Raw genomic sequence first — 288,358 nt, 5'->3', positions numbered from 1 at the left:
CAGATTGTATGTTATAGATATCTTCTTTGTACATAAATTAGTCTTACCTACGTGCTTTGTCCAGGGTACTAAAAGGAATCCTTAGTCTTGTGTGTGCACAAAAGTTTCAAATTGGAGATTTTTACCTTTTGACACTAATCCTTTAATGTGAGGTAGTCTGACAAGGTCTGTTTTCTGTTTAACCTTTTCTCATACACTGACATACCTGCTTCAGTTCCAGTTTCCAGACTCCACAGCCAGTACTCCTGCTTTGCTTCTCATGCTCACTTTTTTTTTTTTTTTGGAGACTCTACCCTTCTTAATTTCTCATAGAAGTAATGGTTTAATACAAAACATGTTACCAGGCTACAAGAAGTAGTGGCTTCCCCTATTGTATAGAATTCTTTAATCTCGTCATTCTAAAAAACTCAAACACCTGCTTAAAAGCAAGGAAACAAATAGTTTAAAGGCATCACAAATCATACACTACTACTGCTACACTAGATTAAAGGAAGAAGTGACCATTGCGATCAGCAAGTGCATAGCCTCCTGCATAACAAAGGCTATAAGACTTGTCTGAATTAATTCCTCTTTGAACTAGAGCATTTGGATATAACGTGGTAAAGCAGTGCTCCTGGAGGGTGGGGCTACTCACTGCGGTGGATCAAAGCAAGTTCACTATAACACGGTTTCACCTATAACGCAGAAGATTTATTTATTTATTTTTGGCTCCTGAGGACTGCATTATATCGAGGTAGAGTGTGTGTGTGTGTGTGTGTTCATACACACATATACAATCATCCACTCTTGACTTCAAGCTCTAATCAGGGAGACTACACCACAACTTCTAAGCAGTTGCTCCAATAGAAATGTATCTAGTAGACAAGTGCCTGTTCCCTCCCAACACAACTTTAACTCTGACAGATGTATTGAAGATTTTTATCTTGATAGCTAGGTGGCAAATACATATTGGGTGAGATTGCTTTAAGACCTTTTTAAGGGCCCGTCTAATGCTGGGTTATCGGGGCTTGCCCCAGGCCAGTCTAAATTACATTAGTCTCATGGGTCTGCCTTGGGTTTCAGGAGTGCCCAAGGCCTGGCATGCCCCCTACACCAGGGCTTGCAAGGGCGGTCCCAGACAGCAGTTTAACAGCTGTCTTTCTCAGTTCTTGCAGTTTGGGAAAAGCTCCCTCTGCCAAAACTGGGGCTTCTAGGGTCTGTGTATGCCATGTAAAGACCTTGCCCTCACTTCCTAAGCAACTCTTTGTAAGTGAGATGTTAATTGACAATTTTTTTTGAAAAGTAACTTGTTTCTCAAAGGGTGTAGATCTAGTGTATCAACTTATGGTGAACTGAAGAGATGGATTTGCTTTTGTTCAGTAGCAGAATAGGTATATCCATAAACCAAGTTATTTCAAGAAGATGTGTGTACACTGAGAGAATGTTCTTCCCTCAGTAATGTATTTTGAGTCAAAGTTTAAGGTGGCTGTGCTGAAATCGTGTCAGAGGAAAACATACTTAAAGCAGCAATTCTCTGTTAATGGATAACCTGACACAAGCAAGAGCAGGGTCCATGTAGTAGTGTTAGTGAGCAGTCTTCATCTGTAATCAGTGCACAAGCGTCCCAAGAGATTCTCCTGTATTGTACAGTTGAAGGTTATTCTGGGGGAATTCTGCACAATTTCTTCCTCCCTCCCCACAACTATGGGCTTCTGGCAGCTACGAGGGCCTCCAGGAGCTGGCAGAGCACAGCTTGCAAATAGAAGACACTGTTGGGAAAAGGGCGGGAGAAAGCTGGAGGGTTCCTGGCAGTTGAAGTTCTTCGCATTCCCTGAAGGAAGGAGGTGGTGTGCAGGAAACTCCGTACAAGCCTGGGACCCAGCATCATGCTGTTTCTCCCTCTGGATTCCTGGGCTCTGGGAAGGAGGACATGTGGGTGTCTGGGCTGTGGGAGCACCCTGCAACTGGGCTCTAGAGGGGGTGTGTGCAGGGGTTGGGAGTGGGCACCCCATGGCTGGGCTCTGAAGGGGAGGGGGCAGAGAAACAGGAACTGGGTTGTCATAGGAGTTTCTTTAACTCTACCCCTGGGGCAATTTTTTTTTGTGTCTGTAGTTAGACATATTTGCTTACAGGTATTTTGAAATAAATTACCAAAATTGAAACTGGTATGATTAGAGTGTTGTTTTGACAAAAAATGTGCAGAATTTTAGAATATTCATATGCAGAATCTTTAACGTTTTTGTGCAGAATTCCCCCAGGAGTAGAAGGTATAAGCCTGTTTTGAGTTTGAGGCCAACAGATGAGTCTGTTTCAAATCAGAATAGATGGGACTTAACCTTAGAAGTCCTTTTCTACAACATGTAAATTCAACCTCTTCTGCCTTCAAAATAAATACAGCACTTTTCCAAAGTCAGTGTGAATCTAAAAAAGTGCTTAAACCTAGATGTTTGCTGGAACTTAAACCATCCCTGTCCTAGGGGAGAGGAAATAAGCAGTGGATGCCTAAACTTAAACTGATAAACCCCAATAGGAAGTTCTGAATCAGTGTCCTGATTTAACAAGGGCTAAGTAACTGTTAGCAGTTGCCTTCAGCAGGAGCCTAGTGCTTCCATTACATGTGCTGCAACACATAATAATGTTGGTCTTGTACCTCACCCTCCCTATCTATAAAGGGACCGAGTCAAATAGAGTAATCTCAGGTTCCATTACTAAAAGTGCTCTTACAAACTTGGGAGTACTATGATGTTGGTCACACTTTCCTATTTTAACCAGGCTCTCTTCCACCCTCCTCCCCCTGCTGTGAGAATGATGCAAAAACTAGATGCCTGATCAGGCAGAGACACATCAACAACTGTTCCTTTGAGACAAGTTACTGATTATTCCTTGTGTTTACACCTTCCTTCTCAATGCTGGGAAAATTCATAATCCCTATATGTGTATCCCCAGCTATAGCAGCAGCTGGAAGCTGTACTATTGATAAGGCCCTACCAAATTCAGGATCCATTTTGGTCAATTTCACAGTCAGGATTTAAAAAATAGTAAATTTAATGATTTCAGCTATTTAACTCTGAAATTTCAGAGTGTTGTAACTGTAGGGGTCCTGACCCAAAATGGAGTTGTGTGTGTGTGGGGGGGGTCATAACATTATTGGAGTGGGGTTGCGGGTACTGCTACCCTTACTTCTGTGCTGCTGCTGGGGGTGGCGCTGCCTTTAGAGGTGGGCAGCTAGAGAGCAGCAGCTGCTGGCCAGGAGCCTAGCTCTGAAGGCAGAGCTGCTGCCAGCAGCAATGCAGAAGTAAGGATGGCATGATATGGTATTACGACCCTTACTTCTGCGCTGCTGTTGGCTGGGTGCTGCCTTCAGAGTTGGGTCCTTGGCTAGCAGCCGCTGCTCTCCAGCCACCCAGCTCTGAAGGCAGCAGTAAGGGTGGCAATACCATGACCTACCTTCCCCCCCCCCCTCCCCAAAATAAGCTTATGACCCCGCCGTGCACTTGCCTTTTGGGCCAGGATCCCCAATTTGAGAAACACTGGTCTCCCTTGTGAAATCTGTAAAATATAGGGTAAAAGCACACAAAAGATTGGATTTCACAATCTGTGACATGTTTTTCATGGCCATGAATTTGGTAGGGCCCTAACTATGGACAGGGCTTGCCTTTTTTACTACTTTTTTTGCATGTGTCTCAGCTACGTTAATAAACTGAAAACAATAAAAACACTTTTGCCTCTAATCCAGGGGTGGGCAAACTACGGTGCAGGGTCCACATCTGGCCCTCCAGACATTTTAATCGGGCCCTCGAGCTCCCACCGGGAAGCAGTTTCTGGGGTTTTCTCCACTCCAGCTGGGGAGTGGGGTCTTGCCCCACTCTGCATGGCTGTCAGAAGCAGTGGCATGTCCTCCCTCTAGCTCCTATGTGTAGGGGCAGCCAGGAGGTGCTGCATGCTGTCCCTGCCCCAAGCACCACCCCCACAGCTCCCATTGGCCAGGAACCACAGCCAATGGGAGCTGCAGGGGTGGCGCCTGCAGACAGGGCAGTGTGCAGAGCGGCCTGGCCGTACCTCCATGTAGGAGCCAGAGAGGGGACATGTCACTGTTTCTGGGAGCTGCTTGAGGTAAGCGCTGCCCAGAGCTTGTCCCCTGCCCCCCTCTAGTGCCCCTGCCCTGATCCCCCTCCCATCCTCTGAGAAGGGGGAGAAGGGAATATTTAATGGATAGGTTACCCACTGACAGTGAAACTAGCATAGTCTCCAATTCCCTGCTCTCACGCTGACTTAATATGTCCTTGAGCAAGCCATTGCCTCATACTATAAATTAGGGTAAGAATGGATTCCTAGTTCCCAGTCACCCCCCAAAATCCCTACTTGCTGTCCAGGATCCCCCAAAACATGGATTTGCATCCTTCTCTATGTAGCAGGGATGGGGAGAGAAGTGCAAAGAACCCCCTTGATGGCTTAGTGAGTTGGGGGGGGGGTGAAATGAGTTACAGAGCACACTCCTGTCAGTGCTGTAAGGGCTTGCAGGCAGTTATTTTCCAGGTGTTCTCCATCAAGGCATCAGGCTCATCCCTGGTGATTGCTTTTCTTAATGGGAAATCTGTGTCAGCTGGGCTCTTTCCAGTCACTAGAACACAGCAGAAAGTGGCTCAGTTTTAGCTCACAGTCCTCATGAAAAGGTTACTGGCTTTATATGCTATCAACACAGACTTAAGGAGTGCCTGCCTCTCTGTTTTCTTCAGAAAAGACAAGACAAAGCTACTTCTGAATCCTTGAGGAAAGGGGGTAAGTAATTTTACTGATAATCTCTTTGTTAAAGAGGGAAGGGCTAGTATTTTTGGTTAGAACAGCATTGTAACTCTATATTTTGCTCCATTTCAATTTTGAGTGTTCTCCCTGGCTAAAGACCAGGGGGAGGGAGGAAGGAAAAAAGTTCCTAGGTTGCATGAAGTAAGAGTTTTTCCTTCACATCCATCTTCTACTTCACCTTGTTTTAAAACTTTAAATGGAAAGATGGGCTATGTAGATGCCATGACTGGATTAATGTCTATAGAATAAAATATGTATCTGGGATGAGCCTACTATCCTAACCAGCTTTTCTTGCTCAAAAGAGGTTTAGTCTATGTAGAAAGTGCAAGGTCTTTTGAGTAGTGCCTCTTCCTTAGAAGAGACTTACAAGTGGTAAATTTTAGTTTGGACAAATGGCAAAGCTATCCTTTCTAGCTCCATTTTAAACTGTCATTGCTGTCCAACTCCTCATGTGTTTTTAGTAAGCGTCTTATCCTTTCTTCCTCTGTTTAATATACCAGATTACCACATGTTGCACCAGGTAGATATGACTTTTGGAAGCAGATAAGCCTATACTTATACCCTAGCCTAGGATCATAATGAACAGCAAAACTAATGTCTCAGCCCAGTTCTGATAGTGGATGAAATGGGTATGCTGAGCCTTACATTTACTAGTTTGGGGTAAGCTGTTGAACAGTGCTGTAAACAGAGTAGCAGTGATCTTTGTATTAAACACTAAAGGGGCATTGAAAATATTAAATATTTCTGGGAACATATCCAATATGTGTGTGGTACGCATGAGTAACTACCTGTCTTTAAGATTAAAACCTCTAAGTGTAGTTTCTCTTCTGTTCACTCTACCTCTTCCAGAACTAGGGAAGTTGTGGGTGGACCATTGTGATTTCTAGTCTATTGCCTTAGCCACAAAAATATGCTTCCTAGAGCATGAGAATGGCCCAACTAGGACAGACTAATGGTCCATCTACCCCAGTATCCTGTCCTCTGATGCTTCAGAGGGAATGAACAGGGCAATTATCAAGTGATCCAGTCCTTGTCCACGCCTAGCTTCTGGCAGTTGGAGATTTAGGGACACCCAGAGCAGGGGGATTGTGTCCTTGACTATCTTAGGAAACAGAGGGTTATTAGTAAGGTTATGTTTTAATCATGGGTATTTTTAGTAAAAGTCATGGGCAGTAAACAAAAATTCACAGCCTGTGACCTGTCCATGACTTTTACTATATATCCTTGAATAAATCTTGGGGTGGCTGGGGGAGTGTCATGGGGGTACGGGGGCGGGGGGGAAAGACAGTTCCTCAGATTGATCACATATATAAAGAATTGCTCAGGTGTGGAAATCTCCCCCATATCCTCTGCAGTGAATATTGATGCAAAACATTCATTTAGCTTCTCTGCAATGGCCTTGTCTTCCTTGAGTGCTCCTTCAGCACCTTGATCATGCAGTGGCTCCACTGATGGTATGGCAGGCTTCCTGCTTCATATGTACTTAAAAGTTTGCTGTTTTTGTTCTCTTTTGCTCATTGCTCTTCAGATCCCTTTTTTTGGCATGCCTAGCCCAGTCTCTCAGGTTTTCTCCATTTTCTTAAGGAAATGAGTCTGCCTAACACATTAAGGAAATATCTCCTGATGAGTATAACTTTGCATTTGTTTCATTCCATACTCCTTGGTATCCTGACCTTCAAACACTTTGCCAAAGTGATTAATGGAAGGTCTATTGTGTATATCTATATAGTTAGTGCTTTTCATCTTTTCTTATGTCATTCTCTCTGAAACTGAACGACATAGCTGATCAATTGCCTGCTGCTAGGGGAATCCCCAGAATTGTGTGCAATGTTCTGTTAGTGCAGTGTTGCACTTGTAAAGATAGGCTAGAGTAATGCTCTCATTTTCTATTATATTGAATTACACAGTCACTCTTTGTCCGTCCCTTAACATGGTTTGGTCTCTTTTCTATTCCATTTGGCATTGCCCTTGTATATCAAACTGCACTGTTAGCCAGCTGGTACATGTAGGGGATAGATCTCAATATTGATACAAAAATGGTTAATGCAATTACTCTTTGTAATAATGGGTCATTACAAACTTGCTAGTGCCTTTACTGAATTTTAAAAGATAACTACAATTATGTTTAGACCCATGATGCTTGGAGAATATAACAATACTCATTTTGGTGACTTGTTTTATTAATTGAAATATCAGGCTAACAAAGACATTCCAGGAGGTTTCTGTCAACTAGTGACAAGCCAAGTGTCAGGGAAGATAACACGTCTTTAGCCATAAAAACATGTTTATTACACCCGGCTTACACAAACCCTAAAAATCCACTTTTAATTGCTATTTATAAATGACAGGTCGTAAATCTAAGGCTCTCAAGGCAAATAGACAACAAATTCTGTCTCAAAGAACAGGACATGGTTCTTCTTATCTATACCAACTTTAGACATCTTAGCTCAAAATCTGAACTTTCAAGATATTTTTGTTTGTTAGAAATTCCTGACTTTAGAAGCATGCAATGGTGCAAGAAAGGGGTAAAAAGTTGGGAAGTTGGGAATTGTAAAATTGAGCTTTCCTTTATCCTCCTCCTCCCCCCAATCCTGCAAGGAAAAACCTCTAGTTAAACCTCTGCAGAATTCTTGCTGAAAGTAACTAACTTGTTTTGTAAGCACTCTATAAGCCTTCAAAGGTCTAGAAAACCTTGATTGGCAAATGTTTTACAGAAGACATTGGTTACTCCTAACAAACTCATACTTCTCTCAGAAGTGCAAACATAATTCTTTAGAGGCTTAAATATGACAAGCCTCCTTAAAATGTAAATTTACAAAACATTTGCAAATATGCATGTTGTTTAAATGCAACCATCTGATGTTATAACTTCATAATGTTGTGAATAGATGCATATGTATAAATATATGAATGTAATTTGAGATAAGACTAGGAATTAATACAAATAGTTAATATTCATATTGGGAAATGAATTTGTAATCTAGCGATACTTTAAGCAATTTCTTCACCCAACTCAGAGTTACCTCTCCAAAGAGTTAAGAAAAAAGGACAGTGACTTCCTTAATGACTATTCAAGTTTAAAGAATCTGGGTTGTCTTAAAGAAGTGTTTTGAGAACTGCACACACAATCTGACTTGAAAATGATGTGGACTTAATTAAGCAGAATTTCAACTCCTCTTAAACTCTGATGGAACTGAAGAAATATCTCAAAATGACTAATGAGATAAAACTCTAATTTCTAAAGGTATTCTCAGAATATCCAACCACAAGAAACAAAAGCAATAAGGAGCATATTGCATATATATTAAACAGACTACATAATCACAAGATGATCTTACTAAGTCCAACCCACAAAGGCATTGAGACAGTAAAAGGATGAGAGCAGTTAACTCTAGACACATCCCTGAAAAAAGTTGTGCTCGCTGCCTTTTCATGAAATTTTAGGAAAAAGGATATAAGGTCTCTGAATTGAGAGAGCCAGCAGGTCCTGCTCATCTGACATCCCTCAACTCCATGAAACAGCCTCTTGCCTCTTTTCAGCTGATATATAAGCAAGACAGCTAAGGAGAAAATAACCATACAACAACTTTAAGAGGCATCAACCTTAGATTTCAACAAGAATTGGTAAGATGAAAGTTAGCCAAAGCACTGACAAGGTAGTAACACTTCAATATTCCATTACAATAAAAGTTTACTATAATTGGGATATTAATCTATCACCAAATTCTTTAGCCCATTTATTCTTGGTGGGAAGATGGAGGCTAAGATGGAGAAATAGTGGGATTTAATTCTGATTGAAGATTCTTTTAGTTTTTAATTTGCCTGTTACAAGACAGCTACTTGACTATCTTTTTAAGTTTATGACTTAACTAAACCCTATGAAATCAAATTAAGTATTTAAGATTACTCACCTTTATCTGTTTATAAACTGTCTAGGTTATCCAGGATAAACCAAACAGGACTCCTGTGCCCTTTAAATGAAACGATTTCTGCCAGTTATAGACTGTTATCTGAGAGACACTAAGATGGTACTCACTACTAATTGTGGTGCTCTTGTACCAAAGAGAAGACTATCCTTGCCAGAGGTGGGCCACTCCAAGCTTGCTGCAGCAAGCCATGCTGAAGTGACCATTTATTTTTTTTCTTGTTTTTGTTTTGGGTATTTTTTGCTTATCTTTCCTTAAGATAGTATAGTTATACTTAATTGATTACTTTGCATACCTTTTAATTGGTGTGGTAATGAACTCCATGTGACTAAAATGGTGGGTGTCAATCCCTGTATTGGCATTCAGAGAGAGGCTCTTGCCACGTCTTGTTTCTCTAAAGTGTACATTTTCAATAATGTTGGAAAAAAACTATTTGGTATTCAACAGTTTGTCCTACATAGGTTATGACAGCCTCTTTTTGCCTGTTGTTCTCAGTGGTGGTTGTGACAACTCCCAAATTAAGAGGTGCTTTGCAAGCTTTACATTGCAGTCCTATTAGGGTTTGCCCAAATAGACTTTGGCCACTAGTCAAAGTTCATATCCTCTTCTTTAAAGTAGAAATGCAGTAATTGGTGTGGATTCCAGTGATCCTCTACTAAAAGCTTTAAACTGAACAGGGCCAAATGCAATTTTATTGAGACCTGCCCAGAAAAGAGTTGGTGTTTTGTTTTTGGTTTATGGGGGGGGAAGGGTACTGTGATGTTTCTAGTGTCTTAATTTACTGGCCCAAGATATAGCTTATCCAGGTCTTGAGAACAGTGCCTCATTCTTTACTGGTGTTTGCAGTTTCATTCAGGCCTGTAAGACTCACCAATTTCAGAAAGGGAGTTTTTCACAACTTAGAATAGTGTATGGAGGTAAAAATGGATCTGAAATGCTCTTGACCAAACACACAATGCGGTACAGATTTCTTAGGGAGATTGGACCATTTCATTAAATTGGAAATGGAATGTAGAGATTCCACATTTGAGATTTCTAAACAATTACAAGGCATTAGGTGGATTATCAGTCAGAGAGGCAAGGTAAATCTCTCCAGCACAATAGAGGACGTGCACCTATTACAGAAGCTCAGGTGAGGGGTCCACCATTAGTCACCCTGCTTAAAATCCCACTCTCAGCTGCTGCCAACATGGGGGTTCTAACCAGATTGCCCTCCCTGGTCTCTGCTTTGGATGCACTTTTATCACCATCTCCATGAGCAGTTTCAAACCCCAGCCTCCTGTGAGGTAGAAAGGAATGTTGAATGCTAAGTAACTTTCTACAGACTGTACATTTTTAGTAATATTGGGGATAAATCAGAAATAGTACCAGTTGAGGATGTCACCCCCTCCCACACTATTAGTCACATGGGGTTCTTGCTATGCCTTAGGGAACACCAGGATTAGAAACAAGCAGAAAGTCAAAAATATTCTTAATAAATGAATTCTTAGCATTGGTCTTGGAGGATGAGGGAGATTCCCAAACCTGAGCCATTCTTTTTACATGACAAATCTGGGGAACTGTCCCAGATTAAGGTGTCAGTAGAGGTGGTTTTGGAACAAATTTATCAATTTAACAGTAATAAGTCACCAGGACCACATAGGATTCATCCAAGAGTTCTGAAGGAACTTAAATGTGAAATTGCAGAACTACTAACTGGTTATTTAACCTATCATTTAAATCAGCTTCTGTACTAGATGACTGGAGGATAACTTAATGTGATGTCAATTTTTAAAAAAGGCTCCAGAGGGCGATCCCAGCAATTACAGGCCGGTAAGTAAAGTCCTGGGTAAACTGGTAAATGGAAACTATAGTGCAGAACAGAATTATGAACATAATTTGTTAGGAAAACCATGTTGAGACTTCCCTAAAGGGAAATCATGCCCCTCAATCTACTAGAATTCTTTAGGGGAAATCAACAAGCATGTGGATGGGGTGATACGGTGGATATATTATACTTAGATTTTCAGAAAACATTTGACAAGGTCCCTCACCAAAGGCTCTTAAGCAAAGTAAGCTGTCATAGGATAAGAGGGAAAGTCCTCTCATGGATTGATAACTGGTTAAAAGATAGGAAACAAAGGGTCAAATAAATGGTCAGGTTTCAGAATGGAGAGAGGTAAATAGCGGTGTCCCCCAGGTTCCTCTACTGGGACCAGGGGTAAACAGTGAGGTAGCAAAATTTGCAGATACAAAATTACTTGATAGTTAAGTCCAAAGCAGACTGGGAAGAGCTGCAAAAGGATCTCGCGTGACTGGGCAACAAAATGTCAGATGCAATTCAATGTAGATAAATGCAAAGTGTAATGCACAGGGGAAAACATTCCCAACTATACATAAAAATGATGGGGTGTCAATTAGCTGTTACCCCTCAAGAAAGAGAGCTTGGAGTCATTGTGGATAGTGCTCTGAAAACACCCACTCAATGTGCAGCGGCAGTCAAAAAAGCTAATGTTGGGAATCATTAGGAAAGGGATAGATAATAAGACAGAAAATATCAAATGCCTCTATATAAATGCATGGTATACCCACCTCTTGAATACTGTGTGCAGATCTGGTTGCCCAAAATCAAAAAAGGTATATTGGAAAAGGTACAGAAAAGGGTAACAAAAATGATTAGGGGTATGGAATAGCTTCCATGGGAGGAGAGATTAATAAGATTGGGATGTCTCAGCTTGGAAAAGAGATGACTTGGGGGAGGGGGGGGACTATGATAGAGGTCTATACAATTGAGTGGTGTGGAGAAAGTAAATAAGGAAATGTTGTTTACTCCTCCTCAACACAAGAACTAGGGGTTACCAAATGAAATTACGAGGCAGCAGGTTTAAAACAAGGAAGTATTTCTTCACACAACACAGTGGAACTTCTTGTCAGAAGCTGTTGTGAAGGCCAAGACTATAACAGGGTTCAAAAGATAACTAGATAAGTTCATGGAGCATAGTACCATCAGAGGCTATTAGCCAAGATGGGGCAGGGATGCAAAACCTCTCTCTGAAGTATCCCTAGCAGGGCCGCCTTCAGGCACCAGCGGACTAAGCACGTGCTTGGGGCAGGGCGGTGCTCAGGTTTTGTTTGTTTGGTGGGGCAGCGCTGGAGGGTTTTTTTTGTTTCCCCGTGGGGCGGGGCTTCGGGGGGGCAAAAAAAGTTAGAGCTGGCCCTGACCCCTAGACTTTGTCTGCCAGAAGCTGGGAATCATCACTTGATTACCTGTTCTGTTCATTCCCTCTGAAGCACCTGGCATTGGCCACTGTTGGAAGACCGAATACTGAGCGGGATGGACCATTGGTCTGACCCAGTATGGCCGTTCTTAGGTTTTAATATTGAAGAAAGGAAAAGTGAGAAACAGACTAAAAACTCAAGCAATAAACAATAGTTACTTCGGTTACAATCTCTTCTGCATGTCCTGCTGTGGAGAGTTTTCAATAAAGATTATACCTTAAGAGGGGTATGTTGTGGTGGAAAACTCTTCTTTAGGTGAACTAAAACCTAATGATGATATTCCCCAAACCAGCAATGGGCCCTGTCTCAATATATCATAGATAGATATCTCAACTGGCTAATATAGATGGGGAAATTTAATTTGAGCTGGTGAATCCTGTTTGGTTTAGCTTGGGTATCTTAGGAAGTTTATAAGTGGGCAAAGGTGAGTGATCTTAACTAAGGAGGCCTGTGAAACCAGAGACTCCTCTAAATAGATTACTTAAAAGAAGCAGAAGAGTTCAGACATAATGAATAGTAAGAATCTTGCATTTAAACTATGTCCCAAATTTCTGTTCACCAAGGTTAGCTGATGTCTCCTGAATACACTATCTGGTATTTAATGGGAGAAGCTGGAAGCAACTTAAATGATGATAGCATTTCAATATTTTTCTTGAAACATTTTAAATCCCTTGGCATTGCTTTTGTGAACTCCAGCTCACCAGTGGTGTCATGTTGTTGCAGCAGTGCTGGGCTAGAAAGTTTCTGTTCCGTGATGCTGTGCTTGATTGTCTTGCTGCTGCTGTTTGCTTATTTGTAAAGGTGTTGAGATTAAATCACTGTCTGAACCAAGACTCTGTACAAGAGAGTCTGAGTTTAATAGAACAAGTGTGTAGTTTCCATAGTCTCACTGAAGGTGGTAGACCCATCTCTTCTAGAGATTTAGCGGATATTTGAATTAATCCATCAGCTGCTGTCACCTCATTAACTCACATGCTAGCATCTTCTGCTCCTGAATATGCAGCAGGGTCATAATACTTTGACTTCTTGTTACATTGCTCTTGTCTCTGTGGTAGGGAAATTCTTGGGACCTTTTAAAAGATAATTTAACTTTAAATTTTGTTAGTTATTCGGCTCATTTTTCTGAGATCCCTTTAGTTCCCTCGGGGTTACATAGGGGTTGAAAGTTTGAGGAATTCAAACACTTCTCCTTCCTGTGTTTACTTTAAATGACTAATAATAATTTTAAACCTAAATGCTCCTTAAATAAGGTATGGGCTTGCTGTTCCTTAATCATCCTTAGTTTGTTCTTGTCTTTTTGAGTTTGGTAAAGAGTTGCTTAAGCATTGCCTGATAGCTAATCCTGCCCACTAACAGCAATATTTTATATTCAGTCAGTTACAGGGTATGACTTTACTGTATTTGTACATCTTACCATTCACTAAAGTATCGTGCAGCTATTTTAGGAAGGGCTTGCGTTTAGATACAATGTGCAAATAAGTTTCCTTTCAGACATTTATCTTAAGCACTAGAGGACAAAAAGGAATAGGAAACATGAGTTGGAAAACATTTTACAAAAGATACGGGTTACTTCTAACCATTAATGTTCTCAAAGTTTGAAGTGCCTATGAACAAAATCAGTTTCAATAAAGATATTTCTAGAATTCCTTGGGGGCTTACAACTGAAGGTTTTTCTCTTCTACAAAGAGGCCTAATTTTCATGGCTTAAAAGGCATTATCAGAACTATAAACCAATAAAGACTAGCCTCCCACCTTTATACAAGCAGGTCTCTTTCTAAAACAAATCCTAAGATAAAGACCAAGTCTATACCACTCTGTCTTGTACAAGGAAGGAGCCCTGTTGGTGGTGGTTTGCCTTTTGACCTAATGGTTCCTAGACTTATAATCTACTCTTTGTGGTACATTTACAGTTTGCAATTCAAGGTTCCTGTCAAATATTCTATACAAAGCGCAAATCATAGCAACACTTACTGACATTTTGAAAGAAAATGTTATAAAGCTCTGCATTCCACATCAAAGGTAATAAATATAGTCTTATTGGTAAAGGTGTCCTTTCGTTGACAGATTTCCTTAAATCATGCACTTCCATGAGCAACCAAAATATGAGCTATCATTTTCCAAGCATCTGGTGCATGAAATTACTAAACTTTCAGAGATGCTGGCAATTAAAGGTGAAGGCAAGATTGTATGTAACCTACCATAAGTTGCCATTGTTGCAGCAGTAGTGAGGTCTGGCCCCTAAGGTCCTGTGGCTGAAAGGGTGGAGCAGCAGCAACTTTATTTTCCCTGTTGCATGATGCCTCTCCTAGTCTACCATCCTCCTTTGGGGTGCAGGGAAGGACTCTGGCTCTCACTTGAACAGTCTCTGCTGTTACGCAGCATTCTATCATTTAATAGTATCAAAAATCGGATCATTTCACTATTACCACTTCAGGATTTGAGTAACAGTGAATCTGAACAGAGCTGCTCATTTTACTAGGTTGCTAAGTAGAAAGAGCCACAGTAGCTGAGGAAGACACTATTGCACATTTTAAAGGTGAAAGTTTCTTACTGGCCACTGCTAAGTAGACTTGTTGTTGTAGACTGAGTGATACCCTAGTAGCCAATCAGGATTTCATCCTTAATAGCTGTAACATTCTATGGCTCTCTAATGTATTCATAATAGCCCCATAACAAGCCACCAGTTGGGGCTTAGGTGACTGTTTATCTTTCTGCATGCCAACCGTGTTCAGAACTGTGTGTGCAAAGATGTTTAGGATTCAGCATTTGTGATGGGGAAGAGGGAGTAGCTCTTTGAGGGACACCCAGCCAGTTAGCTGTAAAATCCATCTTGGTAGCAGTTCTTTATTTGCTTTACCTGTAAAGGGTTAAAAAGTGGGCACCTAACCAAAAGAGCCAATGGGAAAAAACTTTTGTCTTTGTCTGTTCTCGCTGGGCTGGAGGGTCAGAGCAGTCATGCTATAAGCAGGTATAAGTCATCAGATCATGCCTAGAACTCCAAACATGTAAATAGATCAGAATGTTTAGCTAGACACAATTAGGGTTATTTCTTACTGGTTTGTGGACTTCTCTGTACTAACCCCAGCTGCTTTTGTTTGCTTGTAAGAAAGCGATTTTGGGACTTGCTCTAAGTTCCAGATGTAGTTCTTAATTTTTTAAAAACAAAGAAACACCAAAAATCCAATCCTGCTCTTAAGAGGTTTGTGCATGTTGTTTGACTAGCTGTTAATTTCCTTTCTTGGCTCTTCTGGGGGGGGGAGGGTGTGTGTGAAAGGGCTTGGGAATTCCTCCCTGGGTTCAAAGGGGGTCTTGTTGCATTTGGGAGGTGGCAGTGTTTACCAAGCCAAGGTCAGAGAAAAGCGTTTAATGCAAGTATTCATTTTTAAAATCCTTGTGGGCCCCACTTCTGCACCTAGCTGACTCCCAACTCTGACACGCCTTGACAGGATTAATACAGAGATGCAAACCAGTGCTCCTTTACTTCTTAGCTGCTGTAACTTCTTGTGTGCAAACATACAGTACTTGCAGATGTTTATAATGGTCTTTATTGAAAAATTCACTTCAGACAAAGTTACAGTATTGTAATAAGAATCTAACAGTTCATAAATATTTTTTACAGAAACACTCAACCGCTGTTTAATTTCAGTATCTTCATTATGAAAGTTAACCAGGAATTTGCTTTTAAATTCAATTTACAACTGAATTAAATCCTAAATTTCCATTCTAATCCTTGTCAGCACAGGAATGATTGAAACATGGAATTTATGTAGCTGTTTAACAAATCTTGAAAGTGATAAATGCTGTATTAGTGGTCAACAATACTCTTCTACAATTAATCTCTTCATGTGAAACATATTTGATCACTCCCTTCCGTGTCTATAATCACTTATGCTTCTGTACACAAGTACATTTGCTCTGCTGCTGGCACAGCCCTGCCTCAAGTATAAGTAAGGGTGTCAATGAAATTTGTCTATCACTTTTTGCAGTGTCACTGCTGTACAGAGATTGTTTGGGGGGGGGAAGGGGCCTTCATTGTACCCTGCCTCATGCTGACATATTTAGAGTACATTTTCCAGATGTATTTATGTACCAGTTTTCTGTGAGAAGAAATGTCTCCTGGGCATCCTGATTAAGTCTAGTTCAATGAAGGTGCCATTTAAAAATAAACCTCAAAAGGAAGATCCAGCTGCTATCCTTTTTCTCATGAGGCAACAAGATGGCTACCTCTGAAAAAAACTGTGTACAGAACTGCTTGAGGGGGAAAAAAAGCAAACTTCCCATATCAGTACTTGCATATTCACAAAATTAGTTTTAGCATAACATCATTTACTGACAAGATGTCATATTTGAAAATAAATAGAAAGTCATCATTTTAATACAGAAACACATCTTTAGCTTCAATTTGAAAAATATTTACATTCAGAAAGTGCCATTGCAAATATACAGCAAAACTAACTTACAATTTATGCTTTACAGCCCTATCAAAAGTGCCTCCCCTTGAACTTGAGTTCACTTTAAAACATTGCACAGCTAAAAAAAATGCATTAACAGAATTGCCTACACAGCAAAGTGCCCGAACAACCTGATCTTGAAGAGACTCAGTGTAGGTAATTTTCATAAGGTATTCTTTACCTACCTCCTTGTGGTTTTAAAAAAAAAAAAAAAGGGCAACTGGGCTGTCAGCATTCCTCATTGTAGCACTAGAGATCATGGGTCATCCCTAACACAGAAGCTCACCCATGAGTAATTTGAATATCTTGGTGCAATACTCCTGGATCTGACCAGTACATTGTGGCTTGCTAGGCAAAAAGAAGGGTAAAGCACCAAGAAAAACAGTGTATGCAGCTGGGGGCTAAACCCTGTACACACAATTCCCATCACTAGCTAGGAAACTATATAGGGTACATTGTCTCAGCAATAAATATCAAAATAGTTTAGAAAGCAATTTATATATAAAAACTTGCTCATGTCCTTATAGTAAAGCACAGCATATAAGCTAAGTGTGAAATCTGAATGCCCAGGGTTAGCATCAGAGGTGGAAGTATCACTTAGCAATGTGCTTGACCACAATGGGATAAAGTGTGCAGTATCAGTCTCCACTCCCCTTTATGGGACAGTTCAAAGACTCAATGCAGTCTAAAGGGAGATTTGTTTGAAGATCAAATACTACCATTCTCAGCCACAGGTTAGCTAGGAAGTTGGCAGTCTTGAAATGGAAGATGCTCAAAGGCTTCATGAATCCACAAAAAATGCTTAGCATCACACCCTGGACAGATGAAGAAAGGATGTATCTGCTCTGGAACACAAACAACTGAATAAACTCAGTGAGAACCTCTGTCATTTGCTACATCTTGTAATCTTCTTAGTAGAGCAGTGTGATTCTCCTGACAGATCCGTTTGGCTGGTGATTCAGTACCATCTTCCAAGAGAATGCCTCTTTTCTTCGTGGGGGTCTCTCCAGTTCTAATCATGCTGTTAATCTCGCTCAGCCTCTGAAACACAATCATAGAAAGAACAGGAAATGTGACTATCCACAGGTTCATGGGATGAGTCTAAAGCAAAACCCTGTCTCTTTGCCAACCTTGCATATGAGGAGAATGTCATTCATTGACAGACTGAGTAGCCTTAACAAGGATTCCAAATTGGTTTGTTACTCCCATGTGCACCAAAGCATGACTCTTTTACTTATTTTTATTTATATATATATAGAGAGAGAGCGCGAGCAAGCTAGCTTTGAAGGAAGCAGAGAGTTACCCTCCACTGCTGTAGATTTGAATCAGACCTAAATTAATGCTCATGATAGACTATTTATTCCAGCATTATTGGGTCCCTTCCCTGTAACCTCTATTCCTACTATTTCCGTTACTGTACTGATCAAAGTTCCCCCCACTGTAACTAGCCTGGCATTTCAAACACTACATTTCTTTGGGTTTTTTTTTCCCTTTATCATTGCTTTTCAGTCTAGCAAGTTCCATAGTAACAAAAATGTCGAAGGAGAATGTTCTCTCTAGCCTGGCTTGCTAGGATTTTCAATTACTCTGTGTGAAATCTATGAATAAAAATACACTATCATATTTCATGTGCAGCATCTCCTTGTTCTAAAAGAGGATATTTGATGTACTCCCATTCGAAAAAGCAGTATGTGAAGTGCACAGCGGCAGGATCTCATGGATAGATAGTACACTGAAGCACTGTAGAGTTACACCCTAGCTTGCCCTATACTAAATCCCATTTTCAAAAGTGACTTAGTCTCTTAAGTCATTAGAGAGCTTTATTTTTTAAAATTGCCTTTTCTGTTACACCTAAATAACTGCATGTGAAACATTGCAGGCGCACTATTTATAGGCAAAAATAGCATTTGAGAGCGAGCTCTGTGAATGCACCCACAAATCTCACATCTCTGCATAGTTTAAAAAAAAAAAAAAAAAAAAAAACACCCCACAATTCTTGAAATATTAACTGTTTACTCTTACCTTAGAGGGGCTACTGCTGAAGTAGTAGAATATTTTCTCTCGCGGAGAAAGAGTAGACTCATTTTTGTGTGGTGAGATGTAGATTGAGTGATTCTGGGACAGCTGTATTCTGCGGGGGGAGCCAATCCTTACAAATGGATATGGAGATAGTGGAGGAGCATCCGTCTGTTAAGGTAAAAGAACAAATCAATTGCTACCACTTTTCCAACAGAGACTAGTGCAGGCATAAGCCCCTTTTCACTTTTGATGCAACTGGATGATCTAATTTACGCTATCCCTATACATGGTGAAACATACAGATACTGTGACGTTTATAAAGCACAACACTATTATTCTTCATGGGCATCCAGAGATGCATACTTCACTGAAGGAGGAGGGCACTTTCTTCCTCTTAAATACTAAAACTACAGTTTGGCATGGATATGGCACAAGGATCTCAAAATACTTTTATGACCAATTAAAGCTCCCCATCCTGGAAGGTAGGGTAAGTACAAATGCTTGTTCTCTGCTGCTTCTGTAACACTTTAATAAAAAAAAAAAAAAGTGAAAAAACACCCCTCTCATGGTTGCTGATTGCAACACAGAACAGCTGCCAAGAGCACTTTACTATATGTAAAGTAACAGCAGTTGGTACCTCACCCACCTTCTTGCTCTAGCTTTTATTACTAATGAAAGTAATTAAGAGCACTTACAGCATTTGTGGAAGAGTACTTCAGGGCAAATTCTTTCATTTGTTCAATATAGATGTTGTTATAGAACCGAATAAGGTCCCCTCGCTCCTCCTCCTCAATATCACTGTTTGCACCTGTCAGTCGTGTGGGAGTTGGGGGGGCACTAGTCGGCTGCGGAACTGGCAGGGTGCTGCTAGATCTCATGACAGGACTAGAGTCTCTGCTAGCTGGAAAGGGAAGAGTAGTTTCAGAGTCACTTCAGCTCCAGTTGTTGCTCTTATAAAACCACATTAAAATTGTTTAAACTCTACTCAAAAGTAAAAAAATGCCAGATCTATGGTTGGCTGCGCATTTGTCCTGTGAGGAAATACTGCATACACACACGGGGACAGAATTAAGGTTGGGTGGGCAACTATAAATCTGGCATTTCCTAACAATGAGTGATAGATACTGCAACCTAAATGTTCTTTTAACTTGGAAATTACCTTTTTCAAAACTTTAAAAAAAATATTTGCAACCGTATCAAGCCCCACCTTCCCACAAATACTTCATAAACAAGGTTTGACCACTGAAGCATCAGCTCTGGCTTCTACCACTTAAGCTCCAGGGCAGATATCAGCTGGAAGCAGGGAGGAATGGACCAGTGAGTGCTAGAGTGGCTGGTGGGCCATATACCCAGGCTTGTTCTTATCTCCCCCCACTCCTCAGACCAGGGGAAAAAGGTGGAAGAACTCAGCTCTCTTCCACTCCCTTGTTGATGAAACTTGTAAGCATGAACTACATATAGTCACAAGCATCCTTTAAGATGGACATGTTAGGCAACCTAAATCTAGGGATCACAGCCACCATCCTCTATAGAGATTTCAAAGGGGCAGTGCGATGGCGTTAAGTCTGAGCAGGTAAGTGTCAGTTTCTTTGCACTTTAGTAAAAGTGGTACCTGCACTCAGGGAATGGATGTTCAGATTAGGCCAAAGCAGGCGGCCTTGAGAGAGAATCCCTGATATGTGGATGGAAAATTCTTCCTTTTGTGATGCTAATGTAAATGGGGTACTCCTATGTTCAAAGAGAAAGTGAAGGGTCATGGGAGTGTCTGCAGTGAGAACGCCTCCCAAGCATGCGTTCAAGGGCAAATGGACTTTGAGTGAATGTTTTTTTCAGTTCTCTTAGAGATGGTGCTGGCCTGCCTCACTTCTTGCTAATGCGATCTTGCAATTAAGCTCTAGTTCTTCTCTAGACCTAGAAAAGAAAGAGGGTGCTGCGCTTCCATTTACTTATAAAAGCAGCCTAAACAAGAGTAACCACTTTTGATACTTGCTGGCTTTCATTGTGTCTGGGAACAGTTGATTTTACAGGGGAGTCTTCTGCAGAAGAACACCAACTGGTGCATCAACCTATTGGCTTATGTGTCTGCCAGCGCACATTAGCTTCAGAGAAGAGCGGGGGTTGACTGCTATAAAAGCCCAAGCCAAACCTAAGTGAGACTGGCTGGGTTAGGGACAGCAACTATCAAAAAGCCTCTGCTTGTTCGATATAAATTCTCTCGAGTAGTAGCCATAGATGATGGGGGATTAATTGATGTTATACTCAGCTGTAGAGACAAAACTGTCAAGGGCAGCACCAGTATCTAGCAAATTTACTTGGAGTTAAATTCTGCAGCTGTCTTGTTACTGAAATATTACCATACCTGTCTAAATTTTAAAATATCTGGTTGCCCAAAAATTAAGCCATTTGAATTTGACTTTTACTACTCCATTTTGAGGTAGTGAAATCCATACAATGGTTTGGAATCACTTACTTCTGTCTTTACTTCTCTCTGTTGGGGAATTCTGTTGGATACTACTATCACTACTGCCAGAATGACGGCGCTGTCTTCTGCCCTTTATAAGGACAGTCCGATATACCTGCAAAAAGCCAGAGATGAACAAATTGAAGGAAGGATCGTTAACAAGGAAGCCATATATGCAAGCAACAAAGGGTTTGTATGAAAGGTCAGTACTTATTACAAGAGAAACTACTGAAACAATATTGACTATCCCAATATACATCCTTTATAAAAGAATATTTTTGCAGCCTCATTTTCTAACCACTAATACCATATATTTAAAAGCATCTTCCTATTTATTTACAAGATCATCATTTAAAACATAAGGTATAGTGCCCTCATTGATGATGAAGACATTCAGAATCTAAATCAAATTTTGTCAAACACCATGTAGTTAGGTAAGAATTTTGGATTTAGCCATCCTCCTCTTCAAAAACTACTAAAAGATATTGGGCAACCTGCACTGTACCAAGCAGGGTTTATGCAGTTAACATTTTTGGGAAGTAAATGGAATCCTGTTGGAACAAAGGAATTTATACCCTTTGAGTGTTTAAATTCCACGAGTGAAAATTAAAGTCACTCTAGATTCCCATTCAGGGAATATACCTGAAGATGGTAGCTACTATAAGTAATTGACGGACTCAGTAAAAAATATAAACCCCATTACTTCAGTATTAATTGTACTTACATGACTCCTTGCTTGTGGTTGGGTCCTATAGCAGCGCATGATGTTCTGAAATGACTTATCTTCCTTTGTAACCTAAAAAAGACAATGACTTTTGTTTTTTTTTATTTGGTAGGGAAATGCAGCTGCCTTACCTTACTAGTAATCCTGATAAATTTTGTTTTACTGTTATGAATAAAAAGCCGATGTGTATTTTATTCATCTTACCTTCGCCATTACATAAATGGCACACATTAACAGCTGGTCTAAATGTCTGTCCATCATGAGCTCAGGGCATTGTACCAAGGAAAACTCAAAACATGTCCAGATTTTCTTCCTCAACTCATCAGAAATATCCAGTTTGACACAGAGATCCCGCAGCCGAACACTTGCTAAGTGATAAACCTTTTGGAAGGAAGGACCCATACATAGAGCATTGATTAGGACAAAATCAACTTACATGGTTTTCTAAACATAAAACTTTATCCACTACACTGATTAACAAAAAGGAAAGCTCAACATGTTTTTTTAATGAGCTGTTTAAGACCTCAAATCAATAGGCAGCATGTATGTGTACAATAAAATGTCTATTTTAAGCCAGATTTGAAAATTAGTTCCTTTTGCTTGCCTGACAAGACCTGGGTTCAAGATTGAAGGAACATGCTGTGTTTTAAGTACTTACGATACTAACTCTCACAGGAGAAACATGACTCTGAATTTCAAGTCCTGGTAGGCAAGTAAATGGTTTTCAAAAACTTGGTTTTAATATATAATGTAAACAGCCTGTTACTAATTAGAAATCTTAATTTTACATCGTTCTGTATGTTTCCAGTAAAGCCCACAGTGCAGTGACATGACATTTCAAAGTGGAAGGTACCTTTCTAAAGAAAAGGCACAGAGAGCCAGTCTTTCGGGGTTTGCTGCTGCTGCTGCTGGTAGAGAACTGCTGGTTTTGTCTTTGTTGGTCTCCAGAAGGAGAGATCTGTTGAACCGCAACTTGGCTTGGTAACTGAAGGGTTGTCCCACTCATCTGAGTGTTAAGGGTACCACCGGCAAGGGTCTGGGCACTCAGTGGCTGGATGGAGCCAGAGACAGCTTGAGCCTGACCCCCTACATTTACCTGAACTGGGAAGAAAGTTATTCCTCCATTTTCGTTGGCGATGCCTGTAATTGAAACAAAAATGAATTCAGTAAAGAGTGTCTTCAAAACCCTAGCCATGCATGCTGCCTGAGCACCAGTAACCTTTCTAGTGATGGACAGTTATTAAATAAGTGTGTAGTGGCAGATAACTGAAAATGTTCAGGAAAGAACACTGAGAAATTCTGATCATAAAGGGACCAAAAGACCTTATTTACTTTCAATAAATTAAGAGGAGGCTAGTTAAACAGATGACTTCTATACAAGGCAGTTGGGAAGCAAATGTACATTTGCTCGTGTGTTCAACAGCTAAATAGTACCCATGTCTTTTCCCATTCATTACTTTCCTGTTTTACAGCCCACAGGCCTTTTTCTCATTTCCTTCCACTCCCACATGTCTACCTACTCTTTCACTCCCTACTGATATGCAATTCAGTGTTTCTGGTAATAATCAATGCAATCCATTCTCCCAGAGCTTCCCCCTTACCTTGTACTGGTATTGTAACAGTTTGTCCGTTGTTGGCTGTGACAGTGGCAGTTGCTACAGTAACCAAAGTCTGTCCAGGCACTGGAGTAACTGACATAGTTTCAGGTGTCACATTCTGCACTGGCACAGTATTTACTACAGGCTGCTGTGAAACTCTTACAGGAGTTCCACTGTCAGGGGGATTATCATTATCCACAAATAGTCTTCTCCTAGTAGGATTGGTTGTAGGAGAACTGTATCTGTCATACAATGTGGTTGGAGAAGACGAAAGGCCTGAAGATATTTAAAAAACAACAAGAAGCAGCATTTAACTTGAGCTTTACACCTCATCATTGCCCCAGTGCTGTAAAAATTCATTTAATCAAAACCATGTCCCCTAGCACTGTTCCCAGCTAGGTATCTTTAAATCTCTCTGAAGCCACAGTGGTGAATGGCCCATCTTACAGGATGTCTCCTATTCATACACTTAATTCCTAAATACTGTGTGTTATCACAGGACCACAACTTCTAAAACTAGCTTCCCATCTGAGAAACAGGTTGGCTAAAATATAACACACTTTAGCAGAAGTAACTTTTAAGAGCTAACTTAATTGCTATATGAACAAGATGTCCATGTCATATGCAACTGTCTAAATAAGGCTGCCGTTTCAGTATATTACTAAGAAAGCAAACTGCTTGGGCCATGAGTGAAGGTCATTAAAGAACTTTTGACAATCTCATACATGAATAAACGTTAGAGAATTTACTTGGTTTTTCTATCAGATTCCTAGAAACAACAATAGCTGAGGTGGGTTTGGTTTTTTTTAAATGATTATTCTTGAATAGTCAAAAATGTACTACAATAGTTTGTGGGGCAGGGAAAAGGGTAGCAGAAAATCTCAGATGGCTACTTTTTGTTCCTTTATGACTATATCCAGTAAGTGGAGGATTTATATGCAAGATCCTATTCTTTGTGGCACTAATTACAATTAGTGAACACTATAATAGACCTTAAGTTTACTTGCTAAAACTCACTAAACTCTTAATTGCTCCATTTTGGTAAAACGCTTTATCATTGAGCAAGAACTTATGTGAGCCATAATCTCTTATTGTATTCTATAATAGAACACCTGCACTGTCATTTCATAGATTTCATTTGTAGGCTAATAAGGTTGAACAAAGATTTCAAATGAAATATTACAGGTTTTTAATGCATCTCATTTGCTCTAATGTCAATATTAGAACTGGGCATTTTTTTTTTTTTTTGGTCACAATGCAGTTTCCCCCCACCCCAGTATTCTGAAACTATTAATGAATTCAGGTCAAATAGCCTGAGCCTAGGAAAAGCAATTTAAAAATAGTCAAATCTTTTATGACGTCATTTTGACAAAGTTTTGAATTCGTATTTGGCCACGTTTTTGTTAGTACACCAGAGAGGTGAAACAGCAACACTAAAATTAACGTTTTTTTGCTGAGTTGACAAATGTTTCACTTGATGCAAAATATTTTTTTTTCTGATTCAATTACAACGGAACTGGATTATTTCTCAATTTGGCCTTGTCACCGGGCAGCTGCTCTTTATGGGGGCTTTTAAGGCCCATTCTGCCTTATGAAGGCCTCACTTGGGGGTAACTAACTGCCCCAGGGAGCTACTTAGTTGAGCACCTGGACCTGCTGAAGTGGTTCCCTCTCATGGAGCGTGAAACAGAGCACTCCTGGGGAGGGGAGTTCCCAGGACAAGCTTGAGCCAGAGGGCTGAGCAGAGAGCCCATCAGACTGGAGAATCTCCAGGGGTGTAGTAAGCAGGCAGCCAAGAGGGTCTTGTCTTCCAGGCAGTGGCCAGAAGCCTAGCCTAAGCAAGGATCACCTGCTGTCCCTGGAGAAGAGATGCTGTCAACAGACCACCCTGCACCCTTGACTCCTGAGAAGGACATTAGGCCAGAAGGGGCAAGAAGCCTAAAACCAGGGGGGAAGAGCCTGGGTAGAGGCAAGCCTTGAACTCAGGTGGGGGACATGCACTAAGAATGACCTAATCACCCTGGTGGGGATGTTCAGGTGAAAGTTTTATATTCTGCATTAGCTTTTCTGTTAATAAAGGAGATCCTCCACGGGGAGGTGCTCTTTAGCATCGCTCTGAACGTGGCTGAGGGGGAAAATCAAAGAAGGGCCCACTTGCAAAGGGGCGTGCTGTGTCAGACTGGAATTATGACAGTCCTCTGAACTGAAAAAAAATCTATTTGTTTAGCTCTAGTCAATGCATAGTTGCAACCTTCCTTGATGCTATTTGGAACACACATTAGTTATTTTAAACATGTAGCAATATTCTATAGCTTGTATGTAACTGAGTGCAAACTTTCTACCACACAGCATGTATCAATTCTAAAATGCAGGCTACACATTTTATTTTTTTAAACATCTGACCTTTTCCAAGCCCTCCAGTTTCAGCACGAACTTCATTGATCCTTCTTGGAGTCAAAGGAGAGCCTACCAGACTGTTCCCATTAGATCTTTCAAAATAGTGAGGTGGCATTACCTAAAATAATATTGATGTAACAGTTAATTTCAGCAGGTTTATTTAATTAATGAATTAATTGAATAATCCAACTGAGTTCTAGCCTTGTTTAGATACTGATGCACTCTAAAAATGAGGCCAGTTTAAACAGCACATTTTATCATGGTGTCCAATTTCAAAGAGCAAGTTATTGGAGAGGGAAATGAACCAAACAAGTGAGCTAGAGAAATCCTATGATAAAACTCTCAGTAAAGTCGACAGGGCCAGGATTTTATCCATCTTATTTACCAGGGAGGGGAGGAGAAGGAAAGAAGCCCGAGTCGTGCCTTATAACTGCATATATCAATTTTGTAGCGAGAATGCCAAACTCGCCACAGCAACCTTTTAGGTGTGCAACTGTTACTACCTTGATTTTATTATTTTAGAACATTTGACAACATACTTCTGTTTTCCATCATTTTAATCATGATGCTACTTCATCTCAATATTCACATGTTGAGAAAGACTTGCTCAAGTTCCCTATGAGGCCTTCATATACCAAATTCCCAATGTCTGAACTACTAAGGAGTGCCATCTAAACTGAACAAGGCCTCTTGAAACTTATAACAAGGATTAAAAAAATAAAATAGCTGTCACTTCTCACACTTACCTCCCCACAGGTAGGAACTTTGTTCTCATTATCTCGGATTCTGTCCCACAATGGAGATTCACGTTTCCATGCCATACTCTCCAAGATTTGCTCTTCAATATGATTAAGGTGTTTTACCACCTCTCTACAAAGGCCATCTTCTGCTCTAATAAAAATCTCTATTACCTGCAAAGTGAGTAAATATGAAACCCACTTATTACAATGTTAAACCAGGACATTGTGTGACCAATACAATAAGTGAGATCATCATACCTTTCATGTATTCCCTTTCAAATGGGTTTATATTAAATTCATGAAGCACCACATTAATCCTGACAGAAAAAACTGGTATACCTCAATAATAGTATGTAACTGTCATACTAGTTCCCCAGCAGCTGAATACAATTAAATCTACATCAATCAATCACTATAATTACAGCTTTGTCAGATCAAAGTTACAAGATTTGAAAATAAATATTTTCAATCAGTCAAGAAGTGACATAGAAAGTGCCCTTTATCCCACGTAAATGTTGTGATCCAGTGCCATTATTTTGTAACTAGACAATTTGGACACCACCAATGCATTACACAGTTAACAGTACATGATTTTAAATACAAGTAGCATTTGTACTCTGCAGTTTAAGGTAGGAAAATTATTTGATTTTTCCAGCTTAAATTTCTCCAACAAAAAAACCCCACCCCACGTATGACCATTTTCATAACTTAGATTTTTTTGCCATTACACATCCATTTGAGGAAAAAGTAACTTGCTTCAAGAAAAAACCTTTTTAGTGAGTAGACGTAACTTTATCATGACTGGTAATCATCACGATCAAAGCCACTTACCTTATAAAAGTGATAAACAGGTACATCAAAGATTTCAGTAATAAATGGGAAAGTTCCAGGAGGCTTGTATGAAAAAGTAATTATCTCAAGGCAACATGCCAGGAGAGACCTGTGAAACACATCCTGCTCCAGTATTGCCTGCAAAACAAATATTAAAATAAACTTCAGCCTAGCTTAGAAAAACAGAAAAACTGTCTACATTAAAGAAAAAAGGCAAACAAATAGTCTTTGGTTTGAACTTTATTGTATTAAAAAGTTAGATATTTTAAAAAACAAATATTGTATAACATTGTTTGTTTGAATTTACATACTCACATGCATTAACAACTCTAACTACAGCTGGGCAAACTGCATTCTATTCTGCCTTTGCATCATCAGCAAAATTGTCACCTAAATTCTGCTGCCAGAATTGAATCCAGAGTCAGTGTGCAGTGCCAGTTAGAAATATCCTAATCTTTGCATTTGCAAACTGAACAATCCAATATGGAAATTGTTAAGAGAATAACTTCACTATGGAGTTATCGTCCCTACTAATTTTGAGTGGCTCAACAGCATTTGTCATGCTGTGCAACTAATTCTTTCTGAAAGAAACAAGTTTAAAGTGAATTATCTGATTGACTGATTTTACTTACTGATAAGTCAGTGTCTCCTAATCTTCTCCTCTCCTGCTCAATGACAGACTCTAATACCTTGTAGTAAAGAACCTCAGCAAGACGAAAATGCTTGCCAGCATTATCTGCAAGAGGGAAAAAAAATAATGAAAAATGATATTAAAAAACACTCTGTATATCTGATTTAAGGTCCACCTATTGCCATTAGTTTTTTTTTTTTTTTTTACTATTAGCTTTTTTCATAAAAATGAGGACAAAAATGACTTCATTAAGCTTAAGTAACAAATGTTGTGATTACATTGATATAGCTTTTCAGCTTGGGAGATCCCAAAATGCTTTATGATGGGGTGGTGATGGTAAGGAGGGTTGAAGAAGATTGGAGGGAAAAGAAGAATAGCTTTTACTACTAAAGCCTCAGGGGGAAGTTCAGGAAGGCAGAATGTAACTGTAACAGAAGCTGGAATTTGACCAGGACACCAGAGTTAACCATCACCCTTAATCCTGCTGTTTAACACAAACTTTTGGTGAATTTTACTATAATTACAGAAGAGGTGCATCAGTATCTCAAGGTACAGATATTCCTTCAAATTTGTATTGTGAATACAAACAAACAGAAAGCAGCTTTAAGAACTGGTAGATACAAAATGTCCCATATTGATAGAGGGAAATTGTCCCCCATGTTTTGTCCTTCAGTAGCTGAACTGTTTCACAGGGAAATCTGACTTACAACATTCTGATAATTTTGCAAATAACTCTTTTGGTTGTGTTGTTGTTCTACTAAGCTTCCAATATATCTGCCAAAATTTTCAATACAGTGAATAGCTTTTGCTCTTCACTCAGATTCTTCTTGTATTAATTCTAAACATAATTTCCAGGTTTGGAAGGAGTAGATTGGTAAATGTCAAATGTCTATTTCTCCACATGCACAAGCCATGGAAAAATATTTACACTGACAATAACAAATTTACAGATAGGCAAATTAAGAAAAATACTGCTTGAGAATGTAGAGTTTGATTTAAGGATGTTTACTTTGTATATTTTGACATGTGATGTTGACAAGTTGTTTTAATGGTTACATGTTTTGAATCAACAGCTACGGTCACTAAATAATATGTCTGACTCCTGCTTACCCTAATTTCCCACAGCTATGAAAATTTAAATGGATACAAATAGGAAAAAAAAAATGCTTGAATAAACATTGATAGTCAAAATTATAACAAAAATAAAAACAAAGCCTAACTCTTTCTAATACGTATTGTTTCCTATTTCCTGGAGAATTTCCATTTATGGGCTAAAATTGCTATGGGATTTTTAAAGAGCACAAGTGGTCTGCGTCATCTGTTTCATTTCTAATGCAGAAGACTGTAGCATCCAAAAGCACTGTGCACCATAAAGCCATGCTGGGCATTTCTTCAGTGCTGACAGAGAAAAGTGGCTCCTGCAGCACCTATTTCTCCCTCCTGCCTCTCTTCCTGGAGGACTCCCATTGAAGTACTTATGACATCGTACGTGGAGGTAAATTTTTAGTGTGGACCCAGGGGAAAACATAAAAGGCATAGCAGAATTCCCCAGAAAGGATATGTTGTGCAGAAATCTTAGATTTGTTGAACCAAAATGGAAGTGTCAAACTATAAATTACTTTTAAAAGAGCACAGTATTTTAAAGATATTTAATTCTTACATTTTAGAAATAAAATGTCTCACCCTTTGAGAAATTACTGAATTCTCCCTCAGATTGTGTGCACTGACAATATACTTCATACATTTCTTTCACTCTTTTTGCAATAGATTGAGAAGGATCCCTGGAACATGCCCTGGCAAAATAAATATTTTTTTCAAAATGCTTTACCAAGCAACAAGTCAGACAGAGCCTTATCTACTTTTTATAAATCTTCAGCATTGTAGTTTTAAAGCAGTAAAACTGATGATGATCTAGGACTTCTTCTATCGTGCAAACACCATGTGCCTAACTTTATGCACTGTGATTAGACCCACTCAAGATGGGCTTAGTGATTTAAATCACTGATTTAAGTCAGCAAACAGAAATCCTTGATTTGATTTAAATAGATTGTAATCTAGTTTTCCATTTGTACTTTTTAGCTATTTCCTAAACAAAGTGATTCTCATTAGTAACTATTAAATCATATTGATTTGCAACTAAATATAGCCACTAAATTTGGTACTTCTGTTTGCTAACCAGGATGATGCACTATCTATATACATTTATTTAAGCAATTATATCAGAACACATTTATTCACATTTAATTTTTATGATGTTAGAAAATAGTGCATGATGCATATTTACTACCTTTTTAAAAACTGATGTGTCAGGCTCTATTTAAATTGAAACTGGAATCCAATTAAAAATGTACAAAACATTTTAAAATTACTAAATTCAGTTACCTTAAATGTGCTGGTTACATAAGTATATAAAAACAGGTCTTGCATTTAAAACCAATTAATTAAACAAAGAAATATTACCTGTAGCTAGTTAACGGTACTGATTACTTCTGGTCACAATGGCCTTAATCTTTAGAACTAGAAGAACTCATCCCTCTCACACTTAGTTTTTATTCATAGACTGGAAAAAGAAAATAAGCTTTCCTGCTTTTTCTACTACTAATCGGGTTTCTTAACTTAGAACAAACTAGTTATTGAACTGAAATGAAGAAAATATTCTCTCTGCATCCTTAGAAGAAGCTATTGCCATCAAATCTGGTTTGACTTCAACAAACTTTGGTTCTAGGTGCTTTGCCAGTGACGTCCACCAGTTCTGTGGTTTGACTTTCTTTAAAATTTTGGCAGCAAATGTGTACTGCTAATATATACTAATTTAAAGTTAAGCACAAGCACATCTTTGCAAGATCAGGCCTAAAATTATAATTTAATAGCATCTTTCCAGATCTTACTTTATAAAAGGGTATTAAAATATATTGATTAACGAGTTATAAAATATAAACACATGGTATTTTATATTTAATATTCTCAGTGTGTAATGGTTTTAATTTTTTAGCTTTAAATAAAAAGTAGTAGGGGAAAAACAGACAAAGATACTTTTCTTACTATTTTCCTGTTTTAAAAGGGGGTTGATCCTGCAGCCTGTAGTCATACAAATAGTACTTATCCATGAAAATATTTCTATTGACTTCAAGGACAAATGTGAATAAAATTACAGGACCAGGACCGGGGAATTTTAACTCTTCTCTGTGGGACTTCTATGCCCTTCTGGAGCTACCTGCCGGCAGCTTCCACTACTCATTTACTTGACAAAATTACATGATTTTACCTGAAGAGCTCTGTGTATCTTGAAAGCATGTCTCTCTCACCAAAAGAGTTGGTCCAATAAAAGATATTACTTTACCCAACCTTGTCTCTCTAATATCCTAGGACCAACACAGCAAATATGATTTACCAGTGACAGTTGTAATACAAAACATTTCTCTATTTTTAAAACTGTATTAGTTGGCCAGAAAAATCATGTGATGACACTAACCTGAGTATTTGCTCCAGATTTTCACTGGGGGCATTTTTTAGTCCTGTCAGCATTGTATGAAGACGGCTCAAGTTGTACGTTGCTATGGAAACAGGGGTCACATGGGGGTTGCTCTCTTTAATATACTTGCGGCCAGTAAGAGGTGTTGTAATTCTAAGTGATTTAGACTAAAAGACAAAAATTGCAAGATTGTGTATCAGTTTGTTATAAAATTGCATTATATACCCAAGAAATGCTAGAGAACAGCATGATAGGAGAAGGGAAAATTAACATTTCACGTCAGAGTTTTTTCTTACACTGCATACTTCATCATGCATTAAATTCACCTCCAAGTAACAATTTCCGAAGTACTTCTCCTAGTTAAGGCCTTTTACTTCAAACAAAAGATCCCCCATATTGCTTTCAAAGGGACCAAAGCAGATAAGAAATATGGTTTCTCCTACTGGCTTTGAGTCAGCAAGAATCCAACCACATTTCAGACATCAAAATTTCTGAGTGTACCTGCTGGCAGCTAATGTCACATGCAGTTGGAGGGGCAGAATTGTGTACTTTTCCACATGAAGCAGGATGGTCAGATATATTTCTTCTTATACTTTTAACATGCTCTGTTTAATATACCTAATACATTTTTGCCTATACTCTCACTAGCATTTTAGGTCAGGCTGGCTGGCCGGGCGGCCAGCCAGCCAGCCATCAGCCACCACAACAAAGTGTGAACTGAAACAAAATACACGAACACATCTAGGCTCTAAAGCCCTTTCCATGGATTTTCTACCCAGGAACATCTTAACCATATTTTTGTCTTTGGTAAATCATTTTTGAAGAGGATATTTTCATTATTATAGCTCCGAGGAGCCCTAGTCATAGACCATCTCCCCACTCTGCTGGCACTGTACAAATACAGAACAAGAAGACAGTTCCAGCCCCAAAGAATAATTGAACTTGGTTCTCAGTTTTATTATAGATTTTAAAAAAAATCAAATAAAATGAAAATAAGCCACCTCTCAATGTCGTTATCTCTGGTGCTCTTCTGCCTCTTCTGTTCTATATCTCCCAACTTCCCTTGGCAAAATGACAGACAAGCATGAACAGTATGGTTTTTTTTTTTTTTTTGGTGGGGTCACTAAAAAGCACCAGAAAACGGTTACCTACCTTTTCATAACTGTTGTTCTTCAAGATGTGTTGCTTATGTCCATTGCATTCTAGGTGTGTGCATGCCCACGTGCAGTCATTGGAGATTTTTGCCTTAGCACTATCCATAGGGTCGGCTGTGTCGCCCCGAGTCTTGCATTCATGCGCTGATATATTAGGCACTGCCGGCCCTACACCCTCTCAGTTCCTTCTTGCTGGCAACTCCAACAGAGGGGCAGGAGGGCGGGTAATGGAATGGACATGAGCAATACATCTCGAAGAACAACAGTTATGAAAAGATAGGTAACTGCTTTTCCTTCTTCGAGTGCTTGCTCATGACTATTCCATTCTAGGCGACACACAAGCAGTATCCTGGGAAGTGGGCTTGGAGTTCAATCTTGCGGCTTGCAGCACTGCTCTACCGAAGCCAGCATCGTAATGGGACATGAACGTGTGGACAGACGACCAGGTGGCCACCCTACAGATGTCCTGGATAGGCACTTGGGCTAGGAAAGCTGCCAACGAGGCCTGCGTCCTGGCTGAATGGACTGTTACGATCACCAGAGGGGGCACCTTTGACTGACTGTAGCAGCAGCGAATGCAGGCAGAGATCCAAGAAGTTCTTGAGCAGACACTGGATGACCTTTCATCCTGTCGGCCACTGCGATGAACAATTGCATTAACTTGCAGAATGGCTTGGCCCTTTCAGTGTAGAAGGCCAGCGCCTTCCTGACATCTAGGGAATGCAACCTACACTCCTCCTCTAACTCATGCAGCTTTGGAAAAAAGACAGATAAGTAAAAAAGACTGGCCCCTATGAAACAGACTACCTTAGGCAGGAAAGCTGGGTGTGGCCACAGCTGGACCTTGTCTTTGTAGAAGATCGTATAGGGAGGTTCCAAGGTAAGCATCCTAATCTCAGAGATCCCGCAAGCAGATGTTATTACAACCAAGAACACAACCTTCCAGGAAAGGAAAAGGAGAGAGCAGGAAGCCAGAGGCTCGAAAGGGGGTCCCATGAGCCATGACTGCACAAGATTCGGGTCCCCCTGAGGGACCGAGTCCCTGATGTGCAGGTAGAGGCGCTCGAGGCCCTTGAAAAAGCTGGCAGTCATGTCCTGGGTTAAAACAGACCTACCCTTGAGCGGCAGATGGATGGCCGAGATAGCGTCCAAGTGGACCTTGATAGATAAAAGGAGCTTGAGATGCAGAAGGTAATCCAGGATTAACTGCAGTGAGGCCTGCTTGGGCTGAATGCCTTTATCCGTGGTCCAACAAGCGAACCTCTTCCATTTGGCCAGATAGGTCACTCTGGTGGAGGACTTTCTGCTGCCCAACAGGACCTGTTGGACACTGACTGAGCACTCCTGCTCCTCTGCATTGAACCATGCAGCATCCAAGCCTTCAGGTGCAGCACCTGATGCAGGTTTTGGGACAGCAGGTCCGGCCTGAGCGGTAGCTGTAAGGGAGCAGCCACTGAGAGATCCAGCAGTGTGCCGAACCAGTCCTGATACCAAACCAGCCAAGCCAGAACTATGAGGATCAACTTCGCCCTGTCCTACTTGATCTTCATGAGGACTCTGTGAATTAACAGCACTGGAGGGAAGGCATACAACAGAGTCCCCGACCACGGGAGCAGAAAAGCATCTAGTGGGAGCCTCTGTCGATCCCCGAATAGAGCAGAAAATGTAGCATTTCCTGTTCTGCCTGGAGGTGAATAGGTCCACGCAGGGAGTCCCCCACCTCTGGAAGATAATGCTGATCACTTCCGGATGGAGGGACCACTCGTGGCAAGATGAGATGTTCCTGGCCCCGGGGAGGTGTGCAGCTACGAGATGGATGTCATGTTGTACATAGAAGTCCCAGAGCCTGAGGGCTCTGCCTTGCTCGCTGATATAGAACATAGCTGCTGTACTGTCCAACAGGACCTGGACTACTCTGCTTCTTATGTGAGGTAGGAAGGCTTGGCAGGCCAGGCGAACCGCTCTGAGCTCCCTGACATTGATGTGCAGGGAGCGATCGTGACTCGACCAATGACCTTGCATTCTGTGATTGCCCAGGTGGGTTCCCCACCCCAGGTTTGAGGCATCGGAGATGAGGGTCACAGATGGGGATGGAGCCACGAAGGGAACTTCCTCCAATGCCAATGCAGGATTCTGCCACCATGTGTGTGACAACAGTACGTGGTCATGAACCCTGACTACACGGCCCATGCTGTGTCTGTTGGAGACATAGACCGACGCCAGCCACGTCATGTAAGTGCAGGCCACCATGCGGTCCAACAATTGCAGGCACATGTGAGCGGTGGTGAGAGGGTGGGCTTGCATGCACGAGATCAGGCCCGTCATGGCTTGGAACCAGGCTTTGGAGAGGAAAGGTCTAGCCTGCGTAGAGCCGAGGACCGCTCCAATGAACTCTATGCATTGCATTGGAATTAAGGTTGACTTTTTCTCATTTATTAGCAGCCCCAGGTCGCAACAGGTGGAGCAAACCAAATCGAGATGCCACTGCACCTCATCCCTTTATTAGCCAGTCATCGAGGTACAGGTAAATTTGAACACCCCGATACCTCAGGTAAGCAGTCACTGGTGCTATGCACTTTGTGAATACTCTTGGGGCTGACAAGAGACCAAAGGGCAGCGCTGTGAATTAGAAATGGCACTGGCCTAGCACAAAACGGAGGAAGTGCCTATGCCCTGGGAAAATGGACATACGCGTCCTTCAAGTCAAGGGTGGCATACCAGTCTCCCAGATCAAGGGAAGGGATGATGGAGGCCAGGGAGACCACGCAAAACTTCAACTTCTTGAGAGACTTGCTGAGGCAATGCAGGTCCAAAATGGGTCTGAGGCCCCCTTTTGCTTTCAGGATTAGGAAGTAGCAGGAGTTGAACCTTTTTCCTTTCATGTCCTGAGGGACCTCCTCTACTGCCCCCAGGTGCAGGAGGTTCTTAACCTCTTGAACAAGAGGGATGGGGAAGATGATATGTCGAGAACCCAACCATTCGAGGCGCAGGCGATTGAGGAAAGAGTAGGAGGGTGGATCTTGGGATGTGACTGGGGCAACGTCCTTGAGAACACCCTCAAAATGCCTGCTTCTGGCCTCCTTGGTTCCTGGAAGGGCTAGGCTAAGCAAACAGGAAGACAGTAGGTGTCGCTGCTTAGACCCCTTGTCTCTAGCCTTTCTCCTGTAGGTGCCCAGCTGGGGAGTCCCCCAGGACCTAGACTGGGGAGGCAGAGGATAAAATAGCTTTCTGGCCTGCTAAGGGGTATGAAGGCCCAAGAAGCGGAGTGTGGCATGGGAATCTTTAAGGCCATTGAGCCTTGAGTCTATGAGCTCGGAGAAGAGCCCTGCCCCCTCAAATGGGATGTCCTGAACAGTGGCCTGCATCTCCAGGGATTACCCAGAGGATTGCAACCCGGAGCTGCGCTTCATGACCACCGCAGAGGCAACCACCCTGGCTGCCAAGTCCGTAGCGTCCCAAGGCCTTCTGGAGGGCCCCTCTCGCCACCGCTGTGCCGTCTTCCACTACAGCAGCAAACTCCTGGCCTCGGTCCTGTGGGAGGGCCTCCTTGAATCTGCTAAGGGAGTCCCACAGATTAAAATTATACCTGCCTAACAAGTCTAGGCTCCTGGCGTCTTTTGTTTTTTGGCATGTCACTGACTTGGCCTTACCTGTCTCTTTCATTAACAGCAGACATGACCAGTGATGCCACTGGAGGACATGTACACAAATATTTGAACCCTTTTGCAGGGATGTAGTATTTCTTTTCCACCTTCTTAGAAGTAGGAGGAATGGAAGAGGGGGTCTGCCACAGCGATTTGGCAATCTTAAGGATTCCTGGATGGTGGGCAGCGCGGCCCCGGGCCAGGATGGAGGAGGATATAACATTAAAAAGGTTGTCGGACTCCTCCATGAACTCAATTTTCAAGTTCAAATTGATAGTCAGGCCCCGCTCCAGGGCGAAATCCCACCCGGGACTAACTACCAAACTAATCTAACACTTACCTTAATGGCTGGCTAATTAACTACCTACAAACTATATACAAAGAATATAGACAATGAGTTGCAAAGAACTGGTAACCCTCTTGCAATGCAAGGCGCTCCAACCAACCATCATAGGCAGTAAGAAGGAACTGAGAGGGCGTAGGGCCGGTGGTGCCTAATATACCAGCGCATTAGCGCGGCACACAAGGGGCTCCACTGCCAACCCTACGGATACCGCTAAAGCAAAAATCTCCCACGACTGTGCACGTGGGCGCACACACCTAGAATGGAATTGACTTGAACAAGATCTCAAAGAAGAAACAAAGTTCTAACACAGCACAGCTGTGGCTACGTACAAGCAGAAGCAGCAAGTTTATAAATTGGTATAACATTTTTAAAAGGTATTATTTAACTGGCAGTTGAACATGTTCTAAATTTACAGCAGAACAATGTATAAAAACAGTGACTGAAGTTTGTTACATGTGGATGTAATGTCAGAACCACAAAGACTGAGGGTTTTTTTAAATTGACAATTTAACAATGAGTTTGCTTCATCCTTGTGTAATACATGCACATGTTCTAATATCCGAACAACCACCATGAATATACTGTAGTTGAGATTTTTCAAAGCCATATAAGGGAATTTAGACACATCTCCCATTAGTTTCACTTAGAAAATCTCAATGTATGTCCTTTTACACTGTCTACAAGAGAGAAGGGAAATAAATATAACATTAAAAAGTGGGTCAGTAATCTATCCATGCACAGTGGAAGTGTCCTTTATTTTTTGGGCCCCAAGCTAACAGTGCCTTACCTTCTGGAGAGGCCAGGATAGGTATATATACCTTTTGAAATGATTATTCTGACAAAACCATGTAAAAGAGGTTTTCCAACTCCCCCCTCAAAGACTCTCTCATACCTGTCTGAGGATTGCACATTGTCAAATAGTACTGCATATTCTGTGAAGTCAGCTATGATGCTCATATATGCCCTGTGTAGCAGATGTCAAGTAGAAGACAATATTCATCTATATACAGCTACTGAGATGAGAATTAAAAGGCCTACACCTATCTCTATTGGGAAGATGCACACAGACATCAATGGTGTGGGGTACAGAATCAGGGTCCAAGCCTTCTGTCTGCATTGCTCATTTCTCTTATTCCACTAGAAATAAGAAAGCTGCATGACAGGCAGGTGCAGCCTGAGGCAGAAATTGACACTGGATGGCTAGTCTAATGTTTGGGGGTCACTTTGGCAAATACCCAAAGTTTGAAAGGAATCATAGAGTGTTCGTTCAGTCGGGCCAATTGAAAAAACAAACAAACATAGCTGCGGTCTAACAAGTAAACAGCTCAACTACAGAGGAGCAGATGTTTGTTTATTAAAAAAAAAAAAAAAAAATCTAACAAAAAAACCAAACCAATCAACCAAATAAAAAAAAACCCTAGGCCTAAAACCACAAACATTTTCCTATCAGTAGTCTTCACTACGAAGCAAGGTTTTCTTTCAGCTCTTTAAATCAGACTTGAACTCTAAAACAGTCTCTTCTATAGTCACCAGCCAACTCTCATGAGCATTTCAGCTCAACAACCTCAGAGCAGTCCCTCACGTAAATTACAACAGAGGGTCCTGTGGCACCTTTAAGACTAACAGAAGTATTGGGAGCATAAGCTTTCGTAGGTAAGAACCTCACTTCTTCAGATGCAAGACTTGCATCTATCTTGTCTTGCATCTGAAGNGCTACCCCTCTGATACTTGTCACGTAAATTAATTAGTACTGATATGCTCTTTGGATGAGCATATAATTCTTTTTTTGAGTAAAATAAGGTATCCCTCCTAACTGTCTTTCCAGGACTGAATTACTTCAGAATGTTATCTCATTGTAAAGCACACTCTCCTTTTGCACTTCTGTCACCAACAAGCCAAGTAAAGTAAATTAAGTTCGTTTTACACAAAGATTTATTAGCAACAAGCTTTTGAAAAGTCTCAACATACGTATAATGTCAAAGAAGAACTGGCAGTGTGAGTAAAAAGAATGTTGTCAGTATAAATGCTGATAGCATAAGCTTTCGTAGGTAAGAACCTCACTTCTTCAGATGCAAGTCTTGCATCTATCTTGTCTTGCATCTGAAGAAGTGAGGTTCTTACCCACGAAAGCTTATGCTCCCAATACTTCTGTTAGTCTTAAAGGTGCCACAGGACCCTCTGTTGCTTTTTACAGATTCAGACTAACACAGCTACCCCTCTGATACTTGTCACGTAAATTAATTAGTACTGATATGCTCTTTGGATGAGCATATAATTCTTTTTTTGAGTAAAATAAGGTATCCCTCCTAACTGTCTTTCCAGGACTGAATTACTTCAGAATGTTATCTCATTGTAAAGCACACTCTCCTTTTGCACTTCTGTCACCAACAAGCCAAGTAAAGTAAATTAAGTTCGTTTTACACAAAGATTTATTAGCAACAAGCTTTTGAAAAGTCTCAACATACGTATAATGTCAAAGAAGAACTGGCAGTGTGAGTAAAAAGAATGTTGTCAGTATAAATGCTGATATAGTTGGCAGCCCTGAAAACACTGCCTGATAAATTAAAAAAAAAAAAAAAAGGTAAATCTAAAATGCATACACTGAACAAAATTAAAATATTAATCTATAATCAGTGATTGTAACAACTGTGCTGGCTGCCATAGGCAAATGAAACAGAGCGGGACAAAATTAGTAGCTGTTAAGCAGCTGCATCTTTCTTTGCCACGGCCTTACTCAAATCATCCACTAGACGAAACAAAAACAGCCAGTGTGTAACACCGACCATGTCATACTCACTCTGTCAAAGTGCTGCTGCAGATTATACTTCACTTGCACTCTTTCAGCTGTTTCCATTCCTGAAGCTGTGTTTAGGCACCTTCTCAAAGTTCCAATTTCCTCATCTGCATCCTCCCCCAGAAATATCCGCTCGTCCAGATTTCCAACTGACAAAACATACTCTTCATAGGCTTTGTTGATGGCCTTGCTACAGCAGGGGGAAAAAACCATCAGATACTTAAAACAAAAGCTGTATAAATATCTGCAACAACTGATGGGTTGCTGTTCTATCTACTTATTGTATACATTTATCTGTTACTTCTGCCTGCTGGAAATTTACTGAAGATATTTTTAATCCTAATTTAATATTTGAGATTTATGTAATGGGCCATAATATCACAAGTATGATAACAGCAAGAACATATACCTGTCTTTCCTATCCAATTTGACAAGTGGCTATGCCATTTAGTAAAAGCCACAGAGCTAATCGAAAGCAGTATTAGATTTGCCTTAGCCTCCTTGAGCTTTACATAATACTGAGAAATCTGTATTTGCCTGGAAGTTCCTCCGAACTGAGAGCGCCTCCTAGAATGAATCAGGAAGTGATTCTGGGTTTGAAGGCACAGGTGTCACCAATAAATCATTTTCAAAAATCCTAAAGGATGTTATGGAAGTTTAAGCATGTTTTTCCCCCATTATAAAAAAGCTTAACTAAAATTTTAGGTGCATAATGTTATCCTAAAATTATTTGAGAGTATGACTTAGCAGAAGCAAATAAATAAAAAATAAATTGGAAGTGGGTAATATGAAAAAGTCTGTAAGTGAATAGTTTTTAGGATCAGAGTACATTAAATTAGCAATCAGCTGTCCCTCATGAGAAAACAAAATGAGTAGAACCCCTCATTGCCAGTACCCAGAGAAGGCAAAACAATGTCTGAATTACTTACAAATTATATGTAACAGGCTAGCTAAGGATTCCTCTAGTGTAAGGAAAACCTTAGGGTACTGAAGAGTTCACATACCAGGCCTCACCTTGTGGCCTCTGGTGAATAATACAGAGGCATGGCTAGAGAGCTGCTGCATGCCAATGATCCCCAACTGCCACAGCGGTCCCTGGGGGCTCATTGCAGCCAAGCAAAACAGAACAGCCAGGAGGGAGGGAGGGAGAGAGAGTGTGAGTGTGTCCCCGTCCCACTGTCTGAAAAGGGGGTGTTACCTCACACAGGCATGTGTGCTGCAAGACAGGGTCTATTGCCACAAACTCCTGCCTTTCTTAAGGAGCCATCAGATACACGCCCTCCCCGCCCCCTTCACATTACAGAAAACTTTTGACTGTTTCATGACTAAGGGGCAAGGCTTTTACTACACCAAGAGAACAGAACCATAGGAGCACTCTTTCACTGGCCTTGTCTTCCCTACAAAAAAGTGTGTTCTTAACTCAAGTTAGCTAACATGAGGTAAAATCCTAGTGAAAACAGGGAAGTTTGTAATTTTCACACAAGTTAGCAGGTTGAGTTAAAGACCATGGGAGAGCTTAGCCTTTAACACAATCTTAGAAACTTCCTTGTTTTCGCTAGGATTTTACCTCTATTAGCTTACTCAAGTTAAGAACAGCCTTTTTTTGTAGGGAAGACATAGCCATTAGGACCATGATATTCTGGTGTAAAACTGCTTTTCTTCTGAGTGAAATTTTCAAAAGCACCTAAGTGATCCGATTACTTAGACCCTTGTGAACGTCTCACCTTCCGCCTTTTAAAGAACTCCTTATATTCCTATAACAAGATATTTCTTAAAAAAGTTGATAAATTTTTTCTTTGGTGGAGGAATCAAGGGATGATTTTGCTCTGTAAAGGGGATTTTAAAAGATTTTTACTGTATGTCTCGAAATATGTGGAAGATACACATTTGATAAGTAACACAAACATTTGTTAGTAATTCATCCATGATGTACACATCTTCTTTCCTTAAAAGAAGAGTATAAAATTTCTAACTTAGATACTTTTCTCTCAAACATATACTAAAATTAAATAACTCTGATCCTTGATATTGCTCATTAGAGACCGCCTTCATAGTCCTCTTCTCCCTTACATAATGCTGTGAACCTTACTCACAAATGAGTTTGAAATCATGTGCCTAAATGTTTAGAAAACAACTCTTCATAATTGGAAATAACACGCTCACCTGCCATTCTTCAAAATGGCCTATCAGTGTCCTGTATATTATGGAACCAGAACCACTTCCCAATTTACCCTAGAAGGGATTTCTGGACAAACATGGGCTCTTCCGCTGGAGAGCATGGGGGCAGCACTAAGGCAGAACTTTTGATCTAGTACAACCTTCTCACGGGTCTGAGACAACTGCCAGGAGGCATGGCCACATGACAAACATTGAATGGAAAAGAGAAGTAACGCAGATATCTGTAATCATTTCTGAAGATCTGAGGGGAATAAAATTCATGCCAAGGCTTTTCAATATACAATACTTTTACTGTCAAATGCATTTCACAGTTTGAATACTATCTAGCTCGCAAACAACTTTAAAAAAAAAATCATATGAATAGATTTTATTTCAAAGACTTTCATTCAGCAAGTTCATTAGAACAAATGTTATGTCTGAGACCAGTTTGTTTTAAATAATTTCCTCCATTCCCAAACACTTTCAGAGAAATGAGGAAAAAAAAAAAAAAAAGAATCTTTCTGAAAAGATTTGTTTTTCATCATGAAATCCTCCCTCTATATATCCTAATTCACGTTCTCAATATGAAAATAACTGGCTGTGGCTCCACACCTCTCTATTAGACACGAATAAAATAAATCTCTCTCTCTTTCTGGTACTCTGATCTCTATGGAAGGGATACTAAAATAATGGAACAGCAAATAATTTCTTCCTCAAGAAGTATGAGCCCTGAAATATGCCTGAAACTGAGATACGTCAAAACAGGAATCTGAAAATTACATTTAATTCAGGACTTCAAGCAGTTACATAAATCAACTAGTTAATATTTTATTACCACTCAAAGGTGAAAAACACAAAAAACACACAATGTCAATACAGCTGTTTTTGTTTTGAAATTTGGAAGGAATTTTTATGCAAAACACTCACAAGCTGTCTCCAAAGCTCCCAGGATCTAAAAATCCAGTCAGATTTTCTTCCTTGCCTTTTAAAATCTGTAAGAAAATTTTGTACAAATGGTGAGTATTTCAGTAATGTGCCATTTTAAATCCAGTCATTAAGCAGATTTCTTCCCCCTCTACAAGAAATCTTTTAAGTCTATTAGACAAACCTTCTTGTCAAAAAGTTTCCTAATATATGGCTTCCAAAAATGTTCCTTTATGCCTTTGGCATCCAAAACCAAACCATCATGTAAGGAACAGAGTTTTTCAATGATGCAGGGAGGGTCAGAAGATGGTTTATAATCCTTACTGTGAAAGTCTTCAGGAAGGCCTACAAATTAAAGAGAAAAATGTGATATTTAGTTATGTAAATTCCTGTCCTGCTAACCAAATATATCTATATAAAGAACTAACATACTGCAAGACTAAAATAATTAGCCACCCTGAAAAGCACTGATGAATCGTAGAATGTCAACTTAATTTGACAATATTATCAAACACTACTTATAAACATTTTTAATTTGTGACAAAGAAAAATAATCACAAACACGTAAAACCATTTTTTTTCCTCTAATGGAAAACTGATCAAATACTTATGAACTGTAAGAATTAGTAAAATATAGCCAAAGAAGTGGTCCTAAAAAAAGAGGCTCCCATCCTCACTAATGCTTAAACTAAGCTAAAATGTGGGAAAATGTTAGAGGCAAATAAGCTAAAAGCTCACTGCACTGAAAACAAAAGTTTAGGTCTGAAGAAAAAAATTATATTACTGACTCAATGGAAACATTTCACTATTTAATTATTTGTACGTGTTTATCATGTCAATTTACATTTTGTCACTGTATCATCTTTAACAAGAAAGCAGTGGTTGATTTGCTAGCTTCCCTCAATGGTGCTTTCTTTGTAAATGATATTCCTGGCTTCTTTATGCACCATTAATGAATTCCAGTTGTTTAATTTCAGAGTATACTGTATAATGGAAACCTGTTAAATTGTACAGCCAGTTAGAACAAAGAATTAATAGCTTCAAGATGTTTAGTCCTTTTCATGGATCAAGCCAATATTCTATTATTTAGCCTCTACCCTACACAATCTCAAAAAAAGGATTTAGTTTCAGCAGTTTTCATTGTTTTGGATTGAAGAAAACTTTTTTTCTACATACCTTTAAAGGTAGGATTCAGAAGTTCCCTACGATTAGGACACTGTAGAGCATTTCCATAAACTAGATCCAAAGCACATAGCAAGAGATGGTAGGAATTAACTAAGTCATCACTGATCATGGGAAAATTTCCTATGTGATTAGAAATAAACATCGGGTTAATTTACAATAATATCAGCTTCAGAATTCTGAAAACAATTCACTCTTCAGATTTATTCTATAATCATAATGCAGAATCATATCTCTTTGGTGACTGTAATAAATATCTGATAGAAAAAGGGAACGATAAACGGATAAACATTGGGTATGTTTAGGAATAGTGTTAACTTTACTGGTTATTATTACATTCTGTTTTGAAAACAAAACCAACAAAATGTTAACATAACAGGCTGGATGTTCCAGTCTGCCAAGTTCACTTTGTGGCAGTGAAGCAGAGGAAAAGGAACTTAAAGTGGTCAGAGAGCATCCCTAGTGAATTCACCCACGCAGGAAGAATCTCCACTAGTACAAAGCTGACAAATGTGGCTTTACTGCCGCCTATATCAGCTCCACTGCCTGGCTCTGCCACCTCCTGCACCCGAATCCCTCTGCACCCAGCATGAGAATGCAGGGAGTGTGTCAGAAGAGACAGACAATGCACAGTGGGGAGAGGCTTTCCTTATTTTATTACTTTTATGTAGTTATTTATTTATCCCTTCCAAATTGAAGAGTCCTAATAATAATAACCTCCAATTTCATCATATGGAAGTCTATCCATGACTCCAATCAGATTTGTTGACCTTCTCTACCATATTCTTTTTCTGCAGTATCTTTTTTGAGGGGTGATGATCGGAATTGAACACAGTATTCCAAATGAGAACATACAACTTATATAATGCCATTATAATATTTTCAGTATTGTTCTCTATAACTTAAATACAGACTAATTGCGTTTACTTTTTTGATTCTTGTTATGCTCGGAGATGTTTCATTGACTGTGGTGGTATAACATATGTACACTAGAAGAGAAAAGAGCTGTGCACTGAGTAGACGTCTTCACTGAGTTATCCACATTGTGATAAGTTAATTTAGAACACATCAATGTGTACATATAATTCAGATTTACTTTTTAAGATGCATTTCCTTGTATTAGCCCACTACTACATTACCAGTCTATTGAAATTCTGCATTAAGTTCTCTCCTCCACACTAGGTTCCATATTTGTTAAAAGATAGTCATTTCATCACTGCATCTTTTCAGTAAGAATAACACTTTTGATGGTAGAAGCGGTTTAAGACCTCCAAAATTTTCAGGAGAGGGGTGGCAGGCAGGGCAGTAGGGAAAAGAGGAGCCAACTATGTTGCTTTCCCACTTCTCTCTGTAAAACACCCTTCCAACCTCAGTTTTGGAGCACTATGGCCTGGTCTACACTGCAGGGGTGGGGGAAGGGAGATCTAAGTTACGCAACTTCAGCTACAATTAGATTGGCTTACTGATGTGTCTCCACAGCGGTGAGTCAACTGCTGCTGCTCCCCCGTCGGTGGAGTACAGGAGTCGACAGGAGAGTGCTTGGGGGGTCAACTACCCTGACTCCCCTACATGTCCTTGAGGTTTCCCAGCTCTCTGGGTCTGTCAGAGTACAGAACCATCATAAACTTTGTCAGGAAGCCTGAAATCTGCTGTCTGCCCCTATTACCCTAACATCACCTCCATGCCAATTGGCAACAGGGTCACTGTTCTAGAACAACAACTCCTATCAGGCCTGACAAACTCATTACACCGAACACTTTGCTGTCATAGTCTTTATCTGTAAAGAATGTTGTGTGCTATCTTAAATGAAAGCCAGGATCATTAATATTGTGAAATGTATGTACTGACTATATTTGAAAAGTTGTGTCTATATACCTCAAATATGTTCTTATAGTATGTTTCAAGGTGTTACTCCCCAGCAGAGATGAAAAACTGTTTTTGCCTGACTAAAGCATGTGCCTAGGTTCATACATAGAGTAAGCATTGCAAGCCAAACATAATGGCAGTTACACATTTGTATTTCAAGTGAACAGAGTCTGAAGACAAGTTGGAGCCAGCATACCTGAAACAACAGGGGGTTATCCTGACTCTGGGATTAAAACGGCGAGTTTTGGGGGAGTATAAGGACAAGCAAAAAAGTCATTTTGGTATCCATTTACTGAGGAAACCCCTTCTAGGGTGTAGGATATTCATGAAAATTTGGATCCCGGTTTTGACTGAAAACCAGCAGCTCTATCAAAGAATGAATCCTTGAAAGAAAAGCTACAATATAGGAAAGAACCATTAATAAGTGTAGATGTAGGATTGCGTTTTATGTTTCGTTTGATATGTGTCACTAGTTCTGTTTTCACTCATCTTCTCTCGGTATCTCTTAAATCTAAATCTTTATTAATAAGCTTCTGATTGTTTTCGCTATAAATAAATTTCAGTGCTGTAATGTTAAAACGATCATGAGTTGCACAAGCAAAGCTGCATGTACACTGTCGCTCTGGAGACAGCTTACTTGGTATTTCTCAGAGCATCCAGTGGTTAAGCAGTGGACACTACAGGGAGTACTTTGAGGACTAGGGGGTTCGTGTTTACCTAGCTGAAACCTGCACGGAGGGAGCAAGGTTTGTAGAGACTTGGAAGTCAGTGCAGAGACTGTTGGTTTCAAGGAGCTGACCCACAGCAGGCACAGAAAAGGCTGCTTTATGCTAAGAGCAGGTAGTGGTGAAGTACCCTCTCAACCCTAGGTACCTCTGGGGAGCATCACTCCATCCTTCTACAGTAATTTAGAAAAGTCCCCTCTCTGCATGTATGCCTCCTGCCCTCTTCTCCTACCCTCACTTGGATGGTCTAGTAAAGGGGTTCTCAAACTTCATTGCAACGCGACTCCCTTCTGACAACAAAAATCACTACACGACCCCAGGAGGAGGGACCAAGGCCTGAGCCCACCCAAGCCCTGGGCAGGGGGACCCAGAGCCCAAGTCCGATGGCCCCTGGTGGGAAGGCAGGGCAAAGCCGAAGCCCAAAGGCTTCAGCCTCAGGCACGGGGCCTGTAACCTGAGCCTCGCCACTCAGGCTGTGGGGCTCGCTAGACCCAGGCCTCAGCAAGTCTAAGATAGCCCTGACGACCCCATTAAAACAGGGTTGCGACCCACTTCAGGGTCCCAACCCACAGTTTGAGAACCCCTGGTCTAGTGATTTGCTGTGATTGGGGAAAAGACAGGGTGGGCTGAGGAAGAAAGGGAAAATAAGATCTGCTACAACTATCTCCACACCCAGGGGAGGAATGGAAAAGAATGTGATGTTACAATATACCATCTGGGAAGAGGAAGAATATGATGAATCTAGGATCACTGCTGAAGGTCTGGGATGGGATTGAATGCTGGGGCAAAATTAGGAAGAAGAAATGTGAGGCAGGAGAGAATCAGGGTTGCTGCTACGGCGAGAGTGGCTGGTAGTTAGGAGTTCAAGTTCATGCCCTGAAAAGTCAGCTCTGCTTCCCATCAATCTTAGATGTCAGAATTACCAGACACACAGATGAACATGATTTGTTGGGGGAAGAGTCTTTTGGTGTTTCTTATATTTTTTCAGGGTAATAAATTCCCCATTCTCAAGAGGTTACTGTAATATTTTATGCTTTTACACTTTTAATTGCTTTCCAAATTATTTAAGCTCTTGTGATTGAGATCCTAATCATTCAGGCTCCTTCATATAGCATAAGAGGGACAGAGTGGCATAAAGGGGCCCTTAAAGCTCACAAACTAGCCCGGGGAAGATTATTTTGATGCAGATATGGTGGAAACAGCCAGGACCCTTTCTGAAATCCTGTCACATAAGGAGTGTGGCCAAGACTGCATAGTTTCTGGGCAGCCCTGAGGCCCACAGGGCAGACTGGGGAGGCAGCAGTAATTTATGTGCCCAGGGCTATCTAAATTATATCAGGGGGCTCTCCAACTCCTGGAACAGCCCATGATTAGGAGGATGCAAAAGTCATGTAAAGCCCCTTTAATTCTCCCCCCCCCCCCCCAGCCAAGGTTCAAGTACCACGCTGCACCTCTAAAAAAAAATGCACAAAATTGCACTCTAGTTCAGTAATCAGAATAAATGGAGTTACATTCGGTCACCACTTTAAAAAAAAAATAAATAAAGACTTTTCCATCACGTCCTAATTAAGGGAAGTTATTCCCTTACTCTGTTTATGGGAAAGCACAATATTTAAATTGAACATTCTCCTTGCCTGAATCCAGTGGGAATTCTGGTTTCCTTTATTCCAACCTGAAATTCTTATGTTACCTGCCTGATAATACTGCTTCAAGTTTAGAAGCACAATACCTTCCCCTCTTCTTATAGTAACTGTAAAATCTTAAGTTTTTTTTTTTTTTTTTTTTTTTTGAGGGCTTATAAAGACCCTCCAGAATCCAGTAGTGTTTTATCTAACTTCCCAAAGAAAATCCTAGAGCATATAGGATGAATAAGGAATATGAAAGCATAATTTCTCTCTCTCTCTCTCACACACACACACACACACACACACACACACACACACACACACACACNCTCTCTCTCTCTCACACACACACACACACACACACACACACACACACACACACACACACACACAGAGTACATCACTCAGTCAACCTTCTTAGACAGTTTATTTCATTCTGGCTTTCTTCGAGAAGTTTTGCAGAAGACGAGGACAGGCTAGCCTTATAAAGTGAATCTACTGTATCAGTTATATGTACACACAAATAGGTACTTATGTTCTATACAGGCACATCAAAAATGACATGACATTTTGAACTTCTCTATATGTTTCTTGGTTCATCAGTACTGACAATAATAAAAAATTGACTTTATAATCCAAGCCCTGGCCAAAGTGAGCTAATTCACAGAGCGACAGAAAAGAGTTACATATGTTACGACAATGTCATCTGCATAGGAAATGATTTTATTCTGGAGTTTCAATTTTGGGTTCTGCAATATTTTCTTTAATTATAATTTTTTCAGCTCCTGGTTATTTTCTATTGCTAAGGCAAATAAGAATGGCAATAGATATGCTAGATCTCTAGTTTCCTTTTAAAAGTAGTATTTCTCAAGGGAGAAAGTTATTTACAAATGTGCATGGTTTAAAATGGTTAGCTCTTTGTGTACAAGACATTCACTTGTTTTCGGAATTTTATCAGCTTTGTTGGCCGTTAACAGGTATGCCTACCTGAAAGTTGTTAAAAACATAGTGTTGCCAACTCTCTCAATTTAATCACGAGTCCAAATGCTTTTCTTAAAACTCCAGCTCCTGAAATCAGGTGATTGAGAGAATCTCAGCTATCATTAAAAAGTTGCCAGCCCTCATGATTGCAGAGAAAACTTTGAACACAAGTCCTCTAGAGGCTCAAAAAAATGGAACACAAATAAAAAGAATCCCAACTCATTATTTTAAAAATCTCATGATTTTTTAAGCCAATCGTTGTTTTAGGGGCTTCAGTTTGGGAACACAGAAGCATACAGCTTTCACACCACATCAAAGGTAAATTTTATGGGATACATATTCAGAATTGTATTTTGATTTCTCAGTGGTTAATATATTGATCTTTAACCCCTAGAAAAATAATGGAACTCTAAAAATCAATCGCTATGGACTTGAAAAACTAAATTCACAAATTACTTTAATTTCCTTTATTAAATAGGGGATTCCTCTAAGCTATTCATTAACTGTCTTTTCTGCCTGTCATTGATGCTTAAAGCTCCATAAAAAGAACTGTAAATTGTGTAAGATAAAGATATATAAAGGCAAATACATGTAAATTAGAATACATGTTTCCTTTGATATAAAAATCATTAGGCTAATTAGAACAAATTGGATCAAACTCTTCCAATTCTGTATATCCTGAATGTTCTTTTATTTAAGTGTTATACTCTTTATTTACAGATCTATTTGCAAGCAATTAAACAAATGTCAGAACAAGGCAAGCTCTAGAAATGATACCGTGTTTACTTTTTATTAATTAAGTAGGTGCTGTGTCGCAGCAGTAAAATGAAAGCCTAAGTTAAGTAAAACAATAATCACGGACAGCATCACAGTCAAGAATAAATCTAATTTTAAGGGCACCAAAAGATTATTCCAAGCTATATTTCCCCCGTCCATAGCATTTCAAACAATGGTCTACTATATTCCCCTTCCCAGATCAAAACCAAATTACATTCTGCTCAATACAGTAAGAAAAACAAAGCTCTATTTCCATTTTAACGGAAAACAAACCAAGAGAGATAGTTTAAAGAGTGATTCTCTAACAAGCAAGATAAAGAGCAACATAAACAGCAATGATACTAGATTACAATATCTTAGTACTAATCTTATAAATAAAATAAAACCAGTCACTGACTTACTTTGCTCCAGACAAAAAAAGGTTTAAACAAGCAAATCTGCTGTATTTTCTGCACTGGAAAAGGAAGTTGCACACACTGCTCTTCAGCCTGGGAAGCTTGTTGCACAGACAAGCCCCAACTTGTCATCGATGTGTGGTTGCCACGATAAGGATAATGGTCAACCCTCAAAACAAAATAAGCAACTTTCAAAGCAAAAAAGTGCCTTTAATGACCCTGAAGGTCAATTTAATGTAATAATCTTTGTTGTCCCATTTTTATATCACTACTAATTCTGTGTTTTAGGCTAGGGATAGCTCAGTGGTTTGAGCATCGGCCTGCTAAATCCTTGAGGGGGCCATGTAGGGTTCTGGGGCAAAATCAGTACTTGGTCCTGCTAGTGAAGGCAGGGGGCTGGACTCGATGACCTTTCAAGGTCCCTTCCAGTTTTAGGAGATAGGATATCTCCATTAATTTATTTATTTAGGATGCTATAGGTTATATGGCACCTATGCCAGGCCAGATTAATTTAAATCAAAGGGATTTAAATCAACAATTTTATCATGATTTCAAAGATCAAGCAAGAAACCTTGACCTAAACATTGATTTAAAAAGGTATAATCTCATATATTAGCATAACCATAAAAACATGCAGATTTGAAACTGACTACAGCTTTTACACTAAATTTGGTGCTTTTTGCTAAGCAGGAGCATACACTGTATCTACACATTTATTTAAGCAATTATACAGCTCAATATACATAACTACCTTAAATTGTGTTGAAAAGATACTGAAGTTTGAATGAATTAGTCCAAATGGATAAAATATTCTCTCTGCACCTACTAGCTAAACTGAAACCAAAAATAATTAAAGCAAAAGCATTTCTGCACAACAGAAATGGAAAATACTTGACATTCAGAAAAATGTACCGGTAAATAACAGTGTTTCTTCTACTGTAAAGAATGAAATATACCTATATACTTAATGCAATATGACACTGCAATGCGAGGCTTGATTTGACCCCAAATTCAGAGACGTTGCCCCTGATTCTACATATATTTTAAAAGCAGCTTCCTTTTCTCATCTTGCATGAGTGAGCCCTCCTCAAATGTATTTAAAATGATACAGATTATAGTAAGTATAGGCTTTAACACAGGTTATCATAATATCAAATTCTATTTTAAAAAGGATTATTTTAAAAAGAAAATGCATTTTAATTTACACTAAAACAATCCAATTTTTATTTATTTATTTTTTTTTTTAAAGTCAATTTTTATCCACCCTGTTCTCTTCTATTCTAGGCAGCCAAGTTAACCTATGAATCAGAAGTTGCTCACCACTGAAAGCACCAACTCAAAAATCCATAGCTAGTCAAAAATGTTAATTATAAATCCAGCAGACGCAAATGACAAAACACCTACCCCGCATTCCTCAGCAGTTTCAGGGGTGGCAAAGCTTTGTCTGGGCCAGCAGGAAAAAAAGAAAACTCTTGGCCTCTTTAAGGATTGCCCCCCTTTCCGTTTCCTCCCATCCTTCTGGAAACTCAGACTTCTTGTGGACTTGAGGAATGAGGGTAGTGGCAGACTGGCTGGATACAAGAGTAACCGGCATAAGCCTGTTGTTCTCCAATGCACCCAAGGGAAGGTCTTATGAACCCTGAACCCTTCCTGGGGGCACTATTCTGCACTGGGAAGAAATTCTAATCCAAATTGGAGATGTGGGGGACAAACCTGGTTTTGGGGACTTACGGGCTTTATTACCTTTTTGATGCGAGGAAATAATTTTTTCCCTCTCACTGCCAGACTGGCCTGGAGAGAGGTTTGTGGGGGTATGTGTTTTTTTGTTTTTTGTTCTCAGCAACCCAGGCATGGTGGGGTAGGTTAGATTAAAAAATTCATTTTGTTGCAACATGGCAGATACCCAGTGTAGGTAATTATTAAATGCGGAGTCCAGTTCCCTGATAAATCAGAATTGGAGCAGATTACGAAAAGGCAACTGCTAAAGGAGAGAAATGGATACAGCAATGTCTGGTACAGCAAGGAGAAGTTTTGATTAAATTCTTTAAAGGAAACAGATTTGCCTGTACAAAATGCAGCTAGTCACATTAGATACGGATAGCTTTATTCACTATAATAGCAACAGGTTAAGAACACACACAGTGAAAGGCCTGCTGTATAAGCACTGAAATGTATCTTTTAATATATCTTTTAATATTTATATTATCTGCAAATGAATCCACTAAGCACATTTTCAACACAAAAATAATGCCTACTGTATAAAGATAATGTCAAAAATACAGAGAAGACTGAACATAAGATAGTGGGTGGACCAACATGAAAAGATTTAATATAAATATATGCAAACTGATGTGTGTAGAACTGATTGTGTATTTAAAAATTGAGAGAGAAAAATGAAACTCCAAATCTACTGTAGATAGTTTTGGGGTATCTGTGGACAAACTGAACAGGAGATCATGTGAGTTGTCAAGGCACCCATTTGTATTCTGGGATGAGGTGATGCAAGTATACAGAAAATTCTCTTATATGCCCTACGAAATTCACGGCCACGAAAAATGTGTCATGGATCATGAAATGTGATCTTTTGTGTGCCTTTACCCTATACTATTATAGATTTCACAAGGGATACCAGCACTTCTCAAATTGGGGGCCCTGATGCAAAAGGGAGTTGCAGGGGGTTTACAAGATTATTTTAGGGGGGGTCACGGTATTGCCACTCTGACTTCTCCTCTGCTGTCTTCACAGCTGTGTGGCTGGAGAGTGGCGGCTGCTGACTGAGGACCAAGCTCTGCAGGCAGAAGCGCAGAAGTAAGGGTGGCAATACCATACCATGCCATCCTTACTTCTGTACTGCTGGCGGCGGCTCTGCCTTCAGAGCTGGGTTCCCGGCCAGCAGCCGCCACTCTCCAGCTCTGAAGGCAGCACCGCCGCCAGCAGCAGCACAGAAGGTAGCAGTACCACATCCCCTCCTACAATAACTTTGTGACACTGACAAACACACACACACACACACACACACTTTTTCGATCAGGATCCCTACAATTACAACACCATCAAATTTCAGATTTAAATTTCATGAAATTTATGATTTTTAAAATCCTATGACCATGAAATTGACCAAAATGGACCATGAATTTGGTAGGGCCTTACTTACATGATGTTATAGGGCTATCTGAATACTGCCTACATTTCTGGTGTGTTCATTTAAAAATAAATCCATAAATAAAATACTAAAAGAGGGCAAAAAGGATGAGAATTTTATTTCTGATAATTGCTGAAAGGAGAACATCCACATCTATACATTTTCATTGTTTACCCTTCTAAGCTTATAGAAAAGAGAATAAAATACTATAAGTGTAGCTAGAAATACAAGAAAAGTTTGGTCTTATCTTAGTCACCAATGGATATGAAAATCCACAACATGAACATCTTAACACGAATCCACAAAAGTTTCAAGAGGCTTTCCCCTTTTAGAGAGACAAAATGCTGGGAAAGCTGAAAATGCAGCCAACCTGAAAGTTACAAGACTAAGTGAGTTCATCATTGATCTTAAAAATGTGTGGAAAGGTAGAGCTGGAGAAGGAAAGGCAGGGAAAAAGAGGGTCACGAGGTCTGTTGTGGAATGGCTTCTTTATGGAAATTCAATGGGTTAAGATATGCTGAACTTTTTGATGCTTATCTGATGTTCAAGGATCACTCCTTTTTATTCATATATAAGCTATACTGGAGGCTAACAAAGAAAGTTTGCAGCAAATGTCATTCTTAACAAATCTCTTACCTTTTGCATGAACAAACAGCACCCAACAAAACTGGAAAACTTCAGAGACTGTGCAAGGCTGTCGTCTTTTGGAAAGAAAAATATCATAAGAATATAGCAACAAACTCAATGCATTCACAGTGACAAAACAACGTGCCTTGAAGTGTCCCATTACTTGATGGGACAGTAGACTTCTACAGATAATCCTAAGGATGGGCACAACTGTACAGGGAAGATTCCACAGTGCCTGCTCTCCTGCACAGCACTTTTCATTGGGTATTACTAATCCTTCACAGGGTTCTCAATTAAAAAATGTGAGTGAAAAATAATTCACTCACTTTAAAAAATAAATAAATAAAACGGACAGATTTGCTTGCATTAGGTATTTGCTTGTTTCAGTCTGTAGCACAGAAAGAGGCTTATTCTGTTTCAATAAAAGTTAACTATAAGTTGAGCAGCCTCAATAATATTTTTTACTGTACATTTAAAAATTATCATCTTCATACATATACCAAGTGTTGCAAAATTACTGAAGATAGTAATAATTAGCAATATGTTCTGAGAGTCAGAGTACAAATGGCTTACAAACACTGTGTTTAATCAGTGGGGTGTGTAAGGTCCATCAGCACATTCTTGTAAACAATTAAGTATGCAATGTGTCTGATATTTAATCCAGTGTATTTAGTGAAAGCCAGATTTTTAGAATTGTGTACTCACAAAAACTGTGGCATGCATTTGTGCATACACAGTTCTACAAATCAGGCAATGTATTTTCAGTGTTCGTGTCTTACTTCAGTTAGTGACTAGATGAAATCTACCCTGATAAAACGTAGATCTTCAATGTGGCCTTCATATAAACCAACAGTTTATTTACTGCTGCTACTATTTTGTTTAACACTGGCATATCAGCATTTTTTGTTTTGCTTTAAACCCAGGTGGTATTCTATTATTTGTGAATACCTGTTTCCCAATGTTATGTTTTTCATTTGTGGAACCTGAGATAATAAGCAATTCATAATTTAAATTCAGAAACCTCTTCATTTCTAGCACTGTCATATCCATTTTATGTCAGCCTCTCTAATAATCATCACTGCTAGTTAAATAAAAACAAATACTATGAGTGCTGTAAAAGAGCAGTTCTCAGTCTTAGTGTGGTGAATTTTTTTTTTTTTTTTTTTTTTTTTAATAGGGACTTGCAACATTTTCTAATGAGCATAAATTTTCCTTTAAAAAAAGTTTCTAGTCTTCCTAGGAATGGAGACAGTCACCAGACTGTGAGGTGCTATAGTAATTAGGTTTATTGAATAAGCCACAAGAAAACGAGATAAAAAACAGTTAAAGTGCCATATTCTGTGATGCTCTGGAGCCGATGCGGCCCCTGATGTGAGATAAAGCAGCCCTAACTTAGAACAGCTTTATCTGGATGCCAGTGGATCATTCCACGGCCCAGAATTACCAAGCACAAGTTCCAGTGATGTAAAGGGCACAGATTATAATGGGCCATGGTTGGTGAAGGGCCATTTTACAACCCCTGCAAACCCTTATAACAAGGAAAAAGACAGTTACTTTTTCCATAACTGGTGTTCTTTGAGATGTGTTGCTCATGTCTATTCCACAATAGGTGTGCGTGCTCGCCACATGCACCGGTGTCCGAAGTTTTTCCCCTAGCAGTACCGGGAGGGGAGTGCCCCTAGCAACCACTGGAGTGGCGTCTCGATGGCACAGTATAAGGGGTGCTGCACACTCCTTCCACCCTCAGTTCCTTCTTGCCAGACAATGACAGATGGGAAGGAGGGCAGGATGCGGAATAGACATGAGCAACACATCTTGAAGAACATCAGTTACGGAAAAGGTAACTGTCTTTTTCCTTGTTATAAGGGTTTGCAGGGGTTGTAAAATGGCCCTTAAGCAACCATGTCTTTTCTTCTTCGAGTGATTGCTCATGTGTATTCCACAATAGGTGATTCCAAGCTATATCTGTTGGAGGTGGGTAGGAATTCACAAATTCTCGGGACGGAGCACAACCCTGCCAACCTCCCTGGTTTGGGAGACGATCGCATAATGCGAGGTGAAAGTGTGAACTGAAGACCATGTAGCAGTCCTACAAATGTCCTGGATGAGGATATGGGCCAAAAAGGCCTGCGCCCTAGTTGAGTGTGTGCATGCAGATTTGAGGGCAGCATGCGGAGCCTTACTGAGTGGCCACCCATGCACTTAGGGGGCCGCAGAAACCTGGCAGCTGCTTCTTGGGAGCCATGGCAAGCGCGGCTGGGACCCCACACCCCAATCCCTTACCCTAACCCAGAGTCCCCTCCTGCACCCCAACTCTCAACCAGAGCCTGCACCCCACACCTCCCTCGGCCCCATCCCTGAGCCCCCTCCTGCACCCTCCCACCAGCCCCACACCAGAGCCCACACCCCCAGCCAGAGCACACCTCCTCCTGCACACCAAACCCCTTGGCCCCAGCCCAAAGACTCCTCCATACCCCAAATCACCCCCTCACCCCCCCCCCACTGCAATCCAACCCGGAGACCTCTCCTACACCCTGAACCCCTGATTTCTGGCCCTACCTAGAGCCCACACCCTTAGCCCAGAGCCCATACCCCCCCATCCCAGTGAAAGTGAGTGAGGGTGGGGGAGAGCGAGCGATGGAGGGGGTAGAGGGAGTTTGGAGCGGGGCAGGTATTCAGTTTTGTGCGATTAGAAAGTTGGCAACCCTAGTGCACACGTGAGAGAGATCAATTCCACTGTCAGCCTTCAACTAAAGAATCTTCTGCTGAGAATGAAATTATGCTAATAAATCCTAAGCAAGAAGTGTGGGAGAGAAAAGCATTCCTTTTCTCCAGTTTTTCATTAGGCCAAACTATTCTATCTCCCTAATACCGGACCTCTAAAAAGAGGAATATTGGTAAATTTAATAAATCTTTCCATATTCAAACAATCCTAACTGTAGTCTTTGGAGATCTGAGTTTCCAGACATTATGAACCTCTCATCGAGTGTTTGAAAGAATCTAAATATTTTCAAAGGGCCTCTTCTATCATCAGTAATAACAATGCCAAATGTAAGACCAACTCTCCTATATAAAAAAGACAATTGTACCACATCACCAGTCCTTGCTTCTCTGAAAATAAACCACCCCAACTGACATGTCTTGTGCCACACCTCATCCCCAGGATAGAATTTTGCTATGAAATGTAGACAAAAGTAATAAAATCCATGTTTCCCAAGTTTTCTTGTCCTTACACTTCTAAAAATTTGCCTAAGTTGGTTTGTATAATAGGTTTATTAGCCTCACATACAAGGGATCTTTGTATGACTTCAAGAGGCCTCATTAGTGCCTCTCCATTTCTGACAGTACTTCTATTTTGAAAGACTAAATTAGTTAAATGCTCCCTTAAGTAATTCTATTTATTTACTTTTTAAAATAAATCAACAAGGAATCCAGTTAACTTCAAAATTCTCCTTTGTCCATTTCCTCTATTTCCCTCTCTAATAAGTTCCTTTTTTTAGATTCTGCTAGTTTGATCAATGTAATTTGTCAAGAATTCTTAATCAGCTTTTATTCTGTTGGCACCATATGCCTATACATGGAATCATCTTAAAAGATTTCCAAACCATTTTTTTGCTCCTGAGTGTGATTTTCCAGTTTAATCTCCAGAATCATATTAAATCTTCTCTTGGTATTATCCATGCTAACAATCTGCAAGATTTACTCTTCTTATTATAGAATTATATATGGGATTTACTATAACTTTCTACTTCCATGTTATAATCAACTAATTCATTTTAATAACTGGTTCTGTTTCAAGTGTTTTAACTCTATGTTAAGCACATTTAATTTTTTGATCTTCCATAACTCAAAAACAGTATTTGGACAGTCTGACATGGTCTTATGAGTAAGGTTTAAATAAGCTCAGTTTTAAATATGATACTAATGTGCTCACAGAAACATGCATTAAATATAAGAACTGAGAAAAAAATTAACTAAGTGTTAGAAAGGGAAAATAAAGGCTGTGCACGATAGACATGAAGAATGCATCAGCTGCACAGATGGAAGCACCAATGAACGGGTACGTTTCCATCTTGGTTAACCAGTCAAAGAAAATCAAGGGAAGCCATGCTCAACATTAACAAACTAAGGCACATGAAATTTTGACAAGTACAGAATCAGAAAAAGAGGAGTTACACCAAGCACATAAAATCTGGATCACGTACAGCACATAAAATCTATTTAGTCTTTCAACAAGGCAATGGAATAGAAATTTACTACCATAAAGAGAAGCCCAGAAAAAAGAAGAATGACCTATTACTGAAACTGCAGGAATTACTAGGAGATGCACTGAATTAAAAAAATATAAAACTAAAGCACCAAGAAATGATCAATGAGCATTGCTCCAAAATCAATTAGAAAAAGTAACAAACACACACCTCTGTTTTCTTCCTCTTTGTTGACGAGGTTGATCATCTTGAGGATACGTGAAAATGTCCTGGAAAATGGGTTCATACTTCTTAAAAATTACAGCAGAAACAGTGAAGTTTCTTTCCAGTCTCTCAGTACGTTCTCTGAACTGCAAGGGTAGATTTGCCATGTCTTCCCATTTCTTCATCTTGTTAAAAAACTCAATCAAGCTGAGAACATTTAAAAGATGCGGATGAGGAGTTTATTTTTTATGAAAAATAAACTATAAAAAACATTTTACAACAGAACGCAACATGGTTTACACTTCAACTGTTGACAATGGTATATACAGTTTGATAACATTGCATGATTACAAGCAGGCAAAGACAATTAAAACTCGGAGCACTCATGAACAAAGTTGAGTTCAGACACCTAACAAGAACATTGTACCATTACTTGCTGGTGCTCACAGTGACTTTACACTGCACGTTAGTGGCTTTTTTCCCACATATGCACCATCAGTTGCAGTGGCTCAGACTAGTCTGCATATTAAGCTTCCCCCATTTCCCTGAACCACTTATCTACTTTGGCAGGAAGAAAAAAAAAAAATACCCCTGCACTCTTCACAGTACTAAGGAAAATATACAACCACAGAGGGAAAAGGCAGAACATGACATATGTATCATTTCTGCTATGCTTTTAAATAAGCTACATCAGGGGCTCTCAAACTTCATTATACCTCGACCCCCTTCTGACAACAAAAATTACTACACAACCCCAGGAGGGGGGGGGGCGAAGCCTGAGCCCACCCAAGCCCCACCGCCCCAGGCAGGGGGGGACAAAGCCAAAGCACAAGCCCCACCACCCTGACAGGGGGCCCAAAGCCCAAGGGCTTCAGCCCCAGGTGGGGGGCCTGTAACCTGACCCTGCCACCCAGTGCTGAAGCCCTGGAGTTTCAGCCCTGAGTGATGGGGTTGGGATTTAGCCCCTGGGGTGGGGCTCGGACTTCGGTCTCAGGCCTCAAAGCAAGTCTAACGCCAGCCCTGGAGGCCCCATTAAAATGGGGCCACAACCCACTTCAGGGACCTGACCCAGTTTGTGAACCACTGAGCTACGCTATATTTTTCATTTGCCTTATGGTTTTATTGCCCTTTCTTCCCTGACTTCTAATTGCCTCCCCTCCCCCCCAGCTTGTCTTTTATAGCTGGATTCACCTAAATTTGTATCCTGTGTCTTTACCTTCCTCTACTTCTTTTTGCTTTTTTTAACAAAACTTTTCTGCATTTTATTTAAAATGTCCAACAATATACTTTATCAATTATTATTATATATCTATGGTTTCCTGCTATAATCATTTGTATGTTAGGCTGCTTGATCATCACAATTGCATTACTGATTAACACTGACTCAGCTTAGTCAATAGCTTTAGGAAATAATTTATTTTATTGCTTTTATGGATTTTAAGCATGTGGTAAAAAGGGATTTGTCAAACTATGGTACAGATCTTATCACCTAAGGCGTGTTACAGGCTGAAGTGTGGAGGTGAAATGGAGGTTACATATCTGTAACTGAAGGTTCTTTGAGGTGCATTGTCCCTATCTGTATCCCACAAGTAGATACACAAGTGCATCATGCACCTGAAACTAGAGATTTCTAGCAACCCCCATCTGTAGGTCTGTCCCTGTGCAGTTATTCTCCTTGTGTTCTGAACTGATGATACGGGGGCGGGGCGGACCGATGATTCATCAGTCCCTCTTCTCATCGCAAACCAAATAAGCTTGAAGCAGAGAGGAACGAGGGTGGGTAATAGAATACAGACAGGGATTACCCATCTTGAAGAACCTCCAGTTACAGGTAAAGATCTTCCATTTCTTTTTCAAATGCAGGGCCCTATGTGTATTCCACACATGGGTAATTGTTAAGCAGTCTTCAAACAGGAGAGGGTTCGAGGATACAGTTGGTATAAATGTCTGTAAAAGTACTGTCCCAACAGATGTATCTGCAGAAGAGGATTGGACTAAAGTGTAATATTTTGTGAAGGTCTGGATGGAGCTCCAGATAGCCATCCTACAAATGTCCAGCACAGGTACTTCTCTCAGAGATGCCATTGAGATTGTTTGTGCTCTACTGGAATGGACTCCCACTTCATCTGGGAGAGGAATACGTGCCAACTGATAACAGAACGCTGCAGCCAGAGAGCCACAGAGTCTCTGAGCAGATAATGCTTATCCTCATGATTACTTTGCTATAGCAATAAATAATCTTGGTGATTTCCTGATTGTCTTTCTATCTGCAAAGAAAGCAAGCAAAGCCCATCTGACATCGAGAGAGTAAAGTCTCCTCTCCTCTTTGAAAGTATCAGATTTTGAAAAGGATACTACTGGTAAGTGAATATGCTGATTCATATGAAACGTGGAAATTACCTTGGGGATGAATTTTGGATGAAGTTGAAGGGAAACCTCTAGTATGGCATATGGCATAAGCCATGAGAGCTCCTAGTTCACTTACACTTCTGGCTGATATGATGGCAACTAGGAAGGGGACCTTCATAGAGAAGCAGGACACTGAACGAGTCATCAGTGGTTCAAAGGGTGGTCTGGTAGTACTGATAGTATAAGGCTGAGATCCCACTGATACACTGGTTTCACCGCTGGTGGTAAACGAGTCCTTTCAGGAATCTGATTGTTGTTGGGTATGTAAAAATGGAGTGCCCTTCTACCAAACAGAAGGCACCATCTGCTGCTGGGTGGATCCACAGAAAGCCCTGAAGTCTTCAGGGACAGGAAATAGGAGGAATATCTGCTGATTCTGGGAACAGCTGGTTGAAATTGAAATTAATGGAGATATCCCATCTCCTAGAACTGGAAGGGACCTTGAAAGGTCATTGAGTCCAGCCCCCTGCCTTCACTAGCAGGACCAAGTACTGATTTTGCCCCAGATCCCCAAGTGGCCCCCTCAAGGATTGAGCTCACAACCCTGGGTTTAGCAGGCCAATGCTCAAACCACTGAGCTATCCCTCCCCCCCATTGCATCCAGGCTGAGAAACACCTGCATTGAGCTAAACAGCATTTTCTGGTGGAGTCTTTTCTGCTCGATTGCCAACTACGAATGGCCTACGTCGGGTATCCATCCAACCGCCAGGCCATGAGGTCAAGAGGGTTTGGATTTGGGATGTTAGATTTTGCTGTTCTACTAGCATACCTCAGGTGGCTTGTTCAGGATAACAGGAGAGCCTTGCCTCTGGATAATCAGACTAGTGCTGCTCTGAGGCAGTACAGATGGAATTTTCTTGTTCGCCTGGGAGGCGAACAGATCCCAAGATGGCATTCTCCACTGGGCCAAGATGTCTTTTAGGACATAACTGTGTATCTCCTATTTGTGGTTTGTAGAAAAGTTCCTGCTGAGATTGTGTGCCAGAGCATCCTGCAGATCTGGAAAAAACGGTTACTCACCTTCTCGTAACTGTTGTTCTTTGAGATGTGTTGCTCAGATCGATTCCAATTAGGTGTGTGCTTGCTGTGTGCACAGTGATTGGAAAGTTTTTCCCCTAGCCGTCGGGTCGGCTGTGGAGCCTCCTGGAGTGGCGCCTCCATGGCGCTCAATATATGACCCTGCCGACCTGGCGCCTCCTCAGTTCCTTCTTGACAGTTACTCTGACAGAGGGGAAGGTGGGTGGGTTTGGAATGGATATGAGCAACACATCTCGAAGAACAACAGTTTCGAGAGGGTGAGTAACCATTTTTTCTTCTTCGAGCGATTGCTCATTTAGATTCCAATTAGGTGACTCCCAAGCCTTACCTAGGGGTTGTGGTTGGAGTTATGGAATCATTGATCGGAGCATCGCTCTGCCGAAAGCTGCATCACCTCTGGCATGCCAGATGATGGTGTAATGAGAGGTGAATGTATGTATCAAGGACCAATTTGTTGCCCTGACGATTTCTTGTATCGGGACCTGGGCCAGGAATGTCGCTGATGAGGCCTGAGCACTCGTGGAGTGTGCAGTAAGAGCTAGGGCCAGTATTTTGGCCAGCTCATAGCACGTGAGGATGCATGACGTGACCCAGGAAGATATGGTTTGAGATGAGGCAAGGAGTCCTTTCATCTGGTCTGCTGGTGCTATGAACATCTGGTTCGACTATCTGAATGGCTTAGTGCGCTGGATGTAAAGGCTAGTTCTCACTGAACATCCAGGGAGTGCAGCTTCCACTCATGGCTACTGGCATGAGGTTTAGGATAAAAAACAGGCAGGAAAATGTCCTGACTGGTGTGGAAGTGTGACACCACCTTAGGAAAAAAGGCCGGGTGAGGTCTGAGTTGCACCTTATTGCTGTAGAAAAACGTACAGGATGGATAAGAGGAAAAGTCCTTTAACTCAGACACCCTCCTTGCTGATGTAATGGCGACCAAAAAGGCTACCTTCCACAACAGATAAAGAAGGGAGCAAGTTGCCAACGGTTCAAATGGGGGTCCCCATTAGTCTGGAGAGGACCAGGTTAAGGTCCCACGTGGGGACAGGCTGTCTGATCTGGGGATGTAGCCGTTCCAGACCCTTGAGGGACCCACCAACCATAGGGTTGGCGAAGACAGAACATCCAGATGCTTCCAGGTGGAAAGCCGAGATAGCAGTGAGGTGTATCTTTATGGAGGACGCTGCCAGGCTTTGCTGTTTCAGGGGGGAAACAAGGAGAGCTTGCTAAGCAATTCACCGCAGTTCAAACGATGGCACTGGTGGTAAGAAGGAACTGAGGAGGCACCAGGTCGGCAGGGTCATATATTGAGTGCCAATTCGGTGCCATTACACAGGGCTCCACAGCCAACCCGACGGCTGCTGCTACAGAAAAATCTTTTCGACGACTGTGCACGCACACACCTAATTGGAATCAATATGAGCAATCACTCAAAGAAGATATGTTGCCGGAGTGCGATGTGGTTTCTGACGCACCATTTCCATAACTGGACTGGAATTTATGATGCGTGTCATGGATCTCCTCAAGACAGATCTGGAGTTCGGTCACAACTATCTGGAAAAGTTCCTGGAATTGCCTGTGCTCATTATGCAGGGACAGCAATAATGGAGTGATTGTCTTGTCAGGTGAGGATGATGATATGCCCACCGGAACTGTCAATACTGAAGGATCTGGTTCAATTTCTCTCTCAGTATACTCCAACAGAGCTTAGTGGTATCAGCTAGGACAAAAGGGTGGGTGCAATTCATGCACGGATCTGGGATGTCTAACATATGGATCCCATGAACTGCAGTAGAGCCAATATGAAGGGTCGACTGGCTGGGGAGACACCAAGACACGGTCTATCATTGATCCCCTGGATAGTTGTACGTGGAGGAGGATGGCTCCAATACCTTTTAGAGGTTCCATCTGGGCTTGCCTCCTGTAAGGAAGCAAAGGCTCGTCTAGAACAACGGACACGGCCAACGAGAAGGTAGGCTCATGTTTTACCAGGGAAATAATGTTCTGACTTGTGCGGGGGGGTAGGGGAGAATCCCCTCCCCTCAAAGTGATTTCTTCTGATAATGAAATGTGTCAGAGGAGGACTGGACCAGACAGGAAAGGACATTGTTGTTAGGGCAAAGTGAAAATATCCTCTGGTAAGGTAAACGTTTCAGTCCACCCTGGAGTTTGCGGAGCCCTGGGTGTCAGGACCAACAGATCCAAGACATCCAAGCGCACTATCATCAGCAGATTCCTTGTGGAGTGGGTCAGTACTCTCAATGAGGAGTCCAACATGGAGCTCCCAGTCAGTTCCTGGCATATGACTATCCTTCAGCCTCTAAGTTGGGGCCAGACCAATGGATCCCTCCTCCTTTGCGCCTTTCCCTCTTAGGTCCTCTTAAATCTTATGTCCAAGTCCGTAAGACCCATGCACAAGGATTCACAAGACCTGGAATGAGTTGGGGATCCTTTCTCTTAGAGGCAGATCAGGAAGGGGATCAGTCCTTATGCCCATGAGTATGCCCCTTACTCTTGCAAGAGGCAATGGTTTCTGAGGCTTAGCGGTTTTGGCTTCTGCTCTGGAACTTGTGCTCAGAAAGGTGCCTGGATCTGACTGGGGAGACTATACTAACTAGACTATAAAAAACTCTAAACCACGAAGAATACTAAAAACTACATACAAATATATTTACAAATTCAGAAGAAACAATGTGAAGATTGCTTCGGACTCAGAGGATTCTGAATCAGGCCATGCAGCAGTAAGAAGGAACTGGAGAGTCGTCAATCTGCCCCACTCCTTATATCCTCAGCTTGGAGCACAAGGATAATAACTGCATAGCCACAAAACAACAGACACTACTTAGTAGAAAGCTGCAGTCTCAGGTGCCTGGAGTGTGTGGAATACACACAGGGACTAGAACTCAAAGATGACATCTCTCCACTGTTTGAAGGAGAAAGTGTATGTAAGTGTAAATGTCTCATGTGACTAGCATAATTTAATACATTCACACGTTCATTTGGTTATTAGCACTAAGTACATTAGAATATTCATATTCTTGTCTTGATTATTAAGTATTAAATAGACAGCTCAGCTTTTACTTGATTTCACCAAATAAACCCCCCAAGACACTCCCACACATCACTACCGGTACTACTTTTTATGGGCCGGCTTGTGATTCCTGAGGTTGAAAAGCCAGCCTCAGAGATAGAAAAATACTGTGGTTACAACATGCTAATGATTCAGGTGAATTGTGACTAGATATAAAATCACAACAAAGTCTGTTAAAATGATTTTAACCTTCTGAGTTAAACATCCTCATTCAGAATGATGGAAATTTTTTATTAAAGACAGACAAACTGTCTAACTCATGATAGTGCCTAAGAACAAAGGTCTTGCAATATAACAACACTGTGTGTCAAAATGCAGGAAATAAGAGTGAGTTAAAGATAATTTTCACCTTTCACTCTCAATTTCTAGACATTTGCAGGGGAAATGCACTTACATTTTAACAACATAGTTGCACTTTTGAAAGAAGAAATTACCTCTGTTCTGAACAGCGCAATATTCTTGTTAAGGATACATAGTTTCCCTCGACTGTCCCTCTGCTCACAGTTGGGACTGCTTTTCTGCAAGCCACATATAAGGCACATGCTAGCCAGTGTAGATCATTCCCCTGTGAAATTAAACATTACGCCATTTAAAGGATACACTGACAAGTGTTTCTTTTACTTCAGCTATGCATCCAATATAGAGAAAAAAGCAAAAAATAATCCAGTACATTTCAAGGGAAAGATTGTAAAGCTTAACTCAATTATTCAAAAGCTCTTTCTAGTTATAATGGAATTAAGAAATTTTAAAAATGCTAAAATTAAGTAACATCAAAATTACTAAAGAATCAATTAACTTACACTTACCAATTTTTTGTTAAACCAAATTTTACATGGGGCATTTAGCATGCTTTTTTACTTCTAACAAGAGAAGATTATTTTAAATGTTCCATCACCTTGTGGATATGAAAGCAACTGCTCCTGGCTGCCAGAACATTCTTCTTCCCCAAATGTTCCTAAGGACACTTGTTCATTTTTCCTCAAAGACTAAGAATGAAAGTTTTCAAGTTTGGGCTCTCCAGTCTGGCTGCACCCACGATCAATATAGTTAGAAACTTATATGAAACCAGAACAAGTGTATGTCTATTTCATCAAGGTAACTGAAAGTGTCATACAGATGAGATTCAAGGCATTTTCTAGCAGTGGGCACATATATCCTAGTGTCCTGTCAGAGAATACCTTATTGGTAAGTCTATCATGTCACTCTCAATGTTCCAACTGCCAATATACACTCTGGTGGATACCTCTCTATCAGAGCCATAATTTTCCTGGCCTACAGAAAGATGATGTATTAAGACCAGATAAACCTATTCCTGATAAACATTCAGTACTACAAAAATCAATCAAAACTTGGTAGCAATTTAAATAAAATCCTAAGACCTCAACTGACAAAGTACAAATAAGGGAAATCCTAACTGCATACAGCAGACATCAATTGATAAAACGTGTTATGCAGTAAGCTACTTTTTCTGCTGACAATGAATTGTTTGCAGTGTCATCGTAGCTGTGTTAGTCCCAGGATATTACAAAGACAAGGTGGATGAGTTAATATCTTTTACTGAACAAATTCTGTTCGGTGAAAGAGACAAGCTTTCAAGCTACACAGATTTCTTTTTCAGGGAGATGTTTGAAAACTTCTATCTGACACCAACAGAAGTTGGTTCAAAAAAAAAAAAAATATTAACTCAAACACCTTGTGTCTCTGACACTGAGTTAACATTCAAAATCTGGAATTTTCTAAATTACCAAAAAGTTGATTTTAAATTTGGTGATTTGACCTCCCTGTTCCTTTCCAAATAAATCAGGCTTTTGATGCATGGTAAGAAGACATACATAAAGGTCCTCAAAGGAGGCAGAGTTAAGATTGTATAATGTGGAAAATATCCCATTAACTCAGCTTTTCTTGGTTTTCTAACCTCTGTAGTTTGGTGATTTTTTTTTTTAAACAACTTTCTTATAAGAAGTATGTAATGGAAGCTGGTATAGTATCCTTTGAGTTTGGGAATTAAATTATCATATGCTGGTAGGGCACAAGCAGCACAAGGTGCTGGCTGAGTGCTTGTATCTTAATTCCCACTTTAAATATATTTTTGCATATGAATAAAAAAAAGTTATATTTGCACAGTAAATTATATTTAATTGCCATCCTACTGTATTCAGATATACACATTAACACTTTTCTTTACTGCCATGTTTATTTTTTAACAAAGTTATCAGGTAGAATTATTTTTCAAATACATTTGAATCTCAACTTCGGGGGATCAAATTTAAAAGCTGTGTTTCCAAAAACTGACCACACAAAAGTATGTGCACAATTGTGTGCTAGATCACACATAGAAACTGTGGTTATTATGGTACTGCAGATATTTGTATGCACAATAGGTACCTATTCATGTAGCAATATTTGTGTGTACATATATCAGATTTTCAATCACAGTAGCTGTATAAGCAAACTGGATGTGTATATTTCTGTTGTTAAATCCAGAAACTAGTGTAATATGTGAAATAAAACCTATTTCAACATTTGGTAGAATACCAACACAAAAAAGTACTTTATCTGAATATAATACACGATAGCCGAAAAACATCTTTGCACACATTACTAGTAAATACACTATGGTAGAACCCCATTAGTCCATATGGGAACATACATGGTGAACTACTGAATTCTGAAAACAGCAAGCCAAAGAACCAACAGAAAGACTGAGGATACTGCATCACAGAATGTACTATGTTAACTTACAAAAAACACTTCATACCACCAGCAAATATTCCTTATTTTATAAAAGCAGCAAAGCTTTAGAAATAGTAGACTTCACTTAAACGTCCCACTTTTTAACAAAGGTTTAATAGACGAGAATAAATTTGTATGAGACTCGGTTTAACACATTTTTTGGAATGTTGCAGAAACAGACACATGGCAATTTTGAAGGAATTGGAGAGAAATATCCTGGTTTGCAACTATCTCCGGCAGGAGAACAGTTTGGTTTTTTTCCTCGATTAGGAAAAAAGTTAGAACCTCAGATTAACAAATCACAGGTCAGGGACTCCAACCCCCCTTCCCTCACGGGGCAAACACGAACATCCTTTTGGTGGGTGCGGGGGGGGGAGGGGCGCGAGGACTCCTGCACTGAGGGCTACCGAGCCATTTCCTGACGCTGGGGCGGAGTCTCTGAGGCACAATAAGGGATGCGATTCCCACAGCGTTCCTGGTCCGGACTGTGTCCGTCACAGAGGACGCCCCCCCCCCCCCCCCCCCCCCCCCCCCCCCCCCCCCCCCCCGGCCGCCCCTCACCTCCAGGGTGTAGTTCCGCTTCATGCCCTGGTAGCTGAGCCAGGCCTCGGCCCGGGCGCGCTCGTCCATGTTGAGGCTGCTGCAGAGCTCCTCATAGCGCTGCCGAGTGCCCCACTCCTCCGCCGGCGGGGAGGAGGCGCTGCCCGCGCCCCCCGCCTCGGCCTCCTCCTCCTCTTCGCCCGGCATCCCCTACCCCGTCACTAGAGGGCAACGCCGCCCTGCCTCACACTGCGCCTGCGCCGGCCAGCAGTGGCGTTCGAATCCAAACACCCCGGCGCCGAGCTCCGCCCCCGCCCTCAGCCCCACCCTGCACCCTCATTGGTCTAGCGGGGAGCCGTTACCAATCAACGGGCTCCTTGCAGGCAGGCGCAATTCACTTCGCCCCACGCACCGCCTGCGACGGCGCCTACGTGACGTATCCCAGCAAACCGTGTCACCCCCCCCATCGCATCCCACAGCCAGGCAGCAAAAACTACCACGCCCAGCATGCACTGCGATAGCTCAGGCGGATAGGCCAGGCCCGTTGCTGCGCCGGGGTAGGGTGGCAGCTTCACGCGCTGCCTCTCTGCTAGAGGCCCGCAGCGCCGCCCTGCGGCCCGGCCGGCCAGCCACAGCCAGCAGCCGCCCCCGGGAGCTCTGCCCTGAACTAGCGCGGCTTGGGGCACGTGAACGCGCAGGCCACGTGGCAGCGCCGCTGACGTTTAACACGTATCAAAACTCAGGGCAGGTCTACAGGCAGCTTTCCACCCGAGTCACCTCACGGGTGTTGAATCCCCACCTTCTGTTCTCTCGGTGCGAGCCCGTGGGGATGCTCACTGGGGAATGAAAGTGTTGGGTTTCAATGTGCTCCCAGCCCCAGTTCTCTGTGAGATGGAGGTAGGGTTACCATATTTGCACAGTCAAAAAAAGAGGACTCAGGGGGGAGGGGCCCCGCCCCTGCCCCACCCCCAATCACTCCCTCCCACCCCCTGTCTGCCCCCCTCAGAACCTCCAACTCCCCCCTGCTCCTTGTCCCCTGACTGCCCCCTCCTGGGACCCCTGCCACTAACTGCCCCCCTAGGACCCTACCTGTCCCCTGACTGCCCCAACCCTTATCCACACCCCCACCCCATATTCACACCCCTGCCCCCAGACAGACCCCGGGGACTCCCATGCCCTATCCAACTGCTCCCTGCCCACTGACAAGACCCCCAGAACTCCTAACCCATCCCACCCCCTCTGCTCCCTGCCTGCCTCGACCCCTCTCCACATCCCTGCCCCCGACAGCCCCCCCAGAACTCCCAACCCATTTAACCCCCCCTGCTCCCTGTCCCTGACTGTCCTAACCCCTCTCCACACCCCTCCCCCCCGGCAGCCCCCCCCACACTCCCGACCCTTGCAACCCCCCACTCCCTATCCCCCGACCAGGGCCGGCTTTAACAAGAGCCCAGGAATCGCTGCGCTCCGGCCAGAGTCGCGGGGTTTGAGGCCAGGCCGGAGGTGCTCAGCCGGGGCCGGGCCGGCCATCCTAGGCCAGAGCCACTGGGGTCGGGGCTGGCGCACTCGGCCAGAACCGGAGCCGGAGCCGCTGGGGCCGGCGCGCTCGGCTGGAACTGGGGCCAGTGCCCCGGGGCCCGAACCGGGCCAGGCCGGAGCCGCTGGGGCCGGCCGGGGCCAGACTGGGCCGCGTTGCGCCTACCTGGAGCCCTCCTCCTCGCATCCCCGCGCCCCAGCTTACCTGCTGCTGCCTGCCTGCCCCTACTTCTTTTCAGACTTCCAGCGAAGATCTGATTCGTGGGAAGCAGGGGAGGGGGAGGAGCAGGGGGTGGAGCGTTCAGGAGATGGGAGGAGGGGGAAGACAGCTGCGGCGCCCCGGGGCGTGCTAAGACTGCAGGGGATGGGGGGAACCGAGAAGGGGCTTTGGCTGCCAAGCAGCGCCGCTTTTCGATGTATAAATAGCCGACCAGGGGGAAATCCCGGACATTTTTAGATTTTTAGAAATCCCCCCCGGACGGTTATTTATAGATCGAAAAGCCGGACATCTCCGGGGAAATCCGGACACATGGTAGCCCTAATGGAGGGCACAGTCCTGTTACGCAATTAGAATCCGAACTGCTGGGTTTTACACCTGGCTCTGTCACTGCCTTGCTCTGTAACCTTGGGCAATTCACCGACTCCTTAATCTCATTTTTACCAGCGAGGAAACTAATATTTACATACCTTGCAGGGTTAGATGAAGTTAATGAATGTTCACTAGATGCTTTGAGGTCTGCAGATAGAAGGCACAATAAAATTACTAATTGTCTTTCCTCTGACACAGTGAGGCATTCCATTAGCTAAAAAGCCAATTTATATAAAATTGACCCAAAAAACCCCCAACATTTTTCTAATGCCAAATGAAATAAGGCACCGGAATTCAGTGCTCCAAAGAAGTTTTAGACTTTTATGAAGAATAGGTTCTGCAATTATGGGCAGTAACTGTTAATGGAGTATGCAGTCTTTCCTTTCTGATTTCAATCCCGCTGCTTGTTGATAGTGATCAAAAGTCATCACTATCAGTCAACCTGAAATGAACTGATAGGTCTCAATTTTCAGAAGATAAGCGATCATATAAAAATGTAAATCCATTACTATTGGCTCTTTTCACCAAGAATAGACAGGGAAATTGAACAATCCTCTCAAACTTATGTACTGATGAAGTTTTAATACTGAAAATCAGGAGAAGTCAAGAACATTTTAGATTTTTGCTGTGAAAGGTGTTTTAACTATGTCTATTTGGTCTTGTACTAGTCAAGTTTCATGTCTAAATCACAAATATTAAGAACCACGGGGATGATTTTATACATAAAAGTGAAACTGAAAAGCAGTGAAGGGTGACTTGTGCAGCCCAAAACAATTTATTTTCCAAGAACTAGGATTTGACATTTGTAGTCTACACTAAAAACACTAGATGGCACCAGAGAATTAATCTGAAGAGCATGAAAGATTACATAACTTTTGCTAACAGTTACTATGAGTCAAACCTACAGTCCCTAATGTAGCAACATTTTCATTTAAGTCAATAGTACTTTAGGGCCCAATTCCCCCTGAAGTCAAGGGACAAAGTCCCATTCATTTCCCTGGGAGTTGGATGAAGCCATGGGACTGGAAGACTGGACTCTAATATGCTAATTGTTAATAGACTAGTTGGAAGCACAAATTAAATTTACCTTAAAATATGACTAATGGGAAAAGAACAGTGCCTTTTAACATTGAAAATGTTACCATTCTTATGGTCTTATATTAACATGTTCATAACATTGTGAAAATTTCTCCTAACCGAAATTTTCCATGCTTGATTTTAGTCTGGGGGTGATGCTCCTTCCTCCCCCGGTTTGAGCAAGCTGATTTGAGGTTGGGCGTGTGTGTTTAAAAACACTTTTCTGCTCTGATCACTCAAACTGGCTAAACCTTTTACATTTAAGGTCCTGATCCTGCAGCTCCTCAGCTGGTGTTAACTGCCATCGTTCAGTTGATTTTAGCTGAGCTACAGCAACGTACACAAGTTGAAGATCAGGGTCCGTGAGCAGTCCCACTGAAGTCAATGGGATTACTCACACAATGCATAAAGCGAAGCACATTAATAATTCTTTTCAGTATTAAGGCCTAGATGTTCAGGATGACTAAATCCTCACTGAAAATTACCTAATAACTATTTACAAAAATAATAAAAACAAACCCGAGTTAGAAAGTTAAAAGCACTTAAAAACAGTAATTTTCCCAGTGTGGGGGCAACTTTAAGTGAGGCACAGTCTACATAGCTAACTCTGTGCCAGCCAGAAAGGTGTATGCCAGGGGCAATTGTTTTATGGTTTTCCTGTTAAGCTACATATACTTGGGGTAGGTCTACACTTACCTCCGGGTCCGGCGGTAAGCAATCGATCTTCTGGGATCGATTTATCGCATTTTGTCTAGATACGATAAATCGATCCCAGATCGATCCCGGAAGTGCTTGCCGTCGACGCCGGTACTCCAGCTCGGCGAGAGGAGTACGCAGCATCGACAGGGGAGCCTGCCTGCCGCGTCTGGACCCGCGGTAAGTTCGAACTAAGGTACGCAAATTCAGCTACGTTAATAACGTAGCTGAATTCGAAGTACCTTAGTTCGAAATGGGGGATTAGGGTGGACCAGGCCAATATTACTCTCAAGAAAAAGCAATTATAAATATTTTACCACAATGTTTTATTGTCTAGTGATAAATATATTAACTCATCATTTCCCCTGAAGAGTCTCCCTTAAGAGAAAATATTTAGAGACAGAAATCAAGATAACAAAAATAACACACAAAAAGGTCAATAAGCCATCGGTCAGAAGTAAGGTTGTTGTGTGCTGATGAAATATGCATATTTCCCTACCTTTTTATGTGCCTGGGTTTTGTAAATGATGTGATAACTACATTGTTTTCATTTAACAACTGTAATTATTTATTTTTAAATAAAGTTTTGTATTTTAAAATATATAGTATCTACCTTTTCTATAGATATTTCAAATTATATATTGAAATCTTGTTGCTCTTTCAAAAGCAAGCTAATCTGCTAATATGCACAAAGCTCAATTGTGCAAAACCAGATCAACACATCTTAAAAACATTAGGAAAAACAAACCCATTTAAAATTTTAATTGCTTAACTCAACTCATTGTGTCCCTCTAACTCACTTCTAAGTGCCATCTAAGGCCCCCTGTCTACATGAAATTTTCAGCCATCAGTACTACTGTACTGGTGCAACCCCTTAATGTAGACACTGATTATGTCAATGGAGTTCTGGTCCATGATTAGGGCTCCTAGATGCTGCAATATAAATAATCAGACTTTTCATCCCGGAAAGGGCCCTGGGAAAGATTGGGAATGACATTTCTTACAAGACCACCAAGTGGGTGCAGGGAGCTTTGAGAGCTGACGGGTTGTTCCTGGGTTTCACTTCCTGAAACAGCTTAACCCCTTTGAATGCAATAGTTATAAATTGAAATTTCCCCTCACAAAATGGCATTCTAAAAGCCAAATGTGTCTAATACTGTATAGCAACCAGTGCACCTAACCTCACTGGTGATTCTACCAGAAGTTGTGTGGCAGCTAGCTCAAAAATCCTTCATACATGGCATTGCTTTGTGATTCTATTTTATGTAAGCTACTGCCAGGTTGGTGACCTAGTTGAGCGATTGCAGTGACCTAGCTATGTAAACCAAATGGGTTGCAATCTTGAGGGCCAAGGTAACAATGTCAAAATCTTTGCACTGGCAGATGACCGAGCCCAATCTGTTCACCAGGGTAGCAAAAGAATCAATGTAGGGGCAGATTTTGAAGTAATGGCTGCTACCTTGCCATCTACCTTGGAGACTAAGGGTACAGCTATACTACCTGCCAGATCAGTGGGCAGTGTTCAACGTATCGGGGATCGATTTATCGCGTCTCGTCTAGATGCGATAAATCGATCCCTGAATCGACGCCCGTACTCCACCTCGGCAAGAGGAGTAGGCGGAGTCGACGGGAGCCGCGGTGGTCGACTCGCCGCCGTGAGGACGGCCAGGTAAGTCAAACTAAGATACTTCGACTTCAGCTACGTGAATAGCGTAGCTGAAGTTGCGTATCTTAGTTTAAACCCCCGCTAGTGTATCCCAGGCCTAAGAAGTACTTCTCAAAGGAGACAGGATACTTATCAGTCATAGCTTGGTCCAGATTAGGCTAGTCCAAGTCAACCAACTCTTGGAGAGATTTGTGCATGGGGAAAGTAGTGCATACCTAGGAATTTATTCTCCGAAATATGATTCTTAGCCTTTCCAATGTGGATTTGCATCATCAAGGTAGCCAGTGCTCTTATTGCAATGTTGCCAACTCTCACAGTTTTATTGTGAGTCTTGCAGTAGACGTTTTACTTAAAGCCTCAGCTCCCAGAGGTAAGTGATAAGAGTATTTCAGGGTTTTTTTTTTTTTTTTTTTTAAAGCAGTTCAGTTACTAGCCCTTGTGTTTGCTGAGAAAAGCTTAAAAAAATGTGATCGGCATGCACCCTGAAGGCTCAAAAAAAACAGAAAGCAAATAAAAAACCTTTTTTTTTTTTAATAAAAAAAAAACCACCATTTTTTTAAGCCAATCATGATTTCTTGGGGCCTGACTCATGATTTTTGAATATTCAGGGCTGGCAATACTATGACTGTAAGGGTTTCTGTGTGTTTGGGAAGATGAGGCAATTCCTTATTTGATTCTAGAAGATGTGTGTTGGGTAAAGTGGGGGGTAAACGAAAGTTATGTCTATACTTTATGGCCACATACAGAGTACAGATGCTATATGCCCACCTAGCAGTGTAGATTTGAGGCATGGCTTATGAGAGTAGATTAGAGCAGTGGTTTTCAAACTTTTTTTCTGGCGACCAAGTAGAAGAAAATTGTTGATGCCTGTGACCCAATGGAGCTGGGGATGATGGGTTGGGGTGTGGGAGGGTCTTAGGGCTGGGGCAGAGGGTTGTGGTGCGGGGTGGGGCCGAGAATGAGGGGTTTAGAGTGTGGGAGGGGGCTCTAGGCTAGGGCAGAGGGTTGGAGTGCTGGGGTGAGGGCTGCGGGGTGGGAGTGCAGGCTCTGGGGTGCGGCCAGGGATGAGGGGTTTAGGATGCAGGAAGGGGCTCTGGGTTTGGCTGGGGGCTTAGGGCTGGGGCAGGAGATTGGGGCATAGGTTTACCTCAGGCGGCTCCCAGTCAGCGGTGCAGCAGGGGTGCAGAGGCAGGCTTCCTGCCTGACCTGGCACTGCGGACCGTGCTGCACCCCAGAAGCAGCCAGCAGCAGGTCCGGCGAGGAGGCGTGCAAGCGGCTCCACATGGCTCTTGCCCACAGGCACTGCTCCCCCAGCTCCCATTGGCCAGGAAGCGGCCAATGGGAGTGCGGAGCCAGTGCTCAGGGTGGGGGCAGCACAGTGTCAGAACAGGTAGGGACTAGCTGAGCAGCACCACTGACGGGACTTTTAATGGCCCGGTCAGTGGTGCTGACCAGAGCTGCCGCGACCCATTGCCTTACATTCCGTGACCCAGTACTGGGTCGCAACCCCCAGTTTGAAAGCCACTGGATTAGAGTACCTAACATGTCAAAACACAAGGGTATATACGCTATATCTCTCTCTACATGTCTAAGCAGTGATTCCCACACCTACACTACTGTTTTTAGCAGTATAGTGTCTCGCTGCCTCTCCCCTGCCAGAGCCTTCCCTCACTACAGTGAAAGGCTCCCTCCATTGCAGAAGTGCAGAGCTGAGCTCTAGCCACTCATTTTGTCAGAACAGCCACAATTGTGATCAAAGCAGCAGGAAACACCCAAGATGGCACAGCAGCAGCCACAGCTGAACTGCAAGACAGAGTCTGAGGAGAGGCTGCCACTGGCAGGAAGACATGGTAGAAGAGAGCCCCTATCCAACAAGACTCCTAACTGTTGGAAATAGAGTCTGTAACAGGGTGTCATGTCCTACATCCCAGAGAAGAGTTGAAGAGGTTGCAATTGGAACTGTCCCCCCATCAGCTTAGACACAAGGCAGGGATAGACTGAAGTGAGGGAAAGAAACAGCCAAAATATCTCTCATGCATAAAGGTGGCAGTAAAAGGGATGCCCAAAGCAGATCTTACCTGGGGCACTCACATGGGGTTTTGCACCCTTAGCCCGTGCTCAGAGAGGAGTTGGAGAACAGGCAGGGAAGGAAGTTTTTCTCTCACAGAAGAATCTCAGGATCATCCTTTCACCTGGAGTTTCTGACTTATACTCTTCCCTGTTCCTTCTTGTATTCCTGCCTTCTCTTTTTTATCCATCATCCTTCCGTCTGGGGGAACTGGAAGAAGAAAAGCAGAGAGATGAAGCACGGCCTACCTGATTCCAGGACCATGACAAAAAGGCACGAGGAGAGATTAGTCTCAATTTGCCTTATTTATTTAAATTAATGTTCTTCTTGATAGGTGGACATTCCATAGTCTCTGAATCATTTTAAGTCGTGTAGGAGGAGGCTCTTGTACAGTGATAATTTTGTTTTCAGTTATCTTCTACATTGTTTTAAATTAGAGTCCCCAATATTGAATTTTATCCAAAATTAATACTACAGAAATAACACAGCATTTTCAGGGAAGAGAAATTATTCAGAATGTAGACATCCATCTCCACATTCTCCTTGTTGGTCAGCCCACATCACCTCAACCAAACCCTTAACTGTTCACTTTTAACTCTTGATGGAAATACACTTGCAGGGAAAAAAAAGGGTATTTTAATTTTATAAATTCAAAACCAGCCATTTAAAATTGTTCCACAGGGAGCAGATCCTCAGTTGGGGTAAATTGTCATAGCTCACTGACTTCAATTAGGACTATGACAATTTACCTCAGTTGAGGAGCTGCACCTGTGCTCTTGTTCGTGTCATCAACATCTCAAGTGCTTCACCAGATGTTTCATTACCACAAATGGAGTAAGATTTTGTCTTTAGAGAGTAAACAACCACCTTTGTTCATGCACTGAAACAGGATCCAGTGAAGGAACACAAAGTTATTAGGCTAGATTCTCTATTTCACTTGGATCCTTTTACTCCACCTGAGTTGAAATCTCCCACACATATCCAGCAGGGGATATCTCCACACAGGAGTCTCCTCACAAGGCATAGTGTTGACAGAGCCAATTCCTTACACCTCCCGTGTGAACCAGCTACATGCAGTAAAGGGGGTGTGTGTCTAGAGCACAATGCACTCTGGTAATCCCCAACTGATGTATTGTTCTTAGGTAACCAGTTACCTGTCTGCCTTTCCACCCACCCCTGGAATGCAGTGAAAGACGGATGCCATAGACAATCTGGCCCAATTGTTTACTTGGTCTAAGCTGAATTATCTTCTTCTGACTCAAAAATCTTGTGCTAAACTCCAAGACTTTCCCCTGGGGGGGAGGGAGGAGGAACCTTTGCAAACCTCTCTGATGTTTTGTCCTTGTAATTCTTACATTTCCATCGAAGGCTTTTAGCATTAGAACATCTTTTAGTACTTAAAAGTAAGCGTGAATTACACCTGTAGCCATGTTTATTTGAAATATGGTGAGTTCTTAATTGCAATATGCAAGTTCTGCTTCCTCAAGGAAATTTTAATTGAAACTTTAATTTCAGAAGAAACATTTAATCAGAAATCATTTTATCTGTGGTGTCTCAATTTTACTAGAATTAGACTATTTGCATTTCAAACCTGTGGTTAAAGCAAAATTATCAGGATTATTACATTCTAGAATCAGAATGCAGACAATGCATTTTAAGCAGCTACCACTCAATTCAGGAAATCAAAACTTTGTTATTGTCCTTTCCTCTGAGCTGGCTACAAAGAATGGCTCTCTGCTTACTAAAATAACATCATCACCTTAGTTAGTAAGTCAGAAAGCTATCTGCTGCAGTGCACCGTCATCTACATTAGGAATTATTGCACTGGTGTAGCTACACAGATGCAACCCCTCCCCCTCTCAAAGTACATGCATGTCACTGGTATATAAATTGAAAACGGGGTAAACTGCAGCGGTGCAAATCCCACTTTACACCAATGCAGATTCTCTACCCTAATACTGGTATAGCTAAACAGTGCAAAAATCCCTAGTGTGGACAGACCTTAATAATCTTTACAATGCAAAGTACGTATTATGTATTACATCCCAAAATGCTTTATAAAATATCACAGATATACAAGCCATACACAGAGATCATTTAATCCGCCTTTTGAATGCAGCCAATACTAAGGTGAAACATCTTTTTGACAGTATAGTGGTGGTGTAATAATTTAGGGGAGGAAGTGAAGAATACCATATCCAGTTGAAATTGCAGGGAGAGTTTAGGTAGAATTAGCATCTTGGGCTGGAATTTGCCCAAAACAGCAGACTTAAAATCTCATCTGGTATACCGAACACTGAGTCTTGAATGACCACTGATATTCATGACTTGTTAATCAGGTGCACTTTGCTTCCTGAGGTGCTAACTCCATGCTAGGATATTGATTCAGTACCAATTTACAAGACTGTCACTTCATCTGTACATATACACTGCAGCTGGGAGCATGCTTCCCAGCTTGAATAGACATATGCTATCTCTGCTCAAGCTAGCAGGCTAAAAATAGCAGTGTAGCAGCACAGGTGGCAGTTCAGGCTAGCCACCCGAGTGCAAAACCACCCAGGACTCCTGGGTACATACTTGGGCAATTAGCCCAGGCCAGTGTGTGCGCTACCCCTGACCACACTGCTATTTTTATTGCACTAGATCAAGTAGAGCTAGCACATGTCTGTCTACTCAAGCTGGGAAGTAGAGGTACTCACTGAGTCACCAACACCATTGCTTACACCAGTGGTTCTCAAACTTTTGTACTGGTGACCCCTTTCACATAGGAAGCCTCTGAGTGTGTCCCCCCTTATATATTAAAAAGTGTTTTTAATTTATTTAACACCATTATCAATGCTGGAGGCAAAGCAGGGTTTGGGGTGGAGGCTGACAGCTTGCGACCCAGCATGTAATAACCCCGCAACCCCCAGAGGGGCCCCAATCTCCAGTTTGAGAACCCCGGGCCTACACAATCTGTATATTCCTTTGAAATCTCTTTCAAGTACTGATCCTTCTACAGTTTAACTTGTGAGAGACCTGAAAGGATTATATCCAAAGATGGTATAGCTATGAACCATATATATAATTTTCTTTATTTATCAGCTGCTTTGAAATGTATGACTATTTCTTCTCAAATGAGCCCTTTGAAATAAAAACAAAGCTATCAGAGCTTCTGCCAGATCTCCAAATTTAAAATAGGACAATGACATGTTAACTAAATTAGGTATACATTCATCTGAAAAAGGAGTAACAGAGAGCACACTCAAGACCTAAAGATAGGATTCAGATGAGAATAGAGAAGATGGATGCCACTGAACTAACAGTGAGTAGCAGACTGAAACAAGAAGGCGCAGACAACTAGGGACCGTACAGGAAAGATATATTTATCCTGAGTGGCTTAAACTAAAGGTAGCAATAGCAGTTGCAGCTGCCAATGTAATCAAAAGATTTAGACAAGCACTTAAAAGGTAACAGGATATAAAAGCAAAACAGATTGATAGACAGATTTAGATGGGCATTATGGCTCTCCCAGCCACATCCACCTTCTGGCCTAATATTTTACTATGATAAAATACTAGAAATAAATGACTTTAAAGCTAATCAAATTTTGGGCCTAAACCTTGACAGTCTCCTCTTTCCTAGCAATAGCTATCAGGTGGCATATTTCAAAGATTGTGTGGTTATTAATGGTTTATTTTGTTTATAGGATCAGAGATTTATTTTCAGTATAATTTGGCTGTTATTTTCCCTTCAGATTTTCATAAAAATTAGAGATTAAGTTTCATAAGATTATCTAGTGCCTTCCCCTGGCTGTGCAGGATGTGGGATATATCCATCATGTTTTAAAATTACCTTATTTTGTGTAAAATAACCTGATTTTTTTTTAATTGAACTGTTCTTGGTTCAGCAAGTTATCTTGTTATAATACTGTATCTGAATAACACTGGTAGAATCAGCACAATACCCATATAAATGATAGAGGAAATAGGCTGAAATGGATTCTCTCAGAAACCAGGGAAGAACACCAGTAAGTTACCATTAACTAATTCACAGAATTTGTATGTAGTTATATCAAAACAGTTACATGACCTTGACTTAAATTCTTAACTTTGAATAACTTCAAGTTTTATATTTTGTAACGCATCTTAATGTGTGTTTTAACACCTTGGAATTCTACTAATAGCTTCACCTACACTGCTCACAGGTATAAATTTAATCTGCATTCATGTTAAAAATTATTTTCACGTATCAAGCCTGACATCATGGGTAGTCAAAGAATATGTTTAATAAAAAATAATTAAACTTCCATTTCCTCTATAGAACATCATAGAAAGTAATTCAATAAATTACAAATGACTTTTTAAGACGCTTGTTCAACTACAGAAAGCAAATTCAGACTACACAGAACACAACTGGCAAATATTGCAAATGTCCAAAAGAAAAACTGGACTAAGACTTGTATCATGAAGCCTGAAACAAGGGATAGAAATACAAGGCAGTAATAGCTAAAGTTCTTTTAGTAACTACCAACACACACTTTATCATCACCTTGGATATCCTTTTAACTGTAACCTCAGTATTAGTGTAAATCTACTGAAGTTTCCTTACAACCCTTAACTTTATACAACCATATTTGCATATTGTTTAGCTGATAGTGGGACACATTTTTCCTCTTCCAATTGATAATGATTAAAAATAAATCCAATACATTATGTTCAAGTCTATATCAGCCTTAATTATTTTAAACTGTAATTGCCTTATTACATAGAAAGAGAATCATAGAACGGTAAGCAAACTCACTTGACCATAATTAGGAAAATACTTTATTTAATAAATTTGATATAAATTAGGTTTTAGCCACAAGATTTAGTATTTCTTTTGTGGGGAAAGGGTGTTGTTGAAATACTCCATCAGCAAATTAAGTTAATAACTGTGTTTGAAAAACTTTGGCTATTTCATAGATGCATCCTAGTTAAACAAAAGTGCTATATTACAAAGGGCAAAAATATTAAATATGCAATACATCCCTTCATGATGAAGAATTGCTACACCCTTCTCTTGGCAGGTTTTAATTTTCACTATTGCTAAGACACTGTATGAAAGGCCAAAAATCAGAATACTATTGTGGGAAAATACAGTAACGGGATTTTCACAATCCAAATGGGACTTGTATAATTGTGTAATTACATGTAATACTGCTTCTAATCATGGGGTTAATTATTTTGCACATAGAAACATATAATGTATTGGAAAAGTTCTTGGTAAAAAACAAAGTCTTGTTTACTATACAAGCGAGCAACAGAACTATATCAAAATATACAGTTTTTTTTTTTTTTTTTAATTTATCCCTTTGAAAAGCTTTTTTCAATGACTTCTACTAGTACCTGTATATATTCTCTCTGAGCACTTCCCTATTCTTGGACCACAAATGAGATAACTAAAGTCAATCGAAATCTCAGTTCAAACATGTAAGTGTGAATCTGGGCCTCTACCATGTCAGAGTAATAGCAGCTTCAGCAGAAAGAGGAATCATATCACACATCAAATATTAGACTGATTTTATACAGTAAAGGGTTCTAAGGATTTGGATTTGAACAGATGGCTTATGCCCTGTTATTGTTGTTTCCAGGAATAAGTTATCTGTCTTTACTATTCAAAGTGCTTTTTTTTTTTTTATTTTAAATTGGGCAACTCAGCATAATATATAAACTAAACCTCAAGAATGATTTTGGGTAACATTTCGTCATAACATTTAGTCATATTTAAACCTGTAGAGAAGTCTAAACTCAAAATGAATTTAAACTATCAATATTCTTCTTTACCATTATTATCTGGTAATTCCAGGAGGCTTTGTTACATAAAACACAAATAAAAATCTACACAAACAAAGCAAACAAACATTTTTTTACATGAAGTATGCAGTGTTGAAAGGTCTTTTCAGTGGCACTTCATGATAGTTTGCCTTTTCTGAGTTTTGGGGATACTACTCCTCAATCGGGACATTGTATTTCTGTGGAGGGAGCCCAAAACTTTGCAAGGTTTAAACTAAATAGGTCTCTGTGGTGCCAAAGAAGGATGAGATAGGACTATTTTGTGTCAACTTCCCTTTACTGTTATCAAAGAGAACGCTTCTGGTGAGAAAAAACAGTCCTATCTCTTGCCAGATTAACATGATATCATAGAGGGTGTGTTTAAAAACAAAACAAAACCTGAAAACAAGTATAGAAACCAATGTAAACTTCCTAAACTAACTCAGCTGAGGTAACAGATAGCCAGTTTAACTGGCTGATTGGGAAACTTTTTTCCTCCTTTTAAACACACTTGTACCTGAATTGGAAACATCAGCAGTGCATCGCAACACTACAGCATTTTCATGTAATTAAAGCAATGGATGGTGATGTAGATTCTACAGCTTTCATGACATTCATTAGCTGCCCAAATTATTGCTGAGTTTTGATCTGTAAATTATAAGTGTCAAGGAGGCTGTAAAACTATATTCAAATTAAATCAATAATATGCCTAAAATATTCTGTGTTCACTGCAAATATATTAAATATACAGCTCTTACTGAGCATTATTTTCATAAAATAACCTCCCAACAAAATTATGCCATTTGTTGTAATTTTACACCATTGTGTATTGATAGTACATACAAGTTCAGAAACTTATGAACTTCAAGAAATATTACATGCAAAACATCTCTGAAAGCAGTTTGCACTTCTAAACAAATACTGAAAGTTCAGTCAATAAATCATTTGATGCGCTCAACACTGGGTTATTTACAATGAAATAATTAAAGAATAAATTCAAAATCAGTTCATAATTTAAGTACATAGTCTAGGGTCAGTCTTCATCACTAGAATCTGAATCCTCAGATGAAGACGATGTACTGTCAGATCCAGATGAAGCATCTGCTTTCTCTGAACCCTCATCTGTGCTGTTTTCATTATGAGAACTTGGCTCCGTTCCCCCTTTGTCTTCCTGATCTCTAATCCTAGAATTTTCCTCCTTTTCCTCTGTAGCCTTGGCTGAGCCTGTGTCATTGTTTTCAGTGTTCTGTACATCAAAAATATTGGATTGGGACAATGCTGGGATATGAAGATTAAGGCCTGGAGTGAGAAGCATCCCTGGATAAAGTATATTGGACAAAAGTAACGGGTTAAGAGCTAAAGGGTTGGCAGCAGCAGAGGACGTAGAGGGAGAACTTGACACAGAGTCTTCACCACCATTATTTGCATGTTGGTTTTCTGTCCTTTCTTTCTTTACATCTGGCTCTTTTGAGTCATTTCCCTTTTTCTCCTCTGAAACAGATTCTGTAGACTTTGTTAGGAGTCCTCCCATACCCAGCAAGTTTGGTAATCCAGCCATTCCTGACAGTAGCATGGGGAACATGGCAGCCATATTCTTAGCTTCTCCTCCAGTAGTTAGTCCAGCAGGCATTCCCATTAATCCTGCTGTTACTTGCAGTGATTGCAAGTTTTGCAGGTTTTGTTGTAAGGCCTGAAGAGTAGATAGATCCACTCCTGGAAGTAATCCATTAGCTAGCAAAGGGTTGACCGAAACATTTGCTGCTGTTGCAGCTGCTGCTGCAGCTGTTGCCTTGGCAATCTCACTTTTAGGCCGTCTCCCCCTCCTGCTTACTTCTTCTCGTACAACAGGCCCAGTGAGAATACGGTCAAACATACCTTCAGGAAGAAATCCCTGAAACAGATACAGTCTATATTAATATATGAAAATGAATGCCACTACAGGAAGATAAGGTTAAAGCTATGTTGGTTAAAAATTAAATACTCAAGAATAGTTCCCCAAACCATTCTGTTTAACTAAATTTAGCACAGCAGTTTGATTAACCAGACAACTCCCTGAAAGTTTGTGACTGATCTGTGCTGTCACTTCCCAAAGGTACCTCATTCAAGCCTCAATCCTGTAACCAATGAGCCCTGTAACCCTGAATGGTCCTCTGTACCCACATTGATCCCTACTACCTTTAATGGGGCTCTCCACAGGCCCAGAAGATCATCCTCAAAGGGTTTATTAGGATTTAGCCTAAGCAATCTGAATTTAAGATTTAAAATCTAGTGTGGATTTAGGATCTTTCAACATATTTTAATGTAATTTCCAGATTCCAATAATTGATTTGATTTTTTTTAATACCTAGTTACTGTGATTACAAAGATAACAAGGCCATCCAATTTAATAGGAAAGATAATGGTGCATTTTCATGTGAAGCCATGATCTGGGAACATTTTAATGTTTCTTCACAGTTTGAAAGTCCAAATAAATTGAAATCCAAGACACTTAAAATCTTTTCTTGGGACCTAGAGTGGTGTTCTGCCAGCTATGTAAGTCCTATCTAGTGGTAAAGACAGGACTCTAATTGTGCTCTGGTGTTCTTTTTGAAGTACAGTTCTGCCTTGAAAACGGACTATAAAAATGGCACCACAGGATTCAATTTTTTATTATAACTCAATATAAAATTTGCTCAGTATACAAGATCCCTTAATTTAAAAAAAACTGTCAGCCCTCATATTCAACCAGGGATTTGAAAATCAAGTTCTATTCTTTCTCTTTTCAGGATCACCATTAAAAAAAAAATTCTACAGGGCAAATTCTATTCTCATTTGTGTCTTGGTAATCATTGTCACCAGTTCTGCTCCTCGTTAATACTGTGATACTTCATTGCCCTGCATGGAGTGCCTGGGTATAAAAGAGGGCAGAACCTAGTCCTGCAACTGGAACTTTACAATTCTGTTGGCATATTAACCAGAATAGAATCTAGCTCACTGTTAGCTGTACTGGCCCTGCTATACCAACAAGAAAAAAAATAGTAAAAATTACTTTGTCACTAAAGCAAGTGCTCAGAACTTTCAATGAACGTAAGGATGAGTTAAGTAAGAAGATACTATTTTTAAATACTATAGTAGTTATGATTAACTGCAGAAGCCTAAAATGTTGTTAAATAAATAAATAAAAACCCTGCAATCCTCTGCCTGAGGCTGACTCTGTACAGCAAATGTAGTACAATCCCCACCAGTTCTGGCAGGTGGGTATACAGACTTCACAGGATTACCACCAGAAATTATCTTAATCTCTATGTGGACATGAGGAGTGGAAGGGTAAATAAAGTTCCTAGAGCAGGATTTTGTTATCCAACATTTTGAGGCCTGCACCTCTAGCCACTTCTATTTGCATGGAGATAAAGGAGGGTAGGTTTACAGCTTTGTGTCCATAGGTAGGTGGTGGTGGTGATGTGTTTAAAAAAAAAAAAAAAAGGTACTCATCCCAATAAAACAAAGGACAGATGAATCAGTTATACAGTTTTCACAATGAAAATATATGCATGCTGTTTTGCTGAGCCTGAAGACAAAAAACAGCATCAATAATTAAATGAAATTTTCCCTTTCAACTTACTGGGGTACAAACCTCAAATAAAATTATCTGTGTTATTTTGATCTACTGCACTTATAACAGACTGTCACTTTTTACAGATAACAGGATTTGTTTTTTGGGTTTGTTTTTTCATTACAGAAATAAAAACATCCTTGTAGATTCCTTCTTCTGTACCACGTGTCCCATGAGATTTGGATATTTCCTACAAGTTCTACAGAAAGGGGAAAATTTGTAAGTGGCCTCAGAAATTGTGGTCACAAATTTTTGCGTACACCTATGTGTGCACAAAGTGTACATCTGGCAAATCAGGTTGGCACATGCACAATTATTTGATCTGCAAATGTGAATGCAAACTGTGTGTCCACAAATAGCTGCAAATTCAGTTTTTCAAACTATATTAAAATTTGGTTTACAATGCAGAAGGGGCTGCAATAAATGTATATTCTTAGAGCTACATTCATAAGTCTAACCTGGGAAAAACTACACATTAGATGCATCTTACTATTGGCATTAAGCTGCTCCCATGCCAGTGGGGAGCATGTTCCTTATGTCACACAATTCTAGTAGCACATACAGAGTGGAGAGCCAAACAGAAGAAACAGCACAGGTGAGGCCAGAGCAGCACAAACCATGCTCCTGGGAATCAGAGGGCACAAGACACTAGAGTAAAATTTTCTGAAGTGCCAACTGATTCAGGAGCCTAAGTCCTATTTTCGAAAGAGACAAGTCACATGAGACAAGCAATTCAGAAAATTTTGCTCGAAGTCTAGTTTATGATCTCTACTTTAAAAGCCTGCTCACTGTAGAGCTGTAAATATTAAACACATTTTTTATTCTACAAGGACAGATGTATGACACCCCAAACAATTAAACTTTTACAATATATAAATCTCACTTCCACTGGAATCTGCCTAACAATACAGTTCTGAACTAGAAAATAAAATGCAGAACATAATAGCTATTTTAATAAATAGCTGGCTCTTAAGTTAGGTACCTAGTACAATTAAATCAATCTTCAAAAATTCTACTTGCTCATTTTCCCAGGAAAAGTAATTTTATTTTGATGGCCAATTAAAATTTTAATTTTGTAATTACCTTCATCATTGTGGCAAAGGATAGATAAGTAGATATCATGGGTAGGCAGGTAGATTTTCCTAAGAGCATCCAAAGGTACATTAAATAACGGTTGCCTGACTTTAGTATCTGAAACTAATGCTAGTATCGGTCTGTTTCTTTCTTTAAAAAAAAAGAGCAGATTTCACATGATAGATCACATTGTTCATCCTGTAAATACTCACAGACTGTTTCACAACATCTCCCCATTCAGGAGCTACTCCATACTCAGGATTTTCTTTCAAGAATCTGCACAAGTCCTTCAGTGGTGGAGCAAAAGCACCTCCCACCTAAGAAATAAAAAGTTTTGAGAAGAAACATTTTTCAGTTTACTTTGGATTTTCCTGATTTGATACTCTGGTTTCATTTATGTCTTTTTCAAAAAATCATATATAACCTGACAGCATTTGAAAGCGAAACAGCACTCCAGGTTTGTCATTAGTTTCTGTCAGAATGGAATAAAATAGGTGCTCAATAAATCTGTACCAGTCGTCAGCAGCCACTAAACTCACATATAGTAACTTCAGTATCTGACAATCTTACTAATGTAAGATTTAGTATAAATGCCAGGGTTCATTTCAGAAATGTACTGAAATGGGATGGTGTCACACGAATAATGAACATATGAAAGCAGGTGTCAAAGTTTAAAAAGGAAAATTCATACTCCTTTTGTTTATTAAAAATTGCTTACCTTTTGGTGGGTGAATCAGTTCTAACCTATCACCCCTGATTCTGCTTTTCAAGAGGCACCCTTTTTGTCTAATAAGAGCTGCTCTTTCTGGCAGGGTAAACTATTTATTTTCCTATAGTTCCCCCCCCCCCCAAGTCAAACTTTAATTTTGAGTTAAGGTTTCTAAACAGCGTCTCCCATCAATGCATCCCACAAAAAGCAACAAAATAAGCAGTTAAGTCATCAAAAATCCTTGTCATCAACTCCCCTTTTTTATACCTCATCATGACGTGGAAGAGGAGAAGTAGGGTTTGATCTACGACACAGCTGAATGAAAGGAAGGAAAGGGAAAAGGAGCACTTCCTCTGTTCTTCTCCACTCAAGCTCCTTTCAGCTCAAGCCTCATTTTTAATTCACACTCCTCATGTCCTCCACATCTCTGTTAACTGCCAGACCTTCTCTAACCAGCTCTTCATCCCTCCTTGGCAGTGGTGGATTAGCCACAGGGCCAAAGGTGCCTGTGTCCAGGGGCCCCAGCCAATTGGAGCGCCCCTCCACCCCAACCTGCTCCGCCCACCTGGCACTCCTACTGGGGAGTGGGGTTGGGGTGCACAGGCTTCCTCTGTTGCCCAGCAGGAGTGCTGGGCAGCCGGAAACGGGGCTGGGCAAGCCCCCGTGTTCTGACCCTATTTCTCCAGCAGTGGTGCCGTAGGGGAAGGGGGGCACTTGTTCGGGTCCACAAAACAGTAATCTGCCTCTGCTCCTTAGCTCCCCATGGGGCTGCCGCATGGATAACCGAGAACCAAAAAGGGAAGAGCAGAAATGAGCCAGGCGATCGGGGGTGTTGGGGCAGGGTAGTGATTGGGAACATAGAAGGAAATGGGGCAGGCAGTTTACAGTGGTGAATCTCGTTGCAGCAAAGAGGGAGTATCACTGTGCAGGCAGCTTGTGGCGGGGAGAGCTCAAATGTCTCTGCACTGGGACAACCATCTTTGATAGGGTTCCCCAGTGCTGTTGGCTCAGCTCCCTAAAATACCACCATGGGAGAACATAGTGTATTTGGGTCAAGACACTGGCACTGGCTCCTCCTGGGGAACTTAGGGGAGTCCTTCCAATGCTGGTACAGGCCTTGGTACAGACGCACTGGGATTCCCTCATTTTAGAGCTCCCCACCCCCCAAATCACATACCCAGGCCTTCCTGAATCCTGCACTCCATCCAGGCAGCTTTATGAATGAGTTGGCGGTATTAGAGGGCCTAAAAATTGGGCATGGGGGAGTGAGCGGCGAGCAAGGGACAGGAGGTTTGGGGATTTTAGTTGCAGAAGGGAGTGTTTTGACTGGAGGTCCTCAGGCCACAGAAGAGGCTTCGGAGACCAGTGCTTTTGAGGCAATGGTGCTTGAAAGTCTTCCTGGTGCTGCTCCCTCATTCTCCTACACAAAAGCACAGAGCCACTGGGAGCCCTTGATTGATACATCAGTATTTATGTGCAGCGTAGCTCCTTTTTCCTGGCACTGCTGTTTGGTGTGCTGGACAGCTAAGGCTGCAGTACCAGAAGAGCTGAGTGTCTGTGCATTGATGAAAGAGCACTTGAAGGGCTCCCTACAGTAATGCTGCTTTGGGTACACTGTTCAGACTCAAAACCACACCCACGTCCACCACCCCAAACTCACTCCGACATACGGAAGTGTTTCCACTTTATTTCCCTGCACATTACCCTTCCCCAAAGCCCAGCTGAATTCCTTCATGCCCTTCCCAATCCCTGATCCATCTGCCTGCAATTCCACATCCCTACCCCAAGCCACATCTCTCCCCAAGAACAGCTCCCTTTACCCTGCTATGAAACCTGCCAACATGACTCATAATGGGTATGTTGGTGAATCAGAAAGCAGGTTGGCAGAATGAACACAGAAATAGCTGACAAATCTGAGCAATTCTATTGGCCAGTCTCAGTACAAGATAACCTATTGAATTAATTTTAAAAACCTTGAAAGTAGATGATGTCTGAAATGTAACAGAAGGTATGCGTGAAGTTTAGAATTTCTGGTGTTTGTGGCTGTTTAGCTAGAGTCATCCAAAGAAGTGTATGAAAACCAAGGCAAAACTTCAAGGGGGCATTTTTCAAGTGTTTCCTTTGGAAAAGTTAGCAAACCCTTTATTAAGAAAGATTACATAGAACATTAATTTGTCCTCTGAAAATTTACAGTGAACTTGCTGAAAGTATAATTCTCAACACAATCATAACTAAGGAATCACTACCAGTGCTTGTCTAATACACCCCTCCCCCCTTCTGTTTGTTCCCTCTTTGTTTACTCTCCGGCTAAGCCTCCTTTGTCTCCATCACCCATCAGAGGCTTCTCACATTTGTCTCTGGAAGTGACAGACTGGACATGACTGAGAAGTCAACACTCGCCAAGAGACGCTATACCATCAGTATACTTATTTTCTATTTTAAATATTGGTGTGAACTGTAGTATCTTGGATACCACTCAATGCCAAAACAGTAACATTATAATAGCAAGCACTGTATTTGTGATAGATACTTAACACAAATAACACTAGGGTTGAGATCTATTCTTGATCAGACAACACACAATGCTGTCTTTGGAGGATAAAAATCATGAGATGTCAAACAGACCAAATACACAACCATACAACCTGAAATGAATCATGCATGCAGAGGGTTTACACACACACACAAAATCAAATGTCGAAGAAACAGGACTGGAAGCTTTATCACTTTGGCGGTGATCTTTTCAGAACTCCTATTAAGAAGGAATGTGATGGGTCATTACTTTGACAGAAGACATCCAAGGTTCTGAAGAAGTGGTTGGTGGTCATTTTTCCCTCCAAAGTCAGTATGGAACCAATATTACTGAGGGACTTGTGATGCTGAAGATTACAACTTTCAGGTGACATTTAACACTAAGGACTTGACCTTTCATACCACAGCAATTTTTGCAAGAACAGGCTTGTTAATCCTGGTGTTCTGGCCCAATTCAACTTGGGTAATTATGTTCTGCCTACCTACAATTCTCCCTGTTATTTCAACTGGATGGGGTATTCTTCATTTTCTGTTCTAAACTGTTGAGCAATGTTCCTGGGGACTTTTAAATGGTTGCAATACTTCCATGATGGGTGAAGTGATTTTGTAAATAACTTTGAGATCCTTCTGCATGAAAGGTGTTATACAAATGCAAGCCATCATTATATGTCAAGCATCACAGACTTCTGAGTAAAAAAGTCACCACACTTTTGTAATAATGGATATTTTTAAGATTTACAGAACCACCACCAATCATCATCAAGATCCAGCCTGTTAGTGAAGCATACTTTCAGTGTTCTACAGTAAAAAGCCACAACATCTGCAGGCTTTGGCTGCATTTAAACTTTTGTCTTCAACCACACAATAATACATCAGTAATCTACTAATGCACACATTTGGTGAGGCTTATTGCAAACTCCACCTTAAGCAAAAACGAAATAGATGTTAAAGTAGTTTATGAAACTATTCTTCCATTATGTAAAAGATGTTCATAGTAGATTGATAAAAGGAAATACTAGAAAAAAGGGTTTTCTATGCAATTTTAAATATATTTAAATTAATTTTCAGTAATTTTTTTCTTTATTGTTAAGGTTCCACGGACTCCTTGGATCCCTTTTCTCTCTTCTTATTCCCCCAGTTTCCTAAAGCCCCTTCAGAAGCACACATTGCATCCCTCTTGTGATTTCCAGGTCATTTTCAACAGTAACTAAACTGAGAATATTGAATGAATTATTATTAAATTTTTGAAACAGAAATTGAGAATTGAAAGTGTCCAGAGGCTTAAAAGTACTGGGGCTCATGAGATGAGATCATTTTAAAATCATCTCACCTCTTGGGTCTTCAAGTACATGACCCTCTTGTGTTAGCAGCCCATCATTAGCTAAGGGGACATTTCTTCTCCTCTATCACCCTGTAAGGGTACAAGAGGATGAGAGGAGAAATCTATAGATTTTGTGGAGTGCAATATGCTGTGCTGGTACAAGCTGAGCTGCCAGAAGTTGCTGCAAGAGCCATGATGAAAGAGAAGAAAGGAAATTTTCACCTGCTAAGTAGAGGTCTGCTTGTGCCTAATTTTTAGGCCTGACCCAGACTCAAGCTCACTTGAGTGAGTCAAGTTATTTTCCAACCCAACCCAGACCCTTTCCCACAAACCTTAGTCAACACCATCACTGCCACCTCTTGCCCAGGGAGCTGACTCTCCTCCTCCTCCAAGGGGCTGGCATGGCAGCAGCTACATGCCTTGCTGATGCCATCCACTGCCCCTTGCTGTGCTGCCTGCAGTGTGGAATGAGAGGCATTGTGCGACTTTCCACGCTCACTCTTCAGCATAACAGTGCAGCGAGGTGGGGATGGCCAGCAGAATGGGGCATGCAGCCGCTGCCATGCTAACCCCACGAGCAGGACGAGGACAACTGACCTGAACCAATACCAGGAGGGTCCTTTTGTTTTCCCATCTCACCTGGACCCAACATTTGTAGTTGTGTCCCGCTGGGTGCAGGTCAGGTCTACTCCTGCACTTGCAAATCTGGTGAATTCTTTTTGCACTCACACTACGAATCATGCAAAAATTACTGGCAGCTCAGCCTGCTCAACTCTGTAGATTTACCCAACACAAACCCTGTAGATCTAAAACTGTCTCTACCCTACCAGGAAGATGGAGAAGAAATGTCCTTTAATGAGCTGTTAACATTAGAGGGATGTGTGTTTGCAAACAGAAGAGTGAGGTGCCAGGAAATCTAGTCATCAGTATGTCTGTTTAAACAAAACTTTTAACCCAAGTAACAGGGTTGACAAATTTTTAACACTTGACAATTTTTTTATAAAATTATTTGCTGGAAATATTTATACTAAGTTAACTCTGGCAGGAATGGTCTAGCAATATCCAGAGAGGGGGTGACAACGGAATTTTAGCTTAAAAAAAGTTTTCACTCTTCTGGGAAAGAAAAATTACTGTATTAAAACATCAATTTAAGAATATCCCCCTAATAAATGTAAGCAAATCCAGAGCAGCTCCCACTTATCAATCTGTTTTTCCACACGGTGACACCAACCCTATAGCTGCATTTTCACAGTACTTGATCATTTAGAATTTACTCGTTATTATGAAGCCTCAGTTTAATACTGTACTATTCTTAGCAGATGAAATTCACCCAGAGCAGGGGGCTCATGCATGACCCTATAAAAGTCTTCAAAATTTTTAACATGGGGTTGGAGTACTGCATAGGACATTGTGCAGGCCCTCTTTATTGGCTGAATTCCACCCAACAGAAACATACAATGCTGTGTATACACTTAGTGCGTGTAATTTTGCACAGAATCTCCAGAATAATTTTGCAGCAACTTACGAAAGTTTTCCATTTACAAATTAACTTAATAAAACAAACTTTAGACTGTACATAAGGACTTCCTAGCAGAAGATATGAACACTTAATTTCACATAAATTTTGTGTTTGGGCAAAATGAGAGTGGACACAGTAACAGGATTACCTTTCTAGCATTTCTTCTATTGATCAGCTGAACACGTTCTTCACCAGTGAGACTATTAACATCCAGTTTATTAGGGTTTCGACAACGGTGCCTTTTTTGTTTGGGCCTCCCATCATGAAGCTGCATTCTCTGTTTTAGAGGGATTTAAATAATGAATTATTAATATTAGTTTTCTAGTAAAACTACTTACAAAAGTGCTGAGAAAGTGGACTTGTTTATTTATTCTTATAAGCAACCCTCTCATTTTAAGGTAAATCTTTTCATATTTCCAACATCACAAGCAGTCTTACCTTGTACAGTAACTCCTGAAAAATGCTACTTTAAGCAAAACGATGTGAAGTGAATCCAATTTCCCCATAAGAATTAATATAAATGGGGGGGGGAGGGGGAGGTTCCAGGGAAAAAGTATTCACCAGAGAAAAGACTATCTCTACATATATATATACATATACACACACATACATACATACACAGAGTATAAATTTTAAACAAACAATTTAATACTGTACACTGCAATGATGATTGTGAAGCTTGGTTGAGGTGGTGAAGTCAGAGGGTGGAAGAGGGTTGGATATTTCCCAGGGAATGCCTTACTGCTAAATGATGAACAACTACTCGGAGACCCCCTCAAGGGTTAACACGTTGTTAATGTAGCCTCACACTCTACAAGGCAGCACGAATGGAGAGAGGGGAGACAGCATGGCAGAGAGAAACAGAGACACACACCGTGTGTGTGTGTGAGTGTGTGTGAGAGAGAAAAAAAAAGAGACATGCGTGCATTGCCCCTTTAAATATGCTGACCCCACTCTAAGTACACTGCCTTTTAAAGTAGATCAACAAGTTGAGACAGCAGCTGCAGCCAGCAAGCTCCCTCCGTCCTGAGCCCTGTCATGTCCCCCCACTCTGTGGAGATGGGGTAAAGGAGTGGGGGGAAGTGGGGAAAGGGACACCCTGACATTAGCACCCCTCTTCCTCCCCCTTGCACAGCAAGCAGGAGGCTCCCACGAGCAGCTCCAAGGCACAGGACAGGAGCAGCACATGGCAGTCGGGGGAGGGACAGCTGAACTGCCAGGCAATTGATAGCCTGCTGGGTGGCTGCTCACAGAAAACATAGGGGTGCGGGGAGCTGATAGCGGGGCTGCTTGTCCACCCTGGTTCCAAAGCCCCCACCAGCTAGCTCCAACAGGCTGCTCTTTCTCTAAGCAGTGGACAAAGCAGACAGCTGCCAAACGACGTTATAAGGGAGCACTGAGCAACTTTAAAAGAGCATGTTCTCTAATTGATCAGCAATGCAACAATGAAACAATGTTAACTGGGATGACTTTAAGTGAGCAGTACTGTACAGCTGTTATCTCCTGATTTTAAAAACAGACAGTCTCAGAGCAGTGTATGGCCAAATCCCCTGCACTACTCTGAAAATCTCAGTATAAAATTCTGGACATTCAGACTATGTTCTTTTAAAATGTATCAATACTCTTAATCTTTTCCAATTATACATTTACTTATCATCTAGTCAACATATAGTAGAGTAATGGCATTCATTGGGATGTAATGAGTATGAAACACTAAGTTGTCACTCCCAGTTGCTAGTTTGCTGGGGGAGGAGAGTGGTGGAAAGAACAGGAAAAGGAAAATTGAGGTGACTTAAATGAAACAGGAGGCTCTTTGAGATGTGTGATCTGTATTCCACACATGGATACGCATGCACACCACATGCCTAAGTCAAGAATTTTTCACAAACAGCATCTTTTAACTTGCACATGCGCCCTGGCTCTCCTTGTGCTCCGAACCGACGGTATAAAGGGCGGCCTGGACCGATGCCTCTCCAGTTTCTACTCTTACCTCAAATCCAAAAAATCCGGAGCAGAAAGGACAGAGGGTGGGGAGTGGAATACAGATAGGGACGGCACATTTTGAAGAACCTCCAGTTACAGATAAGTAACCAGCATTTCTTCTTCGAGTGATGGTCCCTATGTGTATTCCACAGGTGGGAGATTAACAAGCAGTACTCAAATGCATGTTCGGTGTGAGGATGAAGAAGTGATAGCTGACTGTAATACTACTATCCTCACTGCTGTATCTTCCAGTAACTGCCCTACATATCTCTACCAGGTATCAGCCTCCTGGCAGGGTAGAGACAGTTTTAGAGATGCAGCAGAGGTTCCTTGAGCTTTAGTAGAATGAGCCCTCACTCCCTCTGGGAAGAGGGGGAAATATGAGCTAGTTGATAACAAAGGATAATACAATCAGAAATCCATTTTGAAAATCTCTAAACACATACTGCTTGACCCCATGATCTCTCTGCTACGGAAATGAATAGTTTAGATGACTTTCTAATGTCTTTTGTTCTTTGTAGGTAAAGGCCAATGCCCTTTGGACATCCAGAGAACACAGCCTCCTCATTTCATCTGAAGCACGTGGTTTAGGGGGGAAATGGTAAGTGGATGGTATGACTCATATGAAACTCAAACTTCTTTAGGGATGAATTTGGGGTGGGATGTAATGAGCCTTTTTCTTTAGATAAGTCAATATACGGCAGGTCTATCATAAGTACTCCCAGCTCGCTGAATCTTCTGACTGATGTTATAGTGATTAGAAAGGCCAACTTCATAGACAGAAGAACCATAGAGCATGTGGCCAGAGGCTCGAGGGGAGGCTGTTGAGAAATGACAGAACTGAGGTGCAAACTTCACCAACAGTGGAAAGGATCTAAGAAGCCCCTTCAAAAAGCGAGTTGTGACAGAATGAGTGAAGATCATGTGGTTATCTGCCAGAGGATGAAAAGCACTGATTGCTGCTAAATGCTCTTAGAAGGAATTGAAAGTGAGACCTGGGGACCAATAGGTAAGAAAATATTCCAGGATAGTAGGGATTCCAGCCAGTTCTGGTGTTGCTGAGACCAAGTGGAGAAATGCTTCCATTGGGCTGAACAACATATCTTAATAGAGTATTTTCTGCTTTGTTAAAGATAAAGATAGATTGCACGATTCTGGAACATGAGCACTCTACATTTGATGCCCATTCAAATACCAGACTATGATCTGCAGTGGTTCTGGACCAGGGTGCCTGAAAATGGGCAGATGTTTATGGTGGCTGAGCTGAAAACTTCAGTAGATCTGTAAACCAGAACTATCTCAGCCAGTTTTATATAGATTCACAGATTCCAGGGCCAAAGGGACCATTGTGATCATCTAGTTGGGCACAATAAGGATGACTTGAGCTCTGTCTCGAAAGATTTTCTATAGATCCTGTGGTATTAATGGAATGGGAGGAATGACATAGATCCTTCCATAATAGCAGCTGAGCATCTCCCAATGAGACCTTGCCCCGGGCCGCTCTGGGGCAGTATGGGGGATGCTTTTGTTAATGTGTGAGGCAAAAAAGGTTCGAGTATGGCATTTCCCATTGCATGAAGAGAACCAAATTGTGACTTTCCCATTCATGAGTAGCAGAAAAATATTTGCTGAGATGTCTGCTAGGGAATTCTGCACCTCTGGTAAGTATACTCCTGATTGGGGTATGTGATGGCTGATGCACCAGTTCCAGAGGTTGACTGCCTCTATACAAAGTGGAAGGGGGATCTCGTTTCCCAACACTTGTATATACAGAATATAGTTATCCTATTGTCCAACATTACTTGGACATGCCAGGATCAGATAAGTGGGAGGAAGGCGTTGCGGGCTCAATGTACCCCTTGAGTTCTAGTAAATTCATGCATTCTGGACTTCCTAAGGGTCCAGAGGCCCTGTGCTGTATGATCACCCACATGAACATCCCAACCTAAGAGGCATGCATCAGTGAAGATGACTGCCTTGGGAGTCAGTGTGAAGAAAGGGATTCCCACCTGAACTTTGGCTTTGTCCACCAGATGAGAGTCCAAAACCTTTGATGGAATTGCCACCTCGTTGTTGATGTTATCTCTCTCTGGTGAGTACATAGAGAGAAACCAGGCTTGAAGACAACGAAGATGAAGCCTGGCAAATAACATCATGTGTGTGCATGGTGCCATGTGGCTGCGGAGGGAAAGGCAAGTTCTGATTGAGGTCCAGGGTCTGATAGTGACCTGGTGTAGGAGAACTCTCCTAGCCTGAAACCTCTTGAGAGGTAGATAAATTCTTGCTGTGGCCAAATACAATGTCACCCCTATGAAATTTATGGGGGCTAATATGGATTTCTTGTAGTTAATGCAAACACCTAAGAAAGGCAGTAGACTGAGCAGGAATCAGGTTGCTCTACAGACTTCTTCGTAAGATCTGCTCATCAGAAGCCAATCATCAGGGTATGGAAAGATGGTGAATCCCCTTCTTCTCATTCAAGCTCCACCACTACTGAAAACCTTTATAAACACCCTGGGTGCTGCATGACTAACTCAAAGGGGAGGACGCTGAATAGGTAATGGTCTTGATCAAAGAGGAACCTTAGGAACCTTCTGTGGGGTGGGTGAACATCTATGCAAACGTATGAGTCTTCCATGAGGACAGCTACAAACCACATGCCCTCCTCTAGGGATGGAATTATTGATGCCAAGGCAATCCTGCAGAATTTTAAAGCTTTTGGATGAATAAGTTCAGTCATCATAGGTTGAGAATGGGCCTCCATCCCTCATTCTTTCTGGGGATCAAAAATGAAGGGGAGTAGAATCCCCTCCCTTGTCATTTAGATGGAACCTTTTCTCTGGCTCGCCAAAGGAGAAGTGAGTCCACTTCCCGTCAGAGAATCATCTCATGAGAATAGTCCCTGAAAAGGAACTGTGAAGGGTGTGTGTGTGTAGGAGTAGCCAGAAACTCAATCAGATAGTTGCCGTGAATAATTTCCAGTACGCATTTGTTGGCAGTTAGGGCCCTCCAGTTGCCAGCAAAATGGGTAAGGTGGCCTCCAAAAATCTGAGGAGGAATGATGTGGCAACAGTACAGGTATGTGGGAGTCTCTACAGTCTCGTCAAAAGAAACTCTTGGACTAGGGGTTAGAGTAAGATGTTGCAGAGATTGTATTCCTGGGCCTATAAACCTTCTGTCTTTTATTTGCCTGAGGACATTGATGATAAAAGAGCTGTGGAGGCAGTCTCACCTTATACCTCTGTCTGTGATGTTTTCTCTTGTGGGCCTGGGTACAGAGATACCAGAGAGTGAAGAGTTGTCTTTGAGTCCTTGAGGAAGCAGAGAGATTTATCTGTCTCCTCATGAAACAGATTGATCGCATCGAAGGGCAAATCTTGGATGGTAGTCTGTACCTACGTAGGGAAACCTGAAGATTGTAACCACAAGTCTCTCCTCATAATAATGGCTATAGCTGTTCCTCTAAACCAGTGGTTCTCAATCAGGGGTATGTGTAAGAAAAAGACTGGATCCTGGACTACTGAGAATACTGATGGCTGCGCACCAAGGCTGGCAGGTTGGGAAGGGAGAATTATTCTGTATCCTTGGGATAGTCTCTTTCTCTGGAGTGACAATGTCCTGAGATAAAGATGATCTCGACAGGAGGGGCAGATGATAGGGGAGAGCAAAAATGTCCTCCATGGAGACAAAAGATCTCAGACCGTCAGGAGGTGTGGGGAGAGTTCACTGATGGAGCCACTGGAACAGGAATTTCCCTGGTTACAGTGGAAGTCTGATCTCACCTGGGCCATGTGCTTTAGCACCATGTCTGATCTGTTTGTCTTGAGACTTCGCCATAGGAACTGATGCTAGAATCAGCGGATCTGTACTCCTGCATGCCACTTTCTCCTGCTGAGGTTTACTCGGGCTTAAGTCCCTGATGCCCATGTCTGCAGACTCTTCTGACTTTGACAGGGTCAGAGAGGGCTCCTTTCTCTTCAAAGCAGTCCTCAAAGAAGACAGTTTGTCCCTACCCCTTTAATCTCATGGGAAGCGGCTTAGAAGTCTTAGCCTCCATTCCTGAACTTATGCTTGATGAGACGGATGTATTGGGGGTGGATGGGTGTCTCTGACCTGGATCTGATTGGTCTCTCATAGGCTTCTCCACCAGGTGTTTCCTAAGTCTCAGTTCCCAACCCTCATGAGTTCTGGGGGGAAAGGAGTAGCAGATGCTGCACTTGGCTGAGATGTGAGCCTTACCCAGGCAGCAAACACAATATTGATGTTCACTGCTCACAGAAATGGAGGGAGGGCAGGAAACGCAGTTTTTGAACCTCAGAATCCCAGGTATAATCTCAGCCTTCTTGGGGGGAAAAAATCCTTCTTGGAAGGGGTAGAAGGAAACAGAAAATAACTAACTATACTATATGAGAAAAATACTAAAACTATTTAAAATATATTTACAGAAGTGATACAATAGGAAGGATCTAAAGCTATCAAAGATTTCAACTCAGACCATCCAGTGGTAAGAAGGACCTGGAGAAGCATTGGCCCGCACTGCTTCATGCCCCCAGTTCAGAGCACAAGGAGAACTACAAAGCATATGCGGCCCAACAGACAATGCTTGCAAAAAATTGTGTACTCAGGCGCATGCATACCCATGTGTGGAATACACATACAGATCATCACTTGAAGATCACTTGAAGATGAATGGTAAGTTCTGTACTAACTTGTGGCAGACTCCTCAAGATGGCCTACAGGCTGCACCACAGCACAAAATCTCTGCAGTGATCACCACTATGGACTCTCACCAACCTGCTTGACATGCCCCCTCCAGCTGGAAGTTACTCAAGGGACTGCATAGTGACACTTACATTGGACCTCTGGTGCTCCTGTGCTGGGGAAATTGTTCCCCAGTCCAAATACTTCACTAGAGCAGCATATAGGGACCAGAACAGGAGGCAAACCTGCAGAGTTTTTACTACCTTTGAGGTCCCATACAGTCACTGACTGTTTTTAAGTATTACCGTAAAAATGATATAAGCCGAGAGGTTTAATTTATGAGTGTACTTGACTGCTTAATTTTACTATTTGAACAAAAAACCTGGAAATAACATTTGGCTGAAGTCAAATTTGGATTAGACTGGTGGCTACAGCAATAATGACAGAAGTACATGTATTACATATTTATTCTAATACAGCAGGATTATTAACAATGCCATAGTTAGTCAAAATCAGAACTTTTTAAGACGAAGTATTCGTTAGATATGACTTTCCCTGTTAGCATGAAGAGTCTGCACCTGAGGGGCATGTAGATGATCAAGGTGCACTTTTGTTATTTATCAACCAATCAGCATTCAGAAGACCTGACTATTAAGCTAGTTAAAAAAACATTGTTTAACGTGCACAGGCAAGATACTGGAATAAAAATGAAATATTTACAACAGAGTATATTAATATACTTAGTCATTCTGAATAAAAAGAGCACCCTCAACTGCCTAATACCCTGACAGGTTTACTACCAACAGTGCACAGATAGAATGGACAGGCCTGACACGAACCAATCACGAAGAAGAGGAGGAGAAAAAGTGGCCGAGAGGCTATGATACAGGTAGCTGGAGAAAACTGATGCCTCCTTTTAGTTATTCAGCTTCTAATAGTTATTTGAAATTATTCTTAAACCGAAATATTAGAATTTAGTTAAAAATTTAACTAAATTTATATACATCCAGTGCAAGACAAAAGGTACACAAACAATTCCATTTCAAGCTCATCATTTCCTGCTTCCCCTTTTGTACTGATAAAGTTGCAATTTTCAGGAGTACTTTACTTCTGGGTATACCAGTTTACCCAATATTACTTCATATTAAAACACTTCTACAGAACAGAAAATTTTTGGTTTTAATCCCATAAATGTCTGTTCTGTACAGATTTATGGGTCAGTAGATCACAAGCTCAGAAGTATCAAGGTGGGAATAGCAAATCCATTTCACATTTGACACTACTAAGCATTTAAAATATAGGTCCCTATGACATTTATCCCACTGTAACCAACTTACTCCTCTTGCATAATTGTGAAAATGCACATACACCCATTTTCAGTGTTATTTATAACTAATGAAACATCACATAGATACATATTTCCTAATTTTCATTAAAGAAATATTTGAAATGGATTAGTCTCCATAAAAAATGGCAACAGATAATGCATCTTACTGTTGATTATTTTTTATTAGTGATTAAATGCTATATTCATGGACTGGCCTTCGTGTACAAATTGCATGGAGATGGGAAGAAGAAAGATAGCAATGAAGAGACCCATCCCATCTACCTCCTCTTCAAATAAAGTGAAAATAAAGAAGGGGAAGAAGAAGGAAAAAAAGAGAAGAGAATAAGGAATCCCATGTGGCATATATTATAGATTTAAATATAGTATGCAAAGGCAGAATGAGACTCACTATTTAGGCAAAGCAGAGTTCAAAAGAATACTCACAGGAATAAAAGCTCCTAAATCTTCAACATAACCAGGATGTTCCTTAAGCCATTTTTCTAAATCCTTCCTTTTTGGTGCATCATCCCCTGCAAGCCTTGTTCCATCTTTCAGGTTAATGACAGGAACTGGGCTTTCTGCATCAAGTAAACCTTGGGACTGAGCATAAGTAAGTGTTGGGTTTATTACTGGAGCAACTTGCGAGGTGTTAATGCCTGGACTAACCTGTAGAAAGACAATATGTTCTGAGAAATATGCAATATATTGGAAAATAAATGTCACAAAGAATTTGTAGGTGGTCTCCAATTTAGTTAAATACACAGCCAATTACATTCTGAAAGAGATCTATATGTAATTTTCCATATTGTAATTAAGCAATATTATAGATGTGACTTTTTGTTTGTTTTTAATAAAAACCTTTCCAGTTCGCATTTAAAAGATTATAAGTAAGGCAATACTTGAATTGTGGAATGATTATCAAAAAATTGTGAACAAGCCACGGAAAATTGCGGAAAAGTAATAATGGACCGTATTATTTGCAGTAATAAAGTCCATTATTACTTTTCTGCGATTTTCCACTTTCGGCCACCCGTGGCTGAGAGTGGTGGCTCCTGCTGACATCTGCCTGGGGCTGACAGAAGGAGCCGGGGCTCCCACTGTCAAAATTGCAGTGGAAGCGTAATATTGCAGAATCTGCAATTTTCACAGCATTGCAAATTAAGTAGGACCTTAATTATAAGCTTATACTGATTAATTCCAGATGAAATAATTTGAATGCTAAAGTTTAGCAATTATTTGTTCACAGCATAATATGCTCAATTAAGACATTCACAGTAAAATGGAACTCATATTTTGGATACAGAATCACATTTACTTACATGATTAGGTGGTTTATTTCTATTTATAAAGAGGATGTCAACTCCTTCTACATTCTTCCTCCTTCCTCTCCTCTTTTTGACTACAGGCTGGCTGTCGACTATCACTCCATTAGCATTAGCTGTTAACTGATTGGAAGCACCTACCAAATTAATAATGCAATATAATTAGTCAAAGGTGTGTTCCGTCTATAATCAGGAACACATTCAATAAAAAAGTTCCATAATTTGAAATAGAGTAATTTAAAGAGAATTCCCACATATAAACAAAAAATCATCTAACTGCTAAAGAGACCCTGTAACAAGTACAGAAAAAAAAGGATCAATACATCATAGTTGCAGCTGCTAGTACTATTAAAATAAAAAATATCAAATATTTTTCCATCTCCATTGTATAAGGGAAAGATCATTTAACTCCAAATGATTTAATTTAATTTTCTAGTACAGAAGAAGCTATCTGTGCATTTTATTTCTTTATTTGCGAACCAACATCATTCAGTGCTGTTAGCCTGACCATGATTAGCTCAGAACAGTGTTTTTAGCAGACAACCGCTCCAAAGCCAGCAGGGAAGACACAACCGTTTGTGAAGTATCACCCAAATTGGTGATGTTGTAAAAAGGAAAGCAAGCATTCTTAAATCAGTATTCTATATGTAAATATCATTCACCAATATAATGAACCAATTTTAAGGTAACATGTTTTGGACTTAAATTCCTAGAAAGTTGTACCCATTTAAGAATCTCCATCAAGATATTGACACGCTCAACATTCAAAATATGAGAGACTACACCATCTTCCAAAATAACATCTTAAGATTGACTTAAAAACATAGTAGGTTTGGGTTTTTTGTTTTTGTTTTAAACCCCTGTTTTTCACCTGTCTCTTGATTTTTCACCTTTACGGGAGCTGCTCATGCACATTGTGTATGTGATCATCTTAGGGTCAAAATGCTACCTTAAATACACACAAAAATGCAGCATCTTTTTTTTTTTTTTTTTACTGATTAGAGGGAACTCTGCTTACCTTCTATTGTCCTCTTGGGGGGCATGTGGCAATTCCATTCTATCCAGTCCTTAGCTAAATAGGATAGGCAGCTGCTCCAATCACATTCTTTCTGCATGTTTCCCCACCATCTACTGTCACCTACATTCACCCCCACTCATATTTCCACCCCCACTCATATTTCCCTCCCTCACAGTTTCTTACCCATCACATTCTCTTTCACACCACATTCCTCTGCACTCTTTCAGCTCTTCTCACTTTGCCTTCATATCCTTCTACCACCTCTCAGATGGCCTCCTGATCCCAACATTCCCTAGTACCCCATCCCCTCTGTTCTCTGCTTCTCACATTCCTTTGATTCTTAGTGCCCTGTCCAGTTCCCTAACCCACTCCATTCCCTGATAGTCCCTACAGTCCCATTCCTAATACCTTTAAATTTGCATGGCCCTCAGTGGGACACACTCTTCCCTGAGAGTAGCCTGGCTTCAGAGCCATTGGAAACCAACAGAATGTCATCTATCTTTGCTAAGGGCAGCCTCACTTTCATCTGATAAGGTCAAATGGATATACAATCCATCTTGCTAAGGGAAGCTTTTGCCTTCAGATCCAGATGGTAATGGGATATGGCAGCCATTTTAGATGAGGGCAAAAATTTGCAAGATTGAAGAAAAAATAAGACATTAATGAGAACCCTTAAAGATCCCAAATATTGCACAAGTTGACAACACTGTCGTACATATTTAATAGGCTTAAGGATGTATTATCCTGTATTAGGTTGAAACTTGACATACCAAGTTTCTACTTCTGTATTTTTATGTAGCTTGTATTCAACAAACGATTTCAATAAGCTTCTATTCTACATAAATGAAAAATGTGTACATTTTTCAAAGTTAAAGATATATTTTGGAATTGCTGTAACTCAAGCTTAGATTTTAAAAACTTTGTAAACAATTAGTCAATATTATGAACATCTTAAATATTGTGTCTACTTCATGTTTACAGACATTACTTTTCATAAAGATTACTCACATGCATAACTCAAGTATACGTGAGAGATTATAATGTCTCCATATGAGTCATTATGGTCTACTGGGTTAATAATATATATATATATATATATATATATTTTTTTTTTTTACACATACACACATATATACACACACACACAATTATATTAAGTCCTTAAGAAGCTATTGTAATATACAGGGTAAATAATATCCCTTTTAGACATTTTCTGAATACATATTTATATAATAAAGCTATTGACGATCACTACCACAATGAGACCATAGTGGCACCAAAGAAATCATGACACCATCACAAGAACTAGAAGGCATCCAATGAAATGGAGAGGTAAATTTCAAAAGTATAAAAGGAAGCCTTCCCCCCCCCTCCACGTGTAATTAACCTCTGGAACTTAATGACTTTCATAGCTATAATTAGAAATAGATCCAAAACAAATACCTAAATCTAAACATTCCTTGTCACGAAAAATTGAGGATCCAGATCAGAGGCTACTTTCTAGCTGTAATATATATTTCTGATTGAACTATAATACAGTTTTGTTCAGAATATTATTAAGGATCACAGTAGTAAAGCACAAAACTGTCTCTATACTACTATACTTGACTGTTTGATTGCCTCAGGCACAGGATTATAAAGAATGCACAGAAAATTAACACCGATAGAAAATGGCAGACAAAGTATAATGGCTCTTTGTCTATTTCCCTACAGTGTACAGTCTCAAAGAGATTCTTGTGACCAGGGAGCATTATGTAAATTGATACTATTATAGATCATAATGTTTACCTGATTCTGGTAAGGATTTTGGAAAATTGACAAGGCTGGTCTCTGAAGCATTCTGGAGCTCACGCAGCCGAGCCAGGTATTGCTGCTGTCCTAACGTGCCTTCTTCACTTTCAAATAGCCTTTTCTGAGAAAACCCCTGCTTCTGAAAAGTCAATTTCAAACCACCTTCCTGTTAAACAAATGCCAGGGTTAGAAGTTCAGGATTCCTGCATAAAACACATCTATTCCAGAAGAGTTGAGAGAAAATGAGATCACACAAGACTTTAATCAAGCCTTGCTTTTCTTCCAAGTAACCAATCTAACCAGAAATTTTACAGGACCACCTTTATGAATACAAATTGTGAATAAATTAATATCTTAATTGAAAAATTCAGACACTGAACATCTATCTACTTCCTTAGCCTCATCCTCTGCAATCCCAAATCCAATTACTAGAACAGAGTTCTCATCCATATGTACTTACTACCAACAACTCTCAAATTACAAGTATAGGAAATGGGTATTTTAGACACCTCTAGTATGTATGTGAAACTACAGAATCTAGTTGTAATCTTTTTAAAAGCACATGAAATTATAAAGTGCTAATTTGAGTAGGGCATGCTAAAATGTTCAAAAAAAAGCCAAACTCACTGGAAACACCTATTATTTATGCAACTAACCAGTTTGTTAGAAACTGCATAAAACAAACCATTTGAGGAAGCATCTGAACAGCAGGATTTCAAAAGTTTAAAGAGGGACATACATTCAATGATGATCCCTCTACTAGGATATGCAAATTTAAAATTGCTCAATGCCCAAAAGAAACATATCCAAATACCCGTAAACTAATGTGCAAAGGAAGTAAGAGTGAGAGCAGGCAGCCACTTGCAGGTAAAGCATGCCGCACACCGCAATCGCAATCAGGTCCTAGGGCAATAAAAATAAACATACGTCATTGATTTTCACTGTAAACTCCTTTTCTCGTACATGCTTCTTCACCTTTGGCATCTGTGGCGACTGATCATGTTCTTCCTTAACACCTGCAGTTGGGGGTGTTGGTGCACTAGGTTCACTGTAGTCTGCAGCTGCACCCGGGCTGTCCAGAAGTTTGGTTGTGTAGAAAGAGGCTACTGTATTGCTGTCATAACTTCTTCTTGCTGAAGGCCATTTACCTTTCAACACTGTTTGACAAATACTGTCTAGGCGGTTAATCATAACTCGATCCTAGAAAAAAAGAGAATTTTTTTTTTACAAAGGAACTGCTTACCAAATCTATACATTATGCCATTCAGAATGCAAATCTTACTCTTCTACAAAGAAGAGAAAGGATGATCTTATGGTTAAGTCAGTGGACTTGTACTCAGGATTTGGGTTCAATTCCTGGCTCTAAAACATGTTTTCCTATGTGACTTCAGAGAGATCACATGATCTTTCTATACCTCACATAACCATTTGCAAAATGTGGACAATGATACTTCCTTTCTTCCGCTCTGTGTATCTTGTCTATTTAGGTCCTGCTCCTGCAAATACTTAAGCACATGCTTTGCTTTACTCACATGAGTAGTCCCATTAATTTTAATGGGAATACTGTGGATAGTAAAATGAAACAGTGCAGAAGTGTTTGCAGATTTTTGGCCATGACCATTTGGGCTATCACCTAACACATGTTTGTTCAGTGTCTAGCTTAATGGGATCCTATTTAGGCTGCGGCTTGTAGGTACTACAATAATATAATAAACAACCACAAATATAAAAATAAATGTGCATGCTCTTATTCATAGTTCCTGTTGTTATGTTTGAATCTGGAACGGAACAGATTCAAATACCTTAAGTCCCAAGCTGGCAGATCACTAAGCATATATTTAATTTTAAACACACAAATAGTCCCACTGAAAAGTCAAGCATGTACTTAGACCTTAAGCAATACATGCTGAATTCCCCAAATAAAATGTAGGGGACCCTTTTAGAAGCTATGTAATATAAAAATAAAATCCATAAAGTTTGCTGATACCGTTAGAGCATACATATTTGTGCAAGATATGTGAACACTAAAGCTGCCCAATATATAAAATGCTCTTTACAGTTCTCTCCTAATCCTGATTATGTTCTACACCACTATATTCAGAACAAGGGTCTACATTTTCAAAAATGATTAGTTGTTTTGTTATGCCTCTATTTGTGGGTGTCCATAAATTGGCCTTCCACCTTCCCTATGAAAGTTAGATTGTTTAAGAGCTCAAGTGGCGCTCTTAAAAGTTGAAAATCATGAACATTGAAATCAAAGTTTTTTTAAGAAAAATATTCGTGACGTTAATATAGTGGAGATTAAAAGCTCCTGAATTTCCGATACTAATACTAATCTCTCTCTTCTGAGCTCCCCCACCCTTTTTGTCTCTTCCTTTGTCATGAAGTTCCCTTTCAGGCTCTCCCTAAGCTGCTTGACTTCTGAAAGCAATGCCTTCATCAGAAGCTTCCAATCTGGCTGCGTATTTTCAAGCCTCAGTCCAATCCATGCCTGCCTCCAGTGAATGAGATCTTTATCACTGCAAATTAAAAAACCAATAGCTATTTTTTGAATATAATACATGCCTTTAACAAATACAATGAAATTTTACTCTAAGGGCTGGTCTACACTGGGGGGTGGGGGGGAAATCGATCCAAGATACGCAACTTCAGCTACGTGAATAGCGTAGCTGAAGTTGAAGTATCTTGGATCGAATTACCTGGGGTCCAGACGGCGCGGGATTGATGGCCGCGGCTCCCCCGTCGACTGTGCTACCGCCGCTCGCTCTGGTGGAGTTCCGGAGTCGACGGTGAGCGTGTTCGGGGATCGATGTATCGCGTCTTAATGAGATGTGATATATCGATCCCGGATAAATTGATTGCTACCCGCCAGTACGGCGGGTAGTGAAGACGTATCCTAAGACTGTGTTATCGGTAACTACATAATTTAAAACGGTTTTGTAGAGGGGAACACAGATTCTTTGGAAAGTAGCATGTAGAAGAATTATATCAGTGACCCTTACATTTTACAAAATTGTGTTAAAATAACTTTAGAACTACTGAATAAAATATAAATCCCAGAAAATTCAAAAATGAAGTTGAATCTACTTAAAATCCAACTAGCACCTCCAAGAAGTAGGTGACTTTATAAGCCAGATGTATTGCAAACCATAAGCATAGCAGGGGACCGTGAAAACAGGATTGGCTTTAGACGCCCATAAAGTATTTCCCTTGGGTCCTCTGATTTTGACTTCAAGTGTCAAAACTAATCTAATCTTTCATTTTTAAAATAATATCTATTCTTTTCCACTGTGAAGGCAATTGTCAAAAGTATACTAAACACTAGGATTAAAGTTTGTATTTTAAGTATACATTTTAACAAATTACAAAATCTTCTTAGTTTTCCACTAGTGCAGTTGAGAATAAGCCACTGATGCATGCAAAAGGATAAATTTACTCACCATGCAGTAAAAAATGGTTACTGGTTACCTCTTGTAACTGGTGTTCTAAGATGTGTTGCTCATGTCCATTCCGTTCTAGATGTGTGCGCGCCCACATGCACCATTGTTGGAATTTTTTGCTTTACTGGTATCCGTAGGGCCAGCTTTGGAGTCCTGGTATATGAGGCGCCGCCAGCCCTATGTCCTCCAAGTTCCTTCTTGCCAGCAACTCGGACAGAGGGGTAGGAGGGCCGGTTATGGAATGGACATGAACAACACATCTTGAAGAACAGCAGTTACGAGAGCTAGGTAACCTTTTTTCTTCTTCGAGTGCTTGCTCATGTCGATTCCATTCTAGGTGACTCACAAGCGCTATCCCTGGAGGTAAGCTCAGAATTGTAACAGTACTCTGCCAAAGCTGGCATCGCCCCGAACCTGCTGGGTGCAATGGGTATGGATGGATGACCACGTAGCGGCCTTGCAGATATCTTGAATTGCCACGTGGGCCAGGAAGGCTGCTAACGAGACCCGCGCTCTGGTGGAATGGGCGGTAATGATCGCCAGCAGTGGTACCTTTGCCTGTTCATAACAAAACCTGATGTAGGTGGTGATCCAAGAGGAAATTCTCTGAGCAGAAACAGGTAGGCTTTTCATTCTGTCCACTACTGTGATGAAAAATTGTGTTGACTTATAGAACGACTTAGTTCTTTCTATATAAAAGGCTAGTGCTTTCTTATCATCCAGAGTGTGTAACCTGCGCTCCTTATCAGATTTATGAGGTTTTGGGAAGAAGACCAGTAAAAATATGTCCTGATTAGCGTGAAACTGCAAAACTACCTTTGGTAAAAAGGCAGAGTGCAGTCGCAGTTCAACCTTGTCCTTATAGAACATCGTGTAGGGTGGCTCTGACGTAAGCACTCTGATTTCAGAGACCCTTCGAGCTGATGCAATTGCCACCAGGAAGGAGACCTTCCACAAGAGGAGTAGGCGGGAACAGTTGGGCAGAGGCTAGGGAGGGGCTGCTGCCAGGTTCATGAGCGTGCCAAACCAGTGCTGGCGAGGCCAAGCCGGGGCGACCATGATAACCTGTGCCTTCTCTCTCTTGATCTTTGCCAGGACCCTGCTGATGAGAGGAATCGCAGGAAACACATACATCAGGTTCCCTGACCACAACAGGAGAAAGGCATCGAAGAGGGAGTCCACGCCTGGCCGCGAACAAAACCGGTGGCATTTCCTGTTTAGCCTGGTGGCAAACAGGTCCACTTGGGGGAGTTCCCCACACCTGAAAGATCATGCAGTCTACCTCCGTGTGAAGCAACCATTCATGGTGGGAGGAGAAGTCCCTGCTGGGGTGATCTGCTAGTGTTTTCTTGATGACAGGGAAGTGACAAGCTTCCAGATGAATTTCATGGCTGATGTCTAAGTCCCGAAGACAGAGTGCCTCTTGGCAAAGAATCTAAGAACATGCTCTCCCTTGACTGTTGATGTAGAACATCGAGGCCGTATTGTCCGTCAGACTCTCACTACCTTGCCCGACAGGTAAGGTAGGAAGACTCCGAATGCCAAGCAGACCACCCTAAGTTCTTTGACGTTTACGTGTAATACCATCTCCTCAGGGGACCACATACCCTGGGTCTGGAGGTCGCCGAGGTGCATGCCCTAGCTGAAGTGTCTGATACCAATTCGATGGAGTGATGGGGGATATCGGACAGAACCACCTGTAGGATGGTCGTGCAATCGGTCCACCACTGCAGTGAGGCGAGTACTGTCGGGGGAAATGGTAACAACCTTGTCCAGGTGATCCCTGGACTGGGAATAGACTGTCGCCAGCCATTGCAGCAGGGGCCGCATCTGGAGTCTGGCATGATGGACAACGTATGTGCACACTGCCATGTGACCCAGCAGGCACAGGCAAACCCTGGCCATAGTGAGGGGGAATGTGGAGACCTCCGCGATGAGGTCCATCAACGTCTGTTACCTTCCTAGCAGCATGAACGCTCTGGCGCAGGTCAAGTTGAGCACCGCTCCGATGAACTCTATCCTTTGGACCAGAACGAATGTATACTTTTTGTCATTCGCCGGTAGCGTCAGGATCTCCTGCACTGCCAGCAGAGACTCGGACGTCGATGGGACTTCGAGTTGACGGAAGCCCTCGTCACCGTCCGGTGTGGCAGGCATAGTATGGGAGGGGCTTGACCGCTCGACATGAGCTGGGACCCAACTCCCTGATGGAGGTGTTGAGCCGCCCAGCACAGGTGTTGGCTTTCCTCCGGCCCTCTCCTTTCCCTTCAGTAAGTGGGAGATCTTCCCCTCGCAGACCTCTTGAGCTTCTTGGCTGGAGAGGGGGATTGGTGCCAGCTCGTAGATGGCATCGGCCGGTGCTGGGGTCAACGCAGACCCCATCAGGAGCGCCTTGAGATGGATGTCTCTCTCCTTTTTCATTTTGGGTTTGGATGACTTACAGATGCAACATGTGTCACTTATGTGTCCTTCTCCTAGACACCTTAACAGCTAACATGCGGGTCGCTGATGGGCATGGGCCACTTACAATGATGGCATGGTTTAAAGCCTGGGGATCAAGGCATGCCCCATCCCTAGGCTGAATCCCATCTGGGACCAACTAACAAGAACTAATACTAAGGGTAAATACTAAACTATATACACAACTATTTTAAAAAGAAACGTTTTTGAGACACACTGAACTAAGCGAAAGCTAGCTGAAGCAGCAGAAGTTCCAGCACCGTGAAGCAGCAAGAAGGAACTCAGAGTGGGGAGAGCCGGTGGTGCCCCTTATACTGCGCCATGCGGGCACCACTCCAGAGGGCACCAGAGCCAGTCCCCTACAGATACTGCTAAGGGAAAAACTTCCGGCACTGGTGCATGTAGCAAGCACACACACCTAATATGGAATGGACATGAGCAAGCACTCCAAAAACTATAGATTTTTACCTAGCACTGTCCATCTGGTCCACCCATGTGCCTCTGCTCCCCTTGTGCACCGCATCAAAGGAATAAAAGGGGGGATTGCCAGACTGCCACCATCTCAGTTCCTTCTCTACCGCCAGTTCCCACTAGGAGACTAGGGAGCGGGGAAAGAGGGGAGGTAGTGCACTATATATAGGGAAAAGATATCGCAAAGAACTCCTGTTACTACCCATCCTCCTTCTTCCAGGGATTGTCCCTATGTGTAGTGCACTACTGGTGATTCACAAGCCGTCTCTCTAAGGAGGCAGGTGCCTAGAAACTTATAACATAACTGATTGCTTCTCTAGGCAGGGCAGTTTTGCATCAGACACAGTTGTTCACACCCTGTACACAGTGTCTAGTGAAGGCATGTACAAAGTGCCAGGTTGCTGCTCTGCAGATTTCACTAACAGGGATATCTTTACGGGAAGCTACAGATGCTGCGCCTGAGCATTAACTGAGTGTGTTTTCACATTGCTTGAATGTGTTTCTGGTGTAAATTAAGCAAGGTGTGACCGAAGACAAAGAAAAGGACATTTACATGCTTGGTAAACAAAGCCATCAGGACAGCAAGTGGGGAAAGATGACCACTTAATCTCGATGGGGTATGGAGAGTGCACCCCCCGCTCCTGAAGCCTTCCTGCCTCCTGAAGCAGCATCACTGAACTTTGGGAAGATATAAAGAGAGAGAGCCATTTTGCCTTCTGTCACATGAGAGACTAAAGGGGCCAGAGCTCCTGAAATCACAGAATGGTGGATCCTTTAACCAAGCAGTTTGAAGTCTCTGGGAACTGAATATAGATGAGAAAACTGCTTAAGCAAAGATTGCAACCTGTTGAAATTAAGTTTTAATCTTAGAAGCATATTTTTACTTTTGTTTGCTTGTTTAATGAACTTGTTTTATTTATACTATACACCAACTCAATGTGTTAACCCCAGTTAAGGTAATAAGCTTCCAGGTAATGTCTCTTGAAGGGAGCAGCAAACTTAACTTCTGTAAGTTTTCAGTGAGAGGACTGGACACTACAGGGCAGACATTTTGGAGAAAATACAGGACAGGGAGGGTCTTGGCGTCACCCTGTGTGTGCCGGCTGTTGGTGTCAGGGCTATAAGCCACAGCAGCATAGCATTTAAGACATCCAGAGTTCCAGACCAGGCAGTGACACAACCCGACTGGTCTGAGTCGAAACCCAAAACGTCATATTGGCATAGTCACAATAGGATTTACCACCAGCTTGCTATTTTAACTCATCAACCCCCAAGAAAAATGACCCAGCTATCACATTTGAGCTTGAAAATGGTATTACAAACTTACCTTTGGCCAATAGGATGCAGCCAACATATATCCACCTTGCAAGAGATAGTTGGAATTTGGTGTCCCATTGTTCAACTGGAAACAGTCCTGGGTCTCATCTTGTGTTGTGCTCAGAGAGGCTACACTCTCTTCGTCATATGCTTTGATGTGAGGGGTTCCTTCTGCTAAATAAAAGTACTACATATAACTTGAAGCTATATAGAAAAATATACCTTTTTTTTTTTTAGGATGCTCATACCAAGTATGTAAAGGTTTGGAAAGAAAAATTTGAACACTAATATAAAATGAAATTTTTATTCTGGGTATATGCAAGGCTGATTTTTAAATTAGGAGTGCTGAGGCTCTTCTATGTAAATTGTGAACTACTACTACTCTGCACATAACTATATTCCTATGCTCTTTTCTAGAGCTTAACATGTGAAGTATTCAGAGATTTCAAAACAGGTTGCTTGCTAAAGACTGATATAAAATCCCTTGTGTACTTTTTAGAACATGCACATTTCATTTTGAAGTGAAACGAAATGTGAGTTCAAGACATAAATCAATTCCATTTTTAAACAGAAAAGTAAGCATGGAAAGCAAAGTGGTTGTTACCAGAGTGTGGTAAATCTCTTGAGGGGATATTACTTTTTATATGTGGTCCATTTCACTTATTGGATGGGGTGTAGAAGGCTCCATTTGCCCCCCCCCCCCAATTTTTTTTTAAATGATGTGTCTACATAATTACAATTTTAAACATGCATTTTTAAAATCTGAGTTTCTTTTCAACTAACATTCCACTGTTGTTTCTTCTCCCCTGATCCTCACCTATTTTTCCCACATTCCAACTTCCATTTTTTTCATTTCTTTCCTCTTCCAGACCATCTCCAACAGAAGAAGAAAATCAGGGATATTATGTCTCTGTGTTTGCACAGTATAAATTTCCTTGTAGCAAGGCCAGACATATTTTTAAACTAACAGCCACAGATGCAAGAGCAATGTCAGATAATTCTGCAAGACTCAAACTTATGTGTAACAAAAAATGCAAGATTACAATTGTGTACATAAGTGAGCGAAAGATGGAGATTTTCATTGCTTTAAATCAGTTAATATCATATTTTATCTGTGCATTGTGTGGTTAAGTTCCGGAGGATGGGTGGGTGTGAGTGGGTGAGGTTTTTTATTTTTGTAGAAAAAGCATTTGTATCACAACACTCTACTTTCTACAAAAAATGTTTCCATCATCACTCTAATCATAAAATATTGATAAAAAATGCTACCCACCACTGATTTGCCAAAATATTACAAGTTTTCCACACAGCCTCTTTGCTGAGCCCTCCCCCGCCACTCCCTGATCCTGGGCCAGATGTGCATCAGGATGGTCCCAAGCATAATTCAGCAGTCTGAAAGATGCTGTCAATTGTACCACCTGCCAATTGCACCAATGAACTGATAAGGCAGGTTGGAATCAGCAAGGTGTAGTATAGTCCTAGCAACATCTCCTTTCTCTAAACACAATTAACGACTAACTTAGCTCCACACCACCAGACGATCCCCCTGTGCAAGGGAGACTGAGGGGATATCATCTCATGGTGCCTAAGCTGGCTTTGCACCCAGAATCTACTTGTGGCACAGCACCAAGCAGCCACAATACAAGGGTGAGAATGCCCTAGATAACAAAAGATAACTCATAACATCCATGTCAAATCTCAACTCCTAAATATTAATACTTCAAAAACTGAAATGGATTTTGAATGCTTGGGACCACCAAAAACCTCTCTATTTCAAAGAGATATGTAACCCATTTTTCCAGTATTCCCCCCGCCCCTTCCATGCAGTCCAAAATGTAGAGCCTGCTGAAAACTTTCTTCCTCTAGAGCAGAGTTTCTCAATGACCGGTCTGTGGACCAGCACCAGTCACTCAGATCTCCCTGACACAGTTTAGAAAGCAGAAAGGTCCCTGGTATCAAAAAGGTTGAAAGAAACACTGCTCTAGAGAGCCCTGTAAATAGGGTGGAGGTAGAAGTGTTTTGGCTATCCCTTCCATCAACTGAAGTATTGTTTTCATGCAGAATAGTATAGTTGCTAAGCATGCAAATCCTGGGATTATAGAAATAATGGAAGTATTAACACCGGTTTAGTAGCCAAGACCAAAATCACTAAATAGTGAGGCATTTGTTACAAATACTGTCCTCTCAAAACAGTTCGAACACAACAGATAGGTCTAAAATACTAACGTCTTTCAAGTGTGCAATATATAGGACAGCTGCACAAAAGGTGCTATGAATGGTGTACTACACATGAAAAAAACCTTACATATTAAAGAGATGGTGCATAATGAATTGCACTGAAGTTAAGAGAACCTTCCAGCAGTTACCAAATCTTTAAAATGGAAATTTCTAATTAAACAGCAACAGAAAGTCAGACAGACTGATTTACACTCCCTAGCTAACATTTTACAACTAGAAGGTCAGACACATCATTGGTTACATAGGCTAAACTGGCAGGTGGTGGAAAGGGCAGGAATACAGTCCCTATTACCTGAACCTGCAGCAATTTTACAGGATACTGCCACTAACCCTAAATTTTATTGTTAAATTGTCTAAGCCACTCCTCCTCGTCTCCTTTGTTTTATCAGTTTCTTATCAACAACATCCCCTTGACAATGCCCATTTGGTCCTGCAGGCAGAGGAGCATTGCAACATCAGAGGTTACTCAGTCAGTAACTCTAACCTTAGCCTTAAACCTGAACACTAGCCTGTTGTTTACCTTAGTCATCTCCCTCCTTGACAGTCAAGGCAGAGAGATTCTACTAAAACAGTTTTAAGTAGGCAAAAGGTAAATGAGGGAGCCTCAGTGCAAATCTCGTCTCATTCCTACTCAGCCAATATAGCTCCTGATTTAGAACAGAGGTTCTCAAACCCGGATGAGAGCACGGAATATATTCTGGGGGGGAGGAGGGGAAATGAGAAGCTGGAGGGGAAAAAAAAACCTGACTGCACTTATTCAGAGCTGGGTGGCCAGAGAGCTGCAGATGTCTGCCAGGCAGCGCTGCCACCAGCAACAGCAGAGAAATAAAGAATGGCAGTATCATACCATGCTTACGTCTCCACTGCTGCTGGTGGTGGCGCAGCCTTCAGAGCTGGATGCCTGGCCAGCAGCCGCTGCTCTCTGCTCTGCCTTCAGAGCTGAGTGGCTAGAGAGCGATGTGGTCCGGGGGGAGATAAACTGCTATGGACACAAAGAAGAGGTATGCAATCAAATAAGTTTGACAACCATTGATCTAGAACAGCCCCTCTCTATTGCAGTCCTGAACTCCTATGCCACCCCAACTCTCTTAGTTCTGACTGCCAGTTTCATTTGCTGATTCATTTTGACCAACAGAATTGAGTATGCAAATGAACTGGAGGGTGAGAGCGATGACTAGCTGATTTACTTCTGATGTCACAATGCTTCAGACAGAGACATGCTATCTAGTTGACTATTAGGCCTCATGTTGCTAAGCCAAGATTTTTACCACATGAAATGTATCAATAGATTTGCTATGGATGAGAGTTTCAAAGGTACCTAAATAACACAGGAACACAAATCCTATTGAAAAAAAACCCACCATGGACCTAGTGCTCCCAAGCCACATAGCTGATTTTGAAAATTCTATCTTATGTGTTCCTAGGTCCTACACTAATCCACAATCTCATTTAGATTTTCTGAATATCAGTGCGAAAATGCTTGAAAATTTGTCAGTGAATGCAAATACATGTTGCACTGTCAGACAAGCATAAATGAATGAGCATACACCACTTATATAATATGCTAATATCCCATAGTAACAAATTACATATTTGCACCTAACTTCATAACTGACCCTTGGTGTTGCAGCCTAAAACCTTACCTTTAATGGTGGGAAATCTCTCCTAACCCACACAACCCAACTCTACTGCCAGAAACTTAATGATCACCATTATATAACATTCATTGTACTCGTAGTGGAAACCAATCTAAAGCAGATCTTGAATATTAGCACTTTTAATGTATTTTTCTCTCCATCACAGAAAACAGAGCAGAGGATTATATTCTTAACAGTAAAACAGTTGAATTGAGTTCAAGACATTGAGAATCATGCTCCCCCCATTGTCTAATTCCTGTCATGACAATCTCTGAGCTAACACTTTGGTAGAATACGGTTCTTATTGTCGCAATTCTTTCTGCTGTTGGGAAAGCATTATGTGGCATGATACTTTGCTGCTTCAGGAAATACTTTAAGATGAGGTAAAGAAGAGACAAATAGAGTGTTGGGGAAACAAAAGGAAGGGACAGGCGGCACAGAAACAAAAGGGAGATTTTATAAAAGGAGGGCCTGTTGCTCTAGATATCTAAGTTTGGTAACCAAGACTGGTCCCCTGATGCCCATAGGTGGGTGCTGAGACAGTATCTCAAATTACTCTTAATGATCTTTGGCAGATTGTAGGTCTGTGAGTTTCCAAACGATTCCTAGGAGTGGTGCAGTAATGTGGGACAAGGGATGAATGAGGAAGGAAAAACAGAAGAGGCACCAAAAGAACCTAAATATGGGAGGAAAGAAAAGAAATGGGGACTAAGAGGGGAAACTTTTTTTTTTTTTTTTTTACAGAAATTCTGACAATTCATCCTTCCTCCCACACCTGAGTTGAATGCTGAACACAGTTCTCTATGAAATCAGTCAACGTGACTCACTGAATCGACAGAGGCCTTGGTAGGAAGCAATGGGAAGTGTAGAATATTTGCTTTTACTATGTATTCTCCTATTCCTACGCCTTTTATATGTTTTTCAATATTCAGTATTTTTACTTTTTAAATTATGATGTAGCAATAAGACTTTACCACTTACCTCGCTTTTGTGCCTCTTCGTCATCACTGTCACTCTCTTCAGATGACGACGACGATGATGACGATGATGAAGATGAAGATGATGAAGAGGAGGAGGATGCTGAAGAACAAGAGGAGGAGGATGAAGAGCTGGATCCTGATCGGGAGCGTGAACAAGAAGAGGAAGAGGAAGAGGACGATGAAGATGACCTGGAAGAACAGGATGATCTGTCTGAATCAGAGTCAGAATCAGAACTAGAGTCTGACCCTCTTTTGTTGACTCTCTGTTTTTTGGAAGCAGGGTTTGGAGTTAGGGGCTCTGTCCTTGCGGCAACCATACGCCTGTCAGTTTCACTCTTCACACCAGGTTTGTGATCTGTAGTCTGTAATGGCGTGCCATTTTTGGGGCTCAAAGGTTCAGATTTCATCATTGTCCGTGTTTCCTCAGTAGACATAGATTCCTCTTCAGACGACTGAGGGTCCTCTTTAAGGTTTTCATTTTTAACTTTTGTATCCTCAAGAGCATTCCCTTTAGTATCTGGCAATCTTGACTGAGGTGTAAGAGGAGACGCTGACAATGCCATCTGATACTGATGTAAAAGTGGAGTAGAAGTCCTTGATAGCGCCACTTTATTCTGACTGTAATTCCTCTGGGCAGACATAAATGAGAGTTCAGGATCACGAAGAATGTGATAGTCTGTTCTGCTAACCCCATGTTTAGCAGCTCCAATAAGTAAATCCCTGTCATGAGTCCCACACTCCCACCAGACTGGCAAGTCTGGATTTGGCTGACAAAGTTTCAAGCGTTCAAACAGCTGTGGATGTCGGAGGGCCTGTTCTCGTACCTTCCTCAGGAGTTCAATGCGATATAAGGTCCGAGAAGCACGCTCCTCTGTAATTGGTTGGATAAAAATGGTTGGGTCTACAAGTTCTGTATAAAAATAAAACAAATGGGAGTATCTGGCAAACAAAACCTTGTAATGCAGATTACAAGCAGATGACATTAACCAGTTAACACCCAAGTCCCACAAAACATTGACCTCATGCTCCACAGACTTTTCCCCATTTTCTTCTCCCCTAATAAAATTTTGGGAAGCAGACAAAAAGTTGTAGCTTTTTGGAAAGAGGAAACAAACAATATTTTGTTTGATCAGTATCAACTACATGATTCAAAAAATATTTTTAAAACATACTATACTCTATTTTCCTACGATACGTACCTTCTTTTGAGGGAAGGCGACAGACTCTCCTGCACATAGACATAAATGCATACAAGTACTTCTCTAAACTCTCATCTGTTTTCTTATGTAGTCTAGCCATGGCTCTAAACTTTGTCCAGTCAAATCGACCCCCGTCAGGATCAAACACCACTCCAAATGTGGATACAACCCTGTAAAAATCAGCTTCTTCTCTTCTTGTCCATCTTGGTTGGCAATAGAAAGAAAGAAAAACCATCAATCAAGTTCGGACATTTAGTAATGTTCTTAATATTATCACCTGTGACAATTAGTGACTACAACTTTAAAAAAATTTGAAGTCTTATTGAGTTTCTATAGCTCATGCGTTTAAACTGAATACTTTTACTTTGCACAAACCTTTGTTGCCTTTCAATCTTGGCTGCCATTTTTGGATTTAGAGCAGCTTCTTCATATGGAGGCTGCATCACAGTGGCCTGAACTGGAAATGTTGGTTGGATTTGCTGGGCCTGCCTGTTCTTACTAGTACGTTGGTAGGCTGTTATTAGGCGGCGCAGACGTGTTGTTAAAGCAGACTGAGTGGGCCAATAAATTTTGTCTCCTTCCATCATCTGACCATCTATATTAAAAGAAAATCAAACAAAATCAAAGAAACAAGTCAATTATTGATGGTGCCTCGGGTTCTACACTACCCCCAAAGCAGAGCTGCGCCAAGATATGATGTAGTCCAGCATGATAGGATACAATATGTTAAAAATAACCATCATATATGAAATTTAATTTACTTTACCTCCATCAGCTATTACTAGATCTCCTGGCGATGAAGCATCATCCTAAAAAATCCAAGTTTTGAAATAAATCAAAAATATGACTCCATCAGAGACGTAGTTAAACAACACACACCTTAGGTAGATAACTAATAAAAGTAAAATAAGAATAATAGTATTACATTATATTTTAGACAATTGGCTATTAAGTTATCTTTAATATGAAGGGATCACACAAAAATACTTTTTAAAATACTTCTATGAGACTTATACTTAAGCTATGCATGTATAGGAAATATTAAAAATATTATAATAATAATTAATGGAGATATCCCATCTCCTAGAACTGGAAGGGACCTTGAAAGGTCATTGAGTCCAGTGCCCTGCCTTCACTAGCAGGACCAAGTACTGATTTTGCCCCAGATCCCCAAGTGGCCCCCTCAAGGATTGAACTCACAACCCTGGGTTTAGCAGGCCAATGCTCAAACCACTGAGCTATCCCTTCTCCCCCTTGAAATTTAAATGTTAAAATAACTAGCTCTATGAAGTTAGAAGTAACATTTTCATTATGATAGAAAGAACTAAAAACAGATGCATACCATACCTCCATATCATCTTTAAACATTGCTGGGGCTGGTTTATATTCTGGATCTTCTACATCCCTGTTAAAATTTCAACACAGCAAAATAATCTATTTTAATACTCTTTTAAGAGGACCTATTCTGCTTGTATTATGCAAAGCAATTCTAAATCAAGATGGATTTATTCTCTGGTTAATTTTCTACTGGGAAATCTCAGTCACTGTACTTTGGAGGGGAAAAAACATTACAACAGGAACTATGGCTTCAACATTTTCCCTCTTTCCAAGAGGTCTTCTATCTGTGGCCCTAAATTGTGGCCACCAACCCGTCTCATGAAAAATGAACTACTCCTCCTCTTTGGAAGTTATCAATGCTACTCAAATTGATTTAAAGGGGTTGCTATTTAGCAACACTAGACATTTCTGGTCTCTAGAGGAAAAATTGACTAATGTGGTAGCACTCCTAATTTATGCTGGCTTTTGTCCTGAGGAATCAAACTCACATCTCTCATATAGCAATGCAAAGCACTATCACTGCTGCATGGATAACCTTATGTTACCAATCAATTCCCATGTCTAAATATTGTGCTATAAAATACACTGGGCTTGATTTTCTTTTCACTTACACTGGAATACACCAGAAATAATGCCATTTACACCAATCAACTTATACTGGTGTAAAAATAGCGTGAGAAGAGAATCAGGCCCAGTGTATAAGTTTAGTTCAGTTTACATCAAACAGCTTGTAACAAAACTGAAACATTCATACCCATCAATGTAATCATTTGCTCTTTGTTCAGCAGCAACTGCTTTCTCATCTGGTTTGCCCACCCTTTCCAAGAAACAGAGTGCGGGATCTGCTCTAATAGTGTTGTACTTTTCATAGCCTGAATGGGAAGAAGCAATAACATACAAATGATTTTTAAAAGAAGGCATAAAAGGAAAGGTTTGTGTCGGGGAAAAAATATATATATTTAGTCATCCAGTCATCCTTATTACTTACCATGCTTAAAAACTCCAATTAGGAGGGATTTATCTGCATCTGCATCCCACCATTCTGCAGGGACCTCAGAATGCTCTGGCTCAGGGACCCAAACATCAACTTCACTGAAAAATTCACCAATAAAACAAACGTAAATCTACACAAGGAAGGATGAAATTTAATTTGTCTTTGTTATTTCACATTTTATACTTCAATTTTTAATAGAAAGCACCAGTAATTTTACATGTCCAAACACACAAAAGCTAGCCTCTGATCAACAATCTAAACATCATTTTATTCACAGTTTCCATGTTGGTTAAAAGACTCAAGAGTATATAGGCCACATTCTCTTTTACAAAAGCTGGCATTCCAAGAAAAAAAAAAAAAAAAAAAAAAAAAGCACTGACAGATGCATAAATCATAAACAGTGCAACATGAATGAAAACGACAATTTTTCCACTGAGGACTGAGCGCTTTGGTAATTTGCAGCTAAATTAAAGCATATAAATTGCTTTTGATAGCACTGAAACCAATGGAAGTTTTGTCATTACCTTCAATGAGAGTAAAAAGAGACCCATTATCTGAAATCTATCACTAAGATGGGAATCCTGCTGACAGAGTATAAATCAGGTGAATTTGTATTTGTCCTAAATATATTTATATTTCCTCAAACTTAGAATTGCTAATGATAAAAAAGTAAATACAACAGAAACACTTTTTTCATGGGCAAAAATTGCCAATGTTATTTGTTGTTATTGTTTTTCCCTGTGAGGTATTCTTACTTAATAGTTTACATTTAAAAACAAGCAAAAAAATTTCAGTATAGTTCACCTGGCATCAACTCCATCAAACACTTTTTGGCATTCATTACCAATGACTTCTTGTTTTAAGTAATACAGCATTCGTACTCGAAGCAAGACCCTAAAAACAAACACATAAGAAACAGACATTAGAACTCTATCAAGATTTATGTTTGGAAGGCTTTTTTGTGAAATTAACTAGTTATTGGGTTTTTTGCAATGCTGCTTTTTCCTGAAATACAGAGGTAACTGGCAGTGATTGTATATTTAGACTGCCTAACATTTAAGATTCGTACAACCTTTACCTGAGAACCTCTAAGACCTCCATTCTTTGCAACAAGCCTTTGAAAGTCAAGGCATGTTTCTAACCTTGTCCCCTGCAATTCTATTCAGGTTTGGCTGAGTTATAAACTGTTAAAAATTGCCATTTCCCTTCCCTCACTTGTATTCCTCAGGAAAAATGTTGGCAGCCCACCAATAGAACATTCTAGAAAGCCAGGCATATAGCAAAGCAGCAGCAGCACCACGGCCATACACTCTACTGGAAGCTTCCAGAGCAGCAGGGAGAACAAGAGCCACGCTGGACAAGCCTCCTGTCCCCTGCAAGAACCTTTCAACATACAGCAAATGGCCCATCTGCCCCTTTGAGGGAACTACGTGCAACAGGAACTCCTCAAACTCATGAGGGAGTGGGAGGAACACCCTCAAAAGATTAACTTGGTAGCTTAAATTCATAACTTTGCTACATACTAACAATGATGGACTGACCAGAGACATTGAATTTATTGCTTATTACTACCATCTATAAGCCCACGGGCTGCATGTCACATAGGCAGGGGAAGGCTGTGCCTCCCCAAACAGCCCAGCGTGGCCCACCCACGCTCCTCCCTGAGCCCCCTTCCTGGCTTGCCCTTCTCCCTTGGCCCCAGCCCAGGCAGGATGCTCCTCTTTCAGAGCAGTGTGCTGGGGCTAGGACAGCCGGGACTGGGGGCAGGGCGCTGGGGCTGCCCAGCGCTAGGGCCCCCAGACACTGGGGCCATAGCACACAGCACTCGGGGGCAGGAGACACTGGGGCTGCCTGCCCTGTGCTTGGGGGAAGCTGGGGGCATTGGGGCTGAGGAGGCTGTGCGCTGACTGCCCTGCGCTCGGGGGAGCGGGGGCATGCACCCGCTCTGCACGCGGGGCCGGGGGGGTTGCGTTAGGGGTGGCTGGGGGAAGGGGGCAAGTCTTCGGACGGGGGAAGGGGTGGGGCCGGCTAGGGGCCTCCCCCAGCCGGCAGTTCACCCGCCACCCCTGTATAAGCTCCCAAATCCCCCACTCAGCTTTTCCCCCCCCCCTCTATGACTGGAGAGATGTTAACAGGGCACTTCACCTTGAACGGTCCCTTGAAATGTGTTAAATATTAATGCTAAACAATCTGTTCTACCTTATAGTTAGCACTATCACTCTTAGCACATTTCCCAGACCTGAAGAACTCTGCGTAAGCTCCAAATTAATTGTGATTAATCACATGATTAAAAAAAATAATCGCTATTAATCGCACTGTTAAACAATAACAGAATGCCATTTATGTAAATATTTTCGGATGTTTTCTACATTCGCAAAAATATTGATTTCAATTACAACATAGAATACAAAGTATACAGTGCTCATTTTATATTTATTTTTTATTATATATATTTGCACTGTAAAAATAAGATAGTATTTTTCAATTCACTTAATACAAGTACTGTAGTGCAATCTCTTTATCATGAATGTTGAACTTACAAATGTAGAGTTATGTACAAAAAATAACTTCATTCAAAAATAAAACAATTTAAAACTTTCGAGCCTTCAAGTCCATTCAGTCCTACTTCTTGTTCAGCCAATCACTCAGACAAACAAGTTTCTTTACATTTGCAGGAGATACTGCTGCCCGTTTCTTGTTTACAATGTCACCTGAAAGTGAGAACAAGTGTTGGCATGGCACTGCTGTAGCCGGCATCACAACATATTTACACTCCAGATGTGCTACAGATTCGTATGCCCTTTCATGCTTGGGCCACCATTCCAGGGACATGCATCCATGCTGATGATGTGTTCTGCCCGATAACGATCCAAAGCGATGCAGACCAACGCATGATCATTTTCATCATCTGAGTCATATCACCAGCAGAAAAGAGAGTTACCTTTTCCATAGCTCGTGTTCTTCGAAATGTGTTGCTCATGTCTATTCAACTTAGGTGTGTGTAGATATTGCTGTGGATACTGCTGAGGGAAAAACTTCCAGCACTGCTGCATGTGGTGAGCACACACACCTAAGTTGAATAGACATGAGCAATCACTCGAAGAAGGAGGCTGATTTTCTTTTTTGGTGATTCAGGCTCTGTAGTTTCCGCATCGGAGTGTTGCTCTTTTAGACTTTTGAAAGCATGCTCTACGCCCCGTCCCTCTCAGATTTTGGAAGGCACTTCAGATTCTAAAATCTTGGGTCGAGTGCTGTAGCTATCTTTAGAAATCTCACATTGGTACCTTCTTTGCGTTTTGTCAAAACTGCAGTGAAATCGTTCTTAAAACTAACAACATGCTGGCTCATCATCTGAAACTGCTATAACATGAAATATTTGGCAGAATGTGGGAAAACAAAGAGCAGGAGACATACAATTCTTCCCCAACAAGTTCAATCACAAATTTAATTAAATTATTTTTTTAATGAGAGTCATCAGCATGGAAGCATGCCCTCTGGAATGGTGGCCAAAGCACGAAGGGGCATACAAATGTTTAGCGTATCTGGCACATAAATACCTCCCAATGCCGGCTACAAAAATGCCATGTGAACGTCTGTTTTCACTTTCAGGTGACACTGCAAATAAGAAGCGGGCAGCATTATCTCCCGTAAATGTAAACAAAACTTGTTTCTCTTAGCCACTGGCTGCCCAAGAAGTAAGACTGAGTGGACTTGTAGGCTCTAAAGTTTTACATTGTTTTGTTTTTGAGCCTTATTATCCCAGCCGGGACCTTAGCTAACAGCTAACTACGCTACTAAACACTAACTACAATTAAACAAAAGGCTCGAAGTCCAATGGAAAAAAAAACGTTCGCTCAAACAAGCAAGAGAGGCGTTCCGACTGACCACCATGGGCAATAAGAAGGAACTAAGAGGGCATGGGCCGGCAGCGCCTAATATACCACAGCATGGGTGTGGCGCACTAGCGGGCACTACAGCCAGCCCTACGGGTACCACTGAGGCAAAGATCTCTGATGGCCACACACCTAGAATGAAATCAACATGAGCAAACAGAAGATTCTTCAAAGAAGAATCAATATATTTGAAAATGTAGATAAACATCCAAATATTTAATAAATTTCAATTGGTATTCTATTATTTAACAGTGCGACTAAAACTGCTATTAATTTTTTTAGCATGGTGAGAAATTTTTTGAGTTAATAGTGTGAGTTAATTGCGATTAATCGACAGCCCTAATAAATATAATTCCTTATATTCTACAATGCTTTATATTCATGCTGAATTCTAGAACACTAACATTAATCTAAAGTTACATGCTGTAATCTTTGCAGCTTTGCACAGCTGTGTTACTCTGTATACAACAGAGGAATACAACAAGGCTTGAGAAATACACTCAAACCAAAAGCTTTTCGGCATTCTGCTATGCTTGGCTACTGCTGACAGGAGCATAAATATGGAGCCAAGTAAGAAAAAGTCTGTAAGGTTTATAGTGTTTTTGTAGAACTATAACTTTTATTTATGTTCCACTTTCCCCCAAAATGCTTTTTACTTATGTTAAACTGTTTAAACAAGAGGAGATGTGAAGTATTGTAATCTCTGTGTTAGCTATAGAGTCATTCCAGAGAACAAGAACCAGATGAACGATTTTGTTGATTAGCTAACATGCCCTCTGTTCCAAGCTATAACTGGTGAAGACTGTCTCTAAAGTTTTGCCGATTTCTGGAATACTATGGTCAAAACAAGGTCATAAACAAGGTTACAAACTTTGCTCTGTTTAATGCAGGGTCTGTGCAAGACTTTCAAAACATGTCAAAGATAATAAATGAGAAGTAATGCAAAGAAATGACGAAACCCTCAACGCTAATATAAATAAAGCCAGAGTGAAGTTCAGATTTTGAGAGAGCTTACAAACTGCATTTCTGCCTCCCAGATTGGTGGTAATGTATTGGTCTTTCTGTATTACACTGTTTTAATCTTTGACTAATAATCTTTGATTAATAAAATTGATTGAGCCTAGCTATTTACTGAGTTAAATCAAACCCATAACAACCTCTAAAGTCCAGATGGTCCCATGCCTTGCAACAATTTTAAAATTGAAATGTATCTGTATCTTCTAATGCCTGTACCCTCAACATATAGCTTAACCCAACAACACAAACCACCATACTGAAAGAAAAACAGGGAACCGATGGTAAGATTTTAGAAGCTGAGATTTTGCAGCAAGGGGATAGCCAGAGGGCTGCTTCTACTCCTTCCTGCCATTTATGGACAGCTCCATGCCACCCAAACCCAGTGTGCTTGTTAGATGTTTGGCACCGACAAATAGGTGCATTCTTAATAAGAAAGAGCCAACAAAGACCAGCAAGTGCCACACCATTACCCAGAGATGTGTGGCCCACCCTCCACAAGCCTGCCCCAGAAGCAGGTGCTAGTATCTCCTTCTGCACAACACCCATAATTGTGAATTCTGTGGTTCTACAGAATTAACAGACTTCCCAGATCTCTGTTCACAGAATGATAAGTTGGCAAACAAGAAAGGAAACAAAAAATAGTAGTTAATATTTGTAAGATGCTTTGGAAATGTACAATAAAATGCCATAAAGGCTACTACTACTACAAGAGCTACGTTACTTTCTACTTCGTAAAATCATTGGTGGGGAAAAATCAACGCCGCCCCCCCCCTCCGCCTCTTTATTCTTTAAGATATACTTTTTAATCTTTCAAGAGTATAACAATGAAGAACTAAATGAAAAAATAATCCTTTATATGAACTGAAAAAATACATTCACATATTTATACTAGTACTTACTTATTGCAGTGATGCTTTATGTGTTTTTTATATCCTTCATCTTGCAGTAGATGTTCCGGATTATATTTTCGAAGCCATTCTGCTTTATGTATATCAAATGTGCTAGCCTGAGTCTTCACTTTCTTTCCTTTTCTACCCCTGGGAACAGGTGCTGACAAACCTACACAAAATGAAAATACAAAGCAATGGACAGTAATGTACAACTGGCAGATGCTTTGCAGTGTTTTTTAAATTAATATATTCTAAAAGAGAGGTAAACCCTGGTGTGGTGACCTCAAATGCCATATGAGAGCTCAAGCTCTTTATAGCAACTTGGTCTGCCACACAGGAATCTCTAAGAGGTGTATTTCATCATTAGGACAGAAAGGTAAAGGAGAGACTGCATGTTGTCACTGTTAGCACACAGTGTACTAGGTTTCAATGAGCAGGAACCAATGGGAAAGTTAACTTTACATACAGTATACCAACCCATTGTGGAAAGCCAGCAATAGCAAAGAATTGGAAAACAAAATTCTTCTCCCTTTTTCCCATCAACCTTTTGAGATAACTAAAGCAAATGGATTTTGCTGAGGATATTACATTACATTATTCTTTAAACATACTTAGAAAATGTCACAAACTTACATTCAACAAGTTGTCTAATTACAGTTCCTTACCTAGGTGATTCTGTAGCTCTCGTGTTTGCCCATCCTCTGTTGGGGTGATGAGATCCCATATAAAACTTTTTATCTTTTCATCTCCTCTGTAGTGAACAAGGCAATATGCTAGGAGTGCTCGGCAAATTATCTCAACATCCTGTTCATTTAGTTGCCTCTTGAAGCGACCGTGTGATAAAATCTCTCTCCAACGACCCCACCTGATCCAAAGTGACATACCCAGCAGAGTTTTTAAAATACAATTTTCAGGCAATCTGTATGTGAGTATTATTGCAAAAGGAACAACTTCTTAAGATTTTGTGGTTTTCACTTTTTTGGTACCTTTGGTAGCTTAAGTTACCAGAGTGCAAATGACTGTTAAATACTCAGGCTTCAGATACATGACGAAAATATCAAAATAACTGTTTCAAATGAAATTCTGAAGAATGTATATCTCAAATACGGATTATTGGTTTAGATTTTTCAAAAATGGTTATTACAGTACCGCTAAATGCACATACACTCTCTCTCTCTTTATGTAAACTATGGCCAGGATTTTTGTTCCCAAATGTTAGGCTCATCAATAATAGGCTTGATTTTCAAAAGTGCGGAGCATCTGCAAGTTCCTATTAAAGCCAATTGGAACTGCAGGGTGCTTAGTATTTTTGAAAATCAGGTTGCTTACACACCTAATTATGGATTTATAAACCTAACTTATGGCATCTCTTATTGAAAATTGTGTCCTGTTTTTCCAGACTGATTTTAAAATGAACACAAACTGCATGTGCAGTATATTATGCAATTTCTAACTATGCATAGGTCTTTCCAGTGAACACTTATAATTTATGTATAAACTGTGGATTAACAAGTTTCTCACATTTTGATTAAAGAGGAAAAAACTCACTCCTCTATTAAACTTTTCAGACGGGGAAATACTTACACAGGGTACAGAACAAAACTCCCATCCCAAACAGATTCCCCCAACATGTCTCATGCATATGACTCTGATTTAAAAACTGCTATAGTTTGACAGCATTATTTGTGAGCTGCAGTTCATCTGAGCTCCTGAAAGCACTCCTCTTAACAGTCAGGGAGGATGAGAATTAAAAATAGTACATTAGAAAAATGACTTTAAATACTGAAGGAAAAGGAAAGGAGTTATGATGCCAATGTATCTCATACTTTACTAGTTTATAAGTCTCAACACTTGGCAACATTTAAAATGCACATAAGCATTTTACATCTTAAGATCTGTAATTCATTCTTGTTTATAAAACTAAAAGTATATTCCATAAGTAGGATTTAGTATATTTAGAAATCAACACTATGTTGTGAGTTTCACTTTAACAAAATAGAGTATATTTTACCCATAGACTAATAAGTTTTTCTCCACCCGAAAGCACTCTGTTCTTCCATATCCACTGGAGCGGTCACAAGGCCTGCGGAGTTTTGGTTTATCATCCCCTTCACTCTCTGCTTCTGATAACTCAGCCAGCTCATCTTTTGTGGCACTAAAGGGTCTTGTTTGCTTCCTAATTCTTGGGGTATCAATAACCAAGCTGTTCTGTAAAATTTTGACAAATATTATCTAAGACACGATTGGTAACATTTTCTAAAAGTACCTGACATAATTTTGAGAGGGCAATTTCTCTTTAAATTCCATTAACATTTACACAAAAATCAAAGAAATTACTAGCTGTACACCAATTATAGTATTCTTATGCAACAGAAACAGACATTCTTCATTCTTTACTCCTTCAATGAGACCAATACATTAGTTACAAACTAGATGTAATATCGTATTTTATTTGTACTAAGTACTGCCATAGGTACTGGGAACCAGTTTCTTCCCTATGCTCTGGGCAATGCAAAGGAGGTATAAAGACATTTTTAAATTAACTACCTAGGATTCCTTCAACACAGGATAGCGTTAGGATTGTGTAGAAAAAACGGTTACCTACCTTTTGTAACTGTTGTACTTCGAGATGTGTTGCTCACGTCCATTCCATTTTAGGTGTGCACATACCCACGTGCACAGTTGTCGGATATTTCTGCCTTAGCAGTATCCGTAGGGTCGGCTGTGGCACCCCCTGGAGTGGCGCTCCCATGCTGCGGCGTATCAGGCGTCGCCGGCCCTGCACCCTCTCAGTTCCTTCTTGCCGGCAACTCCAACAGAGGAGTCAGGAGGGTGGGAAATGGACATGAGCAACACATCTTGAAGAACAACAGTTACAAAAGGCAGGTAACTGTACGTTTTTTCTTCTTTGAGTGCTTGCTCATGTCAATTCCACTCAAAGAAGAACTGACATTGTGGCGCTCTCTCACACTCCAAAGTGCCCATGGTAGGGGTTGTGGCCAACGGAAACAAAGCAGTCAGACTGCCTCTTTTGTTCCAGCCATCCTTAGGTGCTAAAATGGTCTCCTGGGCCATTTGGGAACCAGATTTACATTAGAAAAGCCCTGAAGCTGCCAACTAATGCACTGACTAACCAAAGAAGTCAATTTAAAACAACAAGTGTGATGATTAGTTTAGGTGTTGGTTGAAAAAGTTTCATAAATCCAACACTGCTCTCCTTAAAGGCCAAAGGTTTTAATATTAATTCCCAAAGGTGGTAACTGGATAGTTCAATCTGCTGAATATTCAATCCACATGAGCAACATGATTGTGAGAAAGACAAAAAGGACCATTAAAAAGCATGTACACAAATGAAAATATTCACACATAAAAAATACTTACTCTACCACTGATGGTATCTATATCTATTTCTGCTTTTTTGGCCCATTTCTGCCAGAAGTTGGGATCATCTAATGAAATATCAGTCCTATTTCCAGATGCAACAAAACTAGCCTGCAGTAAACAACATCATATTCCATTAACGGCATAAAACTGTAATAGAGAATGATTATGTTAAATATATACCAAATTATTCCTCTTAAATACTAAGCCCCTCATGTTCAATGTGTGCATCAAAAATGCTTCAAAGTCCCATAAATTTATAGAAAATTAAGGAAGCAGTTAACTAAGAGAGGAGCTGCTTAAAAAAACATTGTAGCCTCCATTAATTTGGTACAGACTAAAAGCACTAAGCGAGTATGGGCTGGCTGGTGGACAAGATATAAACTGCTGAGAACAATATTTCAGAATTATTATTGATTTGTGCTCTAAAAATGTTGCTAAAACATGTACATGACGACTGAGCCTGCAGAGTTAGAAGGGTTTCTCTATTTAGAAGCTACTTCCAATTCCTTAAAGGGATCAGAACATTTAACTAAATACATAATACTGGCAGAACCGCAGCAGCAAAAATATTCCCACGCACAGAAAAGAGATGGACAGCGTCCTCTAAAAGACATTACAAAAAGGAAACTATCTAAAATAACCAACTGTAGTATATCCTTGACCAAAAACATGCCATAAGATCAGAGGAAAGAAAACGAGAGCTGGACCTTTCATTTTGAAAAAAAATCTCACAAAGACAATTTGAATCCAGACCTGTCCTACAATCATGCGTCTAATTAAGAATTATGTTTGGTAAAAATTATATAGATCTCCATGTGACTGCCAAAGAGATCTCGAGGCAACAACACAGAGAATAGGCTACTCTAACACATCATAACTGTAATGTATCTTCACATAATGCATCGTTAAAGCCTTCCACCCCCTACATTCCCTTTTGCAGTAGTTTCTGACCTACTCTCCCCAACCACCGCCACCCCAAGTTATAAAACACTGCTACCTTTCTTCGGCAAGCCCGGAAAACTTAAAGGTGCGGTGCCATCATTTGAAATGTTTCAGATGAGAGGCAGAATAGTGTTTAAAAAAAAAAGTTGGATGGACTTTCTAAAAAGCTTATTTATTCTACATATTATGTAACTTAGGATACACAAGACATACAGCAAGGTTTCACTGGTATGCATATTATAGCAAAGGAAAAATTACAGGCAGGATACAAGGAATTCTGAACATGTATACAAAATCCAATGAAGGCCCTGATTTTACATTTAGCTCCATTTCGGCACAGGGTTTCACCTGAATGGAGCCCACTGCAGGATCAGGACCTAAATTTTTGTATGTAAAGTGAATGAGTCAGTAGTGTTTGTAACTTGTCAATTTTGTAAAAAGACGACATGGCTATGACTCCACAATCATCCCTCAATATATCACCTGAATCTTCAGAAGAGACCTGGAGTGGAATTTTCGGAAGTGTATTTCCCTCATAACTTTTAAAGCAGGAAAGGCAGAGCACTAAACATTTTAACATAAGGAACTACTCAGCACTGGTAGGGAGGAAGGACTAGATGACCCTAGGAAGTCTTTGCTGCTTTTAATTCCTATGACTAATTTAGTATAATGGAGAGAAGAACTCTGAAAAGGTCACATCACCAAATAGGGATTTCATCTTACATAGGTTTTGTCTACACTACTGGGGTAAGTCAACCTAAGTTACGCCACTCCAGCTACGTGAATAATGTAGCTGGAGTCAACGTAACTTAGGTTAACTTAATACGGTATCTACACCGCGTTGCGTCGATGGGAGATGCTCTCCTGTTGACTTACCTTAATCTTCTCGTTCCGGTGGAGTACCGGAGTCTACCAGAGAGTGCTCTGCGGTTGATTTAGGGGGTCTTCACTAGCCCTGCTAAATCGACCGCCGCTGTATCGATCGCAGCAGTGTCTATCCCCGGTAAGTGTAAACATGGCCATTGAGATTTCATTTAAATGGAATACTTTAAGGGAATGTTCTGATTTGCAGCCCCATGTCATTTAAATTAGGGGTCTGGGGGCAATTTAATGCCAAAGATAGACATGCAAATAACACTGGCATGGGAAGTAAAGGTGAATTAAGTATAAAAATACTTTTTGGTTGTTCTCATAAAGATGATATGATAGCATTAAGCTTCCTGATTCTTCTTTCCTAAGACTAGTTTTCACAAGAAACCTAATTCCACAAACAAGAAGATTAAATGGATCCTCAATCAATATAACTACATGCATATTCTGAGAGACATAGGCTACATCTACACTATAGGGGGGGAGTCGATTTAAGATACGCAAATTCAGCTACGTGAATAGCGTAGCTGAATTCGACATATCGCAGCCGACTTACCCCGCTGTGAGGACCGCGGCAAAATCGACCTCCGCGGCTTCCTGTCGACGGCGCTTACTCCCACCTCCGCTGGTGGAGTAAGAGCGTCGATTAGGGGATCGATTGTCGCGTCCCAACGGGACGCGATAAATCGATCCCCGAGAGGTCGATTTCTACCTGCCGATTCAGGCGGGTAGTGTAGACCTAGCCATAGAAAGCTAAGTTCTTCTGTCCCCCTCACCCTTTTTCATTCTTTTTATTTCTGACACTTCTGTCTGCTATAGTGAGTGTTAGATGTCAGTGGCCTAACCAGTTTGAGAAAGTTTATAACTCCCCATAATTCACATTAAACAAAGACTGTGAATGGGTTTCCAACTACAGAAGCAGTTTCTCCTCCCTTGGTGTTCACACCTCAACTGCTAGCAGAGCACCTCACCCTCCCTGATTGAACTAACCTCGTTATCTCCATACTGATTTATACCTGCCTCTGGAGATTTCCATTACTTGCATCTGAAGAAGTGAGGTTCTTATCCACGAAAGCTTTTGCTCCCAATACTTCTGTTAGTCTTAAAGGTGCCACAGGACCCTCTGTTGCTTTTTACAGATTCAGACCAACACCGCTACCCCTCTGATAATTCACATTGTTTGTATTCATTCTTGCAATCAAAAAATGCTTTAAAATTATTTTCAAGGGAATCATTTTAAACAAAGAGGTTTAGATGAATACAATTAGAAGTAGCCATAAAATAGCGCAAGCATGGCCCTTGCCAATAACCAGCATAGAGTATATTCTACTTTCTGTCTTAGATGTAAAAGCTGTCTCTAGCACCAGTAAGAAATTAGTATCGAAGTATTTTCCCCAATTCTATCCTTGTCCCACACCCTCATTTTCTTTTCTGACATTTTATAGCTCTTCATTTCCTCTCCTATACAACCATCCTTGCTTTGCTTTTCAAACACCTAACAAAACAATATGGATAAAGAGATGTCTCTGCATTTCCAGTATAAACCTGACAGTTATCCTTTAATCCCATTCAACATTTATTTGCTCATATGTGCTTTACACCTGCAATGACTGTCTTAGTTTATGTACTTAGTGTATGAATAAAGCAAAGCAAAGTTATTCTCAGTAACTGTACATCCTCTATCAAAAATATATTAGTACTCATTTAAAACAAAAAACAAAAAAACAAAGCAACACCAGAAGTACACAGCTATTGTTTTGCCAGCACGTAGTCTCATACTTTTGAACATGCAATTTACTCAACGTATACCATGCCAATCAGAGATTTTTCAATGTGCACATGTCCATATAGGTCTCTCTCAAGCAAGATCAGCATGCAAAATCTCTCTTGGATAATGCACAAAAGGGAAAGTAGACAAGTGTGTGCGTGCAAAAGAACAGATGCAACGTGGGCATCATATTTTAAAAACAAACAGTCCCATGAAATTCTTCACTGACACAAAGTTCTACAAATCTCACATTCTGAACCTAAGCAACAATAAGAACTTCCTTAAATAAAAGGCAGAGTAGCATGATCAAATGGAAAACAAGTTGCTGCTACTGTACCTTGGCAAACGTTGAACCCCTTCCTTCTGATTCAATTGTGATAGTTTTCGTACGGCGCTGCAAGATTTGGTCTATATCTTCTTCACAGAATTTAGAGCCCTCATCCTCTTCATCCATAATAGCACCATAGGCACCTCTTCGAAGCAGGTCTTCTATTTCTTTTTTGGAAAGCTGTTGGATCTGTACAAATTATTGATAGTGTTTTTGTTTTAATTTGTTGTAAAAATTGGTGAAAAATTCTCATAAGCATATGTGCAGTATTTTTTCTACCTACTTCCATAACCAATATTTTTATAATTAAGTTAGCCTTCCAGATTTGTAGATTTAGTATCTACCTTTTTATAATTAAAAAAACAATAAAATGATAAATACCATTATATTAAATATATATAAATATCATAACATATTTAATGTAACCTTGCTTCTACATTTGGGCACCTAGTGAGTACTTGATGAATCAAGACTTTTATTCAATGTAATGATTAATGGGGGACTTCGGGAAAAATAGCTTTGTGCACCAGTTTAATCAATATCTAAAGATGTATATGATCACCAGTATAACTCAATTAACTCTTCCTGTATTAAGGCTACAGCTTATACTCATATAGAAGGATATAAAAATAAAGTGGAGGAAAGTTTTATATTACATGGGATTTTTTTTTTAAAAGAATGTATGTGGAGTAAAAAATATTAAACTATGCTTTATCAAAATTTGATTGTGGAGCTAATGTAATCTTGCCTTCTTCCATACAAATGGAAAGCTGCATAGGAAATGAGATAGGAATCCTGTCTACCTGATCTGCGGAATCTCTAACGAATGTTGTGAAATCTGAAGCATAATATTTTAATGATTCTAGGTTCGTGGTTTGGTATAATCTCTACAAATAAAATAAATAAAGCCTACGCCATTTAAAAAAAAAATATGGTAAGCAAAATATGTCACTCTTTCAGATACATCACCAAGGCAATTATCTACCCTTTGGTTTAACAAGGAAAGATGGAGGAAGTAGACTGTGCAAGAGTTCAAAGCAAATTTATGGCTAAGCTTTAGAAGACATTTCCAAATGTTCATCTTTGCCTTCATCAGGAAACATCACATAGCTATGCACACATTATATAAAAAAAAAAAAAAAAAAAAGCCTAAGTTAAAATTAATTAAGCTGTTCCCTTGCAATTACAAAAGTAGCTTTAAAAATGGTAGTTATTCTGGCCAATAACAAGAAGTCTACATACACCACCAACACTATTTTCTCTTCCACTCATGCTCTGTAAAACAGCTTTATCCAGACCCAATTTCAGACTTGCTCTGTCAAACATCTCTCTCTCATATGAGTTCCGAGTTATCAATCTGTAGACCTTCACTGCTTTGTTCTGACCAATCCTGTGACAACGGGCTTGGGCCTTTGAAAGAGGGAACAAAAATAAAATTAGATTTTTGTGTAGGAGCAAGCTATATTCCTTCTTCTAAGAAACCTGCTCTGCTATAAAGTAATCTTAAAGGGACACAGTCAACTTGAAAACAATCAATGTTTTTAAATGGAAGTTATACAAATAGAGCAGAGGTTTGGAAAGTTAGAAGTAGTCTTGGAAAGATGGATTAGTAGGCAGAATGTTGGTGAAGTGGTCTAAGTTGCATGATATGTTATTTATCTCAAATGAATTCTATGTATATTTTTTTCACAGTACTGATTTCTCCACAGATGCTAGACAAAAAGTCACTTGAGGATTTCTGAGATTTTGATTCCACTTCCTCTTCCTTAAATTCAGTCCATTTTCTAGGGGATCTTACAATTGAAACATTTTTGTGCTACTCTAAGCTGAAGGTTTTTACTTTCAATTTTAATCTATTCTTTCTAGTTTTAGTAAGTGATGAGAAATCTCTCCATCTTTGCATTATTCTTTTATCTACTTGTATTAACAGAGTCATCTCTTTCTTCCCTTATGTCCTTAATGGATAACCTCAGTTTTCTGAACTTGTACATATTTCAAATCTCGCTTCTGTGTACCCCCTACAATTCCTTTTTATATACTAAATCGTCCTCTTGATGCAATCTTCAGTTATTCTATATGATACGCAGTAGTGTCCACAACCGTATGCCAAATCCTAGCGGTAATCTAAAGAGCATCATGTAACTAAGGAGACACTTTGTTCCCATTCTTACATGCAAAACCTCTCATTATAATTCCATGATTGTATCTACTTCTTCACTTCAACATCACTTCATATACATTATTAACTTTTCTCTATTATTTACACAATTTTTCTGCACTGATAATGAATAGCCACTGGCTTTCCACTGCAGTTTGTGTGTGTGGATAGTTTCTGAAAGTCATTCCCATTCCTTCTCTAACACTGTGAGCATCACAGAAGTAACTGAACTTTAGCATAGGCCCAAATTCTTCTCTAGTTCTACTATTCTAAATCCAGAGCAGTACCATTAACATTTATTGAATTAATTAGTGTATGAGAGAGTAAAATTGGTTCCCACTGTGTTCTGTGATATCCTCAAAACCTTCAGAGTTTTATAATCTCACTAACAGTTTACCTGTGTTGCACTTTATATATTGCAAATATATTATGATTTAAGCGAAGAACTCATTTTATTAAATGAATACAGAAAGTCTATTTTGAACATTTTTGGGGCGAGAAACAGGAAAAGTTAAAGGAGAAAGCCTTACAAAATTTACATTTGTATTCGGATTTCAAGACAATTATAGAAAGTGGGGTGGAAAAACATAGCTATGATTATCAAAGAGACAGCCCAGCCAAATACAGTTGATCCTCTGTTTGTATACTGTAATCTTTTTGTTAAAAAAAGTTCTGTTATACTCTTACTGAAATATACAGCATGGTGTTTTTTATGCTCCAGTTATAACCTCAAATGAATTTACCTGGAGATCGTTCTGAGGATTCCAGTCAGAATCAAAAATTATACACGTATCAGCTGCAGTCAAATTAATGCCCAATCCACCAGCTCTGGTACACAGAAGAAACACAAACCGATCAGAGTCTGGTTTGCTAAACCGATCAATAGCAGCTTGCCTCAGATTTCCTCTCACTCTCCCATCAATTCTTTCATATAAGTACCTAGAAAGTGCAAAAGAAATTGTTTAGAAAAACAATCTGTTATCTACAATGGAAAAAAGTTATCTTTGCTTTCTACTTACCTCTCATGAACAGCACTGAAAGATACACAGGTGAATGAAGATAAACACAGGGATGGATTTATATGGCTGGCTGCAACTTTCTTACCTTAACACTGGGGAAGTGTGCTGTCTGTCCCGACTTGCATGCACCAGGCATTTAATTGGATCCAACAAGGGGATTACAGGGCTCCCACCATATAAACCGTAACTCAGCCCACACTTCTGAATCATCTCTCATACTCCCAGAGAAGGTATCAAAAGTGAAATCTTGGTCTGCAAAGGACCTTCAGGTCTTTCCTTCTCCCATAGGCCTGAGGTCCACCAATGAAATCTCATGTCTCTTTTACTTGTGGGAGCTGGCCATTTGGCCTTTAGCCATACCGGATACTGGTTGCAAGTTGTGACAAATTAAACATTCCTACAAATGACTAGTATTGATTTCTAAGTCCTATGTCTATTTAATTAAACTGTACACCTCCATGATGCTGCAAGGAAGGTGAAAAACCCATCAGGCCTCTGACAATTTGGCCCCAACAGGAAAAACTCCCTTCACACCAAAACACGTGATCATGCTAAAAACATAGATCCTATGCTACAATTACAGGAACGGAGGGTAGAGCAGCAAAATGTGACAAGAGGCTCCAAAAGACGCAGGCAGAAGTTTAAATTAGCGAGGGGGAGGACAAGGAGTTAGTCAGCTCCCATTTTCCTCTGGCTGGTGAATGGGAGGCAGTGGGGCTCCACCCCCAAATTCCCATGCATGTGTTCCCCCTCCCTCTGGAGCTGTCTACCACATTTCAAGTCTTTAACAGGGCTCACACAAAGTGAGTGCAAATTATAACATACTTTGGTTTCATAATGTAATATGCTAAATTGTCTCATCACATATGGTATTATTGGGAAATCAGTATAAAGCAATGTTTAGATAACTGTCACTTGACAAACCAGTATTTGGATTGTGAACAAGTACTGCTTCTAAAAATAAATTAGTCTTTCTTTACCTTTTAGCCTAGTTTACATTTGATTAGCTTACCTTTTTTTTTTTTTTTTGCAAAGTGTTGAACATTAGCCTAACTGTAATAGGATCGATTTCTATTAAACTAATAATTTTGTTCTATCAATCTCTCAAGATCAAGCAAAACTGGAACAAAAATAAAGTCACCACACCCCCAAAAAAGTCTTTCAAGAGGCACCAGTGAAACTATGTTTTCCTTAAACCTAAACCTAGTTAAATTATTGCTCCTTCCTTAACTTTTATAATTACAAAGACTCTTGTACTCTTGCTGTAATATCAAAATATATGTGCTTTGCTCCCACACCTTAAACCGTAGAAACATTTCTCTGCAATTGGTAAGTGGAGTAAGCTGCAAAATTTGTATTTAATTGTCAGCAGAAAGCGTCACAAGCCTTTTTCCTCCTTGCTGATCAGACATAAAATGGCACAGCAGATAATCCACAGGCATTTTGTCAGTCAGTCATGCTCCTGTTGTCATGCATTAATTCTGACAATTCTAACCAAAGAGCAAAGCCAAACAAGTTCATACCTCTATGGCATTCAAAAGAAGAGTCAACCTGTTCAGATGCTGCACTAGTCTATGTATTATTTGCTTACAGAACAAGGAACATCTTTTTATACACATTTTTAAACAATATCACAATTGAAACAATGTGAATTGAAATCAAGATACTGATACAAGATACTGAATTCCTAGTTGTGAGTAATTGCTAATTTGTAAAGCAAGTATGGAAAAAACCAACATACAACTATGGTCCTAAATAAAATTGGCATCATAAAGGTTATTAAATATATGCAATGCCAAGTCTATATAAGAATGTTACCAACTTTGCTTATTTTTATTTCAGTAGGTTGCAATCATTTATCAAAAAGATATCCCTGTTGAGAACAGCACACAGAGTTTATGAAATATGTAGCATTCTACCTTTTATGTATAAGGTAGTCCTCAAGGATGTCAAGACAGCGCACCATTTGAGAGAAGATAAGCACCTTATGGCCTCCTGCTTTCATTTTTGGGAGAAGTTTATCAATGAGGACCAATTTACCAGCAGACTGGATCATTGCTTGTAGATGAAAATCAGGAGCAGTTGGGATATATGTTTCCCTAAACTCCCCAAGGATTTTCTCTTCAGCACCTGTCAAATAATAAAAATGTATGACTAATCTCAAAAGAAATGGTGGTGGTTGTTTTTTTACCCACACAACAAAGTTAATGATCACACAGCTTGGTTACCCCACATTATTTCACTGTTTAACTGTTCACTTTGGGGCAAATTCTGTCCCCCGTCCCCAGCCCATTTTTAAAAACAAACACAAAACAAAGCACAACACAAAACAAACCACACATTACAGGGTACAGCTGTAAGTAAAAACAGATTTTTTCCCAAATGAGGTCACCTCCCCACAAGCCAGGCTCCCCTATGTTGATGTGACAGCACAAAGGGACAAGATTACCTGGCTTAGGGAGAATACCCCTAGCAATGGCCCTACATAAGGCTTAGGGTTGCCAACCCTCCCAGACTGTCTGGAATCTCCTGGAATTGGAATCCACCTTCTGGTGGCTATTGAAACCAATCCGGAAGATTTTAAGAGGCCGCAAAAAGTCCGGTGAATGGTGCAGCAGGGCTAAGGCAGGCTCCCTACGTGCCCTGGCTCTGAGTGGCTCCCAGAAGTGATCGGCGCAGACTCCAGAGCTCCCATTGGTCAGGAACTGCAGCCACTTGGAGCTGTGGGGGTGGTGCCTACAGGCAGGGGAACTAGGAGCTGGACATGATGGTCGCCTCCGGAAGCAGCCCAAGGCAAGCGCCGCCAGGCTGGAACCCACACCCCGAACTCTCTCCCACATCCCAATCCCCTGCCCCAACCCTGAGCCCCCTCCCGCACCCAAACTCCCTCGCAGAGCCTGCACCCTGCACCTCAACCCCCTGCTCCAGGCTCAGCCTGGAGCCTCCTCCCATACTGCAAACCCCTCGGCCCCACCCCCCCAGCCCAGAGCCCACATCCCTCCCACACCTCAACCCCCTTCTCCAGCCCAGTGAGAGTGAGGGAGGGTGGGAGGGGAGAGTGAGCAACGGAGGGAGGGGGGCCGGAGTGAGCGGGCAGGTGGTCTTGGGGAAGGGGCGGGACAGGGACATGGTCTTGGGGAAGTGGCGGGGCAGGGGTGTTTGAGTTTGTGCAATTAGACAGTTGGCAACCTTAGTAAGGCTGCCATGAAAACCCTGTTGTAGGAGGCATGCTGAGGGCAGTAAAGGTATATTTTGGGTCAGGAGATGTGTGCTGCAGAAATTCTAGAAGAGCAGACACCCATACGTAGCCAGGGATAGGCTGTCTAAGCTGAGGGGAGGCGTCACATTGGCCTTCGGAACAATCCAAAATCAAGACGACACAAAGACGGCTTAAAGAGACAGAGCACATAATCACACCTGTCGATTTATCTTTCTGAGTGGCCCTAAATTCTTCAGGCCAAATTCACATTTTATGTACCTCCTCTGATGGCTACAGATTTCCAATAAGTTACACCTGGGCTGAATGGAGTAATTCATTTTAAAGTTAGTTATGACAAAAAAAGAAACAATATTTAGGCACACTGTTTCAGACAATGGAATTTAAGGAACAGCAGTTGGTCTCATCCCATAGGAAATCTGAAATAATTTACAAAGGTTTCAGAAATGTTGTATTAACACAAAACTAGCTTTTCACACTATAGGTTTACAGCTACAACATTCATAACCAATACAATTGCAATTACTGATTAAAACAAAGCCAAGGTAAGAATAGCTAAGAATTTTGTTTTTTAAAAAAATCAGAAGAGCATGGAAAAGAAGAAATTACTCACCTTGTGGAGTAACTGAGGTTCTTTGAGATGTGTCCTCCTATGGGTGCTCCACTTCAGGGGCACATACACCTCTCAAACCCTTGATTGGAGATTTTCAGTTAGCTGTGTCCGTTCAGACCATGCATGGGCCCTGTGCCTCCTCTTGCCAGATACTGAGGCTATATAGCATGTGGGAAAACCACCCTCAATTCTTTGTCCACCCAACTACCCATAAGAAACAGTCCGAAGCAGAGGGCGAAGGAGGGCGGGTAGTGGAGCACCCATAGGTGGACACATCTTAAAGAAACACAGTTAGTACACAAACTGAGTAACAACTTCTTCGAATAGCGTTCCTATGAGTGTGCCACCTCAGGTGACTTGGGGCAATATTCCCAGATGGAGGAGGCAGCTTCAGAACAGTTCAAAACTGAAGACAATACTGCAGAATCAAGTGCCAAATCAGATCTGATGGAATGGATCAAGGCATAATGTTTTGAAAACTACGTACTGAAACCCATGTAGCGGCTCTATATATTTCAGATACTAGTACATTCTTTTATAATGCTGTAGATCTTGCTTGAGATCTGGCTCAATATGCTAACACCCTTTGGGGGGGAATGAGCACCCACAACATCATAACAAGAAACAATACATCCAGATATACATCTCAATAGTCTCTGAGCAGAGATCAAGGACGCTGTTGATCTATCCGCAAAGGAAATGAAGAGCCTATGTGACTTCCTAAATTTCTTCATCCTATCTAAGTAGAAGGCCAACGCCCTTCTAACAGCCAGGGCATGTAAACAGAATTCATGTAGAGAACTGCGTGGCTTTGGGAAAAACCCTGGAAAATGAATGGAATGATTAAGGTGGAACTCTGATAGAACCTTAGGTAAGAATTTAGGGTATGGATGTAAAGACACCTTGTCCTTAAAGAACACTATAAACGGGGAGTTCTGCCATCAAGGCTTCAATCTCCCTGATCCAACAGCCTACATGGAATTTAAGGAACAGCGGTTGGCTGTTGGCTACTAAAAAGGCCAACTTCATAGATAAATGTAACAGAGAACAGGTTGCCAGTGGTTCAAATGGAGATCTTATGAGGTCCCAGGTTAAAGCAGGGTTTCTAGTCTGTGGACAGAGATTCCACAAACCCTTAATAAGCCTACACAATACTGGATGAGCAAATACAGAGAATCCTTCTACCAGAGGATGAAAGGCTGATATTGTGGCCAAATGGACCTTAATCAGACTAATTTATAACTCTGGTTTCTTTAGATCCTACAGATAATCCAGGATGACTGAAAGTGGCACTGAATCAGGCAGGAGGCAACAACGACAACACCAATGGAACAATCTCTTCCATTTCTGCAGGTAAGTAGTGTGGGTTGATCTGTTTCTATTATTCACTAACACCTGTTGTACTTATGTAGAGCAGGCAGATTCTAACCCCATGAACCATTGCGGAGCCACACCGTAAGGCAGAGAATTGCTAGGCTGGGATGAAGCACACGACCCACATCCTATAGCAGGAGATGAGGAATGGACGGAAGCTCAAATGATAGTTGGATACATAGGTGAAACAGGTATGGGTACCTAACTTGTCTCAGCCAGGTCAGCACTATAAGGCTAACTCTGGCTCTGTCCTGTCTGATCATTTTCATCACCCTCAGTATCAGCAGCATTGGAGGAAATGCATAGAACAGACCCTTCTTCCAAGGAGTGGTGGTCCAGATCCCCTCTTGAGCAGAAAAGAGAATACTTTCTCTTCACGACCTCTAGGAACAGGTACACCTCTGGTAGCCCCCATCTTATGAATATGCTGAGGAGAAACTGGGTGTCTAGTTCCCATTTATAATTCTGTGAGAAGTGTCTGCTGAGGACATCAGCTGTGTTGTTCTGAATACCTGGGAGGTAGATCTGAAATTTGGATCTGATGAGCTATGTACCAATTCCATAGCTTCATGAGTTTGGCACGCTGGAAGGAGGATCTTGCTCCTCCAAGCTTGTTGATATAGAACATGCAGGATATGTTGTCTGCTGTGATCCTAACTGATTTGCCCTGATGAGGGGTAGGAAATGAAGGAAAGCATTCCTGACAGCCCTGAGCTCCAACAAATTGAGGTGAGTTCCCCATTCCAACAGTGACGCAGTCACTCACTCAAGGGGCTGGGCGATGGAAAGGGACGCCCGCACAGACAGTGAGTTGATCCTTCCACCAGTCTAAGAAGTTTCTCACACAGAGAAACCGTCACCTGTCTATCCAATGGGTCTCTCACTGGAACATCGGTCATTCTGAGCCAACCCTGGAAGCAGAAGGCCTGCATGATTGGTCCAAAGGCACAAGCTGCCATGTGTCCCAGGAACTGAATTCCTATTGTGGTTCAACGGTCCCCTGAATTGCTCATCCCAGACTCGACAAGGTTACAAATCTGACTAAGGAAGGTAGTCTCTGGCTGTCAACAAATCCAAATATGCCCCTATAAACTGTATTTCCTGTACAGGGGTTAATATGGACTTTTTTTACATTAAGCTGCAGACCCAACTCCTGGTACAGAGCAAGGGATATCTGGATGGAAGACAGCACTGCTTCGTAGGAATGGTTGCCATGGTACAGGAAGACTAGGATCGCTTCTTGTTGGAGGAAAGCAGCCACTACTGACAGAACTTTTGAGAACACCATTGAGACCGAGGAAAGGGCAGCACTCAGTATTCGAAATGATCTTGGCCTACAGTGAAACATTGGTATTTCCTGTGCAATGGGTGAATCTTTATATGAAAATAGGCATCTTATAGGTCGAGGGCTAAAAACCAATCCCCTTTCTCTAGTGAAAGAATTATAGCTGCCAGAGTTACCAAGTTTACAAACTTGTTTAGAAGTCTTAGTTCGGTCTTCACCGTGTCCTTCTTTGGTACAAGGAAATACGTAATCCCTTGAGTTTATAAGCTCCTAAATTGAAAGGAAGTTCACTTCTAGTCTCGATAAAAGCTTGTGAGAGGGGGTCCCTGAAGCAGAATGGGGAAAGGGGGTGGAAGAGAGGGAGTGACATAAAATGGATAGTTTAACCAATGTTATGACCTCTATTACCTACTTATCAGTAGTGAACTGCTTCCAAACATATTGGAAACAGGCAAGGCAGTCTCCAAAGTGGGAGAGATGTGCTAATGGGCACATCTGTCAATACAGAGGTGCAGGAGGATTCAAACTGTGGATAGGTGGTCACAGAGGGTGGTTGGGCATCCCTATTTCTCTGAAATCTATGTCTCTTTCTGGGTGGTTCGATGGATTTATGGAATCTGGAAAACTGAGCAGGATGTGATCTTTGGGTAGTCTGTGACCTATTAAGCCCTTTCTTATTTGTAGATGTATATTTGCCCAGGGATTGTAAAGTAGCCCTACAGTCCTTTAGATTCTGCAATGACTCACGTTTTCCAAGAACAGTTTATGACTGTTGAAGGGAAAGTCCTCCACGGTTTTCTGTACTTCTCTCAGAAACCCCAAAAGATGGAGCCATAATACCCTGCGCATAACCACTGCCATGGAGACAGACACTGGCAGCAGTGTCCACAGCACCTAAGAATACTTGAAGAGCAGTTCTGGCCACCAATTGGTCCTCTGAGATGATGGACTGGAATTGCTCCCTATGTTCTTGTGGCAGATGTTCAATAAAAGCTGTTAATCTGTTATTTGTAAAATTTTATTTGGCCATGACCGCTTCGTATTCATGATCCTGAACTGCAAGGTTGCTGACGAACAGGCCTTTCACCCAAAGAGATCCAGCCTTTTCTAGCCCTTGTCACATGGGGTAGACTTAGAGAAGTGCTGCCTACCCAGCTCATTTACTGCATCCACCACTAGGGAGTTAGGTGGAGAGTAGGAGAACAAAAGGTCCAAATACTTAGGGAGAACATAATACCTCTTGTCCACCTGCTAACATGTGGATGTCAGGAGTCTGCCACACCATCTTAACCAGATCTAGGAGCCCTCATTGATGGGCAACACCACCTTGGAGGATGTTGCTCACTGCAAGATATCAAACAGTTTGTGCTATGAATTCTTGATCTCTTCAAGAGGAATTTGAAGAGTGTCAGCTACTGTCTTTATGAGGTCTTGAAATTCCCAAAAATCAGCAGCCATGGATTGTGGTGGAGGCATAATCACCTCACCCAGAGATGAGGATGAAATAGGTTCTTGAAGGGTGGCCTCCTTAACTGCTCTAGCTTCCTGCTCCTCAAACATCTGCTCCTGTGGAGGAGCAGGTTGAGGAGGAGAGGGCTGTACAACTCTGGCCTTCCTATGAGACAGTGGTGGTCTGGTAAATTGCTGTTGATAGACGGCCCAGTGCCCCAGTATGGCCACAAGGGTGGGCCACGCAGAAATGGGAATGGTATACAAGGTTGGTCCCCACCGCCCTTGATAATGATGCCAATCTTCCGAATAACTTTCGGAGTGTGGTTTCCTGAAGGGATATGTTGGAGAACCCTGAACAGAAACACGGGAGACCAATTGGAAGCCTCCCTCATTCTCCTCTATCTCCTGCAGAAAAAAGCGGAAAGCCATGAAATACCGAGGGTGGTAGTCCAGCGATCAGAGTTTGGTATAAAGAGACATTCAGTACCAATGAGGAGTGGGGACTCCAGTTCATCCATTATCAAGAGGTCCTTAGTATATCTGAACTCCTGTGGTACCAAACATAGGATTGGTACTGAAACAGTAGCCAAGGCCACAACTGCCAAATCCAAGAGAACCAATGACGGTGGGCGTATTGAAGTTTATGCCAATGGTATCTGGCACCGCTGCTTGCTTGGTGCTAAGGGTGCCTCATACAGTGATACCAACATCTGGGCTGAACTCAACAGTGCCAGTCCAGAGTGTCTATCCTTGCTCTCTTCGTTGAGAGGAGGTACCAAGGCCCTGTCGGAGCCATCTCTCTTCTCCGTGCTCCTAGACTTTACGACTCAGCTGGTACTGGAAGAGACCTTTGAATCAATGGTATTGAGTGAAGAGATTGAGGCTTCAGAGACAGTAGATCTTGCTGGAGACCTGGATTTTTTCAGAGCTGACTCCTTAAGGAGAGAGTTTGCGCTCCTCTTTTAGGAAGCCTCCAAAGTCTTCACTCTCTTACTGGAAGACTGCACAGAGGTAGAAGGGGTACTGGTTGTGTCTGGAGACAAATGTACCGGGGGGGAGGTGGGGGAGCTCCTGACCTGACTCAGAAACTGGCCAAAAGGAGCATTCCATCAGCAGCAGTCTAGAGTTTCATCTCCCTATTTTTCCTTGCCTTGGACTTGAGGGCCAGGCAGAAGTTGCACTTCTGTCAGACATGGGACTCCCCCAAGCAAGGGACACAGAGTGGCCATTGTTCACAGATATAGCTTCTTGAGAGGAGAGGTAATCTTTAAAACATGGCGAGCCAGGCATGCCCTACTAGGAAAAGAATAAGCCTCCCCGAGGGAAAAGAGCAAAGAAACAATCCTTTCACTACTTATCTAATTAAATATAACGATATTAACAACTAAAAATTAGCTTTAAAAACTTATTTTAACCAGTACAGAAATATTAGAAAAGCCAAGGCACACTCAAGATGGATATGCTAGGGCTCCATCTCAGGCCGAGACTGTTGAGAAGGAACTGAGGATGGTTCACCTGCTCACCCCTGAATAGCCTCAGCATCTGGCATGAAGAGCCCCCCCCCCCCTCCCCCCATAGCTTTCGTATCCAGCATGAGGAGGCATCCACTCCAAGGAGGCCTGGAGTCGAAAGGACACCGCTAACTGAAAATCTCTGATCAAGGGCTCGAAAGGTATATGAGCGCTCCTGAAGAGGAGCGCCCATAGGGACACTACTTGAAGAAGAGGAAGGATCAGTTCTGGGTCCGGTTCTGTTCAATATTTTCATCAATGATTTAGCTAATGGCATAGAGAGTACACTTAAAGTTAGCGGACGATACTAAGCTGGATGGGGTTGTAAATACCTTGGAAGATAGGATTAAAATTCAAAATAATCTGGACAAACTGAAGAAATGGACTGAAGTAAACAAGATGAAATTCAATAAGGACAAATGCAAAGTCCTCCACTTAGGAAGGAACAATCAATTACACACATACAAAATGGGAAATGACTGCCTAGGAAGGAGTACTGCGGAAGGGTCATAGTGGATCACAAGCTAAATGAGAGTCAACAGTGTAACACTGTTGCAAAAAAAGCAAACATTCTGGGATGCATTAGCAGGAGTGTTCTAAAAATGATACGACAAGTAATTCTTCGGCTCTACTTCGTGCTGATTAGGCCTCAACTGCAGTATTGTATCCAGTTGTAGGCATCACATTTCAGGAATGACGTGGACAAATTGGAGAAAGTCCAGAGAAGAGCAAAAAAATGATTAAAGAGCTATAAAACATGACCTATGAGGGAAGATTGAAAAAACTGGGTTGGTTTAGTCTGGAGAAGGGAAGAGTGATAAGAATTTTCAAGTACATAAAAGGTTGTTATAAGGAGCGAGAAAAATTGTTCTCCTCAATGGCCGAGGATAGGACAAGAAGCAATGGGCTTAAATTGCAGCAAGGGCAGTTTAGGTGGGACATTAGGAAAACCTTCTTGTTAGGGTGGTTAAGCACTGGAATAAATGGCTAGGGAGGCTGGGGAGTCTCCATCGTTGGAGGTTAGACAAAACACCTGTCAGGGATGGTCTAGAAGATAATCCTTAGTCCGGCCAGGGGTGCAGGGTACTGGACTAGATGACCTTTTGAGGTCTCTTCCAGTCCTAATATTCTATGATTCTATGAAATTTCTTGGGGTGGGGGTGGAGGTCTTAGGGGGAGTTTAATTATATATTTTTTTCAAAGTATGTTGTAACAAACTAAAAAGAACCCAAACTATGTTATTCTGATACTTGAAACTGGATTTGAGGATGGTAAAAACATTTTAAATACTTTTCCTTCACTTACTGTAGAACCGGCTTTGAGTGTACAGAGTGTATTTTCTTACGAGTACAGAAAATAATGAATTGGAAGAGATTTACGAATAGGAATACAAACTACATGAACATTAAGGTACACTACATATTTGGTTGCAAGAACCACTCTAAGTTTAGAAGTTAAATTTCTATTCTCTCTCAGTATGGCTAAATTTTAAAAAGATGTAACATTTGCAATCAAAATTCCATTTTGTAAAATATTCTCAGAATATCATGTGCATATCACTATTTAAATCCAGAAGTTCAAACCACATGTAAGCCTGCAGCTACAACACAACTTTAAATAATGTTTTACTTTTAATTTTATCAGGGTACATTTCAAAGCAAGACCAAACATTACAGTTCTTATCAAAATGTGATAAGATTTGGGGAAAAAAATACTTAAACCATTCTACTAAATGTGACAGGAATAGCAATTTCCTGAACAAACCCTACTGAATTAAGTTAAACCTTACTGAATTGAGTTTAAGTATTTTAGGAGCTCACTGTATTAAAAATACAAATGGTTATGTGTTATTGCAGGATTGTATGTAACTAGTCTAGGAGACATGACTAATGTAAACCTTGGGAAGTGCTATGTGCATCAAAGGACTCTTTTCAACAATGGGCTAAGACAAGAATGAACTGTTAGTTTAAGTAGGTTTCCCAGGAAATCTCTAGGAGGAGGGGCAAGCAAATGCACCTACTCTGCTTATGTAGGGTTACCATATTCAAACATTTAAAAAAGAGGACACTCCCACAGGGCCCTGGTCCCACCCCCGGCCCTGCCCCAACTCCGCCTCTGGCTCCGCCCCAACCCCGCCCCTTTCCCAAAGTCCCTGCCCCAACTCTGCCCCCTCTTTGAGCACCCCGCATTCCCCCTCCTCCCTCCCGCTCTAATCTTGGTTGGGGGTTGCTAAGTGCTTCCCTGCTCCCCACTCACCCTGCAGTCCCTGCACCCCCTCGCCTGCCCTGCACCCCCCTGCCCCTGCCTGCCTTGCTCCTCCTCACCCTGCAGCCTCTCCGCCCCCTGCCTGTCCTGCCCCTGCAGCCTCTATGCCCCTGCCTGCCCTGCTCCTCCTCGCCCTGCAGCCTCTGCACCCTCCCGCCTGCCCTGCTCACCCGGCAGAGGGAGCACTGCAGGCTCCACGTGGACTCAAACACTGTTCTGTGCTGCTCTGCGGGGGAGGAGGGAGCGGGGGAGGGGAGGGACTCTGGCTGCTAGAGGCCCCAGTGGCTGCGAGCGGCTTTCAATCAGGCCCCGCCATCCAATCAGCCGAGCCGCACTCTGCATGAGGGGAAGGGGGAAATCCCAGACATTTCTACTTGATTAGAAATCCCCCCCCGGACGGCCATTTAACGCTGAAAAAGCCGGACATGTCTGGGAAAACCCGGATGGAGGGTAACCCTAGCTTATGCAAGAACTCTGCCTTTGAAGCTACTCCTACAGGAAGGAAACTTTTGTCTGCTGACCCCGTTACATGAGGACAGATCAGAGACCCAAAAACTATTTAAAGAAGTAACTCTCAGATTAACAAGTGATTTTGTTCTGAGAAAAAGAAGTTATGAACTTGTAACCCCAGAAAAACCTCGTCATCGGGTCTGTAGGGCTGTTCACTGGCCAGAGTCCTTGTTGGAGTTGAGGTGATCTCTGGTAAGCTTATTAGCATGTATTCTTATTATTTTAAATATATTTTCTCTATAATGCTTTTACCTTAAGAATAAATATGCTTGCTTAGAAAGAGCTGTGTGGTAACTGAACTGTGGCAACTACACTGTTTACTTGCTCTGTGGGGGGGGGGGAAAAAAGCAGGCCTGCTTAGGCAGGGGAATTCCCAGTCCAGGCAGGGAGCTGTGCAGACTGGAAACACCATGGTCAGGAGGGAGAGAGACGCATGTCTTTGCTAAGAGAGGCAATACTGGGGAGCCAGAAAATTAAGAGTGGGTGCCCTTGCTAGACTATAGAGGGGAAGTACAGGTGCAGTTGCCCTGAACTGTGACACCAAGGATGGAAGTATATCAACTGAAAAAGTCAGTCTTAATTTATAATGTTTTACCTTTGATAAGATACGGGTGGTTGCAGCACTTTCTGAGTTCCATCATAGTGTTAACTAGATTGGGTACATTAGCTTGGCCAGCTCCTTTCGACAAGAATGCAAAGTTCTTCTCCAAAATTGCCCGATAATATTTCTTCTGGATATTAGTTAGTTCTACTTCAATTATAGTTTCTTCCTTGGGAGCTAATTTTTTCTCTACATCTTCCTTCAACCGTCTCAGCATCATTGGTTTTAGGATAGCTTGTAACTTTTGCACCTGAATAATATATATGTATATATATATAAAACTGGAATGTATGCAAAGGTAAAAAAATAAGCTTAATTTAACATTTTACAATCTACATTAACTATTTGCCAGATTTACGTGAACTATTTGCCTGGAAGGGACATAGTCTCATTTTCAGAGACAAGTTACCAAAGTAATTTTTCAAATGCTCTGATTACAGAAAGGAAGCTTTTAGCATTTGTCAGCAGACAACCTGGCCTCAAAGAGGAAGAACTTGGATTTCCATTAATCTCACTCCTTTATTCATCATAGGCACATAATTTGTTATTTAATAGGGAAAAAATGAATTATTTAACATCAAATAAATAGCAAATCTTTACAAGTTATATTTCATTTAGAAATGTTTGTTCTGTACATCAAATTTGTGATGCCAAGCACACTTTCTTGGCTTGCTTAAAAATTTGAGAGGGTGAGCCCCTTCTTTACCGTCTTGTGTCATGAAGTGAAATTACATATCTATGTAAAGAGTTGATTTGTGTGACGGTTGATAGTAAGTTAGTCACCTAAATTACTTTGGCACTGACTGAAAGGGCAGTGAAGGCAGAAAGGATTTAAATATAATCCATTTACAAACCACAGTATTAAAGAGAAAAACAAAACAAAAAGCATCCTCAAATTATTCACTCAAATTGTTATTCTGCAAGTAGAAAGTTAAGAAGTCGTTTATATGTAGTACCTGTTCCTCCGTTTTAAGGTCCCCAAATTCCTGCATGAATGTAGATTCAGCAGGAAAACGCAAAGGTTCAAGAAAATGAAGCAGGCTAAACAGTTCTTCTACTGTGTTCTGCAGTGGTGTGCCTGTCAAAAGCACTTTGTGCTCCTATATAAAGGCATACATGTCACATGAAATTCTTATGTGCACAGTTAGCAAAAAGATTTTTTTTTTTAATTTCTGAGCACTAACATCTAACTGATTTCACAAGCACTAGAGATCTGATGGTTTATAAACAAAAGGAAGAGCATCAGTAAGCAAACTATTTGAGAGCTAGAATTTCTCTAAACTTTACATTCATATTATGTGCCCAATGGTCCATGGCTAAGATACTATTTTAATAAACTTCAAACAACATGATTAATCTGTGATCAAAAAAACTCTTTACAGCCAAGTAATAAAGAAATGGTTATACACTTTATTTCCCTCTTTCTAATATTCACACACACTTTTCTCTCAATAATTACTGAAGTTTATAGTAGAAATTTGAATATCAAATTAGACAATTGATACATTTAGTCTAGTACTGTGCTTCCGACAGCAGGCAATATCTAATGCTTCAGTGTAAAGTAAAAAATTATAAACTCAAAAAACCCCATAATGCATCTAGTCATTTGTGCATTATAATACATGAGTAGTCAGTGGCAATGAATTCCTTTTAGAACCTTGCAGGAGACCAGGCAATGGCCTCAGGCATAAGGTTTGATAACCCTTACATCTTAAGCAAGTAAGCTGCAACCATATACGCAATATCATCATCCAGTTCCTTTCAAAGGTGTCAATATTTGTGAATACAAAGAAGTTTAAAAATGCTATATAAATGAGAAATATGACTGCAGTTAAAACTCTCATTCAAAATAAAGTAGGCTATCAGGAACAGCTCTAGTAAAAATGGATTCTGCTTACAGTTTATGCAAGTTGCATTTCAATCCCACAAAAATACACTGAAAACGTTTCTGAAAATTGTATACCTTAAGCTGTGAAAACTATCAATAGTGGAATAATAGAACTTTCATAGACTGCCCTCATATAAAAACCACTCTCTTTAAATCTAACAATTAAACAGTCTTATAATTTATCATAGTATTCTCCCTAACAGGAAAGAAATCTCATTAAACCAAGTAAATGAAATGCAGCCACTCACAAGATTCATGAGTTTGAGTCCCTCCAGGAGTTTGCAATTTTTATTCTTCAGCCTGTGTGCTTCATCAATAATAACACACCGCCATTCAATTGCATTGAGTTCTGGACAGCCACCAAGAATCATTTCAAAAGTGGTGATAATAGCTTGGAACCGGTAAGTACCTCGAATGATACGTCCCTAGAGATTTATTAACAAACATAACAGTTTCTCACATTATCTTGAATCTTCTCATTTTTCATTCTCAAGTTGCCAATTTTGCTACTGAAATATTATCCAGTAGTGCTTTAAATCTTGAGATATAAATCCTTTTCATCTTACCAGAGACTCACTACGATTGTGCAATTCTATAATTAATACTAAATGAATAATTGTCCATTTCAATAATGCTGTGTTGTTTCATGGACAATAAGTTTCTAACCAATTTGCATTGCTTTCCAATCATTAAGTGTCCTATCAAATAGAAGCGTTTAGATAATAGCACACTCTTATCATCTGAACAAAAGTCAAAAGGCTATCTTAACTGTCTACAAAATGGGATCTAGCCAATCAATCATTATACTGGATGGGACACCATTATGCACTAGTAAACTGTGAAAATTGCACATCGCCACTCAGAATCAACTTATTCATAAAACATCAACATTAAAAAACCCTGTAATTTTAGCAATCTATAAGTCAGTTCCACAGAAAGGCAGAATACAATAGTTCCAACAGTACAATGAGCAACTATCACTATCACACCCTATTGCAACAAATCTCAGTCATACACTTTGTACCATTCAATACAATAAAAAAACATTTTAAATCGACCGTTGTCTAAAAGAAAGCTAAAACAACATGGTTTTCCTGTTTTGGATCAATGTTTTAGTTTTGCAAACAAATGTTTCCTTTATACTTTTATATTCTGCAAAACCTTGATCTTGATATAGAAGCAAAAAGGGTACAGTAACTCCTTGCTTAACATTATAGTTATGTTTCTGAAAAATGCTACTTTAAGCAAAACGATTTTAGGTGAATCCAATTTCCCCATAAGAATTAATCTAAATGGGGGAAGGGAGGGGTAGGTTCCAGGGAAATTTTTTTCACCAGACAAAAGACAAAAGACACACAAAGTTTTAAACAAACAATACTGTACACAGCAATGATGATTGTGAAGCTTGGTTGAGGTGGTGAAGTCAGAGGGTGGAAGAGGGTTGGATATTTCCCAGGGAATGCCTTGCTGCTAAATGATGAACTAGCACCTCGCTGAGCCCTCGTTAACACATCGTTGTTAATGTAGTCTCACACTCTACAAGGCAGCATGAATGGAGGGAGGGGAGACAGCATGGCAGAGAGAGACTGTGTGGGAGACACACACGTGTGTGAGAGAGAGAGAGAGACGCGCATTGCCCCTTTAAGTACGCTGACTCCACTCCAAGTACACTGCCTTTAAAGTGGATCAGCAAATTGAGACAGCAGCTGCTGCCAGCAAGCTCTCTCAATTCTAAGCCCTGTCATGTTCCCTCTCCCCCCTGCTCTGTGGAGATGGGGTAAAGGAGTGAGGGGAAGTGGGGAGGGGGACACCCTGACATTAGAATCTCTCTTCTCCCCCTCGCACAGCAAGCAGGAGGCTCTCAGGAGCAGCTTCAAGGCAGAGGGTAGGAGCAGCACATAGCAGTGGAGGGAGGGACAGCTGAACTGCCCGGCAATTGATAGCCTGCTGGGTGGCTGCCGCACAAGGAACTTAGGGAAGCAGGGAGCTGATAGGGGGCTGCTGGTCCACCCTGACTTCAAGTCCCCACCAACTAGCTCCAACGGGCTGCTCTTTCTGCAAGCAGTGGACAAAGCAGGTGGCTGCCAAACAACGTTATAAGGGAGCACTGTGCAACTTTAAACGACCATGTTCTCTAATTGATCAGTAATGTAACAATGAAACAACGTTAACCGGGATGACGGTAAGTGAGGAGTTACTGTATTACCCTGTAACAGTTCCATGGACATTACATCCTTCCTACTACAGGCCCCAATCCTGCAAGTTGTTCAATTGGCTCTGTTCAGGCACGGGTTCCACCTAGGAAGAGCCCAAATGAACTACTTTCAGCACTGTGGCCTAGATCAGAATCCTGGATTACTTATTTTGCTAAGACTGCCATATTATTTATATCTCAGAGCACCTTTAATAAAAATATTATGTATTTGCTCTAGGAAGAATTATTTATGTACAAATAAAATGATCAATCATATTATGTAGGCACCAGTCTTGACTCCATAGTTAAGGATGAGTTCATATCATACATATCGCAACAAAAAAAATACATCAGTGGATTACTGATAACTTCATAGGCCATCAGATTATTGTTTCTTTGAGGTCCAGGATCTGTAAGTTTAGTTTCACTTATTTTGAAAATAAGTAAACAGAAAGGTAGAGGGAAAAATCTTCTCAGACCTTCTTTACACACTATGAAAAGGTAAAATAGGACACAAGTCAATTTAAAAATATCTTTTCCATGTTACATTTAATGTTTACAATTTCAGTTTTGTATTTTGAAAAAAACTATAAAACCAAATATTAATGTAAATTTCATTAATATTTTTAAATGAAAAAAATGCCTTTTTCGGGAAGTAAAAAATGGCCTTTGTAATGCTGGAAACAGCACATAAGAATCAGAAAACAGTTTAGTCTAAGACAAGGCTTATGCAAAAAGAAAGACCGTAAATGATGAAAATGAAATCAAATTTTTTTTTTTTAGTTATTTCAATAAAACACAAAAGTTATTAGTAATACGTGTAAACATTTTTAACAAATAAAATTTGGATCTCAGGAATGTTCATTTAAATCCCGAAAGGGAATTAATAGCCTTACACAAGGCAAGTAAATTTGCTTTCTTTGAGACTATTTAAAGCTCGGAGAAATTCACTTTCTTTTCCATCTACTCTGCAAATTCAGGCCCAGCTCCTGCTGTTGACTATATTTGGGCACACCCTCGCCTCCACATTGAGCCCTACTGAAGTCAGTGATAGGTTACACCATGCATAGTCAAGTGCAAAATTGGAGGGGTTCAATGATCTAGAGGAACTGGAACAATACCAATTTTACCACATATATTAAACTCACCTATAATCACACACTAAAGATTGAGAAAGTCATTAAAAATATATACTCTGATGTAAAATGGCTCTTACTAAGACACACGCCACTGAACTTTACAGTATGGTTTTCCTAGTTATCTGAACTGGGTTACAGATGAGCTAGTGTACAAACAAATCACTACAGTACCTGTGAGTCCCTGAAGTACATCTCATACTGCTGTATCATCTGCCTGCTAACCATGCTCCCATGATATACCACGACATTAAGATCAGTCCACGTGCGAAATTCTCTTTCCCAATTGGTTATAGTGGAAAGTGGAGCTATGATCAGGAAAGGCCCTCGTATACCAGTCAGGAGGATTTCATAGAGGAATGTAATTGACTGGATGGTTTTGCCAAGACCCATTTCATCTGCTAAAATGCAGTTTCGTCTGAAATTACAAATATATTTATTATTAGGCTAGAGGGAACCATAAATGTTGCTCTTTTACTCAAAAGGACAATATCTGAAAACAATTAAAGTTAATAAAAATATAAGTCTAAAACAGATAATCAAACTGAGACAGTGCAGAACAGGCTCAATGGTATTCCTCCAAATGTAATAAAAGCATGGAACTGGGTACCCACCCAGAGGTCCAACTGTACCTTTTGATGTAAAAACCGAAGAGGCAGTTCAGGAGGAGGAAAACTCCACAAGATTCCTCTTGCAGAGTTTTCTCCAATTTTCTCTCTCACGGCAGTGTCAGCCTAACCACCGTCCTCCCAGTAGGAGTAGGGATTTGGGCTACAAACCACAGATTCCCTGGATTTACTGGAGGTGAAGTCCTGTGATTCTACATCAGCTCCTGGCTCTGTGCATATTCTGTGGAGGACCCAGCACATGGGGGAGGGGTGAGTGCCATGATTGGAAGATCCCATCTGCACCCAGATATAGGACCTATGATATCCCCATTTCCAAATTTTGGCCACTACAATTAAGACAACAGGTTTAAGTCTCCCAGTGCTAGCTTATTTAATATGTGTAACATCCCTATGTCTAAGCTCCTGGAAATGCTATAAATATATGCATTTCCTTATGTTCTTTCTTCAACCTGTTTGTCCTTATGTGTGCTTCATTATGGTTTGAGGCACAGAAGCCAGCAGTATAGAGACCCCCACCTGTTCCTTCCACAGCTCCATTCTGTGCTATAAATGTTCAAAATCCTGCTGGTAACTTATTGCTGGATCAGTCTTGGCTTGCCCCCAACCTCCTCCCTCTTCTAATGTTTTTTACTTCCCCTTTCTCTGGTACTCCAATAAGCAAGGGTCTGACCCTTTTGTCTTCCCTGCATAAATGATGTACTGGTGATCTGTGCACTTCGCTGTCTTCCAGGATCCAGCTTCCAGTAAAGTGCAGTGTTTAGGGTTTAGTTGAGTGAAAGAAATATTAATAGAACTTTTTGTTTGTTTGATTGTTAGTTAAAATAAAATCTCAAGGACTTGCAAAAGGATGCACGTATCCAGGCTGACAACCTTTATACCAAATTTCAATCGAAAGCCCCTTATGTATTTTTCTAGGTTTAACTTTTCCGCTTAAATACAGAAAAGTCAATGCAAATGAAACTAAGGCACTATTCCTTCACTATAATATTGCAATCCATTTTACCTATAACACATGCTGAAATTTACATCAAAATGTTTAGTGCCCTTACCTATTGTACCAGTTGAAAAGGAGCCAGTTGAGTCCTTCCAGTTGGTATTCCCTGAGCTGGTTGCCATTTTTATATTCTCTGGACTGTTCTATCTTCTTCCAGGAATTAGGAGGAGGTCGGTCCTTAAAGGAAAACCAAAAATATTTTAACTAAGCATAAATATTTTCCTGTTTCCAAAACATTGCTGTACTCAGTTTTCCTTAGAGAGTGACTTGAAGGATTCTGAGTTTGCTTGTTTTTCTGTGGTTGTGAAGTTTCTTGTTATTGTTACTCTCTGTTGATTAAATTAACTCATGAATGTGAATTTACATTTATTTATTACACATATGCCTAGAGATCATGAGGAATGCTTTATTAATTTGAAAAACAGATTAAAATAAAATGTAACTGACTTTTTAGAAATAAATGCTAATGGTAAAAAGATTGCTTTGAATGTTACAGGAAGGAAAAAAGATACAGTCTCGGCAGACTGAAAAGGCCTACTAATTGTTTGTCCAGATGCCACTTCCATCAAGTTTGCTGTTTCCCCACCCTACCTCTCAAAAGAATTAGGTAACAGATACATAAAACACCTCTGGAAAATGGTAACATTTTAAACAAGTACCAGAAGAATTAAGCAAGATACTAGCAAAAGAGGCTAATATGGCCTTCAGAAATAAAGAAATAAAATGCAAAGCCTGCACATTAAGCAACAAAAAAACTGACTGTACAAAAAGTCATGCGCCCTCCCCACCCGCCGATTATTTATTTTGTATTTATTTATAAAATACAATCAGAGTTTTACTATGTATATATTTTTATAGTACGTTGTGACAATGACATATATGGCTTCTCTTTGAACAAAAGTAATTTATTTGTTGTACATAATTTTCTTCCTATTAAGTTTTTCATTTGTTCAATTATTATCAAGAGGAGAAAAATAAGACAGTAAATAGCTATGGAGTATATTGTGACAGTTATGCTGGCGTGGAAATGCAAGACCTAATTATCTCTCTGTTCATTTTAGTTGTGGTTTTCTCTACAAAAGTGTTTAATCTACTCATCTTTATAAGTTCTACAATGGTAATTTACTTTGTATTACTCATCTCTTATTTTAAAGCTTTGCAGAAAGTTATCAGAATACTTCTTTAATTTTTTCTGATTAATAAAGTTAAGTATTTTACTAACAGCTATATATGCAGGCAGTAAATGAGAATAGGAACATTTACAGTAGAACCTCAGAGTTACAAGTACCAGAGTTACGAACTGACCAGTCAACCACACACCTCATTTAGAGCCAGACATACCCTATCAGGCAGCAGCAAGACAGCGCCCGCCCCTCCCCGCCAAAAGCAAACACAGAACAGTCCTGTTTAACGTAAACTACTAAAAAAAAATAAAAGGGAAGCAGCATTCTTCTGCATCGTAAAGTTTCAAAGTTGTATTAAGTCAATGTTCAGTTGTACGCTTTTGAAAGAACAACCATAATGTTTTGTTCAGAGTTAAGGACGTTTCAAAGCTATGAGCAACCTCCATTCCCAAGGTGTTCATAACTTTGAGGTTCTACTGTATGCATAATTAACTGAGAATGTCTTGTCTGGGTAATAAGGTTCACAGACCTATAACAGCAGGTCTTCACCCTATCTGCAGCTTTGGAGGCAGAAAAAGAAATGTCTGTCACTGGCAGGAAGCGGATGAACCAGTCCTTGATGAGCCAGCCAGTTTTAGTTCTGCCTCCTTAAGTGCAGGCAGACACTTCTAGACTCTCCCTGACGCAGAATATACCACATCTGTGACCTTAACATATAAAAGAGAGAGCTGTGCTGCAAAGAGCTTACGGCATAACTCAGAGTATTTTCAGTACACCTTACAGATTTTCAGTGAAACTTGTATGATATTTTAATACAAACAGTTGAAGCTTTAAAGCTGGAAGGGAAAAATCCTATTTGACAAATTAGGTATATTTTTACCAATCTCCTTGAGTCAGGCCTGGAAGCTTGCAGTTGTTCAAATTCTTCTATTTTTGCCTGGTCTACATCTTCTTTTAACTCCCAGGTGCTGTCTTCGTATGGCAATGAACACCATTTTACTAGGTAGTAAATAACAGGCTGCAGGAAAAGAAATCCTTAATATTAGCAATTTGTGTACTAAGGACTTGATGCAGAAATTACTGGGTGAGTTTTATGGCTTGAGTTTTGCAGGAGGTCAGACTAGATGGTCATAATGGTCTCCTCTGGCCTTAAAAAAATGTCTATGAATATGTGACTCTTACAGCTCAATTTAATGTCCTCCATTCCCTTTACACACTTCTCTATTTTTGTCATCTCATGCTTCTATTTTGACTAAGTTTTTAGAACATTAATTTTGTATTTTATTCTTCTCTAAATACCCAGTATACCTAAGCTTCTATTATTATTTTTATTAATAGTACAAAAAATGAAAAAGCACTGCATTCTGTAGAGTTTCTATTTTCCTCAGAGGGCTCAAAATACATATTGAACAAAAGGAGTGACAGGCTTATATACACACACAAATATTTCAATCAAAACCACTGACGAAACTCACATCATTAAGATTTTATTCTGCACTCCACTAAAATAAAAACAGGTGATACAACCACAAAACACAGAGCATGTGTGTTTTTGGCTTACTTCAAGTTACGTTTGGTCAAATATTTACCTCACCAGTGTCCTTATCTTCACAAAAGGAGACTTCTAGCACCCGGTCCACTTCAACATAGTCAGGATTAAAAGGTTCTTCTTCCATCTGCAATTCAAGAGTAATATAAATAGTAATCTGGGGTTATGTGGAGAGGAGACCAGTGCTGCTGTGATTTAATACACCAGCTTTTACCTCTTTAGATATAAATATGAGTAAGCAGTCTCAATCTAATGCCCGTGGGCTTTCGTCCACATTATCCACCTCAAAACCACTGCTCTGCTGTGATACCTACAGAAAACTTGACAATGGTTAGGCTGCTGGTATGCGGAGAGCACAGCCTATCATGCTAACCAATTTTGTCTGTTTCCTTGTTCTCCCTCAGTCTGCCTATATCCATCTGTTGTCTCTTATCTTATACTTAGATTGTAAGCCCTTTGGGGTAGTAGCTGTCTTTTTGTTCTGTGTCTGTACAGAGCCTAGCCAGGACCATGGAGTTCTGGTCCATGACTAGACTCCCAGGCCCTACAACAACAGAAACAACAATAAAAACAACATCACTAAACAATTAGAAAGACAACTGATGCCACAGAAAGACCTAGCTCAAGAACAGAAGAAGTGTTGTAATTTAGGACTGAAGTACACTGACATAACTGTGTCCGGAAGTTTGCACTATACAGTCCTATCCATACTCTGCCTGTCAGTCATCAATAGTATCAGTCTCTCATGATCACAAAGTTACCCAATTAATCCTGACTTTAAAAGACAAGTACTTAAGTAACTACAGGTGACATTCTTTTGCATCAAATAAATTTTAAAAAAGTCAAAAATTCAAGACCCTCTTTTTATTTAGCATTAAAATTCAACCACATAATTCAAAATTGTAAAGCTTTTGGCAAGCAAAAAAGTTTAATTTACTATGTATTTTTCTTACATCTGCAAAAAAGTGGGCTCTTTGTGCTTGCCTCAGCTTGAACCGTTTAATTTTCTGCTGGATTCTTTTATCCTTCAAAAGCTGCTGTTCTGTGGCCCATTCACAATGAAGATAGGAGCTAAAATTACAAAACATTAAGTTAATATATTATTACAAGAAAAGTTTTTCTACTTATTTTATCCTACAGTTCCCACAATATGCAATCATCAAAAGAGGACAGCAATGTGTCTTTACATACATTTTTATGTGCACAATATGTTCTACCATTTTGTTCAGTTTATTCCCCCTCCTTCGACATACATTCACTTTAGATTGACCCCATGTGGCTAAGGTACCTTTAATGAATAACATATCAAACACCTTTTCCCTCTCTAGAGCTCAAAAGACATTTTAGGCCCTAATTCTGCAATGTGTTGCATATGGAGTGATCTCAGCAAGCGCATGGAACCCCAGTGAAGTTAACGGGGCTCCATACAGCTGCAGCAGTTCACCCACACACCTCACTGCCAGATCAGGGCCTTTGTTTACACAGTGAAAAGATAATTAACATCTTAATAGAAATAGCTTATTGATAAAAAAATTCTCGCTGAGTAAATTTCAGTTCTTTTAGTGAGAACATTTTTAAACCACAGAACATCTGGGCCCCAATTCTGGAGGTTTACACTGAGGAGTAACAGTTTGATGAGATTATTCACATGCATAAAATTAAACATGTGCTTTAAGTCTTTACAATTTAAAGATCTTAGTGATGAGAGGAAAGGGGAATAAGCCATATGAAAGAAGGCTTTTTTTCAATCAGCAACCCTTACTATTTTCCATTTTGGATTCAAGTTGATCATGGTGGATAACCTTTGTACACTTTATATGGTTTTGTTTCCTATGGGCAGAACTCCTTTTACTTTGTTACAAGAACAAATTCCGTGGCAAGCCCAAATAAATTCTACCACAACATTCATGGATTTGATGGCAATGTTAATTTATTCTATGTCCAGGAATTACCTTTCATTCCTGTACTCCCCCTCCAAACACACTCTTCTGATTCATAGTTGAAAATACTAATGTAGAATTTGTCAGTTACTATTTTTAGCGACTACTATGTTTTATGATACTTTCTCCCAAGTTTTCTTGGCAGCTTATCTCCATAGGCCTCAACAATTGTGATGGCATCCAGGTGGTCCAGTTCGGAACATCCTCCCCACTCTAAGTGCCCTAGGAAAAGGGGGAGGCTTGTAGCTAGCTTCAGTTGATCCTCTCTTTGTTTTTCCTAGTGGCAGCCTAGCTCACTAGTCTGCACTTCAGCTTGCACCCACAGAACAAAGGTTGAACCAGAAGTTCAGATTGGGTTCCCCAACTCCATGTTGCATGGCTCCAAGAAAAAGGGTAAGGAATATACACTGTATCCAATTAACTCCCTGTTACAGGGAAAGCTGGAAATCAACAGGCAGCTGCTGGCAGGACCCAGCAGGGCAAAGCCACAGGTAACACACTGTGGGAACTTCTGTAGCCAAAATGCTGAATTCACTGAATTCCCAAAATCTGTGCGAGCAAAAATATGTAGTACAGAAGGGCCTTATTTAACATGATGCAGCACTTCACATATCCTAAAGCTTGTTTCAGGCTTTCTACAAACTCAGGAAGACAACACTTGTGGTATAGCTTCTGTTCACATATTTATGTTTTCTCCACAACTAGAAGAGCTAGAAACATTTTTTCTTAATGAAAGCTGATATTCAGGAATACTTGGCACTTAATGAACATTTAAATTTTCATTTTTTTATTTAAATAAATAAGAATGCTATTTTATCTCAATTTGAAAAAAAGCAAACAAAACGTTGTTCATTGTGCCTCTATGAATCCAATCATCCAATCTATACTCTTAGCAGTTACTTAATATCTCCGAATAAAATTCTTACCAATTGTGAAGTGCTGAATCACAATGGCAGATGGGTTTTGGGAGGACAAATTGCTTCAGATTTACTTAATATAAAACCAATTAAATTAAATGTAACCTCAGGTAAGTACCTCTTACTAAATCTGACCTATATGAAAACTCATCCTGTGGTCAGAGATTGAAATTTTTAAAAATAATTATTATCTTTTCAAAGTTGTCATTCCTAGACAACATTGCCACTACTGTAAACTGGTTTTATTATAGGTACAAGCACCATTGATAATTTGTGTGTAAGAACTGAATAAACAGTAATTTACATTTTTAAAAATGAATGGGAGTACTTGCGAAGAAAAAACAAACAAACATGAGGGAAAGTGGCAAAATCTGGCCCTAAATGTTTTTAAAAATGTTTCTAACGGATGCAACCTATAATTCATAAATGGGATAATATCTAACTAGAAGACTTCTTTTGCTTTTTAAGTAGCCAGCTTGTACAAACAACTATAATACTTACTAGTTCTTGTATTTTACAAAAAATTCTTCTTCTTCCATTGTCATTCCAGCAGATATCTAAAACAGTAAATTCAAGATTTTTTAGACTCATGGACATTTAAAGCACATCTTAGAATAAATAATTCCCTTGTGTACACACCACCCTCATTTTAGTCACAATTACTCACTTCTTTCTTCACTATCCTGGAGGATAAAATTTTATCTACAATTGCTGCATCTTCTTCACTTGGATTCTCCTAATAAATGTGGAAAAATAATTAAATGATTACAGTCAGTACTAGGCAATCTCTTTAGAGATGTGTAAGGCTGAAAAAGCCTGGGGAACACAGGGGTACGTTAAAAGGCCAGCATGTACTGCAAAACCAGTTTCTTTTTCTCTTTTCCTTAATGTACATAAACTTTCCGTTTCCTTTCAGCCAGTGACAAAAATCTTTCAATAAATCTTTCCCTTGACTGGTTATTAACTTGTCACTTTGTTTATTTAAAAAAAAATCCAGATGAACACAAAATCAGTATTTTTTAAAAATGTATTCTAAAGTAATCATTGTACCTTTTACTTTGGTGAGGTCAATTCAATCCATTTTCTGTACCATGTATAAAAAGAGCATAAGAACGGCCATACTGGGTCAGACCAAAGGTCCATCCAGCCCAGTACCCAGTCTGCCGACAGTGGCCAATGCCAGGTGCCCCAGAGGGAGTGAACCTAATAGATAATGATTAAGTGATCTATCTCCTGCCATCCAACTCCACCCTCTGACAAACAGAGGGTAGGGACACCATTCCTTACCCATCTTGGCTAATAGCCACTAATGGATTTAACAGCCATGAATTTATCTAGTTCTCTTTTAAACCCTGTTATAGTTCTAGCCTTCACAACCTCCTCAGGTAAGGAGTTCCACAAGTTGACTGTGCGCTGCGTGAAGAACTTCTTCCTTTTATTTGTTTTAAACCGCTGCCCATTAATTTCATTTGGTGGCCCCTAGTTCTTATATTATGGGAACAAGTAAATAACTTTTTCTTATTCACTTTCTCCACACCACTCATGATTTTATATCCCTCTATCATATCCCCCCTTAGTCTCCTCTTTTCCAAGCTAAAAAGTCCTAACCTCTTTAATCTCTCCTCTTATGGGTCCTGTTCCAAACCCCTAATCATTTTAGTTGCCCTTTTCTGAACTTTTTCTAATGTCAGTATATTTTTTTGAGATGAGGAGACCACATCTGTATGCTGTATTCAAGATGTGGGCGTACCATGGATTTATATAAGGGCAATAAGATATTCTCTGACTTATTCTCTATCCCTTTTTGAATGATTCCTAACATCCTGTTTGCTTTTTTGACTGCCGCTGCACACCGCGTGGATGTCTTCAGAGAACTATCCATGATGACTCCAAGATCTCTTTCCTGACTTGTTGCAGCTAAATTAGCCCCCATCCTATTGTATGTATAGTTGGGGTTATTTTTTCCAATGTGCATTACTTTACATTTATCCACATTAAATTTAATTTGCCATTTTGTTACCCAATCACTAAGTTTTGTGAGATCTTTTTGAAGTTCTTCACAGTCTGCTTTGGTCTTAACTACCTTGAGCAGTTTAGTATCATCTGCAAATTTTGCCACCTCACTGTTCACCCTTTTCTCCAGATCATTTATGAATAAGTTGAATAGGATTGGTCCTAGGACTGACCCTTGGGGAATACCACTAGTTACCCCTCTCCATTCTGAAAATCTACCATTTATTCCTACCCTTTGTTCCCTGTCTTTTAACCAGTTCTCAATTCATGAAAGGATCTTCCCTCTTATCCCATGACAACTTACTTTACGTAAGAGCAGGGTTTCTCAAACAGGGGTCGCCGCTTGTGCAGGGAAAGCCCCTGGCGGGCCGGGCCGGTTTGTTTACTTGCCCCTCCGCAGGTCTGGCCGATCGCGGCTCCGGGCCAATGGGAGTTGCTGGAAGCGGCGTGGGCTGAGGGACTTACTGGCCACCGCTTCCAGCAGCTCCCATTGGCTCAGAGCAGCGAGCCGCAGCTAGTGGGAGCCGCGATTGGCCGGACCTGCGGACGGGGGCAGGTAAACAAACCGGCCCGGCCCGCCAGAGGCTTTCCCTACACAAGCAGCGACCCCTGTTTGAGAAACCCTGCTCTTACGTAAAGTAAGTTGTCACAAGCGGCGACCCATTTGAGAAAGAGCCTTTGGTGAGGGACCTTGTCAAAGCCTTTCTGGAAATCTAAATACATTATGTCCACTGGATCCCCCTTGTCCACATGTTTGTTGACCCCTTCAAAGAACTCCAATAGATTAGTAAGACATGATTTCCCTTTACAGAAACCAAGTTGAGTTTTGCCCAACAAGTTATGTTCTTCTATGTGTCTGACAATTTTATTCTTTACTATTGTTTCAACTAATTTGCCCAGTATTGATATTAGACTTACCGGTCTGTAACTGCTGGGATCACCTCTAGACCCCTTTTTAAATATTGGTGTTACATTAGCTATCTTCTAGTCATTGGGTATAGAAGCTGATTTAAAGGACAGGATTCAGATTTGTCACCTACAAAGGACGGCTCAGGTTTGGGAATCTCCCTAACATCCTCAGCCGTGAAGACTGAAGCAAAGAATTTGTTTAGTTTCTCCGCAATGACTTTATCGTCTTTAAGTGCTCCTTTTGTATCTCGATAGTCCAGGTTGTTTAGCAGGCTTCCTGCTTCTGATGTACTTAAAAAACATTTTATTACCATCTTTTGAGTTTTTGGCTGGCTGTTCTTCAAACTCCTTTTTGGCGTTTCTTATTACATTTTTACACTTAATTGACAGTGTTTATGCTCCTTTCTATTTACCTCACTAGGATTTGACTTCCACTTTTTAAAAGATGACTTTTTATCTCTCACTGATTCTTTTACGTAGTTGTTAAGCAACGGTGGCTCTTTTTTAGTTCTTTTACTGTGTTTTTTAATTTGGGGTATACATTTAAGTTGGGCCTCTATTATGGTGTCTTTGAAAAGCATCCATGCAGCTTGCAGGGATTTCACTCTAGTCACTGTACCTTTTAATTTCTGTTTAACTAATCTCCTCATTTTTGCATAGTTCCCCTTTCTGAAAATAAATGCCACAATGTTGGGCTGTTGAGGTGTTCTTCCCACCACAGGAATGTTAAATGTTATTATATTATGGTCGCTATTTCCAAGCGGTCCTGTTATAATTACCTCTTGGACCAGATCCTGCGCTCCACTCAGGACTAAATCGAGAATTGCCTCTCCCCTTGTGGGTTCCTGTACCAGCTGCTCCAAGAAGCAGTCATTTAAAGTATCGAGAAATTTTGTCTCTGCATTTCGTCCTGAGGTGACATGTACGCAGTCAATAAGGGGATAATTGAATCCCCCACTATTATCGAGTTCTTTATTTTGATAGCCTCTCTAATCTCCCTTAGCATTTCATCGTCACTATCACTGTCCTGGTCAGGTGGTCGTTAATAGATCCCTACTGTTATATTCTTATCAGAGCATGGAATTACTATCCATAGAGATCCTATGGAACATGTGGATTCATTTACGATTTTTACTTCATTTAATTCTACATTTTCTTTCACATATAGTGCCACTCTCCTCCCCGCCCGCACAACCTGTTCTGTCCTTCCGATATATTTTGTACCCTGGTATGATTGTGTCCCATTGATTGCCCCCCAACTCCACCAGGTTTCTGTGATGCCTATTATAGCAATATCCTCCTTTAACAGGAGGCACTCTAGTTCACCCATCTTATTATTTAGACTTCTAGCATTTGTGTACAAGCACTTTAAAAACTTGTCACTGTTTATTTGTCTGCCCTTTTCTGATGTGAGATTCTTTTTTATGTGAATGTTTCTTGTCTGATCGGGCCGATACTTTATCCTCTTCCATCCTCTCCTCCTGACTATGACCTAGAGAATATCTATCAATAGACTCTCCTCTAAGAGAAGTCTCTGTCCGATCCACATGCTCTGCTGCAGCAATTGGCTTTCCCCCATTTCTTAATTTAAAAAAATGCTCTGCAACCTTTTTAATCTTAAGTGCCAGCAGTCTGGATCCACTTTGGTTTAGGTGGAGCCCATCCTTCCTGTATAGGCTCCCCCATGACAAAAGTTTCCCCAGTTCCTAATAAATCTAAACCCCCACTCTCTACACCATCGTCTCATCCACGCATTGAGACTCTGAAGCTCTGCCTGCAGTGGTGCTTTGTTGGTCAAAAATTTAAGGATGTAATGCTAAAGTTCCAACATGTGCTAGCATTTTGCTGATCCTTCACACTATTTTTTCTTTCAGTTAAAGTATAAAATAGTTTCCATATTTTTTAAATCGAATGCCTATTTCTGTGAAGCTCACAAACAGTCACCAAAGCCCCTCTGGGTTCTACATATTCATGAAAATGCTAGTTTGAACTGAATACAGAACCCTTTAATAACTGTCCTTTCTACACAGTAGGTAAGATGTCACAATTTTAATAGGTACTTATCTTTAACTGTAACTTAATTATGCTGGTTAATATTTTTATCAAAGAAGGAAAAGTGTTAATTGGCCATTTAGCTGACAGCGTTCATGAAAGCTTAGCAAGATGCCAACTGCATTTATATAAAGTGTATTTTAATAATAACCATGTTTTAATTTCTAATTGTTTTGCTTGAAGGTTAAGCTGGTTTGGTTTATAATATTGCTTTCTTATAGGTGAGATATGGCATTATTCAGCACAATATATCCTACATAAGATATGAATATCTTATATAGCAATTTTTTCAAAAACATTGCAATACGTATTTGTTGGGTTACTTCTTATCCTCGTAGAAAGGTCATCTGGAAGCAACAGTGATTGATTATTAGAGACCACATAAGCATATGTTGACATCTCATTGAAAGTTAAAAATCATGGTAGTACAGAAGGCAGAATTATCTCTAGCATGTTTGTCTTTTCTTCCTTAGCTTTTTTAGAATCTGAGAATGAAAATAGGGCATGAGCTCTTTTCTACTGTTTACTTTCTAAAATCATACCCCTCTCTTTGAGTCATCAAAATAATTATTTCAACATCAAACTGATATCCCCAGCGATCCTAGTTTTCCATTACATTAAAAAAAAAAAAAAAAAAAAAAAAACACAACAAGTTTGCCTATAAAAAAACGCCCCATAAAAATCCATGTTTTTCCATGACTAAAATGAAATGCTGAACTTGAATTTCCCTAGCCACAATTTATACAGGTATCAGTTGAACATAATGTGTTATTGATGTATTTAAATTTTTAAGCAAGAATGAAGCCTACCAGTGCCATCTATCATTATAATAAAATAAAATCAACAGAATTGTGATTTGTATTTCTTATATATACAGCAAATACTTCTCTGTCTCCATTCTGTATTTTCAGCTAACATGGCTTGGGCTGTCTGCCTGGGCAGCAGGGCTCGGACGTCGCCTGGAGCTCAAGCCCAAACCTCCAGCCCCAGGCTCAGTCTGACAGCCCTGGTTCGGTTAATATGGACAGCCGGATAACGGAGGCTCAGATAAAACAGGGTCTACTGTATACGTTTTTATTTTTTCACAAAATGCAAAAACTAAAGATTTACTGTAAAAATGCAAATTCCGTATTTTTCCATGGCAAACAGATTTCTACGATCCCAGTATATCACACAGAGAATGTTTTCTGACACAGAATAAGCAGCAGGCACATATTATTTTTCATTAACAAACATCTTGTCTTAAGGTGTCAAGTTTTCCATCCACAATTTGCCAACTGAGGCTTCCCAGACATCAATATTTACAAAAAACAAACAAAACAAAAAAAACCCTCTCTCAATTTATGAAAAGATAATAATCAATTAAAAATATATAGGGAATATCCCATAACAAAAAATGCATACATTGGTAATACCTGCTACATACTTGTATCTTAAGTGAACATGTATAATCTCTCATTTGATATACTTTTTATTTTTAAATTTCAAAAGAAAATTTTTTAGAAGTTAAACATCCCATTAACAGGCAGTGTTCACACTGTCAAAGAACTCTGACTTTACTTTGATAGTTCAGTATCACCATACATTAACAAGAATTAAACCTATGTAAATAAATTGCAAGATTATGCAGCAGATTGCTATCATCCTGCACCTCCACAGCTGCACCTGCAGTCCCACCCACAAATTAATTTCTGCCAGGACTACTTCTAATACAGTAACTCCTCGCTTAACGTTGTAATTATGTTCCTGAAAAATGCGACTTTAAGCAAAACGATGTTAAGCAAATCCAATTTCCCCATAAGAATTAATGTAAATACGGGGGGTTAGGTTCCAGGGAAATTTTTTTCACCAGACAAAAAACTATCCACACACACACACACACACACACACACACACACACACACACACACACAGTATAAGTTTTAAACAAACAATTTAATACTGTGCACAACAATGATGATTGTGAAGCTTGGTTGAGATGGTGAAGTCAGAGGGTGGAAGAGGGGCTGGATATTTCCCAGGGAATGCCTTACTGCTAAATGATGAACTAGTACTCGGCTGAGCCCTCAAGGGTTAACACATTGTTGTTAATGTAGGAGCAGCACATAGCAAGTGGGGGGAGGGACAGCTGAACTGCTGGCAACTGGTAGCCTGCTGGGTGGCTGCTGACCAGGGAACTTACGGGAGTGGGGAGCGGATAGGGGGCTGCTGGTCCACCCTGGTTCCAAGCCTCCACCAGCTAGCTGCAACTGGCTGCTCTTCCTCCAAGCAGTGGACAAAGCAGGCAGCTGCCAAATAACGTTATAAGGGAGCAGTGCACAACTTTAAACAAGCACGTTCTCTAATTGATTAGCAACATAACAGCGAAACAACGTTAACCGGGACGACTTTAAGTGAGGAGTTGCTGTACTCCAAATTGCTTCATCTTTTGAACAGTTCAGTTCTTTTAAAAACCCCTTTCCACAAAAATGTCCTTCTTTCCCCTCAAACCATGGAATTTTCTTTCATAGTTTCATCGGTCTGAAGTGCTTGATAGGCAAATTCCCTCCATAGTTACATTGCTCTGAAGATCTGGATAGGCAAAGTGCTTGGAACAGTGACAGGTTTAAGGCCCTATGCCTTATGAATCATAAGAGCTAGAAACACACCTATTCTCGGCACTCCGCCCTAGCATAAAGCTTATACATCAGATGCAGCCTTTGTGATGGCCTTTCTCCAGTCTCTACTAGACAGGCTTCCTCAGCACCTGCCCCCTTAACATGGACGCTGCTTAGGAGCTACCTTAAATGGAGCACCCTTAGGGACAATTACTCGAAGGAAAGACTACTTACTTGTACAGTAACTGGAGTTCTTCAAGATGTTTTGTCCCTACAAGTACTCTACTACCTGCCCTCCTTCTCCTTTACTTTGGAGTCCTTGCATTAGGCTGGATTTTGCAGTGAAGAAGGAACAGGAGCAGCAGTGGTCAGCCTTGCTTAATATGCTCTCAGATTGGGGTATGAGGGTATACAAAGTGCAGACATGGGCCATATGGACACTGCTATCCAAAATCTCTGATCAGAGGCACACAGACATGTGGAGCACCCATAGGAACAATTACTCCAAGAACACTGAAGTCCTGATAGAAAGCCAACTGAAGTCAATTGGGATATTTCCATTGGCTTCAATGGGCGTCAGATCAAGCCCTCAGTAAGCCAGGGCTGCCAAACCTGCAAGACACAGAAGTAGCAGCACTTCATCACTTTGCACATGGTGCTAGCTGTTACCTGTTACCTTTGCAGCTTACTCCACAACATCTGAAGAAGAAAGGTAACTTATCCTTCTCAGGTTGGTTCTACAGCAAAATTTTTATATAGTGAGATGGAAAGTTTATCTGTTGTGGTGAACATACACCCCATTTCCCTTAGCAGCCTGCTCTCGGTAGCTGAAAAGAGTCTTTACATGGACTGATAGGGAAAAGTGATTAGGATGCTAGTCAGTTTTTCTCTCCAATCAGTCATGTGTAAAGCGCTACAGTTCTGCTAACTCTGCAAAGACGGTGAAATAGAAAACCAGGGACAAAAGGAACAAACACAAGCATAAAGAAGTGGAAACGGAAGAAGTTAAAAAAAAAAAAGGTATCAAACATGGCAAGAGGAAAAAAAGGGAGAAAGAAGGCAAAAAAACTCATAGACTCATAGACTTTAAGGTCAGAAGGGACCATTATGATCATCTGGTCTGACCCCCTGCACGCTGCAGGCCATAAAACCGTCCCTACCCCTTCCCTGGACTCTGCTGTTGTAGTCCCCAATCCTGTTTTAGGTGACTTCAATCGGCAGAGACCCTCCTGCTAGAGATCCCTGCCCCATGCTGCGGAGGAAGGCGAAAAACCTCCAGAGGCTCAGCCAATCTGCCCTGGAGGAAAATTCCTTCCCGACCCCAAATATGGCGATCAGTAAGACCCCGAGCATATAGGCAAGAGTCTCCAGCCTGACCCGTCAGCCATTATACAATTTACCTACCATTGCTTGGTTTTCCTTGACTACTATGTTTTACCATTAAACCATTCCCTCCATAAATTTATCTAACTTAATCTTAAAACCAGACAGGTCCGTCGCCCCCACCGTTTCCCTCGGAAGGCCGTTCCAATATTTCACCCCTCTGACGGTCAGAAACCGTCGTCTAATTTCAAGCCTGAACTTCCCCACGGCCAGTTTATATCCATTCGTTCTCGTATCCACATTAGTACTAAGCTGGAATAATTCTTCTCCCTCCCTTGTATTAATCCCTCTAATATATTTAAAGATAGCAATCATATCCCCCCTCAGCCTTCGCTTTGTCAGACTAAACAACCCAAGCTCCTCTAGTCTTTTTTCATACGACAGGTTTTCCATTCCTCTGATCATCCTAGCGGCCCTTCTCTGCACCCGTTCCAGTTTGAGTTCATCTTTTTTAAACATGGGAGACCAGAACTGCACACAGTACTCCAAATGAGGTCTCACCAGCGCCTTGTACAACAGAAGCAGGACCTCCTTATCCCTACTAGATATACCTCGCCTAATGCATCCCAAGACAGCATTGGCTTTTTTCACCGCCACGTCTCATTGTCGACTCATAGTCATCCTGCGGTCTACGAGGACCCCTAGGTCCTTCTCCTCTTCCGTTACTTCTAACCAATGCGTCCCCATCTTGTAACTAAAATTGTTATTAGTCATCCCCAAATGCATCACCTTACACTTTTTACTATTAAATTTCATCCTATTTCTGATACTCCAATTCACAAGCTCATTCAAGTCTCCCTGCAGGATATCCCTATCGTTGGTACAAAAAGAGAAAAAAGGTGGAGACAGGCATCAGTGTTTGGGTGTGTGCAGTTTATAAAAGAAAAAACGCAAAGGAAAAATGTCTTGCAATTGCCCCAATTTGTAGAAAAATATTCCATATCTCAAGTCTTAAGTTATTACATACAAAACAAAAATACATATAAACAAAAAAAACAATGTTAAAAGAAAGTTAAGGTTTCCAAGTCCACCACTCGGAAGTTCAGGAAGATCAGAACAAAGGTTGCCATAATTCTGCCCCCTTGTGCAAATGCATAAGACAATTTTTAATTACATGATCACATCATATTTTTTTTCCACACAACCCCTTGCCAAAGTGTGGGGTTTTTTTTTAAGCAAATACAAAAAACAAAAATTCCATAATGTGGTATCAGACTGACCCTAACATGGGCCATCAACAGAACTGGAACTGGCAGGAAATGAAGGGTAGGAATAAATGATTAGTATTCGTAAGGGAGGAAGGTAAATAGTGTGATCTCCTGAGAATCGATATTGGGATCTGTGCTGTTCAACATCTTCATAAATGATCTAGAAAAAGAGGTGAACAGTGAGGGCAGACTGCAAAGCTGACTGCAAAAAGAGTTACAAAGGTATCTCACTAAACTGGGTGACAAAATGGCAGAAGAAATTCAGTGTCACTAAGTGCAAAGTAGTGTACACTGGAAAAATCCCCACTATACATACAATATGATGGGGTCTAAATTAGATGTTACCACTTAAAGATCTTGGAGTCATTGTGGATAGTTCTCTGTAAACGTCTGCTCAATGTGCATCGGCAGTCAAAAAAGCTAACAGAATGTTAGGAACCATTAGGAAAGGGATAGATAATAAAACAGAAGGGATAGATAATAAAATAATGAAGGGATATACAATAAAACAGAAAATATCATAATGCCACTATATAAATGCATGGTATACCCACACCTTGAATACTTCATGCAGTTCTTGTCGCCCCATCTCAAAAAAGATATATTAGAATTGGAAAAGGTACAGAAAAGGGCAACAAAAATGGTTAGGGATATGGAACAGCTTCCATACAAGGAGAGGTTAAAAAGATTGGGTCTGTCCAGCTTAGACAAGAGATGACTAAGGGGATATATTATAGAGCTCTATAAAATCATGAATGGTATGGAGAAAGTGACTAGGGAAGTGTTATTTACCCTTTCACATAACACAAGAATCATGGGACACTCAATAAAATTAACAGGCAGTAGGTTTAAAACAAACATAAGGAAATACTTCTTCACACAATGCACAGTCAACCTGTCGAACATGTTGCCGGGGGATGTTGTGAAGGCCAGAAGTATAATTGGGTTCAAAAAAGAACTAGACAAGTTCAAGGAGGACAGGTCCATCAATGGCTATATAGACAAGTTGGTCAGGGATGCAACCCAATGCTCCAGGTGTCCCTAGATTTCCAGCTGTCATAAGCTGGGTCTGGATGACAGATGACAAATCACTCAAAATTGCCCTGTTATAATTCATTCCCTCTGAAGCATCTGATGGAAACCACTATCAGAGACAGGATACTGGGATAGATGGACCATTGGTCTTACCCCATAAGCCATTCTTGTACTCTTGTGACCTTTAGCCACAGCAAAGACCTCTATACCATTTGATCTAGTGAAGAAGTGGGCTATTAAAGTCTAAGTAGGCCTGCCAGTAAAGGAAGATAAACACACACTTGGCCAATGAGTTTCATGGATATTTGCTGACATCAAAGGCACACTAGGACTCTATTCCAGGTTTTGGGAGGGAATGATGTATCTAGTGGTTACAGATCCTCTTAGCCTACCTGTCTGTCTCCTTCTGCCTGTCTCCTGGAATGTCCCTCAACAGCATATTCCCTTCAGTTCTTGTCACTCCCTCTTCTATTACTCTTTGCACATAACAGTCCCACTCTGCTTCTGTCCCTGCCTAGGCCACAGGTTCTCAATCTTTTTGGGCTCAGGATTCATTTGTAAACCTCGATGGCCTGTCACAATGCATTAAATAGCTTTAGTGCAAAACACTTGTGGCTTACTAAATATTTCTTATCCACAATATATAATATCCCCATTAACATAACAAGTACTACATAACTACAACTTGCACACTGTAGTGGCAGCTCCTGTCCATTGGTCCTAGCTGGGCTCACCTCCCTGTTCCAGGCACTGTGACCTCTGAGGTTGCAGCACCCCTCAGGTTTGGAGTAGCCCCTCTGACTCAGCACCACTTACTCTAATTTTCTCCCTCACCCTACATCATGCCAGCAGGACATCTGAGCTAAACCTGAACAGCTCTGCAACCCCATGCACCATATTGCAAAATGCCCCAAGTGGGGAGCAGAGCCCAGCCAGCCCCACGTCGGGAACTGCCACTGCAGAATGAATGAGGGGTAGGCTCTGCAACTCCCTCCCCAAAGGCAGAACCTGCCTCCAGATACCCATTCCCCAGGCCTCCTATGCGACCTTTTGACACACATGGAACCCAATTTTGGGTCGTGACTCCACAGGTTCAGAAACCCTGGCCCAGACTGTACCATTCTTCCCTCTACTCCTGTCCATCCCTCAAATATGTTGCTATTTCCCTTCTCTTATCCCCTGTACCTGTCCACCAATGGGACTGCTCTTCCCCCCACCCCCACCCCTCTATTGCTGAACCCAATGAATTCAAGAAAGTTGGCTTCTGTCTCTTCCTTCCTGCCTAGGTTCCAACAGGGGGAGTATTGAGAACACAAGAGAGAAAGTCTCCTTATTCTCAGCTCTGGTGCCCACAGTCACAGAAGTCATCAACAGCCAGAAGGAGCAACTGCAGGAAAAGTCCAGTTCAGCTCTGGACTGGAACATGGCTGTTCTGTAGATGTAGAGCATGCTCAGTGGAAATGCAATGTCCAGAGAATTTTGCTGCCATTTTCTAACAAACCTCTTTGGAGCATGTGGAAATGGTAATTTTTAGAGGCTTATAATTTGGCTAAACTGGGGTGGATTTTCAAAAGAACAGGTAAAGGCATTTCTCTGATCCTAGGATATAGCAGCAACCATGTTTCAAGTCCCTGCACAAAAGCATGAGGTGCCATAACTTCTCAATGAAATAGTTGCAATAATTTTGTAACATTGGCAAAACAATGTCATTTTCTCTAACCCGGTTCTCAATAATGGATGAACTGTTTTTGCTGCAGCTTTCCACATAAGTAGTATTTATGTCAGACACCAGATGACCTGAAAATTGGAAAGGAGAGGATAACTGTGTGGAATCTGGGCAACTGCTACTGTGCATCATAATTATTGGGTCACTGACCTAAGTCAGCCAAATAAGGCTAACAAAATAAGCTTTACCCAGGATATAGTGAAGTTAGTTGGAAGGTTCACACTACTCACAGTTCTGGATTTTTACTTACCACAAATAACTGTAAGGGTTGCTCAGCAGGCAAAGGCGCAGAACTCTTTTTGATTTTCACAGAAACTTTAGCCTCTTCCTCGGACTGTTTTCCTTCTCCTTCCTCAGCATACTTTTTTCTTTTAACTTGACGATTTGATCTTCTCTTCTGCAATATAGTAATATTAAAATAACATTTTTACTGATCATTCTTTCTAGCAAGAACTGCTTATATTGAACATTTGTTAAAAATAGTCATTCAGCTACACTATATATTACTATAGAAAATTTAGTGCGCAGTAATTTTGATAAATGCACACATTTAAAGAAAAATGTAACTGTAAAAACAATAACAGGGTGTGGAGATGCTAGGCCACATTTTGGACCTACAAATCTTGTTAATGTTTCTTTAAGTTACATATATATATATATATATATATATATATTATAATAAAATATAAAAGTAATTAAGTGGCTTTGTCAGTATTTACAGCTCAGAAACAAAACTGGAGTAATGTTTTCTGGGTATTTAGGAACAAAATTCAAGTGAGAGCTATTTTGTTTCATGAATGCACTGTAATTTTTCCCGATAGTAATTTCATAAAGATAACTACAAAAGACCACTGTGTGCTATTAATCTATCTATATCAATAACCTATAAAGTGAAGGTTTATACAACGTGCTAAAGTGACTCCTCTATGAAATAAAAAGTCACTTTTGTATAAACCAGTATCACAAAGACTCTCAGAAATTAAGAAAGCCCCTAGACAAGTGAATGATTTCAGATGTGTTAGTCTATATCAGCAAAAACAATGTGGAGTCCTTGTGGCACTTTAGAGACTAACAAATTTATTTGGGCATAAGCTTTCGTGGGCTAGAAGTGGGTTCTAGCCCACAAAAGCTTATGCCCAAATAAATTTGTTAGTCTCTAAGGTGCCACAAGGACTCCTCGTTCTTTTTGCTCTTACAGACTAACATGGCTACCATTCTGAAACAGAAAAGAAGAAAAATGAAATAACGCCAAGAAAAGAAACATATAGTAAACATGAGACAAACTGTATTTTCTAAAAATTATCAATTTGATCAACAATGTTGCTATTAGAGCTATCGATTAATAGCAGTTAACTCACGCGATTAACTCAAAAAAATTCATCATGATTAATCGCAGTTTTAATTGCACTGTTAAACAATAGAATACCAACTGAAATTTATTAAATATTTTGGATGTTTTTCTACATTTTCAAATATATTGATTTTAATTACAACACAGAATACAAGTCTACAGTGCTCACTTTATATTATTTTTATTACGAATATTTGCACTGTAAAAACAGTAAAATTCACCTCAATTCACTTTATACAAGTACTGTAGTGTAATCTCTTTATCGTAAAAGCGCAATTTACAAATGTAGATTTCTTTTTGTTACATAATTGGACTCAAAAACAAAATGAAGTAAAACTTTAGAGCCCGCAAGTCCACTCAGGCCTACTTCTTGTGCAGCCAATCGCTAAGAGAAACAAGTTTGTTTACATTTACGGGAGATAATGCTGCCCGCTTCTTATTTACAATCTCACCTGAAAGTGATTACAGACATTCGCATGGCACTTTTGTAGCCAGCATTGCAAGCTATTTATATGCCAGATACGCAAAAGTTTCCTATGCCCCTTCATCCTTTGGCTACCATTCCAGAGGACACGAGTCCATGCTGATGACACTCATTAAAAAATAATGTAGTAATTAAATTTGTGACTGAACTCGTTGGGGGAGAATTGTATGTCTCCTGCTTTGTGTTTTACCCGCATTCTGCCATATATTTCATGTTATAGCAATCTTGGATGATGACCCAGCACGTTGTTCATTTTAAGAACACTTTCAATGCAGATTTGACAAAACACAAAGAAGGTACCAATGTGAGATTTCTAAAGATAGCTACAGCACTCGACCGCAGATTTAAGAATCTGAAGTGCCTTCCAAAATCTGAGAAGGACGGGGTGTGGAGTATGCTTTCAGAGGTCTTAAAAGGAGCAACACTCTGATGAGGAAACTACAGAACCCGAACCACCAAAAAAGAAAATCCTTCTGCTGGTGATATATGACTCAGAAGATGAAAATGAACATGCGTCGGTCTGCACTGCTTTGAAAAGTTATCAAACAGAAATCATCATCAGCATGAACGCATACAATAAAAATGAATATAATTATCACAGACTTTGGTATACAGGGAGAGCATATAAGTGAAAATAATTATGCACAAGCCTATTGGAATGGAGCTGTCTCTCTATATTAGATGGTCCTTGTCAAAATGGGGGAGGGGGGGAAGTTATGCATGGAGAATCCATAAATTTACAGATATCCAAATGCTACAGCATAATTAATAAAACACATTAGTCAGCTATCTCTGAAACAGGCATTTCAGGAGAAAATGTAGGCAATTATAGAAAAAATGTCAGTTTATCAGTATGAAAAAAGAAACTGGAGGGGGATTTAAAGAGAGCTAGATAAAAGGTCAACTGTTCAGTCAGATATTTCAAATCCTAGAACACTTGCAATATAAAGGAACAGATGAAGGCAAGAGCAAGTGCTGAATAAATAAAATCACAGTGGATCAGAGCACGGGCTTAAAGATAAGAAAAAGAAAGTGAAGGGACATACGAGTAAGAAACAAAGACTGATTAAAAACCACAGATCCTAGTCTTCACTCAGAAAATATTAGCTAGAATTTAACAAAACTCGATCTAGTCAATTACAAAGATTTTTTTTTTTTAAGCAAAGTTATGGACTGGGTACAGGAAGCATCATAGGGAGACATAAGTTTCCTAAAAATGTATTAGTAACCGTGGGCTTTTCAGAGACAAATCATGTATGTTTAAGATACATGGACTGAGAAATATGTGTATATAATTAAGACGAACTAATGATTTAAGACTAAATTTATAAAAAAAATGTGGCACATTTAATACAGAAGCCAGCTGGAAAACTAAACATGTCAACTGAATTAAACAACATGATTCAAAAAAATCATCCCAGAATATAAAAACAGGACAAAAATCACATGTTGAAGTCTGAAAACTAAATGAAAAAATGAGGTTGAACAACCTTGCAGGTTTGTATGGGATAGTGACAGGATAGCAGCAGATGAATAAACATTTAATGATATTTCAAAAGGGGATCTCAGCTAATATAAATAACTACAGAAGAGTCAACTTGCTGTCCATTACAAGTAATGTTTCCCTTGGGTTTACCTTTCTGTAGTTAAAGGATACAGTTGATAAGGCAGGTGTATTCAGGCTTTCTAAAAACTAGAGAGATTGTACTGATCAGATTTCCACATTGTGACAAATCACTGAGAAAAGGTTCATTCCATCACTCATTACCGGTAAGCTTTATTTAAGACAGGCTTTCAACTAAACCTATAGGGAGCCATTCTGGGAAACTGAAGCGATTTGGTTTCTCTAGTATAGATATCAGGGTCATAAAGAATATTTGCAAAATACTAAAAGGGGTCAACTCTTTTTTATTGCTATTTTCTGACACTATAATCAAGTCATGAAAAAAAAATTACCTTTGGATACACAGATTACATTTCACTGAATGACACTTTATGATCATTGATTGAACCTTTGGAGATGAAACTGCCCTAATACACAAATGATGCATATCTCCAAGGAGAGATTTTATTACAGTAAGTCTTAAAGCAAAGTAGTTATAATTTTTATTCCAGAACTGCATACACTGAAAACCACCTCTTAAGAAGAGTTCATCTATTTTGGAAGCAACCAACCGTACATAAACAATGAGCTGCACTACTACAAAATACATCAGGGAAACACTTCAAAGGATCTAAAGAAGAAAGAGAAAGCCTACTCCAACAGTAACTGAGGATCTTTGAGAGAGTTAACTCTACATTTTGACACTTGCTTCTGAACTTAAGGACTCTTCTAGAAACGCAATGCCAATTGGAAACTCACATGTAACCTCAGATTGCCAAACATTTAGAACCAATGTTATAAGATGCCATGTGGTCTCCAACTGCTTCAATTTTTCTGTAAAGCCCCCGAGTCCTTATCAAAGTAGAACACAGAGAAAAGAAGAAAGGTGGATAAGCAGTGAGAGTATGCAGAAGCAACATTCTTAAAAAGCCACATTTACTAGCAAGTAATCTCTATGTATTCTTTCAGGTGGCATCTGCATTTTCCTGCATGTCTGCATTTAGCTAGCAGTACCACACCCAAGAAAGTGGGCTGAAGAGTTCCCATTCCACAAGAACTGAAGTACTCACTGAGAATGCCAAGTGAGGAGATTACTGCTGCATAAAACAGAACTCCAGGTAGCTAACTACTATTACTATGCTATTACCTGCTACACTTGAAATGATACTACAGTAGCCCTAATACAGTCAGTTTTAAGACCAACTGCTACTGACAGGTGTCAAGGTAGACTTTTATGCACTGAATCAAAGGCCCAAGGAGTGGAAGATGACTAGGACTTCGTTGGTTGCAGACAACCTCAGGGAAGAAATGACCATTGAAGAACCAGTCATCCAGATGAGGAAGACTACTATTCCTATTTGCCGCAGATTGGCTGTGACAACCAAGACGACCTTTGTAAAGACTCCAGGTGGCCAGATGGCTGAAGGAAAGTACTCAATACTGATTGGTTGTTGCCAATGACGAACTGTAGGAAGCATCTGTGAGCTGGATGCATTACCATATGTAAATATGAAGGCCAAAGGCCACAAATCACTGTCCTGGATCGAATGATTGTATTATTGCTGTTATGGTTACCATCTTGAACCTCTGTATTTGAATTAATGTGTTCAGAGTCCAGGATTCGTCTCCATCCTCCTTTTTTCTTAGGTACCACGAAGTACCTCAAGTAGAACTATCTGGAGAACTAGCCAGAAGAAAGAGAGGGAAACTGATTCAGTTGCCCCCAAGAGCAGGAGGGTTGTATGTCCTGCCTTAGGAGAGCCTCATGAGAAGGGTCCCTGAAAAGAGAGAGCGAGGAGAGATAGTGGGTAAAGGGGATGGAGGTGAAATGAATGGCACAGCCTGATGTCATGACTTCTGGAATCCCTGTGTCAGTTGTGATGTGCTTCAAGAAAGATTGAAATAAAGATGATGTCTTGTAGAATGTCTGGTGGAGTGGTGCAGCATAAAATCCAGATTGTGAAATGACTCAAGACTCGACAGAAAGATCAAAATCGTTGTTCAGAAGAAATTGCCAACTGAGAGGTGACAACAGATGGTCCTTTCTTGTGGCGTCTGGGCTTTTTCTTGGGTGGTCCTACAGTTCTCTGGGAAGTCTGGCAGGGGCTCGTCTGAGACGACTGGGCTGTGTGACCTGCTAATTTTTTTCTTGGTTGCCCAGCAATCAGAGGGTTGCTCTAGAATTCTTAATGAATGAAAGGATTCATCCGTGTTATCACTGAAGAGCTTGGGACCTTTGAATGGAAGTTCTTCCACTATATTCTGGACTTCCCTGGGGAAGGAGGGCTGTAGCCATGAAGCATGGTGCATAGCTATGTCAGCTGCATCCAAAGAAGCTTGCAAAGAGGGTTTGGCAATCCTCTGACCTTCAGTGACAAGAGCCTGGAACTGGGTCCTTCTGGTTTTGTGGCCAATAATTAATAAAAGAGAACTTGCTGAAATTTGCATAGTCATATTTAGCTACCATGAATTGTAACACTGCCAAAGAACAGCTTTTTTCAGAAAGGTCGAGACACACAAACTCTGTTTCTTTCATTTACAACATCAACACTAGGGAATTCAGGAAGAGGTGGAAAAAGAGATATTCTGAGCCACTGGCAGGTACATAGTACTTCTTGTCCACCCTCTTGCAAGTAAGCAGTATAGTGTCTGGTGTCTGCAATATTATTTGGGCTGGTAACAAAAGAACATCATTTCTAGGTAAGGCTATCTCGCCTTTGGGAGAAGTGTGTAGGATATCTGCCAGGGCAGGTTGTGGTTCCTGGGCCTCTTCCAAGGAGATTTATAAGGATTTGACTATCACCTTCAAGAGCTCTTGGAAGACGGACATCATTTGCAAAGGATGGGAGAAGAGGCTGCCTGCCTTGTCTGGTGAGGAAGAGGAACTTGTTAGATAGCACTGCCTTTTCCTCAACTTTTGAGGGTCCTCTTGAGGAAGGTGGTCTTGAGGTACAGGTGACTGAACCTCTTGGCAGTTCCTCTTTTGTCAGGATACCTACTAAAGAAATAGTCTCCATACAGGACCTTAGATTCCAGAAGGCCCACTGTGGTGGGTCATAAGGGGAGGAGGAGGAGGAGCTCTGAAGGTACTCCTGCCATGGAAGTTGTCAGATCAGTTGTCAACTGGTTCCTAGGGTCTCTTCCTTAGGATATGCCTCAGGGAAGGGAGGTTCAAATGGGGTGCAACTTCTCTCATCTGTCAAGTCGCAGCTTATCTGGGGCTAGATTCCGCCCCCCCCCCCCCCCCAGCTAGTCCTTCATGTCTGGGAGGCAGAAAAATTTCTCTCAGTGGAGAACTTCCAGAACTTAAGAATATTCCTGTCCTATATTTGTTACCTGAAGATGCCTGGTTAGAGCCTGTAATCATCTGGGGCATGATTACACCAGTGTGTAAAATCTACCACAGAAAACCATCAGCAGATATGGACATTTTTATTTACTATGATGCATTTTGTACCATGAATGTAAGATGGCTTTAGACCTAACAGTAATCACAGACAGGGAGGAAAAGGAAATAGGCAGAAATGGCTAAAAGGGACTACTACAGGGAAAACTGGATCAAGGTTGGTTGTTGATGGAAGGATACCTCACAGGTCCCTATCAGTCTGAGCTCTTGTCCAAAATGTTGCCCACTGGCTTATGAGGCAGAAACAGATAGTCAGAAAAAGAAAAATATGCTTCTTTTGTACAGCACAGCACACATTTAACTGCTGACAACTCCAGATAGTTTAACACTTTCCTAGTTTGTCTGCTTCCTCATTCTCCTATTTTTCCACTCCAGGCAACGTTTTGGAAGCACTACTAGCTAATTCTCCTCCAGCATCACCTGGATAATGAAAGCCCAGTAAGTTCTGTTCTTCCTTGGATGAGAAAAGCTTGGGCATTTCCTTGCATGGCCTGTGGCTACCGTATAGATATACTTCACTACAGGTTGCTGAAGAAACCTATATCATTGCATTCAATGATGGAGGATTACCAAGAGGAGTATACCTCTGCCTTCTACTTCTTTCTAGGCTTGCCTGACATTCTTGTGCAATTTGTGGTCTTGCAGCAACTCAATGAAAAGGATCAACTCCTAGCAGGGAAGTCTTCAAGACAACAATGCATAGCCTAGGCAGAAGATCAATGCTTAGGATCTGAAGGACCTCCCAGCGCAGAATATTTAACATATTGCTTAATTTACACCTGGTGACTGACTGACTGACCTGTGACAACAATTAATGTCCACAGACCAAGAAAAGAAAATGGCATTTAGTGTACAATAAAGAGCTACAAGTTAGTAAAAACTGATGACATCACTACTTGGAATATTAAAATATCTGAAAAGCTGGTAGAGAATTACATTTTATTTATCATACGTACTGTTTAGAAGAGTAGTCTTATTATTTTAATATTGAAACTAAACAGACTATCATCAGCTCAATATATGCCATCCTGTACAACAATTTTTCTTTTTAAAACTAACCAGTGAGAATTTTCATCTAGATAAGGACTCATCACCTTAGGATTGCTACATCTATGGTTTCACGCAAGTCTATGTTGTTTTTAACTTCCTTTTGTTAGGAGGTGTTTATACTCTTCTGCAGCATGCCTTCAAAAGTTTTGCTAGACCTTGCCAGTCAAGGTATATAAATAATAGGGCTGGCAAGTGATTTAAAAAATTAATCGCAATTAATCACACTGTTAAACAATAGAATACCATTATTCGATTAGTTTGGGACATTTTCAACATTTTGAAATATATTGATTTCAATTACAACACATTTATTTCAATGTACAGTCTCATTTTATTTTGATTTTTACAGTGCAAATATTTTTTAATTCACCCAATAAAAGTACTGTAGTGCACTCTCTATCACGAAAGTTGAACATACAAAAGTAGAATTATGTACCAACAAAACTGTAGTCAAAAATAAAACAATGTAAAACTTTAGAGCCTAAAAGTTCACTTAGTCCAGGGGTAGGCAACCTATGGCACGGGTGCCGAAAGCGGCACACGAGCTGATTTTCAGTGGCACTCACAGTGCCCGTGTCCTGGCCACCGGTCCAGGGGGCTCTGCATTTTAATTTAATTTTGAATGAAGCTTCTTAAATATTTTAAAAACCTTATTTACTTTACATACAACAATAGTTTAGTTATATATTATAGACTTATAAAAAGAGACCTTCTAAAAATGTTAAAATGTATTACTGGCACACGAAACCTTAAATTAGAGTGAATAAATGAAGACTCGGCACACCACTTCTAAAAGATTGCCGACCCCTGACTTAGTCCTACTTATTGTTCAGCCAATTGCTCAGACAAACAAATTTGTTTACATTTGCAGGAAATAATGCTGCCCGCTTCTTGTTTACAATGTCACTTGAAAGTGAGAACAGGCGTACGCACAGCACTGTTGTAGCCGGCATTGCACGATATTTATGTGCCAGATGCACTAAAGATTCACATCTCTTCATGCTCCAACCACAATTCCAAAAGACATGCTGATGATGGGTTCTGCTCGATAAACATCCAAAGCAGTGCGGACCGAGGCACGTTCATTTTCATCGTCTGAGTCAGATGCCACCAGCAGAAAGGTTGATTTTCTTTTTTGGTGGTTTGGGTTCTGTAGTTTCCATATTGGAGTGTTGCTCTTTTAAGACTTCTGAAAGCATGCTCCACATCTCGTTCCTCTCAGATTTTGGAAGGCACTTCAGATTCTTAAACCTTGGGTCGAGTGACGTAGCTATTTTTAGAAATCTCACATTGGTACCTTCTTTGCGTTTTGTGAAATCTGCAGTGAAAAGTGTTCTTAAAACGAAAAACATGTGCTGGGTCATCGTCAGAGACTGCTATAACATGAAATATATGGCAGAATGCAGAGTAGGAGACATACAATTCTCCCCCAAGGAGTTCAGTCACAAATTTAATTAATGCATTATTTTTTTAACGAGCATCATTAGCATGGAAGCATGTCATCTGGAATGGTGGTCGAAGCATGAAGGGGCATATGAAAGTTTAGCATAAGTGTCATGTGAACTCCTGTGCTCGCTTTCAGGGGACACTGTAAATAAGAAGCGGGCAGCATTATCTCCCGTAAATGGAAACAAACTTGTCTGTCTTAGCAATTGGCTGAACAAGAAGTAGGCCTGAGTGGACTTGTAGGCGCTAAAGATTTACATTGTTTTATTTTTGAGTGCAGTTATGTAACAAAAACAAAAAAAAATCTACATTTGTAAACTGCACTTACGTGATAAAGAGATTGTAATACAGTACTTGTATGAGGTGAATGAAAAATACTATTTCTTTTGTTTGCCATATTTACAGTGCAAATATTTGTATTAAAAATAATGTAAAGTGAGCAGTGTACACCTTGTATTCTGTGTTGTAATTGAAATCAATATATTTGAAAATGTAGAAAAACATCCACAAATATTTAATAAATTTCAATTGGTATTCTATTGTTTAACAGTGTGATTAAAACTGTGATTAATGTTTTTAATCGCTATTAATTTTTTTGAATTAATCGCGTGAGTTAACTTCGATTAACTGTCAGCCCTAATAAATAACATTAATAAACTTTTAATTATAATCATTTTTATGCCACCTTATGTCCATAAACCTCAGAGCAACCTTACAACCTTAAGTTTGGTGTTGTGTTTCTTGTTAAAAGCTATCTAGTATCTTTGTATTCCTAAAATGAAGCATGATGCTCAGCATCATCACAAATTTTATGCTGATGTTTACTTTTTATTTTTTAATTACCTGATAATAGAAGTCTAGAACAAGTTAATTATATTTATATAAATGTTTCTACACATTTGTTTTGAAGTTTAGACATAGTATAACTATAATCACTACCTCAACACAGCTTAGTATATTATAACACTTTTGCCATAATGAGCAATTTATCTCTTGTGCAAGGAAGAGTATTTGAATCATTGGTTTACAGACATTTGGTCCCATGTTCTACTCATTTAAGAGCAGAAACCACAGAGTCATAAACATCAATTTGTATAAACTCAACAGCAATAAAAAACCCTCTGCCTTCACGAATAAGTATCACTAATGTAAAAAAATGTATTTTGGAGTTTAAATCTATAATGGTGCAGAAAAATCTTCAAAAGGAAAAGAAGAAAAATTATGAATACTGACCTGAGAATCCTCATCTTTAAATGACCGCTGTGGAGTCTGCTTAGTATCAGACATTTCATCTGAAGACTCATTCTTTCTCTTCTGCTTTTTACCCAATGTGATTATTAGCTTGCTGTTTCAAAACAAAAGTAAGACAATGTTAAGACTGTGCATATATGTTTCTATACTATTGTGCATTTTGTATTTAATGTCTGGGACACTGTCCAGGACAAACTAACTTTAATTTCTTTACTCTTTTTACTACCAGTACCATAGAGTTCCACCATATCACAAACAAGAGGCAGAGACATAGGCCTACTTCTACTGATTTTGCCACTGACTTCAGTGGGAGCGTAGGACTGTACCCTTCGTTATTACTAAAGAACAAGGATGCAACTTTATAATAGTTAGCATTTGATACTACTACTGATTATATACCCAAAAGCCTAATGGAAACATCTGTATGTCTTGCCACAGGCAAATCTCTCATGCATTCCTCAACAGTGTTAATATTTTAATTGAAATATTTAAAAGTAAATTTATGATAGGAAAATGCGGGGCTGAGTTGACAGGGTCCTTTTAACTGTGAATGCAGAGCTACAATTTACCATACCTATCTCCTCCAAATTACAGTACCCCCTAGATGCAATAATTTCTCTCTCTGTGAAACATGGAACGTGTGATATATTTACTCATACAAGAAACTTTAGTTTGACAATAGTTATACATTATATGATTTAAAAGCCCATCATATAATATGCAAAATTCATAGCTTCAAGTAAATTATTAGATGGGAAAAATATGAAACTGCAAACTTTGACTTTTTGCAATTTCACAAAAGCAAAAATTAGCGAAGCCTAGGTTTATCAACAATGGTTTCATCAGTAAACACGGCTGAGGACCAGAGCTGTGGGGCAAATTATAATTCTACAGGAAAAATACTAATTATTTCTTAGTTCAAATTCTGAAGTCACACAGAGAGGGGCAATATCATTTGTTTTTAATGATAGGGGGACAAAATACATGTTTTTTTTTCATCTTTGAAATCTGACAAGTGTTACTCTTCAAGTGTATTCAGAGGAATAATCAGAGTGATTACAATCAAAGAATCATGGATAAAATGATGTCCTTAAATATATACTTTACATAATATAGATTTGATAATTGCATACTATGTTAACAGTGAGAAAATTGCTTTAGCATACAAATGTCTTCTCCCACTTCATGGCTCTAACTAAAGACAAGACTTTGGCCTTTCTTCACAGCCAGTACAATTATTTTACATCAAAGCACCCTGACAGAATGTGCACCTGAAGAAAGTAAAAAGCACTAAGAAAAAGGAGACTGACTGACTAGTCTTCAGCCTCACGTTTCCTCCTAGGAAAAGTGCAAAATAAGGCAGGCTGATCATAGCAAATACATTACATCTCCAACAGTCCACAGAGAAAATATAAACCCCGAAATCCTGAACTACCAATTCACTACTGTTAGTGACAATGCAATAGTTCCCAAAATATATAGCACAGTTGCATTTCAAAAAGAGACCAACATTTTTCACCAATTATTAACATCCAACCAACAAAGCAAGTATGCTTACTGGGAGGGGGAAAAGGGCTTTTAACAAGAAGTTTTCTTTCTGCTATACAATTTTGATTTCTAGTAGAAACTGAAATGTATGCTTAATTTAAAGTGGCTGTAAACATAGGCTGGGCAATTCTAAGTTCAAGGGGAACTGCTTGCACGTGTCTGTGGGACAGAAATTGGCTTGTGGCTTCCTTACACCGCTGCCCCATCATATATTCTGTTAATTCTTATGTCCAAAAAATGTTATTTTTCATTATCACAAGGAATAAATTTCAAAGAATGAACACACTGATTTTCATATTCTGTTTTCAAAAGTAGTTTGCTTTCTTCTCCTTCTGTGAATACTAACGATTGTCTATTAGCATTTATTCAAACTTGAGAAGCTGAACAAGGTAGTTTCATCCTACGATTAACTGACTTTTCCACTGTATTCCAGCTTCATTTTCCCTTCAAACACAATCCTCCAGACCTCCATGGATCACCCAAACTTGTTTATTCAACTTTCCCGGTTGAGTGCCTAATGGTGTCTGGAAAAGTTTTTATGGAAAAAGTGTTTGACTTGGATCACTGCAACGTATGGCCTAATCTAGACTAGAATTTAAAGGTATGATATCAGCAGGTTAACTAGCATGTTTTAGAAGTATAGTGTAGACAAGGCACGCTGCATATAACACATGCTAAACTGGTTAAGTTAAAGCAGTGGTTCTCAACCAGGGGTACATATATCCCTGGGGGTAGACAAAGGTCTTCCAGGGGTACATCTATTCATCTAGATATTTGCCTAGTTTTACAACAAGCTACTTAAAAAGCACTAGTGAAGTCAGTACAAACTAAAATGTCATACAATTACTTGTTTAAACTGCTTTATATACTATACACCATCATGGAAGTACAATGTTTATAGTCTATTGATTTATAATTATATAGTAAAAATGAGAAATTAAGAATTTTTTCAGTAATAGTGTGCTGCGATACTTTTGTATTTTTATGTCTGATTTTGTAAGCAAGTAGTTTTTAAGGGAGGTGAAACTTGGGGGTATGCAAGACAAATCAGACTCCTGAAAGGGGTACAGTAGTCTGGAAAGGTTAAGAGCCACTGAGTTAAAGCCTCGACTTCCCCCCAGGCTTCAATTAGAGCATTTTATCATGCTGAAGGCAGTCTTGTCCACATTAGACTTCTAAAACATGTTATAACATGGGGCAACATCAGACTTTTAAATCCTAGTCTAGATGATCTAGGATTGTAAAGAATGTAACAGTACCTGGGGAAATCCATGAGGTCAGAACAATCTAAACATCTAATTCTGCCAGCCTCATGTTGAGTGGTACCTTGCTCCACAAATAATTCCATCAATTTCAATAATCCAGATTGTCCCCTTTAGATTTACACGTGGAAGAGACACTCCACACACTGATCTCCCAATGCTGTGCTGAAGTGGGGTGTGTGCCAACTGCCACCTGGACACTGTCCCCTGCATCCCATATAGACTCCAAGGAGACTTCTCTGTGGATAGGTGAGGAGACTGGGAGTGCGGATGGGTTTTGTTTTGTTTTTACAGTGGGATGTTGGAGTGGTCTGGGAAGCAGCAACCATGGATAGTGAAGCTTTATTGGAGTTGTGCTGCCAAACAACCAAGAAGGGAAGAGCCAGGTGGGGGCCAGATCTGGTTCAAAAGCACAGAAGTGTCTTTCTTTGTGAATCCGTCAGCATCTGCCAGGGATTTGGGGACCATTTAAAATGTGTGTGTAATTGGGCTAGTAGCCCATAGGATAACACACACATCACAGAGCAGTGTCTAAACAGATTTAATATTTGTATACATTTATTTACATAGTCTTAACAACCAATCTTATTTTGTATCCACATGTTTTTCAGCAGACTCTTAGATATAAGAGCATTATATTTTTGTACTTTCATGGAAACCTAACATTCTGCAACTAATTTTAATCACTTGGTCAGCTAATGCCATAAAAACCACACTAGCTTCTTTTCTCTTCACAGAAGTGACACAGAGATCATTTGCTCTTGTTCACCATTTTCATATAGAAACATTTGGGATAGAAGAAGAGAAGAGTAGTAAGGGATGCAGGCTCGAATTCATAAACAATCAGTTTACCCTGGTGGCAGTCAGAAGACTAGGCATTGGTTGAAAAACAGGAATCCTACAAACTCCAGTAAATTTTCTGAAGAAATGACTAAACACATAGAAGAACCATCTTCTAGCACGGCATTCCTCCATATGCGCATTAACTCTCCTGTAAAATGAGCAGTGTAGCTACTATGTGAGATGACTGTCAGAGAGCTTGCTAGAAACAAGTCCTACGTCACCTGGATTTTATAACACCATGCCTAGGGTTCACGTCCTGCTTTGGTTATTTGTTGATTTTGGGAGTTGCTTGTTGTTCAGCAAAGGTATGGTCTCTTTCTCCAACCTATACTTGGCAGAAGTGGTCAAAGTTTCCCCAACCCCTGCCTATCGCTGAAAGAACTAGTGGTCTGGGTGGACGGAGAGCAATATTGATGAGTTAGAACTGAGTAAGTGCGGCGGGCAGGTTCTTCTAGAACAGTGGTCTCCAAACGTTTTTGACCGTGCACGCCCTGCCGCGCCACAGGGCCTGCTTTACCATTTTTGCCGCCCCAAGCAAAAAAGCAGCTCGGACTCACCCCCGAACTGACAAAGCAAAAGAGCCTGAACTGACAAAGCGGCGCTGCTCCCCACTTTGGAGACCACTGACTGTACAAGAAGGATGGAACTTGAGGGCCATTTCTAACCATGAGCCAAAAAGACAGGGAACAAAGGGTAGGAATTAATGGTAAATTCTCAGAATGGAGAGGGGTAACTAGTGGTGTTCCCCAATGGTCAGTCCTCGGACCGATCCTATTCAACTTATTCATAAATGATCTGGAGAAAGGGGTAAACAGTGAGGTGGCAAAGTTTGCAGATGATACTAAACTGCTCAAGATAGTTAAGTCCAAAGCAGACTGTGAAGAACTTCAAAAAGATCTCACAAAAATAAGTGATTGGGCAACAAAATGGCAAATTAAATTTAATGTGGATAAATGTAAAGTAATGCACATTGGAAAAAATAACCCCAACTATATATACAATAGGATGGGGCTAATTTAGCTACAACAAGTCAGGAAAAAGATCTTGGGAGTCATCATGGATAGTTCTCTGAAAATGTCCACGCAGTGTGCAGAGGCGGTCAAAAAAGCAAACAGGATGTTAGGAATCATTAAAAAGGGGATAGAGAATAAGACTGAGAATATATTATTGCCCTTATATAAATCGATGGTATGACCTCATCTCGAATACTGCGTACAGATGTGGTCTCCTCATCTCAAAAAAGATATACTGGCATTAGAAAAAGTTCAGAAAAGGGCAACTAAAATGATTAAGGGTTTGGAACGGGTCCCATATGAGGAGAGATTAAAGAGGCTAGGACTCTTCAGCTTGGAAAAGAGGAGACTAAGGGGAGATATGATAGAGGTATATAAAATCATGAGTGATGTGGAGAAAGTAGATAAGGAAAAGTTATTTACTTATTCCCATAATACAAGAACTAGGGGTCATCAAATGAAATTAATAGGCAGCAGGTTTAAAACAAATAAAAGGAAGAAGTTCTTCTTCACGCAGCGCACAGTCAACTTGTGGAACTCCTTACCTGAGGAGGTTGTGAAGGCTAGGACTATAACAGAGTTTAAAAGAGAACTGGATAAATTCATGGTGGTTAAGTCCATTAATGGCTATTAGCCAGGACCTGTAAGGAATGGTGTCCCTAGCCTGTCTATCTGTCAGAGGGTGGAGATGGATGGCAGAAGAGAGATCACTTGATCATTGCCTATTAGGTTCACTCCCTCTGGGGCACCTGGCATTGGCCACTGTCGGTAGACAGGATACTGGGCTAGATGGACCTTTGGTCTGACCCGGTACGGCCTTTCTTATGTTCTTAAATGGAATGTCAGGATTTAGAAGACACATGAGCAGTTGTGATCTCTTCTGTTGTACATGGACCTTATATGGGGACAATTTGGCTGGATTACTGTAACATACTTTATGTGAGACTGCTATTGAATATGATCCCAAGTGGCAACTACAGCAGAATACAGAAGGCATGCTTACATGTCCATACTCCAGGAACTCCACAATGGCTGCCAGTTATCCAGCATATCCACTTCAAATTCTTATTAGTATTTAAACGCTTAAATATTGGATCAGAGTATTAGAAAGACCATGTGTTTCTTCACATTCCATTTTGATATATCAGATTAAACAAGATCAAAACTAACAACTCATATAGTATTTATATCCAGAGAACGAAAGACCTAAGATTTTCTGTCAAAGATCTGTGATTCAGGAATGTTCTACGGTGAAGTCAGAATACATCTATGGCATACCTCCAGCTGAAAAGATTATTTTTTTTCTTTTACTTTTATGGGGTGATAATGTTTTACATTTGGGTTGGACCACATAGGAATGGCTGTATAATTTATGATATATTTGAAGGGTTAATAATGAATAAAGCAAAATCCCCATTAGTTCTTTTTAGGGCACACAACAATGCACAATTTATGATAACAGAGGGAAATTTTGAGGATAAGAATTACTGTACTGGATGTGACATTAGTTAAAAAACTGTACAAAATTACAGGTACAATATGATGATGATGATGATGAAGGGAACCTCAACATTTTGGGGGGAATTTAACTTCTTAATGGTTTTGTCCTGTACCTCATCACATCATCACTGAAGAGCTTTTCATTAGCCTCCCATGCTATCTAAAGTTTAACTATATGTATGAGTGCATAGCGGTAATGGAGTTACAAAATCTAAGCGTCAGGTCTTTTTTTTTTTTTTTTTTTTTTTAAAGCAAATAACACACGGAATTCATTACACCTCTGACAGAAATCTAGACTCTCATCAAGGATTCTTAAAAATGCACTTATTGACATTAATGTTTATTGTCTCCATACTAGAATTCCACATTTAATCAGCAGAGAAGCCCATAATAAATATATGTGAAGTCAGAGCAAAAGGGAAATTTAATTAAATCCTTATCAAACACCTTGCTAAAAATCTAGAATAAGGAAATGGTTTTGCAATGAGATTGTTACTGTAAAATAAGCATGTCAATTCAGTGCTAATTAATTAGATTCCATAACCAACCCATAGAACAATTTACTTGAAGATCATCAACCAAATTAATTTGGTTATCCTAAATTAGTAAACTCATGTACGCCTGTGGATACTGTATTACAGTAACAAATGTTACTTACTCAAGTAACATTTATCCAATTAACTAGACATGGAATCTAATTGATTTAGAACCTGATTCAATGCCCACTGAACTCAATGGGAGTCCTTCCACTGACTTCAATGTGGGCACTGGATCAGGCCCTTTATTTCCCTACTTTAAAGGGGATATAATCTGCCTAGGAGCATGGGTTCTCAAACTTCATTGTATCGCGACCCCCTTCTGACAACAAAAATTACTATACAACCCCCAGGAGGGTTGTATAGAAGCCTGAGCTTGCCCAAGTCCCACCACCCCACATGGGGGAAGGGGCCAAAGCCAACGGGCTTTAACAACAGGCAGGGGGCCTGTAACCTAAGTCATGACGCTCAGGGCTGAAGCCCTCAGGCTTTGGCTTCAGCGCCGGGCCTCCAACCGCGAGCCCCAGCAAGTCTAACACCACTCCTGGTGACCCCATTAAAATGAGGTCACGACCCACTTCGAGGTTACAAACCCACAGTCTGAGAACGGCTGATCTAGAGATAGATCCTTAAAATATATATATCTAACAGTGGTAAAATTCACACTGTTGAACTTTGAAGCTGTTCCAGACGCTGTTAAGAAAGATTTTTCAGGTCTACACTTGATCTTAGCCAAAAGGCCGAGAAGCGATGCGAACCCCAAATTACACCCCAAATTACACCTCTACCCCGATATAACACTGTCCTCGGGAACCCAAAAATCTTACCGCGTTATATCAAACTTGCTTTGATCTGCCGGACTGTGCAGCCCCGCCCCCCCGGAGTGCTGCTTTACCGCGTTATATCTGAATTCATGTTGTATCAGCTCATGTTATATCAGGGTAGAGGTGTATGTTTAATATTTAAAAAGAAAAACAGACTGTTCCCCAAATCTGGAGAAAGCGTGACCTGGAGCTTATTCCTTTTTGCACATCACAATGATTAGTAAATTCCCATCAGTTATACCTGGGGAAACTCATTAACGGTCATGGCATTGCACAAGAGTCACTCAGGACAAAATATGACTCTCAGAACTTTTTATGAGCCACTCATTATTAGGAAAAACAGACCCAGTTTGACCCACTGAATTTGCATCTCCGGTAGTTCGATAACAACAATTTTTATTTGTAAATTGAGACTATTTGATATGGAAATAATTGAGAAACAAACATGGGATCCTCACAATGTCTTTTTTTTGGGGAATGATTTTTTGAAGTGGAACTGCTTTTTAAAAAACACAAATTACAACTTCTTAAATACACATGACCCAGTCAGTTCCTGACACTGCTATTTACCTAAATTGACATTAAAATGTCAATTACATTTTTATTTATTTATGTTTATTTGTTAGGGGAGTAGTCTCCAGTGCATCCCAAATTAAATGGAATACCGCCCCCACCCCCACCCCCACCCCAGGAGATAAATTACTTTATTTCTTGGTTTCTTCACATTGTAAGTCTTTATTTAGTGTGCTTGGATTTTAGGGAGGTGAGGGTCTTGTCACAGAAATCATGTATTTGTGTCTCCTAATTTCCCCCCAAAATAATGAAGTTTGAAATCCCAGCGAGAGAAATTTAATATCAATGTTCTCTCCCAATTTTTGGAAGATCTGGACATATTAGGAAAATCTTTATTCCTACGAGAAAATCTAAAGTTTTCATAATATTTCAGGCTTTTTTCCAAACTATGCACCTATTCCTCCAAACATATCACATGAGAGCATAGTACTTAATATAGTGAGTAGTCCTATGAAGCTTGATTATTAATTATATTATTATTATTTAGCTGGAAATTTCAAAAGGGGCTTACAGGAATTAGGTGCCCAGCTCCCACTGGACTTTCCTCTAACTACTGTAGGCCACTCTGCAAATCCCATCCTTCTGTTTATTTTGTAGGAATGCCTATAATGTGCTCATCACTGTACAAAATCACAGGAAGACACAAATCCTGCCCTGAAGATCTTACATGGGACAGTGCATGAGCTAGAGTTGGCTTTAATGGAACGTGATTTTTTTTTTTAAATTGTATGTTTTGCTAACAAACTCTCCTGATTCTTAAATGTCCCTATGTTGATTTGGTAAACTTTTCAAGCAAGATTTTGTTAATTATAGGATTTAATTTTTGTAGAAGATTAAAATAAAGTTAAAAATAGATAATACTATCAACATGAAGTTATTATCTACTCTCCAGCCTCACTTTTCATCTAATGAAAATTTGAATTACATTAGAAACAGGATTTTGGTCCTGTAACTAATTGCTTTTAGGAAAATATTTTAAGAACAGTCATTTTATTAGTTCTATGCTAGAGACTATTTTTGTTATGATAATGGTAACAATTGTTCCACTGCTGACAAGGGACCTAGCAGGATTTCCATTATGAACCCATATAATTAGGGAATTATGATTCACTTAAAAATTCCCAGTGTTTAAAATTGCCACGTCAGATCTTTGACAAACATTTTTCTCTCTCATATCGCTATTTTTATTTTATATTTTATTTATATATTACATATTATAAAATGTTAAAAGAACACAATTTTGGTTGCAAAATTAAGCACTTGAAAGTTAGGAAAAGCCATATTTACAGCTGCCCGTGCAAATCTACAAATACTATACATGTAATTGTAACAATCCCTCATCATCTATTATCAGCAGGCTTGAACCTTAAACCTTCATCATTGCAGCATACAATGCTACCATTATTAGAAAGGAGAAAGTTATCACAGAGTGGAACCGCCAGTAAGACAATATGCAGCATCTGGGTGGGAGTGGGGGGAGGGGGCGCTACTGAGGGGGCAGGCTCTCTCTTTGCAGGAATTGGGGGGCTCCTGCCCCAGGTGGCAGGCACATGCTAGATGCAGCACTGGGAAATCTAACCCAGCTCTCTTCTCCGCTGCAGCTGCTCCCAAGTTTCCCCAGTACAGAATGTGCTTCTGCTGCAGCAGCAGCAGCAAAATCCCAGCCTTGAAATTTGTGTGTTATTTTGGAGCGCTGCCAACATTTTTTCTGAGGAATACAAGTGAGAGAAGGGAAAGAAGTTGCTCACCTTGTGCAGTACCAATGATTCTTTGAGATGTGTGCCCCTATGGTTGCTCCACTACAGGTGCCCTTGTGTAACTGCAATGCTGCCCGAGAACTTTCGCAGCAGTGTCCATTTGGCCCGCACATTCAGTGTATCCCCTCATGCCTCGCCACTAGACTAAACCAGCACACACGGGGTAACCCCCTCCATGACTTCTCTACCGCAGAGTCCTTGTCAAGAATTCTGAAGTAGAGGGGAGGAGGGTGGGTTGTGACGCTCCCATAGGGACACACGTCTTGAAGAACCATTGTTACTGCTCAAGATGAGTAACAACTTCTTCTTCTTCTTCTTCGAGTAGTGTCCCTGTGGGTGCTCCACTGTAGGTGACTCCCAAGCAGTATCCCACTGGAGCCCTGGGGCTTCAGAGTCAAATCAGTTATAGATGACAATAATGTGGAGCCAGAGATGGCATCAGAGGCGGAGTCCCCAGTAATCACATAATGTTCTGCAAAGGTATGGACTGACGCTCAGGTTGCCACTCTGAAGATTTCTGAGATAGGGACATTCTTGAGGAAGGTGGCAGGGGACCAATCTTGTGGAGTGACTGTGAACAACAGCAGGAGGTGTCACGTTGCAAACCTGATAACATTGTTTAATACAATTCGAGACCCATTTGGAGAGGATATTGCTGAGCCCCTAGATCCCTCCGCAACAGAAAGGAAAAGTTTACGAGACTTGCTAAAAGCCTTTGTGCTATCCCGGTAAAAGGCCAGGGCTCTCCTGACATCGAGCATATGTACAGTATAGCCTCCCTGTTATCACGGTGAGGCCAGGGGTAAAGAGTCAGAAGGTGAATCAATTGGTTTATGTGAAAAGGAGACGTCATCTTGGGAATGAACATCAGGTGCAGTCTGAGTGTGACCTTGTCCCGAAAGAATATTGTATAGGGAAGAGGTGCCACTAGAGCCGCCATTTCCCTTATTCTCCTCGCCAAGGTGACTGCCACCAGGAAGGCAGTTTTCACTGACAGGTGTGTGAACGAACAAGTAGCCATTGGTTCAAAGGGAGGGTCTAGTCAGGCTTTTCAACACTAGGTTTAGGTCCCATGTAGGGGTGGTATGTCAGGGTTGGGGAAAAAGGTTTACTATACTCCTAAGGAATCGTTTTGTGGTAGGGTGTGAGAGCACTGAGTATCCCTCTTCTTGTTGATGGAAGGCTGCTATAGCTGAACTCTGAGCGAATGAAGAGAAAGTCCTGATTTTTTGAGAGTCAGTACATAGCCTAGGACCCTTAGCAGAGTCGCAGATGTCGGGAAATGTGTCAGGAATTGCACCAAATCTGAAACCTCAACCACTTTTGCGGGCAAGTACGATGTGCAGTGGATTTTCTACTGTTTAGTAACACTTTCTGTACCTCCTCCAAGCAGGAGCTTTCTATGAGCTGGAGTCAAGTCTTGAGGCAGAATATTCCCAGGTTGGGATATAGAGTAAGTCCTTTGTTCTGCGATAGGAGATAAGGAGTGGGTTAAAGGAAGATCAGCAGGCACGTCACAACTTGTGACAAGTAAGGGAATCAGGTCTGTCTCGGCCAGGTGGGAGCAATCAGTATGACATGAGTGCCTTCTCTTTTTATTATTAAAAAGACTTTAGACAGAAGGAGAAGCAGGGGAAAGGCACAGAGAAGTTCTTCTGCCACGGAAAAAGGAGGCTGTCGCCCAGAGAGTGCTGTCCTATCCCTGCTCTAAAGCAGTAGCATGGACATTTCTTGTTCAGGTAAGTGGCCCCCACTGCATGAATGGATCGTAAAGCACTACTAGGTTTATCTCCCATTCATGGTCACAAGGGAACTTGCAACTGAGACTGTCAACTACCAAGTTTTGAACTCTGGGAAGGTAGGCTGTTGATAGTGTGATCTTGTGGGAAACACACCAGCTCCGTAACTTTAGTGCTTCTGTGCAAAGGGAGGACAACCTGGCTCTTCCCGGTGGTCAGGAAGGAACTGAGGGGGGTTAGCCTGCACTCACTAGTTAGCCTTGTGCCAGGAAACAAGGGGAGATCGTGTCTATTCGTCCAGCACATGCTCTGCTACCAAAATTCTCTGATCAGCGCACTTACAGTGCAACATCCATAGGGACACTACTCGAAGAATGATGAGTTTTAACAATTTATAGCTCAGCAAAATCAACATGGAATTCATGAGATAAAGAAATGACACTTCAGTAGCCTGAAGTCTACCCCACTGCCAAATATCAAAAGCCAGCTGGGAACAACAGAAGTATGAGAAACTGCTCAAACTAAAGACCACAAAAAAATAAATACATAAATAAATAAAATAAAAAAGGCTGAAATTTTAACGAGATAAACCCTGGATACAGTTTCAGTTTTAATTCTGAATGTTTTTACTTTGTTCACATTAAGTTAGTCTTCATATAACAGCAACTTTCATTTGTATAACTCCTTTCACCCAGAAGGATCACAAAGTGCTCCACAAGCAAATTATACAGAGATCACTCAATTCACCAGTGAAACACAGCCATCTCTGGAGTACAACACAGGTCTTTAACAGCACACAGTAATGCTACACAACAGAATAATATAGGAAACTAACTAGCTCCATAAAATAATTAAACTATTTGTGGCTGCAATTAATAAACATGCTGAGGCCACCAGATTCCTTAATGATAAAGAGAAAGTTTCTAAACTGTAAAGCATAGTTAGACAAATTGCTTTTTCGTTTTTAAATGCCAAATTACTAAAAACCTACTGGAGTAAATGGGAGTCTAATGACTTCAATATACTTTGAATTGGGCCCAAAATGACCAAATTAAATGTATTATATTTTTGAGTACTACACTACTGTATATTTGGATTTTACCTGTCGTGAACTCTTACTTGAAAATGAATCCATATTGTCATGGATAGAACAATGTTACGTGAATTGAAAACTGACTGAAGAACTGTAAACAAGAGGTAATGACAACTTATTTATTTATTTTGATTTATACAATAAGAAGGGGAGAAGTCTAGTGTGGTATACCATACGGATTAGTTTCAGATAAGGTCTTATTAAATTCATTACTCCCCCTTTTGGGTCATTAATTAAAAAGCATGCTAATAATATTCACTGATAATATTAAACTGGAAGGAGTTGCTAATACTAGTGAAAAGAGAACTACAAAAAGTTACCAAGAGATTAAAAATAAGGGCAAAACACAACAGAATGTGATTCAACTTGGAAAGCTGTGAGTTCATACAGCCTGAAAAAATGATTCAATACACAAGTTAAAGAGATGGGAGAAACCTGGAAAGCAATGATGCCGAAAGAGACCAGGGTAATAGTTGGCATAAAAAAAGAAAGTGAATTATTCAGTGCGGTTCACCAAGAAATTCGGGGAAGAGATTAAGCCCAAGAAAATTTAGGTTGAAAAAAAAAATCAGGAAAAGTTTCATCAGAACGTTATTCATTATGTTGTGGAATAGCCTCTCAAGGTAAGTGGAACATTTAAGAACTAGATGGCACAAAATTCTAGAAAATGAACAACAGGGATTAATTTTACATTTTCAGGGAGATTAACTGTATGACCTAAAAAAGACATTTCCATATCTATCATCTGAGTATATAATACCAAATTCAAGCACAGATAAAGACGTTGATTTAATTTCACTATTCTTACAAAAAAAGAGCATATTTTTGGGAAAAAACACACAAATGGTCATGACTTCTGTTTTAAGCTTTGTTTGAAAGTTAATACCTCAAATTATACATTGTCTTTTAAGACCACAATGGAGAACTGGGTCAATAGTAAATCAGAGGGAAGAGTGCCACCTACCGAAGCCCTAGCAGCACTTTCTACATCACCTTAAATGTCCTGTGCAGTTTTCCCATCAAAGTATTGACACATATTGTGTCCCTGCTAAACTTGCAAAATTTCAAGGGATGACAGAACAAGTTTGCATGGATGCAGAAGACATAGTAATTTAAAAAAAAACAAAAAAATCAAAATGTGATCGCAAATTCTCTGTTCTGTTGTGGACTCTTCTTGTCTACACCACAGTTTCTCAGGCATCTGCATTAATGTTCGTTTGCTAATATGCTAATTAGATGTCCAGTTTCTCTTTATATAGTATCATGGCTCATCTCAAAAGAAATACGGAGACTGATAAAAAATAACATTGATATAACATTGACATCAAATAAAAATTTTAAAACTCTAACCAAAAGGCAACTTAATAAACAAAAACAGATGGGTTCAAGATATTTAGAGGATGAATATCTATGATTAATAAGCAGTTTCTGTTCCAGTCAAATATTTGCAATCTGAAGGGAGTTAAAAGGAAATTTTAGTCTACTCACCCAATTTTTGTTTTGTCTTTAATTTTGGATGAGGAACCAGTTTTAGTTTTTTTGCTCTCCTTGTCCTTTGGTTTGGATTTCATTTTTCTACCTTTCTTTTCCTCTTTTCCTTCAGCCGAAACACTGGGGAAGTTTTCAGGGCTCATTACTCGTGGAATGTTTCTCTCCCCTCTCTCTTTTGCTTTTGCGATTGCCTCCGATATTATACGATTAGCCTTCTCCTGCTTACTTTCCGATTCCACTTTTTTCTTCTGTTTCTTTTCAGACATTGCCCTCACCTGGGTATTCTGCAATTTAGTATATGTCCCTGAAACATCAGTCTTCTTGGAGGAGGGAGGCTGGAAGAATAAAAACATTATTTTAAGAAAATAAATATATTTCAAAATAAATTTGCAAATATTGCTCACTGAGTTCTACAGCAAAGTCAAGAATACATATAAATGCAATAAACAAGGAAAATGATTGCATATTACTCCACTATAGCGTGGGTTCCAGAATAAAGTACACCAATTGTTACATTTAAACTGGTTCTACGTACAGAAAATCAACGAGAAAACAGATTTTCTAAAGTTCTCACAGCCTTCTTTACCAACCTCTGTAATTAGATGCGCCAGTTCTTAGCCTTTGAAAATGTTTTATGGATTTAGAAGAGATTTTCCCTAGCTATTTGCTTCACAAAACTTGAAAGAGTAGGGAACTAATAAAAGTATAGCAACAATATACCTCTGAAAGTAGTATCAAAACAGGAATAATTATCCTACAGTTAAATATAAAATCAACAGCACTATTTTACGACCAACAAGAACAGATATTTGACCAAATCAAGGCTTTAAAAAAGAACAAACACAGACTATGTAGTTTTCTACATCAGTAAAGTATTTAGGAAGCATATATTTAATTTATTTAAAATTACATGTTATACTGTTACTTGAAGGAGTTAACTTTCACTTTTTTCCCCCTTTGTCACTGTTATATCTATACAGAATTGTTTATGCTAGAACTAGGAATTCTACATTCAAATTAGCAGTCTATTTGAAATCAACTAGAAGGCATGTTGTTTAACCTTAAGGAATGTAAAGAATTTCCTATTCAAACAGACAAAAAATAGCAGATAACAGTTCTGTTATGTTCTCACCCGTAAATGTGCCTCTCACTACAGCATGGGGAAAAGACACCAGGAATTTCCAAACACATTTTCAGGCCAAATCCAGTGCGCTCCACTGAATAATTTTTCTATACGTGCCTCATCAAAGGCTTAATAGCAGTGCTGCAGCACTGAGAAGGACACAGGGTTTAGGATCGCTCACTAAATGCCACCTTAAGGCCTACAGACTATAACAAATAACCAAGACCCGAGAAAACAGCAACAAGCTCAAGATGGCGATGCAGCACGACTCCCGCAGCAGCAGCCAGTAATAAGGAAGGTTATTCAATCCCATTAGCCTTTTAGCCCAAAGAACCCCTCCTCCTCCCACTCATTCAGGCTTTCACTTACCCTTCCTCTTGGCCTCTTCACTGAAGACATTTTTGGCGTCAGACAAAGGCTTGCCCTCTGCTTTTTCACCACCCCAGGCAGGGCTCAAGAAAAAAGCATTGAAAGAAGATTGCTAAATGGCCTATTTAGCAAGCTGCAGCCAAGATATGCACAACCCTCCACAAATACACATTGTGATTTATCAACATATTTCTTCCTTGAGAAGTATACATCCACTGTTCATCCTACTCAGGTATGACAAAGACTGCCATCTCCCCTAAAGAGCAGAATTTCAACAACAGCTGTAAGCAGATAGCCAGATTCCAACAAAGCACAGAAAGAAATGAATGCACAAAGCATCAAAATGCATCAGCATGAATATTAGAGATGTCGTTAAAAATACTGACTCCTTCTGCGGAAGTAGGCCAGCAGATGGTGCTACCAGTTATTATTCCATTAGACTCTGCAATTTAACCCCCAATGGACTGCTCTTCCCTACATGTGGTACAGTAGTTAACTCTTACTCTTCCACCTCTTACAGTAATGAAAAGATTGTATTTTACATAGGTAGAAACAAATCTTGTAAACTATCACTTCCAAGTAATGTTCTCACCCGTAGTAATGTTCTCTAGCCACTGCTGCAAATTTACATTTCTGTCAACTTTATTTGTAATAACCAAAATCTTAAATAAGTCTGGAGAACAAAATATTTTACAGAGCTCAATATCAAGACGTTGTAACAAATTTAGCCCAGAGGATAAAACATAGGCAAAGTAGACTGTGCACTTATTTTAGACATTGAGAGTATTTTACTACAGAGATTTCATACAGAACAGATCACTACAACACAAAATGGAAGCATTCCTTTTCTTGCTGCTGTTTCTTTTTGCCCCATGGAGAAATAAAGAATATTTTGAGCTGGAGAGCCTTCAGTTAGATGGCTGTAATGAGCTCCTATTTACTCAAAGGTTTATAATTTTGTTTAACATAGATGGAATATTTTACATTTTGATTTTAGCATTCAAAATTAAAATGCCACACTAAGGTATCTTGTATCTTTCTAATAGGTTAGCCTCATTTCCATCCAACTAGGTGAGCAGGTACACTGATTTTTGTAAAGGTTATTTAAAATATAGAACATGATAATTACTCCCTGTCCCCTGGCGATTCTGTTCTTTTCACAATAAAAAAAAAAAAAAAACCCAAACACAAAATCATATCAGGCAGGGTTGTCATTTTTCCAAACACTATTTATCATGAAAACAGTAAATGACAATCACACTTTATAGTGAACATTTAAATGAAAAGCCCCCATGATGCTACAATGACTGAACTTTTAAGAGTTTACATTGCTTAGGCCTTCAATTTTATTAATAGTATACTTTAATTCACAAATAGGTTATTTACTTCAGAATTAACTTCCCTATCTGTTGAGAATACAAGTGGTATAGACATAAGTAAGTTACTGCTTTTGTCAACAATATTATTTTGATTTAAATAAAATGTCTCTGTGTGCTTGTTGTTTAAATCTAATACCTTCCCTTGAGTCTTAAATTATTTGGCGGTTTTAAATAAATAAAATTACAAAGTGCTTGTGCATTATAGTTGTAATAAATACAGTAATACAAATTACATTGAATTTAACATTAATAAAGGTATGTTATTTTACAAATTAGGTAAAACACATTGTACCAAATATGTTTTTCAGACTATTTTTAATGGTCTTGGCACAACATTCTTGCTACTGGGTTTTCAGTAAAATTTTAGGATCTGATCCAACGAAGTTGGCTACTGACGTTGATGGCAGTTCAACGTGTATTTTATCAGGGAGTGTTTCTTGCATCCCAGGCTTGTAGAGAACACTACACAAGCAGCAAGCGTAGTAGCTAGGGAACAGGAGGTACACTTTACTGTTCTAGTGCAACATCTCTGGCCAATCTGGAACAGGCATTATGAGAATGAAGGAAAACACCAGTCCGTTCTCCTTATCTAAATAAAGGTCACAATAAACCAGAATATAAGTCTGCATTGAGAGAGAGTCATCACTCTGATGGACACCAAAACCAAAAAAGATGAATACTGAAATATATTGTCGGGGGCAAGAGGGGACCTAGGGGTGGCAGTGATAACACCACAAACACACACCCTCGCTCCCCAAAATAAAAAAAAAGTTTGCATGAACTTTGCAACCAAATTTAAAAATAAAAGAAAATATAAATAAAACAAACTCAAAAGCAAAACTAGTTACATTTTTATGTATTCATCCAATTAGCCATTTAATTTTCTGTAATTTCAATATTGCAGCTTTTAACTACTTTTAATTCAATGAACATAATACACAGAACTTGAAAAAATTATCCGGCGCTTATAAGGCTTTGTAGTAAATTTTTGGTTTGTAACTACTTTTTGTGGCTGATGATAGCACTCTAGATGGGGATATCCCTTTGTCCAAGGCTTAAAATGCTACTCCTTTACTTTCCAATGGTCAGAAAGAAAGATTTCTCTAGCAAATGTGCAAGGGAGAGGGGATGTATTTAGAACTTATGTTTTATTTGAAAAATACCTTTCCAGCTCTTAAAGTTGCAAAAATAATCTTCCAAATTTAACTGAATATAAACTGAAGCTGCCTTGTCTTCTTGAGTCTGCAAAAAGACAGCTCCAGGTTATCTGCTGGTGCTAATAGCTTTGCCAAGCAGCAGCAGTGTGAAATTAACAAGGCTTTAGTCAGTTCCCCTGCTGCTATTCAAGATCCTGTGGACAGCAATGAAATTGTCAAGAATCATGACAATTTCATACTGCTGCAGCTGCTTGGGAAAGCCATTAGTAGCAGCAGGCACCGCAAGTGTAACTATTCACAGGGCAGAACAAACAAATACAGTTGAGGGTGGAGTGAAGACTTCCTTCCCTATGACCCATCTCAGAGCCTTCAGGAGAGAGGCAGTGAACATCAGCCCTCTGAAGTGGCCAAGAAGCTCTGGCATGCTGTCCCCAAGCTACTAGACTTTACGTTAATTATGACAAATTACATTTATGACACCAGACTCCCAGGCAAAGAGCTCTCCCTTGTTGTTTACGAACAGCTCTCAACTCAGGACAAACTCACCACATTAAACATCTTACAAGATACCAAACTAACACAAAAGCAACCAACTCCCTGAGTACAGTCCAGGGACCAGAACTGAAACAAATCTCTTCCTTCCAAGTAGCTAGCAGCACTGTGTTGGCAGCGAGCCTCATCAAGGCACTGCCCCCTTGACCACATTAGTGGTAGATATCTGTGGGTATTTTTTTGTTTGTTTTTCTCTATGACACAGCAATTCCTAAGGAAAGAGTTCCCCCTCATTGTTTGCAAACAGCTCTCAACTGGACTCACCACATCAAACACATCTGGAAAGATGTTTATCCATAAAGAGTAACGTGTAAGACCTCTACAGAAAGCTCATAATTTGTCGAGACTCAATCACTGGGAGATGTATGTACAATAATGTATTTATATTGAACCTATGCTTTATGGACTTGGGTAAAAATTGATCATCAGGGATAGTATACATCAGTGATGACCCATTCAGGCAGGAGAGAGTTCTCATACTGTCCTGTCTAGCTGGGGATGCAATGCAAGGCTCAATTGTTGAGCCTTGCTCAATCCCAAATCTTTCAATGGAAAACCACCAAACAATCCAAAACTCTTGAAGATTAAAAAAAAAAAAAAAAAAAAAAGAATACAAGAATGATTTCTTTCCATAGATAGGGCAAACCCCTATGACTATTTCAATATAACAGAAGGAGAAAGACCCTCTGTATCCTTTCACTGGAGGAGACACCTCAAAGAGCAATGTCCTCTCAAGAAAAATGGGATCTTGGTTGCCGTGAAGCCAGCCAAGTCTAGAACAGACTGAACTTAGGGGTGGGGGTGGGAATTAGGAGGAAGAAACCTACTTTATTAGATAGGAAAGATAATTATTAGTAAGCGTAGACCCAGGTAAAGAATTTTATTATTTTGTTTTGTATTATAACCATTTGCTGGGTGCTCCACTCACTGCGAGCTGGAGAGCTAGGCTCTGCAAAGTCCAGCAGTCCCTAAAGGCCACCAGTACCTGTGCAAACCCAATTCTGCAGGGAAACATGAAATTCTGCACAGAACATTAATTCTGCACAAATTCTGCACTGTGCAGAATTCCCCAGAAGTAACTGGAAGGCATCCTGAAACAAGAACAGTAAGAACTGCTCTAAGGCCCAAATCCTAGCCCCAGCACACAGTCTGAACTGGGGAGTTCATCTGGGCTTGGGGATGGAGGAATTTTCCCCTACTATGGAAAAGGAAATGTTCAATGGTCACTACTCCAAATTCATAGCTTGAATAGTCTCCACACTGTTTGTGTCCCCACTATGTGGAGAACAGCAGCTAGTGGAATTATGTAGCAATGAATCCCCTACCCAAACCTACACTGCACAGCAACACAGACACAGCCCCATAATGAGGTGGGTTTACCACAGTGAGTGTGCATTTCCCGGAACTTGATCCCCAAATTCTGCCCTACCTGCTCCAGAAACAGAACCACACTAATTCTATTATAAAAGCCTCTTCCATGTAATTTAGGGACAGGCAGGACTTGCACTATCTAAGGCTGTTGCTACACTAGAGAGCTTAAGCGACAAAGCTGCATCGCTGCAGCTGTGCTGCTCAATCTCTCTCCTGTAGCTGCTCAAAGCCAACTAGAAAGCTCTGCTGTCAACTTAAATAATCCACCCCCGATGAGTGATGGTAGCTCTCCTGCCAGATAGCGCTGTCCACACCACACTTATGTCATTCAGGGTGTGAATGAGTTATACCAAAATAAGGGTAGACATAGCCTCAGTGCGGTGTAATTCCAAAGTCTGCATGTGCGTAAATTCAAGACTTCATATATCCATCTCCTGACTAACCAACAACCTACATGCACTTCAAGTGCTGGTAATGAGTCTTCTGGCTACTGACCTAGGGAACTGTGTGTCAATGGCTTCATTGTGTAAACCTCCCCATACTAAATACCCAAAATGAATCTTCACTTATGGATTAACATGTCCAAATAACAACCTTATTATGATCCTATTCACTCTAAAGGAAAGGAGACTATGGTGTTACATATTTGCTTCTCAATATTTTATATAATTCCTTCCAACAGTAGTGGAAGTATGTACATCTTTGAGAAGATACTACTAGGGAATTTTATGCATGAGAATGCATGAGAATGTACCAAAACATTTTTTTACATTACAATCACCAGAATAATCTTCATCTCTTTATAATCTAGTACCGTTGAAGAGACTAAAAATCTGTGGAGTCAACCAAAATAGGTAACGAAGTGTGGCTTTTTCTATTTTTTTTTTTTAAATATTCCCAAGTATTAGTATTACAAGTGATATGATTCAGGGGACTTTACAGTTACAGTTCCAAAAGTAGATTGTCTTAAGGGAATATATATTTAGATAAAAGTCATTGCACCAATGACTTAGAGACCCATGGAAATTTACTAAATTTTGTATATTAGTGTGAACACACACAAAAAAAACATTGGTAATAAATTGCACAGTGTCCTTTGGTCACTTATGACAAGTGCAATTTAGTTTTATTGTAATATTTCAATAGCTGACTAATTAAAAAAAATGAAGCAATAAAAGATATCACCATATTGTTCGGATATTAAATTATTGCGGAGAAGTACTGATACTGCCTTTTCTATGTGCAAATTCAGCCTGCATACTATGATAGCTCTTTTGTAATTAAATTGTGCCCTTCCAAAAACACTTATGTGTTGGCCATCTTCTATTTCAGAAAGTCTTGTACCCACATGTTCAGACCTGGGACTATACACGACCTTTATTCGTTGCTAATGAGAGTTCCATGTGTGGTTAATATTTGTATTTCTTCAGAGCTTGTTTAAAGAGTCTGGGCAAATTACAAAAATTAATTTATAATACTGCAGTGGTAGTACACAGTTCTAAATGTGTCAGTTCCAGCTACTACTGCTTCCAGTGTCAACATTCTAGGGTCCTAATCCTGCAAAAAAATTATTGAGATACCTAACTTTAATTGTATAAACTCAATGGGACTACTTAGTGCTTAAAGTGAAGTACATGCATGTCTTTGCAATACAAGGGCCTAAGTTAGGCCCCTAAGACTTCTATAAAGTAATATTTCCTACCAACCTCAAACAAAAGAAGTCTGCCTGTAAAGGCTGAGTTGTTGTAGTCATGTTACTCCCAGGATATAAGAAACACAAGGTGGGTGAGGTAACAACTTTTCTTGGACCAACTTCTGTTGGTGAAAGAGACAAGCTATCGAGATTACACAGGGCTCTTTCCCAGGTCTGACCTGAAGAAGAGGAGCTAGGTGCAAGTTCCAAAGCCTGAGGAAGAACTCTGTGTAAGCTCAACAGCTTGTCTCTTTCACCAACAGAAGTTGGTCCCATAAAAGATTTTACCTCACCTACCTTGTTTCCCTAAAGACAAAGATTAATTCAGAAGGCCAGTGTGGAAAGGAACAAGCTCTGTTACCTTTAAGCGTTTGAGTCCAAATGAATGAAGCTGAGCATTAGCACCTACTTCCAGAACCACAGAGATCAAGAAGAAAAACAAAGACCCAAACAGAACATCGTGCCTCTGTTTGCCTCCAAGCCTGGAACACTAACAACACCCTAAACGTTAGCCAATTATAAATTCTTACAACTATGACCCAAAACAAAGAATTCAGATTTCCAATAGAATGCAAAGTGAAATGAATAAAGGACACTCTGCTTTACCAATGAAGGAAGGAAGGAAGAGCAAAGACGACAGTCCCCCAGTCACTGAAAGAGCTGATTAATTTCTAAATCATTTTAAAAGGACAGGCTGCAAGAACAAGTATTGAATGGATACAATCCTACTTGGAAACAGCCCCATATTAAGCAGAAAAGAAACCCTCCCCCACCCCCCCTTCTCCCAGGTCTCCAGCTTCGCTACTGGGACAGTTCCCTGTCATTTATGCTTTTGGCTACCACTGCTGTGGTTAACAGAGCTGGCCTTTTCTCCCATTCTTCATTGTTCCACCTGCTAGTGTTCTCACTCCCTGTTTTGGGCGCTTAGCTTTAGGGTGATCATGGAATAGAAGAACGCAGCCAGATTCACTATCATCCAACCCACCCACTCACAAAGAACCACTTCAGCACAGCCACTGGAAGACATGCCAAGTGTAGAGTAGGGAACTTGAGAAAGGAAGGGAAGAGAAAGGCTAATAAGAAGAGAGGAAAACTGGCCTGCCACTGGCTTCCACTCATATGGGAGGCAAATAGCAACACACCAGGGACACACACCTTTGTCCCCCCCCCCCAAACAGGATTGGGTAGAGAGTTGAGGCCCACGTAGATGGGTAAGAAATTACTAATTTGAGAGGTTTACAGGGCAAGTTGTCGGTTCTCCACCAATCTGGATGATTTCTCACGACCCTTGGTGTTTTATCCATCACTGATTTAATACAAAAGGGGTTTTTTAGTGGGAGAGAGGAAGGGAGGAAAGCATGTTATTTAAAACAACATTGACCATAGCTACTAGTATTTTTAAAATATTGTCAGGATTATTGGGAAAACTCCACAAGAGTCCTAAGGATTTGTACATAGTCAGCTGCTGGGCATGTTATGTATATATTCTGGTGAATCACAGCATAATGGAACTTAATATCTAAATTTTGGGCATAAAAAGGGTACCCATCCCTGAACAGGCTTTCTTGTGTGCACCTGTGTTATTGGGCTTCTTGGTAGGAAAAGGGAGAGTAGCATGGGGGGTATTTATCCGCCTCTGCATAAATACAAACTAGCTTATATTTTTCATCTGCAGACCTCAAAGCATTTTAACAAAGGAGGTAAGCCCCACTTCTCTTATTTTACAAATAGGGAAACTGAGGTATCCAGCGATCAAGTGACTTGCTCAAGATCTCAAAGCAGGCCAGTAGCAAAACTCGGAATATAACCCACCTCTCATGAGTCCCACTCTAGTGCTCTATCAATTAAGCCAATGTTTTCCAATATCTTCCCTAAGAGCAGTAGCGAGGGGAGAACCAGCAGAGTTCCCCTCTCCCTGAGGCTATACCAGGTTTCACCTAATACCCCCCCTTCTCCACATAAGAGAGGCAACAGGACCTTTAGTCTCTCTTCTCCCCTGGAGTTCCCCCATTTTCTCTGGTTACTAAAATCCTCCTATTCCTTTTTCCTTCATTTCTGTACTCTTCTACCCCAAAGGTCATAGGTAATGAGTGTAAAGGGGGATTTCTTTATTAAGGCTAGGGTGACCAGATGTCCCGTTTTTAAAGGGACAGCCCCATTTTTGGGGACTTTTTCTTATATAGGCGCCTATTATCCCCCACCCCCTGTCCCTTTTTCCCCCCACAGTTGCTATCTGGTAACCCTAATTAAGGCTGTTAAGGAAGAACCCCCACCAAAAAACAAAACAAACACCCCCCCCCACCACCAAAACTAAAGAGAACAAATCCCGCTACCCCCTTTACTTCACTCTACATCCCAAACAAACATAGCCTATGCTTCCTAGTGTCAACACATACAGACCCTAAGTGATGACCTGGCCCACAGTCATGGAAGGGACTAAACTACACTACCTACTCTGTTCTCCCCTTTGTGTTAGCCCCCTACTGTCTGTTCTCTCCAACTGCACACGGATGGGGGAGCAAATTCTGCTGCTGTAGCAATGCATGCAAGGATAAGTACCACCATGCAGTGCAGAACCAGAAAAAGCTTGCCTCACTTTGTCGCAGCATCTCCCCTCTGCAACTGTGTGCGCGCGCATGCAAAGAACAGCTGGGGCAGGCCTGTAGAAGTGATACTACTGACACAGGCAGTACCTTAAATGCTACCTTAAATGCACTCAGTCACAGTTGTCGATTTTACTGACAAAAATAAGTTTTTATTTCTTTTTACTCACAGTATGGCTGCAGGACACCAGAGCTGAGAGTGAGAGCTAAATTCTGTTTGATGAACTACCTTGTGAACAATATTGTTTAACAATTTCCACCTATAAAATTCCATTGAAGGCAACTGGATTGCACAGGAATCATTACAGCATAATTGGAAAAAAATGTAGGGCAGGTGATGACACTTTGAGAATCAAAAAACTTAGCTTGAAATTCAGATCTCAGGCTAAGTTTGCATGATCTAGTTATAAAAACAACCACATCCATCTGACTCGGAAAACACAGACAAACAGAACTATAATGCATTTAAAAAAAAAAGTTTTGGAGGATGGAATCATTCTTTAAAGTGAATCAGTTATTTAGGATTGCAAAACATCCAAGAACAGTGTGATACAGCTGAGGCAGTCTCACCCAAAACTGGACAGTAAGCATGCCTGAATGTTAATATCCATTGTTTCTTCTTACATGTGTTTGTACAACTTGTGTCAGAGAATAATAAAAGTTAAGAATATAGGGTTTGGTGGATTCCCGCTGCCAACAGAACACAGCTGTCATGAAAGCTACCTACGTTGAAGCCTTTATAATGAATAAATGCTTATCAAGAATAACCTTACATTCAACAAAATGAACAAAACATTTGGGTGTCTATGGGCCAGAAGCATTCTTAGTTGAAAAACTGTCCCAGAAAAGCTATTTTTATGTTAACTACACATATAACAAAGAGGCTACTTAACCTACCTTTGAATTAACAAAGGCAGGTATGGTAGCCTTTTCCTTATACAGTAGAATCTCAGAGCTATGAACACCTTAGAAATGGAGGTTGTTCGTAACCCTGAAATGTTCGTAACTCTGACCAAAACATTACGTTTGTTCTTTCAAAATTTTACAACTGAACATAGACTTAATACAGCTTTGAAAACTTTACTATGCAGAAGAAAAATGCTTTTAACCATCTTAATTTAAATGAAACAAGCACAGAAAGTTTCCTTACCTTGTCAAATCTTTTTAATTGTCCCTTTATTTTATTTTTTAGTAGTTTACATTTAACACAGTACTGTACTGTATTTGCTTTTTTCCCCGTTTCTGCTGCTGTCAGATTGCGTACTTCCAGTTCCAAATGAAATTGTGGATGACTGGTCAGTTTGTAACTCTGAGGTTCTACTGTATTCCTTAACACCAATGGTCACAGCCAGAATTCACAATGATTTGAATTTCAGCAATCTTGGATAACAAAACAGCAGATTACTACCTTCATGAACACATAACATAGCCTTTCTACATAATAAACTGGGAAGGAAAAGCAAAATGAGTTTAAAACCAAACTTATTTACCCCATGTTCCAAACAAATATTAAATATGTACTACATTTAAAAGCAGCTTGCAAAGAACACTGCTTTTTCCATTTAAAATGAACAGGAAAAACTTGTTCCACTTCATTTCATGCAAACATGTGCCTGTTTTCCAAGACGACGACAGTCTGCCAGGAACTGAACTGAAAGCCATCCATAAGCAGAGGTAATGAAACTTCCATGGGTACTGAATAATTTTAAGCATTTTAAAAATATTTCTATCAAACCTACATTTCTTTAGGACACTAGAATTTTCATAATTTTAACAAATATACCCCAAGGAACATGAGAGATTCCCCCACTCCCTGTCCACCACTGCTTTCCTACGAGAAGGCATGGTGTGTGGGAGGTGGGCCAGAGGCCTAAGGAAGAGAATTAAGGATCATTAAAATCCAGCAAAAAGGGACTGGTCTGGAACTAGAGGTGGCAGCTCTAGGGATGAGAGTCGATAAAGGAGGGGGTTACACCAAGATCTCTTGTAAAGCCTCATGAAGGTTTGAGAACTCTGGACTGCAGGAAAAGCCCGTAGAAGAAAGAGGCATCCAAGGACTTCAGGAACAATTACAGGTATCAAAGAAAGTATGGTGAAGGACTCAAAGTGGATTCAGGGGAGGGATCAACAGAAATGCGTTCGGGAGGCATGCCTTGGAAGCCAAAGGGAGAAGGGCTTAGCATAAATTAATCTCCATGCTGTACTAATAAGGTAATCTGAATTGCGTCAGGCTGATAACATAAGAAGCAAGACCAGAGTCATTGGGAGCAAAGGTGTTTTCATCATATTGGCTGTGGAGTCGTATGGGCCAACACATATTGTTACCAACAAGGGGCAAGATGACAGAATAGCTAACGAGACAGCAGTAGATTGCCAATTAGGTTTTAGGCACAGCAAAAAGTACATGGACATATATGCCTCTGCCTGCTATAAGCAAGGTTCAACTATGGTTTTTGAAACTGTTCTAAGTTTAGTTTAAGCCTGTCTACATTTGTAGTTAACCCATTTTCAGCACGAGTGAGCTGCACATGTTGCCAACACCAATATCTGTAACGTATAAGTTCCCTAGTGTAGACAAGATTTCAGTAGAAAACTAAATAGGTTTTACTGAATTTGTAGGGAAATGATTGGTTAGTTGAATTACTTCCAGAGAGAGAAAGGAAACCGACATTAGAACCCCACTCTCATGAAATGGATGGTATGAAATAGGGGGGGTAAAAAACAGGCACATGAAGTATATTCCTTTTTATCTATGTTTTCCAAGGGTATACTTATTAGAATGAAAAATAGATTAAAACCAGTTCTGATTTTATTACTGTAAAAAGCACTTTAGAAATACACATTTTAGCTCTCTGGGTATGTCTACACAGCAACTACAGTCTGCGTGGTATAGACACACTCAGATGGCAGAGCTCAGGACTGTTTCATTGCTGTGTAAATTTCTGGGCTTGGGCTAGAGCCCAAGCTCTGGGACCCTGTGGAAGTCTACACAGCAATGAAACAGTCCCACAGCCCAAGCCCAAGATAGCTGGCACAGGCCAGGTGCTACGTAGACATACCCTCTCTCTCTCTCTCTCCTCCCTCATCACTCAATTTTCCTATTCGTTTTTTGAGCAAATTGGGTGAGACACAGATTTGTCCTACCACCACCACATTGGAACTCTATTCTCTACAATCAGCAGCTTAAGTAAAATCTAGAGTAAATGGATAATTTTTACTCTAATCTGAAATATAGGATTTGCTATTATTAATCCTGGATTGGAGCCAAGAAAGCATTGCTAGACCATAGGACCACTGAATTTTAGAGTCTAATCTCTCAGAACCATTAGAACTACAAAGTATTGTTGGATATTGCTAGAAAGATGGCATTTCCCAGCATACCAACAACATATATCATTTATTTCAAATCACGACAGGTCATGACATCTCAGATATTAATATCACATTCTGATGATCTTGCATCCCTCCCACAACTGCAAAATACATTCTAAAATATTTTACTGTGATTAAGATATAAAGGTAACTAACCTTTAGAGGATCTAGTAACTGGAGTTCTTGGAGATGTGTGGTCCTTTTGGGTATTCACTGGGGGTGCACATACACTCTCTTTTCAGGGGGACCAGAAACTTTTCAATAGCAGTGGTTGTTGGTCCACACCTGTGCCCTTCGCCTCCTTGTGCTTTCAACTGAAGGCAGAAGGCATAAAAGGCAGTGCAGACCTACTGCCTCTCCAGTTCCTATTCTACTGCAAATCCAAGAGGACCCAAGCATAAGGCAAGGAGGGCAGGTTACAAATACCCATAGAGACCACATATCTCTAAGAACTTCAGTTACTATAAGGTAAGTAACCCTCCTTTGAGTGCTGGTCCCCAAGGGTATTTACTGGGGGTGACTCCTAAGCAGTGTTAATTGAGGAGGTGGGTGCAAGGAAGTGCTCTGCACCACAAGTGCTCTGCCATGGCTTGAATCAAGGCATAGTGCCTGGTTGATGTGTGAATGGAACCCTAAGCAGCCTCTCTACAGATCTACGAGAGTGGGATTCCTTGCAGGGAAGCCACCAAGGCAGCTTGAGCTCTGACAGATTGAGGAGGAAGAGCTTCCATAAACTCAAAGCAAAGGAGGATACAACTGGAAATCCATTTCGAGAGTCTTTGGGAAGATATTTTCTGTGCTTTCATTCTCTCAGCAATGGAGATAAATAACCTTGGAGATCATCTAAAGCAGTGGTTCTCAAAGCCGGTCCGCCGCTTGTTCAGGGAAAGCCCCTGGTGGGCCGGGCCGGTTTGTTTACCTGCCGCGTCCGCAGGTTCAGCCGATCATGGCTCCAGACCAATGGGGGCTGCGGGAAGGGCGGCCAGAATGTCCTTCGGCCCGCAGCGCTTCCCGCAGCCCCCATTGGCCTGGAACGGTGAACTGCAGCCGGTGGGAGCCGCGATTGGCCAAACCTGTGGACGCGGCAGGTAAACAAACGATCTCTTCCCTGCAAAATGAGGCATACCTTGCTTCCTACTGTTTGTTTATATAATAAACAGTGGTCATGTTGTCTAACTTGACCTGGATCAAATGAAGGACAAGAACCTCTGGCATGTTTCATGAGTTAACTGAAGTTTGAGAAGGTTGATGTGGAGTGTGAACTCTTGCAGAGTCCAGGTGGCTGTGCAGGTGCGCATCCCAGCCCAGGAGAGAGACATCTGTAACAAGTCTCTTTGTGGGAGGGACGGGAATAAAGGGAACCCTTACACAAACCTGGCCCCTATTCTCCCACCAAATAAGTGACGTGAGGACACTGTGAGAATGTGAAACTCTCTTGTTCAGGGAGTCTCCGCTCTGAGCGTAGACCTTCCTCAGCCAAGCTTAGAGATCATAAGGGTGGAGTCTTGCAAAGGGATCACACAATCATATGTGGCCATGTGACATAGCAAAAACAAGCAGGATCAGACTGTCATCTGAGGATTGAAATGAAGTCAAATATGAGATCTCATCACAAGGAATTATCACTAAGTAGGCTCTGGCTGCAGTCATGTCTACACTGGCTCCAATAAATTCTATAGAAGTTGCACGTGTAAATACTAGTCTATCCTAGTGAGGGGAAGCTGTTTACCTGAAGTCCCAAGGAGCGGCACTGGTCTAGTAAGGAGGGGATTGCTACCTATACCTCCTGATATGATCATCCCATGAGCAGCCAGTCACCTAGGTAGAGAAAAATATGGAAATGCACTGATGGCACAGATGCACTCCCACCACAGTCATGACTTTTGCAAAAACCCTCAAGGCCATCGAAATGCCAAATGGCAGTGGCTTGTATTAGAAATGCTCTAGGCCCACCGTGAAATCTAAAATCTCCTGTGTGCTAGACGGATATCAATATGAAAAGAAGCATTGTTCAAATTAACAGCCACAAACCAGTCGCCTTCATGGGAAGAGATCATAGCAGCCGTGGTAATAATTCTGAATCCTGAGCAGCAGATGAAGATGTTCATCTGCCTGACATTCAGGATAGGTTTCCAGCCCCTTCTCTTTTGAGAGATTAGGAAATATTTGGAGTAAGAACCCTCCCCCTGTAACAAGGGGGTACTGGCTCAACACCCCCTAACTACATTAGAAGGTCCACCTCCTCTAGGAGGCTGTTGTCATGACAGCAGTCTATGAATAGGCATGGGGAAGAGATCACCTACCAAATGCAATGCCCTCCAAAACCCATTTGGTCTGATGTTAAATGCTGCCACCTTGGAAGGAAATAATCCAGGAAGTCTCTCCCCATCTCTTTCTGTGGGGAGAGACTTGTTGTGCAAGGACCGATTGACAGCTCTTGAGCATCTCATCACAATGTTTTCTCGGTAGGCTGCTACATCTGTAGAGAGCATGGCAGTGGTGCAGTGTGTCTGCCATGCTGCACCCCCTCGGTTTTCTCGGTGGCTCATAGGACCTTTGCTGATAGACCAGCTGAGGGATTATCCGGTAGCTATCCAGCAGTGGCTAAGAATATTTTCTGTGAGAAGTCAGGATATATATTCTCAAGGAACCGACGGTGAGAGTGTCTTTAAGAGAGAAGTGACTCATTGGTTTTTCCTCACTGAAAATGTTGTTACTCTCAAAGGGGAGATCTTCAACCATCACCTGATCTCCTTGGGAAACCCCAATGACTACAGACAAAAGATCTGCCTTGTGACCACTGAAGTCACCATGGCACAGGAAGCGGTGTCCACTGCTTCAAGTGATGTCTGTAGGGATGATCCTTCAAACAGCTTCCTCTCACTAGGATAGACTAGAATTGAGGCGTATATTCTTGAGGTAGTTTACTGACTAACTCCAACAGCTTTTTGTAATTAGTAAAGTCATATTTTGACATGGGTGCCTTGTAGTTCGCAATTCAGAATAGGTTGGATGAAGAAAAGTTCTTTCTGACAAAGCAATCTAGCCTCTTGGCATCTTTGACTGAAGAAGTGGACCTGGGCTGGGGTAACCTGTTCCACTCTGTGACCGCTTAAACAACCCAAGTGTTCAAGTTACGGTGGGGAGAATAGATATTCCACCCCCTGGGAACACTTCTTTTCAGCCCTCTTAGATGTTGGGGGACTAGTGTGTGCCAAATGTCCTTAGCAGGCTCTAAAATGGCTTCATCACTAGGGAGAGCCACCATAGAAGGAGCCTTAGACTAGAGAGACTGACCAGAAGTCTGTGTAGGATCCTGGCCTTCATCCAGGGGGATGCGTAGGGTTTCTGCAATCCTCCTCAGGTGGTCCTGGTACTGCCTACAGTCATCTGGAGAGGAGCGGGAGGCCAGTGCTACCACCTCATCTAGAACTGAAGATGACCTTGTTTGCAGATCCAGCGGTACCAATTGTTTCTGCTCTCAGGAGGCTGAGGTTCCTCTCTTGGAGGCAATTTCTGAAGCGGTGATCCAGGTTTCTTAGTCTGGGGCTCGAGAATATGGATTTCAAGAACTCCAGTATGGCCAGTGGTTGGGATCACAATGTATGGAACTGGGCCCCAAGGGCGGGGGAATACCAGTGGTCTCTAGCTCCTCAGTATGGACCCAGGGACATAGGGTGTCCAGGAGACTCTGAAAGCACTATCCAAGGCAATGTATCTTCTCGAGACCATGGGGACCTTCTGTTCATCCCCAGAGTAAGAGTTACCTGGCTACATAGGCAGAACCATCAGTATGGTTTGTCTTGAGGTAGCGTGGCCAAAGGCGTGCCTTGGCGAATAGTATTCCAATGATCCTGGTGCATCCACACTCTGGCTAGTGGTCAGTACTGGTGAATGATATACAGATGGCATAGTGACGTGTCACTAGAACCTGGCCTGACAGGATCATTGACTCTGGAGTTGTGTAGATCATCAGGTTCCTGAGAAGGACGTAATAAGGTCTGGCTGAAGGAGACCTAACACAAGTCTTCAGGTAGTCTGCTGGAGCAGGCTTGTACCACCAGTGGGGAAGGTGAATGCGTCTTCCTGTCCCTTTGCACCTTTGTGGACATTTTCAGAGCACTGGAATCTCCCAGTATCATCTTTGTCAGTCCAAGTTCCCCATGAGCTATAGAGGCACCTACTCCGGGGCATGGAGTCTCACTCGGTACCAAGGGAGTTGGCAAGGCAGTCCTTTTCCTTGAGGATGTAAGAAGTGACTGTTGTCGCTTCTTAGGAGGGTGTTTCTCTCCCGCGGGTGTTTCACCATCTCTTTGTGTTTTCGTTTCATGGAGTCCTTGGTTCTTAGGGTCCCAAGCTCAAAGGTGCCTGTGTTGGAAGAGCACTGCCCAAAGGCTCCAGCTGACAAAAAAGAGGAGGAGGGTTCCAGATCAGACCAGGGCCTCATGGAGACCTCCATCAGGTACCTATGGAATCTGACCTCCCATGACTGCCAGGACAAGGGAGAAAGGAGTGGCAAATCTCTCACTTCAACAGACTGTGTAATTTCCTGAGGCAGCGCAGGCAGCTCTTGTGTGGGTCACTTACCAGAAAGACCCACCAGGAAGGGCTTGAAGCCTGGGGCCTTGAGCATACTAAGTGCCCCAAATGGTGGGGGAACCCTCTTGATCCCCACTAACTATAAGTTATATATTATCTACTAAAATAATAAACTATTTACAGTATATTACAGATACAATAAGTAGCGCTATAAAGCTACAGACTCAGAAGGGCATCAACTCACTCAGATCGCAAGCAGCTGTAAGCAGCTGGAAGGGTGGATTGGTCCGCACTACTCCTTGGTTGAAAGCACAAGGCAGCGCAGGGTGAAGGCTTGGAACCAACAGACACTGCTATTGAAAAATTTGCTGTCACCAGACACAGAACACAGGAGTATCCACGAAGTGAATATCCATAGGGACCGGCACTCAGAGAAGAATGTAATTTTAGCAACTTCTATCTGGATAACCCATCAGAACTAGAAAGTAATGTTCTAAATTGCCTCTGAGTATGCCAAGCCGTCGGCATGACAAGAGTATAAATCTTTCACTCTAATGGTTTCTTCTAAAAGCATCCCAGAATTGAAATGCAGAATACACACTATAATAAGAATGATAAACCTATGATATGGTATCCCATGGCCTACCAACACTAGAAACATTGTGTAATGGGGTAGCATGCACCTCTCGCGAGTGCCCCCTTCTGGTCGGGTGCGTCTAAAGTCTTTAAACAGTCCCAACTGTGGTATTGGGCCGTATCTCCGGGGCTTCCTCCCTGGAGGCAATGGTTTCATCCTCTCCGGGCCCTTCCAGCCCTAGCTCTCCAGCTGGGCCACTAAGTAGTTCAGATCCCTTTCTGGGGGTTTATTGCTGTCTAACTGTAGGCCAATTCCCCGGTGGCCTATGGAGGGGACCCAGGCCCACCCACTACTCCAGGTCACAGCCCAGGGACCCTAAGAATAGCAGCCATTCACCATCATGTCCCTTTAACAAAACCATTTTCAGTTCCCTGGGCCACTTCCCTGTGGTCCCAGCCTGCACCCATGCTTTATCCAGCAGCCAGCCAGAAGCTCTTTCCTCACTCCCCTGGTCCCTGCCAGCACGGAGTGTCTGTGGTGCTGTAGTTCCCTTTGGCCAGCCAGGAGCACCATCTTCACTCCTGTGGCTCCAGCAGGGAACTGCCTGTCACTGGCACTGCAGCTCCTTTTCATATGGCCCTATTGAGCCCCGATTGGCTGCTTCCTGCAGCCTCTCTAATTGGCTAGCCCTTCGCAGCCCCTCCAGGCTATTCGGAAGACTTAGCTCCACTACTCCTTTCCTGGATGCATGTGGCAGGATCCTGAGGCCTCCAGGAGGAGGGCCTCTGAGCCTAGTCCACCCTGTCAGACACTGACAGACCAAAATAAATATTTTCAGGACCAATACCTTTTCTAAGCACTGGACTGAGACCATTGAATTTTCTTTCCCTCCACAGTCTTCACAGTGCCCTGAAGGTCAGCAGCCCTGGGCTCTGTCAGACCAACAGGAGGAGCAAGTGGTAAAGGAACTCTGAGAATTCCTTACTTCCAACCTCCAGGCATTCAGATCTATGGTTGAGTCAGGAAAAAGTATTTGGGTGACAAATTGATGGCCTAACTATTTAGAAACACAAAACATTCTCACAAGAATGAGTTTCACATACATGCACATACTGAAAACTGCACAAACATTGTGTAATGGGATGGCACGCACCTGCAATGTATTTGCATACACTATTGCATATGACAATCCTGAATTGCAAGCTATATTAAGTGTTTTGCAAGTAGGAAAGCGTGCAGTTCTTAAAGCGTGGGCTTCGGCCCCAGGTGGGGGGCTTGTAACCTGAGCCCCGCTACATAAGGTTGAAGCCTTCGAGCTTTGGCTCTGGGAGGTGGAGCCCAGACTTAAGTCTCAGGCCCTAACAAGTCTAATGCCAGCCCTGGTGACCCCATTAAAATAAGGCCAAGACCCACTTTGGGGGACTAATACCCAGTTTGAGAACCGCTCCTCTAGGAATAAGGGCCATCAAATCGAACTCCACTTGAAAACTTGAACATAGGCTGCCCTTCTTTGAAATTCATACAATTGAGTCTGTATTAGGTGGTCATGCTGATTCTAACAGATAGCTTGGCAATCAGTAAAAGCTTTAAGATGTAACAAGACTTACCAACTACCAATGTGAACCAAAATACACACGAGCACTTCAGTTTTAAAATAAATTGACTGTTTTATGTGTTGACAGAAAGCGGTTATAAAATTAAGCAGCATTGGACAAAATTTTAAACCTTAAGTACCTAAGTAAACACACATCCATATTGTCAACTGGATTGACTACACAAAAAATGGCCTGATTTTCAAGAGTGCTTAACTTCTTCAGCACCTGAAAATTAGAGTTGATGAACAACCATAAAAGCTGGCTGACTCATGTAGGTGAAAATAATAATAATTCAAATGTTAACTTTAGACACTCAAATTTGGGGGTGGGGGGGAGGAAGAGAGATAAGGCCACTTGTTCTTAACTTCAATACAGAAGAAAAGCAGATTCTTATGGTTAAGGTACTGGACCAGGATTTCAAAGATATGGGTTCTGTCCTCAGCCCTGCCCCAAACTTCCTATCACCTGAGCAAGTACCTTAATCTGTCCTTCAGTTCCTCATATGTAAAAATTAATATATATGGTTTAACTATGAGGCTTTATCTAAATAGAATGTTTTACCTCTTGATTTTGTATAAACAAATTCAGACTAGTATGGACTATGTATAAACAAATCATTCTTGCTACATTTGGCACTACAGAGTGCTTCTGAAGTACAGTAGTAAGTCACTGTTGAATTTAGGGTCCAGTGAAGAGCTCTCCTTTGAAAACATAGGCCAAGGCTCATTTGTTTAAGTAATAGGTATAGAGTGTCCTGTGGGGGGGACAAAACATAGGCAACCATCTGAACTGATTGTATATATAGTTGCAAGTAATTTCTTGCCCTGAAACATCTGTTTCGCCTCTGTATGACTCTCACATTTTAAACGAACAGGAAAATATGCCGTAAATTTGTGGTTTTGAGGAACAATGGCCCCAGATTCATCCTTGAACAAAAGGATCCTATGACCCCGGTGTTTCAGAAGACTTGCAAGATCCTGTTGCTGGCTGAGCGGGATAGCTGAGAGTGACAGTGCCTCCTATAGGGGAAGAAGCAGTCACATTCTTGAGTTTTGACAAAAAATTCAGAGAAGGCGGTATTTGCTAGATGACCTTCATGTTTTTTTTGAGCACTGTTCTGTGTATGAGAGTTCTGAATTTTCAGTGTACAAGTCTTTCCTTTCATAGCAGGATTTTACCAGGCTGCTGTTTCCACAATTACTTTGTTCTTCTATTAAAAGGTGGTGAGCACTTTGAATCCAGGGTGCTACTAAGGAAGACTTCGAAATTACCTGTACTGAACATAAGGATATAACCCTATAGCCTGGTGATCTGCTATCCAGAAATTGTAGATGTCATTCAGTGGGGTACATGGAGCAGACAGAAGATCTGTAACTGCTTATGGTCCCCCTAAATTCCTTATATAATCTCAGACAGAAAGTTGCTGACTTCTTTAATCAAGAAGATTTGCTTTGTAAGGAAGACACTTCACATCCAGTCACTTCTTTGTTCCCTAGACTTGTACAATGATCCCCTAAAATTATCTTTTTGCCTCAATTTCTTGTAAAACCACTTAACTTAGAGTTGAGTCAAGACCTGAAGCACAGAAAAATCACAAGTTATCTTGTTTAAAAAAAAAAAAAAAAAAACCCAAGAGCACTAGTGCACAAGGACAGATTTTGCAATGAGGGTAATTTTGTAGTTAATGATCTCCCCACATATAGATGTGTATATATGGTATAATTTTATTGACATGAGCTTGGAACAGCCACCTTACTCTCACACAGTGAAACAATTACGTATGCAGGTTATCCAATACAACTGCCAGAAACTACATCATATGAACTACACCACAGAGTCATGTAATTCTGAATATGCCACAGATTATTTTTATAAACAGAAAAATTAATTTAGAGTTTGAAATGTTGGTATTTTTCATATCCCTCCATGAAAGGCAATGTGTCTTAGCTATCATGAGTCAAACTATAAACTTTAGAGGGAAAGAAAAATTGTAACAAGTATATTTTAGAAGCCTGCAAGTACCCTCAGATAGTTTTTCTGTACTTAATGATCTGATTTTTAAGTCGTATCTCAGAAACTTTCAGAGCAAGAATCAACTATCATAAGAGATTCAGAATCTTCTTTTTTTCCCAATACAATGCTCTGGTTTCTAGCCTTCTTGCATGTCTTGAAATATCAGACATTTAAATTAGTGACTTGCTCAGGAGAGAATATTTCCCACCTGAGTGCTGGAACAGTTGAATGTTTAAAAGGAAAATTCCACATTTAGAAATATAGAGGACATACTTCTCTAGCAAGTTGGTTGGGGGGGGGGGGGAGTGGAGGAGCGATGGGGAGGAAAGGAGGAGTTAAGTGGAAGCTGCTTATAGACTTGAAGTCTCAGAAGTAATGTTGCAGAAAATAATTTAGTGGGCACCTGATTCAGATTCCTCCTCATCCTACTTCTGTCCTTTTTGCATCTAAGTGGACTGACACACAGATGGGTCAAATGACACCACATTCAATGGATTGCTCCATTTAGATAAAAATCCAAGATATGCTTGACTTTGCTTCCTCTCTAGCTAGACAGCTCTTCTTCCAGCTACTGAACTTGCATAATTAGCACATGATTTTATCACAAGGTTAGCACTTTTCAGATAACTGAACTACTTGATAGCTTTCTGAATGTTGTTAGCCAGACATCTGTGGCATCTAATAATATTTATACATTCAGTTGTACCTTTGTGGCTCTCTTCTGCAACAACAATTTAAAGACTATTTTCTAAATTATTCTTTTTGGGCAATTGGTCTATTCTCACTGGCATATGTGATAACTCTGCAAACATGTCTTGACAGAAGACTCCTTCCATGCCTGCCATCTGCTAATTAATTCTTGAATTTGTTTCACTATTGTATTTGGCATAGGAGTCATCACATGAATTCTAAATACATCTAACAGACCCTGCAATTATCCCAGGGGAAAAAAAAAAGATATTCAAAATAAACCTAAACCACAAAATATTTTGAGGAAAAAATACACAAGTTTACAGAATCAAAACAGAATAACCTAATCATGTTTGACAACCAGAACAATCTCAAAAGGACTTAGATAATCATTACAATCAACCATTACTGCTAGTTAAAATTACAAAAGTAATAAAAGGAATGATTCAAACACCTTAATTCTATCCAAAGATGGATAAGTAGCAAGAGTAATACAGTGCCAACTGCATAAATCCAACACTAAAGCAGACTCTATAAAGAATGATCCTCATAGAAAGGAATTACAACTCCAACTGTCTTTGCCACTTCCCTGACGAACACTGCACAATAGCAAACAACATTTTCCATATAAAATACTAGGCAGAAAAGAAAACTACACAAATACAACAGCAGATGAATTAGGGACACATGAAATACACAGTATATACCACATAGATTCTAACTGTCTGCAGTATTATTAATTTTTTTCTTTTTTTTCCAGGCATTTTATGATTTCCAAATGTTTCTGAATTTTAAGATGCTTGCAGAATTATCAGAGCTTCATAAATTGAATAATAGAAGGCTTGCACTATTGTAACTACGTTCCACATAAAAACTATAAAAAGATAGTTGTTTCACTTAACCTGTAAGGATGATTTCAAGTTATTGATATTTCTGTGACAGAGTATGGGCTGAATATACGAACTAAGATAAGGACTGAAAGTGTACTATATATAATGATTAATATTAGAAAATGTCTCACTTTTTTCCCCTCACTTGTGTATTTTGGATATTTGACAGTACTTACTGTATACATTCCAAGATCAGATGGGACCACTGTGATCATCTAGTCTGGCCTCCTATATCACACAGGCCACTGAACTTTCCCAACATACCATATATACTCGTTAATTAGCCCGTCCATTTATAAGCTGACCCCCCCAAAATGGATAGGTAAAAATAGCCAAAACTGTATGACACTTTCATAAACCGACCCTATATTTCAGGGGTTGGAAAACTTTGGCTCCTGGCCCGTCGGGTAAGCTGCTGGCGGGTTGGAATGTTTTGTTTACTTGGAGTGTCTGCAGGCCTGGAGCCCCTCAGTTCCCTGTGCCTGTGATTCGCAGTTCCCAGCCAATGGGAGCTGTGGGAAGCCACTTACCACAGCTCCCATTGGCTGGGAACAGCGAAGCCTGGCCACAGGGAACTGAGGGCTCCATGCCTGCAGACACTCCAAGTAAACAAAACGACAACGTATTAGATATTCAATTCAATGATTCCATAGAGTTTAAAGTCATCAAATTTTGATGTAGACCCATTTATAAGCTGACCCCCACTCTTTGATGCATCACTTTTTTACCAAAAATATTCGGCTTATGAACAAGTATATACGGTAATTCATAGAGCATCTTTTAAAAAAAATCCAATCTTGATTTAAAAATTGTCAGTGATGGAGAACTATTAGCGATGGTAAATCGTCCCAACGATTAATTTCCCCAACTGTTAATAATTTACACCTCATGTCCATTCGGAATTTGTCTAGCACCAGCTTCCAGCCATTAGATCATGTTATACCTCCCTCTGCTTAGACTGAAGAGCCCATTATTAAATAGTTGTTTCTCCATATAGATAGGTGCTTATAGACTATAATCAAGTCACCCCTTAACCTTCTCTGTTACACTAACTAGGTTGTGCTCGTTGAGTCTATTACTATGAGGCATGTTTTCTAATCCTTTAATGACTCTCATGGCTCTTCTGAGCCCTCTGTAATTTATCAACATCCTTCTTGAATTGTGGGGACAAGAACTGGGCACAGAATTAAAGTAACAGTTCAACCAGTGTCAAACACAGAGATAAGATATCCTCCCTACTCCTACTTGATATTCCCCTTTATATTTATATCCCAGGATCACACTAGCTTTCAGCCATATCTTTAACATTTGTGCTCATCAAAGGAGCAGCTCACTGGGCCTACCACAAGTATTACACCATTGCCGTATAATATTCTCTTGTCTGAGGATCTTTAGGGTGGATATCACCTATGGTTAAGAAGAACAAAATGAGTTCTGAAATTCTTCATCCATAGACTGGTACTATGCAGGGGGTCTATGAATGGAATACCCATACAGGAATATCTGTGCACCATGGATAAGAGCAAATGGTGGAGCTACATTTACTTGAATCCACTGGCCCCAAGACTCCAAGGAACTAATACTAAGGGGTTGTAGCTGCTATTCCAGTACAAGACTGAAGTTCTGTGCTCTGGATTGCTGTGTGTGTAGATTACACCTGTGTAACCCTGCTGTATAAAGCCCAATTTCTTAGGTTTTATGCACATGGAATGGATGTCACTCTCTTATATTAACACTATAAACAAATTTATACACATACACATATATTCATGAAAACATATATATGCATGCACTAATGTATACCTCACCAAAAGCAGCATCTACAAATCTTGGAATTTCATTCACCTTTTTTTAAAGAAGGGAATGACAAATTCATTTTACAAATGCAGTGTCATCTGTTGCTTAGTAACAAGAGAGCAAGCAAGTACAGTTAAGATCTTGTGCTCACCAACACAAATATAATTTTAGTTTCCTAGTCAGTCTGAAAATTGCAATGAGATTTTTAATTCACTGAATATATTAATTACAACAGTAAAGTTAGAGTATCTGACTTTTAGCCAAAAAAGAAAAATTCAGAAGTTAAAACTACCACCACTTTATCCTATTTCATCCATGTATATCAATACTGCTGATTAGATAAAAACCTTCCTTTGCTCCTCTGTCTGTATTTCCCTCCTTTAATACATGTAATCAGTCCACTAACAATAGTGGTGGCAGCATATTTCCATAAAATGTTTACAAGAATAAAATTAAGTGTGCAATGGCCACTTAATGGTCACTGAAAAGTATGTATTTTACAGTATCTGTCTACATTTGTTTTTATGTGGAACATAGTTACAATAGTGCAAGCCTACTTTTCTTTAGACTGACAGTGCTTAAAAATTAATATGAAATCTAAATATAATAAAACCTTTTCTGTTTTGTTAGTTAATAAAATCAACAAGACCACCAAAATAGCTTAATAAATGTTAGGCAATCTGAGATCCTAAGATTATGAAATGGAAAATTATCTAAGTCAAAACTAAAAGTTCTATTATCAAATTCTAGTATGTTTTTGTAAAAAAAATTTCCCTAAAAGATAAAAAACATACGATCCCTCGTACATTTCCAGCATCTCAGACTACAGTGGATAGGTTTTAAAATCCATAGTACAATTCCATTTGTGTAAATATTTTCAAAGTTAAGAAAAAGCATATTAGCAAACCAAAACTTTCTAAAGGATTTATTGCTCTTTGTTATTAAGGTACACTGTGGTAATCACAACGTTTAATATTTTGCAACACCGTAACAGGTCTATTTAAAATTATGAAAATGAAGTTTTGAGCCTTATATTTTAAGTTTTTAAGATACAAATGTTCTCAAATTCCAAGATGATCTCTTGCATTCATGGACTAAAACGCCACAAATTCATTCTCCAGTTGTCAGTCTGAACTTATTACAACATATGTTACACCATCTTATGAACTCCTAAAACATTACAAAAGTAATGCAGTGGGAAAATTCAACAAAATTTGCACTAACTCAGTTAAAGCACTTCAAACAATGTTTCCACAATCATCAATCAATATCACTTTGTATTTTCTTCTTATTGCACTGATTTATAATAAAATATGCACAATTGAAGACCATAAAATTTATGGTTAAAGATAATATTGCATTGTTCTTGCTGCAATTAAATTACAGCACCTACAGAAAATACATCATGACCACAAAACATTCTAGATTATCCCAGCTTTTAAACTGCACATAACTAAGTTTTAGTGACCATGGCATGTTTTAAAAACTAATGTGTATTGAAATAAAAGATACACAAGTAACACTGCAGTGAACATATTTCATTTGAAATGAGCATTTTCAAATGATAAACCACATTAAGTTCCTCTATTTTCCCTAATTTAAAAATCAATTGTAAAAGCTAAATCCAAACCTATACCTACTTAATGAGTTTCCCTCCCTAAATTACAGGCGTCATCTAATAGCTACAGTTAATAAAATGATTTAAAAAAAAAAAAATCAGTCTGACATGGTATTTTTTCCACCCACCTTCAAAAAACTATTAAAACTTGTGAAAATAATAAAGCCAACTGGTAGTTTTCTCGATATTCAAAATTAGCACATTCACTCACTACTATGGAAAAAAGTGTCTGGAAAAAAAAAAAAAAAAAAAAAAAACACATGGGCATTCCATAACTCATTTAAATAGTATACAAGGAGGGCACACAAATAGACCCCCTACCCAAATCTACTCCAATTCCAAAGAGAAATGGTCTTCTGAGAGCAGGATATCAAGACACTTGATATCCTACTCTCACTTCATTATTTGGCAAGAGAAACTCATAAAACAAGCTTCTCTTGGACAATACATTCTACGTAACTGTAAAATAAAGAATTAAACACTGGGCATTTCAACTACAATCTTATTAGTTGTAATATAGTGTATTGTAATATCTGACAACAGAAAACCTGAAGTATCTTCATAAATTTCACTTACTATTCGATAAGGGAAATTTTTATTAAATATTTATTTTAAAAGAACCGTAAATGGTTAGCTTTCTTTCTGTCAGAATATGTCTCGTGGTTCTTTTGCAATGAATATTAGATAACCAGTTTATTTTTGAAGAAAACAAAAGTCCGCCCTGTTAAAGAGAAATCAGAATCAGTATTATGTATCTATGTTCAGATTGCACATACACGGTATATTGTGTAAAAATATTTTCATAACATTTGGTTTTGTTAGTTTCATTCCAAAGTTCAGGGCAAGGCTGACAAGGTATACGTGAGGTAAAGTGCTTTGTTCTCATAATGAAAATGAGCTAAATGTTCAGTAGGCCTCAAAACCTTTGCTCTAATTATGTCCGTTTCAAAACACTGTATTGTAACTGATGTCTCATTCAAAGATTGAGTATTCTTAGAAGAGTCTGAAGCATACAACAGTAATAAGTCTTAGCAGCAGGAAGAATTTCGTTAGACCTACTGTTCAGTTTGGCTTGGATCCTACATGCTCCTCACATACTGGACTAATCCATGAATTTCTCGCAACTCCACCCCCACTTTTCCTGGAATCTACTTCCTGTTCACCCTTCACCTTAAGTATGCACACTGGAGGCCAATAGCCTAAAAGCTACTGTTAACAACTCTGGTTTCTGTTACTCATTCTCCTGGCAGGGAGCTCAGAGCTCTGCTTCCTTTACAGTACAGTATGCAGAGTAATAACTAGGATCATATTTCACCACTGACTGCCATTCCATGCATCTCCATGTTATAGAGGCTTTTTGCTAAGACGGAACTGACAGAAGTGACAAAATACCAGCCACTATGGGCTGTCTCCCATGACCTTAAAACTAGTATGTTACTAAAAATTATCAAAATCTTAAGAAAACATCTATATTTCATCTTAGCTGATCAAACCACTATGAAGCCTAGGAATGTGCACATACAGTATGTATCAGATCTATAACAACATTTACGAACAGCAAGATTTTTTTTTAAAGAATGTTGCAGTAAAAGAAATGCAAACAAACATAAGCAGAGGATGAAATAATGAAGTAGCAAACATAAAAACAAAGATGAACTGTGCTGCACCAAAAATACTTTCATTTTTTAATGTCATGTCACAAATGGAAATGGTAAGTAAGGTGAAGGACAATTTTGTAAAACGTTTTTCTCTAACAAAAAACAATTTCTCACTTTCCTCAGACACTGTTCGGCTTGTTGCCTCAAATTAAAGAGTCTATTAAAAAAAAAAAAAAAAAAAAAAACACATCAGTAAGAGGGATCTAAAATGGCAAAATAATAGTTACTGTACATTTAGCCATATGTCTTCTAACATTTATAATGCTTATACAGGCATATATTTGACATTGGTTACTTCAATTTGGAAATACAAAGTTTGACAATTAGAGAATAGATTTCTCACCTATTTTCTGCCTGCCACACCCTCTAAATTAAATTTCCACTTAAAATTAGCATGACCATTTATATTACTTGTCTTGTTTACATACCAGGCTTACCAGATGGTATCGCAGCTCTGGAAAGTGTTTACTTCTTCTTTTTTAAAAAATAAAAATGAAAGTTTCATGCTTTTGCAACACTGGCGACCCAGCCCTGGCAACTGAATTCCTCTATTTATCAATAGAACAGTATGCCACAATCAGTAGCAATGCCAGTTTCCTCATGACAGATATGATAGTATCCTGCACTATTCTGGGCAAACCTTATAGAATTAAGTTAAACCTTATTGAATTAAAGTTTAATGCCTTTAGTATCCATTGTATTGAAAACACAAATGTTTGTGTACTACTGTGGGATTGTATGGAACTTCATGAGTAGGGGAATTGCCAGCAGATCGAGGGAAGTGATTATTCCCCTCTATTTGGCACTGGTGAGGCCACATCTGGAGTATTGCGTCCAGTTTTGGGCCCCCCACTACAGAAAGGATGTGGACAAACTGGAGAGAGTCCAGCGGAAGGCAACGAAAATGATCAGCGGGCTGGGGCACATGACTTACGAGGAGAGGCTGAGGGAACTGGGCTTGTTTACTCTGCAGAAGAGAGAGTGGGGGGGATTTGATAGCAGCCTTCAACTACCTGAAGGGGGGTTCCAAAGAGGATGAAGCTCAGCTATTCTCAGTGGTGGCAGATGACAGAACAAGGAGCAATGGTCTCAAGTTGCAGTGGGGGAGGTCTAGGTTGGATATTAGGAAACACTATTTCATTAGGAGGGTGGTGAAGCATTGGAATGGGTTACCTAGGAAGGTGGTGGAATCTCCATCCTTAGAGGTTTTTAAGGCCTGGCTTGACAAAGCCCTGGCTGGGATGATTTAGTTGGTGTTGGTCCTGCTTTGAGCAGGGGGTTGGACTAGATGACCTCCTGAGGTCTCTTCCAATCCTAATCTTCTGTGATTCATTAGGAAGAACAAGGATTAATGCAATCTCTGGGAGATAATGTGAACTTCAAAGGACTAGACCAAACAATATAGCCAACAATTGATCTTTTGGAATAAAATGTGTGAAGTGGAATTCACAGGAAGTACTAGGGAGGAGGGAACTGCAAACCCCAATGGGCTCAGCCTTTGAAGCTTTGCCCTGAGAGGGGGACCTTTTGTCTGCTGATCACCTGTTACAACAGGACAGCTGAAAGGCCCAATCTGTCTGTTGGTCCCTGAAGAATCCAAAGAAAGGATTTTTAGATAAATAGCCTGGCTTTAAACAGGATCAGGGCTTTTTGTTCTGATCCCCAGCAAATGGTCAGGACTTCCAGTTGACAGAGGGCCCCAATCCTTAGGGAAAGGTTGGAAGCACTGACACATGCGAGAGCCCGTGTTGAAAAAAATGGGGGTGATCTTTGATAAAATGTATTAGCAGCCATATAGGTTCTTTTATTGTTTTTGATGTTTTTTCTATAATGCTTTTACCTTAAGAATAAACAGGCTTGCATAGGAAGTGCTGTGGGGTAACATAACTATTGGCAATAGCACTGTGTGCCATTGCTGAGAGGAAAAAAAGTGAAGGAGACCTTCTTAAACAGATTGACTTTTCTGGGGAGTTCACAGCATCATCAGGGAGCTGTGCAACCTGGAAATACCCTGGTCAAGCGGGAGACAAATGTGAGGCTCTGCCCAAGCGAGGTGACAGACAGGGAGCCAGAAGCCTGAGAAGGGTGCCCTTGATAGACTATAAACTGGTGGGGTGGAGGAAGGGGAGGAGATTTGTGACAACTTATACACTGCAAAACTCAATTTGGACTAATCATCTCTGTGTGCGAAGAGGGTCTTTAATCCAATCTCATTTAAAAATCAACCCTTGGCTCTTCTACAAAGACCAAAATGTGACAAGGTAAAAATATCAGTTGACACATACTGCATACAGTTTTGCAAACCCTAAACTATTAAATTCATGGCTCAGGTCCCAACAAATCATGGGACTGAATTAAAAACCTATGAGAATGTTAAAAAGCAATAAATGTTTGCGGCTTTTTTATTTGCTTTTTGAGCCTATAGGGTACACTCACAATGTTTTCAAGATTTTCTTCTCAACTGAGAGAACTAAAAACTTGCATAAAAAACAAAATCAGAGATTCTCACATAAATAATAAGACTGCAGTAGCTAGACTAAGAAAAACACCAAATATTGCAAAACTTGTGATAAAACCAGAGTTTGCTGGCTGTGCAGCATTGCCAAAGGAGCACTTTATAAGTCCAAAAGAAAAGTTTCTAAAAAAGTATTTATCCACAGGCATAAAAGTTCTAAAACAGGCAACTGTTGTTTTACAGAGGTAGCTCAGAAACACATAAGCAAATACATACACACACTTTATTAAGCCAGTTCCTTAGGGTTAATTGTTCTGCATGTGAAAATTTAAGTCTGCAATTAAAAACTTATACAAAAGACAGGGACTTTCTAACTCAGAAGACTGATAGCAGCATATGGACTTTTTCACTAATAGGGTGGTGACTTGAACCTCTCTAAACAATGATTTAAAGCAGAGGTTCTCAACCTTTTTCTTTCTAAGGACCCCCCAGCATGCTATAAAACTCCACTGCCCACCTGTGTCACAACAACTGTTTTTCTACATATAAAAGCCAGGACTAACATTAGTGGGTAGCAAGAATGGCAATTGCCTGGGGCCCCATGCCAAAGAGGCGCCCGCGAAGCTACATTGCTCAGGCTTTGGCATCAGCCCCGGGTGGCAGGGCTCAGGGCACCGGGCCTCAGCCCCGTGCAGTGGAACTTCAGCTTTCTGCCCTGGGCTCCAGCGAGTCTAATGCTGGTCCTGATTGGTGGACCCCTTGAAATCTGCTCATGGCCCCCCTGGTTGAGAACCACCAATTTAAAGAACTTCTCTTTGGAGCCCGTTTGGTAGCCTATCTGAAAAGGTTTGGTTGCTTCAGTCCCAGTTCTTGGTGGATAGATGTACACATTAACAAAAGCCATAGTCACTACTGGCACCCTTGCTGGATTTAGCGCACATGAAGTTGGAACTAGAGGTGGTCTCTCTATAACTTAGTTAAAGGAATATTACCCTTAGGTAGCTATTATATGCATTATTAAAAGGGACTCAAGTCCAAAAGTTTCTCAATAGGGTATCTATAGAAACCATTAACTAAAATAAATAAATAAATAAATAAAATATGAATATTATTTGTATTATTGTAGTTATTGCCACAATAGCAAATTGGTCATCTGTCTATTACAATCTGCTGACTTCTTCCAATGAAGATAATATAGACTGCCAGATGGATACAGAGTAATTTGAAAATTAGATATACAGTAAAAGCTCTGTTATCCAGCACTCAATGAACCAGAAAGCTCAATTAACCAGCATTTCTGATATCTCCCAATACAAATCTTCAATCTAGTAACTGGGACTAGTATACTGCCCAGCATGTTATTCAACTGCACAGTCTGCATTCTACTTTTATGCAAAAGAGGCAGAAGACAAGCAAGCTGGTATCAGAGGTTTATTAAAAAAAGCAGCTTCCAGGTTGGGTCACAGGGTCATTACAAATTCAGCCCAGTTTCCTACACCTACCATGATAACTGGTGTTGATAATGATGACCCTGAGGCACCGCAAGATCCTGAAGAGTCTCCTGAATCAAACATTAAATTATGTTCAGTATAGTTTTAGTGTGAAGTATATTTTTAGTGATCTGGGTGTACACCATGCATTGCCCATAGTGATATGTAGTGTCATAATATAGGCGTATGAAGTTTTCTATACAGTAGGTTAAGTGCTTCAAGAAACCAACCACTCTGCAGTGCAGTACTGGATTGGCGAGTACCTGTACACTGTTTTATACTTTATTCATTTTATTGTATTCTAGTTCTTTGAAAATTGGTATTCCATTGGTAAAAATAACTCTCAGTTAACCAGAATATTAAATTAACTGGTACCCCACATTTCCCCAACAAGCCCCAACAGAGCTTTTACTGTAGTTGACCTCCCACCTGACCGCTTAATCAGGACAAACAATGAAACACTTGAAGCTAGACTAAATAAATCTTATTTTCATAAACCGTTTTATTGCATTGGGAGTTTAATATAGCACATTTCTCTACACTAAAGAATAGCCTGAAGACGGCTGAACACCATTTTTGGTTCACCATTTTATTCATTGTGGTCTAAATATTTTTCTTGATGCACAGTAAATAGGCTGTGCATTAAGGAGGGTCACAGTTGCCAATATCGCAAGATCAAATTGATCCTTCAAGATCTCATCTATATTGGGAAAAGATATTGTGCTTGAAACATGTTAAACAATGTGGTAAACACAATTTTGAATTTATGGACATGGAAAGTCATGTTTAAAAATGCATCCATATTTTTTAAATACAACTGTCCTTCGTCCACACTGAAGGCAATTTTTTATCATCATGTTATTGAACATATTTTCTAACACTATTCTTTTTTCCAGTACAGATACTGCCCCAAGCTTCATTCTTATGGATGTAGTATAACAGAATGCTTTCTTCTGCAAAGTATAAGAGAGGGTAACTGAAGAATCCAACAACCCTTACTCCTCACTTTTTCTTGGCCTGACCCACTCAAAATCCTCATTAGACTCCATGGCACAGAGGGACCTGTAACACCTAGATTGGCCACTCATATCCATCCCAACCTGTGCAAGAGAACCTCAGTGATTTTGGTGTGTTCTTGCCCCTAAAAAAGTGCAAGAGGAGGTTCCTTATTTTTATCAAGTAAATTAGAACCTTTCCTTTTTTCTTATTAAAAAAAAAACCCGCACTCTCCTACACATAAGAAGCAATTCCATAGCATGACAATACTTCATGTCTAATTTTTTACACTTTGAATACGGTCAACAGGAAGGCACACATTAATGCACAAACAGAGAATATCACTGGGAATGTGGGATCGCAGGATTAAAAGAGTATTCAGGGTGCAAAATTTTGCTGTAGTAGTTGGAGTTGGAAATTCCTGGTCACACAAAAAGATTACCTGTGTATGGTCTCTGTCTCTCAACTGCAGGCAATCAGGTAAAGAGTTAGACTGCATGCTCCATCTTTTAATTGATTTGGGTATTTTCAGAGGTCACTGAGAGCACCTTTCCCCCTGCCAAAGAGATTCCCTGTAACTGGAAGGCTTCAGCTCACTGAGTTCCTCTAATATGAGAATAACAGATTAGATATCAAAGCAGTAGGTGCCTTGTAAATACCTAAAATAGGTAAGTACTACATCAATATTTTCAAAATCCCTCTCAATCCTAGTGGTACAGAGAAGCCCCACAAGTGTCTAACCTTATAGGGTAAAATTCACACATGCTAAAGAGGGCCAGCATATGGCAATCTGAATGACAATCTGTACTTTAGGGCTACATGGGAGATAGCACAGGCCTACTACGCACAGGAATCTGTGTACTTCCTGCATACCGTGAAGAGGGTTTCTGTGTTGGTCCCAAATAGGGTGGCAGAGAGAGACTACAAGGGGACAGACTAGAGGACAAGCCAAGGAATCCGTAGTTAAAGAATTTCAATGGCCCCAAAACCCACTACAATTGCACAAATTGCTGCAGTGGTTATTCTAATTTACAAGTTGTAATAGTGGCTGGGGAGAGGGCCCAGGGTCAGAGCCTTGTGTCTGGATGAGGGCAGCGGATGGACTTCACTTTCCAGCTCTCCTTTACTATATCCACATAAAGCTTGCTTATTTCAAGCTCTATGGACCTGTCAGATACTGTTGTGATTTCAAAGTAAAATGCTGTGGAACTGCTTAGTTAATACAGTCTACACTACTGTAACAAAACTCCCTCAGCACCAGTCGAAACACCGCTCCCTCTCAAATACCCCAGTAGTGAAGAAGGATCACCATTCAGCCTTACGGCTGCTCTTGCACAGTCCCTCTTTCCAAGCAGTACAGACAGCAGTAACCAAAATAAAAGACATGGAAACCCATAGTTTAACGTGTAGTTTTATTTTAAGCATCAAGCTAATAATCTTGAAGTAAATTAGTGTTTTATGATGGGAACTCCCACAAAGAGTAAGTTACAAGAGAGATGTATATGCATTCCTTAAGTAAATATATTTTCCTCCTTCCATGTTAAATAATAAAATGCAAAAAAACCTATGTTAAGATAATGCATTTAACACAACAAAGTAAGGAACTGAAAGTGTTATTCAACAAACCTCATGCCCGTCAGTCACTAAACCCCTCAGGTTAAAAAACAAACTTCCCTTATGGGCATGTCACTGCATAGTTGTCTGTTATGGAGACTTGCTTCTTCTTCTGAAGTACTGGCCATCACTGGGAAACGAAATATCTGACTAAACAGATCACAGGTCTGTTCAAGTATAGCACTTTCCTATGTTCCCAAATCAAGCCATGCTAATTTGCTTGACTACTTACATTGTACACACATAGTATTTTTATGTCCAGACAAGTTAAAATTGGCATAGGATTTTTCACTTCCTTACTTTTCTGATTTAATTTCATAACAGTGCTGGAATGTAGGGTTTTTTAACATTTAATTTATTTTCTCTCTTTTTAAATAGAAAAAAAGATTGCTTATGGCTAATAATGTTAACCAAAATTTTCAAACGAAGACGCCTAAGGCTGATCTGGTCAAAGGTAAATAGTGGCTGGAGAGAGCTAAATAGTGGTGCCCCCTAGGAATCTGTACTGGCACCAGTGCTGTTCCACATATTCATAAATGATCTGGAAAAAGGGGGCAAGATGGCAAAATTGGAAGCCTATACAAAATTACTCAAGATGGTTAAGTCCAAAGCAGACTTCAAAGAGTTACCAGGGGATCTCACAAAACTGGGTGAATAGCAACAAAACAGCACATGAAATTTAATGCTGATAAATGCAAAGTAGTGGGGATTATGTTTTCTATGCACTTTGGAAAACATAATCCCCACTACTGTTACCACTCAAGAAAGATCTTGGAGTCACTGTGGATAGTTCTCTGAAAATATCCGCTCAATGTGCAACGGCAATCAAAAAAAAAAAAAAAGCTAACAGAAGGTTAGGAACCATTAGGAAAGGAATAAAAAGAAAAAAATATAACGATGCCACTGTATCAATCCATAATAAGTCCACAGCTTCAATGCTGCATGCAGTTCTGGTCGCCCCTTCTAAAAAAAGATACATTAGAACTGGAAAAGCTACAGAAAAGGGCAACAAAAATGACAGAGTATGGAACAGCTTCCATATGAGGAGAAATTAAAAAGACTTTTCAGCTTGGAAAAGAGAGGGGATAGAATATAGGTCTATAAAATCATGAATGTGGAGAAAGTGAATAAAGTAGTGTTATTTACTCCTTCACATAACACAAGAACCAGAGGTCATCAAATGAAATTAATAGGCAGCAGGTTTACAAAGAACATAAGAAAGTACTTCTTTACGCAACGCACAATCAACCTGTGGAACTCATTGCCAGGGGATATTGTGGAAGCCAAAACTACAATGGGGTTCAAAAAAAAAAAAAAAAAAAAAAATTAGGTAAATTCATGGAGGATAGAAGAGGGTCAGGGATGCAATCCCATGCTCTGGTTGTCCCTAGCCTCTCACTGTCAGAAGCTGGAAGTGGACAACAGGGGATGAATTGCTCAACGATTGCTTGTTCTGTTCATTCCGTATAAAGCACCTGGCATTGGCCATTCCTGGATGACAGGACACCGGGCTAGATGGACCATTGATCTGACCCAGTATGGCGATTCTTACATTGACAATCAGCAAAGAATTAAAGGATGGTAGTATTCTGAATGCCAATCACCATGATTTTATGGAAAGTGAGTGTCTTTTTTTTTTTTTTAAAAGGAGATCACAAGTTTGGTTGATCACGGTAACTGTGTTAACGCTACATGACATTCTGATAACATTACATTATGCACAAAATCAATGCAGCACATATTCAATGGATTAAGAATTTCTTAACTGAAAGATTACAAAGAAGTTACTGTAAATGGGGAATCATCATCCAAAGTGGGTGTTTCTACTAGCGTCTTGCAGAGATCTGTTCTCAGCCTTGTACTAGTCAACATCTTGAATATAAAATATTATGGTAAAATCTGCAGAAGATCCAAAACTTGATGAAGTGGTAAATGATAAGGACAGGTCAGTTCCGTAGACTGACCTGGACTGCTTGGTAAGGTGAACTCATTTGAGCAACATACCTTTTAATATAGCCAAAAGCAAGGTCATACATTTAAAAACCAAAGAATGTTGGTCACACTGATAAGATACAGAATTGTATCCTGGAAAAACAGAGATTCTTAAAAGGACTTGAGAAGAGGGGTAAGGGACTATGGTAGGTAACCAGTTGAACATAAGCTCCCAGTGCAATGCTGTAGCTAAAAGAGCAAATGGGATTCTTGAATGTATAAGTAGGGGAATATCAAGTAGGATTAAGGAAGTGGTATCACTTGTATATATGGCATTAGTGAAACCATTACTGGAATGAAAAAGGATGTTAAATGTTCAAAAAGAGATGTTAAATTGCAAAGTTTCAGAAGAGAGCTACAAGAATGATTTAAGGTCTGGAAAACATGCCTTATATGGAGAGACTAAAGCTCAACCCGGCTCTCTGAGCTCTGGTCAAGTGAAAAAATTCTCTAACTTATATCTAAGAGAAGGTTCAGAGGTGATTTTATCATAGTCTACGAGCAGCTACAGGAAGAAGGGATTTCTGATAGTACACAGAAAGGCATAAGGAGATTAAACAAACAGTTGCAAGCTGAACGTAGTCCTAGATAAATTCAAACTAGAAATAAGAACACACACAAAAAAACAGTGACGATAATTAACTTTTGGAACAACTAACATGGTGAGGTGATGATTCACCATCACTAAGACTGAATAGCTTTCTAAAAGGTATGCAGTAGCTCAAAGAGAACTTGTGGGCTTGATGCAGAAGTTACTGGTTGTGGTGTAGGCCTGTGTTATGCAGGAGTTCAGACTAGAGCATAGTGGTCCCTTCTGACCTTACAAATCTGAGTTTAAATGGCTCACAGTCTTTCAAGATCACACCACTGAGTTCAGTGGGGTGAGGTGAGTGCATACCTTTGGTGCTGCAAGCTAGAGAGTGGAGTTTTCTAAAACCTTGGGTTAACAGGACAGCATTGCACTGATTTACATGAATTCAGGTCTTGCTTATCCTGGTTTTCTGGAACGGATAACTTGAGAACTAGTAAATGTATGAAAACACAAGAACAAAGAAGCTGACTAAAATCAAAGATGGAAGTGATTTTTACTCAGTAATTTTAATCAAACACCTATTTAACATAAGCACACAACTGACAAACAGGTGAAAATGAAGATCACTTTAAAAGAGACTCAACACAGCCACTCATTCAATTAAGGGATAAGAAAGCTAATCCACTTCTCGTGTCCTCCACAGAGACTATCAGCAACAAAAGGCAATAACACAGGATTTAGCATCTCTGGTATCGAAAGGTTAGGTAAAACAAGGAGTTTTTTTCCTTAGTTCTTCAGGCTTTTAATGAAGCACATTTTTTTCCATTCCCCTAAAATTCAACAAGCATTATATCTTTCGGACAGCTCCTTACCTAGTAGGGAATATATACAACTCTGGTTACACTGCAGGTAGTAAAGTAAAAACCTGTGTTATACTGAGCGAAAAATAATCCCTCAGACTCTTAAAGCTATACTTCAATCTTTTTTATTAAAACTAAACTACATATAACTTCTTAAAGTCTATTTGTACCTAGTACACATTAGTGACAAATTCTTACTGCAGCAAAGATAAGATGTAGACTGCAGCAGTTACACATAAGGTTCTTAGTTCCAGGCGAATACTGTAGTACTATTTCTAAAACTAATTCTGTATTAACCATTTTAGTACTTAAGAAAGCTAAATTAGAGATATTATTTATCCATTTAGACAAGAGTATGAATTGTAAGTGTTCAGTGTAACAACCAATGTTTATATTTAGGGTTTGACTTTTTTAGAGATATAGGCTGTAATTTCTTTTCAAGGATAGAAGAGAGTTACTTATTCTTTACTAAAAAATGACCAACAACAGATAAGAGATTTTAGAGTTACCTGTGGACAAAGAATTAATACTTACCAGCATGATTAAGTTCACTGGAACAATTACACCACACCCTCCCAAAAAAGGGCTACATACCTGCCCTTGCAAAGCTATACGATTTCTGTCTTGTAGATGCCGATTAGAAACTGAAGAATGCCAGGGATGCATCTGACTTTGAGACTGTGTCCGAGCAATATCGGATGACTGTGTTATTTGCTGTGGGGTAATATGGTGTTCTAGGTCATGCTCTAATATGTGGCTTGAAGTGTCCTGAACAAATGCTGAATCATCAAATTGGGGTAGGAGATCTTCCTGAAGGAGGTCCTCTGGATCAAGTCCTGTAAATGGTTCAGCTTGAGACTCAACTTGATGAAGTAAGTTCTCATCCAAAGATGAAAAACCATTGCTTTCTATAGGATCACCGAAATGGCTTATCTGAGAAGCAGAACCCGCAGAGGCTGGAAAATTAATGTTCACAGGAGAGAGTTTTGAACTACTGAAGCTACCCTGAGGATGTGCTGAATGCAACATTTGGAAACTATTTGAATTCAAAGGTGTGTTAGGATTTAAGAGGTGCTCGGTGGTTTCTTGCTTGGTCCCTGTTTGAGATGTAAAGGCATCACTTCCAGTATAATCAGATAAAGGATGTGTTTGTTGGCTAGTAGAAAGAGCGGTAGAAGACTGTAAAAGGCTGGTAGGAGAAATGTGGTTATTAGAGTAAGAATATGGAGAAGGAAACTGCTGTGTATTATTAACAGAGCAAGGAGTCATAGTTGGAGATTGTCCATCAAAGTTTCCTTCTTGATTCCCACAAAAATGTATTGAAGCACTGGCATTTTGAGAAAACTGTTGAACAGAGAGAGGCTGCTGTGAAGTTGATGGATTAGCAATTTGAGGTGGATGGGTAACACTGACTCTGCGTGGAGCAGATACGTTAACCTCCATAAAGTTTTTTGGCCGATTCAGAGCGTCTTGCCCTGCATTAATGTTGTTTCTGCTTTGTTGCGACTGTAGTGAGGCACACTGATGCTGTTGTTCGTTGGCCTGAAATAAGGCAAAGTCATGGTGTGCTACAAAACTTTTAGTTTGCTGCATAGACTGAGAATGTCCTTGGTGAAAAGGTGACCCATTTTGATTTGGAACAGTTGTGGTAGTTTGATGACCCCACATAGGACTACCATCAGCCACATCAGGAAACATTCCATTGGATTGGTTTTGTGGATGGATTGGTGAGCAATTAAATTGAGAGTGTGGCGATAAAACACTGTCAGCTGGGCTACTGAAAGACTGATTTACTTGAAGTTTCAGTGAATCATACTGATTTAACTGCTCAAATTCGCTCATCTTTTGTTGAGTTTGAGTATCTTGCACATGGTTCAGTGAGTCTATGTGCAGAGGCTCAAATTCTGCACCCAAGTTCAATTCATCAACAAGTGAAACGGGTCCAGGTTGTACAAAGGCATCATCCGACAAACCTTCCAACGTCTCGCTAAAAAGGTTGGCATCATCAAAAAAATCCATCATAGGATCAGTCATCTTGATACCTCCACACTGCTTCGTCTCTGAACTCCAAATGGAGTCAATTTACCCTCTCTGCAGTGAACAGCAACAGATTACTTCCAGTGGTCACCACCTTATCCAATGCATGTCAACATCCATTAGTGCTTCTGAAGAAATGTATGTCTTAAACTGTACAAATATCCTAGGGAAGAAAGAATAAGAGCAATGACTTTAAACTTACTTTTCTGGAGTTTTGTTTTATTTAGTTTTCATTTCCTCCTCCTCTTGGTATTAGTTTGTCAATTTTACTCTATATTTATATAAACAAAAGTGAGCAATTAGACTCATTTTGACTTTTTAAAAAACAAAAACAGAAAACTGTCAAATTCTAGTCATGAATGGGCTGCTTTATTTTTTGTCTGTGTCCCACAAATAAAACATATGTAACTATTCATTTATTTCCTCTCCAATGTTATATTTTATACAGTTGAAGAATAAGTAATATTACATGTAATGATTCTGTATATTCTAGATCAAGTAAAATCTGAGAGGAGAAAGGAAATAGTCCAAACACTTGAGAGAGACAGATCATCGTGAAACAGCTTTAGTAAGATGAAGCTCAGATAATCTATTTCTTTCCATTAAACTGAATGAGTGCTTGGTCATTTCAATGAAAATCTTAATTATTCAACATTTTTGTTATGATTTTCAGTCTAATTAACCTGTCAATTACCATTACATATTAATAAAATGGTTAAGTCACACACTGCTGATGGATTTTGTGCTTTCACAATGGCAACCAAGAAATATCAAGTAATGTATTTTTTCAATAGTTTTAAAATGCAATAAACTGCAAATCAACTTCTAAAAATTTTAGAAGTGAACACATGCATAACATGCACAATTACTGCACTTATACATGCAAATTGTGTATAAGCAATTGTGAAAATCTGTTCCTTTGTATATAAATAAGAGGTGGGTAAATGGTAATTATTCTTCAGCTGAACAGAACAAGTTACAAGAAACATTAAGTTATGTTTAGATTAATTTCACTTAAACCCACTTAACCAAAAACACAGTAGAATCCACAAAGGCATAACTTTTACTGTATTTGGAATCAAAACTTTCTTCTCATGAGGTCAAATCCTCACGGAAATCAACAAATACACAGGGAAATCACCACTGGCAGGATCAAACCCATAAAGAAAATCTTGGGGGAGAGAGTATGTATATGCCAAAGAAAAAGAGCAACTCATCAAGCTTTAGAACAGAACTGGCTAGAAATTAATTGGCAAAACTGAGCTAGTCACAAGGTCCCTGAAATACAACATATTCATATTTCTGTTCAATACAACATCCAATATGCAAGCTTGAATGAAAATATGTTCTATTACTGCTATATGTGATAGTTTGACTTCCTAGATAATCAGAAAACTTAGTCTTCAAGAATACCGAACAAATCACTTTAAAATATACATTGGTCTTCTAACAGTCTTTCCCAACTCGTACACAACAAACACTAACATTCAGATGGAAGAAAAAATTTTAACTCTTGAAATCCACCATTGCTAAAACTTATCCATACTCCCCCAAAGCTCTCTCCTCCAGTGACTGACTTCCTGGATATGACCTCTCCACAGCAAGTTTTGTGGTCTTCCTAGGGACATCCTAGAAAGTTGAAAATATTTTCCTTCTGGAAAGAGCCCTATATGGTGTGTAGGTATCAAAGAAGTCTGAACAGGAACTGTTACCAAATATGCAAAGTGATGGATAATGAGTCATAAAAGGCTTCTCCCCCATCCATTCCAAACTGTATATGTATTTTGTTTACTATTTAAAGCAGGGGTGGGCAAAATATGGCCCGTGAGCCGGATCCGGCCCGTCTAACATTTCTGTCTGGATTCCTCTGCCCCCTCACGACCTCCGGGCCACAAAGTCCTGTGGCGCAGCAGCCGGCTGCTGCTGGCATGTCTCTGCACACCCCTGGCGGGGGGGGGGAAATGGAGAGGGGAGAGAGCGGATGAGGCAGCTCCGTGCACTGCCCCTGCCCCCAGCACTGCCCTCACAGCTCCCATTGGCCAGAAACATCACTTATGCTAACAGAAAAATATAGCACACACTTCAGTATTTTGAAGTGAAAAATTATGAAGATTGATGTTTCTCTTCATTTGTGATAAGCAAAATGTGTAATAAACAGCGTATTTTTAAAAAGCATTGCTAATAGTCAGATTTCCCACTTTCCACATTCATAGGGATATAGCATAAAACACAAATTGTATCATCCACCTTTGACCAAGGAGGGGTGGAAGAAACTAAAGCAGGAGAACAATCAAGTTAGATTAAGTATGACGTACAAGTACCGTAGCTGGTGGTAAATAGGTCTAGTTCAGAGGGGACCCATTAAATCAATGGACAGGTTTACTATATTTTATTAGCTGTCTGTCCATCAAGGACTCCAGTGTTTAAAAAAAATAATCAATTTTAAATGCCTGCATAATTGAAAATGTTTTAAATGAAAGTATCCCCCTCTGGTTTTCAATTATTATCTAGGGCAAGTATTAAATTCCCCTTCAAAGGGAGGGAGTGAAGAAAAAAGGTGAAGTCCATTGTTTACAAATGAATGTCAGACCACAGATTAGAGTGAATACACAAAATATTGTAGTATTACTTGCACATACATAGTTCTTGTGTACTTCCACAGATCTCAAACCATCTTTCATAAATTGGATGAGTGGGCACAAATTGGGCACAAATTGTCCCCCAGATCACATACGTAGTTGACAGTTCTGATGTTCTCCACCCATACCAATATTTTGTCTACCTGAATGCTTAAACACTATGCGCCATCGAGGAAGAAACTGCGTAAGACTCCATGGTAGAGCCCACAAAAAGCTGCGTGTAACTGTAGTTTGATAAAGCTAGCCATGGTTTGTGCTAAACATACAAAAAAAAAAAAAACCCACCTACCTTCCACTTTCAGAGGTACCCTCTGTGCCCTAGAACCATAGTCCTCCTGTCTTTCAGCATTAAAAAAAAAAGGGGGGGGGAGAGAGATGAGGGGGACTATAAGCAGTGAAGCTTTTTCCACTACAAACTTCTGTAAAAGTCACCAGAACTCCATAAAATTGGAAGGCCCACCGAGACAAAAAAGGAAGAGGCGGAGAATGCCAGTTTCAGGGATTCCAACACAAGATGAAAAACCACAATTTGATTTCCCAATTGATAAATCATCTGGCATCTCTGCGCTAGAGAGAGGATAAATATTTCCAGGCAAGTTAGTTCTTGGAGAAAACCAGTAGTTTCTTGTCACAAATCCAGATAGCAATTAATTTAAGCAATTCTAATTTGTTTAAAGTAGTATCTAAACATACCAGCAGCTTAAAAGAGACAGTGAAGCAAAATAAATTTCAAACAAAGATGAAGCTCAGAAAACTGGATACGTAGATTCTTGTCAGTTTAATAACAATTCCTCTTTATATTACATATTATAGAAAAAGAAAAGGACTCAAACTGAAAAAAAAAATTTGTTTCACCAGAAGTTGCCCTTGTAAGACAACATGGAAGAGGCATGCATAGCATCATTGTTATGGTTACGAGAACACTTCTACTCTAAACCACTGTTTTTGAACGCTTATGTAAAGTATGTAAAAATGTTAGACTTTTGTCAGAAATGTATCATGATCAATTTAGCACAAATGCAAATTTGTTTGGAAAGTTTAATGATATTCTGCTTTGGAACACTACCATTCACACTAAGACATTTTCCTAACTTGTTTTGGTGTTTGTGCAAACCAAACTGTTTTGCCAACCTTCTCCTGCTCTCTATCATAAACAGGTGGCTAGTGATATAACTGCAGCACTGTGTTAGCACTACTTAGCCTTTTTTAGCTGTCTGTCTCCCTCCCTGCTAACAAGGTAGTATGTTAGGAAACACTGCCAACCTGTTACAGATAAGTTACATGGAAATTGTAAAAGGAAGGAGTTTAGAAATCTAATCCTCATATTTAGGGCTGCATGCCCAGGTTAACAAATAGAGATTCTGCAAGATCAAGTGGGACGCAAGTTTCATAGCCAAGTAGTCCCCATGGAAGATGTCCTTCTAGCATACCCCCATTTTAAACAGAGTAGGGAGTCTAGCCTTCAGCATGTCAAATGATTGAAACTGCAGGAATAGCTTGAACAGGCAGAATGTGCAAGATACAGTTAGAATGAATTGGTACCTATTCTTTTAGATCTAAGTTCCTTTACTTTAACTTTTTCTTCCATTTTGGCAAAACTACATGTTTACTGCACCATATGATCACTCAGTGTTTTGAAAGAAAACTTAACTTCCAGATTTAAGGCAACTGGAATTCAGTGAGGCTTCCAGATCAAATCTAATTTGCCACCCTTGTGCATATTCAGACGTAAAATTTTGTGACAAAATAAAATTCCACTGAATTCCATGACTTTATAGGTTTTAATTCTTATCCATAATGGTGCATTATTGCACAAGATTAATGTTAATTTGAAGGGAAAAAAAACTAATCTTATCACAAGTTTCAGATGGCAAGGTCCTTTTATATGGTTGAGGTTTTTTTGTTTTGGACACTTAAACATTAATGAACTGCCTGTATGAAGCCACTGGTACAAGTGGTGACCAGCCAAGAAGATGAATACATTCTTGTTAGAGTTTTTAGAGGTCATTACCTCTTATTAGCTAGTATAATGTACATTTGATAAATACATCGTTTCAAGTTTCTCTCAAATTTTTTTCATTTTTAAATCAAAAAGTGGCATTTTAACTCAAATTAATCTAAAATAGTTCCAGAAATTTTTTTCAGTGTAAGCAATACAATACAAATACAATGAACAATGTGTGTCCTGTTCTTATTTGATTTCTCTCATTTCTTGCAATCTCACAAGCTTGGTATTTAGGGCTTAGCTCCACGGGGAAACTGACCAGCACAGCCATTCCAGAATAATTTTGAGTGGATACTCTACGCATTTGTTTCAGAAACTTTATTCCACAATAATTACTCCACTTTGCCTAAAATGAATAACCAAGCCAATATCTGCAATAACCCTGGTCTTTTCTCAGCTGAAACATGCTATAATTCTATGATTTGTCATCTTCAGTCATGACATCACATCTAAAATGTAATATGTAAATTCTGTGACGGGAATCACCTCCCACCCTTACTTTTTTGTCTTAATCATTGGTTATTCAACAAAGCACCTAAACTTTAATCTATTCAGGTTTTAATAATGCATAAGAGACCTACTTCAAATCAGAGATTAAACCCTCAGATTAAAAAAAACATGGCTCCTTCAAATAGGTCATAAAGTGCGCAGAAAAATGTCTTAGGTGGGGGTGGCGATGCCATACCATCAATTTCTGCACAACCTGGGCTTCCATTTAAAATCAAATGAGTGTGTTAACCCTTAGTTGTCAAGAAAAAACAAAACACTACAAAATTTTCCAATTAAAAACAGGGTATAAAGCAATGCAGTGCTGTTCCTCTGAGCCTGCCCACAGTTCCTCTCCAGCACTTGGCCATATTTTCACTGCAGTTTAGGTCAGTTTTCACTGCTGATTTTCAGAACTATTTGAGCAGCAATAAAACTCGTAATGATGAGGACAGTTTGTCTGTTGCGAGCAATAAGAGGTGGAAAATATCAAAACGAAGCAGGAGGATCCAGACTGGACTGAAGCTAAGGTAAAGTAAGTGTTTTTCGCACGCATACCTCACAGAGGAGGAAGGGCTAACAAAGAGAGAGAGTGTGTGTACACTTTCTCCATCACATCAGTCAGAGGGGTTAGTGGTTAGGATTTAAATGTATCATACCCCAACTAGTCAGAAGCTATGAAAAGCTAGACATCCTAAGCGGGGTATATGGATGGCTGAAAACCTGGTAGGAAAACGGTAACTACCATTTTCCCAGCAGTTTCGGAAGCTTGGCTTTTTACCTGGCATTGCCCACATCACTCTTTGGTTGGTGTGTGTAGCCCTCTGATTTAAGTGTCTTGTAAATTCTGTAAGAAAGTGTGTGAGAAAGGATGGGATTAAGGATTAATGGAATGAATTAGCAAAGAAATAGACATAAAAGCTAGAGAGGTTGTTGGGGGAAAGCGTGGTGGCAAGAAATAGGAGAATGAAGAGGAAAACATAGTGGTGAAATATGGGGAAAGAAAAAGAGGAAAAATCGGGAGGGCAGGGGCGCATGTGGGAAAAAAACAAATGAAAGAAACAGTGAAACCAAGAAGGAAAAGAGTGTAAAAAGGCAAGAGACAGCAAGTTATGCTTGTAAAAATTTATTAAATGGAAAGTTGATGGACAGCATCACAATTAAATACAGGACACTATAAAGACTACAGAACAGTTAGATTTCTTTAATTGCAGAGGCAGTGGGTTTTGGGGATACAGGAGCTATTATTCTTCCTGACTAGTAGGCGCAGTCCTTCAGCTAGTAGATGTCAAGTAAACATTCAGCTCAATATCCAAACACGTCATCACTTTTGCCTATTGTAAATAAATCACTGCTCCACACTGAGAGGACAGATTGTTGAAAAGTACAACCACTTCCTGCCAGAAGTGATAAAACCTCAGTCATCAATGACTGCTTTCATGTGGAAATTTGAGACATCATCATCCACTTTAAGGTTTGTGTCCATTCAGAAGGCCGAAGAGGGTTAAAAAAAAGTTACGGTTACGGACATGATGCAACAAAATTCAAAATACTTGTAAAAGATGGGAGTTCGTTCATTTCTCTAAGACTATAAAAGATCAAATTAAGGAAAAGTTTATATATTATACATAAAATACATATGCACCTTTACCTATCTAGCGGGGCGGGAACTTCTTGACCCATTCTATTCTAATTGCAAAGAAATTTGACCCTGATCCATTCAGCTCTTGAAAGTTTTTACAAAAAAGTGCTTCTAGCTCTAAATTCAGAGAAAGTCTTTCTGCAGATAGAAAAAAATCATTTCATTGTGATGAGCAAATGTGACAGCAGTGGAAACTGGGCTGAAAGCATGATAGCAGTAGTATCTGATGTAAAGCATTGGGAACTATAGGCAGGAAGGAAGATCTGAAGTTTGGGGGTTGGAATTTGGGGCAGGGGGGGAAATAAAAGAAAAAAAAGTTTCATTTTCTTAGACTTAAGAATTGCCCTACAAAACAGTAGAAGAGACTTGCTTCTAACTGGGCAGAGGTTTGCCAAAGAAAGTAAGATGCAACAAGAATACCTCTGCACTAAGTTAAATGACACATTTTCATGTGCTATGTACGTTCTTGATTATCAAATCCCTTAGTCCAGTGGTTCTCAACCTGTGGTCCATAGACCCTGGGAGTCTGGAGGCTATATCCAAGATTTCCACACAGGTCCACACCTCCATTCGAAATTTTTAGGGGGTCCGCAAATGAATGACGGTTGAGAACCACTGCCTTAGTCATTGGTTGGACACAAAGTACACAATATCAGAGATGTAGACAATAGCAAAGATGAACCTAAGTTTTATGTGCAGGAATAAACTGATATTTTAAAAGCTTTTGTGGTTTTCTCTTGCATAATAGAACTAAATCCAGACACTCTCTCTCCAGGATCAGAGACATTCACATTCTTATTTTTTGTGTTATTTTCATCTTAGTTAAGGTTCTCTTCATTTGAAGAACTAGAATGATAATGTAAAAGTTATTGCTCTTTGTTTCCAGATAAAAATTATGCTAACATGGACTTAAGGTTGAGTGTATATATAGGTATTTTACAGTTACAAAAAACAAACCAGGATGGTATAATTGTCCCTGAAACATATTCTACACCATGGAAATTCAGAGTTAAAATGAAATCTTATGCTAAGATTTGTTAACATGTTGATGCGTTAAGGTACAGAAATGCAATTAGGTTACCCCACTGTTAGGTAAACTCTGCCCTGCCACAACACCATGCAATAACCATACATTATGACTAAAGCATTTTATCATCTGTAGTCAGACAGATTCAACTGATTTTTCCCCCTTCATGGCATGACTACAGGGCAAAGTTAGGTTACTTGGTTATCCCATCTGTGCATTTCCATACTTTAAGATTAAATTTAAAAAGTCCAGATATACATTAACACGAATTTTTCTGCATTTATAATGCTTATTATGGAATATTACATCATCCTTATATCACATATACTAAGATTAAGTTAAGGTTGAGGATATACAATTTGTGCTTGGGAATTTACTTTTTAATTAAAAATTTCAGACATGAACACTGAATTCAAACCCCAAAAGAGAATGTTTACATATGATATTTCCTGTAATATGAAGAATCAACCTTAATGCTTTAAAATTAATTAATTAATTAATTAAAGGGGGGGGAAGGTAACTTTTAGGAACAGGATGCCTTGGCTGCTTTATGCTTCTACGGAGCAGCACAAAGCAGTCAGAGTATACTGGCTAGTTGAAATGGATTTACAACTCCCTGCAGCACAAAGCGTACCCCCAGTTTCTCCCTCCCTCCTGCACATCACACCCAAAATCACTGCTCCATCCTACACTCCCCACATCCCCCTGTACTCAGAAGCCCTAGTTTTTCCCTTCCTCCCTAATTTCTCTGCTGACAACATCTGGTGCAACAGGTAGGTTTTTGACAGCAAAATTTAGGATTAATGGTAAGTGTCTGACATTCTTCATAACTCAGTTTCAGTCCGCAGAGACAGACATATGATGTCCTACTTCAGATAATTACACAAAAAATGGCCATTTGGAAAGAGGACACATCTTTTATTACTCTCAATGTGAGTAAAGCTAAGCTTCCCAAAACAGGGAAGATAGTGGCCCCTAATAGCAGAGAGGGCCACTATCTTTTCTGCTGACTGCAGCTTGGCCTCAGTCCAACTGAGAACAATCAGACATGGCAGCAATTTTAAGAGGGCACTTCTTCATAGAATTCTCTGCAGCAGATCATTTGTCAGCCTCTGCTGAACAATAAACTTTCAGTTATGAAGAATATGGCAAAAAGTTACTGTTAATCCAAAAACTATTCCTTCAAATGCAGTCTACACACATTTTAGTTTTAGCTAGAAGGAAAGTTTGAAAATGTGTTACTGATATCATTAGAGACAAAAGAGCTTTGAGGGCAGTTGCTACAGTTCTTAAAGGACGTATTTTAAAATACATTTTAACTCAAATTAATGGATTTATTTATAAATTCTCAGAAAATTATTGTATATTCAAAAAGTGTTGAAATTTTGGGGTGGAGACACTGTATTATATATAAACTAAGTGGTAGAATCACTGCTACTTAATTCAACCTCAAACATGGAGCTGCAAATGGTGCCTTCATAATATGCTGAAAAGTTGTGTGTTTTTTTTAAATCCAGCATAGCATGACCAGTCTCTTACATATGAAAATGGTGGATGTTTATTTAGAGAAAAACAACAAAACTTGAATATGGGTGTCGATTTGAAAAGCATCTCAGATTCTCCCTAAAGTCAGATCTTTTACTACTGTATATGGGTATATGCTGCTCAATAAGTGAATGAAAAAAAGTATGCCGTATGTTTCAGATGATATTTGTTCAAAGCATTAAAGAGTGTATCAAAATAAAAACAGAAACAGACTCATGAAGTTCTCAGTCTTTCCCTCTTTGCCTGGAGGATGAAAGTGTATAGAAGACCTCTTCTGTTGAACATAATCTCCCATCCACCTGAAAACTCTACCTTGAAAATGCAGACTATTTTCCCCAGAGTAAAAATGGGTTTATTTTATACTCCATAAAAGTAGTCTTATAGGTCAACTTTTGAATATATACATAAACTTAATCATTCGGTTCCTCTAGCTTTAAAAATCATCAAGATGGGGTGGCTGAGTTAAGATACTGCTACTTGTTAAGAGATTGTTCTGTTCCTAAAATGTGCTTTTATTAGTCAAAACAGGTTCAAAATTACTACAAGCTAATACAAACTCTTAGATGACGCTATGACAAACTCTGATTAACGCAGAAGAATCTGAAAAATAAATTGTTGAAAGTGAAATGTTCTTACTGAATTTTTTTCATTCTGTAAAATGAATGAAATGACAAAAGTCAAAAATCAAAAGAATCCTTACCCATGAATTAAGAGTCCATATCCTTTGTGAAGAGTCAAGTAACTCAGGGTGATGCCTACCCAAAAATAGGTAGTTCATTATCATTAGGGACCTGAAAGTAAAGCACATTAACAAAAGACAAATCACAATCACACTTCAAGGTCATAACTTAGATCTGATAATTCAGCTACTGAGTACATCTATGGCATTGATCACTTGGGAAACATGAGAATCTCCATGTATTCATAAATAAGGGAGATTTTTAAAGCAATTTTGCAAATTTCTATTTGCTCACTTAGATAAGTGAAGTTTTTTGGTTTTTTTTTTTTTTTTTTTTTTTTTTTAATATGACTGGAAAAGGACAAAATGAAAGGGAGAAGGACCATCATTGTAATAGAGATGTAGCCAGATTTTGTGCTGGAATTTTAAATTTTTTATAACTATTTAAAAGTGCTTAATATAAAAAGTATGATAATTTTCAAGACTGAATAAAACGTGTTCTTAAGGGCTAAGGTTTAAACTTGCCAATGCTTATACAATAAACTATTTAGCTGATAGCAGAAAGGAAAGTCGAAGGTTGCTGTGACTACACACCAGGGCTTAACAGATGTTTTTGCCAATATCAAGTAATATTGCTGAATTGGGGGAAGTGCACTTACTCGACAGTCATGCTCCAATCCCCCATTGGACATAGCGGGGAGTGGAGCCCACAGAGCCTAGAAGAGGCACCAAATGTGCAAACACACTGCAGGGAAGGGGAGGGGTGAGGGGAGAAGTAAAAGCTTCTGGGATCCCTGGAAGAGAGAAAACACAATGAAGCATACCATTCCCCTTCCCCAATGCTGCATGGGAAGGAAAAGGGGGGAAATAAGTGGATTTGCATTCTAGATCAATATGCTTTTATAGATAGATTTCCCCGTATAAAAACATGATCCTTTTCCTAGGCAGATAGAGCAGCCTTAAATTCTGTTAAATACAAAAAGAACAGGAGTACTTGTGGCACCTTAGAGACTAAAATTTATTAGAGCATAAGCTTTCGTGGACTACAGCCCACTTCTTCGGATGCATAGTCCACGAAAGCTTATGCTCTAATAAATTTGTTAGTCTCTAAGGTGCCACAAGTACTCCTGTTCTTTTTGCGGATACAGACTAACACGGCTGCTACTCTGAAACCTGTTAAATACAAGCCTTCTCAGGAGATCTTTCATTAACGTACACTCACAAATTTATTAGTGAAGTGTTATTCTTAATTTTATATCATTTTATTTTTTGAAACTTCACAGTATTTTAATCAGGATAACTGGAAAACGAGTTGTATCTTCCAAACAATGCACACCACAGTTATCAGGATAACAAGAACTGTTTGTCATAAGCTGGTAACTTCATGTTAAAACTGTATTTAATACACACTCTTGATATACATGCTGCAATATCTGCTCTTCTTTTCTCATTTAATAACTTGTAAACTCATTCTAAAGTTGGTAGACTGAAGTATGCCTAGCCTACTTACAGGCTGTTCTATGTTAGGAATTCTTGAACCCTAAAAAGATTGATTGTGTCTAAAACAGTTAGACAGACACCCGTCTGAAACATCCTCTAATCTGTCCTCTACTGTCTTAGGGGATATGTACAAATTTTGGAATATCCACAAAAATTTCCCTTAGATTTTCTTCTTATACTGCGATTTCATATCACAACAGAAAAAAATCAGAGATCCCTTCAGAGATTCAAAAACCTCTTCCCATCTGTCAATCAAGTTCAGAACCCATACTTCTAGAATTTAACAGTCAACTATTACTAAATATACAAACAACTTTTCTGAATAATAAAGAGTTAATTGGTTAAGAAGTACTACAAACAGGCTATTTATAGCATAAGGTTTTGCAATACACAGATTAATGGTATTTTATTTTCAATGGTATTTAATTTAATCTGGAAAAAATAAACCATGATCTTGGAATCAAATGTTTCCCTCCCCACTAGTTTACAAATTAAAAATATCACACTTAGAGATTTCTGCACTTACCAACTGTGGCAACATCAGCTTGCTTAAATGTTTTGTTATCTGAAACATAGCTGTCAATCACAAATTCTTCCTCAAACTGATTCTGTCAATAACTCAGAAAAAAGAGGATTCTCACTCCTCAAGCCAATAGAGACCACTTGCTTGACCAGCCTCAGATATTAAGACAACCATGGAGTATTTGTGGCTTTGAAGAATCTTGTGTTAAAAAGAAAAAAGAAACAAAAGATGAAGTAATGAGAAAAATAAGGCATTATTAAAGCATTAAAAAGTGTTACCCATGCAAACAGACAGCTCAATGACAATTACACCAATACGTTCATAAAAATATCTATGCAAAACTACAGAAAGCTGCATGCACACAGCTTAGTCACAGTCAAAGAAAAAAATAGGATCCAGCCCCGTCTCATATTTCTCGTTTATTTAAGCAGTATTTCTTTACTTTGTACTGTCAATTAGTTATTTTGCCAAACTTATAGTAAGTAGTTACATGATGCATCAACTCAAAAGGAGTTCAGTAAAGCTTCTGTGGTTTCTATTGTTTGCCCTGAAATGTGTGGATGGGGTTAATATGTTGTATATAAATTGTAAGGACCAATTTTATCAACATGAACTGGAATGAAGATTTTTTCCAAACATGGCTCGTTTGAACAAAGCTAACCTAGAAACAACACCTTTTAAAAATGATCTGCCATTACCCAAACAAGGAGGCCAGTATTCTTTTGTAAAATAACAACAACAAAAATCTTCCTCAGCATACATGTACACATACCTATATTACAAACTGTACAACTCTGAAAATCCCTAACACACTCTTGATGGAGCCAAAGCATCACTATTTCAAAAAATCCTTTGGAACCATAAACAAAAATAATCTACCTTCATTCAATTTAGACTCTCCATATACATTAGTAAAAAGTGGAATATACTATTTATTTCAGTTTATTTGGGATAACCACTCTGCTCCAATTGTAACAAATTGTGATATCACATAAAACTCATGATAATAGAAAACTGGTGAGTTAAAGACTATTTACTTGTATGTGCTTATGACCAAGTGCTTCTTGTATACAACAGAAGGTTTGATTTCAAATGAGACTACTCCAACGCTGTAGAAAAAACTTGCTGGATTGGAATATTTCTTTGCAAGCACTGGTACCAATACAGGTGTGCGCTGCACCTTGTCGTAAAGTTGATTTTAACAAGCTGAGATAAGAAGGAGTTAAACAGTCTTGAATATTCTGCTCTTAGAAAAAGGAGACATGCTAATCCAAAATTTCTCCATGGGAGAAAAACTGTCGGGGTCCAAAATTTCAATGGTAAGATTACTGGAAAATGGAGCAAAAAATATTATCTTATTCTACTCTTTCAAGATTACTTTTACCTGGCGTTTCCAAAAATTATCTATGAAGGGTTCTGTAGTCATGACGACAAGTTTCAGGACTCCCTATAGTGAATCCTGGTTCACTTTATAACTGAAGGTGAACCAAAGTTCTCCATTTCCTCACCCAAATACAGCTTATCTGAACATGCCAATATGAAGAGCATACTTTTCCCTTGGAAGATCAGAATGAAATACATTCTTTAAGTGACCTGTGTGGAAACCAAGACCTATCATAAGATTAGGAAAACATTTTAATTTGGGGAAGGAGGTAAAAGGTTTATTTGCTTTCATTTAGGATTAAATATGAGATGCTTTGCGTAAGTTTTTAGTATTTATAAAAATAAATGATAACTTAGGAGACAACTATAGAAGCTTTGCTACACCCGAAATAGATTCCAATCATCATTCAAGTTTTGTCACAAGTTCTGCCAATGCATCTCAAACCTGATCTGCAGTACCCCCATTTCTGCAGTCCAAGATTTTTCCTGAACAATTACGTGGAAGCTGTGTTATATGGACAAATATTCACTAAGAACCAGGTAAAAGCTCACTCTCATTTTCTCTTGTGGCCTAAAACAAGATTTCATTACAGATCTCCAGAGATAAAATAATGAACTACTAACCCATTTCACAATCTAACCTTCTTTCATCATACAACTCTACTAATACACATTAATCTTGACCTTCAGTAACTCTGGTATTCCAGTTTCAGGACTGTCCTGGTGAGCCATTGCCAGCCACCAGGTTGTGTGGTGGTTTTCTGAGCTGTGATAATTTTATTACATGAACAAGGGTGTAAACAAGCTCAAAGGAGAGGCCATATTTATTTTGCTGTTGACTAAGGCTGTTTTGAACACAGATTGACAGCACCGAAAACTGTTTACACATAAGCGTAAGTAATTTTCTGTGCAAATTCAGAGAAACAGAATTTCAAGCCTCAATGAAGCTCAAATTAAGGTGCCACAGATATTCCTCCAGATATTACCCTATATATTCTGCAGAACAAGTGCAGTTTCAGGCTTCCCTCTCATCATCACATTTATTCACAAGGAAAGTCCCACATCTTTGAGATGAAGAGCACATAAAACCTCTCTAACATTATAATAGTGCTCTAATACAGATTTGACATACATGGGTCCCAAACAATGCACTGCAGAAAAGTTTTAGACTTCCTTAATAGATTGCCTCATTTCTAACTTAAAAACAAAATAAATTTAAAGTGACAGTATCTTAAACTGTAAGTGAATGCCTTCTTGAATTCTAGTCATCTGAGCACAGCAGTGAAAAGATAGGAACACCTGAGCTCTTATCCCATTTTAGCATCAACACCTTTTGTCACAACCTGTTTCACTGCCACCCATCAGTAAACTGGCAACACATACTTATTTCACAAGTGCGTTCTGAGGATTATAATTGCGAATTTCTCAGAAGACAAAAGATCTAGATTAGGGACTAAATTTTGTGACTTCTGCAAAATGGTGATAAATATTTTGAAAGACTGTACATTTCAGCCATGAAGAAACACAGACCCAATGCCTGATTCTTTTCACATTTACCCTGGTTTTACCTACAGTTTAATTCCACTAACTTCAATGGCGTTACGCCTGAGGTACTACAGTATGAGAAGAGAACCAGGCCTAAGTTCATTTTCAATAATATAGTGGTTAAAAATGTCTAATGATTTTTTTAAATAAAAAAAGTGTTTTAATTTAAATTAGATTTTTTTTAAATTACCTATTTAAAATGTAATTTTAAATTGACAACTTATATTAATAAGGCCTTAAGTCACTATAATCTACTAAAATAATTTAAACTAAATAAAAAATATAATATGTGATATGTTTGCTGCTAAATTTTAAAGAAAGTCAGACCACAGAACTGGTGGAAGTCACTGGTTTAGCACCTGGAACAAGAATTTGTAAAAGTGCTAAACCAGTTTTTGGACAGCAATAGCCTCTTCTGAAGGTGCAGAGAGAATACTTTCTTTATTTCAATTTTTTCCAACTAGTTTAGTTCAATGACTGCCTCCTTCAAAGCTGAGAAACCAACTGGGAATTGAAAACGCATGAGAAAATGAGATCTACTAGTTCTAAAATCTTGAAGGACATGGTGACCAGCCACAGTCAGTTAAATTCACTAACTACAGAAAAAACTTCCTTTGTTTAATAAAGCAGTTTGTTTTCAAGGCAAAACACGTTTTGATAAACTGTTTTTCCCTTATGTATCCAGCACAAGTAGTATTAAATTTAAAATGCCATTTCTGTGCATTTAAAATTCAATTTGAATTTCCATCCAATTAGAGCATGACACAAATTGCAAGTAAAAAATTAAATCTAGTAAATAAGAAATGCATCATTCACTATTTTCTAAGAATAGAAAGGTAAGAATGAAGAACCTAAATAAATGTAAGTTAAGCTATGCAATTGCTTAAATAAATGTATATAGATATAGTGTATCCTCCTGGGTAGCAAAAAGCAGCATTAAATTTAGTGTAAAGGCTATATTTAGTTGCAATCAACATGTTTTAATGGTTGCCAGCCAGTGAGAATCAACCTTTCTTCAGGAAAATAATGAAAAAGTACATGCAAAACATGATTAAAATTGATTATTTAAATCAAGGTTTCCTGCATGTTCATTTAAACTGATTAAAATTGGCAATGTAAATCAACCCACCCTGTTCAGAAATGACAGCAAGTTCACGTTATTCATATTATTAAAGGGGTAGACTATTTTGCCATTATATGTAACAGAAAGTCTTCAGAAGCTATTACAAGTTTTTCCTCTTATGAAGTTCAGTAATGTGTTAATCTTTAAAATAATTAATTATATGAGATTATTATTTTATTTACTAGTAAAAGCCTATGTAATTTTCTAGAATGAACTTTGGAAGACTAGCTAAACTCCTAATATATTAAGCACAGAAAACTGTTTTTATTCCTCATGTGATATAAAGGTGAGTAGTTAACACCACACTGAAGGAGGAGATCAATTTGGTACTCACTGTTACTAAATTTTCTATTAGCTACATAAAGCACAGTCAAAATTGGTATTTGGCCACAAGAAGTGAATGGGATGGCCACATCTTGTGATGGACTCTGCTACTTTTTATGTAGGTACAAACTTTGAAATGTTTAATTTCATAAATTAACAGTCCTCAAGTGTCAGTGTTTTTGAGGTCAAACTAGATGATCACAAACATCCTTTCTGGCCTTTAAAACAAAACAAAAAGGTAAACAAAAAAATCAATGACTCTCAAAGTTATGATCTACAAATTCACTCAGTTATATATAGAATCATAGAATATCAGGGTTGGAAGGGCCCTCAGGAGATCATCTAGTCAAAACCCCTGCTCAAAGCAGGACCAATCCCCAGACACATTTTTGCCCCAAAGCCTTAAATGGCCCCCTCAAGGATTGAACTGACAACCCTGGGTTTAGCAAGCCAATGCTAAAACCACTGAGCTATCCCTCCCCGCAGTAGCCAAAGATGTTAATATCAGACATCTGTTTGGTGTGCAGGCTGAATCAAGTTGGAGGTCTCAGTACAACTGTTGTCCACATCACACTGGCACCTTTGTTGTCAAACAAGCCAAGAACTGAGTGAAACTGAGGACAGAACCACCTTCTCACCCCAAGTATGTTCCCTCCAGTTTTATAAATGAAGCATGGTGGCAGGACAACATGAAAAAGGGAACTTTAGTCTCAAATGCTGCAACACAAACACCTTAAATGAGCTCTCACTAAAATGTAGTTGTGTATCTAGCTGCACATGCACCATGCTAAAAATATACCAATACAATAAAATAAACTCAGCATTTCTAAATATTTACACCTCTCTGTGTATGTTATAGATTAAAATGCTTAAATGCTTAATGTGTGCTTTCACTTGCCACATTGCTCTAATACCACAATTTATTGTTGTTTGTGTTTTACAGTTCAATATTCTACAAGTTCCTCCAACATGTGATCTTTTTAGATGGCAAAAGCAACTAGCTTTTTTTTATGTATTCGTTATCAGAATGTTGCACAAAAAGAGAAATACCCAGAATTTACATTAAAAAGAAGAGTCTCTACATTCAGATGGCCAGTGGCCAAACAAGTTCTCTCTTGCCTATATGAGCTGGCCAGAGAAATAAAAAATGATCAGCACACACTGATCATATTTGAATTAAGTGCTAGCAACCCATATTGTGGTTATTGCATCCCCGCAAATTTAACATGGTGAAGGTAAAGAAAAGTCTTCACTCCTTCCTCTTGCTGAACAGGAGAGATGCCCCTCAGGGAGTCCAGATGACAGTGGGATTCCAGCTGTCAGTTCTTAGAACTCTGGGCTTTGGGTACATCCATTAAGGTGACTTCAGATCCTTCAAGTTCCTGAAAGCTCTGCCTCTTGTCCAGGAAAGAGGCTGATTGGGAGAAAGGGGAAAACAATGAAATCTGAGCCTGAAAGAGAATGAGATTTCCTTAAGTGTATTGAGCAGTCTGCTCCTTAGTCTGAAAGGGACTGTGGCTGTAACAGGAATGATCAGAGAAGTAAACTGAATGAAACAATCTATAAAAAGTAAGAAGAGCAAAGAAAATTTACTCAGGACTCAGTTTGTGGGTAGCATAGGAATCACAACTATTATTCAAGTCTGGATCTATAAAAAGCAACAGAGTCCTGTGGCACCTTAAAGGCCTGGTCCCCACTAAGCCCCCACTTCGGACTAAGGTACGCAAATTCAGCTACGTTAATAACGTAGCTGAATTCGAAGTACCTTAGTCCGAACTTACCGCGGGTCCAGACGCGGCAGGAAGGCTCCCCCGTCGATGCCGCGTACTCCTCTCGGCGAGCTGGAGTACCGGCGCCGACGGCGAGCACTTCCGGGATCGATCTGGAATCGATTTATCGCGTCTTAATCAGACGCAATAAATCGATCCCAGAACATCGACTGCCTGCCGCCGGACCCTCCGGTAAGTGAAGACGTACCCTAAGACTAACAGACGTATTGGAGCATAAGCTCTCGTGGGTGAATGCCCACTTCATTGGATGCATGCTTATGCTCCAATACATCTGTTAGTCTTAAAGGTGCCACAGGACTCTCTGTTGCTTTTTACAACAATTACTGTAACCCAGAACTGTGCAGGACCAAACTAGAACACTGCATTCTCCTCCTTCTGTTCCAACTTCTGTTCATCATTCCTTCCAAAATAATGCAATGGTCCAGAGTTTAAACATTTACATGAGGTAGACACAAGGACTTATACAGCAGGCCTGATACATGGGAGACAAGGCAACACATTAAGGAATCCTACCTGATAATCTCTGCTAAAATTGTGTGGATGACCTATTCATTTTATAATATTTCAAGTATGATTTGTAGTTTACATTAAATGAAGTTTGCAGCAAAATGTTAAATGAATAAATAATACAAAATAAAGAATTGTTAGTGCTGCCCACACTGGGGTGGAGGGCTGGAAGCATGTTGAAATTAAAACATACCTATTACCTAATGTCACAGGAGTAGAGCAGTATAATAAAATTGTGTCAATTTCATTTTTAATCTTTCTAAGTCACTGGCTCTTGTCTATTTTATAGAAAGGAAACACATGAACAAGGTCTGCTTTAAGGCTTTCATAGTCTCCGTGTGATGGTCCAAATCAGAGCACTTCACAGATACAATCACTAAAAACATATTTTCCCCCACTCTGAGCTTTCATTTACCTAATCAAAAATGACTAGGAACTCATGGCTTGATTTTCAGAAGCCCTCGGCATCCATTGCTCCTGTTGAAGTCAGTGGGAGCTGAAGCTACTCAGCATCTTTTAAAAATCAGATCTCTTTAGTCATAATAATGATGGACAGGAGTCCAACAAGTCTTTGGGAGGCAAGTTGGGCTACTCTCCACTGTAAAGATCAATTAGGAGCTTATATACCAAACTATTTGCTGACATATGTGGCTGAATACTAACAGCTTAAGCAACACTTACTAACTTAATGATCTTAGCACCTTTGAGTATATCTTTATACTCAAATTAATGAAGACAAGTTTGGCATAGTATTTCCCAATTTGTTTCCAATGTCATGCAATGCACAATTGGTAAACCGCATATTGTGATGTTCCTAGAATGGCAAAATATTGATTGTTGCTGACAAGCTTTTGTTGAAGATATCCTATAAGTAACAGTTTCACTATGAAGTATTTTTTTCCTGTGGATGGTTAATTGTTATGATATCCATGACTGTCAAAAGCACAGCTCTGTGAATTGCTTATGAGAGAGTAAGAATTTATTTTTTATGTTCATGTGTTAAAAAAAGGAATTGAAGTCAGTAGTGTTTTGCAGCCCCATCAAGCAGGTGTGTCTGAACAGTTAAAGAATTAGCAGATGCCTACAAGCAGGAACATATCAGGTTGTCTTTTTGGGTGGAGACCATATGACTATCAGGAAATAAGCAGGATGTTATTTTACTCTCCCACTTAGGTAATTATCAAAATCTGAAGTAAAACACATAGGTTGTAAGATTTTGTTTACCACTTGAAAGAAGTCAGCACAAACATAATATAGACTATTTCACCTACAGATATAAACCAAAATTCACAACCCTTGCTAGATAGAAACTCTGTAACTGCTCAAAGATATTAAAGGAAGTAGAAACTATTTACCTACAAAGTCCAACATAGTCTTTCTGCTCAGAAGTTTTCAGTTATGACTACTATTAAATTAAATGAAAAGGGGGGGGGGGTGATAAAGCTTGCACCTAACAAACTGGTGTTTCTGGACTGGCACAGAAGTGAAATGGGGTACAGAAACCTCCTATGACAGACAAGCCTACTTTTCTTGTGGTGGAGGTTCAGAGACAACTACTTTTAAAAGCAAAGTCACAAGACCTCAGAGAAAAGGGGTAGAGGAGGTCAGAACCCTTTCTAGCACTATCATGGCTGTTGCAGCATTATATTTATTAATCCTTCCCTTTTTTCTGTCTGCAGTCTCCATTTTCTCCTCAGAAACCATGCCTGCTGGCCCAAGGCTCTTCAGTCTCTCCTCTGCAGGAGACACCAGATCTGTCTGTATCTCCTCATAGTGAGGTGATACAGCTTTCATTTAAGTTTTTAGTTACTATGGATATGGTCTTTTGCATGCAAAAGTGAATAAGGAGGGTGAAAACCTTCCTACGAGATGAAGGCCTTGATGTCACCTTTGCAAAGAGAGACTTCTTGAATGTTCTCTTCCTCTCCTCCCCTCCCACCAACCTGTCTGGGAAAATAGGTTTTCTTCCACACCATCCTGTTTGCAGTAGGTCCCTTCGCCTCAGCAGAAAACTGTCACAAACCTCCCGCCTTCAGCAGACACACATACATTCTCCTGACATATATTGTTCCAATCCATCTAACACACCCAGGAGGGAGATAACCTCAAATGACCACCCTGCTATCCCAAGGACCAGCTTAACCCCCCCCCCCCTTGCCTTAGCAACCCCCACAATCTGCACTCCAAACCCCTTTTAATCTGCCGAGGGGAAAAGCAGCTTCCCATCCCCCGTCCCCGCCCTGGTGGAGAAGCCAGGTCCGCTGCCCGCACCCCAACGCATATCCCTCCTCTGCCTCATAGGCAGCCAGCACCAACACGCCCCCTTGCCCAGCGTGCAGCCAGCTCCGTTCCGCTCGCCTCCCCCTGCCTGCACCGCCCCGCACCCGCCCTCTCAGCGGGCAGCAGCTCCCACCTCGCCAGTCTTCCCCCAGCCGCCTCGCCCACTTGCCGGATGGGCAGCCAGCTCCAATCCCTCTCCCTCCGCCGCCTTCCTGCCCGCGGGGACCAGCCCCCGCCGACCTCCCGTATGCTGGGGCCCGGCTCCAACCCAGCCCCCGCCCCTCCACCCTGCCTCCGGCCCAGGCGCGGCTGGGGGGGGGGGAGGGGCGCCTGGTGGGTGCGAGGGGCAGGGGCGACCCCGACTCTGCCGTCGCCCCGCGCCTGCCCTGCGAGGGGCGGAAGCAGGCTCAGCCTAGGCAGGGCGAGAGCAGGCCCGGCCGCGCCGTCCCCTCGCGTGGGCGGGGGGGAGCCGGGGCCAGCCCGTGTCTCCGGCACCTGAAGCGCGGCCTGCTCCGGGGGCGGCGGGGAGCAGCCCGTCCCCTCGCACGCACTCACCGCCGGGTTCGCCATTACGCGGCGGCGGCCGCCTGGCCGGCACGCGTGGGGAGAGATGCCCCGCGCCTGACAGCTCCCTGCCTCGGCCAGACTACGGGGGAACGGGGCGGCGGCTCCCCTCCCCCCTCGGGGAATCCCCCTGCCGCTCCGGCCCCGCGGGGTGCGCAGGCAACGGCTGGCTGGGGGCACCACTTACCGGGTGGCTGGCACAGGCCCGGGAGGAGGAGCGGGAGGAGGCGGCGCGGCGTGATTTGCTCTTCCCCCGCCCGGGCAGGGAAACAGGAGGGCTATTGGCGAAGTTTCACTAGCTCCGCGCCGCGACCCCACCAGCCCCAGCGAACCCGAGGGGACGGGCTGGGGGGGGCACATTTGCATATTTGTCACCCACTCGCTGATTGGCCGCCCGGCCGGGGCCGCCTCCGCTGGCTGACACGGTGCCTCCGCGGGAGGGAGGGAGGAGAGCGGGTCTGCAAGCCGGGGAGGAGTGAGCGAGCGAGCCAGGGGTGTGAGGCGGGGAGGAGCGCGCGAGTCTCCTTCCTCGGGACACCTCCTCACGCTTCTACAGCCCGCAGGGGCGGGGGTCGCCGCCCTGGGCGGGGAGGGGGGCGGGGCGGGCGCATCCAGGCCGATGAAAGAATCAGAGCCGCTGATAAAATGGTGCGTGAGAGCAGCGATGCGCTGATCCAATATGGCCCCCTTCACTGACAGAAGCCAATCCCGGGCGCGTTTACTCTGGAGGTTCCCGCAGAGACCTGGATGCTGGGGAAAGCCAAGGGGCGAGCGCGGCGCGGCGCGGCGCTCCGGCGGACAGTGGCGCCCTCTTGCAGCTGCGGGCGGCCGCGGCCTCCTTTCCAGCCGCCGGTCCCAGCCCTGCTGCCGTGGCTCGCACCTGCTGGGCCAACGTGCGGGGAGAGGGGAAAGGGGTTATCCCCCGGGGTAAGGACCCCTTCGGCTCACGTGCAGGCCCGTTAAATACCGACCGCCTCATCGCCCACCCCACAGTTTTCCTCATAAAAAAACTCCCGGGGCTGTCTCCTCTAGAAAGCCCGGGCCCCCCCCCGCTGCCTGGCGAATGCAGCTGCAGGGGGGACATGCTGCGGGCGGCGGAGTAAATCCTGTCTGCGTGACGCTGCAGTTCTGGCGGCAGGGGCAGGGGCTCCGCCGGCGGGGTTCTCTGCTACCAGTTACTCCCCTGCAGCAGCGGTGCGCTCTGGCTGTGCCTGACTTTTAGTTCAGTCAGAAAACTGCACTAGTGTTTCCACTTCATTTTAAACTAAGAAAGATACTTACCACTGCTTGGTTCCTAGGGTCCAGGCGTAGGAAGGGTGCATACTAGACAGAGTGCTGACACCAGCCTCAATACTCGTACTCGTTTAAGGCCATTTTTTTAAAGGGCCTCTATCACTGTGCTAACAGCTGTGACAGTATATCTATTTCTACATGCAAAAAACAAAAACAAAAAAACCACACATTTGTAGATGCACATTATAGTTCTTTAAACTTGTGCTGATACCCACACACTTTTGTAAAGCTCTGAGAAATATGGTTGAAAAGTGTGATTTAAGGACAAAATTAAACAGACAGTACTTGATGTACAAATACATTTTTTATGTGCATCATTTACTTGAGGACATTTGAAAATGTCTCTTAAATTATAGGTCTCCCCACCAAGAAATTAAGCTACAGTTTCAACTCTCTATGATACATGGATTCTCCTGTCTGAAATGTCTTCCATCCTCAGCATTTTTGTCATTAGTCCATTAACAAAATATTTTATATACCTGATACCATGTATAACATTTATGTATCACAATAATGTCACTTTAAAGAATGGATCATGCACTTTCTGAATAGCTCAATTAAATTTCAATATATGCATATTGGAATATTATATGGATCTTAATTTGTTGTACTTGTTTGTGTATTAATTTGAGACAAATTTTAAATGTGATACTTGGATACCCCTACTTCAGTAATTCTTTTTCCTTCAGTAAGGAAAGGTTTTAATCCTATGTAAAAGTTTCTAAGCTTGTAAATTCTCCTCTACGTACTAGTCCTGATGAATTACCCCCATTTACTTCCTAATCCCACTCCCACACTATCAACTGCTCTTTCCATACAGTATTTTGGGAAATAACATAGCGAGTTTTTCCAATCATTTCTTATCTCCCAAAAGAAATGAACCAGCACTCCACTCACTCATCCCTCAAAGCAAAATAGATAAATGAACACACTTACATAGGGAGAGAAAGCATGTATTATTTATAATCATTTCAAATTGCCATTAGTCAGCCAGTTGTCCCACTTCTGTAATGTGGCTGTCAGCACCATTATAATTTTGGTAAATATTCTCAGAGCTGTAGCCAGGCAGAATGGTAGAGCCTTAAACTAAAAATACTGGCCCAGAATGGCATTACATGTGAGTCACTAGTGCAATTGAAGATTAGGAACATGGAAATAGTCACTTTGTATTTTGCTCACTCATTGCCTGGATGAACTGCAAAGATCCCATTTGGAAGCTTGATGCTCTGAATAGGAAGTTCATCTTCATAAAGTCTAAAAAATGCTTTATTGTTTTCTTGATGGAGGAACATACAATTCTGGTCCTCTAGGACTTAGACAATGGTTTCAGTCTTCAACTGGTGGTTCAGGGTGTTTTGAATCCCTTCCTTTTTGTATGGGTTGGAGGTGGACAAATTTGTATAACATTGATTCAAAGGTTTGCTACCACCTCTTATGATATAACCAATGTACTATGATTTCCAGGAAACACTGGTTCACCATCATTTGAATTCATGTGTTAAAGAGGACCGCTGTCTTGGTCTGAAGCCCACTGAAGTCCAGGGAAAGGTTCCCAGTAGCCACTGGGCTTTGGATCAGTCCCTAGACTCCATTAGTGGCCATATGGAGTACTCTATGGCTAAAAATCATGGTTTCTGAAGAGCAAGTAATAGTTGGGGAAGGAGGTGGGGTTAGGGAGAGAGCTGATGAGCAAACTGGCTGAAGGTGCAAAAGGTGGTAAAATATTGTCTGGAAATGATAGGCTTATAAATGGAAATTAAACAATGGGGGGACCTTCTGCTGGAATTGCATTCTGGCTGCTACCCTCTACCCTAGCTGTGCCTTCCATTCTACCTCATGCTAGGGAGCTGCTACACTTTAACTTTAAGCAGGAACTAGCAAAGGGACTGCAATCAGGGATTGCTGAAAAGAGTTTCTCACTGTTGTGAGAGCTTATTTGGAGCAGTAACCGTCATGAGGTTTCTTTCTAAGTAACAGTGAGGGCAATTAAGCAGAGAGGAGGTCTTTTCTGGCTCTCTTTTGATTGACTGAGTTGTCATTTGAATCCCAGCACATGTAGAGCTACTGTAGGCTAGGGAGCCAAGCATTTCTAAAAGGCCAGAAACCTCCAAGAAAAATGCCTTGGAGTGGCAAAGGGGGAAAGCAAAGCTTCAAGTAACTAAATGCTTTCCTAGCTGTAACTCCAGACAGCAGGAGGTCTGCACACTCTTGAAACTGCCAAGAGACATACTGAACTGGGAATTTTCCCAGAAGGAGAGTCCAAACCTCTTCATGACTGACAAGTCCAGCCTCCTGGCGCTGCAAGCAGAGGAAGCACAACTGAGGGAATGACAAATCTGGATATAATGAAGAACACGTGTTTATAAAGAGGGGTTTTAAACATCAATGGCTGGAGCTTGGCTGGTATTAATCTGTGTAGTTCTACTGACTTCCAGTTGATGATCTGGCTCCAAAACTATATCACTTGCACCCACAAAACTATAGGTGAAAAATCACCTGTGCCTTTTTGAAAATGTGGCATTACAAATAACTTCATAAACTCATCAGCATTGCTATTCTTTACAGATGCAACTCTTCTCTCCTGAAAAATCCCAACTTCTTTTTTGTAATTTTGTCATTTCATAGTCAGAATTAATCTACTGTATATTCCTCTGGTCTAGCTGTTTGCTGTCACACTACCACATATGCCAATATAAGCATTATTTAATTAATGAATAATTGTTGATTTATTGTGCCTAAGAGATGAGCAAATTATAGGAATGGACATAAATGTATGATTCCTTTTATTGTACAAATTAGGAAGATATAATACAGAAAGGAAATTATATGCCACAGAACCAATTTAATAAATTGTTGCTTCCTAAGGCATAAATATATTGGAGCAGATTAGATGGATTTAATTCAATTGCATGTAGTGAAATTAGATTATTACTAGTGTAACTCTCAAATGCTTGTATATTATAACCTTAATAACTTGACCCTCAGAAAATAAATAGTGTTATGTTAGCAACTATTTTTGGCAACCAGAACTGTAGGCACCTAGACACAAGCTTTCTTTGACCCCATTATTGCACACAGGCAAAATGGGTATTTTTACTATCTTTTTGGTAGTAACTGAATAATCCTATTTTAAATGTTTTGTGCCTTGAGTCAATAATTGAAACTTTTCAATGGTATGTCAAAGAGATGACCTTCTTATGACTTATTCTTCAAATTCTTATTACCAAAGCAAACAGATGTCTTGCCTGTATTGCTAATTGTATCTTACACTACTAAAGGGAATACTCTTTAAAAATCTAACTTTTCAATATTTATGCCCACTGTTTATTTTCACATTTCAGTTTGGAGAATGAAAATAAAGTCAGTTTCACTTTTGTTTAGAGTCAGTTTTTGTGCTGCAATATTTGCTTTTCAAACAAGACAGTCCTGGGATGTATTTCTTTGAAGACAACAGTCTTCCTTGATACATTAACATTTTATTGGCTAAATTTTGAACCACATAAAGCTAGCAAAGTCTATTTTTTAAAGAACTTAAAGTAGACTGAAGTAATCCAATAGGCTTTGGATCAGGCCTTTATAGAAAGTGAGATTCTTAGGACATTACTCCTATATGGTGAAAATCACCCCTCTGCAGAGGATTGGTACATGGCCAATTCAAAACACTCCTGTTGACTTTAATGCAGTATTGCTAACCTCAAGCAAAAATGATGAATCAAGCCCACCCCCTACAATCATGATTGAATTGAAAGAAAAAAACAAAACAAAAAAACCCACTATACTTTCTAGGCTTATTTACCTTCTGGGTTTTGAAGCTTTACAGTACAATTGGGTCATGTTTTCAAACTTCTCAGTAACCATAAGGGCCAGAAGCTTTCATTATATTAAATGAATGGTGTGATTTTAATAGTCACATGACTAAGAGCTGGGTTTTCAAGAAAAACCACACGCTTGTGAGACTTGCCAACTCTCACCATTTTATTGCAATGCTATCGTAGGGCCTAATTCAAAGTTCATTTACATTTACAGAAAATTTGAGGATGAATGACCAGAGTGGTCTATTCTGATAATTGTGGCTAGGATCCCCAATCCTCCCCTGTTAAATAACTCAATAGCATCAGCTTCTTCAGCCTGCTTACTTTCCCACAAAATTAATTAGTGTCTTAAGAATTATCAGAAGCAGGAAAACTAGTATTTGTATTTAAAACAAAAGTGGTCAGGCAGTAATTGAAACCTACAGTACCCTTCAGACCAGTGGCATAGCCACAAGCTCACCTACACAGATACTGCTTTTCTTCTGTAAAATGCTTTGAGATCTGTGGATGAATATCTGGAAGTTCTAAGTTATCACTTCTCTTTATCACTTCAGTCTGTGCTCACTTTCAGATTGATGATTTCTTGTTTGTACTCATACTTCTACTCCCACTCCTACCAGTCATAGCACAGGGGTGATAATCTGCTGGGAATAGTTATGGCAAACACTGTTGTAGCCTGCATTAAAAAAAGATGAGAAGTGGTCACCACTTCTCACTAATAAAAATCAGCCCAACTCTTAGTTTGATTCTACATGAGGGGGAGGGCTCATAGAAAGGGTATAGTCTTGCTGTGGCCTTCATTCAGAAAATGAATAAGCACATGGTTAAATCTAAGCAGAAGCATGAACTCCATTGACTTACATTTTAGGACAGAACACTGATTTTTGTTTTATTTTTTGTAAACTTCAGCCCAGTTACTTAGAGAAGGCATTTGCTACTAGCCACATTGGCCATGCTTAACTTTAAGCATGTGCATAAGTGGTTTGCTGGATCAGGGTCTAGATACTCAGGCAGGTAGAACAAGGTGTCAGTGTGTGACAAGCCTGGAGGCGCTTATTCTTGAGATGCAAATATACTTAGCCAACTGTCAATTTCACCAGGTCTGATGGATCTTCTAGGTGGCTAGACTGGAGTTCTCAAAAATGGGACAAAACTGACCCTGGGACTGAAAACAGTGATATTCCTGTTTATGGGGGTAGCATCATTGATTGTAAGTGACATAACCACAAGTGGGTACAGCCCTCAGCACACAAGTCAGTTAAAATGGTCACAGGCAAGGATTTTCCTGTTTTGCCTTATGATCACAGACATGCTGGCATAAAGCTTGCTGCAAAATTGTCTATTCAATTATAATACTTATTTCCTCATTCCTATTAATCCTTCTATTAGACTAACAGTGAAATCAACATTCTGAAAATTGTTCTCACTTGATGCAATGTCTTATATTCTAATACAACAAGCTTCAATGAGTGTCTGATCACAAGATGCCTGTCACTCCAAGTATAAGAAGTGTGAAGGTTTGGGATTACTTTCTACAGAAAGAGAACCATTTATCTGATGCTATTTCATATACTAGATCATGACTGAGTAGTAATAATCATGATTCCAGTGCTTAATTTGTAATGAAAGAGGTGCCAGGGCTCAAGCAATTTGGTGTTGAGGCTCAAGCAATTTTTGTACTTTCATAACTGATATGGCAAGCCCAGAGGGGCTGGGCTATGAACTGCCAAGCCCAGAGATGCCGGGGCTCAGTCCTTGCAAGCCCTGGCACAAATTAAGCACTGCATGACTTAATCCTTAGAATCTGAAACATAAGGTTCCTCTTAACTTTTTGCTGCTTCAACTGCTGAATACTTAAGAGCTCTTGCTGCCCCCTTGTGGTATTTAAGTGGATAAACTATCACATTACTCTTTCGGGCAAGTTTATGCATCAGTCAACATACTGGATGGATGAATATGAAACTTTTGCTATTAAAAATAATAGTGAAGTTGTTTCAGGGTTCAAGAGTAAGGGCTTTCATCTTGCAGATATTCTGCAATTTAAAATCGGTGTATATTTGTATGGCTAGTTTTTGCTATAAAATGGTGTTTTGCTCTTTGATGAAATCCTTGTGATACATACACAGAATGAAAGTGCATTCAAAGAACTATTTTTATGAATTTTCTTTATTTGGATATTGGTCAAACCTTTCAAACCAAAGCTTCAAAAAAAAAATCTGCAAGACTAGCTCCCTTTGTACTAAAACTGTATCCAGTTTGGTGTCTGTACATCCAAATGTGGTGACTTTCATTTGGATTGATAAATAGGATTTTTGTATCATTTACCCACTAAGAAATCCATTGAAAATCTGGCCTTTAAATATTTAAATTCATACACTTCATTTTTATATATAGAATCATTTTATTAAGAATTTGGTTCTTAGGCAATATAGTGGATCTGATTGTGCTTTCATGTCAGTTTTACACCGATACTTAGTTGACTTCAGTGAAGCTACTGATGCAAATATGAGAATTGATTAAGTTCATTCTTCTGAATTAAACACAGGACTAAGGGAAGGAACTGATATTGACTGGCTGACTAACTTTGGGCCAGTCACTTAACATATTTGGCCTTGTCTAAATTAGGAAGATCTCCCCTTGTTCATAACTGGTGTCAGTAATAGTGCTAGATAGTTTGACTATAAGTGTGTAGGTAGGGACAAACCTTGTTCAGTACCATTTCAGAAACAAGCTAAGACTTTTAGTTTAAGTGTAGTATATACCAGGAAGTTGCCAAGCAGTTTCAGTGCACAGAGACTCTTACAGCACATTTTCCATGCCCAGCACTAAAGAAAAGGAAAGAAATCAAGGTTTTGCACACTCCATGAAATATAAGAAGTCTGACCATATATTATGTGGAAACTTAATTTCACAGTCATTGCCATTCACCTGGAGATGAGCCAGTAATATGCCTTCCATAATAAGTATAAGAAACTATTTAAATAAAACATGTAGGTTAGTAAATAATATTTAATTTAATTTGACATTAGATTGGCTACAATAAGAAACAGTTGTCACAGTGTAAGTAGATGCATTGTTAATCCAGTGTGGCCAAAGACAGTTTTTGGCAAAGTAATAGCTGGTGGCATAGGTGTTGGTCCTCCTAATCTGAGGTGTGAGCTCTTCTCCTAGCCTATTCACCTCAATGAATTTAACAACCTAACTGGGACTAAACAGATTGAAAATTTTCTTCAGATAATACTAATAACTCTGAAAAGTCAAAAAATGTGGAAGGCTTTGGAACGGGGTGCAGACTCACCACAGTGGCACCTCCTGCTGGTTCGTTTGTGAATTAGCTCCTTCAGCAGTGCACCTTCACTAGTGGTGTCTCGCCCAGCATTACTCTCTCGGTCTCCACTGTCGGACCCCCGGTCACACCCAGTCTGCGACATCCGCTTCTGGACACAGCCCTCTGGCTGTGCCTGCTGCGCTGGCTCTCCCTCCCATTCTGGGGGACCAGCAGCTTGTGGTTCTATCACTTGCCTTAGTGGCTCACTGCAGTCCTCAGTCCAGGGGTCGGCAACGTTTGGCACGCGGCTTGCCAGGGTAAGCACCCTAGCAGGCCAGGCCAGTTTATTTACCTGCTGATGCAGCAGGTTCGGCCAATTGCAGCCCCCATTCGCCGTGGTCCGCCTCTCTGGCTTGTTTTAATCCCTTCCACGCCAGAGTGGGGCAGCTGCCCCACTACAGACTTGTCTAAACAAAAGTTATACTGATTTAACTAAATTGAGGAATTTGGGGGAACTGTTAGCGTAGCCCTTAGGCAGTTTTAAGTTATATAAAGTCTGAACTAGCCCCTGCTAGGCCCCAACATCGGAGGCGCAGAAAAGTGTCTTAAAGCCAGTTCCTTTCCTACCTCTCTGCCCCCATTAGACATAGCCAAAGATCTGGCCCCTTGTATAGTTTACGGGCCACATTTAGTAATAAAAACAAATATAATACACTGTGACATACCAAGAAAACTACATACATGGAACTGTGCTTATTCCTCACTAATGATGGGAAGACCCAGTGTGAACTAGAGAGTTGGCAAACAACCATAATTAAAAAAATAAGGTGCATATGTATTTTATTCAGTTATTGATTGTAGCTTTTATTATATTTCATATCATAATAGTAAACCTGAGAATATTTTATTCACCTGAGTGAATAATTTGAACAGACTAGTTAAAAAATATAGCCTCACTTTCTGCTGATAGACTAACCACAAGCAGATTATTAAAGATTTATATTACAGTAGCACCCAGGAACTCCAATTATGGCTGGGGTTCTATTATGCTGGATGCTATGTAAAGACACAGGGTGAGCTCCTGATCCTGTTGAAGTAAATGGAAAAACTCCTAATGACTTCAGTGACGCCAGGATTTTACCCATAATTTTTGCACTGAAGTTAACAATATAGGAAATTATGAATGCCTCAAACGGATTCCTTATGCACTGAATAAATTAAAGTCTCTTTTGAATCTTGATTTGCTGATAGCAAATATTTGAAATGTGCTTGCTAGTGGATTGGTGAGAAATATATATGACATATCAATATTCTTAATAAAGAATAAATTAGACACTGAAAATCACTTTTTCTCTTTGCAAATATTCATGAGCAAATTTATCTGTTAGCTAGCAAACAGTACATTGCAAACCTTCAATATCTGAACTTTTAAATGTGTGCTTTATTGGTTACTTGTATAAGTTACATGCTATTGTTTCTGTTTCCTGAATGGGTGACTTATGTAACTAGCCAGCACTGATCAAATTTAGAATATTGCCGTCAAATCCACAATTTAAAATTTGATTTTGGTGGATGTTTTAGCATTCATCTTGCATTTTGTGAATTTTCATGCTAGCGAAGTTTGACCACTGGAGTGTCATGGAAATCTAACAAGATACTCTATCCAAACAAATAGAAATTATTTCTTAAATTTGAATGAATATTCATCGACTCCCCCCCCCCCCCCCCCAACTGTTCTCTCAGCTCTAATGTTTCTTGGTGGAGGTTTAGCATCCAGGTCAAGATCAATGTGGTTAAAAGAGCTCTGAATTTCCCCTCCCTCTTACCTCCTTTGTTGGTTCCTGTGGACAACACCAACATCTTGCCTTTCATTCATAGTCATAACCTGAGCATCATTTTCAACTCAGACCTCTCACCAGGAAAGATCCTCACATCCAGGCTATATCTAAATCTTGCTGATTTTTCTGCATAACATCTCTAAGATAAGGCCTTTCCTATCCAGCCACAACTCTCCTCCAAGGTTTTCATCATCTCATGTCTTGATTACTTCAACATACTTTTCTCTGGCTTTGACAAATGCAGTCTTGCCCAGAATGCTGATGTTTCGTCCACTTGTTAAATTTATGCTTTCTCCCACGCTGCCCCTCACGCTTGATAGGTGCTCCCTGTAAACATATTTACACCTACTCCATTATTCTCTTTCAAATTCCTCTTTAAGCTTTCCTTTTCCATCCTGCCTGATTCAGACTAACACGGCTACCCCTCTGATACTTGTTTACTCCATGTCATCTCTGAATGTGTGAAGGTGACTCAGAATAGGCTAATTAACCTGGTAGGGGAAGTGAGAAGCACTAATTGAAGATGGAGCCCATCTGGTCAGAAGCAGGCAGGGCTTGTATAAAGTCAGGAAGGCAGCACACTGAACTGCTATGTGAAAATCAGAAGAGAAAGAAGAAGTCAGGGCAAGTTAGAAGATCTGGGATATTGATATAGCAAATACGTGTTTACCAGAATGGATGATTGTGAAGAGAACTTCCAGAGAACAGTAGAAGAAGCTCAAGGAAATGGTTGTAAGGGTTGAAACCATATAAACCTTGGGTGCTGATTGTAGGGTCCTTGGGCTGGAACCTGGAGTAATTCTTGGGCTCAGGTTCCCCTACTAGTCATTGGAAAAGTAGCACTCTTTTGACTAGAAAGATTTACCAGGACAGCAGGTCTTGTGAGATTTTTTTTTTTTTTTTTTTTTTGCTACCTCAGCAGGGAAATGCATATAGTAATCTGGCTGGGGGGATAACAGGAAGAAGAAGCAACAGCATTGCAACTTGTGAACAAGAGGGGCTGTGGTGTAAGTGAGTGACAGAAGGGGATATCAATCCAGACAGACCTAATCCCTAGTCACAGTAACAAGGGGGATCTCCAGTGGTAAGTAAACCCTGTTACAATGCCTCCAAAAAGTTTGACAATGGTTAGGTTGCTGGTGAACTGAGGTCTGTTTATCATGTTGACAACATAGTTTAATTGTTTTACATCTGTCTGTAGCCACCTATTGTCCCTTGTCTGGTAGTTAGAATGTAAATTCCTTGGGGGTATTTTAGTCCTGAATCATGACTAGGCCTCCTAGGCCATATCGTAATACAAATAATATTGACAGGCTTATACATGCTAAAGAAGGGCCCACCAATAGTTTATTGCTGAAGTTTCAACTTAGTATTTTTTATTTTATAAAGTTTAATATTTATAAAATACTCCTGATAAATTCCTCTCATTGGAGGAGAAACAACCACAATACATTATTCAATAACATCCTTTTTTTTAAATTACAGAAAATGAGATTATAGACTGCCCCCCCCCCCCCCCGATCCTCTCCTCTTAAGATCTCACAATGGAGAGCTAAGGAGCATTGCCATTACCCAGCCTCATCTAGTTAAAAACACACTGAGCAATCCAGACAGAACAGAAGAATAATCAGATTCAGAAGAATCTAAAATTGTTCAAACTCATGCAGGAAGTTGATTGCAGAACTCTGTTACAGAGCAGTGACAGTAAGCCAATGTTATGGGACAGTGGGTGGTGATAAAGACTGTGAGACTAGGACAAGATATATAGAAAAGCTACTCTATCTTATTGAAAATGAGATGGAAAGACAGGCTGCATGATTATAACAAATCACTATTTATCTACTAAAGACTTAAGTGTCACTAGACAGCTCAGTAGACAAGCTATCATAGGAGGGGTGTTGATTTAGTAGAGATTAATTATAGCCTCCAGCACACCAAGTTTATTATGTCCAATAAGCATGACAAACAACTGGAGGAACAGGTTTGTCTTTACACATGATAGTGTTCTTCTTCCTCAAGGCCTGACTCATGAAAGAATAATTGAGTATTTAGGTTGAACTGTTTATTGTTCGTGTTTAACGTATGTGTAGGATGTAGATTTTTATTTTCAAATATATATTCCAAAATTCATTTGGATAAGCCTGATCCTTTAGTTCTGGTAACACTCATCTAAGTGATAACTGGACTTGCAGGCCATTCTGCATGATGTGAGAGCAGGGGCATTTCCTAAAAGGAAACCTATGTATTATAAATTTAAAAAAATACATTGTCAATCTTCCTTGGTTAACTATAGGTTAGTTGGGGGGTGGGGGTGGTTGTTAGAAATTTTAATGGAAGATGTCAAAATCCCATTCAAATGAATGGGAACATTTGAATCTTAATTTTGACTGTTTGGGGATGAAAATATCTTAAAAATATAAGAATTTTCTATGGATTGGAAACATTAGTTTGTGTCCGAAGGGGGTAGGTGGGGGGAATACTGGGTAGCAGTGTGCCCATAGGCCTAGCCTTGAGTAAGGACAGGAGTGTAGGTGTAAGCAGTGCCGAGGCAGGGGAAGACCCAGGAGGGACTGTACCTCATGCGCTCACTGCATAGAATTTCATCTCAGCTCTGGGAGTTAGTTATCTGCTTCTGGCTGTTACCAGTAGTATATTAAGAAATACCCATGCTGGCTTAGCTGTACTGGCAGTATGTCAGCTCTGCCCTCTCCTCCCAGTGTATTCAAAGCCATAGTCTAGCCTAATTAAAATGCAATGGCATTGTATAAAGCAATGGTATGCCCTCACCTGAAAAACTGATTGCTGTAACTTCTCAGTTAAAAAAAACTGACCTTTGTCATCAGTAAGGTTTTTTTTTTTTTTTTTTTTTTAGCAGAAGTTTTTTTTATAATTGGCAGTATTTATTTTTAAGCATTTTTTTTCTAATAAAATTTCACAGTTGCAGGAAATTATGGACAGGTCATATAATAGATTTTGAGATTGAAAAAGTTAGGTTCATAACCATTAAAACACATGTAAATATCAAATGCCAAAAAGTACCAAGTAAATATTCTTAAAATCCAACTCTAAGTTCTCAAGCAGCATTTTTCTACCTTTGCCTATCAGTAACTTTTCAATTATTGATAGAAATACTTTCAGTTTGTGTACAGTGAAATCAGCATTTACTAATTAAAAATCCATTCCTTCCAACCCTACTCATAAAATGCCCAAGCTTACTTCTAATTTTGCTGATGGAAGAAGGTTGAGTGGTTGGTTTTATAGGAGTTTGCATTTAATGTCCTATACACTGATGACAGTGTCATCTTAGGACTCAGGTAAGGACATACCAGTTCCCTCAAAGGTTTTATGTTCGGTATTTTTGATACTGGGAATTGGGGGTGGGGTCATGAGTCTTTCTGGCATGCAATACACTGAATAAATTGGTGGCTCAAACAGGGCTTTATCAAAAATTATGCTAGCTAAGGATGACTTAATTTGAATTTTATTGGACCAAGCTGCATGGCTTCAAAGTTGGCTTTGGACCTGATTTGTCCAAAGGCCTTGGAGGGAGGTGCTGTAAGGCCTAGTAAGCAATGATTGAAAACCACAAGAATCAAGGGTAAGGTCTGGTGTTCCAGAATCCCTAACTCTGATTTCCTGGGGGAGTAGAGATCATGATGTCAGCGAATCAGGCCATTCCAGCCTTTGACCAGTCTCTCCCTGAACTGAAAGGAGGCCAGCTAGTGAGAAGTGCTTTGTCAGCAGCAACATCTGATTCCTTGATTGCAGTTCCAGCCACTGCTCCATGCGAGTCTAGAAGTCTGAGAGATGAAGAGTTTGTGAACCCCTTATCTTGTCGTCCTCTAATGAGATGCCCCACTGTCTTTATTCTACAATTGTTGGGTGCGGTTGTGTGCAAGCATATCTGTATAGACACCTATCAAGATCAAACATGGAGGTGTCACTACACTGTCCATAGTTTGACCCCCCCCCCTTTAGGAGTTGTGGGGAGCATGCATGTGAGTCAATTATCCCACTGTAGGGGGTTTGCAGGGCACATCTTTCTAGCAGGCCAACACTCTAACCTCTGGCCAGGGCACTTCCACTAGGCGACCCTAGGTGGTCGCCTAGGGCAGCAGGATTTGGGGGGCAGCATTCTGCTGCCCTCAGCGGAAATTCAGCGGCGGGGGGAGGGGGGTCCTTCCGCTCTGGGTCTTCAGCAGAAATTCGGCGGCAGGTCCTTCACTCGCTCCGGGACTCGCTGCCGAAGTGCCCCAAAGACGTGGAGTGGAAGGACCCCTGCCGCCGAATGTTCAGAAGAGGAGTGCTGCTGCCTAGGGTGGCAAAAACCCTGGCACTGCTCCTGCCTCTGGCCAAGGTCTTTTGGCTGTTTCTCCCACTGTCAGGGTCCCAGGTGAAATAACAAAACAGCCTGCAATCAGCAAATGACATTAACCATCAGAAAGGAAAAGAAAATATCCCTTCAGAATATGGGCCTCTCAATTCAGAGTTCACTGGGTCTCCATGCCAGTATTACTCTCCTCTCCTCCTCCACAATGTTTAAAATGCCCTAAATATTGTCTCAGAACTTTCATTACTGTTCTGTGACATGTTTAAAATATCATATGTACATTTTGGTACACAAGAGTTAAACTTATGCTTACCATAAAAGGTTCTTCTGAAGTCTATTATATTTCTGCAGGGTTAGAAGGAAGGGTTGGCCATTACACAAGCACTGAAGTGTTAGGCAGAAGCTTTATTATCGGCTCTGAGATCATTGTTTAAATACTAGACAACTCATTTTCAGTTTTTTTTTTTTTTTTTTAAACTAGCTCAAGTTAGATTTTTTTGTTGGGGCTTTTTTGTTTGGTAAAATTCTTTGGGGTGCCAAACAGGGTGAAACAATTACCTCGTGTCTTATATACAACATTCCTGTTAATAGATCCCAGAATGATATTGGGGTGTGTGTGTTTGCAATGGTCTTACGTTGGCCCATGTTCAATTTGTGATCATCTATAACCCCTCAGATTATTTTCAGCCGTACTACTGCCTCCCCATTTATTCTCCATTTTGTGTTTGTGCATTTGATTCCCCCTCTCCCCTGCATCAGTGGAGTACTTTGCACTTGTTTCCATTGAATTTCATCTTGTTGATTTCAGACAAACTGGAGAATTTGTCAAGTTTCTTTTGGATTCTAATCCTGTCCTCCAAAAATGCTTACAACCCCTTCTACTCCATTATACATATCATTAATGAAAACACTGTCTACTGAGACCAACCTATTAATTTGACCTTGTTTTAATAGCTGTATACTTTAGTTTTAGTTTAATAATAGTAATATAGCTTGATATTTTAAAATAAAGTTGATACTGACTCATATTTATTTTAATAAGCACCATGGAATCAGATGGTTTGAGGACATGAGTGGTTACCAGCTGGTAATGTAAAAGCCTGACCAGCTCTCCACAATTAACCTTTGGTTCTCACCTAGGGATGGGTTACAGAAGTGATGTGAGGAAAGAGGGGAAGGACTGGGATTCCTTTTTTTTAAGAAGGTCATAATAGTTAATTTTTTTCATACACTTATTTGACTGTAATTGTGTACCTAAAGGGATAAACTCAAAGGCACCAAACTGATAAAAAGAAATACTTATTTAACACTATACATAATTAACTGTAACACTCACTGCCACAAGACATCATTGCCACAATCCAAGGCAACTTCACCTATATTCTCCTTCCATGACCTCTAGAGGACACCCACCCTAGACCTCTAGCTCATCAGCCATGACCTCACTTGGGCAGAGACTTCTTATCTCTCTCCTTTCTCTCCCCCGATGTTTTTTCCAGGCTTCACATTTCACTGCCTACTTGGGATATCACATTTCACTGTGATATCCCAAGCACTCAAGAGTGCCTAAACTGGCCAGTGGCTGCAGTGTGCTTTCTCTTTGAAGGCTGTGAACAGCTATAATTGCCAGAAGTGATAAGTTACCACCCAATTCTTCATGAGTAAGCACCTTTATTCTTAAGGTGAAAGCATTGTAGAAAAAGCATACAATAAGTTCCTATATGAATGCTAAAAGCTTACCAGAAATCACCCATGAGTCTTATGGAGCCTCAATAGGCCAAAAGTCCTTCCAATCCTTCCCTGGAAGCATTGCGTGCTTCCCGCCCCTCACCGCCACCAGACAGAATGTCCTGTCAATTTGCTGAGTGAAAAAGGCCTTGAGCCAATTTAAACTCAGGGTCGAACCAAAAGTTGTTGTGTGGTTTGGTTTTGTTTTGTTTTTTGTTTGTCGTCCCTTGAGCTCTGGATAATCCAGTTTGAAGTAGTATGTGTGAGCCTCTCCAGGAGGTGGTATTTCTCTGGGGGTGATGCAACCTGAGTGAATTTGTCTAAGCAGATGCCACTGTTCTTGGTTCCTGGAGGAACTGTGGATACCCTCCCCCATGAAATTGCATGCAATCCCTGGCCCACAGTGATACACAAACTTATACAGAAAGATCTCCCAAAGCTATTGAAGGAAATTGCCATATCTGTCACAATCATTAAAGCCAAAATCTTAGAAATTAAAAGTTTACACATCCATGCCAATAAACACCTTTTTCCATAAGACATACAAATTAGAGGTAGTCAAAATTTTTTCAAAACAATATTTTTGTTGGAAATGGCTTTTTTCAAAACAATTTTCCAAATATTTTTTCAAAATTCAATTAGCTTTAACAATCACAATTTCATTTTTTTTCTTCCCTTTGTGCTTCAGTGAGGGAAAGAAAGGGTGCAAGTTCATCTCCGTGTGTGTGTGCCCTCCCCCCATAAACAATGTATAAGGGATATAATGCCTCTCAGTATGAGGCATTACTTATAATTGTCTGGTGTTGAAGACACTTCCTATAAGGGCAAGTTGACCCATAATGGATAGTTATGGGTTTTATCACTTTTTTCTGAAGAATTTGGTGTTGACCAGTATCATACAGGTTACTGGCTTAGATGGACCATTAGTTTGATCTGATATGGAAACTCGCATAAACATCAAATCCTGGAAATGCACATATCACTAATTCTTTGTCTACTCAATGTGAATAAAGTATTCATAGATTGTATTAAGGAAAAGGAACACTGTGTCATAGTATACTGTATATGTCAAAAGGGGATGAAGAGGATTATGAATCAAACCTGAAAGGGTGTAAAAATGAATCAATACATCCAAAATGTATTGTGAGGAAAAAGGATTACCTAGGAAGTGAATAAAGCCAGTGAAAGTTTCTTTAAATAAATTGACTGCAAAAAGACATCTGACCACTAAGATACTGGAAGGAATTTAATAACCCAGGAACAGGATTTAGCTGGAGAATTAAATGTGTTTTATTCAGTGTTCAGAAGGTAGACTAAAGTTTAGATGTTAAAAATGGAAACCTGGCTAGCTTTTCTATTCTGCTTTCACAGAAACAGACTAGTACAAGTCTTGAACAAGTTACAGTAACTAAGGGGGGGGCGGGAACCTCAGCCCTAGAGCTGAACAGGTTACACCACAATCCTGACATGACGAAATTATTAGCTCAATAACAGATTTTTGAATAGCTCATTGGATGGGGTGGGGAAATGGTGAATGATGCTTTTTAGATGTAGAAGCTATTGTAGCACCTGCTTAAAATTCATAAGAAAACAAATTCAGGTGAGGTGAAATCACATTGTGTTCTAGAAGTCTAAAGAATGTACATGAGACTTATTGGGGTATAAATTTTCACAATTCTGTGGTCAGTAGTCAATGTGCTAACATGCTAGGGGTGAGGAGGAGAGGAAGAAGAACCCCAAAATTGTACTCTACATCCTGTCTGATTCTAAATCAGTATAAAGGTGAGTGTCTGATAGGCAAATACCTATAATGAATTATGTCAAATCCTGTGTAACCTAGGGTAATACTGTAGTAACTTTGTTGCCCTCCAGCAGCCAGCCCATACATAGACTGAGTCTGTTACTGATTCCCAGTTCATGGTTCTGGTCTTGGTCTTCTTGATCAAGAAGTAGAGGCTCGTGCTTCTAGATCCAAAGCTCCCAGATGTAGTCTCCAGTTAGCCTATCCAGGCCTATTGTTAAGCTTGGCCTGTCAAACTCTAGTACGTTACTGTTTAGACTGCCTATATCAAAATAAGAAATGAAGTGATTATCTGGAAGGAGTACACTCATGTGCATTGCATTTAATGGGTTGGAGTCAATGCTGAAAAGTTACTGTGCAATTTAAACTATATATATTGAAAATGTTTAAGAGCATTTCTCTTTCCTCTTCATATGTTCCTGGCTATTAGTCTAGTTCCAAATTTTGCTGTGTTTCTAGATTCTTATTTAGCATCTTGTTGAAGGACAGTCCCTGCTAGCAGGAAAGTAATAAAATCCTAGCAACCCATACTTAAAACAGTTTTATATTTCTGGTTTTTTTCTCTAACAGATGGTTTATGATGGCTCAGGTGCCACCCTTGCTATAATATATCAAATATAGTATTAAATAGATGCTGAAATATGTCCTAATATAACAATTCTGGATGCTTTGTATGCATGCAATGCTCTTGTTTAGTGGCATTATCAGGAAGACTAATAGATCTCAAAACACACTTGCCTTAGTGTTGTCCAAGTTTATTTTCATCTGCAACTGAAAAACATAATTATGTACTAACTTAGTTTTTGCTTTATCAAATTCCATTTACATATGGGTACTGCAGCGGTAGGAGCAAGCTTTCTCACAATTTTGTCAGTGGAGCCCTTCCCCTTTGATTCAGCTTACGTTTAGGAGAGAATTATCCATTTTACACAAATTTTACGTAAAGCAAGTATAATGAAGATGAGTTGAGACAAACAACTTTCATCCTAGCAGAAATATGAAGTAATCTCGTCTGTGGCAAAATAATGCTATGATGCTGGCAAACCAGCTGCCAGCTCATGCCAAGTCCCCCAAGGCCTCATTGAACACTGCTAAATGCATAGCTGGAAACCAGTCTGGCTCACCTATGTTACTGTTAACACATTTTTATGAATCTAATAACTATTTTAAGACTTTAATGTATACAGCAACTCGCAAGCATTTCATAATTTCACTTATAACATGAGATACAAATACTATAAGGCAATATTTGTGTTGGCTTTAAAACTGTAAACCTCCACAGTCAGGAGAGAAGCATTACCAAGTATGAAAGGCTAGTTTACTACAAGAGTTGTCATCTCCTCTCCAACAAAAGGCCTATAAACTCCAGACAAGCCCTTGTGGAACAACAGGGAATAAGAGACTTTGTTGGTTGATTTCCCCCAGCCATGCAAAGGAGACATGCACAGACACTCTTCCCTGCTATGCTTGGCTGGTGAAATCTAAGTATCGAACTTCCAACCAGTTTGGGGTTTGTGCCTTGGTTTGTAACATGCTACCCTGAGGTTTGCACTCATGTTAGTGAGACACTACAGACAGCTTGACAAATGTAACAAGTCCTAATGCCCCAGGGGACACAGAAATAATGATCAAAGATGTCCCTTTCACAGATGGGATGAGTGGTGTGGCTCTTACACAACTTGCACTTTAGTGTTACTGCAGCGTAGTATCATTTCTGATTCTAGAATCCAAATTGCACACAAGACTGTAAGGGACCTCCATAAGTCATTTAGTCCAGTCCCCTGCAGTCAAGGAAAGACTACATAATGACTAGACCAGCAGTTCTCAAACTTTAGCAACCCAAGGACCCCATTTTGATTTACAATTTTTCACCGGCCCCAAAGCTGGCTTCTAATTTTCCCTGGGAGTGCTCTACTCCTGACTAGCCCCAGGCCCTACTGCACCCCTTCCCTCAAGGCCCCACCTCTTCCCACTCCTGCTCCACCCCTGCCCCTCCTCTTCCCTGCCTCTGTCCTCCCTGCACCTCCTGCATGCCACCAAACACCTGTTCTGTGGTGTGCAGGAAGCACTGGGAGGGAGGGGGAGGAGTTGATCAGTGGGGCCAGTGACCCCAGACATGACTCTCTCACCCCCTGGAGTAACTTCTAATGACAATTAGAATTCCACAACCTCCCTAGGCAACTTGTTCCAGTGTTTAGCTACCCTGACTGTTAGGAAGCGTTTCCTAATGTCCAACCTAATCCTCCCTTGCTACAATTTAAGCCCATTGCTTCTTGTCCCATTCTCAGATTAAAGAGAATCATTTTTCACGCTCCTTGTAACCTTTTATGCACTTGAAAACTGTTATCCTGTTCCCCCTCAGTGTTCTTGTCTCCAGACTAAACAAACCCAATGCAAATCTTCTAGACAAAATAGATTCCTTTTGGAGGCCACACCAAAAATGATACTTTAAGAAAAGCAACCTAAAACAAGTCTAGTGCAAAAGAGCAAATTGGAACTATATAATTTGGTATTCTTTAGACTAAATAAGGAATACTATGGCAAAGTTATTTAAAGAAAAAGATTTAAGTACAACAAAATTTATTACTTAAAAAAACTATGCAGATTCTGAATGTTTAATACCAGCCCTAGTTATTATCCTTGTAATGTATGCATTAAAATTCAGTGAGAAAAATGTGAATTGGGAATAACTTCCAAAAACTAATTTGGAAGCAAAGGATTGTCCATAGAAGGCACAAGTTTGTGGGGGTTTTTATCTTCAAAATTAAAGTCAATTCATCACCACACCTGCCAACATTCACAAAGGGGGGGGGGGAAGCTGCAGTCTGATCTAATTTACATATATTTGCATACACATCAAGTTTACACTCCTTGCCTATTTGCCCTGCTTACACACGATATAAATCTGAACTAGCATTCATTCCACATCCACTTCCACTCCAGTTTGTCTCTCCACTGACACTCATTACACATACTCCCCTAAACAAAGCCTACTCCACCTATCCTATTCTGCACCAGACACTGAAAACATGTAGCCACTCATTCTATACACCCATGTCCACACTTGCTTCTACATGTACCCATTCTGATAACATCTCCTCTTTTACGCTAGTCATTCAATGCACACCTCACATCACCTACAGCAGTAGCTCAAGATACATGAGCAAAGGGAATACATATCACAGGCCCTACTGTTTATAGGCAAAGCCCAAAGAAAAGATGGGGTTTGCATATATTGAGTCCCATCTCTCCAATAAACATCCTGTGCGTATGTCTGCTCCTGTCACTATCTCCACCCACATCAGACAGAAACCCTGTGTGTGGATGCAATGGGAGGCCTATAAGGCCCATATCAGAAGCTGAGGCTCCCAGTGTCCTCAGCTTCCCCTGAATAGGCAACTGCGGAGGAACACCAGGTATCTTCTGTTGCCTCCCCTTCCTCCCTCATGTGCTGGTGGTACTGAACCCCCAGACCCAGTTATTTCTCTTACCTTAGTAATCTGTTGGGGAAAGCCCTGATTGCCTTTCCCTTTTTCATCCTGTCCTCAGAGGATGCCCAGCTGCCCCTCCATCTCCAGTGTTTGGAGGATTGGTAGGGAGGAGATGGCTGTGATGGGGTTGTCCCCTTGCCTTGAACATCTTGGCATCCTTTCTGTAGGATTGGAGGACAGACTGAGCTCAGCCAGCTCCTGCCCTGCTGGCCCTGGGGAAGTTGCATCCTATGGGCAGGGCCTCTGCTGATAGGGCCTTTCCCCAGCAGGTAGGTAGGAGCTACCCTAGGCCAGCAGCATTGGAATAGGTCCCTGAGCTCAATCTGCTTATGGGATTGAGCCTTCCTGGGTGAGGGAGCAGTGTGCATTCCCCTGAAGGTCCTAGTGCAATCTCTGTGGGGCTGGGGAATGATAGGCCACCAACCTTTTGAATATTGGACATTGGGGGAGAGAGCAGGAAGGAAGAGAGGCTCTTGAAACTGGTATGTAGAATAGGCTGTCAGGGCCTTTCCTAGAAGACTCCCAAGGTAAAATGGAGAGCTCTGCCTTAGGGCCGGGGGGGGGGGAGGGGGAGCCCACAAAAAGCTGCAGAACCAGTAGGTAGCAGCAGACTGAGCTATTCACTAGCCTCAGTCTTTTGTTTATGTTTGGGGGTTGGGAGAGGGGATAGAGCTCTGTACACTATGCAGCCTGAGGAACCAGAGGGTTTGTCAGTCTGTAGCAGCTATGGTTGGTTTGCTATCCGCAGGAGTGGTGGGAATGAGAGGATAGAGGGTTTTCCCCATAGACTACATCTTATCTGTAGACCCATAGATGGATCTGAAAAATCTGTAGAGCTGACAGGACAGCATCACTTCAAGGGCTTAGCTATGTGGAGAAGCTGATGTACATTTTGACTGCAGGTAGGTAGCCCTTTGTTACTGTTCATATCTTCCAAACCACATTTACTGAAGTACTATTTTGGTCTGTAAATTATCTTTTAATGTATGGAATAAGTAGATTCTGCCTTGAGGATCTACAACAGAATAGTAGCAAGTTAATTTATGGATCTTTCTTCTTGTTTGTGAAAGATAAGATGGGTAGAATCCAGTTGGATATCCCTATACCAGTGGCACTTACAGTGCTGTTTTATAGATTGGTTACAATGAATTCCAGATGTACTAAATTTACTTTTTGATTCCAAGACCCCTTCTCTAACCACTTGAGTGCTACATCCCCATAATATAAGCAGGTGGGTGGATAGGGGAGGCTGCTCAGGGCCTCCTGCTGTCTCATTCATGAGCAGCAGGAAGGAGGACTGATCAAGCATGCTGTTCCTTAATTAACACTGTTTGAGCTTTGTGCAGTGCCTTCTAGTAGGCATGTTTTAGAGGGAACGTCTCTCTGCGCTACTGAAAGGTGCGGCTGGCTTGTAGAACTTGCCTTGCACTGGATCAGTGAGAAACAGTACTGGCCTTGCAGCCCAGCCCAGCCTGAATACATGATATATAAGCTACAACATAAGGGAGTAGACAGCTACAGGAAGAGTTGTCTGGTTGCAGGAATGACCACTAAAAACATGTGGGAAGCTACAGAAACTGGGTTGCCTCTCAAGAACAGTGTTCTTGTGGATTTTAGCTTTTATTTATTTTTAAAAATGCAATACTTAATCCATAAGAACAGCCATACTGGATCAGACCAAAAGTCCATCTAGCCCAGTGGTTCCCGAACAGGGGTTTGTGAAATGTTAGTTTTTTGGGGGGGGGTTCCCTAATGGTGGACAGAGCTGTCCCTAGGGACCCTGGGCAGCACGGGGCCAGCAGCCCAGAGCCCCTGGACTTCCAAGAGCTTAGCAGATCAAAGCAAGCATATCTATCACACTGAGGAGATTTAAACTTCAAGACTTCTTATAAGAAATGGAAAGGGAGATGGATATTTTTTGCTGTTTTTAAAATTTAAATAGGCAGCTAGTATTGTTTTCAAAATTATTATGAAGAACAAGTTTTTAAGCTTTGTTGTAACATGTGGTGTTTGCCTGGACTGCTCAAGATCTGAACACTTGTGTAGGAGGAACTCTTTGAGTTGACTTCTTAAATACCTTCATGCTGTTTAACATCTGTTACTCCTTGATGAAACATAGGAGCCTCATCTTATAACAGGCTTATTCAAAGTGATACAAGCTACGAAAGTGAGATCTTGGAAGAGTGTTGCTGGTTTTTATAATGTAATAAAAATACTGTAATGATAAATAGTGTGCAATAAGCATGTCCTAAAAACAAATCTTATATTTCCAAGATCACTGCTTTTATAATTTATACTTGGGTAAAGAAGAAAATCCCTGGAAATATTAATTTTTAGGAGGGGGTTTGCAAGACTTGACATTCTAGTGAAAGGGGTTCACGGGTTGTTAAAGTTTGGGAACCACTGATCTAGCCCAGTATCCATCTTCCGACAGTGGCTAATTTCAGGTGCCCCAGAAGGAATGAACAGGTAATCAAGTGATCCATCCCCTGTCGCCCATTCCTAGCTTCTGGCAAACAGAGGCTAGGGACACCATCCCTGTCCATCCTGGCTAATAGCCATTAATGGAGCGATCCTCCATGAACTTATTTAGTTCTTTTTTTGAACCCTTGGCCTTTACAACATCCTCTGGCAAGGAGTTCCACAGGTTGACTGCATTATGTGGGAAAAATACTTCCTTTTGTTTGTTTTTAAACCTGCTGCCTATTAATTTCATTTGGTGACCCCCTAGCTCTTATGTTATGAGGAGTAAATAACATTTCCTTTTTTACTTTCTATGCACCAGTCATGATTTTATAGACCTCTATCATATCACCCATTAGTTGTCTCTCTTCCAAGCTGAAAAGTACCAGTCTTAGGCTAGGTCTACACTACCCGCCTGAATTGGTGGGTAGAAATCGATCCCTGAATTAATTTTTGTTTCACTAACCTCATTTTTGTGTAGTCCCCATTTCTGAAATTAAATGCTACAGTGTTGGGCCACTGTGGTGTTTTCCTCACCACAGAGATGGTAAATTTAATTATATTAGTCACTATTACCAAGTGGTCCAGTTATATTCACCTCTTGGACCAGATCCTGTGCTCCACTTAGGACTAAATCAAGAATTGCCTCTCCTCTTGTGGGTTCCAGGGTTAACTGCTCCAAGAAGTAGTCATTTAAGGTGTGAAGAAACTTTATTCCTGCATCCCGTCCTGAGGTGACATGTAGTTGAAATCCCCCATTATTGAATTTTTTTATTTTAATAGCTTCTCTAATCTCACTGAGCATTTCAGTCACTATCACCATTCTGGTCAGATAGTTGGTAATATATCCCTAATGCTATATCCTTATAGAGCATAGAGAGATATCCATGGATGTAACTTCTCTTTCAGACAAACAGCTCATTGAGACCTTAAGGGCCATTTTAAGGAGAAATTTAATGTAACAGAAAACATGTTTTCTATCCGTCTCAATTCAAACTATTGAGTATCCACACTGCATATTTACACACTAGGTATCTGACCATGTTCTCATTCCTCCAGATCACAAGGAATAAGACTTGGAATCAGGAGTTCCTTATTTCTAATGATGCTCTCACTGACTTGCTCTGTGGCCTGGGGTAAGAATTGCATCTTTCTGCCTCAGTTTCCCAATTCATAAAATGGTGTTGATTTAAAAATTCTGTGAGGGAGGTATGACTATTGGCTCATGTCTGTACTGGGCTTTGAACATCTAAATATATATTTTAAATTAAAATATAAACCTTTAAAACTAATTGGGGTAAGCATGTTTGTGAAGCACCATATTGTATTGATCAATTTGAGAGATTTATTTTTTTAGGCAGTCAAACACAGCTTGTGTTTCTAAAGTCAGAACAGATTGTTGTGGTTCCATTTCCCTAGTGTATAGAAACAGACTTATTTGATAGTGCAGCATTCTGTTGCTAAGGTGAGGATACAAAGACTGGCTTAGATGGTTGAATACTTCCTGTTTGGCTGTTCACCATCTTATTTTGTTAAGTTCATAAATTACAACCTACTAGCGTCCAAATTAACCCTGACCATATCCTATCCAAAAAATAATTAGAGGAATAGAGGCTTTCCTTTTCATCCTGATACAAGGGGCGTGAACGTTATTAAACTACAGTTTTCACATAAGGACTTGAAACTTAACAAAAGAAACTGGGGAAAGAACAACTGCTTCCCTTGTACAGTTGTTATGGTTCTTTGAGATCTTTTGTCCATCTTGCATAAGAACAGCAATATTGGGTAAGACCAAAGGTCCATCTAGCCCAGTATCCTGTCTTCCAACAGTGGTCAATGTCAAATGCCCCAAAGGGAATGAACAGAACGGGTAATCATCAAGTGATGTATCCCCTGTTGCCCATTCCCAGCTTCTGGCAAACAGAGGGTAGGGATAGCATCCCTGCCCAACTCAGCTACTAGCCATTGAGGTAGCTATCCTCCATGAACCTACCTAGTTCTTTTTTGAACCTTGTTATAGTCTTGGCCTTCAACATCTTCTGGCAAGGAGTTCCACAGGTTGACTGTGCATTGTGTGAAAAAATACTTTCTTTTGCTTGTTTTAAACCTGCTGCCTATTAATCTCATTTGGTGAGAACACTGTTGGTGTTCATGCACTAACAGCAGTGTTCTCTCTATAGCCAACATCAGCAGCATAGGAGTGCAGGTCATGAAATATCAACTCTGCTGGGCTGGCCACTGTGTACATATGCCTGACACTCACCTCTCAAAGCAAGTACTCCTCTCTCAGTTAAGTCAGGGAAGAAGGGCTCGCAGAGGGCAGCGGAAGCATTTCAAAGACATACTGAAAGTACATTTAAAAAAAAAGGCATCAACTGAACAAACTGGGAGGACTTAGTGCAGAAC

The 288,358-nt window shown here is 40.2% G+C and overlaps 2 protein-coding genes across 18 annotated transcripts; both read right to left on the bottom strand.

Moving 5' to 3' along the window:
• Positions 1 to 15,979: 15,979 nt before the first annotated feature.
• Positions 15,980 to 68,148, bottom strand: RBL2 (RB transcriptional corepressor like 2). 2 transcript variants are annotated; one of them, XM_034788319.1, is made up of 22 exons: positions 67,871 to 68,148; positions 65,011 to 65,141; positions 58,048 to 58,248; positions 53,639 to 53,703; positions 43,486 to 43,614; positions 42,494 to 42,654; positions 42,313 to 42,377; positions 39,232 to 39,418; positions 31,291 to 31,457; positions 29,502 to 29,611; positions 27,820 to 27,923; positions 27,188 to 27,325; positions 26,363 to 26,527; positions 25,623 to 25,734; positions 23,223 to 23,495; positions 22,475 to 22,761; positions 21,826 to 22,002; positions 21,622 to 21,693; positions 20,907 to 21,012; positions 19,132 to 19,337; positions 18,440 to 18,604; positions 15,980 to 17,458 (listed from the first exon to the last, which is right to left on the bottom strand). In XM_034788319.1, exons 1-22 carry the CDS (start codon positions 68,054 to 68,056, stop codon positions 17,288 to 17,290), a joined length of 3,378 nt encoding a protein of 1,125 aa, XP_034644210.1. In that variant the 5' UTR covers positions 68,057 to 68,148; the 3' UTR covers positions 15,980 to 17,287. The 2 variants fall into 2 exon arrangements, with proteins under 2 accessions (XP_034644210.1, XP_034644211.1); XM_034788320.1 differs by lacking the exon at positions 67,871 to 68,148 and adding an exon at positions 65,472 to 65,617 and having other exon boundaries at positions 17,288 to 17,458.
• Positions 68,149 to 79,725: 11,577 nt separating this feature from the next.
• On the bottom strand, positions 79,726 to 263,228 carry CHD9 (chromodomain helicase DNA binding protein 9). 16 transcript variants are annotated; one of them, XM_034788415.1, is made up of 42 exons: positions 262,116 to 262,291; positions 252,416 to 252,610; positions 251,049 to 251,183; positions 250,411 to 250,501; positions 238,924 to 240,529; positions 199,392 to 199,729; positions 185,198 to 185,309; positions 174,875 to 175,021; positions 162,369 to 162,437; positions 162,203 to 162,258; positions 159,798 to 159,915; positions 158,885 to 158,971; positions 158,176 to 158,313; positions 156,227 to 156,348; positions 154,723 to 154,966; positions 151,467 to 151,643; positions 150,287 to 150,430; positions 149,325 to 149,580; positions 138,422 to 138,632; positions 136,227 to 136,422; positions 134,568 to 134,735; positions 133,335 to 133,514; positions 129,415 to 129,525; positions 128,045 to 128,241; positions 126,699 to 126,898; positions 126,043 to 126,202; positions 121,038 to 121,127; positions 120,228 to 120,331; positions 119,994 to 120,111; positions 119,249 to 119,306; positions 118,668 to 118,710; positions 118,277 to 118,496; positions 117,902 to 118,104; positions 116,704 to 117,612; positions 111,858 to 112,021; positions 105,087 to 105,359; positions 104,157 to 104,325; positions 101,348 to 101,487; positions 100,473 to 100,694; positions 92,166 to 92,294; positions 86,149 to 86,253; positions 82,304 to 83,161 (listed from the first exon to the last, which is right to left on the bottom strand). In XM_034788415.1, exons 5-42 carry the CDS (start codon positions 240,361 to 240,363, stop codon positions 82,304 to 82,306), a joined length of 8,676 nt encoding a protein of 2,891 aa, XP_034644306.1. In that variant the 5' UTR covers positions 240,364 to 240,529; positions 250,411 to 250,501; positions 251,049 to 251,183; positions 252,416 to 252,610; positions 262,116 to 262,291. The 16 variants fall into 16 exon arrangements, with proteins under 16 accessions (XP_034644313.1, XP_034644306.1, XP_034644307.1 ...); XM_034788416.1 differs by lacking the exon at positions 251,049 to 251,183 and adding an exon at positions 243,295 to 243,344; XM_034788422.1 differs by lacking the exon at positions 251,049 to 251,183 and having other exon boundaries at positions 79,726 to 83,161.
• Between the last annotated feature and the right edge of the window lie 25,130 nt (positions 263,229 to 288,358).

Source organism: Trachemys scripta, chromosome 13 (genome assembly GCF_013100865.1).
Source record: "Trachemys scripta elegans isolate TJP31775 chromosome 13, CAS_Tse_1.0, whole genome shotgun sequence".
Taxonomy (NCBI): Eukaryota; Metazoa; Chordata; order Testudines; family Emydidae; genus Trachemys; species Trachemys scripta.
This window is presented reverse-complemented; position numbering and strand designations above follow the sequence as displayed.

Bases quoted from the DNA above. Each gene is read 5' to 3' on its own strand.
- CHD9 (XM_034788420.1), bottom strand. From the start codon at position 240,363: ATGACTGATCCTATGATGGATTTTTTTGATGATGCCAACCTTTTTAGC. The intron at 134,736-136,226 runs GTAAATTCATTT...CCTCTTTCAAAG, and splicing joins ATCCTCAGAACGATCTCCAG to GCCCAAGCCCGTTGTCACAG. The intron at 104,326-105,086 runs GTATGTTTATTT...TTTGTTTAACAG, and splicing joins TTACAGTGAAAATCAATGAC to GAAGGTGGTTTGAAATTGAC.
- RBL2 (XM_034788319.1), bottom strand. From the start codon at position 68,056: ATGCCGGGCGAAGAGGAGGAGGAGGCCGAGGCGGGGGGCGCGGGCAGC. The intron at 27,924-29,501 runs GTGAGACATTTT...TCCCTCTTGCAG, and splicing joins ATTCAGTAATTTCTCAAAGG to ATAATGCTGGCAAGCATTTT. The intron at 17,459-18,439 runs GTAAGAGTAAAC...ATTGTGTTTCAG, and splicing joins TCAGCAGTAGCCCCTCTAAG to AGGCTGAGCGAGATTAACAG.